The following is a 256,417-nucleotide window of genomic DNA, read 5'->3' as shown; positions in this document are numbered from 1 at the left end:
AACCACGGGTGAGTAATGGGGATCTCTGCAGCAAAGCTCCCCCATCTCCACCCAAGCAGTCTAAGAGCTTTATGCAGGTGCCAAAAACAACATGCAGCTGCACAAACATGCCAGGTTTTTCTCCTTGTCTCCCCAAACCTGGATTCTAGATGCTTGTTTGTGTTAGAATTCACTCTTGGATATGCTGTCACCACACATGTCCTCACCCTTCAGTGTCTGTCCCGGTTGATGGCCCCAAGCTTTACATTTGCTTGTTTAGCTTGTGCTCAAGCCCAGCTTGCAGGGTCAAGAGGCAGAATAAACCAGCATTCCCAGAAAACAGACCAGCTTGCAGGAAGAGACATGCACGCAAGCCCGGGGAGGAGAAAGCTGCAGAGCAAACTCCCCATCGCAGCCCACTCACCGCTTCGGAGGGTCACCCGGGGATGTCCCAGCCCCTTCACACACAGCCCCGGCCTCGCGTTGGGCTTGTCAGTGTTTGCAAGGACATGGGCAGGGCAAAGTCTTTGCTCCTGCAACACGTCTGGGGTTACAGAGCAAACATGAGGTGCAGGCAGGGACAACTCACTGCTCCCCATGCATCGCACGTCCTCCCCCTTCATCCACCCGCTGCTGCATCCCGCTGTGCCAATGCTGCTCGTGGCAAGGACCACCGAGGCCCTATTTATATGCAGCCCTGCTTCTCATGTTGGGTCTTCCAGACCTGGCTGCTGTTGGGTTTTTTCCTTACCTGTTTATCCAAATGAGCTCCCATCCCCGCGTTATTTGCCAAGGGAGTTTCACAAATGGACATCGGCCTCCTGAGATTTCACTTGCAAACTGCTGCGATGGGTTTGGGGTGGGGACATGGTGCTGTACGCAAGGTTGGCACAGAAAACATGCAGGGCCAGTAACATTTACCTGATGTGTCTAACCCTCCGTGATCTATTCCTGAGCCTTCTGGCTTCCCTTGGGCACCTCACCCCTGGATTTCAGCCTCTTCACCATCTCTGTGCCTGCACGTTTCAGGCAGATCCCTCACTGCACTGCCCTGCAGCCCAGGCAAATCAGATTAAAGCAGGAGACCTGACATCCAAGTCTGTCTCTCCATTGAATTAGCTCTTCTTTCGGCTTTCCAGAGCATGCTCCTATCACTGCTTTAGCAATAACCCTTGTGTCCTGACGTCAGTGCTCACAGAAAGGAGCCACTGTCTCGGGTCCAGCATCCCTGAGATGGACACGGCCAAAGGGTGCTGCAAATTGAGGGTTCAGAGAAGCCTAGAAACAACCACCAAGTCACCCCAAATATCACAGTGTAGCTGGTGCCTCCACCCTCAGCACGGGGTCTCCCTGCAGCCAGACCCCCCTGGTCCCCATCCCACGCACACCCACGGCCCAGCGCTGCCCTGGCAATGATTTACACCCGGATCTCCGAATCATTAACTCCACCAACGCAGCTGCAAACCCAAGGCTTTGCACCCACTCCACGCTCGAACAACGCTCCCCGCAGCTCTCCTCAGCTCCCCGCAGGCTGCCAGAGCCAAGGGACACTTGGTGACTTCTCTTGGGACATTTCCGACTGTTAATTCTGACAGATAAGCCTGTTCTCGAGCACGGCACGCCAGCACACCTGGATGCACCCCAAAGGCTTTTGGCACGGGTACCCAGGCAGGACGGCAGCAGATAGCATCTTCCTCTCTGCGGGAGACACCAGCCCTCTGTCACAGCGGTCCCGCCATGGGGACACAGATCCCCCTGAGGGTATCAGCCCTGGATCATGTTCCACATCCCGGTGAAACGCCAGCCCCGCCGGGGTGACTCACGAGGAAACACGACACGACACCCACGGCTGCCCCCGCGCTCCTCTGCCCTCTGCAACCTTTGGATCTTTCCCCCTCTGGTGACATCACCTCCCGCTCATGCTCCGGCAGCAACACCTTTGTCACGGGGTCACGAGAGATGAGTCTGTGTTTCGGGGAATGGGTCAAACGCCGATGCGGGCACAGGGCATGGGATGAGCTCACAGGCTTCCTCGCTTCCCAGGAGGAGTCGGAGCACGATGTACAGCTCACAGCATGTCACATCCCCTTGGAAGCCACCGCTACAAACCAGCGTGCCACTCCAGCACCAGTCATAAAACACCAGGCTAATTTTCTGGACTTTTTTTGGGGGGAAACAAAAAATATTCTGCAAACATCCCAAGAGCATGGAGCCCACCGCACATGAGTTTGAGCCACAACTCCCCCTCTTCTCAAGCTGCTCCCAGGGCTGGTGGCGGCTCTGCAAAGCGTTTGCAGGGAACTTTGAACCTTCTGAAGGTGGAGCTGGAAATCCCAGGGGGTTTGGCTCAAAGTTGGTGCATCCCAAGTTGGTCGGAGATGGGGTAATGATGGGCTTCACCTCTCTGCCCAGCCCCAAGCCCCACATCAGCAGTGCCAGCAGGCAAGGCAGCCACCTCCACCTTCACCCTTATGCACAGACAGCTTCTCATTAACTGTGTCCCTAATTGGGGACTGCTGTGCATCCTCACAAGCTCGTTCCCGCAGTGGCTGTAACCTCGCACGGAGCCCTTGTCACACGAGGACTCGACCCACCAGCAACACAAAACCCCACGTCAAGTCAGAAAACCAGCAGGTAATATTTCCTCTGCTCAACAGGTAATATTTCAGGCAATGTTTTCTCCTGTTTTGGCCCTTCTCGTTGCCCGTGTTCCACCTGCCCCAGCAGCAGGGATGTTTCTGGCCGGATGCACCCCAGGGGATGCAGGGATGCTGGGAAGAGCAGCGCTGCTGCCCATTTGGCCAATTCCTGTTCATTTGGACTCATTCTCAGCCCATTTTAGAGCATCTCCCCAGGGAAGGCAGCGATCCGGCGGGACAGGCTCTCAGGGCTTTTCCACATTTTGTTGCTTTGATGCTTCCTGCCACGAGCGCGCAGGAATGCGCCCACATCCATCGCTCTCGGCATTCCCTACAGTGTTATTTCACCATCTTTTTGTTTTATTTTAACAACCCCTCCTCAATCGCATTCTCGCAAACAGCTCTTTCTGGAAGCTTTGCACAAGGAGCTCCCCCTGCTTTGGCACCAGCCCACCCCGGCGCCCAGAGCCCCCCCGGTGCTCCGGTTTCCTGCAAAACAAGGGCGTCACGGGAAAGCAAACGCTGCCCGGCCCACTCCCAAGCTCAGGATGCTGCAATCCGCCCGGCCGGTCACCGCAGCCACCGCAGCCACGCTGACGGCTGCACAATAACAGCGACAGCTTTCGCAAAACACCCCTATTCGCACAACGGTCCTTCCCCAGCTAAGGCATCAGCCACCACCAGCATCTCCATCCTTCCTAACGCCGGACATGGGCGGGCGAACAAGTCACCACCAGTTTAAGAACTGGCACAGATCACACAAGCCACAGGAACTGGACCCCCTGAGCTTTAATTATCACTACACAGCCATTAATTAGCTTGAACTTTGCCACCGAGGTCTGAGAAGCTGACTTGCAGACTCTTTTTCTCCCCATAATTTCATTACGGCTGTCAGAGCAGAGCTTGCTGCAAACCAGTAATGGACCAAGAGACCTTTTAAATATCTATAAAAGTCGCTTTAAATACGTTTAAGGATGCTGCTGTTTATTCCTGGGGACAACGCTGCCGCAGCCACCAAGACCGTGGTGGCACGAGGAGGCTGGTGTCACCCTTGCCGTGTCCCAGCCCACTTTGTGACCGGTGTCCCCTGGATTTTCCCATGCCCGGCTTGCACACGTAGTTAGTACCAGCCTAACACCTCCAGGCCAAGCTCTGCTAAACCAGAGGCTGGGGATTTGGGGCGTCTCTTAGGGCTAGAAAAGGCAGTTGAACTGCCTGGGAAAAACCCAGCATTGTGCCTTTGTCTCCTTCCTGCTTTCCTTCCGACAGCCGCTTTGCACCTTTGTAATTGATGTATTTTTTTAATTGTCCTGATGTGCTGTTTCCTGCCCGTGATAACACCATTCCCCCCAGCAGCATTCCCAGGGTTTTCGGTCTCTGACCTTGCCCGTCTCCGTGCCAGATAACATACTCCCCTCCGGAGCCTTTCAGCATTTGTAGACATAAGACATTATCTGCCTGCCCTTCCGATGTCTTTCGAAGCCGAATCCGGCACTCCCGCCGCCTCAAAGCGCTTCCCAGCCCTCCCAGAGTGCTTCAAGCAGCTCCTGTTCACACCGGAGAAGCCCCCGGGCTGCAAACCTGGGATGCCCCGCTGCCTTCAGCCTCACCAGTGCCGCCTTCCTCATCCTCAGCCTGGATTTTCAGCGTTATCCTTCATCGTGCTGCGCCTCAACACAGCATCACCTCTCCACACGCTTCCCAAACGAGGAAAAACCACCAATAAAACCCACTGAAGACGGCAGAGAGGACCCAACAGGGCAGAAAGGGAGATGGGAGATGGAGGGGAGAAGGATAGATCTGTCCGGGCACAAAGCAGCAGTGTTTAGCCCGTCGGGGACAGGTATTTTGATAGGGATGGAGGTTTTCCGGCGGATTATGTCGCTACACACTACCTCTCCAGATTCTTCAGCTGCTTTGGCAGAGCCCCAACACCACTTTCTGCCTAAGAAACACACTGGGAACAAGAAATGCATTTGGGAGGCAGACACATACCTGGCTTCTAGATGGATTCTTCCTGCCAGGCTCTGGCGAGGAAGATAGATGGATGGACAGACAGACAGCCTGGCCTCGCAGGATCTCCGCGGGAGCGTGGCTGTGGGCAGCGCTTTATGGCAGCGTCGAGCGTCACCGCGGCTCAGCTCCCTGCAGGGCACCGAGGCCCAAACGTCCCTCCTTCCCCAGGCACTTCCCTGCCCCAGGATTTCCCCACCCGTGTCATTACCCACAGATAAAATCAAAGGCATCTCTCGCATACTTCCGAGTCATTTTGGTGGAGGGCTGGGTTTCACCAGCCCCACACCCACACGTTCCTCGGCGTCACCTGGGATATTTCCCTTTCTGTCATCACACCGAGATGTCCAGGGCCTCGGATGGCTGCGAGACGCTCGCCTACATCCTAGAGGGATGCGATGCTGCTGCATCCCACCAAGATCTGCACCAGAGGAGCTTTAAGCAGCCTGGAATCCCCCCAGCAGCCAAAACCTGGTGCAGCTTCACCTCTCCCCACGCAAAGCCAAGGGCAGCCCGTCTCACACGGGATGCGCTCGCAGAACTGCTGATTTCTGCCCGCACAGCCACGCTTCCCACAAACCCGGCTATGCCGGGCTTAGAGACACCCCCACCGCATCACCTCCAAAAAGCAAATGCCAATGTCTTTGCAGACAAGTGCTTTGGGACACGCTGCTGGCAGCAGGTGCTGCTCCCCCAGACCCAGGGAGCTTCAGCATCGCATGGGAGACCCTCAATACGGGGTTATCCCATGTGCAGCCTTCGCAGCAGCTCGGCACCTCCATACGCCCCCATCATACTGGCGCTGGGTGTGCCGTCACTCCTGAAACAACCCGTTTTTAAGTCAATATAGGGAAAACTCACCCTGGGATTGTACCTGATACACAAACACACAGAGCTGGCTTAGAGGAGAAAAACAACCTAGGCAAAGCTGCCAGCAATAAAGTCATCAAAACCATCCCCAGCAATTAAGAGTCACAGGACTGTGAAAGAGGCTCAGCACAGGTGGAGCGAGGCTGGCAGGCTCCTTCCCCCCCAAAAAACACCCACCTGAAGATGACCTGGACCTGGCCTTGCCTTCCAAACCCAAGGATACAGCAGTTCTTCCCTAGCCCATCAAGGTAATGAAGGAATTAAACATCACGGCAGGCAGAAATAGAAGCTTCCTGACTTAATTGTGACTATCACAAGCCGTACCCCAAACACGGTACAGGAGGGTGTGTGCCGACCCGGTGCACGCTGAGGGTGACTAACCACATCTGCTGCCAAACACCTATGGAGCTGCCCAGCTGCTTCTTTTCATTCTAAACAAACTCTCAGAAGACATCTGCAGATTTGCTGGAGCTCTTTGAAGCTCCAAGCCACTCTTTAATTGGCAGAAACGGCACGATAGGAAGAACTGAAAACCCGCTGACCGGTGTTCGGTTCATAAACCGCCCGGCACGGACCTGCTCTGCACAGGTTTCCTTCTCTTTGTCTTTGTTTGCTTTCCAAACAGACTCGTGCACACGCCGTCCCTTGCACCCTCCCCGGGACTGACGTCTTCGAGCAATGGGCTCGTGGGACGTGACTCCCTGGCCACGCTGTCACCCGCGGGAACCGGCCGCAAAGACACGGGTGGGTTTGGCGTGGGGTCTGTCTCATGCTCTCCCCTCCTCCCAAGGCTGCTGTTGCTGGTTCCACCTTCCCCAGCCCCATGGGCCACACTCAGAGATTCTATGGAATCATAAAATCATTTTGGTTAGAAAAGACCTTTAAAATTATCGAGTCCAAGCACAGCCTAACCCTGGCACTAAACCATGTTCCTACGAGCCCCACCTACACTGTTCAGTCCCTCCAGGGGTGGTGACTCGGCCCCACACCGGGAAGGTCCCAGCTCCAACAAGGTTCCCCGGTGCTGGGGTAAAACCCAACCGGGTCCTGTCCCCCCGCATGGGTCTGAGTCCATCCCGGGACTGAGCCTGACCTAGTCCTAACCCGAGATTCAGCCTGACCCGATCCTGCACCTTGCCCTGAGTTTAAACCCCACTCAGTCCATCCCCGGGACGGAGCTTAGCCCGCCCCAGCCGCGGCTCCGACCGGTCCCGTCCCCGCCCCTGTAGCCCCCTGCCGGGGCTCCCCGATCCCTTCCCGGGGTAGGGGGTCCCCCCCGCCCGACCCCACGTACCTCCCGGCGGCGGCTGCGGGTCGTTCCCAGCCCGGTCCGGTCCGCCCTGCCCGGCCCTCCCGGGGCGGCGCTTGCAGGGCCCGGCCCCGGCCATGGGGCGGCCCCGGGCAGCGCTCCCGGTCCGGCCCCCCAGCGGGAACCGCCGCTGCGAACCGGGGGAGCGGAGAGGGGCAGGAAGACACCGAAACCCGGGGTGCGGGCAACCCACCCCCCTCTTCTCCTCGCCCTTTGCAAGAGCTTCCAGCTGCTCATCTCTCCCCGCGGTGCTCTGGGCTCTTACCAATCCCCCAAGAAGGAATTTGCTCTCCTGGAAGCCCTTCACACAGCACAAGCCTGGCCCGGCTGATCCTGACCGTGAGACGCTCTCCATCATCCCTTCTATAGTTTCTTTCAGTATTATCTAAAAGTTCTCAGAAAGTCGGGGGGAACTGCACTGGCTGATTTTGGTTCCCCTTCTCCAGAAGTGTCTGAGCTTCCAGCAACAACAGTTTAGTCAGGAAAGGGATGTGCTACAGCAGCAACCCAGCAAAATTTGTTCCTTCTCCCATGCTATTTGTGCACCCAGGCGTGAAGGGGACGGGTTCCAGCCTGCCCGATTCCGGGGGGTCCCTGCACCCCGCAGGCTGCTCCTGCAGCAGTTCCTTCCTGCAATTCCTACCATGCACCACGTAATATATAAAAATATGTTTTTCCACACCTCATAGAATCACAGGATGGTTTGTGTTGAAGGACCTTCCCAGCTGCCCCAGTGCCACCCCTGCCATGAGCAGGGACATCTTCACCAGCTCAGGTTGCTCAGAGCCCCGTCCAGCCTGGCCTGGGATGTCTCCAGGGATGGTTCATCCACCACCTCTCTGGCCAACCTGGGCCAGGCTCTCACCACCCTCAGGGCCAACAATTCCTTCCTCATGTCTAGTGGACCCTACTTCTAGCTTATAACCCAGCTCATGAGCGTTCTGCATTATGAAAACGGCTCGTACAGACAAGCAAAGCCTCTCCTCAAATGAGCAGTTCCCAGCACCATTTGAGGAACCACAACCACTTTGTCTCATCACTCCGTTCCCCAGGGCAAAGCCAACATCCCCATAAAGCCGGGCTTATGTTCACAAAGAGCCTGGAAAGTGCTTTTTATCAGGCTGCTGCCCTTGAAAAACACCCCAGTTAAGCACCCGCTCCCCAGGAAGAGCCGTTCCGGGCACGGCCCTCACCGGGGCTGCTGGTGGCCATGTGCCTTGGCCTCGTAGCCAGACAGTCCCGTGGTTTCCAGGCTGAACCGCAAGGATGGACCTGCTGGCTCCTGCCCTGTTCTTCAGTAGGGCGTTACTAACGAGCAATTAACAGCTGCAGCCATGCACGGGGTGGTGAGCTGCAGAGACAGGGAAGATCTGCATATTTCCCTGCGTATCTATGATGCAACTAAAAAACCTTTCTGTGCAATATACATAAAATAATTACAAAACTGGGAGTGCGCACAGGGGATGCAGCTGGGTTTTGGCAAACCCTGCTCGAATCAATGATGTGGCCGGTGTCACCTCAGTGTCACCTGCCAGCCCAGCAGCAATTGGGGCTTGCATTCTCACACCCAGCCTTAATGCTGAACACCACCAAGAACTCCCGATTCTATTGGAGACGACGCTCAAGGTGGATTTTTTTTCCCAACCATGCGTGAAAAAGCAGCATTGCTACACTCGCTGGACCAGCCGCTGCAGTTTTTCCTGTCCCTTAAGCCCTGCAAGTCCCTGCAAAGGCAACAAGCATCAAGAACCCGACACGAGTTGTCACATCCCCTCGCGTGAGTCGGCAGGGCCAGCCCTGCCTCGGGGGCACCGGGATGCGGGTGGGAACTCCCAGTTTCCCTCTATCTCTCCCTTCCCCAGCACAATCCTGCACGGACCTGATGGCATTTTCCACTGACTCACCTGCCGCGGCTCCTCCTCCCGGTGCACGGCAGCGCTGCCCTTCCCCGCTCCTAGTGCCTAATCAAAGGCCAACTTCCAGAGCTCTGCTATAAAAGAGTATCATTATTAAATATCTACGCACTAATTGCTTTGCATTTTCAGGTTTGGCCACCCCGCTCTGGCAAATTCTCCCTCTGCTTCTTGACCTGCCTGCAGCACCTTTATCAATATAAACCTGCCGTCTCCAGCTAGAGCTGGGATTTGGTTTTTTCTGCCGTTTAGCTGCAAAAGAGCAGGGGGGAAATACACTTTATACAGCGACTGTCGCTGATCCTGCGTGGGGAGAGCCCAGCTTAAGCTGGAGCCATGTCACCCATCCTGCAAAGGGGCCCTGGAGACCACGAGCACAGAGAGGACATTTATAAAGCAGCTCCTCACATTCCCACTCTGCAAAGCTGAATATTGGCCAGAAACAGCCTTTTCCGCAGCATCAGGGCCGGGCCAGCCGGAGGTGGCTGCATGCTGAAGTGATTTCATCTCTCCCTTTGCTCGGTTGCTCCCTTTGGAGCAGAATTCTTCCTCCTCTCCCCTCGTGATGCTGACTCAGACTGCTTGCCCATCCCTAAATTAAGGGGTTTCGCTCGCACCCCTCGAAGGGCAGAGCCTGGATGGTTGCTCCAGTCTCCGCCGTGCGCTTTGCCGTGGGCTAACGCATTTACATGCATTTCTTCGGCTCATTTGCCTTTCTGGCTATAGCAGCCATCCTGGCGTGGGTATTTATCTACGGGCAGCTCGAATCCTCCCCTTGCAAACACGCACTGCAAATCACTCCGGGGTGGGCTGGTACCTCTCCGGGGTGATTATCCAGCCAAATATGTGGGATAAAGACTTTGCTTGTACAGGAACACCAAGGAGGAAACAAGAGCCTGACCAGGAGCCATCAGCAGCAACAAAAGGGCCTTTCAGAGGAGCATTTGATGCTCTGGTACTGGCTGGAGATGCCAGGGACTCATGTTACCTTGGCCTCAGTGGCAGAAATTGCTCATGGGCAGTTTTCGCCTGCTTTTTTCTGCTCAAAGGAAGGTGCTCAAACGTGTACATTAAAATCTATGCAAAGCCCAGCGCAGAGCACAGCCACATCCTCAGAGTCCTCCAAACCTTTCCAACACTGCTCGGGGTGACACATCGCTCCTGGACACCTGCAGCTTGTCCTGGAAGAATCAAAGCCACCAAACTACTTATCTATTAATACAGAGAGTTATTTGTTACAGTTAAATTAGCACCAGAAGTGTAACACAGCCAGGGCTGGGGAGGATGCTCAGGTTTCTACTCCATCCCCACCCAGTCCTACAGCCCCAAGCCATCCCTCCCCCTGACACCGCAGCCTCTCAGGAGGGGGGAACTTTGATTTTCCCCCATTTTGGGTGTGTGTAAACACCAGCACAATATTTGCTGGGCAAACCATCTGCCCAGGGAGCAGCCACAGCCCCGGCTTTGCCCCCGGGATAAAAATCCATCCCAGCCTGTCCTGTGATGCGCTCCCTCAAATCCCAGTTCCCAGCGCACACGCACTGGTTTATACTGGTATCTCCCTTTCCCATACCTTGGTTTCTACACCCTGATTTACAGAGCGCCTGTGGGGGCTGCAGGCTGGGAACCTGCCGTCTAAATGGGGAAGAAAAGAGGAAAAGCAGCAGCCCAGGAGGGACGGCGGTTCCGGTACAACCAGTCTAACTGGCCAGGTCGCCGTCTGCCGGTTCAAGCACACGCACGTCTGCAACCTGGAAAACAGCACAAGTAAAGCTGCTGTATTAATTATAAGAATAATAAGTAACCTGGCAGCTTCCTCCTGGGGGCTGCTGCATCTCATCTGTGATGCTCCAGCTTAGTCCTGCCTTGCAAAGCGCAGCTTGGCTGGGCAGAACTGTCCCATATGGGAAGGAGTTGAGGAACTTCATTCATTTACCTCGGGACCTGTGTGTCCTGTGTGGTGCCATGAGGCTTGACCAGGACAAGAGAGGAGTTGGGAATATTGGGAATATGAGATCCAGGGCTTGAGGGAAAGAGGAGAGTTATGGGGGTGTCCAGATATTTAAAAGAGCTGAGCAGAGGTTTAATGTAGCTTTGCAGAATTAGGAGCAGATGGCGAGCGATGGCTTGTGCCCAAGACTAGGAAACTGCTGGGAAACCACTCAGCAGCGATGATAAAACTCCAAGGAAAACTCATTACCTGGATACAGGGTCTGATTGCAGCGTCAGTGTCCTAGTTGGATGGAGCCAATTTCCAACATCGGCTTCATACACACAAAGCAGCAAGAGTAGCAGACACCTTCTAGGAAAACACCGAAAATGGGTGAACAAATAAACAACGATAATTCCAAATTTTCAGCAATTCTGAGCAATAAACCAGCAGCCTTGACACCAGCGTTTAGGGAGACACCACCATTCGTGTCCCCCATCAGCCCCATCTCAAAACCCACAGCCATCCTGACCATTTGTTCAGCTATTGAGTGTACACAGCTTCAGCTCTTTAATGCAAAGGACAAAGCCCAGGGAGGTGAGCTCACCTGCCTGAAACGTCCCAGGGACTCGCCTGCCACAACCTCCCAGATCTGCTCCTGATCTATGGGTTATTAGTGCATGGCTGTGGTGTGATGAGAAAACATGGCTTCGGTTGGAACGGCACCCACAGACAACGCCAGGACACAATGGTAAAGGAGCACAGCGGTCCCCGAGTGTCCCCTCTGCAGGACACCCCGACCACCCCAGCACAGAGCAGCCTTCATTTTCCTTTCTCGGTCTAAAGTCCTTGCGACTCCATCTGCACAGCGACGCTCCCGGTGCAAAGGGCACAACCACCACGAGTCAGACCTAAAATAAACACGCCCTGCTCTTAAAAACCACCTCGTGCTGCATTTGTTGAGCTGCGTTCAGCCCGGAGTTTGTTGACTTTGGGCAAGAGAACTCAACGGGGCACACGAGCCTTTGGCCACATGGCAGCTGGTGTCACGGTGGGGACAACGGTCATCGGGCTGGTCGCGGTGTCCCCTGCATGTCGCAAGCAGAGGTTCGGCTGCGGCTCGGGGAGCGCTCACACGGTGGCAGCATCGCAGCGCGCTGCAGCGGGGACATGCTGGGACACAGCAGCCATGCGGGGGGACACAGTGTGGATGGGGGGACACTGCGGACGGGGGGACACTGCGGACGGGGGGACACAGTGCAGACAAGCTTTGCACCCTGCGACTGACAGGAAAAGCCAAATATTACCAGAAAATCACTCCCAAGTGCAGCAAACGGTCTGCGCCCAGCTCACCTCTGCTGCTCTCAACAGCTACACTTCAATGCCATGTTTCATTCCCATTAATGCTGTGTTACAGCTGCAGGTGACAGAGCTGCAGAGCCAGCTGGCTTCTAGCTTGCTTTCTCTTCTTCTCTTTTGTTAAACCCTCCCTGTTTCAGGCTGTGGAGGCTCTTACTTGCTCTGCAGCTGCTCTCAAACCCAGAAGGATATTTTTGTTAAAAAAAAAAAAGGCACATCTATTCATCTACACTCTCATCGGTTCAAAACACAGAAAATCATCACAGGCCTTGTATGAAATGCTCTTTTTTTAAGTTCTTTTCCCTCCCAATTGTGGCTCGATACCTCGAGCGGCTCCGGCTCGTGACCGCTTGGCTCCATCCTGAGAACTGTCACCAACCCCAAACCACCATGGGGACCTGCTGGAAGTGCTGGCACAACCCTGCAAGTGCCAAACGCCATCTGTAAATTAATAATAATAAGTTAGTAATAAAATAACAATTTTATCCATCCATGGTTAACCATAATTTATCCACGAGCAAGTTTTATAGCACAAAAACTTCTCGTCTCTCTGTCCCACCTGCTTTTCTCAGCCCTCAGCTTTACATCTTCCAGATCTGAGGGCATGTCCTGGCTCTTCTCCTGCGTTCCCAAAACTTTACTTACCTTAAATCCTTACATTCCCATTTGATATGGATGCACCAATGGCTGCAGCCCCTGCCCATGGTGCCATGTTTGGGTGCGAGCACTCAACTGGCAGCTGGTCATGGGGAAGAGCCAAGGATGCAGCTTTCTCCTGCATCCCACCTGCATCCTGCATCCTTCTCCTCCATCCTCACCTGCATCTTTCTCCCACATCCCCCATCACCCCAGGGACCCCAATTCACCCAGCAGCCAGGGCAGGGGTGACACTTCCCCTGCGTTCCCAAACCTTTACTTATCTTAAATCCTTACATTCCCATTTTATACGGATGTACCACTAGCCGCAGCCCCTGCCAGTGGTGCCGTGTTTGGGTGCAAGTACTCAACTGGCAGCTGGTCATGGGGAAGAGCCAAGGATGCAGCTTTCTCCTGCATCCCACCTGCATCTTTACCTGCATCCTTCTTCTGCAACCTTGCCTGCATCCTTATCAGCATCCTTACCTGCATCTTGCATCCTTATCAGCATCCTCACCTGCATCCTGCATCCTTATCAGGATCCTCACCTGCATCCTGCATCCTTCTTCTGCATCCTCACCTGCATCTTTCTCCTGCATCCCCCATCACCCCAGAGACCCCAATTCACCCAACAACCAGAACCGGGGTGACGTTCACTTGTGCCCATGACAGTGATGACAACAGTTCACCACCAGCATCACCCCAGGATCTCCCTCCAGCAAGTAATTAAATCACGTGGAGTTCACCCATACTTTAAAATAAGCTTTATTTAGATCTTTTATAATTTTATATTTGCATCCATGCCTTCAAGGATTCTCCCCCACTCACATTGGGGAAAAGTTAAATCTAATGTTACCCATAATTCATATGCTATTTATCGAAGTTCTCTCTTAAATAAATCATCCTCTTAGTAATTTTTAGAATTATTTCCTAATTTACAAAAAAAAAAAAAAAAAAGCTGAAATGCAAAGGAAACTACTCGATAACAAGGAGATGGCGCATCTGTTCTGGTGGTTTATAGTTTAAATTATAAAAATGCAAGGAGGAAAACAAACCAAACCAAATGAATGAACAAAAAACAACCCCCTCAAACAACAAAACATATATAAAAATGCCTCTCTGCAGAGAAAGATGCGGCGGGGTGAACCCCATCCTGCCCACCCCGTGGCCTCTCCGCATCATCCCATTTGCAGCAATACACGGTGCAAGGGCATCGGCGGTTTAGTTCGGCAATTTAAGACAAAATACCCCTTTCTTTGTTCAACCGGGGCACGCGTATCGGAATGAAGAAAAATAATACACTATTATAGCATCATTAAATAAATCTTAATACATTTTTTTTTTTTAAGAGCTTAAAATTATATCGTAAGCATTAAAGCATAAGGTACTTATCTTGGCATAAGCAGAGCGCGGTGCGTGTTAGTGGGGAGGGGAAGCGGCCGCCGCGCCGGGGCTGCTTTTGGGGCGTTTTCCAGGGGATTTGGAAGCACAAGTTGCCATTTTGTGCTTAAAAATCACCCCGGAGCCAGAAAAACCTCCCCGTGGGGGTCTCGTACCGATTTCCCCGGCGGCGATAACACCCCAAACGTGGCGTTTGGAGATATCTCGGGGTATCGCCTTTCCCCGCCTCCCGGCTTATGCCGGATCCCCCAATTTTCACTCAAAGAAAAGGGTGAGCCCCCCAAAAAATGCAGGGAAAAAGCAGAGGTAAAGCCCCCACCAGCTTTTCCCCCCAGCTTAATTTCCCGGCATGTATTTAAATCTGTGTTTTCCAAGGCGTTAAGTGCTCCTGGGGCCAAGGAAGCCTGGGGTGGGGGGTCCAAGGCTCCAGCCCCCCCGGCAGCAGCTTCCCAGGACAGTACAGTACAAACACACCCTTTCCTCCTCCCCGCCCCATCCCAATCGACGTGGAAAAATATAAAAATCCCAAAAAACTTCTGCAATAATTTAGTTAGAATAGCTCCTCTGGGTTTGTGCAAATAAATTAAAACAACTTAAAGAAAGAAAAACAAAAGGAAAGGTTAAAACACTTAATTTCCAGACCGGCGGGCGTTCCGAGCAGCCCGTGTCGCCTCCGCGGGGTTCGGCCAGGAAGACGTCACAGCAAATGAGATAAGTGTTCTTTTCTCTGTATGTGTGTGTTTTCTCTCTAAGGTCCCTCAGCTTGGCAGGTCCTTTGTCCCCAAGCGGGGACATCCCGCGGGCTGGGCTCCGGAAAACAGCGGCTTTCGGACAAGAGACGTCACAAGCACAAAGTGCACAATATTTCTGGTATTTACAGAGACACAGCAGTCCTTCAAGTTTCAAGTTTCATCAAAAGAAGGAGGAATTTAAAACAAGAAAACCAACAAAAAAACCCCCAACCCAAACGGACAAACTGAAGTGACGACAAAGGGTTAGCGGCATGGGGGGGGGGGTAAAAAAAAAGGCACACACAAAAAAAAAGGGGGAAAAACTGAAGTTACGACACGGCTGCATCGCTCTCAAGACGACAGGTAACACGTCCACAGGCGGGGAGGGGTGGGATTATGTACATTGGTGATAGCGGCGCTGGGATGAGCGTCTCGGCGCTCGCCCGGCGCGGGGGGGTCACCAGTCCGCATCCTCCTCGATGTAGTAGTCGGGGGCCGTACCGTCGAAGAGACCGGGGTCCAGGGATTTGCGCTGCTTGCCCCGGGCGAACACCCTGGAGATGGAGCCGAAGCCCATCTTCTCTTTCTTCTTTTTCCGTTTTTGGTCTTCCAGGTCCTCTAGAGACTGCGGGGGACAGGACATGAGGTTGCACACTGAGTTTTTTATTCAGCCCCCCCCTCCCCATTTGGTTTAATTCAACCAGCTCAGGATTTCAGCTCCAGGTACATAAGGATGGTCAGAGCAAGGGGCTGTGCATAGCTTGCAAAAATACCCCTCCATTTCAGGGTCAAATACAGGTGAATAATCTGATCTAGTCTAACTTGCAAAAACTAAGACTAAGATGGGTTCTAAGCACAGCAACCACCTACAGCATTACCTGGATTTTGGGGCAAATCACAGAAATCTGAGACATCCCAGACTTAGAACTCAGGATGGCTTCTGCTCTTTTCTTTTTTTAACCCCAAATTGGTGTCTCTGCGCCCCCCAAATCACTCACTAGCACAGGAATGGGTTTCACAAGTGGGATTTAAACTGGGTTTTGTGCCTTACCTGTACAATTGGGTTGTGCAAGTTCTTCTGTACCGGTCCAGGACTGTCCCCCTGTGGCAGAACGAGACACATCCAACTGAAACAGCCCAAACACAGCCCAGAAATCCCCAAATCCCAACAAAAAGCAGCTCATCCTGGCAAGCACAAACCTGCAAGGCTGGGATAAACCCCAGGAACAGATACCTCAAGGTCAGCAAACCTCCAGCCCCAAAACATCGTTATATTTGGAAGGCAAGGACCTGCAGCATCGTCAAGAGTCTGTTCCCCCACGACGCAGGGGAACAGACTCTTCCCCAAGAAGCCCGCACCAAAGCAACCCCCCCACCAAAGCAAACCCCTAATAACCAAGTGCCTTACGTTGCAGAGCGAGTGTGTTCGATGCCGGGGCGAGTTGATGTCGCTCGGCGTGGACGACCGGTCGCCCTCGGCCGCCGAGGCGTCGGAGATGATGGACGGCTGCCGGGAATGGCAGGGGCTCACTCTGACGGCTGGAAAGCACAGGGGAGTTAACTTCTGACCTATTTTTGGGGTGCTTCGCCTTTTTTTTTTAATAATATATAGAATGGGTGCGGGGAGAACCCACCTTGCCGGTCCGCCGAGTGCTGGGGGTGGGAGTGGTAGAGGGTCTGCTGGCTCTGCCGGATGGCGGCCGTCAGCGGGAGGTCGGCCTGCATCACCCACTCCTGGTTGCCGTTCAGCACCGTCTCGCCCGGCATGGCCAAGGAGTGACGCTTGGGGACGTCCTTGGTCAGCGTGGCCAGGGACTGCTTGGCCTGGGGAAGGACACCGAGGTGATGGAGGGGGGGATAAAACACATATGAACATCTCACGGAGCAGCAGAACCAGCAGCAACGCTGCACCAAACCCACCCGCCCCTTTGCAAGTAAATACTCAAACTGTGTTGCTTGCTGCACTGAGAATATCCAGCTCCTTTTTACAGATGGGGTTTTTTCTGCCAGAATTGCGATAATGCAAGAACTGCAGCAAACACTTGGATGCAGAACTCACTGGGGTGTTTAATGTGTCCAGTTCTGGGCCCCCCAGTTTGAGAAGGATGAGGAATTATTCCAGTGAAGAGCTACAAAGATGCTGAGGGGTCTGGAGCATCTTTCTGATGAGTGACTGAGAGAGCTGGGGCTGTTCGGCTGGAGAAGAGAGGCTGAGAGGGATCTTATTTATGTTATAAATATCTCCAGGGTGGGTGTCAGAGGATGGACCAGACTCTGTTCAGTGGTGCACAACGACAGGATGAGGGGCAATGGGCACAGACTGAAACACAGGAGTTTCCACCTGAATATGAGGAGAAACTTCTGTACTTTGAGATGCTCAAGCCTGGCCCAGGCTGCCCAGAGCAGGTGTGGAGTCTCCTTCTCTGAGACATTCAAACCCACCTGGACATGACCCTGTGTGATCTGCTCTGCTGACCCAGGGGGTTGAACTGGATGATGTGCAGAGGTCCCTGTCAACCCCAACCACACTAATTCTGTGGTTCAAGCCCTCAAGCTGCTGAGCCGAGTGCCGGTGGCGTTCCCGAGCTCACCATGGCCAGCTCGGCCTCCAGCTCCTTCATGCGGTTGTCTTTCAGGTCGAGCTGGGAGCGGAGGGCGCTGGCGTGGTCCGTCGCCTCCTTGGCTTGTCGCCGCAGCTCCCACTTCTCCCGCTCCAGAAGGTCCTTCTCCTTCGCCAGGGCTTTCACCGCGTCCTCGCTCTCCTGCCGGGAGACAAGAGGGGAAGCTGAGGGACCTGGGGGTTCAGCTGGAGAACAGGAGCTGAGGGGAGACCTTCTGATCTCTGAACTGCCTGAAAGGAGCTTGGAGCCAGGGGGGTCGGGCTCTGCTCCCCAGGAACAAGCGCCAGGAGCAGAGGAAACGGCCTCAAGTTGCGCCAGGGGAGGTTGAGGTTGGATGTGGGAACAATTTCTTCCCCAAAGGGCTGTGGGGCATTGAACAGGCTGCCCAGGGCAGTGCTGGAGTCACCATCCCTGGAGGGCTGGACAGACGGACATGACGTTCTCAGGACATGGGGCAGGGACAGGGCTGGGGGAACGGTTGGACTCCATGATCTTGAGCGGCTTTTGCAACCAAAGTGATTCTGTGATTCATTTATCCTTTACCTGCTGCAGTTCAGCCCTTGCGTCTGGTGAGCGTCTCCCAGAGCTGCAAGAGGCAAGCTGGAGCTATGGGAGGCTTTACCCCATTGCAAACCAGGTCTCACCCCTATGCCACTGCCACCCCCGCCCAGCGCTGGGCTCTCACACTCACTTTCCTATGCTGCTCGTAGTTCCTGATGAAGTCGCGGAGCTGCTCCTCGCGGCTCTCCAGCGTGGCGTACAGCTGCTGCATCTGGCTCACCAGGTCCGTCTTCTCCCCCTTCAAGCGCTTGCGGTCGGCTTTCATGGCTGCGGGAGAAAAAACAGCTTGAGTCTGGGGGCACGGCCGGCCCCTTGCCTCCACCACTTCTATTTGTCAAGGAAAACACAGCAAAATTACAACCCCAGGGGCTGCGCCGGGAGCGGGTGCCCAATTCACCCCCATTGTGCACCCAGCAGCCTATCCCATCATTGCCACGGCTCCAAATCATCTTGAAAAAGGAGATTTGAGAGCAAAACCTGAGGAAAGCCACAGGAAAACCTGCTGCTCCCTTGTCCAGGCTAAACAAACCACAGCGGGTTTTCCTGCAGCGTTCCCATGTGTCACCCACCCAGCTCGGCGATGTTGCAGGGGGACAAGGGGACAGCGTGGGAGCACCATGGGATGCATTTCACCAGCTGCAAGATGAGACCAAAACCTTCATGTTTCCCTTCTCCCACACAGGGAGGGACGCTCGCTGAGCACCAACACACAGACAACATGCTGGAAGTCCGGTAAAACCAGGGAGGGTTACAGAAACATCCACTAATTTCTGCACATCAAGTGCTCGGAGCCTGGTTGCAGAAACGCCCTGCCCCAGATACACCCCACCAAAACAATCCCCGATTTAGAGATCAAAATACAAGGATTGCTTCTCGTTATAGGAAAGACTTGGCATGTTCTTCCACCCGGAGGAAGTGCTGCTCTTGAGGGAACGGGATGGCATGGAACACTCTGCCCCCCAGGTCTCTGAGTTCCAAGCAGCCCAGCCTTGCAATTCATTCCTGTATATTACAAAATAAATCCTACTCAGGTAGGAACTTATTTCTGTGCACAGGTATCACTGTATGTGAAGATGCGTAACAGAATGAGCGCTTTGGATGGAGCCGGTAAGGAAGGAGGTTGCAGATTAGCAGAGAAAAAGGTAGGGAATATAAAAATAAGACATGAAACAGTGGAAAAAGAGGGGACTGGGACAATGGGAAGTTTTAGCTGTTTAAAACCACATTAAACTCTTTGGACCAACCACTCTGCCATCAGGCACCAGAGGAGCACCCAATGACCCAAGGGAGAAATGCTGCAACGATTCACCCGGTCCCGTGATCAGCAGCACTTGTGATTCTTCCTTTCCCACCTCAATGAATATGAGTCCTCGTGGGACAACTCAGCCCCTTCCAGCACCGGGACCTTCCTTATTTTTGTTCCAGTTTGGGAAATGACTACAGAAACCCTCTAAAAATAAGCACGACTGGACCGCATCGGAGTGTGTTTAAAAAGCGCTTTCCTGTCGTCTGTGTGTATTTAACAACCGCGTTCCCTCTGCCCAGTTATTCATTTCACATGAACTACAAGCTTGCTGAAAAGGAAAATATTATATAAGCGATATGGGCTCAGCCCCATCCCTGCAGGACAAGGCACTGCTGAAAATCCCTCTATTTTCAAGCTCTTGAACACTTTGTGACATACAAATATATATTTTTAATTGCCGAAGGATACCGAGAGGCTTTTCTAGAAGTCACATTTGCACTCTCTGATGCTGCAGGTGACAAAAGGCTACTAATGAATTTAATTAATTAATAGCGGGTCCCCATAGCATACAAACAGCTTTAATTAGCGGCAGCATTCAAGGTCCTTAAAGATTGAGGGAAAACACTTCTTTGCTTGCCAAAATATATATATATATAAAGCTCAGAAGTACTATTAGGAGAAAAGCACATACCATGTCCCAAGGTTTACCAGTATTTACCAATATTCACACTAATATTTACCATTATTCACACTGCAAGAAGATGATGGACTTGGGATATTGCAAAAGCACTTTTTTTCCCTATTAACCTAATAGGACAATTTACCATTTGTTTCAGTTCATAATTGAGAGATTTGCTAAAATGAACGCACTTCTTTCCCCTTCTATTACCAGCGCTCTCCCTCCTCCAAAACCGATTAGCTCCTAAGCTTAAAGAAGATTTATCAGTCATTTGAGAACTTCATTCCAAACCCAATTAATAGCAAATTAATTGAAAGAGGCAGAAGAAAAATACAAAAGTTAAGGCAGAAGTGAGCGGTTGGGGCTGCCAGAGCCCCCGGACCACGCGCCGCGGCTTAATAACGTCCTCAGCAAACAGCCCTGCTAATTACTCGGTCAGGGCAAACGAGCCATTGCAATCCATGGCGTGACGGCAAGGGCAGCCAAGGAGGAATAAAGCGGGTTTTCACCGGCCGTTCCAGGAGGTGAAATGGGTTTTCTTCTTCAACCTGATGGGCCAGGGCCAGGTTTGTGTGTCCCAACCCCCCCGGGGACCAAAATCAACTCTCCCACAGCTCAATGTGCTCTGGCGAAACCTCCAGCCTGTTCATAAACCCAAGACAACAGGAGAAGCAAGATCTTCAGCCCTTCCCATGAGCGGAAAGTATTTATCTCACGTGGTTTATCTGCATTATTTATTTTCCCAGCATGTGGCAGAGATCGAGCCACCAGCCCCCCCTGTATCCCCCACACTGGGCAGCAAGTGATGGGAAGGATGGGTTGGGAATGATGGTGTGAACCCCCCAGCTCTCATTACCACCCCCCTGCACCATTAATCCCATTAATTTAGCTTCCACCTCCTGCCACATGATCCGTCCCCCCAGCATCACTCTGCTGGGAGGAGGATGATGGACACAACGGTAACGGGACCTGCTCTGCAGCCAAAATAACTAAAAATCTCCCCTAGCACCTCGTCTTTCCAGCTTTACCTAACGAGCCGACATCTAATTGCTCTGATGCACCAACCCGAGGGGCACAGCAGCACGGCTGGAACCTCCCTGTGATGCCACCACCCCATGGTCCCTGTCCGGCCTCAACATCTAACATCTCCTAGGTGGGAATCAGCTACTACATGCTAAAAACAGGCATTTCCCCCCCTAAAACGGGGGCTGCTGTAAGTACCGTCCCCCTTTTGAAATTAAAAATACCACATTGAAGGAAAATGATGTGATGGTTACACCAGGTTATACAGATAATCGGTTTGGCTACCTTGGTAATGTGATATTAGATGAAAAACTACTATTTTCAGGCCATAGAAACATGACAGAAAGGGAATCAGAGCTGACTTTACAACTTACTGAATCATACACTGATTTTCTAACGTGGGTAAAGGTGTTCTTGGGGGTCAGCACTCAAGCCTCAGCGATGTCCTGTGCCAGAGGAACGTGTAAACCCATCTTGTCCCATTAACATCCACTTAATTTCTCCTGTTTCTCCATCCCAACCATGAAATCTGATGTTGTCAGCATGACTAACCCATAAAAATCGGTCAGCTCTGTGCAGGAATTGCAGCACCGCTGCTTGCTTCGCAATTAAATAGTCACGTGCAGCCGTCACCGTTGGCCGAGAAGATCTCGCTGTTGAAGACGTCAGCGTTGCGCGGCGTTGGGCAGAGCCAGCACCCGCTCCTGGGCGTGCGGAGGTTCGGCACGGGCAGGAAATTTGGGTGTGATGTCAAGTTTCAGAAAAAAAATGAGGTGAGGCATTTGCCTCGGGGGGAATTCACCTGGAAACACCCTGCTAGGAGGCCAAGGGCTTTCCAAACCAGACCTGCCGTGGTCATGGCATGGTGAGCAATGACTTCTGCTGGGAGTTCAAGGTGGGTCTTTGAAGGAGCACAGTGGGTTTTCTGAACAGAGTACCAGGTCCTTTTGGTGGAGAGAGCTTCCCTGGATGGGTCCGTGGCTAGGAGACCCATCTACTGGGACATCTATCCACTGGGAGACCCACCTACCGGGACATCTATCCCCTGGGAGACACATCTGCTGGGACATCTATGCACTGGGAGACCCACTTACTGGGACATCTATCCCCTGGGAGACACATCTGCTGGGACATCTATCCACTGGGAGACACATCTGCTGGGACATCTATCCACTGGGAGACCCACTTACTGGGACATCTATCCACTGGGAGACGCACCTGCTGGGACATCTATCCACTGGGAGACCCATCTGCTGAGACATCTGTGCACTGGGAGACTCATCTGCTGGGACATCTATGCACTGGGAGACCCATCTGCTGAGACATCTGTGCACTGGGAGACTCATCTGCTGGGACATCTATCCACTGGGAGACCCATCTGCTGAGACATCTGTGCACTGGGAGACTCATCTGCTGGGACATCTATGCACTGGGAGACAGACCCATCTGCTGGGACATCTATCCACCAGGTCATCCATTTTTGGGACACCCATCCACCGACACATCTATCTGCTGGGATATCCATCCACCCATTCCTTTGCCACCCTGCAGCAGCGGGGGATGCTGAGGATTTCTGCAGGAGGCTTGTTCCACCCTAAACTCCATCCCTGGGAGATCATAGCTTGGAGACATGGGTTTGAGAGGGAGAAGACCAGGCTACAACTGCTGTGGAGCAGACGTGAAGTCGGTTCACACCTTCCCAAGCTCCAGGGAAAGCCAGCCCGAGGTCTGCACCTTGGCACTCGAAAAAGCAGCAAAAACCAGTCTTGCTCTCCACGTGATAATCCCTCAGGCGAGCTCCAGCAGATTGGATAAACCTTCCCAGAAAGGAGGTTTCTGCCATCAGCCCACATGCTTGTGGATGTCACCTGGCCAAGAGGCTCCCGGAGTCCCGCGGGCGCTCGGCACGGTCCCTGCCCGCAGCAGGACGCAGCAGTAATGAAGCTGTCTGCAGCTTCTCCCGCCAGACGTTTCCACATCAGAGATCCAAACCACATCCAGGCCTTTTTCCAGCCAGGGACAGGGAAAATAGAACCGTGTTAATGCTGTAAGCACCGTCTCAAGCCCAAGAAAAGGAGGGGAGGATGACGGGACGTAGCACCACGGGATTTTATTTGGATGTTAATTGATTAATAAAAAAGAAGTGCAAGAGATGGAATCAGCCCAGGGAAAGGAGCAATAAAGATGCACAGAGCACGTGCTGCCTGGGATACAGAAACTGCTCAGTTACTCCTGCAGAGCACCCTGTGCCGCAGCAAAGGTTTGTGAGCACAGATGGGGAAGATGCTGCATGGGCTTATCACCGGCTTTACCCTCGTGCTAAACACTGTCCGAAAGGGCTGGAAACGCATTGATGACAAACCCACCCTCCTCCATCCAGACCAGCACAAAATAAAAGGCGTGTGGCCGTGCAAAGCGTGCCAAAGCTGCTGGAGCCTCCAAAAGCAAACCCCGCCGGCAAACCCTTTCCGCTTCCCTCTGCGTTAATGCCCAGCGAGCCAACACTATCTGAACCAGCTGCTTCGCTCTTCCAGGCTCAGAGCCAGCAACGCCGACACATTTCAGTATGATTTATCCGCTAATGACATTACACGTGACCCAAGGCGGGTGGCGCTGCTGCGGGCGCGGGGACGTGCAGCCAACGCTGCTGCCAGGGCACCCTCGAGCGAGGACTTTGCAGCAATGCGAGGTGGTGAGATGGTCCTGGGGATGCGAGACGTGACCAACACAAAGCCCTGAGCTACAGGAGAGCGCATCCAGGTTTCCCCAAGCTTCTTGCACTGCCTTACCTGCAGCTCCCTAATACAGAACCATCAATGCCTCTACCAGCCAATACATTTCCCCTGGCAGAACCGCTCACCAGGCACAGTTATTGCCATTTTTCCTCGCCTTTTGGCTCTGTTTCTCTATGGACAGAAAGGAAAAGGTATTATTCTTTTCCCCTCTCCAGCTGCTGCTCTCGTTTCCACATCACCCGTCTCCGTATCCGCTGCTGTGCTGAGCCTGCGCTGCTGCCCGGTGCCTGCAGCCCAGCAAACTTTTCCAAATTATGCACAAGCTTTCCAATATAGCACGGGAGGGAAGGAGCAACGCTCTTAAAAGCCTTCTTGTTACGTGCCTTTCCAAGCGCCAGCCGAGATTCCCTCTTCCTGGCCATCCAATCTGCAGAGAAGTCCTGGGAAACCAAGCCCAGCAGCTCATAGAGCAGCCAATAAAAGCCCCATAAAAAACCCCAACATTATATTCCTTAAATACTCACAATTCTCAAGCCAAATTCACTTTTTCCCTGTACTGTCCTCCACAGTATGACCTCACCGCACCTTCTTAGATGACTCTTTTTTTTTGCAAATAGTCTTAAAATAGTTCTGCTTCTCTGTATTTTGCATTTATCAGCACTTCCTCCTCCCTGCCTGCACAGAGCAAATATTCTCTAATTAAGGTTTTTCTTCTCCAATTACGGCTTTATAAACCCAGAGCATTTCCTGCTGCCGGAGGCTGCACTGGCGGTGGGGGTGAGATTTTGAAGGTATTTTGGCTGTTACTAATTTATAGCGATGCTTTTGCAAAATGGAGCAGGATCAAATAAAAAGCAAGTCAACTGGGGTAGATTTGCTCTTCTTTTTTCCCAAATCCCCCACCTAAATACAGACTCATCCCAACTTGTGCACCTCAGCATCCCAGACTGGGGGAGATGTGGTGGGTTCTCAACCTCTGAGCCTGAAAAACTTTTGACGGCCTCACTTTATAATCCGCAAACACGAGCTGACAAGTGGAACTTACCCGCGGTATGTTGGGGATTTGAGATGATATTTAGAGCCGCAGCGCTGCCAGGGTTTGACACACGAGAGCTTTTCCCTGCTCAGGATCATCCCCCGGCTCTGTTTAACAAACCGTCCTGCCTCGACTTATTGCCAGCGCGGTTTTGGGGAGGAAAGGCTGCAATTCTGCCCATTGCACCCTGGTCTAGGGCTCGCAGCAAGATGCCCGTGCAGATTCCAGCGAGGGAGGGAGAGCCCAGTCTCATCCTCTGCACTAAAACACCCAAATCAAGGTGCAAAATAAAAAGAGGAGACCCTGCACATCACCTGGACGCTCATCCTTTGTGCAGCGCTCCTGAAAACTCCACCCGGGATCAGAACATTGCATTTACCAGGGAAAAGAAAAATCACTGCTTCTCTCTTAAAAGATTCCAAGGGGCTTAAATCCAACCCACCCCCATCTCGCAAACGTTTCCAGCTGCATTTCAGCTGCTCTCTTGGCTCTGCTCTCTAGCCAGCCATGGGTGGATTTCTTTGCAACGCTGCAAACGTTCCCCACACCCCGTTTCCCAGCACGCTGCTGCACCCCAGTTTTGCACCATGGTGGGAAGAACAGCGAGGGGGTCCTGGGGTGCAGTGCGCTGCAATCAAACCGCATCACCACGTGCACGTGGTGCACAATCCAAATCAAAGGAATGGCTTTTCCTTTCCTTGTTAATTCACTTATGAAGCTTTGAGGTCCCGGGGAGATGCATGAGAAGAGGAGGGTGCAATGCTTACCGTGCAGAGCCTCCTTGGCCCGCGCCAGCTCGTGCTCCTTCTGCGCCAGCTGCACCTTGAGCTCGGTGGCCGAGAGCACCTCCGGAGATTTGCTGCCGTGCGTCTCCTCCAGGTCCTTCGTCAGCATTTCCTTCATTTGCCGGAGCAGGTGAACCTCCTCCTGCAGCTGGGCCACCTCCTCCCGCAGCAGCGCTGGAGGAAGAGGAGACACAATGCGAGGAAGTCAGTGACCGACGGCTCCCGGTTACGGCCCCCGCTGCAAACTCACGCCCCGCGGAAACGCTGCCGGGGTGACCCCCCCGGCTCTTGCAAAATAAACCCTTTTGCACAGCGCAAGATCTGCAGCGGTGCTGGGAATGGAGGAGGAGGAGGAGGAAGGGATGGGGAAGCACTGGGTAGCGAGGGGGAACATCCAATGGGTACTGGCTTCTAGTTTTTGCATTGCAAAATATTAACACTGCGCCCCATGAGACACCCCAGCTCTGCCTCCAGCCAGGGAAATACCCCACAAAATGAAACAAAAACCATTCTAAGACCAGAAAGAGGAAGACGGCGCTTTTCCCGGCACACTTCAACCCCTAATTTTGCCGATTTACACCCAGCGATCACTGTGCCCCCCAAAGCAGCCGCACTGCAGGAGCATCCCAGCCCGGTCCCCTCTGCGGAAGCTCCAGCCACGTTTCTTACGGCTCCTGATACCACTGAAACATTAAAATCTAAGATCTATAGGCAGCTATAGGTGCAATATGGAAAGGAGGATGCAGCAACACGCTCCCCATGCTGCAATTGTATTACTGAACCCAGGATCAGTGAGATACCCGAGATGCTTGGTTTTTATATATATATAATTCAAGATATATATATATATATATATATACACACACAAACAAAAAGGACTGCACTTTACAATATATATTTATTTTGCAATATACATCTATTCAACAATAGATAGATAGATAGATAGATAGATAGATAGATAGATAGATATCTCAAAGCACAAGCTTAAAGTAATTAAAGCGCTTTTCTGCTGTTTCCACATTGCCCTCGTCTTCCCTCTTCCTACAAAACCACTTTTGGGCCGTGCACCTCTGCTGAAATCCTCTATATTAGCCAGATATCCTGATCCAAAATGACTCGTGCCAGCATGCAAACAGTTTCATTTTGCTTCTCGTAGTCTTTGAGAACGCGTGGAGAAGATCCGTTACTCACCCAAAAGGACTGATGGGTTTTTGGGTTTGCATCGTCCCCCTGGACATGGGGAGAGAAAACCCAAACCCCTCAGCATGTATGTTACAGCTATCAGAAAAAATAAAATAGACATGAAAAATAAATGCCCCCTCCTCAGGTGACTGTGGTTGGGTCTTTTCCTTGTTGTCATCACCGAGGGGACAGTGGCTGGCCATGAAATATTGGGGTTTCTCCCCTTATTTTAGCCGGCCCGGACGGCAGCTGCACCAGGAAGGCATAAAAATCTGGCTCGCATACTTGAAATACTTCCCGTATGAAAACTGGCAAGGCCCCATTCTGTAAATTATTTAGCAATACAGTCACTAACGAGGAACAGCAGAGCTCCGCACTGGGGATTTCGGGGCAGTCCAAAGGGTTTTCTTGAAATCTGGGCAAAAAGCAAGAGCCCAGCGGCCGCCACGGCCAAAAGCGTCTTCCCCAGGGGCTGAAAATACGCAGTTTTCCCCCCTCCAACCTTTGGGAACGTGGGGAAGGAACGCGATGGACTTGTACACAGTGTAATATTTACCGTGCAAAACCCACCCAGCGCCTTCCCCAGCCACAGAAAGCCCCACGCGACCCCACAAAACGCCACTGCCTGCCACTAATTGCTCTTTTGTTTGTTCACACTGATCAGTTAATTAATATTCACCTTTCATTGCGTGCTGCTTTGCCCAGGAGGTACCGCGGGCTGTTCCCTGGCAAATCATTAACCGGTACAGGAGGATCTGGGCAGGACAGTTTGAATCCTGCTGCAGTTCTGCAAATCACTGCATTTCAGTGACAACCCAAAAAGTCCCCACTTGGCAGGGACCCCTCCAGCAAATGAGCCCAAGGAAGGGCAGCTCGGGGGAGTTTCTGCAGCAGAACATGCCAGAAGAATCCAACAGGCAGATTTGCAGCTGTTTCTTACAAAGCTCCTTTCTCTAAAGTTCTGTGCGATGCAGCTTCTCCCAAACTGCACCGTTCCCGCTTAGCAAATGGTAAAAATAATGCAAAAGTATTCATTCTATGAAGCATGCAGTAAGGCAATTTAATCCCCAACTTAGTCCTCGGCTCCTCATACCACTGAAACATTAAAACCCAAGATCTATAGGCAGCTATAGGTGCAATATGGAAAGGAGGATGCAGCACCACGCTCCCCACGCTGCAATTGTATTACTGAACCCAGGATCAGTGAGATACCCGAGATGCTTGATTTTTATATATATATAATTCAAGATATATATATATATATACACACACACACACACACACAAAAAGGACTGTGCTTTACAACATATATTTATTTTTGCAATATACATCTATTCAGCAATATATAGATAGATAGATAAATAGATAGATAGATATCTCAAAGCACAATTCATTTTTTTTGTATAGAAATATATAAATTGTAAAGCACAATCTGCGCAGCCCAAGATTGAGGAGAAAAACCTCTTGCTACGCTCAACCAGCAGAAGACACACCATCAATCTGGGCCTGGACCAAAGCTGGGATCCCACACGCTGCCTTATACCTGTAATTTCCATTATTTCCATACAGGATTTCCAGCCCATCAGCGGGAAACACAATTATCCCCCCCCCCCAGAATCACAGAATGGACTGGGTTGGAAAAGACCTCATAGATCATCAAGTCCAACCCTTGGTCCAACTCCAGTCCATTGACTAGATCATGGCACTAAGTGGGTCCCCAAGCGGGTCCCCACTCCAGCACCCACTATCCCTCTCCTGCAAGTTTCCATCCAATCTCAATCAGCATCTCCATCCCGAGAGGGTCTTATGGAGAAAGTCCATTTTATTTGCATAAATTGCATTAAGAGAACGACTCGGCTCCAAAGGAAAATCAACTTTGTTTTAAAACAAGTTGCAGGGGGGAAGACAAAAATCCCTGCTGCTGTGCCAAGTTTAAGCACCTAAATAAACGATGCAAAGAGCGCTATTTGCAGGCAGCTCTTGGCAATTCCTACAGCAAAGTTCCACTAACCAGGAAAATAGGGTCAATTATTCAGAGACGTAATTTCAGACTCTATTTCTTGCGCATACAGATGGCATTTCCATCCATGTTCCTGCAAGGCCGGGGCTGTGAATGAGCCGCACATGGCTTGAAGTGAGCACCAGCCCTCTCCAAAGCACAATGCAAAAATACAATCATTTCTGCAGTTCAGCCTTGCAAGCACTCCCATATCGGGCTGCAAAGTTAAATTTGCTATTAGCAATCACCTCCCAAATGCAATAATGTCAATGCAAGAAGCTTCTACATCACTTTTTGCCCCTTTTAGTTTTTTTTCCTCCTCTTTTTAATGTCTTTTTTGGGGGGTTGTCTGTGCGCTGTAATTCCCGACCCCTCGTGGGGAAGGCAGCGTCACCCCACATTGACAATCCCCATCACACTCCAGCCTCTTCCAAATCTGCCGCACGTGGGCAGCGACGGAATTAACGCAGTTTAAACATCTCCCAGACTAATTGACGAAAACTACCATTCACGCCGAAATAATTGCCTGTTAATTATATTTCACTTGATAGCATTAAACTTCCATGACACCGTCGGATTCTGCGTCCTTTATGCTTTGAGAACTGACTAGTGGTAACAGACAGCGCGATTAAGACTTGTTTTTTCCATTGTGGACACTTCCAGACGATATTTGGGGTTGAAATTGCTACTCCTGCCCCTAGAAATCCCACCTTGGGCTCCTCTAGGGAGCAGATTCACCAGCACCACAGCGTGCTGGCATCCATTTAAAAAACATCTATTTAAAAGCCTTTTTCCCCATGTAACTCAGCTGACACCATTGCTGTACACGCGTTTCTGTCTTCGGAGGGTACGCATTAAAAATGAATGTGGTATAAACGACAAGGTTTTTGTTGGTGAAATCTGTATCTTAAGCAAAAGCTGCATTTTGTGCCGCTTTTGTGAGTTTACCGGTATGGTGGGTTTTGCTTTACTGGGTGCAAGTCAAGGGGTTTTTTTAAGCAGGACATCAGCAAGAAAACTCAAGTGTGTCTTGGGTTGCACCAGCGATGTATTGACAACCGAGGTGAGAGAAAAGGCTTGAAATCAATGGTTGATTGCCCCAAAGGGTGAGTGTACAGGGCCTGCAGAGAGATGTAAATGGGGAAAAAACAGGGGAAAATGGGACAATACAAAATCTCCGTGCTATAGCATCATGTTTCACCCATCAATGCAACCCTTGGTCCCTCCTCTGTCCTGCAGAGCTTTGGCCCATTATATATAAATATATACACGCACATAAATACACACATAGCTCTGTCCTGGGATGGAAAACAGAAGGGTCATAGGACAAAGTACGTTATTAGAAAAAAAACAATGATTCAAGGCCTAAGGATGAGCCTAACTAGTATGTTAAAGAGCATCTCATCACCTTTGATCGTCCAGCAGCTCTCCAGCTTGGGACTCAAGTCTCTTGCAGAAAGTTCAACAGAACAATCCTCGCGAACAGCCCGCACAACATGCCATTTTCTGCTCTCAGCACGTCTTTGCGAGGAGTGATTTGGAGGAAAAACATGAATTGGTGGGCACAGGGCAGGGTGACAGCCAGGTGACAGAGGGGGGAGGCCAACTGTGGCCACCCCCATGCAAGCCACAGGTTGCACTCAATAAAGCATTTGATTAGCTCAAAAATACACTTGGATTCACAATAAGACCCGGTTACCATCACTGCCCACGCAAAGCCAACGCGTCCAACCTCTCCCACCGACACCCGGACACCACGAGAGATTCATGGCAGCTCCAAACCAAACCAGCAGCATCGGCTCCTCGTGGGGACAACACGGGGACCTGTAATTTGTCTGTCCCACCTTCAGCCGAGTGCCGCTGCTGCTGCGGCCCTGGGGACGGCGTCTCCTGCAGCACCAAGTGAATTTTAGCCCCACACACCCATCTTTCAAAGAAGGAAGCTTTAGGTTTCGATTTCACCCCTCACTACTGCTGTGATGCTGCGAGTGAGCTGTCACGCCTGGATACAGGTACAGACACCCCTTAGCACGTTCGCGTTCAAGCTTTCACTCCATAAGCATAAATCCTTGCAAACACCATTTTTTAGCATTTCCTGAGTTAGACACCAGCTTGTTGCGTCCATATGGTCACAGTCCTGGGCCGGAACCCCCACGTCGCACACCCCGACCATGCACCATTGACCAGCACTTCCACCCACCTCACTTGGCCAGGATGTGCACATACCACCTGCCTGCAAAGTCACCCCCGTGTCCTGGCACACCCCAAAAAAAGAAGGACGATTCCCAGTAACATGAAGCCTGCTCACTCGGCTGCGCCGGCCACACACCGGCGGGTGTCTAAGAGTGGATGTAAAGAAATAAAAGCTGATATAATCCCCCTGTGCACACCGTTGGGAAGGGGGGCAGAGGGGTCCGGGAGGCAGCTGGCGGCTGCAAAGCCTTTCCAAAGCACACGGGGTGTGAAAGCAGCTGGCTGGGGGGCTGCGACCTCCCCAGTGGCCCCCGGAACCGGCCGCCGAGCCCTCAGCGAGCTCCTGGTGTGCTCCAACTTCTCCAGGAGACAAAATGGACTACGGGGTGCGGGGAGCCACCCGTTCACCCTTTCGCAGCGCCACAGGGGAGCCCCAGCCCCTCGCCCCAGCCCCTCGCTTCACCCTCATCGTGGGGGGACGGCGGGACGACCCGCAGCGGCCCTCCGGCGCGGCCCCGGCAAGCTCCGCGGTGTTTTGTTCCTCCCAGGAGGAAGCGAGCTGCAGCAGCACAAAGTGAGCGAGGGCAAGAAATGCACGCCGGGCTGCACCCCCCAACACCCCGGGGACCCCCTTACCTGCGTGGGCACAGCCGGGGCACGGCGCCCTGCCCCGAGCATCGTCCCTGGCCGCCCCTCGCCCTCCCCGGAGACCCGAACAATAGGCCGAGCGCGGAGCGAAGCCGAGCTCGCAGCGGCACGTCCCCGGCTTGCTCTCCTCCTGCTCCGACTTCATGGCGGGGTCGGGGGGTCCCCCGGTTTCGGAGTGTCCTGGCGGGCGGGTCCCTCCCCGGCACGGCTCTGCACGGAAGTACAGCGGACGCTACCTGCGCCGGGAATTTGACCCCTTGCTGGTCACCAAGTTTTTCCTTGGCCTGATGTCACGCCGGCAGAGGAGTGGCTTCGGCCGACAGCGAGCCGAGCTGCGCGGGACGGGGGCCGCGGGCGGGCGAGTGGCTTCTCCCCACCAGCCCCGAGCAAAGGGCTGCGCAGGAACCCGCAGCCCGGGCGGCGGAAATGATTCCCGGCTCGCCGGCCATCGCTCCCGCCACCACCCACTGAGCCAGCGGTTGCCAAGAGCGCCCGCGACCTCCCGGCTGCACCGGCTTGGCCAGCGCTGTTTGCGACCCTCAGCATCACCGACAGCGCGGTGGGGAAACTGAGGCACAAGGAAGGTAACGCACTGCCAAGCAGCCCTGTCTCTGGCACACGGCTTGTGCTAGCTGCTCCTTGCATGGGGAATAAGTGCATTTTTAAATCTCTTTTGCAAAGCAATTATTATTTATTCTATGCAGGCAGGCTGTGATTGCATGAGCACCATTGCAGACCGGCTCCCCTCCCACTGCAAACTGCCAGGACCGGCCCTGCAGCAAGGAAAGGGCAGGGAGGGGGAGCTGGAGGATGGTGTGTGGGGACACGGCAAAAGCCAGCGAGAAACCAGGAGCCACTCGGCTTTTCTGTAATAAAAGCCGCATGAATGTACACCAGAGAAACCCAGCAGACCCCTATGGCACATGCTGCACCGTGACCTGACTTCATCTGGCCACCCGGACCCCACATTTCTAAGCCTCCCACAGCAGCCCTGCTTTCTAAATCTATTCACCCCATCACAGAGGTGAAGACCTGGGCAGAAGCACTTTGGGTTTATGAACTTGAGCCAGTCTCTTTGCTGCTACCTGTGCTGGCGAGGACGGACACATGGACGCTGCCCAACCATGCACTGCTCAGGGCTGAGATGGAAAGGAATAACAATAATCACCATATGCTATTTTCCATGAGCACCCGGCACACGAAGCCACAGCCAGGCACTGTGAGCCCAGCTCCCCGCCCTATAGCAGCATCTTAGGCATGGGGAAACTGAGGCACACCCCGCGAGCACAGGCTTTGACCCTTTGGGAAATGGGTGGCAGGGCGTAACTGCAGGAAGCACGAGCTGCTCCTGGCTAGGAAGAGATGCAACCACGGTTGCCTCACACACCAAACACTCTTGGGTCACTAAACCAGGTCCTTCCCAGCCCCATGTTCCACTGCTGGGACGAGCTCCCCTCTCTGTCCCATCTGGGAAGGGACTTGGTTTTGTTTTGCAACCAGCCCTGGTTCTCATTGCAACCAGCCCCAGTGCATGCAATGAATGGGCTGGCAGCGACACTGCTCGCATTGCCGGCAGCCCGCTGCATGCACAGTGCCATTGGCAGCATCACCACCGGGACATGCCGTGTCCCCATCGTCCCAACCCCTGCATCACCCACCTCAAAGCCCACAGAAGCTCCGCTCTCGGTTGCTGCATCACCTCCCATCGCTCCTGGTTTGCACAATTCCCCTCCCTGGGGATCAAGTCACAGCGCGCCCGTCTGTGCTGACTCAGCTCCCGATGCAGCGGGGACGTCGCGGTGGCCACAGCAACCGCAAGGAACCACCGCTGGGTTTGGGAGAACACGCCGATTTAATTATTCTCCGCAAAAAAAGCGTGGTGCGAAGGGAACCACGCACCTCTCAGTGTGATCTCCCATGGGACGGTGCAGAGCGGTGCTGACCCTGCACCAAAGCTTGGGGACGTGGTGTCTGTGTCACAGGTGTTGCACAAGATCCAAGTGCCCAGAGCCACTTGCAGGGATTCCTCTGCCCCTTCCTGCTTAATTAAAAACCCCTTTGGAAGGTGCATGGAAAAAGCGTGCTGCTTAATTAAAAGCTGGCGCATGCCTTGGCTGGGTGCAGGCAGGATGGGTGCTGAGCGTGTTGCTTCACGCGACAGTCATGCTGTGGGCTGCTGTTAAATGGGGTCTGGGTTTCCTCTCCTTGCTTTAGAGCAACCTATGATCTCATGCTGGGATGGAGGTGACACGACGAGGAGCTTTGCTTGTGCAGTGTCCCCTCCAGAGATGGCATTGACAGTGCACCTAACTGGGGCAGGAAGAGGTCAGTGTGTGAAATCTGGATTTCATAGAATCATAAAATCATTTTCGTTGGAAAAGCCCCTCAAGATCATCAAGTCCAACCGTTCCCCACCCCTGTCCCTGCCACATGTCCTGAGAACCTCATGTCCGTCTGTCTAGCCCTCCAGGGATGGTGACTCCAGCACTGCCCTGGGCAGCTGTTCCAATGCCCCACAGCCCTTTGGGGAAGAAAATGTTCCTCATATCCTAATCTTCACACAACCCCCAAGCCAATTTGTCATCTCAAGGGAAAAACCACGAACACAAAACCTAGTAAAATCCAGCTGTTTGAGCTCCGTTTGTCTCGGAGGTGGGTTGCATAGAAGTTTAATCTCAAAGCTTGATTCAGGAGGATGATGTGGAGGAGGCTGCACCTGAAGACACCCCTGGCACACGGGCTGTGCCCCTCAACATCCTGGGCCAAATTCCCACCTACTTCCAGGAAAACTTACTAAAACATTTCCCCATACGTGTGGAAACTCCCTTCCCCACCCTGTCTCTCACCAAAAAAACCCCATAAAATGAAGCAAGGAGATGTTTTGAAACAGAGTCGGTTTCTTTTCCCCCCTCCGCTTTCTCTTTCAAAGAAAACTTTTCTCAAGAAATGACACGTTTTTGTCAAACACTTCACTCCTGACAAATCGGCGGCGGCACCGAGCGCTCGCTGGGGATTTCGGAGGCGCTTCGGGGAACCTCCGTCTGCTTTTACCGAGTTACAAACCCGCCGTGGCGAGGTTGCAAAACGTGACGTGCGAAGGATTAATGATCGCGGATCTGGCTCCAGGAGCGGAGACAGGGAGAGTCATTTTCATTCAGGAACTTGGCACTGCTGGAGTATTTTAAGCTCCCAAAAATCACACGTGCATCGCACCGAGTTTTTGTGGTGATTAATTAAAGCCTCAACACAGAGAAAAATACAAAGGTCTTGCTTTATATCCCTACACAGTGACTTTCCCCTTCTTAAAAATACCACCATAAAAACTCTTTGCAATGTAAACAGGCAAAGAAGTAATGAGTAAAGGACAAAACATCATCATGCCAGTCCTGGTTACAATCTCATTTGGTAGTTTCCTGAACTCAACAGGGTTATTTCTATTGTGTTTTTTGTTTTATCATGAGAATTGCGGTTGTTATCACAGATGTTTTATTCCTAACAACTTCTGGCTTGCTTGCGATATTTTCATTCAAATGCTAAAAGGCTGTAATGAGATGAAGATAACGGCCTGCAAAAATAGGTGATACAGATCGGAATCTGGTAAAAAGGAAAATAAGAAAACAAATATAAATTATCCATCCTAATTAGCAACTGAAGATCGTAAGTAGGGGTGGCACCAGCTCAGTGCTCCAGCCACATCTGGATCCAGCTGCAAACGGCACCGGCTCCATCCTGCCCTCACCAGCTTCGTCAGCGCTAACGAGGGCGGCGCGGGATGTCACCGAACCCGTCGTTTACAGCCACGGAGGGGACAGGACACGGTGAACCTCTGAACCCCACCACAATCAATATTTTCCCTTTTAAAATAGCGCTGGGAGGGGGGAAAGTGCATCTAATATAGATTCAGTGTTATCCTGGGTTTTACATTATTCATTGAACCGCATCCTATGCCGTGCTGCAGCGAATACATTACCATAGAGGATGGCAAAGAAATTACACAACATACGATGGAGTGGTAGCCTGGGCTGCTAAAACAGCCCGCTGGATTGGCAATCTCTAATTAGCAACATGTAATTAAGCTGCTGTACACCGAGGTTGTGCCTGTGCCACCAGCCCCTTCACGGTGAAAGAGAAGAATAATAAATCCAAATAATAATAAGTCAACATAATAATAAGTCAACATAATAATGAACCAAAATAGCAACAAACCCCAGAGCTGCGTGGCTGCTCTCAAACTTTTGGGATCATTTGCTTGTTAAGGTTCAGGAGTCCTACCAGGAAAGGTCAAAACGTGCTCCCATTTCTAAAAGTCACTTTGCACCCCCAATGACATCCCTGATTTTAATGGGGTTGAAGGCAGGCGACCTACCTCTGAATTTGGACACTATCTTAATGAACCACATGTTATTGCCTTTAACATTATTTTTCGATGCTGCACTTTAGCTTGGAGCGAGTTTCATGTAAGCAATCCTAACCATCCCTCTTCATTAATCATTCCAGCAATATGTTTATATATATACATATGCATAAATATATAGGTGCATTAGGGAATCCAGTATGGAAACCATCTTTTTTAGGACACCTGCTGCCCACGTAACGAGCAAACTTTACGCGAACCCCATTTTCCTGCACCCCAGACCTGTTGCTCACTGGGACCAGTTTGTGCCTGGAGGGGATGCTGGGCAGAGACCAGAGCTGTGGGTATAAGCACTGAACCCACTCACATTTTTTGGGCCACGTGCAGTGGTCAGATACAGATTTGAGAGGAGAATTTCATGCACAAAACCCACCTCTGCATGCCCTTGATCATGCCCAACATCCCAATCAACCAGCAGCATGAAAAGCAACAGGGTTTGTTCATGTGCACAGACTCAAAGCGATGCTACAGGGCAATTTTTGGTTGCTTGCAGGAATTGCAAATAAAAAATATATATAAAAAGGAATAAAGCCTGGCTGAAATCGCTCGGCTTTGCAATGCAGGTTAGGAGAGCCCGGGGGGGGTGCATGAATCAATGACCCCATGTGCCCGGACATATTCCATTCCCCTCCCGTCCACTGCATGTATCAACAGAATATTTATAAATCAATTGAAAGCAATTAATCAGCTCGAGGAAGATAAAGGATAATGAAGAAAAGAGATTAGCTGGCGATGCACAAACAGAGCTCCTCCGGGGAGGAACCGCTGTGGTTGGAAGCCTCCTCTGCAAAGCCTATTAGCTCCACTTAAAAAAGAAATTTAAAAGAGGCAACCTGAATAATTAAAAGGAAGAGTTAATGGTTCATGCTAACAGCTTCTAAAACCTGTGGCAGCCGTGTTTGTTAACCAACACTGCACACTGACAGAAGGACCTGCAGAAAAACCCTAGTCCTGTGGAGAGATGCTGGGCTGGACCAGATCACTGCATCTCCTGCATCCCTTGGTGCGCTGGACCACGACTGGAGCCAGGGATGCTCATGCAGATGCCATGAGCTGCAAGGGGCCGACGCTGCCGGGCTCACTGAAGTGACCAACCCCTTCCATCCAAGTTATAAATAATACCCGAGAAACGTCTCCAGGACTCAAGGGGAAGCCTCCAGGGATATACGGCCTAAAATTACCCATCCAATGTATCCCAGCGTAGCCTTCCCATCGCCAATCCGCTCCTCGTCAGCAAAGCCAGCGTTAAATACACCGTCACTGCACTAAAAAATTAACCTCTGGGTAAAGCAACCAATGGCCACGTGTTTCTGGATATTTTCCACAAATATTTCCAGCCTAATCGTTCTCAGGACAAGAGAAGAAACGCTGTTAGTTATGGATTCCATACCCGCAGAGGATGCCAACGCCAAGGCTGAATCAGCAGGATCAGCATCACCATGAACCGGGCGCTTTTTTGCCAAAATTCCACAGCTGCTCAGCTCCAAGGGGGGGTTACAAGCCACTGCTTTGTTTTTAAGGAGCACCCAAAAATGCCGCATCCCACAGGAACGCACCCCGGGCTGCCAACAAGCCCATTTCCCAAATGTATGACTTTAAACCACCCCTCTGCACCTCCTCCCCCAGTGCTGCACGATCCCACCCGAGAGCCGACACCAGGGTGGGCATCTTAACACAAAAGGGCTCAGGAAGAGCTACGCTGCCAATTCTGAGGACAAAACGCAGCGTTTCAGTACAATCCTCGCCTTTTTCAAGTAATGCTCCACAAAATTGCCAGGTCAGGGCTGAATCCCACACTTGCGGAGGGGATGGAGAGAAAGCATCTCCCCGTCTCGCTCGCCAGCTTGCAAGGCAGCAATTTAACCTTCAAGGAAAAGCTCAAATTCATTTAGTATCAGCCCTTATCTACAGGCTGGGGGCAGAATAATTCTACCGAGAACAATGTATAATAGATTAAACATAACTGTAGTGCAGCACGGTGCAGGCAGCACCCAGCAGCTCCCTCCCTGCTCAAGTGACTCCGAATCCCATTTCCAAAAGCGTTTTACCTCCCAAAATAAAAAAGAACGATAAACCTAAAAGTCTAAAGTGGCTAAGCAGTAAGGGAGATACATTTTATTTATACGCTGCTTATTGAACTTCCAAACCGCGTTTATTACAACTTCCACGCAGCAAAGTTGGTTTGTCCCTGCAAAGGGACAAAAATCAAACACCTGGAGGTTTTCAACCATTTATATAACACCAACAATTTACCACCGTGTGAATATTCCGGCACGTCCGACTGCAATGGAACTAATTTACCCTACAAAATGACCAGACAGACCCCAAATTGCTATCAACAAAATTTAAAAATAATAGGTTTTTTTTAAATTAAACAAAGAGAGGGATCCTGGCTCCAATGGGACATCCTGGGTATTCCCATCATTGGTGCTGGGATGCACTGTGTGGCCAATGGGAATGATGGATACCAGGGAGAAAGAGACAGAGCGTGAGTTTATACCGGGATAAAGGAGGAAAAGAGGAGAGAGATTAACAGACACATGAAAATCTTGGCTTTTGGCTTATAAATAAAAGTTCACAACCCCTCTTTTTTAATACAATACTTCTACGTTCCACCCCCGCAATGTACTGGGCAAGCTCAGAAACCAAAGCAATTGAAGGAATCCTTATCTCTTCCAAATACACTTTATAACCTGAACCGTGATTTTCAAACAGCTACCGTTAGAATATGCAAATGGCAACAAATGATCCTACCCAAGAAGCAATTGTATTGAAACTAAATGTGATCAAGAATAATAACCTGAGTATGGGGTTTTAATGCATTATTTAAGCAAGACAAAAAGAAAGAAAATATGATGTTTCCTGCTATTTATTCACATAAAGGTTTCAGTGTCAGGCACTTTTTGAACCCCCAGAGGACCCTCCTGAGTTGTGCCCAGCGCTGGGCTCTGCCCCAGAACAAATATTGTACTGAAAAGATCAGGCCAATAATAATAAGAATAAAAAGCAGTAATGCGGGGATTTGGAGAGGAAAAATAAGCCATGAAGGAGCAAACGCAATGCAGCTGATCTGGTGCATGCAACAGCGCGTGGGAAAGGGACACCTGGCATGGGGTGTTTGCAATAAAGAGGGTTTGGAGAAAAACAGATTGCAAGGACTCAAAATTGTTCAAAGTTGTTTTTTTTTTCCTTAATAGGCCAAGGAGGTTTTTAATATTTCAGCTATTTTGTGCTCCGTGGGTGCTGGGACACAGAATCCCAGAGTGTCAGGGGTTGGAAGGGACCTGGAAAGCTCATCCAGTGCAATCCCCCCATGGAGCAGGAACACCCAGATGAGGTTACACAGGAAGGTGTCCAGGTGGGTTGGAATGTCTGCACAGAAGGAGACTCCACAACCCCCTGGGCAGCCTGGGCCAGGCTCTGCCACCCTCACCAGGAAGAAGTTTCTTCTCAAATTTAAGTGGAACTTTTTGTGTTCCAGTTTGCACCCATTGCCCCTTGTCCTGTCCCTGGTTGTCACCAGCAGAGCCTGGCTCCATCCTCCTGACACTGCCCCTTTCCATATTGATCCCCAGGAATGAGTCCCCCCTCAGTGTCCTCTTGTCCAGCTCCAGAGCCCCAGCTCCCTCAGCCTTTCCTCACACGGGAGATGTTCCACTCCCTGCAGCATCTCTGTTGCCCCCTCTCCTGGGGCTGCTTACAAAACTAGAAGTAAAATAAAAATTGAAACCATCTAAAAAGGAGGCTGGGTGCAAGGTCCATCTGACGGCTCAACAGTTCTAAATGGGAAAGTCTCAGGCGATGCTTCAAATATCCGATTAAAAGGAATGAGAAGAGAGACTGCAGAGCACAGCCCAACCTTGGCCAAGCTGAGCCGTGTTTGGCAGTGGCTCCTTGCACCAATTTCCCCCCAGCTACGCAGCACAAATTAAAAAAATCCCTTTATTTTTTGCTTTTTTAAGTGAGATTCACCCTCTCCCCACAGGCCCCGCAGGATTACAAATATTTGATGCAATCGGAAAGAAAACAAAACCGTCCCGAAATGACAACTGAGAGGGAAACAATCTGGGAAGTTTTAACCTTCAAAATCTGTCTCTTAATTCTGGTTGCGATTTCTGCAGGCGAGGGAGGAGAAAAACACAACCCGAGCGGTGGCTGCTGTGTTTGTAATGTTAGACGGGCTTTTAAAATAACACGACTACGCTATAGTTAATGCTATTAAAATTCACAGTGCAAAGACAAGCGATAATCACAGCCGGTTCCTGGGACAAGAATCCAATCGTGCACGGCACAGCTATTTGGTGCTGCTATCGATTTCCTTTTATTGGAGGGAGAAAAAGAGCGAACGGTCAACAAGGAAACCAAAACCTCTCGGGTAACCCGGCCTGCCCGCTCGTGTTCGATACCAGCAGCTCAGTGAGCGACAAGAAAACCACTAACAGAATCCACACTGAGTTTCCAAAGCTTAAAAATATAGATTGGGCAACAAAATCATAGGGTCATTTTGGTAGGAAAAGACCTTCAGGATCAAGAGTCCAAACATAACCCACCCCTGGCACTGTCCCATGTCCTGAGAACCTCATGTCCGTCTGTCCAGCCCTCCAGGGATGGTGACTCCAGCACTGCCCTGGGCAGCCTGTTCCAATGCCCCACAGCCCTTTGGGGAAGAAATTGTTCCCAGATCAGACCTCAACTTCCCCTGGCGCAACTTGAGGCCGTTTCCTCTGGTGCTTGTTCCTTGGGAGAAGAGACCAACACCCTCCAAACCTCACATCATCTAGTAGGCATGTGTGTTGGTGAAGGTTTCCGTCCTCCCCAATCATCCCTGTCCTTGAGGATCAGCCCTGAGTGCCCAAGGGAACACTCCCAAAAACGTTAGGTGGGAAGGGGAGAAGGATGCACCACAACATGTTCTGGGGTCCCAGAACATCCTGGTAGAATCAGAATGGCTGGAAAAGACCTTCAAGATCATGGAGTCCAACCATTCCCCACCCCTGTCCCTGCCCCATGTCCTGAGAACCTCATGTCCATCTGTCCAACCCTCCAGGGATGGTGACTCCAGCACTGCCCTGGGTAGCCTGTTCCAATGCCCCACAGCCCTTTGGGGAAGAAATTGTTCCTAATATCCAGTCACTTTTTCCTAATATTTCATCCCCTGGGCTGCCAGACGCAGGTATGAATCCACGTGCCCAGCAGAGCTGCAGACCAGCAGCACGACACGTTCTTGAGCACAGTGGGGACCGGGAATGTGGATGAAGAACAGCCCCAGAGCATCCGCAGTGGGACACGACCTGTAAACGCAATCCACACTTAGAGCAGCGCCCAAGATTGAAATCCCACACTTGCAGTATTACACATCTCCAAGCTGCAGGAGCCACCGAGGGATCACTTGAGAAGAAACAAACCGAAATACAGCCACTTGTTTTGTTTTTTTAAACACCAGTTTGATTTTACACCAATTAATCCTATAGCCAGAGACTTTACTCTGTTCTTCAGCCACTTGCAAAATCCTCCTGAAAGATTGCTGCGGGTTATACAGGGATAATATTGTTTAGTGAGCCAGTTATAATCCCTCCGATAAGAGGAGCTGATCCGAGCGGAGAGGCATTGGCTCGACACTATGTGCAAATACAAATTAAAACGGAGATAGCGGTAGGTTTGCTCGGCCTCCTGCCTTATCTCCAAAGCGTGGCAGAGAGATATTGCTTGATCCGGCTCCATTCAGGGAAGGAAAACAGGACTCCAGGAGAATGCAGCGAACGCCGCTTTTCCAGGGGGAAAAATCAAAGTACAGCAATGGAAAAGCACAGGGGGACCTGCACGCTGGGGATTTTGGGAACAGACACCTGGAAATCGGGTGTCCTGTGGCTTTGGTTTCTTAGAAAAGCAGCAATAAGCTGGCCCAGCATCTCCAGAGAAAACGAGTCCAAAAGAAACTCTCCTCAGCTATAAATAGGGGAGGACTGGATGTTATTTGCGATGCTTAACGTAGTTACTTGAGCTAAGTCACCCTGGGGAATTGCAACCACAACTATTCTGCTGCGGGAAAGTGATTTGCAATTAATAAAAGATCTTTTTCAGTGCACCAGATTTTTGAGGAAAGGTGCAGGGAGAATACAGGAGAACTGGCAAGCCTGTTGCAAACAGCGAAGCATTCCCAGGCACTCATGGGCACCAACACGTGATGTGTTTTCAGAGAGCAAACAGCTTTTCCGCAGGGACAGCAATCACGTTTTTCAAGACTATTATCCCAACGCAAACACATCCCTCCTATTTTGGTGAGAAAGGTAAGTATGTAAAGATGCCATGGCCCTATTTCCAACAGCCCTAGTGAATGGCGGGGTAGGTTGGCATAAAAATGTGAATTAAAAGCCTAATTTTTAGATATCCAAGAGTTTTTTTGGGAAAACTGCATGCTCTGAAGAAGCGATAGCGGGGTCTAAAGATAATGGAAACGCCGAGCCCTCGGTGCCCAGCAGCATCCCCTTGGGCACAAGGATGCGGAATCAGGGGTGATGGAGGAATCCAGCAGCAAACCCCGTGCCCGGCCGAGACGGGCAGCTCTGCGATTGTTGCCAGAATATTGCACACAGCAGCTGTGCGTTACCAAAACCACCGAGAATCACCCCGATCCCAGCCTGCATCCCAACCATCCACACACGGCGCTTCCCTGGCTGTGTAATTGCCATGAAGCCTATTATCTTCCGCACCGGCTGTTAGAGCGTCATTAGGACAACTCAAACGAGAGGCTAAATTGTCCTATACGCACCATTTTAATAATTACAGCCCTTTTATACTCAGCAATATTGCTGAATATGGGAGGCTGGCAGCTTGACAAAGAGGACGCTCAGGCCTTTGCAAGGGCTGCAAACTGATTGTTTTCCCCCCTCATCTTCTGCAGAACAAGCGCGGGGTGTTTCAAAAAGATGGGCCCAATTTGAAATCGTTATATCCTTGAAATTGGGCCCATCTTTTTGAAACACCCTGTACTTCTTGCTCCTTTAACAGCTCCTTGAGCGGAGCTTTATTTGAGGAGAAATGCAGACAATTGGTACGATGGAGACACGCACCTCTGCCACGCCGGGGGGAATTCCATAAGAGGGCATAATCCATGTGTAATATTGACTCAATTATGTAGGGTTTTACAGATGCACATCACATTTCCACCAGCCCCTGCGGATCCTGCGACGTGAGTGATGCACCATGGAGGGATTCCCAAGCATCATTTCACGCAGCCTAACGCATGTTTTTATACATGGAGACCTCGTGAATTTAAATTGTTTAATTTGAAATCAAAAGCATGTTTTTAATTAACACGCAAAACAAGGGGAGGGGGGAGAAGCAAGCGTCCTCCAAAAATATAATATTTGCAAGACATAACCCAACATATGAATATTCTCAACCATCTCCCCATCCCCCTGTTCTCCTCTTATCTATCCTCAAAGCTGCAAACAGTAACTTCAAAGCCAAATGCTGTTTCCAAGTGGAAACGCGGGACTGGTCCCCAGCGGATCCAGGGAGCTGCAGGAGGCAGATCAGCTGCCGGGATGCTCAGCCCCAGCCCACACGTCCCCAGGGATCACCAAGTCCAAAATAACCACCATGCAACCCCAAAATGACCACTACGCATTACTACGTATCTAAATGCATATATAGCCTTGGCAAGGCAGCATCGCTCCTCCTCAGCGGAAACTATGCAAGGTCAGGAAACTTTGCCATCTCTAGTGTAACAAGATGTTCAACATTGTAGAAATAACATGCCAAGGAGGATGTGGGGATCTGGGGAACACACTGTCTAACCAGATTTAGCTCCAAAATCATCTTTCCTGGTGCAGCAAAGCAGCAGATCCCTCCCCGGCGTGGCCGGGGCACTACAGGCGAGCACAGATGTGGTTTCTATGCAAGTAGTAAGCGAAAGGACCAGAAGAAACAGCCTCAAGTTGCTCCAGGGGAGGTTGAGGTTGGATTTAGGAACAATTTCTTCCCCAAAGGGCTGTGGGGCATTGGAACAGGCTGCCCAGGGCAGTGCTGGAGTCACCATCCCTGGAGGGTTGGACAGACGGACATGAGGTTCTCAGGACATGGGGCAGTGCCAGGAGTGGGGAACGGTTGGACTCAATCATCTTGAGGGGCTTTTCCAGCCATTCTGATTCTCTGGTCCCTGCTGAACTCCAGGGGATCCCACCGTGAATCAACACCAGCAAGGGTTTGGGTGATCTGGGTTCTCCTTCAGCAGAGCATAATTAGCTCCCCCCAAAAAACTGCACCAAAATTCAGACCAAGAAGCGGCATTTCAGAGAAGCCGCAATCCCGGGCTTTTCAGCTCCAACGTCTCACGTGAAAGAGAGGAATTTCCCTCCCAGTGAATAGCGGTTTCATACATTCTTTGGCAACTGCATTACCATGAGCAAACACAATCTGTATTTCTGCCTCGCTCATTAGTTTGCCAAGCACATTTGAAAGGAATATTTTATCCACCGCGAGATAAACCCCAGAGACTTCGCCTCCTGACGTAAGCGACCGTGCACTAAGTTTTGCTGCAGGTAAGAGGCTTGTTCCTGCAAAAAGCCACCTCAAGAAGCCAAACCTGAACAAACCTCATCTGCAAAGGGCATCTGAACAGCTTAACACAGGGCTGGGGGGTTCGAGGAGCTGCCTCCATCTCTGCTGACAGCAACCAGCCCCTATTGCAACCTGGAATAAAGCGTGGTGGGAATAAGAAGGGGGAAAATGAGCTGTACCAGCGCATGGTTAAAAAGGACGTGTTGGATCATGGACAGAGAAGTTAAGTCTCAGAGCCAGAGCTGCCACCTGCAATGCTGCTTCAGCAAATATTGGGACCCCTCCGGCCTCCGAAACTCCCCAGATTTCCACCTGTTTACAGGTTTGTCCTAAACTCCAAATCTGCTCCCTGGAAGCAGTAATACCGGGATTTAAACCAAGCCATTTGCAGCTTATGGTTCAGTTCATTTTCCTAGGATATCATTTAAATGACAAAACTCCCTGAAAACTCCATTTGTGTTTCCAAACTTTTTTTGGTGTGTGATCTGCATAGCAAATTAACTTTATTTATGAAAAAGGAAATGGAGAAAAGGGCTTGTTTGACTTATTTTCTCTTTCCTATGACCCAAGAAGCTCCTCCAGGCCATTCCAGCACCCCTGGTGCAGGAGGAGCGATGCTCCCAATGCTCCCAGCCCTGGGGCAGAGCTGCTCCCGCTGCCTGGGAATTGCCAAATTACTGCAGCACCCATTTAAAACCAGCTTATATTCTCCTCTGAGCCGCGTTTAAAGGAGCCAAACAAATCGAGACGTATCCCTAACCTGCAAGCGGAGTTTGCTGCGAATACACACAGGAAGAGATCTGCTAAAGAAAGCAGCAGCCAACATGCAAAGCACCATCACCCAGCCCCAGCACGCTTAAAAGGCCTCGTTTTTTTTGTTTCCATAGATGTTTAATCTACTCTTTTCCTGCTCCAGCAGCCGGGATAGCACACGCTCCCACACAAAACTCCTCCAAACCTGCACCAGAGGCTATTGCTACAAGAATCAGCAGCTCCAGGGCTGTTGTTCCCTGTTCTCCAGCAAGGGAAAAACCACCCCCAGGCGACGCAAACACCAACACCAGCTCTCTGACCCCTTTTTTACTGAGAAAACCCCCCCGGCAGCCCCATACCCAGGCAGAACCCACCAACCCGCAGCTGGGAAGCTCCCAAATCCCACCAGCAATTCCCACAGCCATCCGGTCCCGCCTTTGGTTTCCAGCTCAACTTTACCCTCTTTGCTTATTTTCCAAGTTCGGTTGAAGACGTTACCCTAATTACAATTATCTCTGGCACGGCTCTGATGACCCAGAGCGCTTCTCCAGCTCATTCCCCCTCCATATTCAGGCAATTTTGCTTTTGCACCTTGTCCCAAGAGCTCCTGCTCGCTTGAGTTTTCTTTGAAACAGCTCCACTCCAGCCAAAACCCACTAGACAGGGAGATGATGTAGAGAGACTGAGAATAAACGGGGAAAAAACCTCTGCTGAGGGTGGTACGAATGGAAAAAACCCCATTAAGGGTATGTGTGCCCCCTCGGATGCTGTTTGAGGTGAAGACGAGATGATTCAGGACAAGGCTCACAAGTTCAGTTTTGTTCCTTACAGGCAGCCAGGGACTAATTTGGGGAGCGAGGACGATTCCCCCCTTTGCACCCCTACATCCAGATGCCTGGGGACACGCGGGAGGACGGGATTCCTCGCTTCAGGGCATGTTTTCAGCAGGTATTTAAGAGCTTAGCCAGATTTTCACAAGCACCTAAGCCGGCTAAGGTGCATAAATCCCACTGAAAGTCCCTTTGAATACTGCTGCCTTCCTAAATCCCAGCCCGTCTTCGTTAGTGTCATTAAACACTTAAATACCTCCAGCCACAAATCCTAATCCCATGGCTGGCAAGCTGCTGACCACCATGAGCTGCAGCTCTGCAATTTGGGGGCAGGGGATCCCAATTTTGGGGCAGAGCAGCCAGCACCACCCCTGCTGCTTCCCACACCTCCGGGGAAGCCAAAACAGCAAAGACTGTTCTTTTTCCCATCCTTCTTGCTCTATCACTGGGAGCATGGAGACTAAGGCAAGATCCTTATCTACAAAGTCTCTTGGAAACGGGTGTACAACAAAACCCATATTTCTTCCTGCTTTTGCATAGGGATAAACCTTTAAAAAGCAACCTGAGAGGGAGATGTGTTAAAGTCAGATGCTCTGTGTGCCGACAGCGTTCTGGACACACGGACGCAGCTTTTGGAGGTGTCTGGTGCTCCAGCTGCAGCAAATCTAACCCTGGGTACCACATATTCCTCCTGGCAAATACTCCATCTCTCCAAATCCAGGTGATTTTCAACTTTCTGAGGTTGCAAGGATGGGGGATACAGCTGCAAGGTGTGTTTTTGGGGGTGCAGACTCTCCCAGATGTCTTTCCCCCACCCTCAGGGCAATTTAATTCCCCTATGAACCTCTCCAATAACACAGGGAAGGAACGTGCCTGAGCGCGTTTGGCTTGTATCATGTCAAACGCGCTTTAATTGGCGATAATTTCTGCACGCCTGCTCTATCCAAGTGAAAATGAGATGGATGTGCTCCTCTCTGCTTAACGATCCTCAGCAAGTCTGTATTAAAAACAAGAGGCTGCAGCAAGGGGAACAAACAGGTCAACTTTTAAAGGGCAGCTTGTCCAACAGCATCACGAGATGTTTGACATCAGAACTGGCAGCAAACTCCAATTTTAATAAGTGTGAGGGATTTAGAGAGATTCTCCCCCTTCCTCTGCTGAAGGGAGGAGGGATAAGTGACATTAAGAGGGAAAATCCCCCTTTTATATGTACAGGTGCAATGGAGAAGCCCCCCAGACACTTGACGTTCAGATGAGGCTGCACCGGTTCTCCATCACTGTCGTCCAGCTCTAATACTTTGATCAATAGGTTTATTCGCATCCACGGGCAAGATGACAGCGCCTGATGTTTGCAACTCCATCCCTTCGACCAGGGGAGACCAAACACGTGGCAAATCAACACCCACAACTGCAAATTATCTGCTGGGCGAGGAATTACCAACATGGGCTAGAAACAGGTGAGCAGCCAGCACAGAAAACTGGATGGTGGCGATTAATTCCCCCCCACATGCACACACAAGAGCTAAATTCATGGGAGAATTTTATTTCCCGCGATTAATTCAACCAGCGCTAATTACACCATAAATCAGATGGATGCTCCATGTCTTTCCGAGGTCTCTGCCTTCTCCTCCCAATCTGGCTCACACCACCATCAGGGTGTTTATGGGGGACAAAGGCCCAAGCAAGCGGGGGTAAGTTTTAAGCAGCATTTTGCATGGGTAGTCGCCATCCTGGGGAAAATATATAATATATATGATCTCGCAGGTCCCCAAGGATTTCAGGCTTGCTTTTCCTCTGGTGTGCTCAGTGCTGTGCCACCAGCAGCAGGTGGGAACAGGAGCCAGGGTGTCATAATTCAAATATTCCCCAGGGAGCGCCAGCAAGAACAGCACAAATCTTTCCTTTGAGGCGCATATGAAAGACGGTCTTTGTGCTCAGGAACACCTCGTGCGTTTCGAACCCGCGCTGGAAACGTGAATCCAATCTGATGGGCGCTTTCGTTTTATTTATTTAGATTGGGTTTTCATATAAACAAGCTCAACGAGTCTATATAAACAAAATCTGCTAAAGCTCTTGTTTTCCCTCACCTGCCTGATTGTTTCTTTCCCCCTTGCTTTGCTGTATCAAAATAAACAAACACTGTCTATTGATTCCAGAAGATCTGTGGCAGAAATGTGATGTTGGCTGAGTTATTGCGGAGTGGTAACTGCGTGTCCGCTGCTTGGAAATGCTTCCTTAGAACAAAAAGGAAAGATAAAGCAGCTGTATCATAGCAAAGGAGGACATGCTTTGCTTTCAGACTGGAAGGAAATCTGAGGTATGGCTTTAATAATTCATTTCAACAAATCTACATCTTTCCCGCTTTAAAAAAAGTCCAGGATACAGTAGGAAAATCAATACAAGATACATGAAGGTTTGCTTTTATTTTTGCTTCCAAAAAACAATGGCACCCACAGACCCTGCATCTCCTTGGATCCATTTTCACCAACCGCTCCTGCAAAAAGACATTTTTCTGCTGCATCTACACAACGGCACCAAATTAAAGGTTTTGCTCTTCCCCGTAACCCACAAAACTTCAAATTAACCTTTTGCTTTCAGGGTAATTAATGCTGCTACAACACTAACGACCTGGTTCAACCCAATGCACCAGAGAGCTGCCCCAGCCAGGATGGGGATGCCCTTGCAGAAAGAGCCATCCTGGAGGCAGAATTATAATCTTCTTAAAGAATGCTCTGTAATTGCCCAACATCGTAAAATCCCGCTGAAAGAAACTCACTCTGCAGCATGTTTGATATATTCTGGTCCTTGGTCAAGCTCTGCACAAGTCTAAAATGGAACCTCTTAGCTTTATCCTCCCCTTAAAGGTTACTTTCTGTTGAGTTTTCTATATGGTGACCAAAGTAGGATTCAGCACTTTTGGCAAGAGGGGCCAAAAGCACCAGAGGCCGCAATTCAGTGAGTCCTCTAGACCAAAATCCACATGAAATCACACAAAAGAAATCTGGATTAAATCAATCGCAATAGTTTCAATGGAGTTATATTTGCCCTAAACCCAGAATCCAGCCCAAACTAACACCAGCTCCAGACTTTGAAGGTTCACTCACCACCATGTACCTTGTCCCCATCACCAGACTGATGGTTACGCTCCACAGGGTCACAACCTTTGCGTTCCATTCACCTTCTCTGGCAACTCTATTAAAAACCTGATATTCCTCACCCAGAAAAAGACCAAATTTTGCCACAAGCCCACCCTGAGTTGACCTCTGGCCATCAATAATGGGCATTTCTGCACCCAGGGAGGCGAGGAGCACCCAACCATCTCCACTCACCCTTTTATCTATGGGCAGCATCATCTTCCAAGACCCACCCTGCCCTGCAGATATTCTCACTTTCCCCATTATCTGCAAATGGAGACACAGAAAAGACCCAAAGGAAGGTGTTAGAAAACATGAGCCTCATCCAAGCCCAAGCAAAGCAGATATCACCACCAGCTCTGCAAAACCAGCCTACAGTTGGTTTCTAAAGAAATCCTCTTTATTCACAAAGGCCTAAAGTTCATCTGCATAAAACTACTGCTCCAAAATAAATAGGGATTTGCCCAAAAGACACAGGGCTGTTGGGGGGCATGACCACCCCAGGTGGTTTTGCTCCAGGAGAACCTGGTGCCTGCAGCTGCAATGCCCCAGGCTGGAAATAAGCTCCCTGCTTGCTTTTTTCTACTTTAAGACTCACAATCACTGCTTTAAAGAGGGAATTAAACTGACGGATTGCGGATAATGCAAAACCTTGACGTCCTAGGAAGCCACACAAATAAGCGTTATCAAAGTAAGTAAAAGAGGAGACAAGATAATTTTAGCACTAAGTGGTATTGAGACTGTCTGAATTTTCCCTGTCTTGCCTAAAACACGGAGATCGCTGCTGCACAGAACTGGCGTTGCCCACATACAAAAGCATCCGCAAATCGGTTTCCTTGCAGGAAAGGTGTAAACCAGAGCAACTTCAGCACCAAAACTTCACCTTGAGTTTCCATCCAGGAGAGCGTTAGGAGACCAAACAAGGGCCACTCACCTCCTGCTACCACCAGCAGCTTCTACCCAGGAGAAGCGAGACCAGAAGCAACCTCAGACCACAAAACACAGAGGATTTTTTTTTGCAGAAACACGAAATGAGCACTAATCACATCGTCAGGGTATCAGCTCACACTTGCTGCCAACAAATCAGGCCAGATGTGCATCTGCAGTTGCTCATTTGGCCACTAACCTGCTTGAGCAATTACAGCTAATTAAAACATCGCCCTGCAGCTATTGCAATGCAAATAACTCTTCCACGGAGTGCCGCGAGGTCTGATTTCTGGTGCGCGCATCTCCCGCTCTGGACCTCAGCTGCAGGATGAAGAAAGGGGGGGAATCTTCAACGGGTGTAAATGGGCAGATTTACATCCACTCTCTCTGGCAGTGTGATAATTTACAGTAACAGGGGAAGTGACCACTGCTAGAAGTCAAGGAGAATAGAATTAGAAAAGAAACAAAAGGCTGTTTTCAGTTGGAAGGGACCTACAATGATCATCTAGTCCAACTGCCGAAGAGTTGGAGCAAGAGGAGCTGGAGCAAGGAGGACCAAGACAACCCCCTCCGCCCTGTGTATTTTCTATTTGCAGGCCTTGGTTACAGCATCCTTGAGTGATGGGAGCAAAATACCCACTTGCAGTCCAGATGTCCCCTGACGACCGTCTGTCTGTCCTGAGCAGCCCATTGTCCCCGCACTACCATGCAGAACCTCAATTCACCTCCATGCGGGTGCTGAACAGCTTCGCTGCTATTAGGAGACCTCATGCACGGTGCTAATTGCAAAAACGCCATCAAATGCCACAAGGGTGTGTGTCAGCAGAGGAGCTTTGGGGATGGCTGCGATCCGGCTCCGTCCAATGCTTTATTGTCATCTTAGCGTCCCTTTTGTGTTTGAAACAAAAATCAAGTTTCTTTACAGGCTTTGCTTCTGCAGGGATAGCGGCTGCACAGCCTTGCAGCTCAAAAATCAAAGGCATAATTAAATACCTGTAATTACTTAGTCAAAAGAGAGCTCTTAGAGTAAAAACAGGAGAGGGAACATCCTCGGGATGGTAAAGGTTATCGAAATACCAGGGTTGGGAGGAAGGGGCTCTTAAAGCATCACTCCCTAATAACAAACAGCAAAGCAAACCCTTCCAAGAGGAGGAGATAAAGAATTTCTTCCTCTGCCGGCAGTGAATCAAAGGGCACCGGTTCAGCTGATGGGAATTGATTTTCCTCCTTTCCTTTGCACTTAGAGCCAAGCGGGACCATGGCGAGAGGCTCCAGATGCGGCAGAGCCGAATCGATGGCGGGGAGGGGACGCGCTGGGGACATTCGGAACCAGCACAAGGTTCCACCGTCCCGCAGCATCGCTCAGGGGCACATCCCTCTCCCATCTAGCGAGATTCAGCACAGCCCTTCCCAAAAGCAGAGCAAGCGAGTGAAATGGGAGCTGGCAACAAATGAGATTTAATCAGAATAAAAATAGGGGGAATGAGCTTCCATTAGCACAAGTTGAGCAAATTCTGGGTGACTTTGGTGCTGGAAATGGAGAGGGTGTGGGACAAAAGGGACAAGGTAGGGGACAAACCCCACCGTGCCCTCACAAATAATAATTAAGAGCCCAGCAAACAAGGTGCAGTGTTCCACTGTTCCAGCTAAAGCTAATCCACCGCTAATTACAAGGATTTTTACTAGAGACTCCCTCAAACTCAAACCTCTTTGGCTTTCCATGTGCACACAAAGAAAAGAGTAAAACACCAAAAAAAGAGCTGTCTGTAATGCAGATCATACAAAGATCGATCCCACTCACCAGACTCTTTAGTAAGAGTCACTGAAACACAATGATTTTCCCCCCTTGTTTTGTACTGAGCATCACGCGGTCGCGGGACAGGGACAAGGCTGGATTGATTTGGTTTCACTCCAAACCCCAACAACAGCCTAAGGTGGCCATTCATATACACACAGACCTGATTTAACACCTTATAAAGCTCTGCTGTTTTCTTACTATTGACTTTTATTGCGGCACATAAAGTTTTTAATGAGAAATAAATTGCTAGAGATACATTAGCACAGAGGAACCGCGATCTACTCATTTGTTAAGCTATAATGTCAAAGAGCACATTTTTGAAATCCAGAGAGAAAAACGCACTTGCGGTGTATTTCTGTCGGTATTTAGCTGGAACTGGTACCTGGATGGTGACAGTCCCCTGCAATGGGACTGCGTGACATTGGGCAAGATGCTGGTGATGGGATCAATGCAGGAACCACCCAAGGGTGATGCCCAGCAAGTAGCTTTGCATCTCTCTTCTTTTTTGCTCTACCAGCAGCTGTTTGCCGCAGCACATGCATTTCAAAAATTACATCTTTCCCACAGCGTTGCCATCGAAAAAGCCCTGGGTTTATTTTCCTTCTCCCTCCCATGATTTTATCTGGACAAACCAAGCGCTGCCATTCCTACTAACACAACCGCACACCGCTGCACTCCTACACCAGCGATACATCTGTGCAGGTTTACCTAGAAATCACTAGGATTCAGATTTACATGGATAAGGTTATTATTTTTTTGTATGGAAAACAACTCCTTGCTGTTTGCCAGCTCCCACCTATCACTCTGCAGCCAGATTCGCATCGATGAGTTTGTCACTCGTCCATCATTGTCCATCAGCGATTTCCCCCCTCCAAGAGAAGCACATGAATTGCACGGGGAGTTTACCAACAGCACAATGGCTTCTGCATTGACAATCAGCAACAAGACTGGGGAAGGGACTTGAACACAAGCCCTATGGGGAGAGGCTGAGGGAGCTGGGCTTGTTTAGTCTGGAGAAGAGGAGGCTTAGAGCTGAGCTCAGCACTCTCTAGAACTACCTGAAGGGCAGTTCTACCCAGGTGGGGATTGGGCTCTTCTCCCAGGCATCAGCAATAGGACCAGGGGCCATGGGCTTCAACTCTGCCAGGGGAAATTGAGGCTGGAGATTAGAAAGAAATTCTTTACAGAGAGAGTGGTCAGGCATTGGAATGGCTGCCCAGGGAGGTGCTGGACTCACCGGCCCTGGAGGTTTTTAAACAGATTGGACACGGCACTTAGTGCCATGATCTAGTCAATGGGCTGGAGTTGGACCAAGGGTTGGACTGGATGATCTCCGAGGTCTTTCCAACCCAGTCCATTCTGTGATTATGGGGAGAGGAAAAATAGTTTAAACAGCTCTTCAAAGGTGATGCTTTGATCTTCAGTGTGTCAGGAGAAATCTTGGTTCCTGGAGACGATATTCAAGCAATTGAGGACAAATGTGTATATATTGTACATCCAGAGGAAGAGCAGAGCACTTAAGCTATAGGAAAACATCTCTAGGTGGTTAATTATTGTGCTTGCAAAATAATTATTTTTTCAAGTTGCCACTGACAGTTCAGAACACACGTGCTAGTGCTGTTATGTGACTTGTACGAGTATCTGCCTTTACTTTGAATACAGCCCAGAGCCACCAAGTGCTCCCAAAACCAAAGTTCACCAATTTGCAAATAACAGCTGGCACATTCCTCTACTCTTTTATTTTATTCATTCTTGCTTTAATTTCCAAGCAATCAAGAATGGTCTCCCTCCCCCTCCGCAGTGCTGGTGCTTTGCATGGCACAATGTCCACACCAGGATTTCCAAGAGCACCTGAGACATGGAGGTGGCTGCAAAACACTTCCAACGTTTTCACCCAAATGTGGCTATTTTGGTGGGTGCTACCATGAAGCAGAGCACACCTGTGGCCATGGGAACACCTTCCCCATCGCAGCCCCATACTCCAATCGCACACAGCTCTTTCTTAGCCAATTCCTTGGCTTTTTTCCCCCCAGAGAGGATCTTAATGCTGTGGGACAAGCTGGTATCTCAGGGAATGTAGGAAAACAGCTCATTTTAACTGGAAAAAGCATACAGTACTCAGAAACTGCCATTTTTATAGCCTAAAACTGTTAACTTTTAAACTGCTGCAGCATCTTATGAATGAAGAATAACTGAGAGAAATGGCTCAGCCACGGCAAGAGAGAAAACCAGCAGCGGGGGGGTGAAAAGACCCAAGTACCTTGTCTTAGTCTTTAATAACTCATTATCGTATTATGAAGCGAAGGCTCACAGGATTATGGCGTTTAGTAATATTGTAATGGACGCGAGCCAGCCTTGCAGAAAGCTTTTTGTGCTCCTGCTTTGTGCTGACCTGGCTTCAGACCTGGGCTTCGCGTCCCAGTGCGCTATCCAAGGCAAATATCCCCCGCTCCCCAGTGGTAAACACACAGGCATTCACTAAAATGTATGCTTAGTTAATTATATACATATGAAAAATAGATAAATGTATCTCTAACACAGGTAGGAGGGAATTTCAGAGCACAATGTTCTCTGGCTGCTTCCACTCAGCCAAATAGATGATAAAATCCTTCAGCAGCAAAATAAACAGCTTAGAGCAAACAAGAGGCTTAGCATGCCAGCACTTTATATTTTCTGGCTGGGACTGGCCATCGCTGAGGCCACCAAGCCCTTTGTCACGGTCCCTTCCCGCTCCTCGTGCCCAGAGACCTGCCCCGGCTTTAGTCCTTTGGATTGACCAGCACTGAGCGCAGACTGAATTATTCTGCTTTCTTTTGCTTTGGCACCAATCTGCCAGCTCTACGGACTCGGGCAAAGGTTCTTCTGGCACAGAGCGAAGCGGAAAGCTTCAGAGAATAAACTGGATGCTCCCATGATACACTACAGAGCCATCCTCAGTTTCTACGATGAGTTTTAAGCACCCTCAAGTGTTACCCACGGCTCTTGGTCCCCTTACTAAAAGTAAAGTTAATCCTCAGTGAGGAAAAACCAGCGTATGTACCCAAAGCTGTCGAATCAAAAGAAAACATGTTTTCTTCCATCTTTTCCCAATTAGAGCAGCAACCGAGTTTTCATGCCAACAGAATTAGAACTGAGAGCAAAGGCATCATTTTAATGTGAAAACAAGATCCCGTTTGGGTGGTTTGTTCTGTTTCGAGTTAAGTAGATGCATTTTTGCAATTCCTGTTTAATTTTGAGATTTCCTTTCTCTGGAGGAGCCGAGAGCCATGTCCCACCTGCCCAACCCAGCACCGTCCCCTGGCCCTTCCCACCAACTCCATGGGAGCACAAACCTGCACGAGCCCCCAGGCCGGAGCCCACCTCCCACAATGGGGGAGCACCAGCAGCTTCGCTGCCTTCTCCAAGAATTTGTCAGCACATTACTATTAATTAAAACAGAAATTTAGAAATTCCAGCACGTAATCCTGCTGAAGAGAGAAGGGGATGTTGCAATGTGAGTGAGAGAAGGTTGCATTTTACTCCCTTCTCCAGCATTTTCACACTAACCTTCTCACGGGCACATTATTGAATTAGAAATGTCCAACTTCATCAAGGCTTACTTTGTCTAAACAGGATTTGGGGTCTCGAAGGGCCACCGCGGACTATCATGTTTAAAGAGCGATGTTAAAGACATCAAGACAATAAGGGATGTGTTAATGCACTGAGAACCAAGCTCCTTTGCTGCCACTTTCTTCTTTCAGGACAAAATTACACAGATTAAAAAAAACCCACAAGAATTGGATTACCCCTCTCTCCTTCCAAGCGATCAAATTAACTTCCTACAAACCCATCCCGAATTCTCACATTTCACACTCGTGGACTCTTGCCAGCAAACATAGGAAACTATTTTCTAGCTGGGAATGAAGCAAAGTCCCAGCGGCCAAGGAGCGAGCCCATGGCCAACACCAACCGTGGAGGAAAGGAGGCAACGCCACACACTTCTCCAAGCAGACAATTTATATAGAATCATACAATAATATTGGTTGGAAAAGACCCTCAAGATGATCAAGTCCAACCATAACCCACCCCTGCCCCTGCCCCATGTCCTGAGAACCTCATGTCCGTCTGTCCAGCCCTCCAGGGATGGTGACTCCAGCACTGCCCTGGGCAGCCTGTTCCAATGCCCCACAGCCCTTTGGGGAAGAAATTGTTCCCCACATCCAACTTAAGCTACAAGACTTCTCTCCTGTGTGCAAGCAATCCTTTCACTGCTTCACCTTCCTCACAGACGCAAATGTTTTTCCACCAGAAAACAACTTGCGTGGGATATGGGCAGAGTTAAGAACAAGTCCAGGAATAAGGAACTTTTGAGAAGTTTGCGCTGTAGGAAAACCCCTAAGATGAAACCCAGCGAGGAGGGGTCCGGCCCCGATTCCACGTCTCATCACCCCTTGCAAGAGGGGATGACATGCGCAAGGCCAACAAGATCCAATGTTGAGACTTGTGCTTCTTGTTGGCCTCTCTTGTGAGCCAGCAAGAAATATTTCGGGCTTAAACAAGGCTGTGAGATGCCTCTAGAACCCATCTGCTCACTTGCACCGTGTTTACAGGCCATAATGGTCCCTCCCCTCTGCTTCAAGCCTCCTTACGCAGGAAAACCTCCAGCGAAAGCAGTGGGAGGCTCTTAATTGCCTCTGCTCCAATCAACACAAACAGCGCTCGGTAAAGCCAACAGCCATGGCAAATGCTGACTTCCCAACAACAGGATTTCCATGTTTTTCTCCCAATTCCACTGCAAAAGAAAGCTTAAAAGAAAGAGGGTTCTATGGGGGTACAAGCAGGAGGTACCAGATCTATTGCTTCATGGATGAGTCCACCAAACCTTGTAGACCTCTGCCAAAGACTTCGCTCCAACATTGAGCAAAGGTTGAGCTCGGCCACCAGGAATTGTTCTTCTAAAGGCTAGAGAGAGCTGACCCCCATCGCTATACATTCCCAGCTCTCCTCCTCAGCTGCCTTCAAAACACAAAAGCCCTCCGAGCTCCGGCACCGAGCGGGATGGAGAGGACACAAGTCATCCCTGCCCTTAAATGAACCGCTGCCACTGACAAACGAAACCTGAAAGCACCGACCGCAAGTATTTTGATTTAATGCCATCTGCAAAACATCTAAACTTACACTCAGCGGGAGGCACAGCAGCTGGGATTTCTGAGGACGCCGGGGGAATTTGAGCTCCCAGATCTTCTGGGGTCTTGGGATATTTCAGAGTCGGACTTAAGCCTGCTTAGCGCAAATAAAGCACGAGAGAAGAGTCCTTCCTCATGTTACAAAATCCTACTTCAGACCCTGGGAAAACACAGCAATACCTGAAATGTATCTGACAAGGCCAGGATTAACCTGTTCTTGAAGATGTTGCTACTTTTCATCTGAAGTGAGCACTAAATTGTCTTTAAAAATGTGTTTAATTAACAGGGTTTCACCAAGTTTATTAAACAGCTGTCCCAATCTCTTTCCTAGACAAATCCTTAGCCCTGCAAGTTTCTAGAGGTCTTCCATTCCATAAATTACAGCCTCGTCTGTACTATTACATAGCCTGTTATCCTCATTCACCTCTCCTGTTATAATTACCGAGGTCATTTTAACAGGTAATTTGGCACAGCTGTCATCACGTCCAAGTTTAACACGCCTTCATTTGTAAGAGTGCCACACAGGCATGTTCCTCATCCCAGGAGCAGCCCAGACAACCATGGGTGGGATTTTCCAAAGCATCACAGGACCCCGGTGTGACGTGTCAGGATGATATGGTCGACCAAGACACCCAGGGGCTGGTACCCACTGTGCGAGGTGCTGTGCCAGCAGGACAAATGGACGGCTTCTCTCTAAATAGCTCGTATTTTCAGGATGAGATGCAAGATGCCAACTTAACACAAAGAGATGGGAGAGGAGCAGGAGTAGACAACGCAACTCTGGTCGGTGGAGCATATTAGACTTGCAACAGACCAATGCATATATATATAAAAACCCCATATATAGTGTGAGAGGCCAACCATCATGATCCTGCTCGCTCCGTGCCAAAACCTTCCCATCAGAGAAGCCACAAAACAAACGGTGAGTCTGGGAGACCCCAGGGAAGGTGGTGAGAGACAGCAGGGACCTGCGGCTCCAGGAGCAGAACCAGTCCCTGGATGACCCCACGTGTGTTTCCCAGCAAGGGTTGGACTCCAGGCGGGATAACCACAAATACTGGTAAGCCAGAACCCTGCCTGGGACCTCACTCCACACCACTCCTCCTACCTGTGGCCTCACTAAGCGCTCTGTGGTTTTCCTTCCAAACCAGGGCTCTTGGCAAGCGCTGGAAGAGGACATGGACTTCAGCCAGGCTGCAAAGCGCACCAGACTCCTTAATTACTTCACAACACTTCCTTAGTTATGTCCATTTGTGCATGGCTCTATAATGAAGTTTGTCAGTGTTAACAGTGTAGACACCCAATAGGGATGCAAATGGGATCAGTAAGAAATTTATTTAGGGTGCAGCAATATATCAAAAAGGAGATGGAAATAAAACAACAGCCCAGCCCTGCTGTAACAGGGACACCAGCTTGCTGGGGCATGAGCAGTAAGATCAAGGCAATGGCAAAAAACAAGGGACCTGCACCACAGTCATCTCTACAAACCCAATCCCAGAAAAGAAAACACTTTTGAATGGTAATCATTGGGTTAAAGTGGGATCTGAAGTTTAAAATGCTTGTTTATGATACGTTTCCACAATCTCTCCTCAGGTTATAAATGCATTCATTCTCTGTTTCCCAAAAATCCGGGCTTTCTTTTTAATCTCCTTATGATATTGTGGGGGAAGGACTCTAATTTCATAGACCACGCACTTGAGACAGTAACTGGTAAAACCCGTTAGTTTCCCATACAAACGGCTTTAGAAGAGCCAACGAGGAGGAGATGCCATGGGCTGAGAGGAGGCGGAGAACTGCAGCAAGAGCCTTTCCAACGCAGAGGAGGTTACACAGCCCGCTAAGCCCCGACTTCTTTGAGAAGCAGTTTTCAGATGGGAATGAGAAAAATAACATGTCCATAGCTGGCTTGGAAATCACCTCTCTTTATAAGCTTGAAAAAGAGAAGAAGGGAAAAAGAGCTGAGATCCAGAACAGAAGATCATGGGTCCTCCTGAAGGTACCTCCAAGACGTCCATTGCTCAAGGGGTCCTGTCCCTTTCAGCAGCAATCCCCCGGCCTTGCAAAGCCATGCAAGGCTCAAATACCAAGTCTCAGAGTCCTTTTTTTTCCAGGAAACTAGACTTTGAGACTGCTTAAAATCCAACCCAAGCGCGGGTGCTGCCAAAAGCCACCCACACCAGTGCCAGCTCCAGAAACCAGCACCGCTCCCGCACTACTTGTTTGTGACTTCAGTCCTGCCATTGCGAAGGAAAAACCATAAACCTGTCCCAACGATACACATCCCTGCTCTTCCATCCCCACCTGGGGAACATCCGTAGGGTGTAGGTTCCTCCAGCCAACAAGAATGGAGGTTGGGGGGAACACAAACAAAATCGTCTTCGTCTTTTACAAATAAGTTCTTCTTTCAGAAAGGAAACGGAGAGCCGTTCGCGGCCGGCTCTGACTCTAAACGCTCGTGAGAGGGCTGCCAGCTGGGTTCAGATTTATCACTTGTGTTTCCTAACTCGCACATCTGTTTTCTGTAAGTAGCTGTCCAAGTCAATGCATCTCCCCTTTCCTCACCAACCGCCCACGGAGCTTTTCAAGGACAAACCATCATTGCTTTCGGTGTTTATCTGCTTAGTGGTTTCCACTATGTCATCTTAACAATCTCGAGTACTATTCGTAAAAAACCCAGAGCGGGCATTTTTAGGCCCAGTCTCCCTGTGCTCTTGCAGGGCTGTAAATTTGCTGTTAGAGAACCATGCCAGGGTGCCTATAAAAGCAAAGTAACACATGTGGCAATTACCGGGGGTTGGTTTAATGAACATGCTGAATGAGAAGCCAGCAGTCTGTTCCCACCAGCAACCCAGGAAACTCCCCGTCATCTCCTCTAATTCCACTAAAGTCATCAAAATTATTTCCATTGCCCTCTGCCAGAGCATCTTCTCCTACACCGAAAGCTGAACGCGGGGATCAGAGAGAAAAGGGGAATTCCTCTAAGGACGGACGTGTTGGGAAAGTGGCAAAAAGCCAAGGGGGGGGTCACGGGGAATTAATGAGACTTCCCAGAGCTCAGCGCATCCGGCCACGAGGAATGCGGGGGGCAGAAAGGGCCGAGGCAGCTCCAGGAGAGCTGGGGTCCTGTGGATGGTCACTGGAGCAACAAAACCTGCTTAAAGCTTTGAAATTCTGTTTAATGATGAACCAATAATCTGCCTTTCTTCTTAAGAAGCAGCCTCAACGATTTCACTACCAAAAATGTGGAGTACGCTCCATTATGCCGCCTTTGGTGTTTATAGGAAACCTACCAACTGGATACTGGAGTACTGGGATAAATGGAATAAAGCAACAGGGGGGAAAGGAAACAGAAAGCATTTAGTAGGAAATTCACGTTTGCAGCGCTGTTGGGACAGTCGGCATCAACCACATATGCAACGTGGTCCCACAACCAGTCATCCCAAATTGGAAATGGGTCCATAGGGAATAGCCGATATCATGTCACTTCCATAGGTCCAAGGGACACGGAGATGGGTAAAAGCAAGACATCAATGGGAAATGGTGCAAGAAGAGGGTGTGTGATGCCATCTCGCCTCTCGATGCGCTCGGACAACACGCGTTTTGCTTCGAGGCAAGCGCGATTATGCAGTAAAATTGTTCTAAAATGAATTATTATGCAAAACTGCTAATGGTTTCATTCAACAGAAGTACATGGTGTGGGCCACTGCATGAGAGGAACCAGGAGCAGCCCCTCAAGGGTTCGAGAGCAGGGGAGCACTCGAGGAAACGCGTAGATGTAAAACGGGGAGCTACAAAAAGCAGTAAGAGAATAAGCAGCGGCTGAACAAAGATTGCAGAGGATATTAAAGAAACACTCTGACCGCAGAAGAAATAAAAGGTCAGCGAAGGGAGATGGTGACTTCTCTAAGAAATTGTAGAAGTGCATTCCTGACACAAATACTGACAGGAGAGACAGATCTATAGAATTAATTTTGCTCCCTGCCCTGACAGCACACGGAGACATGGACCGACTGAATAGGGAGAAAGGAGAAGAGCCGGATAACTGAACAGGTAACCACGGCAAAGGGTCACTCCAAGAGTCACCTAAGCAGGACACCTCTCAGCATCTAATATATACATTGAAATCCTGCCCCTTCTCCCCACCAAACCAGAGAGGAAAGGGGACGGGTGAGAGTGAGAGCACCCAGACCTCAAACATCTCCAAATTCACAGAACCGGACCGTAACAGATTAAACCAGAGCAGTCCAGAGAGGACAGACAAAATATTAAGCAGAATTAAGCCTTAAAGGATGTTACGGTCCTCGGAGAAAAACGAGCTTGATTCATTCTATCCTTATACTTTATAGCAACTTTAAAAAGGCTCTTCTTTAGATGATGCTCCAGAGTGATTTTTACACCAGGCTTTAAGCAGCCATCCCCCTCTCTCTTCTCTAATATGTGTAACCTAAATCACAAATAATATTGCCCTTGCAAGAGCTTTATTTCGGAACACTGGCTGCTACAATGGCCACAGAAGAAACCAAAGTCTGCTTTTGCCTTTCAAATTTAGATTTACAGGAAGAACCATTTATTTTAACTCCAGACTCTCTCTTCCCATCGACATGTTTTTCTTCCTCGAAGAGCCCTGTTTCCAGAGTTATTTCGCAAGCCTTCCACCTACTTCTCTGTTCATTATTGCTGACAACGCGGCAAAATGTGAAGCGCTCCTCTCACTTCTGAGATGTTGGGAAGATGTCCCAGAGCTGCCAGGGCAGGTGAAGACAGAGATTTGGAGGCATCTAGGGCCAGTTTTTCCCATAACACGATGTGCTTCCCAGCATCACCAGATGGGCTGCAGAACAGGGCAAAACACAACTTTTTGATAGGAAAAGCAAGGAAAAATTAACAAGGCAGCTTGTTTTCTCCCGTCAGCCTCATGTGCCAAGGGAAAGCAGCCTCTTCGCTTTCCGCTATGTCTAGACGCGTCTTTTTTTGTAACATCCCAGCCCGACTCGCCCATCAATAGTCTTTAAATATTGAGAAGGGCTCCTGCTGCGATCGCTGCTGCTCCTCCCAACCCAGGGACGGCCAAGGCCACCGAGCGGAGGAGGTGGCATCTGCCGCCTTGGGCGCAGCTGCTTAAGTGTAGCCCCCGAGAAGCAAATCCACACCCAGCTCGAGCTTTTAATTATTAATATTATTTAGATAGAGCTGTCGGGGAGCAAAGAGCTTTGCAGAAGCGCAAGAGAAAGACGTTGCCCACCGCTGCGTGCCCGGCTTTCGAGAAGCTTCCGCGCCATCGCGCGCTTCCCCGCTGTCTGCACCATGTTCAGCAGGCTGGGATTAACTTTTTAGCATCAAAGGTTATTACAAGCATCTCTTGCTTTGCTGATTCAGCTCGCGGGAGGTCAAACGGCTTGCAGGAAATCCTCAGGTGGCGCAAAAGATGCTGTTGAGGGAAGTCAGCGTTGGGGTTTTGATTGCGGCGTTGCAAGATGAGCTGCAGAACGAAGGTGTGAAGGGGCTACCAGCAAAGTCTGGCTGGACAACCCGGCATCGGGCAACATGACCACAGACCCGCATGAGTGGAAATCCAGGTCTATGTGCTGTTTCTCTCCTTACAGCCACGCAGGATGGTCTCAAAGGAATTGAGAAATATTCAGCCCAAGTTGCAGCCAAGCGTGGATGTGGCTCTTTGTTGGTCTTCAGATGCTGCAGCACGTGGCCGGGTGCTGTTTGGAGCATCGATGGATGGATCCAGCCACCACTTCAAGTTATATTGACCACGCTGGGAGGTTTCTCCACCCCTCATGTCCTGGAAGCTCTGCTGGAGGCTCTTGACTTCACCTGGGGCACACCCTCTCCTCCTTCCTTCCTTCCCCCCAGTTTCAGACCTTGCTTTTCCTTCACTCACAGCTTTGTGCTCACCATAACTCAGGGGGTTTAGCAGCTCTCACGTTCAGGAGCTGGCGGATTTGAAGGCAACCTTTCTGAATAAAACGTGCCCCTGGCTGCCGCATCCACCACAGCCAGAAGACGACAGGGGAGGGCAAAACTCAGTTTAAAAGCACAAAGACTCCACTTGTTCACAGACTTAAGTTTACACATTGAACTCGTGCTCCCAGCCCTCTGCAGCAAGAGGCTCAGAACAAAACACTTCAAACCAGCCCAGCACGCGGCGCAGACTGACACCTGGGTCTCACCCGACACTGCCCAGCACTTGCTATCACGCGATCATTTGGGCTGCTATAGTGGCATCTCGATTCCTTGCAGAAGTGAGATGCTGCAGCCAATATTGCCCCCCCAGGCCTGGATGGACGTGCTGCTTGCACCAGCCTTGGCCTCACCAGCATCTGCTTCTGGACCAGAACATGCCACGTCCGACATCGCTCTGATTTTTGCGATAAAGTAGATAAACAGTCCATAACTAACTCAGTAATAAACCAGCAAAGAATCCTCACCCGCCAAGTTACACAGGCACCACGCTCCATCCCAGCCAGCTCCAGAATCCCTCCCAATGCAAATTCATCCCTTACCCCTCCACATCCAGCCTGACCCTCCCGCAGGCACAAGCCCCAGAAATATGAAATACCCAAATATTTCAGTGTCTCCACACTTCATCATGACAAACAATAAAACACAATGAACAAACATCAGCGAGGGGTGGAGGGAAGACGCTGCTCCAAAATCAACACAGTTCCTTCTCCTTTGGTGCCCAAGATCGGATAGCAAGTTCACTGCGGTACTGATTTAAGGGTGGTGGTTGTAAGGCTGCGGGCTGGATCCCGCCAGCAAAATGAGGTACAAATTAATACACTGCCAGGCAATACCCAGCTGCAACAATAAAATTATTCAGCCACATTTTCCCCTCCCCGCGTCTCCGGGCAACTCTTCTCCCCTTTCCCATCAAGCCAACAAACACGCAGGCGTTTAATGGCAACCCGTACCGAACGGACAATGAAACGAGAAGGGAACAAAAGAGCAAACCTCGCTGCGCCATGGCCTCGCGCTCGGCCGGGCAGACAATGGTCCCAGCTGTTCCCGGGAAGCCCCCGGCCACAATGAGACCCGGCTCCGGCACCGAAGAGGGTCCCGGTTCCCCGGGGGGGCAGGAGGTTGTCGCTGGAATATGCATCTCATTGGTTACCTGTCAGCTTTTGCGAGGCGGTTATGAAGTACAGTCGCTGCCGGAGGGTATAATGGGATGTAATAACGAGACCGCCGGCTCGTTTGACGCCGGCCCTTCGACAGAGGAGCTTTGATTAGGTGATGGGAACTGGCAGCATCCACTTTAAAAAAAAACCCACAAGCCCAAAGCTGTAAAATAAAGGGATCTCTAGGAATGTGGCCACTTTTTGTCAGGCTAGGAGGGATGGAAAATAGAAATAAATGACAACTTTAATTCCTTTCCTCCCCTGAGAGGTCCCATCCTTGCTGTTCCTCTAGGCTTAGACGTTATTTCCCGGCTCCTCAGGAACGCTAGAAAAATGACACGTTATAGCGCCAGGGAATTACCGGCTGCGGAGGGGGCAGGAGGAAAGCTCCCTGCCCCAAAAATCACTGCAGCCTCTCGCGGAGCACGGGCAGCAGCTCCAGCTGCACATTCACCCGGGGGGGCACCCACAAAGGCAGCGGGTGGGACCACAGGTGGGATTCGCCTCTCCTCCCTTTTATCAGCACAATATCTCAGGCGGCCCCTCCGCACACAGCAAACTTGCAGCAAGATGCTTAGACAAAAGTACAACTTGAGTATTCCTGCTGCTCGGTGCCATCCGACACGGTGAGCAGGGACCATTAGCTCCTGGTTGAAAACTCAGCTTTTCCAGCTAAACGCAATTTTTGTGGCTGGTGACATGACCACCCACGCAACACCCTCCAGCTACCTCCGTTCCCAGCACCCCGTGCCCTGCTTTCCCCAGCACACACGTCCAAGCTGCCGCCGGGACGTGGCAGAGACAAGCAGAAAAGCATTTTTCCTCGCTGCAAGCCAAGGAAAACATGTGCAAGCAAGATGGATGCGAGAAAACCCTGGGGTTTAGGAATGCCAACTGGAAGAAATAAAACCTGACTAATAAAGCACAGGCTGAGGAAGCTGCTACTGAGGCCAGTGATGCCATCAAGGATCCATCCTGATCCCCACACCCCAAGCCCCATGGGTCCTGCTGTCGCGATCCTGCTGCCCTCGAGAGATGGGTGGTTTTGTGGAGCAGCTCCGTAGAATCATTTTGGTTGGGAAAGACCCCCAAGATCATCAGGTCCAACCTTAATCTAACTCTGGCACTAACCCATGTCCCTAAGAACCTCGTCTCTGTCTGTTCAACCCCTCCAGGGATGGTGACTACATTACAACGAAAGCAAAGGACGCTCCCAAGAAGGCATCAATTCAGGGACTACATCTGGCTGTGTTAAATATTCCTCTCCATGTTTGCCAATGCCTTATCTGCTGTGTTTTTAACCAGATGCAAGTACAGTGAGGAAGCCGCACGCCGGTTAATGAACAGGCCAACCCACGACCCTGTGACAATCAAATTCAATCAATCTGTCTGCAAGGGATGAGCAGCAAGACCACGGCCGGGAGAAAGGAGGCAGGAGGGAACCCGCTGGCTGCGTTACCCATTCCTCAGCCCAGAAAAGAAGGGGAAATGGGGCTGTTTCCCTCAAAGTTGTGGTTATATCCAAGCAGCCGGCAATGCTTGGCCATGCAAGGCTGTGCACGAGGCAGGGTTTGGGGTCGGGGGAGGATTGCTGGCGGCCAGGACGAGCTGTCTGCTCTCGCGGAGGCATTACAAAAGTAAAGTGGCATTTTGCAGGCTCAGCACAGCTCTTCCTTTCAGCACGAAACCCATAAACAACAGCCCAGCGGCTTAACAGGACTGAAATATGACGGTATTCAAAGGGGATGTCAGGAGGATTAATAGCCTGTCTCCTTCCAGCTCGCCGGGAAGCCGTGCTAGGACCGCAGCGCTAACGCCACGCCGAGCGTGCAAAGTTCTACATCTTCTCCATTAACATCGGTGGCTCAGCGGGGGACACACGTCACCGCTCCTGCTTGGTGTTGGTGACACCAGAAGGTGTGACAACCCACTAGTGCTCTCCCTTTGGCACCCCAGCCCTGCCAAAGCATCATCAAAGGGATGTTTTACCATGACCAATGGAAGCGAATGGGTACGATGGTCATTAAGGACAGCAAGAGCTGCTTAACAGTGAACTCTTCTTCCCGGGAGGTATTTGGGCAGAGGCGAGTGATTACACAGTGTTTGACCAGCTGCTAAATCAACACGAGGATCTAATAAGAAAGCCTGCTATGAGACACTGCGATATTAAACCACACAGAAAATAAAAGAAACATTAAAAGAGCAAGCAAACGCAAAATGTCATCGTGTTTCCTCCCCATTTGCTGTGCAGAAGCGAAGGCTCCGCTGCACCTTGGGAGACCCGCCAGGACTTCCCACTTAAACACGTAACCCCACGTGTGCCCACGTGAAACACCAAACACCAGCCAAGAGACGCGCAAACCTCGGCAACAACCAGCCCCGCCGTCCCATTTCACAAACCACAGCTCTGGAACCTTCTGCTCTTTCAGGGCATTAATGCACTTTTTAAAATAGAAACAAGCTGGGACAACTGTTCCTGTTTTTAGGGGCTGATCCACCTACACATCTGGTCAAAACTCAACATTTCAAGACAACTTTTTGCAGTGGCAAAGAACCACTCCAGTGCTCGCACCGCCGATCTGTGCTAATTTACACGACATAAATATTTATACAATTACAGTTACTATCCTTCAATGACCGAAGTTATCGCATTTCAAAGGATCTATATTTAAAGAGCGCAATACCCTGATGGCAACGCAGCTTTAAATTTTAAATAGCCTGTTCCTCCTCACACAGTGCACAGACACACACTGAGAGGCCTGAGAATCCCCATATTCTCTGCAACGCCCCAGCAGCTCCTCCCTGTCCCCCCCACACCCCAGATTTGGCCTCTGTCACCCCACACATCTATCGTGACACAATATCTGCCCATCATCTCCAGGGGATGCAACGGATGGCTGCACAAAACACTGATTTGTAACAGCGCTGGATTCACTATCTTCTAGACAAAGCCAGAAGGAAAAGGACTTTATTTTTATGACAATTAATTGAGAGCATCACTGCCTATGAGACTGGACACAGTGGTTCATGCCGGTACCAATTCCTGCTCTTCCCATCCCCTCGGGCACACGGGAGCGCTGCAAGTTTCCCTCTGTCAGCCCGTTATTTCAATGGGAATTCAGTATCAGCTCTTCGTCGGTGCTTTCTGAACTACCTTACCAAGTGACGATGCAAAAATCAGAAAGAATACTAATAAATCAGGATTAGGAATTAATAAACCAGGATCAAAACATCTTCATAAATCATCTCACGCTCCCTATATGTGGGTGGGTCTAATTACTAGAGAAGAAAAAAGATAAATCTCATTTAGGTCAGGGCATTCCCTTTTCTGAGCAGAAAAAAACCCTTGATTAATTATTAGCTGTAGATATAAGTCAAGAGGTTTTCAGGTTAAACATGGAAGAACTGGCAGGGGAAATCAGGTGTAACCCCATCGCTGTCCCCATGCAGCCCATCTGTCACCATGCGCTCTGGTTTATCGCTGTTTTCCTGACTTAAGAAAAGCAAGAACTAAACACACCTTTCCACCTGCACTTTGCAAATTCGGTCCTGCCTCGTCTCCAAGTTTCTCCAACAGAAGTAACATGAATAAAGCAGAGGGGGAGAAAAAGGACCGAGTGGAAAACCATATTTACAGAAGAGGGAGGGAGCGTCTCCTCGCTGTCCTCCCAAAGCAGTGCCCCACAGCTGCTTCATTCATAAATATTTCACCGATAAGGAATGGGCCTGCCAAACCTCAACAACGGCTTTGATGAAAAATATAAAAAGCCTTCTCCATTAGTGCTTTTGATGTTCTTTGCATATGGAATAACGAATGCGGGAGATTCATCTTCTTCCCCTCCTCTCTCCTCCCTTGCTTGAGCCTTTTATCCGGCAGGGCCGTGCGCATCATCCCACACCAGGGAAAAGCAGCGGAAAAGGGGGCAGAGCTGACCTGTTCATGTTCCCCACAGCATCGTCCCGCTCCTCTGGCTTCTTCCACCCCAGGGGACAGGACCGCAATCAAACCGGGGTACCCACAGGTTTTACGGATGCTCTGCACCCTGTTTCCCCCCGGCCGGACAACATTAAGCATGGGAACTCTACCAGGAGTTGCCCAGCAGAAGTAAGTGACCTTCTCCCAGCCTCTTATTGCTCTCAGGAACTTAACAGCTCAACATTTATCTTAACTCAGCAGAGATGTGCTGGGGATAAAGGAACCATCTCCCGGAGCACCAGCACCGGCGTTTCCAACCCGTCGCTGCTGAGCTTTAAATTGCATCTTTTATCGTCTTCTTGCACTTCTGCTGTAACAGGGCATCCAAAGCAATTAAATCCAACCTATTTTTTTCCTACTTTTATTCCTTGAAGTGGAACTTTCTTGTGTGGGGCAGAGATTACGGGGTTTGGACTGGATTTTGATTCGCATTCATTTTCCATTAAGAACTTGACTATACTCAATCTCCTCTTCCTCAAATGAAGCCTCCTACGAGTTCCACAAACTTGACAAACAGAAATTGGAAAGTAGTTTAAGGGAAAACAAATAGAAACCGGTGCCTTGCAGAATTTTTGCAATAAAAGCCCTGGAAACACAGATAGCATTTTAAGGGACTTGAATGGGAGCAACATCTTATCAGAGCGAGCGGGATGTTAATGTTTGCAGGAGAGTTATCACTGCTCATTATTCATCCTCCTTTTTTGTGGTAGAAACGGTTGGGAAACCCATCACCGGCTGAGCTCCTGGGCTTCTCGGCAGAGAACTCCCCACATACAAGGATCAAGGGCTCCTGCCCCTTTGTGGGCAGCGGGGTTTGGTTTGGGGTCTTTATCCCATGACCCCATGGCAGCAGGGAGAGGAGCACCCCAATATGTTTGAGGGACGCACCGCTCCTGATGCTGCATTTCCCCTGCTCTCTTGCAGGCGCAATCTTCACCTTATGATCCAAAACCCCCTTCCAAACCACCACTTTTGCATTAACATTCCTCTGAGCACAAACTCAGCCTTTTTACCCGAGCCCGCGGGTCTGATTGACGGGGTTGTCCTTGGTCATCCCTGCAGGAGGCTGACAACAGTGCACTAAATGACTATTTTCCCAAAAGGAGCCAAAACCAATGCCAGGATGGCAACGGGCACAGGGAAAAGCAGAAGGGAGAGAGTCTTTTTGTCCCTTTTTTTCCAGAAAGGCTCAAGGAAACACAGGCAGGAAATTAAACCTGCTTGCACACTTTTTAATTACGGAGCGAAGGACAGCAGCACCCAGAAACAAAGAGAACTCCCAGTAACTTTGCATGAAAAGAACAGGCATGAAGCATTTCAATCACTTCTACAACACACGACCAGCAGGAACTGGGAGCAAACCAGACTTTTCCAGCACTACTTCTCCCCCATTTCGCCCCCCTGATTGTAACATGGTGCAATATGCTGCATTTTCTCTTTTTGCTCCAAAAGCTGATGTGATGCTGAACTCAAGGGCTGTGCAAGGGCACTGAGTACACACCGGACAAATCAGCTGAAAAAAATCACCTATTTCCCATGCAAACTTCCATTTCCTAGAGGAATTTGAGCTTTTTGAATTATAGCACCTTCTCCCGGCAAACAGGCCCTTCTGAAGGGCTCAAGACACTGCAGGGACCCGCTTTTTAAACCCATTCATTATGCAAATGGCTCATTTATTGCTGCTGCGCTGAAAGCAAGAATCCCAGGCACGCAAATACAAATAAGCGGGGAGGGGGAGCAGCGGCGAGCAAGGGCGCGATGGCATCTGCTGACGGGGGCAATCGCAGCACAGACCTGGCAGGCGGCGGCTTACGCTGCAATTCCAAACTACAGGTTGAAATGGGTTTCCAACCAACATCAGCGACTCTGCAGGACCACACGACACCTCCGGCGAGCTGGAAATCACACATCGCATCCTGCCATAACCCTATTTATCCCCAAGCTTTACTCGTGACAAGATGCCTGAGCTGAGCACGGCTGAAATTCAATAATTCGGGGTCACCGGGCGCTTGTGTATCGGTATAAAGGAGAGAGACGAGGCGGGACGGGGTTACGGGAGATTTCATCAGTGGGGTTGTAACAGTGCCAGAACCGCAAAGCTTTCACAAAAACCTTAATAAACACCCCGGTGCTGGGTGGGAATGAGTGCTAATTAGCATCTGATAAAGATTCCGAGAGAGAATGTGGCTGGGAAAAGAGACAGAACTCAAAATGAGCTATGCAGGCGGGAAACTTTAGGCAGGACTATCCTGGGAACAGCCGGCCTCCACATTTCTCTTCTCACAGTGCCTGGAAGCACAAGGAGAGTCGCGTGTAAGAGGCTCCGTGGCCAAGGATGAGCCTTTGTCCTCCAGGAACTGAATCATGTACAAACATTTCTGAAACTCGGCGCCTTCCAGCTACTGAATCTAATTCAGGTCCAAGTCCTGGAAATGACCTGGCACAGGGTATCGGTGCACATTACAGCCATGGGAAATAATAAGGAATTTAAAAAGCAAAACAGAAGCATTGAGCTGAGTATTAAAGAACCTTTCAAGTTCAAACATGGGGGGAGAAATAATGTGATATCAAGCCAGTCCAATGTCAGCACTCAAGGTCAAACGGAAAAATAAATCTCTGCAGATTTGCCTTTTAAAAGCTACTGTTAGTACCAGTATGTTAATATCATTAACACAGAATCATTATGTAAATTCTGGCTTTTCAGCTCGGTCAAGGTAGTTTTACTGTAGGAGCAAAGTAGAAGCGGCTCGTGCGCCGATCTGGCGACGCACAGAGCGCAACCCCACAGCACGTTTAGCACGCACGTTCTCCTCCTGCAAACAGGATTTGCTCGTTTTTACATCCTCCTGTATCCTCAAACACCATCAGTGAAGTTCCAGCTCAAACCCGGATAAAAGTCTCGTTGCCACCTTTGCTGCCAAACGACCGAGAGATCCCGGCAGGATCTGGTGGAGCGTTCACAAACAAGCAGATCAATTGCCAAGACAGAAAGGTCCTGATACACAAGCACCCGACAACAATCGGGCGATCAGTCATTATGCGTCTGTTACTCAAAGTCCCGGAGCTGGCACAACACCCACATCAACCCATGCGACGACAAATATTGCTGAACGTTTCCTGCCTCAAAACCAGCCAAGCTCAGCACTTTCAAACCTGGCAATTGAAAAGCATAAATTTACCTGGGCCTGTAGTTTCACAGCAATAGCTGTATTACATTAAAAGGTTTATATAATGGAGAGACCATTCCTCGCTTCAAACAAGAACATAAGAAATAACGTACGTGCAACAATACACCAATTGACTTGGCATTTCAATAAGCATTCACACGCACGGTCCTGCACAGATGAAGGACAAGTGCTATGCGCTGAATGGGCGCCATTCAGTACAGCTAATTAGCTGTATAAGCATATGCAAGATCGGGACCTAAATTTGTTCTGTGCCTCCTGGGACACTGATAACTCCTTTTTCTTCTTGTTGCTCAATGTCGATAGACAGCGCAAGTCTAAGGCAGCGCTATAACCTCTGGCTGTCATACGGCATTTCTGTTGGAAAGACATTAAGGTCGGGAAACAGCAGCTCAGGTGAAAAAAGAGTCTTGTCCGCGATCTTATCGCAGGTTATTGTCAGAGCTGGGAGCAGGACTCGTCTCTCCCGAGCTGCCACAAACCGATGCAAACACCCCGCTGTGCATAACACCACCGAAATATTTGCTGTGAAAAGACAGCGCGACGTTCAGATAATGGATCTGATTATCAGAAGCTGCATCCAGCGAGACAAGGCTCTAATTTCACTCATCTAAAACACATATCGCTGCAACCGAGGGTGAAGTGTGTTATTACAGGCTTGATCCCACGACTTTTATTTGCGCCGCGGAGCTTTGGCACAATTTTCTCGTCTGGCTGATCCCTTTGTGGTGGAGATGAAGAAGGGGAATGTGGGGTGTAGCACTAGAGGAAATTAAACTGGCACCAAAATATGGATGACCACCACTAGATCCCTCTGCAATGTGGCTTTTGCACAGGGCAGAGGTGGACGTGGAGGTTTTGTGATGAAGCTGCCCATACCTTGCAAAAAAACAACCCCAAGGAGAGCGCTTTGGATTAAGTGGTGTTTGCAAAGAGCTCTGCAGGTCCTCACGCACACAAGGAAAGGGAACGACCGACAAGGTCTCGATCCCATCCCAGCTGGAATTGCTGGCAAAGCTCCCACGGGCTGTGAGAACACGGCTCCAGGGGTGCAGAATGGGGAAAAACAGGGGCTAAAAGGGCTCAGCTCCCCTTCCCGCATTAAAACCCCAAATCCGAGATGTTCTAAAGAAAATGATGTCCAGTTCATGTCTCTCCTACAACATTTGTCCCATTCCTATGTACTTTGGCTGATATTCATTAAAGGAAAAAGAAACACGACTGAAACACATGGTAACTGGACTAAGTTCTTGCTACATTTTATTCCTTCCTTAATCTAAACATATAGTCATAAGAGTAAGGTATTTGCTATAAGGAAATGAGCTGTCAAGTGATTTACGGTCTCGCTCTGTCTCAACAGCTCCAAGTCTTCTCCAAGACCTATTTTTAGCGAGCTGTAAATTGGAGGCAATACGGGACAGGGTGGGAGCCAGGAGCTGAGAACTGTATAGAGCAAATTCGTGTACTTGTCCATTATCCTAATGCACCTATAACTGCCGCGTCAAGGCACCATATGGACAATCACAGTCAACGTTATACTATCTTTACTGATTCAAGTTGCTTTCTTGCATGATATCAGCCTGTGCAGCCACCGATTCTGGGTTGGTCGGTTGGGGTTTTTTGGGTTTTGTTTAAATAATGGCCCAAACAACTCGTTGCCCATATCTACAAGGAACCCCCATGGTGCATGGATGCTACACAAGACCCAAATCAGCTGGAATAAGTAGAGGCATTATTCCAAGACAGCTCAAATGGAAACCTACACCTTCCACCCATTTCTCTTTCAATCATCTAGCTCCCCATCGACTATAAACTCCAATAGAAGCAGTTGCCTTATTCACATTTTATTGGTCATTCCAGCCAAAATGATTCTAATAATTCCCCTCAACAAGCACTAAGGCCCTATATTGCAGAAGCTTTTCTTTCCAGCATCTTCACTTGCAAATGATTACAATAATTATTCTAACTCCCATATAGCACTTTCTATACAAGAGCTTTAACAATGGAAAGTTATTACCAGAGCTTTAACAATAGAAAGTTATTACCAGCGTCCTTATTTGTGAGAACAAGGCGCAGAAAGATCAAATGAATTGCGGAAGATCATTCAGTGACTCGCTGGCAACGCCGGGAACAGAATTGTAATGTCCTGACCCTCCATCCAGCCCCCATTTGGACAAGGAAAAGAAAAGTCCTCCTTGAAGCACGTATAAAAAGGGAAAGGTTTGCCTTAAAAAGTGCTGAAAATGAGCTTTTTCAAGAGGTGCGGTGGTGGTAAATGTCCTTATCAGGTTACGCCAAGTCTGATAAAATTCTGAAAGAGATTAAATGACGCTACTGATTGCTGCATAGTGGGGAAATGGATAGAGATAGATAAAGATAACTCTTCCCGCTCCTTCGTTTCTCTTCTTCCCTTTGGTTTTTTTGGCTCCTGAACTCTCAAAAGTGACATGTCCAAAATCACTGGTGAATTTTGACCATCTTGGCCAACGCCATTTGCTCAGAAGCACCAAACACACACTAAGTCTCCATGAAGCTCTCCTCTCTCAGCAGTATTTCAATAAGACAATTTATTTAGGAGAAAGAACAGACCTTGATCAGCAGAAGGACCATGGAGAAACAGAGTATTTATACAACGCCACATCCTGATACCAAACACGATGAAATCCTCCAAGGCGACTATTAAGGAGATTGCCCAGTGGAAAGGAAATTCAGCAAACCAGATTATCTCTAGCAGGCTTATCCACTGGAAAAAATCATCAGAGCAACGATGAGATGGTTTTGAGAGACAATGAATGAAAGGTAGGGGAGAGGAGAGATTGTAACAGGGTGACAAAGAGTGAGGATCCATAAAATACAGATTGTCACGGCCGATCAGACGTAAGGACATTACACGGCCCATCATATGGCTGGGAGAGGAAAGGGGCGTCAAGACGTTCACAGAGCCTTGTGTCTAAGGCTTTGCTGGGGCATTAAGGCTTTTATCTTGTTTAATACAGTAAGAAGAAGAACTCCCCTGTTAGTTCGGTTGACAGCCATGAACTGGATCAAACGAGCGTTTCCAGCAGCAGCAATGAATCCTTCCTTGCAGTCACATCCACAGCTACGTCCCGCAGCAGACGGAACCGTCTTCTCCAACTGAGATCCCAAATGTTTAAATCAACGGCAAACCTCCAACGAACTAAAAATGGGTGAAGGAATAAAGCTCATGGGATGGTCTTAGACTGGAAACTATGAGAAACAGCTAAACTCTTCCCACTGACGCAGAGCTCCTGGAGGAAACAGCCCCTTGAGCTGGGCCATGACGGCTCTGTGCTCTATGTTGTATCGTTGCTGAGCTAACAGGGCTTTTTCTTACAGGGTAATTCTGTGTTATTTCCAACCCAGACTCCTCTTAAATCTCTGACCTTAAGCCAGAACTCAACAGCAGCCAAGACAGGCGGCCCTAAATCTTTATGTCCCCCTCCCTTGCCTTGAATGTACCAGCACCCCGTGTGCTCCTCAGCATGGGAATTGGGCAGAAAAACCAAGGAAAAACAAATCCCAATGTGGAAAGGATGAGAGGTCCTGGCATGGGGAGATGTCCCTGCCATTAGCTCTGGCTGCAGATGGGACAAGCAGGGACAGACAGATTAAGGGATTTGCCTGAGCTAATGACATGGACATCTTTCCAGTGACTTCACTAGGCTTTGGACCAAATTCTGTACAAAGAGCCGCACTCAAGAGCTATCAAGGAGCTTAAGTCATTAGCATTTTCTAAGTACTTTTAGATCCTTGAATGAAAGGGACTATCAAAGTGCAAAGTAATTTTATTAATGATAACAGTCTAAGAGAGACAAGTCGGATCCTTCAGTCTAAAGCCTGAATGGTTTTGTAACACGAAAGCACCACAAAGTCCTAAGAGGTATTAAAACTTCTTTTCAAAGACTTCTACTAGACACCAGTTTTTGACAATTCCCTTTAATTCGACAAAAGTCGTGATGGTAATTTTTACATTTCCGTGGAGCAGCGTGGACCCAAAGCCACTTAGGGAAAGCAAGAGGATGAAGAACTTACAGCAGCCACTGGTGTGGGCAGTCCCTGGTATGTCGTGTCAGGACATGGACCGCAGGGGACCTGCACAGCCCCACATTCCTCCCATCTTCCTGGGAAGCAGAAAATAAAACTATGACGGGTGTCGTGCATGCCATCCTCCAAAATGATACAGAGAAACGGCACCCGGGCAGCACGGGAGGACAGAAGGCAAGAAGCCTGGCATGACCACAGGTTGGCCTTGCGCTCGCTTATTTTTCTTCTTCAAAATAAAATCTCAAGCCTATAAAAACATTGGCAGCAGGCGCCGGAAGATGCAGAGTGTACTCTTCTATCGTTTCGCTGGTGGAATAGACTTCATCCTGTTTCCTCTGGCCCCAGATCAAGCAAGACTCTTCACAGGAATTTTCCATTATCCTGTGGCAAACATACCAGGGCAATCCGGCCGCTTAACCGACTTACACTCTGACCTCCCCTCTTCGGCGGCGGCGAGACCGTGCATAAAGCACAAGCAATTTCTCGCACAACGCCCCGATTCCAACGCCGAGGAAGAGGGGCTGGAAATCCCGGGCTGCTTTACAGGACCACGATGGGGTGATGGAGATGACATTGGTCTCCTCTGCTCCACCTCTGTCCATCTCGCAGACCCTCCTGTCCCCCACTCCCAGTTGCTGAGCCCCTAATTAATTTCCCCAGCCCAACAGATTCAAAACCAGGGGAAGCATGGAAAGCTTCAGCATCACTCTTCTGCTTTGGTAAATGCTTTTCTTGCACTGCTTTTACACTTGTCCGTGAACTCACCTCCAGAGCCCATACAACCATCCCACTACAGCTGGATTACTACGTGAAAGACAGAGCGAGCACCAAATTTACCCCAAGTAACCCAAGGGAGAACATCTCAAAGACTTCACCTCCCGTCCTCAGGCTCTGCAAACCCTACAACACCTTTGTGGATACATCAGAGACCACCGATTAACACAGGTGCCCTCGAGCCACCAAGGATCAGGAACCCCCTTTGCATCGCGGGGCGGTGCGAGCGGTTTGCCCAAGGCGCGTTCACGGCGCCGATAACCGCGCAGAGCTTACCCCGGCTTTCCCTTTGCCACAGTTATTTGCTCAAGAAAAATGTTCGGTATCTCCCCATCCCTGCTTATTTCCGATGTGGTTTCTACTTTCCCCGGGGTCACAGGCAGTGACAGGCATCCCCGAGGCTTATTTGTGTTTGGAGCCATCTGCTAAAGCAGGGAGGGTTGAAACAGCCTACAATAAAAACGAGCCACTGAAGAGCACTGTGGTTTCCTTGGTAGGGGTGACCAAGTGCCAAAAAAATGTGGTTTACTCCCTTCTTCCCAGAGATCTGGTCTTGAATAGTGCGATGGCTCAGCTCCAACAACATAATCTCTTGTAGCAGCATGGCTCATATCATCTTGGAGAAGGCAGAAGGCTGCAGCTCCAAAAACAAGCGCTTCATTACGCTGCAGCACATCAACTGTTCCACTCGGTCTGGTTTGCAGGGGACGGGGAACGCCGGGATGTCTCACCCCGCTGATATCTGCACTTGAGTTCTGAGTCCCCACTCCCCCCCCTCGGCCACCACACCCTTCGTTAAGCAGTCTGCAAATGCATTAAAAAAGCCTTAATCCTGCAAACAGCTTCTGCATCACCAATCGAGCACAGCTCCACTGTCGGCATCGCACGAAGGGGAGAGAAACCAGCCCCCAGCGCGGGGACCAGGGCACAAAGCCCACATTGTTCTGCCCTGCAATTAAAAAAACAGCAAGGCCAAGCCTTTCTAATTGTGAAGGGGCAAAGCTTTTCTAGGGCATATCCAGCAAACAGCGGGTTCACGTGCTGCAATGTGCCAGATGTTGCTTGCGCACCCCAAAACCTCATTGGGGGTAAGGAGGCTCGTGGTACCTGATGCTGCACGTGCAAATAGAGATGCTGCTGCCCAGAGGGCTGCAATTTCAATATACCAGCCCCAGCTCACACTCGCTGGGCATTTAATGTAATGAGTTTTACAGGGGAACTGAGATCCGGAGCTTTTCAAAGCCTCTTTGCAATTTGTCGGCACCTTCCTCCCACCGTAAGGGATGAAGTTGGTGGGAACGCTGTGAAACAAGCGCCACATCACTTCTTTGAAACTAAAATATCAAGGGACCACGTCACGTCTTCAAATATTAATCTGTACTTACCAACTAATCAGCACGGACAAAAATAACTCATCTAATTATCAGAACACTACCACTTAAATAATGAATTATATGCCTTATTAAAAAGTATAATAGATCAGAGGACTTGAAGCAATTGCAATTAGTAAAACAAGAAACGCTGAAAAAAACGCAAAACTCTACAAGTGTGATCTGAACTGTATAAATTTATCTTGCAAAATAGTGGCTCGTCTCTTCTGACACATCAAATGGCAGGAACGTTTGAAGCTTGCTGCAATTTGATGAATACAACTCACCTTAAAATGGATAAATACTCCCTGTAAGGCTTTGTCTGCGCTGCTCTCCCCCTGACCCCCAGCCCATCTCTCCTGCCCACAAATCCCTTTGACATGCAAAAAAACCCCCTTATTAATTGCAAAACATATTAAAACTACAAGAACTCCAACACACTGGGTGTCTTTGAGATGGCAAAATAGCACCTGAGCAATGGTAACCCATCTTTAAAATAACATCCTTCTTCCCACCAAGAGGAAAGATAGTGAGCTAGGGAAACTGGTCTTCATTCTTCAACAGCCTTTTAATAACCTGAGCGCTAACTCAGTGTCCAAAATATATTTGATTTAGCCTGGCCCCAAATAATTAATAACGTTCCTTGCCAAGTTCCCCTCTCTGACAACCGACACTAAGTTTGATGTTGGATGAAGAGGCTTTTGGTTAAAATTCCCCTTGTGCTCAACACACCGTAACTCACTGTCGGGTTTGCTGCGTTTTTATTCTGTACAATCCACAGGTGCCTTTACACACAAAGCACATTTGGTTTCTTTCATGAACTGAATACGCCAGTTCTAGCCTGCTCCACCTTGAAAAAAAGAGGCTTTCCCCAAAAAAAACGTGTTAATGCTTTTGCACAAAAATATTTGCTGTCTGAGCTCACTTTTAGGGGAGAGTTTCAGCTGGAGACAATTAGGGAAGGTCAGGAATTCAACCCAAAAAGCGGAGGGGAGGATTTGGCTTGGAGCGTGGGGCTGCACACACCGAACCCATGGAACCGCCTGGGCACTGTGTGTCTCGTGTAGGAATGTTTGGTTGTGTAGATCTAAGAGAAACTAGTCAGCCCCAACTTCAGAGATTTTGCATCGTGCTAGAAAACAAGTATGTTCAATCCAAATTAAAAAAGTACGTCCTCCCGCCCACTTGCAGCTCAGACTACACACAATGTGCACTAATGCCTGGGAATGAGAGAGAGCGACTGGAAATGAAGTGAAGTACAAGCCAAGGTGAAGCCAAGTTGTTTGTTTTCATTACTAAAACCCACAGAAAAGAAACGCAAAACACGAGACAGCCCAACGCCAGCGGTGAAAATCACATTTGGGCCGAGGATTTGCCGAGGGTAAATGTTTGTTTTCACCCCGGTGCACTTAGGTCAGCTTGAATTTATGTTAATACCATCAGCGGAGCAGCGCCAAAGTGCTCACACTTGACAACATGTAGGTTGGGTTTTAAAACAATATTTGTCCCCTTGGGCATGAATAGCCAGCGCTCCTCCTTCCCCATTGCACCAGTATATACCAGTATGAGCCCACAACACTGATTTTGGCTACAATCGGTGGAGACTGCAGACAGCCCAACACTTCCATTTGTTCTAAGGATCATCTAAGCACCAAATCCCCATTCTTCATGTTTTTGTCTGCTATTGTGAGCACGGTAGCGTTTCCATGCCCGTTTCTCACATCACTCCGGTCTCTCCATGCTAAATCTCTGTCCTGCCTGGCGCTCATAACACCAACTTAATCATCGGTTGAGAATTTAATTAATGTGTTGTTTCTCCCTTCAACCAGATCATTAATAGAGTTGATAAATCAAACGTGCCATTGTACTCTGTAACATTTGTGATATTCCCCAGAGGAGCGGGACATGGAGACCGAGGGATGAAATTCATTGAGACATAAATACAGCGTCCCCATCGGTGGCCGTCGGATGCGATCAGGCTGCGGTGATGGGAGCATTATGTAAGGGAATGTTGTGCTCTGGCCTGCGTGGCAGAAACGCTGCAAGACCAATCCAGAAAAACATAAAAACTGTCTGGCAATTCATTGCGTACATCACTCCTCATTCTCCTTCCATTTGCGCTGCCAGATCAGTAACATTTACTTCTGTTTTGCTCAGCTAGAAACCGATACCGACGGGGCAGTATTTATTTATTTTAAGTGGAGGATGGAGACTCAATATGGGGAATTATCCACTTGGCATCTTCAAGATGTGTTAGGGGGTTTTGCCCTCCCGTTATGACAATGAAGCCAATCCCTTGTCCACACTGGTGCCTTCCCATTGCTGCTCCACCTGCACCACAACCCCTGGGCTGAGCAAAATCATTGGGAGGTTGTGATGGAAACCAAAGACCAAAGCAATATATAGAGCCTGTGCCAACTCTGGACCAGCCTGGCTAAACCATACAACACACAACAGCAAGGCTTAGACACTGGGTGTCCACCACTGCAGTATCTGCAGTCTCACCACCCATCAGCATAGTCAACCAGTTACTTGGTGCGTCAGGTTTTGCAAGGCCGCTGGTCAGAAAGGAGCCATCAGAAATCATCTTAAAGAAAAGCCAAACAACATAACACAATGACTGCAAAAAAAACTCCTTTATCTGTGTGCAATCTCGTGGCTCAGCATTTATTTCTGCATTTCCTTCAGGTTTGTGCTGAGCAGCCTGGCTGGTTGACAGAACTCCCCACCGCTTGCAGCGGCAGCAATGCAGAAAAGCTCCCATGGTGAACAGATCTGAAAGGCAAAGCATGAAGAGGCTCTGAAGCCAGAACCACCTTCACGCGGAGGATCAACCCAAAACCACAAGGGTTGTGGATGTGTATCCTGACCTTGAAAGATGCGAGAAGATCTCAGTGGACGCTCTGGGACACCAAGACTTGACAGAGATGCCTCCCCAGGTAGGTCGCGGAGATGTGTTGGGCAACGAGTAATGCTGGGAACACCCTTGAGGAAGTAACCGCTTACGGACACCTCCAGACGTCATTTGACGCAGGCACGACAGCCTTTACCAAACGCAACCCATAATTAAGCCAAAGCGGTGCCTCAGCAGCCAAGGTGATGTTATGGGTGGGATCATCTCACCTGCTGCCCCAGCATTCATCTCCTTCTGGGATGTCTAAAATATCTGGGAAGAAAGTCCCTCTGGAGGTACCGACAACCAGCCCGGACAAGACCCGGACCTGTCGGAGGGCTCAGCTCGGGCGTGACGAGTCTCGGCACGGGAGCCCGGCCAAGGTTCAAGTGCTTCGCAATTAACTTTCACAACAAACCAAAGCCTCAAGAGCTTTTCATCTCCAAATAAGTAGGAGATGTGGGTCCACGCCAGGGTTTTTGTGCCCTGGTTTCTCGGCGCTGATAAAGACCTGACTGCTTTTTGTCTGTTTGCGAACGCATCCACGCAGCGAGCTGCCTTCATTTCCGGAGCAGGTTAACAAAGAAAGGGCCGGTGTAGCTGTGCAACAGGTTAAAACACGGGGAACATTTGCTTAGCAGTTCAACCTCATGCAAATAAGCTTAAATGAAACACTGAAGAGAAAAATTCCAGCACAGGTACCACCCACAGCAAAAATCTCCTGGTTGTGCTGCTGTTCTTCACCATAAAACCAATTTAAAATATTAAAAAATATAGATATATATAAAAACATTATTTCATCAGAAAGTAGCTAATCTTCTCTGCTAGCCATCATTTATAAGAGGTGAAATAACTAACAAAGCAAGTTGGTGCTTGCCTGAATAAACAGGCAGGGAGGAACCTCCCGTGTGCAGATCCCAGCGGGCAGGATAACGCACCGGCAGCGGCTCCTCATTAGGATTCTTCATACAGCACCCGTCACCCAGACAGACACCGTCCTCGTGTTCACGGAGTTCAGTGCCCGAGCAGCCCCTCGTCGTGATAACGCTTTTAATAACACCAGGAACAACAGCTCGCCTGGGAACACCCCGACTTCCCCGCGCGTCCCTCGGTGTGAAACGGAGATGCCCACAGCAGCACACACATACACAGTCCGTGGCTTTACCCAGCAAAGTTTTGGCTCAAATTCAGAAAGAACTGGCTCTATATCGCCCAGGACAATATTTACTCAGCTCGAGCGTGAGCGCGTTGATAAAATACAGTGTTTTGCGTAGCACTTGTATTAGGATTTATGGGATCTGTTCTGCTCTGGACAGGCTCCTGGAACTCCCCTGATGTCAATGCTGGCGTGCAGAGGCACGAATGGACTTTTTGGTGCTGTGTACATACTGAAAAAGGCCCTGGTCCCATGCCTGCAAAAGCCAAAGAGCGAGGGGATGGGTTACAGGTGGGCAGCTGACATCCTCCTGGCTTTAATTCAAGCCTCAGCTGTAGCATCTCTGGTACCCTACACCTCCCTCCACCCTTGTTCCCTAGTAGACTGGAATAAAGACAAATCTTTGTGTTCTTATCCTACACTAATTCAAAGTTCTGTGTTGTTTTATTTTTCCTTACCTTTTTTTACCCCTTTTCAACAAAACTTTTTGGTTGTCTCAATTACCAACTTAATACTGCTCTCCTAACAACATATACACAGATTTACGATGAGATCAGAGCAGCCCTGCTAATCAGAGATAAACCTGGTATACTATAGAGGGTTATACCTTTATATTAGTCTTTCTTGTTGGTCTAATTAATGGTATTACCCTCTGAACTGTGCACACGCACTTACAGAAATTCAAGATACGCTGAAAACATGCCCCAGAGGAAGCAGAATATGTTTGATAACTTCCTGCAGGTTATCTCCAGCACTGGGTCATTCATGCCAGCCACTTGTAGCCAGCAACACCCAACTCACCTTCTCACTCAAGACACTTGGTTTGATGAGTGTCTTTGAACATGGATATAAAAACCAGCATGAATAAAATCAGCTTCAAAGCACCACTCCAGTTTTCCCACTTCCCCTCTCCTCCTCAGATTGTCACAAAGATATCGACAAGCATTTGCTGATTCAAGCACAAGAAAGATGCAAAACGCCCCTGCAAGATAACCTTGTACTTGCATTGGCAGTAACGACCAAAAATGAATTAGCAAATGAGCTACTTCATAAAAACTGTTAGTTAAGCAAAATATCTCCCCAATTTGGAGTCTTTATGTACAGCTGCAACTAAAAGGAACCGGAATAAATCACAGCAAGTCTTCAAGGCTCGGATAATTTTCCTTTTTGAAGAGAACCCAAAAGCTCAGCTGTTCCCAGCTCGGAATGCACTGGAGGATCCAACACTGGCGTTATTGAAGGTATCTGAGTATGAAGCACCTGGCCTGAGATGACACTGGACATGAGCTCCTGCAGCAGGTGACCCACCAACCCAACGAGGGCAGGCGACCCACCAACCCAACGGCCAAAGCCCCTTATTATGCACATCCTGACCAAGGGGCAGGTCCCTGCAACCACACAGGCACCAAAATACCTCCCCATGGCCTTTCAGCCCCACGGGCTTGGCTCGGGCTGTGGCAAAGAACCGCGTCAGGTCACCAACATTTGTCACAGAGCTGGTGACCATCTCTGGAAGGCACCAAGGTGGGGAAAAGAACCTTGAAAATTATGGGAAATGAATGTTAGGTCCTCCACTAAATGCCATGAGACCAAGAACAAGCTGTATAATCACATTAATAAAGGCTTCAGCCCTGCAGTTCTAGACCCAAATGCTGCTCCCAAAGCCACCCACAAAGGGCCTCTCACTAATGAGGATTTACTTGATTTCTCCCTGTGCAAATGTGACAGTGCAAAGCCAGGTTTGACTAAACCTCGTGCTGAGGTCAAAGGTGTGCGTGCTGCCATCACGCTATCGACAGGCTGTCACCGCCGCACCAGCCGGCTCTGCTCATTTGATATTATCTGATCCTTTCATGCTGCCGACAAGCGGAGTTCACCCATTATCTGCATATGGGATTTTAATCCTGCAGGGTGGTCAATACCACGTTATTGTTGGACTAATTAACTGGCAGAGCTCTCGTGGCTTTTTGATGCATTCTACCCCCCACAAAGTAAAACATATATAGAATAATCACAACCATAGACCCAGATTTAGCATCGGGTTATTTCCAGGAGCTACGGACCTTCTGATGCGCATCAGTCCAACCCCGCAGCGCAGGGAGCACTACAGTCCACAAACCACAACAGCATCAAATAAACCTCAGCCCAAGGTAATATGGTTCCATTTAAATGAAAAAATAAAAGAATCCTTAAGGAATCTACAAGGTACTCAAAGCTATTTAGTAAAGTGCTTTCCATTAATCTTGCCATACATGTAATGTTGAATCAAAGATGTTCTGCCGCTGCAGAGCAAATGTGCCCATCAGAGGAATTATGCCCCAAATCAAACCGGTCCCTAATGAATGCACTCGGAAAGCACCGTGATAGGCAGGGTGTGGAAGATGTGTTAAATGAGATCATTTACCAAAATACCCTGGAAATGATGCATGTCCAAGGAGGAACAGCACATAAAAAGCTTCTCTGCAGAGGTGGCGAAAATGCAAAGCGCCTTCTGAAAATGCAAAGTGCTTTCTGAAAGTGCAAAGTGCTTTCCGAAGCTTTGCTCTCCCTGAAAGCAACAATAAGTTGTACTCGGTGCCGCAGGCGGAGCAACCCAGGCAACTGCGGGTGACCTTTGTGGGTGCCACACGCTTCATCCCGGGGACAATGGCCACTACAGACCTTTACACAACCCCAGCAAAACTTCTACAGCTTGCAAGCAGCTCCTGGAAGCTCAAGTCCCAAAGCCACCAATGACACAGGCACAAGAACATGGGCAAGGAGAGCAAGCAGCAGCTCGGAACCCCTGTTCCAGCACTCCCCATTAGCCCCATTCGCTCCCTCTGAGTATGGCACATCCAGCAGCTCCTACACCACCAGGGGACATCCCCAGGAGATGCTGGGGACCCGCTCATGTCCCCTCTGTCCCCACCACCACCACCTCTCCCAGCAGCTCAACAACCCACCTAAAGCATCGTGTTCAAAAGCATCACATTCAAAAGCATCACATCTCCAGGGCTTTGCAAGAATCCACTCCCATGCCAACACTCAACAACCGCCCGTGTACCTCATCATTAATAAAGCCTGAAGTGTTTCTGCTTACATTACAACATACTGCTTCAGAATATGCCTTCGTGGCATTAAATATAGCCCTTTGCATTAAATAGGTGGCCCTTCTACTGTTTCTCAGACCCATGCCACCGGGAGCTTTGTATTTTGATGGTTTTCCCACAGGAGCCGTGCAGCTTCAGCCCCACCAGCTCCTGCTGCTTTGCATGGAAATGCAGTAATTCCCTTAATCCGGCCTCTAACCCCAAAATATCAGTTTTGGACCCCTCTGTACCACAAACAGAAATCATTCAGGAAAGCAGAGCTCATTTGAGCAAAACCCTGCGCAGCTTTAAAACAAGCTGTTCCCAAGGATGACAACAATCTCTGCAAATTCAATTACAGGTTTCAAATGTACGGGGAGCGCGCGGTGTTTCCACCTTTCATGGTTCCCCCCTCCTGCCTGAGCCATCACTTCGGTGCGAAAGAAATAATGACAAATTTGGGCAAAGCCATTTAACAATACCAGATACATTATGCAGGATATAAAAGATCAAGGAATTAACATTAAAAATCTGCAGGTGGATAAAACAACAGGTTTTGCCCGAGTAGATAATGCAATAATTGACAGACATAAAAGCAAATAATTGGGTGTATTTAAGGCTATGAAAAACAATGCTGAACACATAGAGAGATGGAATATTTTGCTGTTGCAGGGTGAAGAATATTCTCTGTGCACTCAGTGACATTGTCCAGCTCTAACAGAGCAATCGATGTCCAACCAATCACTCCTCTTCCCCGCACCCTCAAACAGGAGTCGTTCCATCACGGCACCAAGTGGAAAACTGGTCCCCAAGGTCTTCTCCAGCAACATCCTTGCACCCAGACCCCCAGCACCAGGTTGTGATGGTCATGCCAAAAAACATCATGCCCCCCTGGCTTTCAAAATGCAGCTGCACGTGGAGATTCTCCTACTGAAAATCTCAATAGTCCACTCAAACCTTTACAGCAGCCCTTTAGGTTTCTTCTACGATGTTCTTTTTCCCCTCCTGCAACTTAAGAGAGCGTCTAGACCATCTAAATCGAGACATCAAAGGTAAGTTCCTCAGATCTGTTCCTCAAGTCAATTTGCTTTGCTTTCCAGCTAACGCAGCACATCTCCCTGGAAAACAGGCAAACGCTTCCCGTGCTTGTGCGCCTGCAGCAAATTTCGACCTGCAAGAGTATCTTACAGCCATCAGAAATATCCTGAAAGAAAAGAATCCCACTTGATGATGGGAGGGCAGACTGCTCAAACCAGCCCGGGCAGCAACAGCAGAACCTTACAAAGACCTCTTAACACGTCCCGAAAGGGTACGGAACGCTCCCGTGCGCCCCTAAACCACAACACGCCAAACTAAGCATTTCAGGATATTCTGCTGTTAAAATGGAGTAATTAGGGCAATTAGCCAGCTGCATGAACACAGTGCTGACCTTGTGTCATCTTTCCTGCCACAAACTACTTCTCCACAGCAACGTCAGCTCACCGGGTTTGATTGCTGTTGCAGACACGAGTCACGGGAAAACATGGTGATAGGCATCAGCACAGCATCGCGCTCACCCACTTTCTTTACATCCCACGTCACACACATGTTCACACCAAATACTATCTTTTTTCACTCCAATGTGTGCTCTCCTCATGAGAGAGGAGGTGATGGAGAGGCTTGGGATTCTCCTCCAGATGCCACCCAGCGAAGCAGGACAATAACGCAGTGGTACAGGGGAGGAGCGTGTCCCTGGGGACGCTGCAGCAAAGGCTGTGACACACCAGGTAACCCCAAAGGTTCAGCCTGTAAAACTTCAATTTAGAGGGAGAAGTGTCAAGAAAAGATCCGAGGCAGAACAACTCCATAAGGACCAAGGAGGGTGAGAAATACACTTATGGATGCTCTCAGAAAAGATGTTGCTTCCAAAAAAAGTTTGTAGAAGCAGCAAGAGACACAGGTGAGTTTCCAAGCCCGGGATGCAACCCAAGCCCGGACCACACCACATCACTCAGCCCCTTTTCCTTCTTCAACGATGAGGCTGATCCACTCCCAAGCCCTGAGTCTCCTGGGTGCCCAAAGGAGATCCATGATGCTCCACTCGTCTTTCCATGGGCATCATTGCTCCTTTCCCATCATCCGAGTGTTCCGAAAGCAAAGTCCAGCCATGGTGCTGTGCGTACTTAAAATCTGCGGCTGACCACACATCCGCAAAGCAAAACTCGAGAGCTTTTTCCATTTCTCAGTGCAAACGCAGCCCTTCCCGCTGCAGCCCTCGCAGGTGTCAGAAATCCTAATGAAAAAAGCCCATTTCCCATCAAGTGTGGCACATAAAAGCAGCTCTCCGCTGCAGCTCATCTTCCACACTAAAAAGTGGAAGTCTTTGCAATTTAGCAATTTTCAGACACAGACACATCACTTCATCAGGTAGGACAAAAAGAACACCAGAAACCTGCCCCCAAAGCCACCCATACGTGGTGTAGCTGGGAGCAGTCAGCCTGCACCGAAGTCCACCAGCTCCGTCTCCATCCCGGCGGCTCCTCGCAAGGATCTGGGGCAGGGGAAGACTAACGAGATTAGAGAAATAAGCAATTTATCAGACTACTGAAGCTGTGTAGCCAGAGCCCGGCTGAGAGCACTGGGGTATCAGGATGTCCCTGGGAGCTGCCACCTCCGCACAGCGTCACACTCAATCACAATCAATATACCTCTGCAAAGTTGTTCTTACCCAGCGATGCTTTGTCCTCCTACAAAGCGTCTGTTGTCTTAGGTGCCCTTGGTTCACAGCCTGTCAGTATCACTGAACCTCAGGCTCTTAACCCAGGGGAGACACCCCCAAGCTACCCAATTATCCCCCTTAGGCCAGGAGTACATAAGGGAAAACCTTGGAAGGAGCTTTTCCTTCCCCTTTGCAACTTCTGCAAACAAACCGACTACGAAAAGGACTTTGGGCAATGCTTTCAAAAGCCATTATTCTGTGTCTGTTCTGGTGGGACAGCCCAGACCTGCTGCTTCTTTTTCTTCTAAAAAAGCTAAACCTGTTCCACCTCCTGCTAACACAGCACACATCTCCAAACTTCAAAATAAGCATCTGTCCAGCTTGGGGTCTCCAGACCTGTTGCTTCCCCAAAGTCCATCTCAACACCTGGAGGCATCAGCCATAAAGACTCAAGCAAAATTTTACAGCAAGAGAAAGCAGGAACAGGTTGCAAAGCTGGTGGCAAGCGAGGAGCCCTCAGCATCCCACAGGTGAGGATGTCGCCTGACAAATGAGGTCTCTGGTTGACCGATTCCCCAGGGTTTCGCACAGAGATGGAGCCACAACCCGGCTCCACACGTCGCACCACGAGCGCAGCAGTTCCACGAGCTGCTGCGTCAGTACCAAAGGCTCTTATCTCATGCTTCGCTGTCAACAAGAAATTATGAGAATTGAATTTTAATAAGCTGGAGACTGAAACGTGGCTATATATCGTGCTAGCGGCTAATTTATAGGGATGTACATCGGCCTCGTTTGGTGTGAGAAGCAGGGACTGCTCAAGGAAAGACATTTGCCCTCCGAGGCTGGACGAGGAGCCTCCCCAGCTGCAAAACCTCAGACAGTTTCACATCAAGGCTGCACATTTTTCTGCATCACCCGGCCCCAGTGCCAGAGAGCACAGTTTGTAATATATCTGGAGGAATAAAGAATAATTAATGGAAGGAAAGTCTGTCCTTTTGGGGGATACCCAGCCCCACCAGTGATTATTTGATAAAGTGTCTGAATCCAACAGAGAAAATCACCCTTAACCTTCCCTGAGTTTAAGACCAGGACCTGTTTATCACTCCTCCTCCCCATCTGCAAGTCTAACGCTGAACCTCTTCATGTTTATGCTACAAACCGGGCAGTCAAACCCCTGCATTAAGTCCTCCTTCAACTTCTGAATTTACTTGAGCTTGCTCGTCCCCAGGAGCTTCACTAAAACTCCCCTGGACAGGCCCTAAGGGAACAACAATCTAAATATTACACTAAACATGCCAGATGAGACTTTTGAATAGGAAAACTCCACAAAGGATATTGTACATTTCCATTTGCAAAGACTAAGATGTAATAGGGATCTGAAGCACTGTCTGCAGCCAGTTCCTTGTGTCTTAAAGAACCACGTGAATACCACTACACACCAATTTATTCCCCCATACACGCAATTGTTTCAGAGCATGAAACTAATTGCTCCCTCACCACATGAACTATCCAGGACAGAGGTAAATAAAGTAAGAAATTATTAGAGAGAGTAATAGTACAGCAAGACCTTGATCTTGCGATAAGCTTGGTGCAAAAACGCTCCTGATACTCGACTAGACAGCAGTATCCATATTGCTCAGATTCCTTTATGTTATCAGCTCTCAAGTTCTGGAGGAACAAATGGCAGGGGAGATCTCTGAAAAGATGAAAATGGTACATTTTCAAGAGCCTGAGATGATTACTCACAAAATAGCAACAGCACAGAGCCCAGAGGTAACTGATTGCCTCCTGGGTAAGAGTCCAAGTCTTTGCATTGTAGCTATGAAAGTGTACAGAGATCAAAAAGAAAAAGAGAAAACTCTATTTTAGGCTGTCACGAGCATTAAGGTCCCCCCAGCCCTTCGGCATCACTGGCTACCGAGACACAACTGAAATCTTTCTTATATGCCCCAGATCAGCGTGCAGCAAGGAGGAGAAACCCTTTACTCCAGGAGCAGGGGCAGCTCCTGCTCCCTGCCCAGTGGAATTTTGGCAGCACCCGTGCAAACACCATCCCCAGCACCACACAACACGAGCCAGGACTCAGCGACCACCCCGTGCCACCAACGCTCGGAAATAGGAAGCAGACGAGCCAAATGCTGAGCCAGGTATTTATTAATAACACTTTGCTATTGATTGCGCTTTACATCTTCAAGCACTTTACCAACATTAATTAATTGGGGTGTTTTCCATTTAATACTGGGAGGAGACTAAAGCAGAAACAGGAGGCTAAACAGACCAACCGCTTGATTCAGGTGGCAAGTTCTTGCACCCCAGCTTTGCGTTTCCCCCCAGATATTGCTTTTATTCAAACTACTGAAAATACAAACACAGATTAGGCAAAGCCAAACGCCCAGAGGTGCACCCAGTGTGAATAGGGGCCATGGCTGAGCACAAAAGCTGCACGGCGCTTGCTGCGATGCTCTGCTGCCAACCTGCATCCCCCCATTCCCAGCATCCCGACCCCACCGCAGGCACGCCTTTTGCTCACAATTAATTCAACCAATATTAATTCCAACCAGAATTTAAGCACAAGGGTGCTGACACACAGCTCTAATTGCTGCGCTAAGCGCCGGGGACACGCAGTATTGATTTCCATCCAGGTTTAGACGGAGGCTGCAGCCAAACTACTTCTTCCAGCAAACTCGCCGTTTAAAACCGACTGTCAGGACTGAGCGGTTCGAGTGATTAACACTCACGCTAAGGACTGTAACAATACACAAGTTTCATTCCCACCCACGTACGCACACCCACCATCCACTCCTGTTCTTATGCTTTGCTGAATTCTTCCAGTTTTGTTTCAAATTACGTAAAACAGGCCCTTGAAGCACACCTCACCGCTGGAAAAAGAGCATTACAGCGGGGAAAAGTCTCCATGTGCACAAAAGGGGAAGAGTTATTACCTGGAGCTGTCTCAAGCTGCACCATAATTATACAAATAACACATTTCACCAAGTCAGTGTTAATTACACACATTTACCTCCTTTCGCGTGACTTGGGACTGACCTGGAGCAGTGCTGGGATCACTGAGTTCCTTCCCACGACAAGCAAAGGGACCTGATGATTCTGCCACCTGCTTCTCCACCAGGACCTGAGCAGATTCTCACCACAAACCCAGCAGCCACCCCAGCACATCCCACGTTTGCACTGGCAGGTAAGCGGCTGCCCAGCCAATTCCCTCCTGCTTCCTTTAACACACATCACACAGTTCAGCAACCCTCCTAATTACAAGACGCAACAACAGAGCTACTCAGAGATACTTGTTTTTACCTCATCCTTCTGAACATTGTCTCAAAATCCTTGAGGAAAAACGTAAAGTTCACTATAGGTACCTTGGACCAGAGTGGCATAGGGGAGCGTATTTATGGCAGTATACAAACAATAGTAGCAAACTTACGGAGGAAACTCAAAACAGAGAGTGAATCTAATCAGCAGGAGGCCAAGTACTTTCTTGGCCTCCCTTTCTCCTCAATAAGCACGATGAACACAATGCTATTTAGATGCAATTTTATACTTAACTGGTCGGCTTCTGTTATAACACCACTGATACATGGCTGGGTATATCACACCTTAAGTAACAGCCTCTTAAACTCATGAGGAATGAAAAAAACCTCACAGATCTACAGCTGCAAGGCCAGAGATTCACCCCTCGTTAGGGAAATGTCCTCTTTCCTACCTCTTAGACACCAGCACCCCGAGTCAAATTTGCCAGCTTAAGGAGGGGGAGGATGAAATGACCCCTCCAGCAACTTCAGCAGCTGCCCAAGGTACCACTCGTGCACCCCAACGACAATGGGACCACTCCTCACCACCAGTCACGGGGACCCCACAACCCCCGACACATCACTTTTCACCCCAAAGTATACGTAATTATAGTTATGAAGCAGAAGGGCACACCTTTTGGAGAACAGAGTGCATGTCTTCAGCACCATCACAGGATGCCAATTCTGCTCCAGCATGCTGACAGTAAAGGAACCCAAAGAGGAGTTTTTGCATCACTCAACAGATTGGAAAACCTCTGAGGAAGACAAATGAGAAACTCTGCCCCTTGCAGAACCACACGCACATCCCTCCCTTGCCGGGGCGTCCTGTGGGAACAAAGGCACTGCCCCTCCGCAAAAACACACGCTTCTCCCCAAAAGCCTCCTGAAGAAGAAACAAAGTGCAGTATAGCCACAGGAATAGGTGTGCACATGAATAGCTGCAGGATTTCACCTGTTTTTCTAGCTGGACGGCTGCATTTCCACACGCTGATGCCCCTACAGTGTCACCAGCTGTGTACCCGATGCCCCTGCTCTTGCGGGGATGATGAAGGCATCCTTCATCCGCTCTCTCAGCACGTTTTTATAGAAGCAAGCACCTCGGTAGACTGAATGCATACATGGTTTAGATTACACCAACAGGCACCTATACGTATTACCTGAATACACATACAACTTTACTCCCCACAGCTCCCGGGAAGCTCTGCTGGGTCCAGCTCCTGCCAGCCCGCAAACCCACCTGATGATGGATTAACTTTGTTTAACAACTAGAATTCACACACCACTCCCCTGCTAAGGAAAACAGCAGAATACAACAAGCTGGATGGAACAAATCCACCAATTAATCCCTGTAAATCAATTTGCATTAACGCCATGAACAAAATACCAGCGGTGAACCAGCAGCCGGCTGGGAGCAACGGTGCCCACCGAGACCTACATGACCTCTGAAAAGCTACAGCTTAACCAAAATGCAACTGTGAAACAATGCCAAACCAGCATACCAAGAGAGACCCACAGTCAACAAGGAACATGTAAATTAACAGCTGCTGATGATTTTCTCACGCAGGTGTAAATTCAGCTCAGTTATCGAGAAAGGGCTTGTGTGATTTCTGATCTGACACTAAGGCTGCTCCAGGGTGAGTTGTCATGCAAGCCTGCAATTATTTAGTAAATATATATACATTTGCATTTAAATGTTTCTGAAGTAACAGTGATACCAGCACTAGTTTGACGAGCAGAAAGCAGCAAATCTCAGCCAGATGAGAACCGGACCCCATCAAGAGCGCTACAGAAACAATCCAGACCCCATTTGTTCACGCGAAGCCAAGAGCACAAATCACTCCCCCCGCACCCCGTTTTCCACACTCGGTCTCCGCTGCTCCAGCTCCGAGGCCTGGTGACAACTTTTTAGGGGGTTAAAAGCGGCTGGGGGGGGATGTATGCATGGCATAGGGTCCGCGCAAGCCAGATGAACACACACGCTGGTGCTGGCTGTTCGGGGGCGGCTCCCGCAGCCCCGCACACCCCGAGCTCTCCCGCTGCCGGGAAGCCGGTTCGCCCCCCCCGGCTCTGCCCGCTGGCCCCTCCCGGGCCGAGCGGAGCCCCGGGCCCGGCGGCAGCGGGGGAGCGGTGGGGCCGGAGCGCGGCGGCAGCACGGGGAACATGGCTGCTTTGCCTGCCCAATTACGAAACCGGTTATGGGAGCCGGGGTACCGGGGAGAGCCGGCGTGCAGGGAACGGGCGAGTTCAGCAACGCGCTGGGGATGGCGAAAACCCCTCCTTGGGCTGGGGGGGGGGGGGGGGGGGGGGGGGTTGGAGCGGAAAACGATGGGAGAAGTAGCAGGGAATGAGGAGCTGCTCAACAGCAAAGGGGGATCCGCAACCGGCGGGTGGAGCCGCGTCCCGACGGGACACACACACCCCCCCATTCCCCACCCCGCAACTAAAACACACAATGAAAAATCACAACAAATGGAGGCGGTGCCCGCGGAAGGACCCGAACCCCCCCATTCCCTCACCCTCCCCATCACGGGGGGGTCGCGGAGCGGCACCCACCTTGCGCGCTGTGCGGGCCGTGCTCCATGGCCGGCTCGCTGCCCAGCTCGGCCAAGCGCCGGCCGGTGGCCGCCAGCTCGGCCCGCAGCGCCGTCACCTCCTGCCCCGCCGCCTGCAGCGCCCCGTCGATGCGCAGCGCCAGCTGCTTGTTGTCGTCCATCATGTGCAGGATTTTGGCCTGGGGGAGGGAGGAAGAGGAGGAGAGAGGTGAGAGAGCGGGAGCGGCATGCGCCGCTGGCGGGGGGATGAAGGGGGAGGCGGGCAGGGGGCTGTGCCGGGAGAAGAGGCTGCCGGAGCGGAGAGAGTGGGAGTGGGCTGGGAGAGGGGGCGGCGCGAAGGGGAGCGGGACTGGGCGAAGGGGTACAAAGCGGGGGGGCTGTGCAAGGGGAACGTAAAGGGGGGAACTGTGCAAAGGGGCGGGTGGCTGTGCAATGGAGAGCTATGCAAGGGGGTGCAAAGGGGAGTGGGCTGTGCAAGGCGGGAGACTGCGCAAGGAGGTGTAAAAGGTCGGGGGAGTGTGTGCAAATGGGGTGCAAAAAGGGAGTGGGGCTGCGCAAGGGGGAGCTGTGTTGGGGGGGAGGCTCTGCGAAGTAGGTAACACTGTGCGAGAGGGGTGCAAAAGGCACAGAGGCTGTGCAAAGGGTTCCGTGCAAGTGGGGAGCAAAGGGGATGGAGCTGTGCAAAGGGAAACAGGTTGGAGAGTGGGGGGGGGGCTGCCCTCTACCTGTTGCCCCCCCGGCAGCCCGGGCAGGGTGAGCGCGGCTCGGGCACCCGCGGCGCTCAGCAGCGGAGGTGGGTCTCTCTTTTGGGGGTGCAGCCCTGCGGCTGCGCTGCATTAATAGCGAGACCCCCTCACACCCCCCCGGCAAATTCGGTGCAGCTGCGGTGAGTGCTGCAGTGCCCGCAGCTGCCCTGCAAATGCCACTCATTAAGCGCCTTGCTGCTAATTGGGCTCAGGTTCGCCCCGCTCCATGGCCATACTCAAAATTTGCATGCAGCTTGCTAAGGTAAAATGGGCTCCAAAAATTCCCCATGGAAGGATTTTTTTTGAGGGAAAGCATAACATTTGTATCCTGTAGCAATGGTTAATGCAAGAGCCCTTATGCTGGTGGCTGATGTGGCACGAACCCAGGGTGAAAAATCGAGAATTATTTGGTATCATCGCTGGTGACTGCTAGAGGGAGCGCTGCTGTTTCCCTGCGCCTCAGCAAAGCCTCGGAGGGATGCACTTGTGTGCTTGCCAGGGCCTGGGCTGCAGCGAGGCTGCGGAGCTGCGATCCTGCGCCCAGCAGCTGCATCCCCATCAAACCACGATGCTGCAGAGCTGCGATCCTGCACCCAGCAGCTGCATCCCCATCATCAAACCATGATGCTGCAGAGCTGTGGTCCTGCGCCCAGCAGCTGCATCCCCACCAAACCGTGACGCTGTGGTCCTGCGCCCAGTAGCTGCATCCCCACCAAACCACGATGCTGCAGAGCTGTGGTCTTGTGCCCAGCAGCTGCATCCCTACCAAACCGTGACGCTGTGGTCCTGCACCCAGCAGCTGCATCCCCACCAAACTGTGATGCTGTGGTCCTGCGCCCAGCAGCTGCATCCCCACCAAACCACGATGCTGCTGCTCTGCAAACTGCTCTGGCTGCACCTCCCCAAACCACCCCTGCTCCCCAACACCACAGGCAGCAGCGCTGCCTGTTTTCACCTGAGCTGTGCACACCTTGAAAAGTTCACAGAAAAGGAGAACCCTTAAGGAAAGAGGGAGAAACAATCTTCCTCGTGTCTCAAATTTGCTAAAGCCTCCAATATTTGCCTAAACTCAGCTGAACAAGCTGAGGATTTGAGGCATTTCCTTCAACTTCAGGGTGCTCCTGGCATTGCAGAGACCTTAGCCAAAATGTGGTAAAAACATTAGAAAAGTGCTTCCCTTCTCAGAGAACCGCCCAGACGAGTCTGGGAGAGGCTTGACATGAGCTAAAGCAGAATCGCATCAGTGTCCCGTGCGGCGACGGTCTCCGGGGACCGCTGGGATGTGGCTCCGCAGAGGCAGAGGGGTTTGGGATGCAGCATCCCCAGGCAGCGCTCAGGAACAGAAATCAGCTAAGTGTCATGTTGGTCCACTGAAAAACAACATTAACATGGGCCTGAGTCCCCCAAAACCTCAGACCCAATCTGAATTGGGCATAAAGCCAGCTCTCCAAGAGCCAAAAGGATCAAGCCCATGTCGAGTATCATCTAGACCTTGTGATCTGTAAAAGGATTTTGTAAAACAAAGAAAATCTAGTGTTCGGATAAATGGTGCAGTGGCTTTTTCATGGGAAAGTTATTTTTAACTGAGTTTCCAGCGGTGTTTGCAACCGAACCAGCAGCGCTAGGCCAGGGTGCTTGGAATATGGGTGGAACGGGCTCTTTTCCTTAATGAATTCCCAAAGGGCAGCCAAACAACCCACAAGGAGAATAAATGCCATTTTTCAAATTCTTTCTTCGTCATCTATGCAACCCTCCCTGCACAAGATACAATTCTTTAAGTATATATAGAAACTGAATTCTAATCAAGATAAATGCCCGGTGTCACGCCTGATTTGCATGAGTATTTGCTGCAAACTGTGCCTGTAAATGAAGAGAATTATGTATGTAACCGGATAACCTGAATGTGCAATCGCGGCAGCGTATATGCAAAACTTAGTCATTGCACTTGAATAAAACGTAAGCTGCAGCAGAAAGGAACTCGGCTCTGAAGTGCAGGCGCATTATTTTTATCATTAAAAAAATCAGGTTAAAACTGATTTGAGCCTTCCAAGAACACATTCAGCTGCTGAAGCAAAGCCCAAATTACGGTTCTTGCTCAATCTAACCTTAATAATAGACTAGTTGAGTTGCTGTACCGGCAGCACTGGAATCTTTAATTTACCGATGCAAGAGAATTTCTACATTAGCAAGTGTGCTATTTAAAAAATATATTTCTTAAAGTTGGCTGTGGACTCATCCGTAAATTAATAACCTCGCTTTAAAAAGTCTTTCTTATTACTTCAGGTCCTTTTGAGATTCCTCTGAAGGTATCTTGAAAGGTTTCCTTGCACACACCACCTCCCGTCCTTACCAGGGAACAGCTGGGTCCATTTACAATTGATTTGGATCTCTCGAAGCAGGATTTGATTTCTTGGAGCTTCTGCCTTGGAGAGCGTGACCCCGAGACATCGGCCGGAGGAGCTCGTGCCCGGCTATAGCGAGGGATTTCCAGCATTGGGGTGGCTGGGGGTCTGCTGGCCACACGCAATTAAATTGAATTAATATGATGGGGTGTCCCCCCTGTGCAGCGATGATGACCCCCCATCCCACCCCCTGTCTCATGTGCACATCCCTACATGTTCCCAACCCAAAATCTCCCTGGTTCTGAGATAAGGGTGATGCACAAAGCCACAGAAAGGACCCGATTGTTACTCCAGCAGCAAAACTGCCTCCAAGAAAGGATTAAAAATATCCACCAGGGTTTGTATTCAAAAGGTGATACCTGAGGATTATTTTGGGTTGTGCTGATTCCTAAGGCCAAACCTTTGCTGAAATCCTCAACACTGGGGTGAAACGAAGCGTTAGGAAATGAATTGGGCCTCTTTCCCTTTCTCAGCTTAGTTTTGAATGAACAAAACAAATTAAATTAAAAGCTAATTAAATAGCCAAAATTAGAAACATGTTATTTCCCCAAATTGCTTTTCTTCTGTTTTTTTTTAGTTCCAGTTTTCCCAGGAGTTTGCCAGCTCTGCAGCAAACGTGTCCCCAAGGGAGGAGCGTCCCCGGCCACAGCATGAGGCACAGAGGGCTCGGGGATCCCTCCTAAGGACACACAGGGAACCCAACTCAATGCCAACAAGTCTCCATTCCACATCTTTCCAGGCGGTGCAAGGGTAGCCCTGAAAACCTTGAAGAAACCCTTCATTTTGGGCAATATGTTCTAGTAGTAGCATCACAACCTGGCAGGGTATTTCTCCAGAACGTATAGATGGCATAAATGCAGATGGAGGAAGATTTGAGAATACTACCTGTTTGCTCCCTTTTCAGCCTAAAGAATGCGGAAAAGAGAATATGAGAAGGTTTAGGAGGTGAAAAAGTAGCACGTGGTTACTGTTCAGCCCTTCCAAACACTTCAATTTGCTATTCAGATTACCACTTTTTATAGTTTAATATGTACAGTATACAAAGGGACCAGTTGAACGTAATGGGGAAAAAGCCTTTTGTGTTAAGGTTGAACGTAATCTAATACAGCCCTTTGACTTGATTCAATTAAATCCTTTCTTTTCCAATTAAATAATCAGCCAGAATTTAATCAAAATGAATTTCAGTGTGTCACGGTGCAGAATGATGACCTCTGAGATGGTGAAGGCTTGTAAATTCTGCTGATCGCTTTTATCTGCTTGTGCCTCACTTCCACCATAAAAATATCGCCTTCTGTCTGTGTATTTACATTCTTTTCTCATCTCCTCCATGTGTCTCTGTTTGCAGTAACAATTCCCAGCTGAAAGGGCTGCAAGCATCACCGCATCCTCTAAAATACCCCTTCTGTGACTGGATAAAGAGATGCCCAAGGATGGGATTTCTGCTCCGCGCCTCTATTCTGCTGTGCCCTGGCACGCTGCGGCGCCAACAGCCGCACTTTGGCCCTTGCCAAATGCCACCAGAGGCATCTGTGCGGCCATTCATCAGCAAAGAAAAGCGCACCGAGAAAATCCCATCCAAAAGACCAGCAAACTCCAGCGGCCACGGCCAGAAAAAGCGCAGCCTGCCCCGAGTTCAATGGTCTCTTGTAGCGCATCTCCGCTACGTCGTTTCCATCCCACTTACAATCCTTGCTAATGTCTATTGCTTTTGGTTTGCATCTACAAAGGTCACATTTTTATTTGTGCGTTTATAACGGCGTTTGGTCCTTCTCGCTCTTAAAATACTGAGCGCCGATTCTTTCCTTCCTCGGTTGGAGCATCTTAACGCAAACCTTACTAATGCGTTAGTGCTGCGCTGTAGCTGGAATGCTAGTGCTTTAGTTAATAGGTTATTAAACAAGGCTAAGGATGCACAGGTTAAAAATTCGGGTGAATATTGGCTTGTCCCTGCGATGCTGCGGTGACGCGTTTCCCCGGCTCCATTTCCCGGTGACCTTCTTGTGCTGCGCATCCCTTGGGACGGTGAAAACAAACCCATTAATGTTTATAAAGTGTCTCGGACTGGGGGAATTACATCACGGCGGTGAGATACAAGCTTAATGGATCAAAACAAACCCCAGGTCCAAACCCCCCCAGCTTAGACACATCTCAGTTACCTGGTGCAAACCTCGAGGAATCCCACTGAGAAGGGATAATTGAGAGAAAAATGTGATCCCGGAGATTTTTTTCTCCAATAAACCCATTTTACGTTAATAGGAAGCAGATTTCTAGGCCCCTTGCAAACAAACGACTTCCACGGCATATTTCACAGCTGAGCGCATCTATGGCACCAGCCTTTATAGGCAGCTCTATTAAACCCAGCATTTGTTTAATGAATTACAGCGATCCAATGAATTCATGTACGTTCAGCCTATATTTAAATGTTTACAGGGACACCAGCAGCCAGCTCTGCACAAACAGGTATTGGTGTCAGTGATCAGTTCCCACTGAAATGTACCCAAAAATGTCACATTTTGGGGGTTTCTGCTTTCTTGACTATTGTGGGCAGTTGGTTGCTGTTTAGTTTTATAAAACTCTAAGTGCAATTACCCAGGAGTTTCAGGGTTTCTGCTTAACATAAAACTGTTTGGGTTCAGTGCAGATTTGGGGGGTTTTCTCCCCATTGATGAACCACATCTGTCATCTGATATAAACTGTTGCACATCTCCCACCTGGCTGGAGCTGGACCATGCCACTGAAAGGTGAATTAATGCATTAAAATCCACACAGTCCAACAGGCTGACACGCTGCAGCTGTTTCCAGGATGACCTTATCTTCATCTCACCCATCAATACATAAACCTTGACAAAAAGCTGTGGTCCACCCTTCTGTTTTAATGCATCCCCCGCTGCAAACTATGGGTGAAGTGCTCCCTTTCATGGCATAAAGAAGCGATAGCGCTGCAATAATTTCACCTTCTTGCAGGGATACCTCTGATTTGTGGTGGTCTCCAGCCCAGCTTTGCTGGCTTGTTCCTACAGGTCTCTCTAGGAGAAGGGCTGAGCCCCAAAGGTGCAGCCATGTGGACCGAGCTGCCTGGTTATGCTTTGCTGCAAAAACTGTTTGCATTGTAGGTTGGGCTGAAATATCCCTAAAGGAGCTGGTTGTAGCATTCACTAAGTGCAAAGCCCCACTTGATCTGAAATGGTCCACAGCAACTGCCCTTGGCCAGCTGCTCCCTGGCAGAAGGATGCAGGAGGATGCAAGAGGATGCAGGAAGATGCAGGAAAAAGCAAGAGGATGCAGGAAGATGCAGGAGAAAGCAAGAGGATGCAGGAGGATCCAGGAGGATGCAGGAGAAAGCAAGAGGATGCAGGAGGATGCAGGAAGATGCAGGAGAAAGCAAGAGGATGCAGGAGGATCCAGGAGGATGCAGAGGGATGCCCTGAGCCCTGGTGCTGGCATCTCCGGGTGGTTTCAGAGCTGAGCTCATTGTGTGGGTGCTTGGCGGTGGCTCAGCAAAGCACAGGACCTCTGGCAGCTGTGAGTGGGTGGGTGGAATGCCAGCAAGTCATGGGCATCCACAAATGCAGCTGGAGACTACAAATTATCTCAGTAACGCTCCATGGGAATGCACTTGCAGGAGCAAGGAGTGAGTGCGGACCCAAACGTGCATGAACGGTGCCAACGTGCTTGGCAGCAGCGAAGTCTGCGTGCTAGTTCTGTAAAAGCCATTGGATTTCTCAAATAGCTTTCTGTAAAAGAAGAGAGAAATAGGGAGCAAAGAGAAAGAACTTCAGGCAAGGTCTGTACGAAATGCCATTTCCCTATAACAAATTAGAGGGGCAAAACGTAGTTAAGTTTTGCAGAACTGAAGGGCTGATGTGAGAGATCAGGTCCCACTGAGTTCCTACAGGAGATCGTCCATCCTCTGAGGAAGGGGAGAATGGAAAGTCCATCTGCTTTCCAGACCCGATTTACCAGCTGTTCAGACACTACTATAAGGATCATATACAAACTTAAATGAATAAGGAGATTCTGCAGCACGTAGGTAGCAGAATAATAGGCACCGTGAAGAAAATCCCATGATCAATCAGCAGACAAATATACACTTAAATGAGGTGTTAGCGGAACAGATGCAGGAAAGGTGATTATGGGTTGCCTCTGTGTTTCCTTCGGCAGCAACGATGACACGCCGGGGTGGGCCAATGTACCCCGTCATTAACGGAGCATCAGCATCCCTCTGACAGCCTCTTTGTCCTGGGAAGTCGATTCCTATGAAGATGTGACATAAGCAAGAGGCACAGGGAAATTCAGACGCTTTTCAGTTGGTTTTGACCTTCTAGATGCTTTAGCCTGGTAGATGACAAACAAGACCACTGTCCTAAATTAAGCAGGAGGTGGGAATAAACGTTTGTACCCATTCAATTGTGGCCAAAAAATACCATTGGCAAAACCAGTGGGAGAATAGCCCTTCCCAGCAAACAAATCTAGAAACAGAGTTGGCAGGTCAGAGCACGTGGGAAGAGTCAGGTAGAGCATCCTGGAAAGGAAGATGTTAGAGAGAAATGTGATTTTTGACTGTAATATTTGCGAAGAAAGGAAAAGATGAGATTTCAAGTGTGGTTCGGGCCTCTCAAATAATCCTAAAATTAATGCAGAAATTGAGAGTTCTATAGTAGGAGTAAAGAAGAGCGGTTTCCGAGGAAGCCAGGCCAGGTATGTACAACTGCCTGAACAAAATAAGGATGCAAAATGCTAAATAAATACATTTTTTAAATCACAGCTAGATGGACAAGACTGGAATCACTGAGCTGGCAGGATGGTTGCCAGAGGGGTTTTAAGAAGGTGATACGTATAGAACCTATGGATGGCAATTAAACAGAGCAGGACTACTGCCAAGCTCTAGTGTTTGCTCACCGTCAGTAGGTTTGATGGGGACAGACACATCTAACTGCAAAGCTATCCAAGCGCATTTAATTCTTCCAATACCTACGTACCGTAGCTTGTGTGTGGGTAATATGTTCATCCTATAACGTTAGTGACTTCGTAACTTCCTTGAGTACATATAGAAAAATAAAACCCCAGGATGAGGTTTCGTTGGGTGTTGAGCGCAGTTTCTCATATTGCCAGCGGCCATTGGGGGACAACGAGCCTGGAAAAACCTGGGACCTCAAAGCTGGTGGAGAAGACGTGAGCGGAGGGTGGGGATGCAGGGGACTCGCTCTGTCATGGTGCGAGACAAAGGGACAAAAGAGAAACAAATGCTACCTTTTGTAACATCCACATTTATGGTTCCTAGACTAAAAGTTAGGCCAGACCTGCAGTGAGAGGGGCTGAAGCTCCAGCCCTCGCCCCTCTCACTATCCAACAGGTCTGGACAAGCACCAGAAATGACTTTGGGCTGTTGGGCTGATTTTCTTGCCTTCTGATGACACCCCATTAAAACTAACGGTTCATAATCTGCGCTGGACCAACTCGGCCTCAAGATAAAGATCTGCCTCATTTGCAGTTACATAATTAGCAATTACCCTAATTTCACTTATATCAAATTACTTTTTTTTTTTTTTTTAAATAAACGTTATCTTTTCTGAAGCAAAAATAAAGCAGCCTGGGTCTACTCTGTACGCACCAACATCATTATCCTGTTCGCAGATATAATGTCTAGACACTTGTAATGAAAATATTCATTATTGCTAATTTGCATCTCTTTCAGTTCTAGGACAGAAATCAAATGGAGATGTCAAAGCAGCGCTACCTCTGCTGCAGGGAAAAGAGGAGGCGCAGTGACCCCCAGGTCCTGCCAAACGTGAGCTTGGCCCACATAGAGAATATCTTGGGCACCCCCAGAACCGAGGGCAGCGCTGGAGGAGAGGCGAGCGAAGAACAGCAGAGCAGAATAACCATGTAAGAATCTGGATCTGAAATCTGCGGCTTTAAAGAGAGGGGAAAAGCTCAGCAAGACACCGAACCGCCCGGAGACCCACTCGGGTGGGTTTGGGTTTGAGGACAATGAGCCAGAGCCAGTTATAAAGGGGTTATAAAGGAGAGAAGAGAATTTGCTTCTGACCCCCCCCGCTGCGTTTCAGCTCTAATATCCCTTAGACTTACTGGAAAATCCCAGCCTTGAACTGCAAGACGTGTTGAAATACAGATGTTAATTCCAGCCTTGAACTGCAAGACGTTGAAATACAGGTGTTAATCAAGATGGTGATAACTCGTGTGGGCTTAGTGGAGACTTTTCCTGAAGATAAAGTACATTTTAAATGTACTCCTTACTTGCTAGTAACAAAACTTCCCATTAGCACAATGAAATACATATTACACCTCTGAAATACACTCTTCACTGAGCTTGGAGAGTAAAACTAAAATAATCTTTTTATAGCAAATAGGGACGAATACTTAAAAATAATAAGAAGTCGGTGAATATTCATTTGAACTCCTAAGCAAATTTGCCCTTGTCATATTTGCATCTCTCTTGTGTTCTCTTTCTGTGCCACAGAGTTTTATTAGCATGAACATTCACGGAAAGTGAATTTGAAGCCTGAATACCCATGGGAAATGAATTTTCAATTCACTTGCTGTGTGCAGTCACCCAAGAAACTTGATCATAATTGTTTATTATACTTAAATATTTATATTGTGGAAGTACTTGTTAGATAAAAAGGCCAAGATGTTCTGGTGCTGGGTGTTGTACACACATTGTCCCAGGCTTAGAGGAATTATCTCCATCCCCAGCAAACACAAATGGGGACGTGTGACGAGTTCGACCAGGCTCGGTCACATAAGAGCTGAGATGGCAGGTGGCAAATGTCAGGGTCAAGGACAAGCATTGGGGTGGAGGGTGAGAGATTAACATGTTTCTTCAGTTTTCCAGGCAAAAATGAGAAAGTTGCGGCGTATCCACTTGAGGGCACAACCGTGCACAGGGTGTGTTCATCTGGGATGTTCAAAATAGAGTTGAGGATTTAAAGTTCATCAAGAAACATCCTTTTTTAATGCTCAAGTCCTATGGGCCGGACGCCGGCTTTCACTCAGGAGCTCAGATTTCAGCAGATCAGTCTTCCCTACATTATTTTCCTCTACTGCCTGTCTCGGTCTAGAACGCAATGAGGGAGCAAATTTGTTATGATTATGGAGGAATAACTTGAAGGTCAAATTCCAGTTGGGAGCGGGGCAGGGCTCTACACATTGCACCGCCGACTGAAGTGCGAGCAAATTACCAACTCTTAAGGGCGGATGAGCAAAAAAACCCCTTGAAATTGAAGCTTAAGTTACAGTAATAAGGATGCACAAGAGAGAAAATTGCATTAGGACATGCACTATCTGATGCATTGCCCTTAAGCTGGATTCGCTGCCGGAGGGGGGGATTTAGAGCCGCCCCTCGGAGCAGCATCAATCTCCACCAGCTTCCCTACATACAACTGTCTCTGAATGATCCCCCACCACACTCAGATTAGGGTCGCCCATGGCAATTTGCATTTGCGACGCACCGCGCTGCAGCAGTTCCCTGCCCCTCCATAGAAACAGCAGGTGTTATTGACAATGTAATTAAGTGCCATCGATAATTATCAAAAATTTAAACTGCCCCCACGTTGCTTGCAAGCGAATCAGCTGCGGTATTTCGCAGCGTTTCCTTCAAACGCAGGACATGGGGGTGACACCGGTGTCCAAGTGGAAAGACGTAATTAGGTAAATGCAAGAAGGAGAAGAGGAACATGATGAGAGAAAGCAAGAGGAACCGGCGCTGGGGACCCTGTTGCTGGAAATGCAAATAAATATATAAACTAAATGCTGTGAGCACATTCTTAGTCCTCTTGGCTTTCCACCACCATGGCAGAAGATGCCACACATGACGGGAGCGAGATGGATGATACCAGGGAAATGAGATCAAGGTCAATATGTAGTACAATCCCACAGTAACTACTATAAGAAAATATAAGCACCAAATGGGCTAAAAACACCTTCTCCAGGACAATATTCCGTTGGTAGCAAAGGAAGCCCAAGTTGGCTTGGACGACTTGAAGTGGTTAACTCTACGGCTTCTTTAAACCAGGGGATTAATGACACTGAACTTCACAACAACGATGCAAAATTAAAGGCACCCCAAGAATGTTCTCTTAATTGTAGCAGCCGGCTACATTAAAGCTGCTATAGGAAAATTCATTTACAATTCAGCTATTAAATTGCAAACCATTACCACTGCTTTTATGGCTTTATATCCCTCTAACAAATTTATTATGTAATTACTCTGTGCAACAGCATCGTTTCTAGCAAGCCAAGTTGAAATAAGGCACCTTTTCCAAAATCCTAACCATTCTGTGTTTTTCCAGATGCAATTTATACAACGGAGGAAAAACATTACGGCGCAGTTTTCTGCTTGGGATTCTGAGACATTTGAGTATGGAACCGGAGTCCTGACCATTGTCTGGCTCTAGTTATGTATGGGAAATACTCAAATTTTGGGTGTCGAAGAGCTGGGGCTCAGACCCCAACCAGGACCAGCATCAGGGGGTGTTGCATGTGTTGTTATGAACCAAAACGGGCAAAACAGGGTGATAAAGGTGGGACAGAAGCGCTCAGCGCCGACAACTGCCATTGATTTCTGGAGGAAATGCAGTTGCTTTGCAGGGCTCGGGATTCGCTCCAGCGGCACAGCTGGGGCTCGGGGGGCTCAGCCAAACCCCGGCCAATCTGCGCTTACAAAGTCAAACGGCATTAAAAAATTAAGGAAAAATTTTTTTAAAAAGGGGCATTTTGTGCCTTTCATTATCCACCCCTGCAAAATAAATCTGTAAATAAATAAGTAAACTCTTGGGCATCATAAAAAAGCTGCATAAAGAGGCATTAAGCAGGACACACATTTCCCGGGTAGAATGACTGGATTATTGTCGGGAGATGCAAATAAATTCACATCATGTGCCTTCTTTTTTATTCTGTTTTCTCCTCCTTTTTCTTTCTGTACCACCCTCACCAAAAGGAGGAGACAGCGCCGGTATCCAGCTCAGGGATCTCCTGAGCAGATTAAAGAGCCAATTATGCTGGATTTGGGGATGCTGCCTACTGCCCAGCCTGAATCTGTTGGGTTTTATAAAACCCTGGATTAAACACTCACAGCCCCTGCAATGTCTCTGCCCCAGCAAAACCACCACATTGCTCCTGCCGTGCCATGGCCACAAAACCAGCTTTGTGGAAGCAATTCCCTTATCTCGTGGGGTTTTCTCTCCCAATCCACCAGCGGGTGTTTCTCAGCCCTTTCTCATTACCTGTGATGGTACCTGGAGGTACCTGCGCTGAAATAGGAACCGTGGTGCATCGCTGGGCTGGCCTCTGGGGATGGAACACAAGCTCAAAAGGAAAGGGATTAAATGAACAAGACCCTATTTTTTTTCTAATTATCATCCTTGCTAATAATTATATTCCAATTATTATTATCCTTGCAGTGTTTGTTTTGAAAGGGAGGGTCTTTGGGAGTCCCAAGGGCTGTAAACACGAAGAGAAAGCAAAGCAGCCGCTCTTGCAAACTGAGCAAGATTCTCAGCCCGTCCCACCCCGCGGTCGGAGGGGACATGGATGAGTGTCCCCGCAGCCTCAGGAATCCTAATGGCACAAGGAGCCCATTTAGCGATGCAGGAGGCATCTCCCCGGGCTCGCACATCCTGAGTCGCTCCTCGGAACGGCACAAACCCCCCTCGCAATTCAGAGCCACTCGCCTTCTGCCACCACTGCTAAACAGCTCTTTGTCGGATTATTTAATATTTATTCAAAATGTTTGCCGTGGGTATAATGACATAACCACCGAGGCCAAGCGCGACGTGGTTAGAGAAGCACAGCACCCTCCTTTCCCCAGTAATAATGAAATCCCTGCAAAGGGTCGGGGGGAATGAGCTGATGAGTGGGATAATTGATTCTGCTGAGCCCAGTTCCTGCCAATACAGCTCAGTCTGGTGTGGGACAGACTTACCCGGAGCAACCCGGCTGGGATTTGTAAAGAGGAGGAGGAGTCTGAGTGAATTAGATCCCCAAATCTTGCCTGATTCAGCAGGAACTGGCTGTTCAGACAGCCTGGGATTATCGTCCTTCTGGGGTCTGCCTGTTGGCTCAAGTGCTGCTAACAAGTCAGTGAGCAATGGATTTCCATCGAGTGCATTACGTTAAAAAAGGGGGTTTTTAGGTAAAGTTAATGAGCAATAAAACTATTAAGAATAAAGATACAGGAGGAGAAAAAACAAAGCTTAAATTTCCCATTAGAAAAAAAAAATGCTTTTTGCCTACCACAAAAAAAACCCCACAACAACCTTAATAGATATTTTGCTTCGGTGTTGTCTCAAATTCTCCTTAACTGCCATTACTTTTCTTAGCCCCCAGTACGTGTGACACTGAACTTGAACAGCAAGTCCCTTGAAGCTTCAGCACCCGCCTGTGCTGGTTGGGTCAATGAGACCCCGGCACCCGGGGCTCCCCACATAGATAAAAGTCGGCCCATTGCCGTCTTCCAAATGATCTGGAATTGCCGCAGAGATGGGAGCAGCCAGACTTCAAAGGCAGCCTTGCCCCCTCGGTTTCTGCTCTCTGCTTTCTCTTCTCTGTTCCTTTAAAATAGATCTCTGCTAGAAGCAAACTGATGTGCCCGGTGGCTCGTTCAATTATTCGTCACTATTTTCTGAAGTAGGGCAGTGGGACTTTTCCAAAGAAAAACCTCCCCCAAATGCATCTTTCCAGCCAGTCGCTGGAGAGATAAGACCTTCACACGCAGACGCGTGCTTGACCCGTTTCTCCGCTGCGATGAGTTCGCAGCTCTGCGGGGCATCACCAGCAGGAATACAGCAAAAAGCCTGCAAAACCCTCAAATGCTACACGGACAGAAACTGCACAAAAGCCCAGGACCAAGCCGGCTGCCTCGGCGACACCAGGAGAGCCGGGCTGCGAAACACCTTTGGAAAAGCTGCGTACAAAGCCCTTGGCGGCAGCATCGGGGCGGCTGGTTGCAGAAGCAGCGCGGCAAGGTGGAAAGTGGCCTTTTAACAGCCTGGATAACGAGATCAGGATGCACAGTCGTCGACCTGGAGACTAAAACAATTAATAATGATCTCCCTGCCTCGCCCAAGACAGCCCAATGGGGAAGGACAGCAAGAGCATGAGGACGGGGATTCGCTGCGTGAAGCGCATTAACAGTGAGAACTTGCATTTCAGCTCCATGTGGGCACCAAACCCTCTGCCCCATCGAGATCCCAAGGGAGAAACCTGTGCCACGGAGCCAGCGGTTGCTATGGCGACAACGGATTTTCTTAAAACTCCTGCAAAAAGGAGAGCAAAGGGCCAAGAAAGCCACGGCAGAGCAGCTCCTTTGCAGGCAAGTTTTGGGGCTGCATACGGACACTGCATGACATCCTGAGCCGTGATACCACCTCCGGCTGAGCAAGTTATTCCCTTCAAACACGTCCACGTTTGCCCTGTGGGGGTTATTTAGGAGAGCAAAGGGCCAAGAAAGCCACGGCAGAGCAGCTCCTTTGCAGGCAAGTTTTGGGGCTGCATACGGACACTGCATGACACCCTGAGCCATGATACCACCTCCGGCTGAGCAAGTTATTCCCTTCAAACACGTCCACGTTTGCCCTGCAGGGGTTATTTCTGTGGCAAACATCACTGTTAGGTCTTTGCTGGCTCATCTCTGCAAAACGCCAGTCCTAGTCCAGGAATTGTGTTTATTTCAGCGGTCTCCAAGGGTTATCTAAAGGCACAGCTCCTCTGTCGATACGGAAACCAGCTTTTTTAATGCACCCCTGCTGACGGGGATGAACCTTCTTCCTTCATTGGTGTAGCTTTTAAATGCATGGAGAAGTCAGAGGACAGGCAGACGGAGGAGCAAAGCCCCCAATATCCCAATGACCGCCCAGCACATGGGCAGAGCGGTCCAGACCCTCCATCCCTGCAGTGATACCACTGGGGCGGGATGCAGAGTGAGCATCCCAGTCTGCAACTGGGTTAAACCGGCAGCCTAAAGCACAAACGCTCTTTCCCACAACTACCTAAACTCAGCTTTGCCTTTTGATATTTTCAAATGGCGTTTTGTCCCTCCCCAGCCTCCAGGAGTTGAGCTAAATCAATAACCCCATTGATTTTAACAGTGGAGTGATGTGGTACCCAAATCTGGAGGTACCACTCTAGGGTGATTTGTGTGTATGCAAGCAGAACGTTTCCTAGATGGCTTTAAATGAAGTGGCTGGCAAAATCCCACAGGAATATTTAGTTAGTATAAGAAACATATAGAAACAGAGCTTTTGGAGCCATCTCACAGTAACTTTAGTCTCCATGGAAACAAATGTTTGTGTTTATATCTAGTCCCAGTGTTTCTATCAGATTTTGCTTCATGGAACAGCTGTTCCAAGTCATTTCACCAAGACAGATGATCTTGATAAGGAGCAAAGTTTCCATTCTACACAAATGCACATTTATTTAATAAAATCCAAATAATTCAAACCCGGAAAAGATCTGTGCTTCAAGAAACTGATTACCAATGCCGTTGCCTGATGGAAAGAGATTGAAAGCGGCGACAGAAGAGCTGCTGCCTAATAAGAGTGTGATAAAAAAACATAATAGAAAATAAATCAAACAACTCCGAAAATGCTGGTAGCTTTATTAAATTTGGCCGTGATCTTTCTATCCTTGGGCTTCCTGCACACGTGTCATGCCCGAGAGTGACCTCCTGCTGATTGGGATGGAGCCAACTTGTGCACCATAGGTTAGGAAAGCTGGGAGGAAATTGGGACAGCCCAGAGCGAAGCATCAGGAATGACAGGAGGTCTGAAAGGATGCAAATGGACTAGATGAAAAATGAAACATAACCCCAGTATTATCCTGCCTCTACGCTTCTCGCATTTGCTTTCCCATAGCCCCATCCCCAATAAGGACTGGCCTAAGCAGCTGCTGATGTTTTACTCCTACAGTCTGTTTTTGTTTGGTTGTTCATTTTTTTGGGTTTGTTTTGGGGCTTTTTTTAACCCTTTAAAATTCCTCCATGCTTGCACAGACTCTCATTGAGAGTCTAACACACAACACGAGGCACCAAAGCATTTGGCTGATGGGAGAGGACGCGTCCGGCTCCCCCAGCGCTGTTGGCACAAACTCATGGAGTACCCGGGCATGGGCGAGGGCTATGGAGTCACATCACCGAAATCACTTATCACTGTAATCACTTATCACCACAATCACGGCTAAATCCTGGCTCATCACATCGCTGAGCTTGAAATCTAAGCAAGCAACTTTCATTGTTAACCTCCTTCATTTGAAAACTTCCCGCGAGCAACTGAAATTCCTGCTCAGCAAAAGGCTGATGTGCTGCCTTGTTTAGTGAAATTAAGAGAGATGGGACTTGACTCTAGTTGAGATTTGCTAAATATTTTTCCCTGCCTCCGGAAACGTTTATTACATTTCACATCGCACAAACTGCTTCAACCTCCTGTCGGCTGCAGGAACGCACTGAATTATTTTAAGCAGAAACAAGAATCTGTAACATGACACAAGAGGAAACCTGGTCTTGCAGACTCCTACAGAACAAAGGTTCAAGCTTTCCGCTTCCCTCTTCACAACTATCAACCAAACCCTAAAAATCAAGTCCGATATACAAAATTATTCTGCCATCAGGGCCTGAAAATATCTCAGTTAAGCATCACTCGGTGCTTCCATTATGCATCTCCATTCCCCAGGTTCTCTATCTTCACTTTTCAGATTGCACCAGCTGAAGCTTGGCACGCACCCTGAAGACAACACGGTCACATTTTGCTTAACAGCAGGCTGTGAATATTGCTGGAAGCCCGGCGGCACAGGGAGACCCTATTTCTTACTGTGTCAGATGCAAACACCTGCAGCTCCCACGGATTTTGCTTGAAACCGGAGTTACCTTCAGCGCTTCCAAAAAATGAGGCTGTGTGCTCTGCCGGTTTTGTTCCGGCATCAATCCTCCCTTGCAGCACCAGGGGTGCCACGTCTGCTCTTTGCTGAAGCCAGCAAAGCTCCTCCTGATTTACAAGAGGGTAACAGAGGCCAAGACGAGGGTAATGCCTGAATGCAGCTACTTTTTCCCCCGTGCGAGGCTCCAGTACAGCCTGCGCTGCCTCTTCCACCTCCTCCTGTTTCCAGCCTGATGCCCAAAGCCATCAGTCCCTGCTCCTGCAGCCATCACTCTCCCTTCTGTTGGAAAATCTTCCTTTATTCCCAATTCTGGAGAAAATATTGGGCCAAATGAATGGAAATATCCTGCATTGCTAGAGACTCACCTCCTGCTACCACCCAAGGGCTACCAGGACAACATCTCTGTGTCCTCTGGGCCTCGACTCTTCAAGTCCCAACACCAAATACTAAATCACTGCTGCCCTCTCCAACAGCATGGCCAAGAGTAATCAAAATCCTCCCAACAGTTGCTGCAGCCCCAGGGAAGAATACTTCATTTATTTGTTTCTTCCTCTTGGAAAACAGAAGTATTTAAGAGCTAATCTAGCAAGGACTAGGCACGGGCATGCGTAATCTCTTTATTATGGTCCTATTTGGTACAGCCAGGTCCGGCAATACACAGTTGGTGTACATAACGCATAAGATTTCTCCTTGTTTGTAAAGCGGTAGACGAGGCAATGAGATTCAAGACAGATTTGCTTTGCAGACTATTTGGTTTTTAATACTGGGGAAAGTGGGAACATATGTGAGGGGGGATGGGGCGGTGGCAGCGTTCGTAACGCTTAATTTACTAAACCCACACATTACACAGATCTCCCGTCTCGCTCCATTCAGAGAAATCGGCATTTCTTTAAACCAGCCAGCCCAGAGAACTACTAAAGGGGTTTCAAACACACCTGCGGGATGGGGGATCCTTGCCGAGAGATGAGGCCAAAAGCATCTTCCTCATCACCACCTGGCCTGGGTGAGACGTTCATTTACTTTTTCCCCCCCATTAAACATCAGGTTTTTGATGGAGAGGAGCTGGTCACTTCCCATGTGCGTGCTCCCCACCAGAAAGATGCTTGGGTTTTACTGTTATTTAGAAATTACATCCAAGCTTTTTCTCCTAGGCTTAAACCAAATGAAATAAGTGAGGCTGAAACAGGTACAAAACGAGGACAAGAGCAGGATCAGGTCCCGTGTTTGAAAGCTATTTAATTTATAGCCTCTCAGTACACGAATTATTAAGAAAGAAAAATACCTATTGCCTCCCAAACGTTACCATATCCACCCAACTTCCTCAAATCTTTGAATGGATTCACCAGTGCCGGAGGCAATCTCATTTTCTAGCAAACCTGTTTTACTGCCTAATATTCCAACCAAGTCTACGGCTGATCACTTAAATAGGCTTTTCCCAGGCAGGGCAGGCTGTACGTCTCATTTCCCGCAGACACCCTGCAGCAGCTCCCCGCGTGGGTGGGGAGAGGAGAAATCGCAGCGAGCCGAGCGCCATCGCTGCCTGTCAAATTAAAATGGTGATTAATTCCAAATCAGTTTGCCGTTCGCCGAGATGTTTTCGAGTTGTTTAATTCCAATAATCGCGGCGCGCCTGAGATTCGACGCAACGAGAGAAACGCCGCAGACAATGCTGAAGGGATGAGCTATTTCTTAAGATAAGGAGCAGATAAGGGATGAGATGCTTCGTGTCTGGAACATCCCCCTGGCAGCCCTAGATCAGTTCAGGGGGGCTTAAGAAGCTGAAAACCTGATAATCAAAAGCTGTCCAGAACATTTCGCTGTCTAATCGATCATTTGCAATGTTTACTGACGAAAGGGCGATAAAACCTCTGCTTTATCCCTGCAAGTCCTGAGATACCTCCAGCAACTCTGGAGGAATTGAATACATTGATTTATTGTAACACGCCTAATCTGTATGTACAAGCACACAGAGGAAGAGGTTGATCCTTCGACAATTATACAGTATATTGATTTCTTTCTTTTAATTTGCCACCCTGTTAACCCACTCAGAGTATCGCATGCACATATTGCCCTGCTACGGATAAATTGGAAAGGAAGAGATAGGATATTTGAGGCCTGATCCTGCAAGTCTTGCTCAAGAGTCACCCAGACATAAATAATTTAATCTGCTCAGTTTATGCCAGGAAGCCCAAGAAGTGACTGGAACGCAGCTTATTAGGACTCGCACAGGAAAAAGGAAATACAAAAAGTCAATGACCAGAAGCCACAGTGGCTCTAAGGAACAAAATGTCACTCTTGGATGCCTCCCAATGCCATCGCCTTTATTACAGCAATGTAGTCCTGGCGTGCACCCTGCAAAATAAAACTGCAGAGGGGAAGGATCACGAACAACCGCACGTGAGACACCCAACCATGTCCCAGCTACAACCCCCCAGTGCAAACAGCTTTGCGGTGGAAACTATTAATAAGTGACATCAAATACCAGCCCTGCATCTGGTCCTGTCTCCCAATAGCTTCTCCAAAATATAAAGTGCAGCACCAGCCTGGAGTGATGTGATCAGAGCGAGGGGAAGCTCCGGCAGCGTCTGTATTGCTGCTCCTTGTTCACAATACCTATTTCTCATTAATTGAACTGATAGCTTGCGTTCGCTGAGTTGATACAGAACAAGGGCAAACAAAAGATTAGGCAGAACACAGGAAGATTTGATAGGTGTATTATTAAAAACCATCTCTCCCCACCTTCCCCAAACTGCCTCCGCATCTCCTTCAGCAGATTCCACTAAGGAAGGGGAAAGCAGAAGGAGGTGAAGATAAAGGGAAGGCAAAATTGCTTTCCAGCTGCCCCCTGGGTTGCACGCCCAGCATGTGCACAAGTGTTTTGCACACGTGTTCACTCCTATCAATGAGAAAGGAAAAAAGAAAAGAGAAATAAGGGCCTTTGCTAGTGGGCAGCTAAGCCCAGGAAGACAAGCAAAAAGCAGGGGTTTCAGTTATCGATCGTCGTGATTTCCTTAGTAACTCCACTTGGTGAATCTTTGAGGTTATTTTCTGCAGCACAGGCAGGATTTGCGAACTACTCTACAAAGCTACTGTTAAACACACCAGACATCACACTTGCTTGTCCAGAATATCTTTCTTTAATGCTAATTTTCTAAGAGGAGTTGTGTTAATCTCTCCCTTCCATTTCACCACTTTTAATTTCGTTCTCTGCTGGTTTTTTACGTGCTTTTTGAATTCAGGTGAGCGTGAATCGTTGTTGGCCTCTGGGGTTTCTCTCTCCGTGCAGCTTGTCTCAATTACCAGTGATGCATTTTCCACCTCTCCTTTTTACATCACGTGTGTTGCACAATAAATGTGAGTAACAGCAAGAGCTTTTATAGCTTCCTTCCTCGCCTGCTTTAAATTCCATCCACACTTTGAGCCCAACATAAAAAAGTCCATCTCGGTGCTCGTGAGCCTCCCAAGTCAAATCTCAAACTAATAAAAATGACCGACCAGAGGGATCAGCTCCTCTGGAAGACAAAGCTCAGCTTTTGGGCAGTTGCTAATGGACTACAGAGGTCGGACTTAAACACCTAGTTGCTGCAAGGGTCTCTTGCCTGATAAGAGCAGCATGTTGGGAGCAGTTGGGGCAGGGGAGGATGGGGCAGAGATGCTGAGACAGGAGGGCACCCAGAACGGTGCTTTACAAGTCATTACGGTGTCAAAGCTGCATGTTAGAAAATAGGTGCAATTGGCCCAGTGGAAAATTAGGTGTTTAGAGAAAATTGCACTCAAATTCTCCTAAAGTGTGGTGTGGTGGTTTTTTTTTTTCCTTTTTCATGCAATAAGATACAGGGGAAGCAGCGATGGGAACAGGGGTGTGAGCTGGGGCAGCTGGTACAGAGCACCCCTGGCATTCAGGCTTCTCATGAAGATATGTCATATTTGAATCACCCCTTCCTAACCACCTCATCCACTCCCAAATTAAACAGAAGTCACGTTATACCCTCACATATTAATCACATTTATTACGGTTGTGCCCAGCAAGCACCTCCAAGATCCAGTTCCTGCTGCGATTTGCACGCTAAAGGAGACGACAGACCCGGCCCTCAACGTTTTATAATCTAACGGGTTGTGAAGAGCCCAGAAGACAAAAGGAATTATAATTATTAGAAAGGAATTGGCAGCATCCAAGCGGCAAAGCCTCGGCATGCCCACAAGAGCCAAAGCACCCCAACAGTGCTGGGGTTCACACGGGAGCTCCCAGGAACAGCAAGTTCCCATCTCAGCAGGTCACCTTGACCCCACCAACCCCCAAGGCTGAACAAATCCCTATTTATTAAAACTCCCTGCCATTTCCAGGGCCCTTTGGAGGAGGGTTTTAGGGCAGGGATGCCCGAAGGCCATCAGGTTATGGCCTGAATTCAACCTCCATTTTCCCCGTGAGCCTTTTAAGTCCTTTGAGAATAAGCGGATGATGTTTTATTTCCCGCAGACAGGCAGGTGGACACACTTGCTGTATTTCCCGGCCCTCAAGGTCCTCAGCTCCAGGATGTCTTTAATTTCAAGCATGAGTTTCATCCACCAGCTTTGCCTCGACGATCCCCAAAAAGCACAGGGCAGGTGAGCAGCTGAACGCTGCTGCCACAAACAGATTTATCTGGGTAAATAGCAACGCCGTGTTGGTAGCTTTATGAAAAATATTAAATCGGATGAGTCATTCTGCGGATTACAGCCTGGAACCGAGGAACACAACAATATCTCCGCATGGCAATGACAGCCCACTGGATTTTTTTTCAGCTAATTCTATAATCACCCTTAATCAATGCATTGGAGAACAGGGCAGCCCGTTCGGCTTCAGGATCAATTAAAAAAAGCTCCAAAGGCTTCACTAGGCCTCAGCCACAAAGCACCCCATTTCCACTTCAAATGTGCCGGATGATACCCCATTTCAAATCAAACCAACCTTGTGCCTCCACCTCAAGATGCTTCAGATTAATTCGTTATTTAACAGAAGAACTTTAACCCAGGAAGACAGATTAATATCCAGAACTTAATTAGGAAGCATTTGAAGCAGCAAGGCATACTTTGGCTGGCAGCCATGTTATCCTGCAGCCCAGAAGTTCTCCAAGGAGCTGCTGCTTTCAGCATCGGGGGCACAACCTGGAGAGATGATATTTATCATTATCTGTTCATATTAGCCATCTTTTCTCATGCCTTGCACTTGAGTTTAGTGTTTCCAACAAGAAAGCTTTTCACACTCTTAAACCAGTTAATTCTTCACCACGTTATGCGTGTTTAATTACCTGTGCATCCGTCCTTTGCTGTAAAGCAGTTTGCCTCATTTAAAAGGTGCAAACCATGCTGATAACTGAATGCAATTGCACTAATCAGACAGTAGCTCCACATAGCATCTCTATTTGAAACACATGAAACACTGAACCCGCCAAAGTTGTTGGGATGGGGAGCAAGAGGGGCTCCTAGCCCATGGCAGCACTGATTCCCAGCCAGCATGGCTATAACTCAAAACGACACAGCTTTCTGACGTGCTCCACCAAAACACGAAATGCGAGTGGGATGCCAGTTGGCTGCGACACAAGCAGGATTGCAGGCAGACCGCGCTGCTCGCGGAGCAGCTGGCACCCAGCACCAAAACTTTGCATGGAGAGGAGGGTTTCCCATCGGGGGAGCTAATCCCGCAGCTCTTATCTACAGCAGAGCAGGACGGCTGCTGCCTTCAGAGAAAGAGCTTGTCACTGTGAAACGGTGAAGAAAGTCTTTGTGCAGCAGCTTTTTGTCTCCTACGTGTATTTGTGTGCACGGGGGAGCCCTGAACCCACTGCAGACCTCGGCACCGGGCGATGCTCTGAGTGCAAATGCCCCAGCGCAGCCCCCATGGTTGTCTTGGGACAGCTGGAGAGGCGCTTGGGACCCCACCTAAGGGAATTTGAGGGTATTTTCTTGCAAAAAGTTATTGTTTGGAAGGTGATGCTGTTGGTCCTGCAGAGCAGCATAGGATCAAAAAGAAAAGAGGACAGAGCCTTTTCATCCTGCCTGCCTGCCTTCAATCCCCCCCAAAATAATGAAATGTGTGATTTTCTATGTATTATCCACACTACAACCGGAATCCCACTCCTGATTAAATCTATAAGCTTGCCAATTCTCAGCAGCTCTCTGAGGAATCAATACTTATTACCCAAAGAGCCACAGCCTCTCTAAAATTAGTGTTAAAGGAAGTGCAAGTTTCTTCCTGCGCAACATAACCGTGTAGCCGGTACTTTGTGAAGGCCTTTAAAAACCATTAATGGCTCCCAGGAGGAGTGCTAATCATTTTCTACATGTTCTTATCCGCTTAATCCCATTATAAAGATTTGTAGCATGAAAGCCGACCACTCATAATCCCAAACTCAGATGGAAAGCTGGAATAACAGGGAAATGACATTTGGGAGGAGAAAGAGATTCATTTTGCTTGCAACACTTGTTACTGTCTTCTCAGACAAGACACAAATGAGGGAATAAGGCCGAGTAACTCCAGAAATACAAGAAAGAACAGTTTTACAGAAGTTATAGTTTTAAAGAAGTTATATATACGTAAAGATATTATCCAAAAAGTTTATAGTCAACATCACCCCACGTCGCATTTCAAACAGTAAAACGTGGAACCGTTCAGCTCATAGGGACAGAATGTTTGTCCTCAATAATGGTGTCATTGCATCTAATTGCATTTTGATGATTTTAGGGGAATTTCCATGCCCGCCTGAGCTTGAGCTGCAGACACAGTGAGGACGGAGCCCCGGCTGCTCCCCCAGTGACACCCGCACACCAAACTGGAGACTCCCGGCTCCCAGGGCTCCTCTCTAACTATCTCAATTGAGTTAAAAGGTGCTCTGCTAACAGCTTATTCAATGGAAATCTCATTACCCAGAGCGCTGCCAAGAATTTATTCGAAAGGAGCCTTCACAAGGATCTTTGCCAGTAGTTCATTGAAAGGGAATCTGTTATGGGGTCAGATACTGTTTTATTTCAGTGGAAACCTAACAAAAATGGGCTTTGCTAGTAATAGGGTCAGTCCCGCCATGATGAAATGAGGCCGTCACTAACAGATTAAAGCTAAGAAACACATTAAACCTGTCTTACCCTGGAGAAGCACTAGCCCGCTGCCCACCTCATAAAAACACTGTTTCCATATGCCAGCAATGCAATTAAATACATTTTTAAAAAATCTGAATATATATTTAGAGTCTAAAACTCTGAAACAGGTCTGTGCACCTTCACAAGTTTCCATCAGCATCCTTCTTGTTCAAGCCCTGATGACCCCACAAAGGAGGTCCAAGGCTCCCAGGGGCTGCAACCACAACCTGCAACCACCAACCGAGATTTGCTAAGCTCAGCCTACGTGCTCAGCCTTAGCACGAGCAGGACGAGTTTTCACGCCACATCGTCTGAGTGGTGCAGCCAGGACGTCCAAGACTGTACGAGCATTAGGACAGGGACTAAGAAATATTTGCTTTTGAAAAGCCTAGATTACCTGAGTCTGGGTTTAATAAAAATGTAAGTGACCTGACGAGCTATCCATTTCTGCAGAAATACAGAGGAAGCTTTGATTTTGTTCTATCGCTAGTAAATATCGGCTGGTCCTGATTTCGATAGTGGAAGGGGGAAAAGCCAGGGCTTAGCTTTGACAAAGCAAAGCTCACGCTCACCTTAAAGATGCTCTTTCTTTGGGCAGTTAAACTCAAACACTCTGGAGCAATTTAGAATTTTGTTTACCTGAGACAGAAAGAGATTCAGGTTTATTTTTCCAAATAAAACATTTAAAGGCTCGAAAACACCAAACCGTCTTTCTTCACTGGCTTGAACAGCCACCAGAAGCAGGCGCACAGATAGAGATCTTAGTTTACTGCAAGTGTATAAATACCTGCGTTTATCTGGACACGGGGCTGTAAATACGAACGGCACAGGCGTGTTTACTGCCGAGCTGTGAGCCGGGCGCTGTGGTGACATGAGGAGCAGCAATCACAAATACCAGAGCAGGGAGGTCTCAGCAATCAACCCCGTCCTGCCCCAGAGCTGGGGGACGAACCCCTAGAGCAGCCCCTTCAGACACCCTACAGCATCCATAGGTACCACGTCCCCATGTCTCACTACCCTGACAGGCACCAGATTTTCCCCCTTGATGTACCCCATGACAAAAAAAAAGGGGATTAATGACTTTCCATACATCCTGCCCTCTGAAAATGGTATTTGCTTTTTCTCCTAGCAACTGCATTGCGGCGCTGAGCCACATTTTAATTGGGATCCATGATGGACCCCAAATACTTTCAGCACATGCTTCTGCCAAGGTCACTATTCCCTGTTTCGCAGAGAAAGGCTTTGCTGCCCTTTATACTGAATTTTGTCCTGTGCAGAGCAGCAATACAATGAGCCAAGGTCAATATGAGCCGCGAACCCGCCTTCCAAAGTGCTCGCAACCTCTTCCCCCTTCGATCATTCCCAAGTCCTGTAACCGGATCGTCTGTTGTATCGCCCAAACCACTAATGCTAATGAAAAAAAACCCGACACACTGAATAGAAGTGGATCCTGGAGAGACCCATCAAAACCCAGGCTGAGCATGAGTAATAATAACCTGCTTGTATTTCTGGTAATAACGTCTCCTGTGAATACAGTGATATCCAGCACACTGCCAAATAGCCCGGGATCAGAGAAACAGGACTTCATTTTCTATTTTATTGAAAGAAATTAAGCTTTTCAGACACAGGAAAACTGCAGTTGTTTTGCTTAACATAGCAACCTGAAAATGAAAAAAATTAGGGCTGGTCCTCAAAAACGTAAAGGTAATTCCAACGTACCTTAAGGTGGAGTATGAGCTGTTTAAATACCAGAGCTGGCTCAGTAGGTGTTGCCTGGATTACAGCATAACCCCAAATGCATGCTGACTCCTCTACTTTTAGAGAAAACTCTTTCTTTACCTATTTCCCAGGGATCAGCTGCAGCACATTCCTATAGTTTTCAGCTGCAAAGAGATCTCACCTGCTGGCTGAGCCAACCTCAGGAAAATTACCATTGAGGGCTTAATGCAAATCGCTTAGGTAGCCTGACTACAAGTAAGAGATGTGGGTTCTGGGTTTTCCGATATCAAGATGATGCATCATTAGCTACAACATCAGGAAAGCCACTGATACAAATATTTTCCAAGCTGTGGATCAGAGGGAGAAAACAGTTTGGGGTCCAGACCTGGATTTTTAATGGAGCTGTGCATCGTTTTTCTGATGGCAAAGCAGGGAAAAAACACCCCAGTAACAACAGTGAAGCAGTTCTTGCTTCAGCTGCAGCAACCTGCTTTGCTATGGGATCTTCCCGACTTATATTTTCCCATTAGGAGCCCCTTTGCTTATTTTTTGTTCTTCCCCTTGAGGAGAGCTAAAGACTGCCAGATGATTAAGGGTTGTTACAACAATAAGAACAAAAAAAACCCCGTCAAGTTAAAACAAAACATATTCCCCAGCCCATTGGTTTTGCCAGCAGCAGCTCTGCGGGCAGCGAGGATTTAGGGGCGCATGGATCAGCCTCTGGTTTGCTGTTCGCTGCAGAGAAAGCCCAGGAGAGGAAACTTCTGCACCCTGTTTTGTGGCGACTCCTCTGTGGTGGGAACGGCTGCTGGGCTGGGGAGGCTCTAGGAGGCCAAGCAGACTGGAATCCATGGGTGCTGGAGGGTGCAATCCCAAACACATCCTTGATCAGAGCGTGCATGGGATAGGGATCGATACGATCATTTTATTCCTGGCTTTTCACAGAATCCCAGAATGTCAGGGGTTGAAGGGCCCTGGAAAGCTCATCCAGTGCAATCCCCCATGGAGCAGGAACATCCAGATGAGGTTACACAGGAAGGTGTCCAGGTGGGTTGGAATGTCTGCAGAGAAGGAGACTCCACAACCCCCCTGGGCAGCCTGGGCCAGTGTTCTGACACCCTCACCAGGAACAAGTCTCTTCTCAAATTTAAGTGGAACCTTTTGTGTTCCAGTTTGAACCCATTACCCCTTGTCCTAACACTGGTTGTCACTGAGACGAGCCTGGCTCCATCCTCCTGACACTCCCCCTTTAGATATCTCTTTGTGGTGGGGTGAGCATCTTCATGAGGAGACACATGGAAATCAAACAAGATTCACTCCGTTCTTTGCTGTCAATATATTGCCGGTATGGGCTTCATCTCCAGCAGAAACCTGGCGTCCACCAAAAATTTCCATAACCCTGTGCCAATGCAGAAATGTAAGTGGATACAGACGTGCTCAGCAGCCCCGGGAGCTGCAGACTCGCGGCCATGTCGTCTGAGTCGACATCGTGCCATCGTGCAATAGATCCGGGCGTGATGAGAAGCAGAAGAGTAAATTGCTCCATTGAAACTGCAGCAGGAGTTTGGCCACCAGCCGTGAAGTCTTTAAATAGTTGATTAAAAGTAACTATGATGCTGCCAAAATTACCAACAGACAAATCGACACTTCTCTCCTCCAAACTCTGTGTCACGGGCTGCTGGATAGCGACGTGGAGCCTGCAGCTCGCCCAACTTGATGAAGATCAAGTTTTTGCAGATAATTTTCTATTAGGAGTGTAGCTACACCTGCAACAGCAAGACAGCCTAAAAAATAGGATTTTTCTCCCTGGCCAGATGAAAATATTTATGGAAGAATAAGAAGATGAACACATTATTTGAATTGCACAAACCCAAGACCTAGCGGCACTGCCAGAGATGCTCCTTGAAAGGCAGATAACAGCAGAGCATTCTGCTGTCGCACATGATATCAGGGCTTTCATACCACCCTCACGATCTGCTAGCACAGAGATGACACTCAGTATTTCATGTAAGATGACGAAAGCAGAAAAAAAGCAACATCTTTAGACTACTGAGCACCATAATAAAGCCATACAGGCTGAAAATACCTCATACTGCAAGGAAGGTCAATTAAAAATTCTCATCATGACTCCTTGAAGTGGCTCTTAGCGATTTCCGACCCTACTGGAAATGGATTAGGAAGCACTGTGCGTCCTCTTTGGCCAATTCAATGCCACATGTTTGGTGTGTAGCACGCAACAAGGGATTAAAAGGGCAGGTATTGCACAAAAGCAGATTAGCGGCGGCAGCACCGGCACCTGGAAGAACTGCAGCTCTGGGCATGGGTTTTGATCCAGCCGGGATTATCCGTGGCTGTCTCAGCCTTGGAAAAGCCAGGCTGTGATCCCAGTGGATGGCTCTCCACACCACTCCAATGGAAAACACAAAGGACTCAATAGGTTCTGCTTGCTCTCTCTGTTGCAGGTTGCCTGTCTAAACACCTCGCTCACTTGGCACGAGGAAATGCACAATTCTGCTGCTTCGGATTAATAAAACCCCATCAGTTTTAATAACTACTAACGTGGACTCTTCCACAACTTTAAGGAAGCTCCAGAGAGGTTGCTTTATGACACGGAAAAGGGCGAAATGCTGTAAGAGAGACTATTTACACAGAGCTAGATAAAGAAGAACAGCTTTGGGCTCCCCCGCTGCCGGGAGCGGCTGCTGCGTGCCATGTTGCGCTTCAAGCTGTGATCAAACACATCGCGGGCACTAAATCAAGTGCAAATTCTGCTTTGAGGACAAAGCGCCACAATTCAGATGCGTTCCTGGAACATCTCGGGGAAATAGCTGTTTTTTCAAGCACTAATTCTTGAAATCAAGCTGCCCAGACAGTACGTTAATTTGAGGTGTGAGCCCCTCCACACCGTCCCTGCATGGTTCCCAGAAAACACTGACCTGTTATCCCAGGAATTAATGTCAAGGAAATTACATCCTGGCAGCTACAAAGCTATATGTCCAAGTAAAATAACAACACGTTTTTATGCTTTCTAACAAGGTGCTTTGAAGTCTTCCAGACTTCAATCTCCATCACAAGGTCCTTTGTATGACCTAGTTGCCCCACAGCTCCTTGTTCTTGCCCTACAACCCCTCTCCTTTCTAGCTTTTCCAAAATACCACGTATTTTGGGTAGAAACAGATGAAATCCAAGAGCCACAGATCCACCCTGACAAAACATCACAACAATTTGAATCAGCAGAGCTGTTCCCATATCCCTGTCCACACCAGGGATGACCCGAGCTGGCCGACCCGCTCCTCGTTTTCCATACACTTAAAAGGAGAAGAACTCCACTTTCCTTATTTCTAAAGTGATTTAGCTACCCAAGGCAGCCTTAAAAACGCCATAATTTCTGTTATCATTCACATAGTTGGGCATGAAACAATTAAATGATTAAAAATAAAGAGATAAATAATGCGTCCTAGCATTGCAGTGATTTTGTAGGTTCCCTCACCGTTGCTCACGGCTCTGCTGCCGCTGGCTGATCTGATGCCGGTGGGTGAAATGCTAGAGGAGCACTTTCCCAGCCGTAAAAGTCCCGTCTCTGATCGTATCTGGATTAAGAGGAATGCGGTTTAAGATATGTTAGCAACCTACTCATAAACAAAACACTTAGGGTTTTAACACACGTATTCAGTTTCAAGGAAGCTTTAATGGGGAGTCTAGTATTTACTTTGATCTACTAAGAGGCATAAAAATGTCTCGACCTGTGTTGTCTCTGTTGGGATTTTATGTTGATTTATTCTGTTGAGAAATACGCCCATTTTCCTAACACAGATGGAGCAAAATTGGAGGGGGCACCATCGGCGTCTTTGGAGAAGGACTGCAGGGGTTTGCGTGTCTTATGGATGAGTAGGAGACATTTTGCTTTATGAACACAGCCTGACAGCTGGATGGAGACTTGCCCGTAAACGCAGCATCTTGGGTATTTCACAACCTTAAACACACCAAGTGTTGCTTTTCCTGGGGCTCTTCAACCTTATCCATTCATTTCTGCGCCTGTGTCTGAAATACCCACCTGTCACTGGTGTCCATCGGTTACCATGCACCGGTACATACTCGCAAACCAAACGCCGCTGTCGTTAGGCAGGATGTGCAATTTGCTCCTGATTGGCAATATACAGCAACAGCCTTAAGCTGAAGTTACTGGGGGAAAACAATCGAGACCACAGAAGGGTAGGAAACCATGCAAGGAAAATAGTCGCATGCCCTGGAGTTATCTAGCAATAAATAAGTGTATAATGGTGCAGGGTACATGCAGAAATCATCAGGAGACGGAAGAAGCCACTGGAGGCAGAAGCAAAGGGCGCACAGCATGAATTGGGGGGTGTGCGTGGGGTGGAAAAGTAGAAATTACATTAGGGGTTAAAACAAATACAAACGTTTGTTTGTTTTGCCTTTTTAAGTGTGGAATAGAAAAAAAAAGGATCATTGAAAGAGAATCAAGGGGCCTCTGGAAATACATCGAGATCAGATTGCTGATGGAGGAAATAATAAGAATGTGTTGCCTTGGTATTTACTAAGATGGGCAGGAGAGAGGCTGCAACTGTGACCCCGCAGGGAGGGAGGAAGGAATAAATTCCATCACATGGAATAAAATGCAAAGTATAATTTAGCATAGAAAAATCTCTTGATGAAGCCATTGCCCTTGCTGCAGCAGCCATAGCAATGTGTTGTCCTAAACAGCAAATTATTATTAAAAAGAGTAGCTCATTCCAGAATGATGATTAAATAAGAGCCATCAGCCAGAGCCACCAGACTGTCCCACCGCGCTCCAGCAAAGCGACGTCAGAAGAGGTTCAGAGAAAGACATCCAAAGCGGAGAGAGTTATCTGAAGCGAGCAGAAATCTCTGCTGCTTTGGAGATTGCACCTGTCACTAGAAATAATTGGAGCTGAGACTTGCTTCCATTTTTCTTCCCATTTTTTCTTTCTTTTTTTGGTCTAACAGCTGTTTCTTTGGGCAGTGATGGCAGCACAGGACGGAAAACAACTGCAGGCTACTGATGTGCTCTCCCTGCTCGGCCCAGCGCTCTGCAGACACTGGCAAATGCGAGCGGCACGTTTCTTTCCAAAAAGGTGAAGGAATCACTTCAAGGGCTCTCAGATCTCAAGAATATTTACGCTGCTCAGAACAAACCTTGCCTGTGTTGATATACCGAGTGTATTCACTTTATTGATGGTTCCTCTTTCAGGCAAATCAAAATCACTAGATTTCAGCAAAGTGCTGGGGTAACGGGAAAAGCACAAATGAGGGAGTGGGAAAAGGATGGACAGGGACAGTAAAAGGACATGAAGATTAGGAATAAAAAGGAAAAGCAAAAGCCTTTGTCTCGAGCTCAGGAAATGAGCTGGCTTCGCAGCAATATCAGTACAAGCAAAGAGCTGGGACAGATACGGATGGCTGAGGAAATCACAAAACCTACAAAGGAAAATAAGGAGGTTTCTGACATTTGAGGCATCAAGAAACATGAAGAATAACAAAAGTGAATCAAGCCTGAAAGGGTAGAAAAAACAGGTTGGGGTTTACACGGAGAACACGATTATCTGAATATTCAATATTAAAGCAGAGGCCGTGGCCAAGCACAGGGCTGTGTGTTCGCCCCCCGCCCCAGGCACCCCCGTGGCTGCTGTTCGGCATCGATCCCAACAGGGACGGGTGGACACAGACCGAGAGGATTTAAGAGAAAATTATTCATCCACTTCTAGAAGAAGAGCTGCTCAGCAAAGCAAAATAACCACACCGACCTGGGTATTGTGCTCGGATAACTGGAGGAGAAAAACCTACTGCTCTCCCACCATTTATCTGCCAGTTCATGGAGTGAAGATATAGATATATATATAGATATATATATATATATAGATATATATACACATATATATATATTTTAACCTGAGTGCCCAACGTCAACACTTTGGTGCCAGCACAGGTTATTTTCTATGCTCTAAAAGCTGCCCCCACCAGCTCTTTGTTCTGGTGCCGCCACTTTGTTAATGGAACCGGTGGAGCAAACTGGGATGCAGGTTCGAGCATCCTTGTGCAAAATGATGCTGTCCTGCAACGCAGGTTTTCTGCCCCAGGTGTTGCTTTCTAAACCGGCACTTCAGCATTGCAGAAACACTCCTGAAAACACGTGGCTCCACTTATCCTTCTCTCCTTTGCATTTAGCAACCGCAGGAAAAAGGCCTTATTTCCCCAGGGAGGGTTTGCTCACGAGCACTCTGCAGGTTTGCAATGTCAGGACAGAGCGGGCGTTCAGGTGAGCATTCAGAGCATCACAGAATCATTTGGGTTGGAAAAGACCCTCAAGATCATCAAGTCCAACCATCAACCCAACCCCGGCACTGCCCCATGTCCCAGATCCTGGAGCTTCCCCAGCGGTGACACCAGTTTAACAGGGTGAATAGAAATAGCTGGATAGGACACCCCATAAACACATTTAATTCTTGCTTTAGATGCTCCATAAATCACACTCTTTATCCCTTGGGCATCCTACCAACTTCCATTATCATGTTCTTATTCTAATAGGCACAATCTCAGTACAGCAAATCCCCCATTTTCCACAGCTTTCAATCACAACTAAAGAGTAAAGATGAAAAATCTGCATTTCAAATCGTTGTTTGTTGTTATGACAACATAGCATGGATTTGGTCCTTGCTGCAGCCCTCGCAGTCCTGGGCTTCAGAGCATTTCCGAAGCTTTTATGAAAAGACCACATTTGGTAGACACAGACGCCACAAAGCCAAAGAGGTTGTTCACTTCGTGTGATGCAAAAGAGCAGGAGAAGTCTCCTGGAATGTAATTGCAGAGAAAATTATCTCAGCACTAAGCAGAAACATTTCCTCCTCACCAGCTTCCCCATAAGATGTCAGACCGCAGCCTGGTACAAAAAAGACCCAAAAAGGGTTTATTGAAGGTACAACAGACAGTGTTGGCCTTTCCATCACAGAAGGTGTTAGTCTATGGGATTATTCAGTAACTGCACAAGTCTCGTCTGTACCATAAATAATGTGGGTATACATTAAGAAGAAAAAAATAAAATAAACATAAAATTGGGACCTTTGGATCCAGGAAACTGTGATATAGGAACACGTGGTCAGCAGCTTCGCAGGTTTTAGGGCTGATATGGACCACTATCAGTTCATGAGACAGAGCACAGATCAGAGATTTCACCTGATGGTTTCTGAGAATCCAGCTCAATGTATTATCAAAAAAACCCAGCAACTATTCATATAAGGTCTAGGATTAGAGATTTTCCTCAATGTTGATAAAACACACTAATGGCTCCTTCTTATAGCATCATCTCCCCCCAGCCATGGTGACCGGAGCCATCACGCGACATCCATCCAACAGTTCTGCATGGGCAATATAAAAACAGCGACTAAGTCCACAATGGGTTTCCTGCTTTAAAGGAAAAAAAGGTGTTTGAACTAAACTGTTGCCATCTGTCTTTAGCTGAATGCGTAGCCACACATTGATGGCAATTTATAAATAGATTGAGAGCCTTATTAAAGGTCAGTAAAATTGTCCTGACTCCTTCTCCCTCCTCTCATTGACATGAATAGCTACCATTCATTCCGGGGAAGAGAATTTTGCTTGTACCGAATGAAAAAACCAGCACACAATCCGCAGTTTTTATTCTGTGTTCACTGCATTGGTGCAGTTATTCAGCTACAGATGGTTATTTGAGCCCAAACCCAGCCTGGGACTCCACTCAGGCCATGAGTGAATAAGTCACCAAAAGCACAGAGAAGGGTCATGCGGGGAGAAGCTGTGCCCTTGGTTTTTATTTCATACCCTCCTGCACATGAGAACTCATGGCAATCCCGTGTTGGGTGAGGACAACCCCTTAACCACCTCCTTGCCACAAAACAACCCCGATTACACTGGTACCTGCAACACGCAGCGATTGAGGGGGAGCTGTACTAAGGGGTAACTCAGGCAGCAAATGTTCCGTCCCTAAGCCATCCCAGCGAAGCTGTGCTGGCACCACCAGTGTGTCCTGGCAAAAAAATAAAAGCAAGGACATATTTTGCTTTTCAATATGGCCATTTTCCAAGACTTGTTTAGCAATCCCTTGCACTTATCTTCTCGCAGAGCAGCAGGCTACTGAGTCCCTGTCTTGCGGTACAGCCACTGACCTGCGAGGGAGGAATTAACTGGCTGTGGGCAGGAGGTAAAACATCCTGAGCGTCTGTGAGCTCAGCTGGTTCCTCCAGATTATCACTCCATAAGATGCATAAAATGTCAAGCAACAGCAGCTTTATAAGATTTTACAAACATCCATCCAATGCATTTCATCTGAGAGTCCATCAGAAGTAGAATAAGGAATTCCAATTTCACAGAAAGCTGAATATATATGTACTTAGAATATGTATATTTAGAATAAAGCACTCACGATGATATTTCAATCAGTCTAGCAACAGGATTATCTCAGAAACAGCCACATGCTGAGTTTTCATTAGCATGCAGCATGAGAAAGATTTCATCACCCTAATAATTTTTCAGGCTTCCCTAATATTCATGATTGCCCATTAGTTCCACTGTCTCAAAGTGACCCCTCATGTTTTTTATTATTAACCAAAAAGACAGAAAACAAAATGAGATGCAACCTGGCAAATACAAACTAATGACATCGGGGCGGGGGGGGAAATAATTGGAACCAGAGATGCAAGGGGGAAAAGATGTCTTGGAGCCACAGTAACTGTGACTTAATTTAAATGGTGGACAATAAATAAGATATGAGTTTACAGCATGAGGTATGTGTGTAAACTGCCGGCTGCATAATAACAGGTTCCCATTGCAAAGCAGGGAGGATGTCGCCCTGTTCTTAAATGACCCTGGAATAATTTCACCTTCACCTCCTGATGCAGAACAGCAGCACAAGTGACCTGTAACTGGAACACTCAATTATATCAAAGGTTACAAAGGTTCCTCAATACGTGCAGTATAGCGAGATGACATACAAGGCTGAACGTGCTGAAAACACGGCAGTGCCAAGGACAGGGAGGAAATCACAGAATCCCAGAGTGTCAGGGGTTGAAGGGCCCTGGAAAGCTCATCCAGTGCAATCCCCCCATGGAGCAGGAACATCCAGATGAGGTTACACAGGAAGGTGTCCAGGCGGGTTGGAATGTCTGCAGAGAAGGAGACTCCACAAGCCCCCTGGGCAGCCTGGGCCAGGCTCTGCCACCCTCACTGGGAACAAGTTTCTTCTCAAATTTAAGTGGAACCTTTTGTGTTCCAGTTCCCACCCATTACCCCTTGTCCTGTCCCTGGTTGTCACCAGCAGAGCCTGGCTCCATCCTCCTGACACTGCCCCTTTCCATATTGATCCCCAGGAATGAGTCCCCCCTCAGTCTCCTCTTGTCCAGCTCCAGAGCCCCAGCTCCCTCAGCCTTTCCTCACACGGGAGATGCTCCACTCCCTCCAGCATCTTGGTGGCTGCACTGGACTCTCTGCAGCAGTTCCCTGTCCTGCTGGAACTGAGGGGCCACAACTGGACACAAGATTCCAGGTGTGGTCTCACTGGCCCAGGCTGCCCAGGGGGGTTGTGGAGTCTCCTTCTCTGCAGACATTCCAACCCGCCTGGACACCTTCCTGTGTAACCTCATCTGGGTGTTCCTGCTCCATGGGGGGATTGCACTGGATGAGCTTTACAGGGCCCTTTCAATCCCTGACATTCTGGGATTCTGTGATTTCGGTGAACAAAAAGAAGATAATAGGTTTTTTTCTTCCCAACATCCACATCTGTTCCTTAGAGCTGCCTCCCAGACCACTACAGCTGCTCACATTTTAAAGAACAACAAACCCTTCACACAATATTTACAAGAGGAATTAGCAACAGAATGCACACAAATAAACTTTGCTTCGCAATGTTTTGGCAATAAAATGTATTCAGTACATCTTAATGTACCCTCTTAAGCAACCAAGAAAATAAAGGCAGTTTGATTCTGCTGATGTAGAAAAGGACAAAGTGGCCTCACCTGGGGAAAAACCGAATATTCTGTTACAAATATTGCCTGGTTTTCTGTTCTCAGTTTGACGGTGAATAGGTTGTTTTTGGCATGTCTCATATTAATTTTAGAGTTAGGAAACACAGGGGCTCTTTTTGCGTGACCAGTTTGTTATCGCTGAGCACTAATAATGGACCTGATTTATTAACCCACCCGTTTCACACCATTATGCCCACTTTAGTTTCTGATCGTGAGGGTTATACGGGCTCCTGGAATGAAAATTCATAGTGATGTTTAGACAAGCTTAGAAAATGTTTCTAGAGGTGATTTTGCAGTAGTTAATCAGTTTGTGGCGCCCTTTAAAGATGTGCTTTTTCTAATCTTGATTTCATGGGATGCAGACTGACCAAGCCACTTACAACCCTTGGTACCAATTTGCCACCTGTCTTGCACAGATTTATGATTTCTTTTCCCTTCAACCAGAGTATTTTCTCCTGAGTAAAACCGCTGAACTTGTCAGGTGGGTTTTGAGAAATAAGATTTGGAAGAGGAGAGAAGTGCTGAGACATCCCTGTATCCTCTCCCCTCCCTGGAGCCTCTTTCTTTGCCTTGGGGCACAAGTTCCCTTTGCTCTTCTCTCTCTCTATATATATATGCTTTACCTGGTTCTACAGCTTCCTCCTTTTCATTTCTTCTCTCTGCCCACTTTGATACTAAGACATGGTGGAAAAAGTCCTTGATGGGAAAAATAAGTGACATGGGAATGCACAGAACCCCCCAAAGCCAGCTGGGTTTATATACTGGGATTACCCAGCCCTGGGCTTCTATCTGAGCCCTTTGCAGCTGCACCCCAGGGAGACTCTTCTCCCTCTGCCCCTTTAAATACCCCTGAAATTTTAACAGCATTTTAGCAGGAAAATGAAAATATAATTCACTAAACACACTGTCCAAAGTAAAGAAGGTCCAAAATAGATACTGCTGGGGAAAAAGAAGCCCCTGAAGCCCTGAATTTGCTTTTAAAAATTATTCATTAGAACCGCTGCCACAAGATTTTAGGTGCACAAAAGCAAAAGGATTAAGAAAAAGGGATCTGAATGTCAGGCAGAGAATGAAAACATCCAGAAATGAAGTAGATAAACAAGTAATTTAAAACATTTCATGGTTCAGGGACTAAGCGTAACAATAACTGCCTCTAGGTAGGAAGGCATGTCTTATTAAGCAAATTATTCCTGCGACCTCTTAGTATCTCCCCGTCGTCCTGCCTCTGACCCTTATGTATTTGCACTTCCCAACCACATCAGCACTTTCCTTAGAGCAAATTGTCGAGGGAACCTGTTCCTCACACCAGCACGTCTGAGACGCGCCGAGTGTGAGCCCAGGGACACCAGAGCCATCAAAGGCCCATGAAGAGCTTCGGGGGGGAAAAGAAATAGAAATAAAAATCTCCTTTTGTGCTAACATCATTAGCAATGGAAATAAATAAAGGACAAGAAATAAACACGTGTGTAAAGTTAAGGAGAACTGGTTTGAAATGAAAGGCTTTGCAGAGCCCTCGCTGTGCCTCACCTGAGTCCTTAGCGCAGTGGGCAAGTGGTAAATGTCAAAGAAAAGCAGAGATGGCTTTTTTCTGGAGAGGTTCACGGCCAAATCAGCACTGGAAATATAACTGTGGAGCCCTGAGTGCTGGCACAACACGTTCATTAATCACAAATCTGTTGTTTTTAATGACTTCTAATCACCGATTTTGCAATATACAATTATAAAAGGAGAAAAACAGAGCCCTAGCACCTGCCTTTTATAATATCATTCCTGGCATCCATTGAGGGCTGAATAAAGCCTGCCCGAGGTTCAATGCGATTTGAAACAAAGGCGGCATTTGAAGTTCAGCGTGGTCACCTCCTGCCCAGGTGGATGAATGTGCTGCTGCAGCACAGCTGGGCTGCTGTGGCTCTGCAATGTTACACCATAGGCAGCTGCACACCAGCAAGAAAAAGGGGCTTATTGCACCTATTCTACCCCTTACCGGCTCGTACGGGTGTCCCCTTGTCAGACAGCACGGCTACCACACATGGTAGGTTTTCTCCAAGAAGCGTTGTCATGCAAGATGTTATATTCACTATTATCTGCAAGAAAGCAGGCGAACACAATGGAGGAGAAAGGGCAATTCCACAGGGTATCTGTGGCTGGTAAAAGATATCCTAAGCATGCTGAACTAGAGAATGATTTAGCAACGTAAGAATTGTGAAGTTGTGGTGGGAGTGGGGGGAAGAAAAAAGGCAACAAAACAAATTGCTCTTTTGTCCTCGTATTTCTTTCCTTGGCTTACAGGCGTGAGATAACAATGACTGTTCCTCCCTGGGTGTGTGAAATTGAGGATCTGCGGAGCCTGGGGAATGCCGGGGCGGACAGAGAGGGAAGAAGAAATATGTCCAACTATTCACTCGAGCGCTGGAAGCCCAAGGCTGGTGTTTCTCCAAGGAACAGCCCTCCCTGCTGTGGTCCCTCGCTGGGACGGCCGAGTCCAGCACTGCAATTACACGTCTGTAATTAGAACCGTCTGCCTGAAGAAGGAGCCACGGCTGCGGACAACAGGGCAGTGGTCCGTGCAGGAAACCTCCCGAATTCCATGTGTTTAAAGGAAATTTTCCTCCCTAAACCCTGCAGAATGCACGGGAAGCAGCTGCAGGGGAGCAGCAAGCCATGGGCAAAGAGCCACCTTGTCCCTTCCACCCATCCGAGGGTGTGAGAAATGATGCTGGGTGTGCGGAGAAAGAAAAATATAAAGTGGGAAAGGCAGCTTTGGTCAAACATTTCTCAGCCATCTGGTTCTCACAAACAGGGCTGGGGGAGCTGCGGATCCAGCAGCCTCAAGAGCGTCATGCAAGATTAATGCCTCCGGGGCCACCCCGGCCAAAGCGCACGTGTCCATTCTGCACGCCGGGCTGGCAAAGATGCAAAATGAACGATGCCCTGTTCTGTCGGTGGCCGATCGGGACGTGCCCGGGGTCCCACAATGAGCCGGACTGCAGCCCCAACTCTCTACACCAAGTTATTATTCCTCCAACAGTGGAAAACGCACCTCTCTAAACCAGCGACTTTCTCACACCCAAAGTGCCCTGTTTACCTTGACGTTTTGCAGTGAGTCCCATCCCGGGGTGACAGCTCTGTGCCTCAAGTGGGAAATACTTAAATGCACTCGGATGTTCAATATTTTGTCATTTTAAAGCTTTTGGTACAGAGATTTGCATGAGGAACGAACACACGCGAACACACCAGACGTGCAGAGGAAGCATCACCCAGCAGGGCTGGACCAGGAGTGCTCAGCCCAGATTTGCTACACACTGCGTGACCGGGATCATTATGCTTTGATAAAACACCATTTACCTTCTATAAAGCCAATGTTTACATCATTTACCTGTGATGAAACCAGGCAGAGCTCTCCTGTAGCGTTACCAGACCTCCCGAAAGCCTCTGCTTTTTGCCCAGGGAACCCCTGCAAGATGTCTGCAATAGAAAGTTCTGGTTTCTCACAATTTATCTTCCCCTTTTCTTGCAGCTTTTGTGTTACTCATTGTTTCAGGGGACATGGGCTTTTATTTTTAACTGAATGATTCAGTCTGATGTGATCAATTGACAGTCAAAGCTGGGACACTAAGAAAAAAACACACCAAATACCATGAGACTTTCTGATAAAAATCACAGACGTCGGCAAGACTGGATGAAACAAGACACTTCCCAGAGTTTGCCCTAGATACCAGATGCAAATCAAAGCTAAATGGGCTCTGAAACTTGAAGTACATGCAGTTCCCCACTGATTTCATCTGGAGTGGTGGGTGCTCAAAAATCTCATGCAAGATATTGAGCTCCTCCGGTAAAAATCAGAGCCTGAGGGTCTCCCAGCAAACAGCAAAACCATGTAACGAATCCCTCAGCATATGCACAGCCAAATGGAGAAAAGCAGCAAAGCAGGAAACCTCTTCAAAGTGGGTTCGTGAGCAAAATTGGCCGAGGGCTGCAGGGGAGGAACGTCCCCCCCATGGGGAACCAGGTCCCCCCACGATGGGCAGAGGAGCCCCTGAGCAGATGCTCCCGAGCAGAATCTCACAGCCAATGCTTCTCATCACGCTCATCGCTCACACGGATCTTTAGATGAATAACAATGCGACACATTTTTTTTTCCTAGCAAAGCCGGGCTTTTCTGTTCCTTTGCAGGGTGCTCATTTACTCCAGCGTAGCACATACCAGGATGATTTGTGCGTGTGACACAATGACTGAGGGCAGGTTGAGCACAGCATTAAATACCAGAAAAAGAGGCTGCCTAACCCTAACCTTGCTGTGAGGAAGCAATTTTCTACCTGTTAAAGGCAAATAGTCAACACACGCATAGCAGCCACACTCCAAATAGTTGTTTTTTCGCTTAGCAGCTGGTATTTGATCACCTGAAGGCTACAAAATTGGTTTATTGTGGACGTAATGCTGTACAGATGAATGTAGGGAGATGATATCTACCCCCTGTACTGAAGCAGCTCTAATCTAACCAGCCAGCTCGGGGGAGTTTTCTGTACCAGCAGCATTGTTTCTTTCTCCCAGGTGATTTTCTAGTAGGAGAGATGATTAGAAGAGCTGATAATGTGAAATAAAAGCTCTTCTGGAAATGTTTATCATTCGTACAGGAGTGCTGGGATCCATTTACACAGCCTTCCTTTGCTTTCTTTCTACCACCCTGAGATGGCCGTGCTGTAACAAGACCATCCCGACAACCCGGCTGAACGGGAGCACCCGAAAGCCTCACACAGTGTGGGCTCTGCCATTAGTTGCTCATTTCCCGGGAAACAGAGCAACTTGAGGGTTGTTTAATCCTCCTGCCAGACCTAAGGCTGCAGATCCATTAGAGGCACCGAGCCTGAGGCATCCGCCACTACGATAACAGCAACGTACCCATTATACTTCATAATATCCATATTTATAAAAGCGAGCCATCCGTTGTGGGCATTAGCTGCCTTTGACATTGTTTAAGGAGATGAAGGGTGTAAAATAAACCCAGCAGCTTCCTCTAGTAGCCAGAAAACAACCAGCGAGAAATAATAATCAAACACAAACCACCAAGGAGCCAGAGATGGACTCTTGCCTTGGTTCCCAGTCCTGCAGGGACCGAGCTGCTCGCACCCCACAGTTCACATTACCCAGTTTATCACGTTTATCCATGAAAAATCACGGGAAGTACTTTTCAAGGTGGCAAAATCCACTGATAAGTTAAACAACACAGTCACTTTCCAAACACTGAACTGTACCACCAGCCTTAATTGGATCTTGCAGCCTGACTGTGAAAATTAGGGCCTTTAATTTATGACTTATGGTAACTCGCTTGCATTTATTAACCTAGCGTGCTCAAATTCTAGTTTTCACAGCACTGCACAGCGTAATCCAATTCCTACTGGAGAGCTTTACCAAAGAGCTAGTTTCCAAAAATTCCTGCACACTCAGGGAGAAATCAGAAAGAGCTAATGATATCTGTCTGCGAAAAACGCGTGTTGTCAGCGGGGCTCGAGATAATCCCACACATAATCTGTAATGATGGAGGTCCCAATACATCGAGTACAAATGCTTTGTTAACCCCTGTGCTCTGCCCAAGCCAAGGGCTTCCCTGGGATGGACTCTAATGCATGAAGGAGAATAAAAGTCCTATAGTAGAGGATGGTGGCTGAGCGATGGGGTCAAGAATAATTTGCTCACTGCTGATATACCACAGCTGAACCCCTGTGGGATCCTGCTCTTCACCCGAGCTCCAGTGCTGGGGTTTCTGCAGGACCAGGGCTGTGTTTCCATCGCAGTTCAGGCAGTGGTGCGGTCCCACTGCCGCCTTGCCTGCACGGGAGCCCAGCTCTGCATGGGGACAGCACAACGTCCCCTCCTTCTACTGGCTTTGCTGAAACTCTGTACGTGGCTCTGGCTGTTTTTATGAAGCAGAAAACAGCTTCATGTCCATTAACCGAACAGAACGGTTCACGCCAGACAAAAAGCCACCTTTAAGCACGTCTTAAAAACCCACAAATTTTCTGTTTGTGTGCTCTTCCCTCTGAACTTGATAATTATCCAAGAGCTTCCTGCATATAAAATGCAAAGCAATAGTGCAATAATTACCTTAAATGCTGAATCTCGAGGGAATTCAGGCTTGTACCAGCAGATCATCCTTCCCCTCGCTGGTGGCTGTTCCTATGTGGTGCGTAATTGCAATAACAAACCCCCTACAATGCTACACACCGTTGTTTGATTAACTCAGGAGCCCATGACTAGGGGAAATAACTCTTTTCTACCTTCAGCCAGAACATAAGAACAGTATTTTTAAGTAACTTTTTAAAAAATGATCCCAGACAATCTTACTCTTGATGCTGCAAGTCAGGTTTGAGAAGAGTCTGTGATAAAGGCATTGATAAGCATCAATAACCAATAAGCATCAATAATTAATAAGCATCAATAACCAAGGTCCCTGCATGGCACAAGGCAGCAGCAATGCAGATCTCGATAATGGTCTACAAATATAAGAAACAAAGTTCTAGCCTGAATTAATCTCTTTCATTAGACCCACTGGAGTAACTGGATAAAAACGTGGAAAACCTTTTGGGTTCACGACCCCTTCATCAAACCCGACAGAGATTACAAGTTAAACATGCACTCGAGTGCTTTGCAGAGTTAGGGCCCTACATCACTTCAAGGACATTGCCCAGCAATTTCTCCCTTAATTTTTTTGCTATTTGCTTCCATTTCCAGACACTGAATGTATTAAAGAAGGGTCTTGATGGATGCAATATATGGTTATCTAGAAGAGTCTTTCCACTTTAAACCATAAAGAAACAATTTCCTCTGAATATAGGCAGCTGATTGCTACCACAGGACTTCATACACACGGTGAATAGAAAGCTTGGATAGTCTAAACCTTACTTTAGTTTAACAAAATGGCCAGTACGTCATTGCATACTTTATCATTGAATATTGAAGGATGCTTTTTAATTCAGCAGTAATAATCCTAAACATACCTGTTAGACTTTCCTTTTGCTTTCTTTTCTTTATAGACTATGACAATTTTGGACTCTTAACTATGACGGCTTAGGTGAAGTCATGAATGTGTGCCAGGTACAGTAACAATCGGACGGGCAGAAGGTGACACTCCAAACTCACACTCTGGTCTCTGTGGCTTCCTGGTGCTTGTGAGCTGGTTAAGATGTCTGGATGACTTTGACAGTCTTTCTTAGAAAAAAAACCCATTAAAATAACAGAAGTAGAGCTCAAGTTTCCCAGTTCTAATCCTTTCTCTCCAACATTGTGCTGCATTGCCACAAAATGGTGGCCTCATCACTCTCTAGAACTACCTGAAGGGCAGTTCTAGCCAGGTGGGGATTGGGCTCTTCTCCCAGGCATCAGCAATAGGACAAGGGGCCATGGGCTTCAACTCTGCCAGGGGAAATTGAGGCTGGAGATTAGAAAGCAATTCTGTGCAGAGAGTGGCCAGGCATTGGAATGGCTGCCCAGGGAGGTACTGGACTCACCGGCCCTGGAGGTGTTTAAACTGAGATTGGACACGGCACTTAGTGCCATGATCTAGTCAATGGACTGGAGTTGGACCAAGGGTTGGACTGGATGACCTCTGAGGTCTTTTCCAACCCAGTCCATTCTGGAATTCTGTGTGAAGAGATTTAGAGATACCACAGTAAAATCTGCTACCTAAGCGAGCAGATTATTTACTTCACAGGGATTCTTGTGAAGCGTTCGTTAAATTAAGAGATATTTCCGGGCTCATCTTTACAAGTGGCCCTGCCGTTTCAATTATTGAACCCTCCTCAATCAACACACAAAGCAAAGCAAACACAGGATTCGGCTTTTCCTGTAAGCTGAGCCTGGGACACTCAGAAAGCTGGTTGGATGTATATTCCCCATCAGAAAATGTCTTGTCTTGATCCTAAATGCAGCCTCAGCTTTGCAGCTCACACCCACCCCCAGCGACACAGCAGAGCTATCAAAGCTAATGAAGGAAAGTTAATACATTTTTCAGCCCTCAGTAAAAACTTAGTTTGCCCAATTATCTTGTCTAATTGCATTACACATTGACAGATGAATACATGACCCCCTCACATCTTACTTTGCCACCTCTAAATCTGCAGAAGAGATCCCATTCTTATTTAGCTCATTTGATTTAGATATTCGTTAAGTTGCTCGACCGAGCGATGCCTGTGCAAATTAACTGTTGGTGTGCTAAAGCAAAACTATTCTCCCTGTACCAAGTGGGGAAAAAATTAGACAAGCATCACTACCTAACTGCTTTATAGGGGATAAAGATAGGGGTTATGGAAGTGAGTTTCGAGGTAAAACACAGAACTCGTCTAGAGCGTTTTGAAGGTTTCTTGGGCTTGTGCCTGTTCAGTTTTGCCTTATTTGAGGCTCAGCCATCAGCAAACTGCTGACCAAGGTGTCTGTCGATGTCCTCGGTGGGATGCTATGGGTTAAGGTGAGGGATGTGCCCATGAGACACATGAGCAACAAAATGATGGAAGAGAAAGAAAAGGGAGATGCCAGAAGCCAAGAGGTGGGAACCAAAGCCCTCACTGGAAAATTAAAGGATTTCCCTTTTGATCAGCAGGTCCACGGATCATTTAGAGAAGTAATAAAGTGACCTCCGAGGTTTTTTGCAGCTAAACCAGCCTGGCCCATGGCAGACAGGTCCTCGCGGTGCCAGGACAGTGGCAGCTGTAACGAGCTGTCCCGCAGAGACTGAGCTGAGTCTAAATCTAAATGGGAAGTCGCACTACGAAATCCGCCGCGTGAAGCTTGTACGAGTTCCCTCTGACTCCCCACCTCATGGCGCGTCGCTGCTCCAGTGGGTTTTAAAACACCCCAATTACAACCAGAATCTGTAGATACATCTAATAGACAAACGCAGTTTGGAGTTTGCAAGCAGGAAAATATTCAGGCTGATGTTGCTTTTAAACTAATGGGATTTGTAGCTCTTGCAGGTCAGGAAAGAGCCAACTGCTGCGAGGAAGAGACAGAAGCAGCCACATTAGCCAAGGCACTGCGGGGCTTTCCATATTACAGCATTAGAACTAAAATAATGCAGTAGAAAATGCTGTTTTGCAGCAGATTGGAGAGCACAGCGTTTCCTGGCATGGCGCTGGATCAAAGCCGAATTCTATAGCATTAATTATTCAAACACCATTGAGGGACACTTTGCCAGTTATAGCAAAGAAAAATAATCAGATCGGTGTCGTTACAGTGTGAAGAAGCAAAACAGACTTTGTGCAAACGACTACATTCAGTTGTGCAGTCAACCTGCACGTACATTTACTTCTGATTTGCAAGTTATTGCACCAGTTTTCTCCAATGTGAGAAAACATGGAGCTCACACACAATGCCGTGCTAGGAAGCTCCTGTGACTGTATTGCAACTGTACTTGACCACCAATCCTACGTTTTCCTACTGACAAGTGACCATGTTTTAAAATGGGAAGAAAAACAAAATACTATCAACGCACTTGCAGAAATTAATGAGGTCTCGAGAGCTTTGCTGTCTTGGAAGAATGTTGCCTGTGAAGAGCATCCTTTGCACAACCAAGGCATATTCTTTTCCGCAGCGGAAAGCGGAATGCAGCAAACCCAGCGCTCAGCCGAGAGCAAACGGCTCAGGCAGCACAGACACTCCAGAATGTTTAGCATCGCTACCTCCCTCACCAAAAACATGACCTAAATTCCCCAAAATACATCCCAGGAGAGTTATACTCCTCTCTCACTTTTTACTGATCCCAAAGTAACTGGAAACCAATGCTCAGATCTTGTGTAGCCCTGATTCAGTTTAGCTGGAGCTAAGCCCAGCACATGGGATCCTGATTTTCCCCAAATTTTCCCTTGGCTCCCGCTTGCCTTGCCACCTCTCCCCATGGCAAAGGCTTCGAGGCTCTAAATTGTGACTCAGACAAACTAATCATCGCTTTGTAGCTCCAGGAAGGTCTCTCCTTTCCTACCCAGGACAGGTTGCCGGTGAACGCCGCAAAATCTGCTCTTCCCGCAGGAGCCGGGCACCGTGCCCTCCCTGCTTGCTGCCGACAGCCCATCTGCTCCGCAGCCGGGAAAAGACACACACGGCTCAGCTCGAGCGAGAGCTGCATCCACACGAGAGACCGTTTCTATTTTAGCCTCTTCTCTGGTGCTAACCCATAGGTTTGTTCATTTTCCTATATTTTAAGTAGGAACATGTAGCCGCAGTTCTATTATTCTGCTCAAAGCCAAACCCTTGATGCCATTTTGGTCCTTGCGTTCCCAAGCAATATCATACAGACACAACTTATCGCTGTCCCTCCCTATTCCCCACCATTTAAAAGACCACATAGGACATACCCCCTCCTCTTTATGCCTTCCACAATGAACACGCATAATTGCTCAGCTCTGAAAAATCAGTTTTTATTGAGTTTTAACGCTGCCTTATGGGTTCTCTGTTCATTGAGAAACAAGCTACCATTGAGTCTCACCTCTTTTTATCCTCTGCTTCTGTGTAATTAACCGAACTTTGTGGCCAAAGCCCTTGTTGTATATGAAGCACCTGCATTTCATCTCATAGGAAGCAGCAGTTTCCAAGCTGGAATGCAAGCACCTGCCTCTTGAAGCTCAGTAATCCCACTAATTGGCTCCTCCTCTCCATTTTGCCTCTAAATATGTATTCTGTAGGGTGAAAAGAAGTGCTGCCACCTGCTACCACTTTTTTCTTCTTTTTGCATGATTCCCCATGGATTACTTGTACATATTTAACCTGGGCAGAGGGGCTGTTCCCCCTCCAGATTTCTTCTCCACAAGTGTCACGTAATGGGTTTCCACCCTTGCGGGAGGGACACATGTGGGTCCCAGAGCCGCTTCCCAACCAGCCCCGCAGCTGCTGGCACGTTTGGGATTTGAGAAGCCTTTAATTATCCCCCTTTCATTGTAGCAGCCGAACGCTGCCTCTGAGCATGTAATATATTATTGCAGTAGGCTGCCACAAGAGATCTCTTGGAAATATAATTTAATTCATGAGCTGACATAGGTGTACGCTATTTACACTATAACTTAGAGCTTTCATAATATTGAACTGGTCCCCAGTATTTGGGAGCTGATCTCCTGTTTGCTTTCCGGGAGTGTTTGCAGTCCCCAGGAGTGTTTGTGTTTCTGATTATGCAAACAATAAAGGTATAAGCACGTCCTTTAGAAATTTCAAATGCCTCATGGAAGCTTTTAAATGAACAGGTATGGACTCATCAAACGCGTCCATGAAACAAGAAGAGCCGAGAACAGAAAATAAACCTCCACGTTCAATCTCTAAGGGACGCAGCATCCCTCCATCGTTGCTAAGGTCACACGTTACGTTATCCAAGTGAAATACGCAGTTCTCAACTCTGTTTCATACAACAAGTGCTAGTGGCAAGGGAGCTATTGATAATTCTGCCACCAAAACGCTAATTGATATTGTCTGCAGGCACTGGCAGTCCTCCCCGTTCTGAGTAATTACTTCTGGTTGAATTTAGGTATTATCCTCTTACTTCTAGACAGAATGCAGATAACACTCGAGCTATGGAAGTGAGTTTCGAGGTAAAACACAGAACTCGTTAAGAGCGTTTTGAAGGTTTCTTGGGCTCGTGCCTGTTCAGTTTTGCCTTATTTGGGGCTCAGCCATCAGCAAACTGCTGACCAAGGTGTCTGCCGATGTCCTCGGTGGGATGCTATGGGTTAAGGTGAGGGACGTGCCCACGAGACACTGCACCACCAAAAGACAAGGGCAGACACTTACCTACATAGAAACAGGCTTCTGCACAAGATCGAAATCTCAATTATGCACGAGAGAGAAATTTCTCCCAAGTGTCGGCGGCTCAGGCTCCTGAAGCTCATCCAGAAAATGTGCTTTGGCACCTTCAGACCCGTATCGCTTCTCAGCTCCACTGATCTGATCCAAATTTCACCTCCCTCCCTGCCTCCAGGAGAACACCAAACGCTCTCCCATGCGGTACCTTTTGCTACTAAAAGCAGTTGGGAAACCGTCACTTCATGCATACTTGAGAACATCACATCTGTGAATCTGCTGTGGATACAAACCTTGCTTTTTAAAAATTCCATTTAAAAAATAATCAGCAGTTGCAAAAATCTGTTTCTCCTCTAGAATGGGCTTCCTAAAGAACTGCAACCACTAACCGTCCCAGGTTAGTTTATCATATTTTTTCCATGACCTTCATCTAACTTCAGCTTTCATACGCAGAGTAGGAGTGAGTTATTTTGATTAATGATGATTGCTTCCTTGTCAGACCAGTAAATCAACTAAAATAAGAAACTCATACCTTGAAAGATGTAAAGGAGTTGCTGCCAACTATTTTTATAAGGTCTTTATTCACTTTGCATTGTGTGCTCCGCTCTCGAATGTGCCACAATAAAATGCCCTGCACTATCAATTCCTCCTTTTGCAAACATTGCATTTTTCTGTGTTTTCGGTGGAGCTGATACATTAATACAGCTGTAAGGCTGGTTTATTTTCTTGTTTGTGCAGAGTCATCACTGATCATATGAGTAATGTGGGAGCAGCAGGAAGATTCGGGTCCGCTAATACCTTTGGCTGTGACAGGGAGGGTTACGTTAACAAGATGAGTGGGGAGCGCATAGTTATTCTATGCAACTTTTCACTGTAAACACGATTTTAAAAACCCTTACGGAGTTTTCATTTCAGATGTTCACACATAGGAAGCCCCAACGGTACCTGCTACCCAAGTGCTCTTGTTTTTACTGCACTAGACAGTCATGTGTGATGTTTTTCCACTTGTGTTTTTGGTGGGAACAGCTTAATCCTCCTCTCAAATCCCTACAAAAAAAATAATGAAGCATTTTTGGATGGTTTGTGAGGAACCATCCATGGGGGACTGACAGCAGAGCTTAGGCTGCAAGGACAACGTCTGGCGGCTGCAATGAGCACCAGGGAAGCTTCCCATATATTTCGCACCAAGAAATCAGGAAGAATTTGTCATATTCAGCTGCACCAGCTTTGACGGGGTGTCAATGTGGTAGAGAAGGAACACAAAACCCCAGTGGAAGGAAAAGCCTACAGAGCATCAGTTATTTTGATCTAACACCCCTTCACCAAGTTGGAAAATTGAAGGATGAAGATACCAGTAGCGTTTTCCAGCATTTCCCTTCTAGGATTCACCTGGAAAGGGCTCTGATGGTCCCTGGGAATGCAGCAGAGAGCCCAGAGCTGGAACAGCCTCTGGTCCCCTCACCCCAGCAGTGCCACAGCTGTGGAAGCAGCAACCGGCCACATGGAGAAATCATCATTATACCTTCAGTTCCCTGCATTCATGAGACTTACAGCATCGCTGCCCCAGCCTTTTAACACCAACTCAAGTGCATTATTCATAGGGGTTTTTTAAAGAAGCCTGTAATCATGGGAGCTGCTTCCTTCACATTTTTAACGGCACAGGAAGGATCTCTGAGTACCACTTCAGCTCCCGTTTCAGGCCGGATGCCACTTGTGTAAAGATAACTTTGCGAGCTGAAAGAATCATGCTGTGAAAATCCAAAGCAGCCAAGTTTTGGAAGTTTGGCCCAAGCTTGGCCCGATTTGGCCTACATTTGAAGAATTTAATCTGAAATAGCACTGAATGACTCTGAAGCAGTTTGCTTTGGAACAGGAGCCCTTGCCAAAGACGCCGAGGCCTGGGGGATGTCCCTTGGCTTCAAAAGGTCTCTTTTTGGTCTCAAAACTGTCAAAGAGGGAGGGATGGGGCATGTCGGACACAGCTCTGTGGCAGCGATGTCCTTGCAGCACTACACATGTATTCACAGTAAGATCTCCTGTCACCACCTCGGGAACACATCGAAACAGAGACACGTTTGATCATAGAATCACAGAATGGACTGGGTTGGAAAAGACCTCAAAGACCATCAAGTCCAACCCTTGGTCCAACTCCAGTCCATGGACTAGATCATGGCACTAAGTGCCGAGTCCAATCGCAGTTTAAACACCTCCAGGGCCGGTGAGTCCAACACCTCCCTGGGCAGCCATTCCAATACCTGACCACTCTCTCTGCACAGAATTGCTTTCTCATCTCCAGCCTCAATTTCCCCTGGCAGAGTTGAAGCCCATGGCCCCTTGTCCTATTGCTGACTGATGCCCCTGGTTCAAGAGATGTGACGTGTCACAGGTCACCGCTCAGAACCGCACAGGCAGAGGATCAAACCAGCGGCTCACACTGATGGAAAAGCACCTTGCAGGCAGCTCTGTGAGATGCACGGGGATGGAGATCGGGGGGTTCGCCATGGGAAGGGGGCAGCAAGTGGCAGAGGAGAAGAAACGTCTCTTCAAAAGGAGTTTCTGGCATCCCATCCTGTCAGCTCAACAACCGAGGACACAAGGAAAAAGTTTTCGGCAAATCAACACCACCACCAAGACCAGGATCTGCACGTTAAATACAACTTCAATAGAGATGAGCACTCATTGCTATGAATTTCACGGGCGGCTCGTAAAAAATGAGGGCCCTGTGTTCTGGAAAAGCAATGCCAGGCACAAATACTGTTTTCACGGAAAATCTTGGTGCTTTTTGCCAATATAAGACAAGCATCAGCCACAGATGTTAGTTAAGGACATCTTAATGTTATGTTCATTGTGCATTCCGCAGCCTAATTACACTGCCTTCGTTATTAATTATGTACAAACTGAGTAGTAATAGATTCAGACAGTTTTCATTATTTTACTTTGGGTCTCTTGCAATGCAAGACAAAACCAGATGGATTAAAAAAGAAATAATCCTGAGATAAATAATGATTGTTCAGAATGTAAAAATGCGATGAAGTATTTCAGAAAGAAAACACATTCCTCTTACTGCCATTATGCCAAAAATAATGGAGACTGATATCATTTGGAAAGGAAAGGGAAACAATTGGGGAATATTAATTGGGGCACACATCACGCCGTGGTTTTGAATTCCTCTGTGCAGAAAGGCTGAGAGAAATAAGGTGTTATATTCACTCAGCCTCTGGTGATGTGGCCAGAAAGGGAATGTTGTGCTTGAAAGAGGAGCCAAAGCTCCTCTAAGTCAACTGAGGCACATTTTGGAAGGGGCAGCACAGCTTTGGGGGATGAGCTGTATATTTGTAGGGTTTGGGGTTTTTTAAACTGGGAAATGAGGATATCTTGAGTTCTCCAGGCCACCTGCCTCTGTGCTGACAACTCAGCCCCTTTACAAATACACTTGCTTCTGCCTGTTAACATAGCTTCTAAAATACTATAAGTATATCAGAGTCCTAGGGAAAATGTCTTTTTAAACCATTGCAGAGAAGAGTGGAGATTGCCAAGCTATTTCAAAAACTAAACCTTACTTTCCTGCCTTTCACGTAATACGTATATTCTCTTTCCCTCAAGCCATTTCTATGGAGATTTCTCACGTACAAATAAGCATTAACCACTAATTCACAGGCAGCGTGAAAAGTATTATTTTAAGAAGAAACAAAAAAGCCGGCCGGAGGGCCTGAATAAATCACAAGCCACTTGCGTGGGCCTATCGGTACTTTTTATGTATTAGGAAACAGCAGCAAGAAATCCTGCTATTGATAAGTGCTCCGCACTCCCTTTGCTCCTGCAGAGGCTCCGGGAGCCCAGCTTGTGGGACAGAAGCATGAACAGCGATGGGTGATGCTAAAACACACATCAGCACAAAGGGATTCAGCACTTGGACCGCATCGCTCGTTATTGTACCTTCCTTGATCACCTCAAGGTCTCACTTACAAAAGCTCCTTGAGCAACTGGAAGGTGTTGCAGGGAATCTCATCCAGGAGGGAGCATTTTTCAGATGGCTTGCAACAGATACCTTTAATAAAGGATATTTAAATCCTTATTATTTGGGGAGTGGGATTAAAAGGAATTGGTCTCTTGAACACCTGGGGCTGCTCTGCCCTGGGCAGCCCTTGTGAGCATGGAGGGATCCAGCTCTTCTTCAACATCTCCCCCATGTGGCACCAAGAATGTTCACAGGGCACAATTCACGCTCAGATACGAATCATGGGGGTTTCCAGGGCCGCTGATAAGGGGGAAACGCTTTGCTGTACGTTTGCACCTTCCTGGACACCAACTTTCTTACGCGTTAATTTGCAAAGTCGTTATTCACATTGGCCCTGGCCCCATCCCGCCTGCCATCCGATGGTTCAGTGCTTTTCCTTTCCATAAAAATGAAGCTGATATTTGGGAAAGACCAGGTAACTTATTTATGGGAGCTCTTTATTTTCATGGAAAACATATTCAGAGCCTCCACGCTTAGGAGAATAACTGCTGTGTGCTTGAAATCTAATCAAAGTTTGAGCTGGGTGACCAAGCAGCAAATTATTGGATTTTCCATAAGCACCAGGCACCACACACCGAAGTGGAGGTTAAGCACATAGAGTAGGTCAAAAACTATCAGTATTTCAACAAAATAGTTAATTAAATTCAAGTATCAGAAGAAAAAGAATTCAGGGTTTGCTTATAATGATCATTATTCAGTAACATTTAATTCATGGAAAGAGTGGCTAATTCCATTTACATTAATATTAAACTGCCATGGGTTTGTTTTCAGCTTAATCACTAAGCAACCAAGTTAGCAGAAGAACGCAGGCGATCGGGCAATTACCACACAAACATGGCTGGGGCTGAATTCTGACATTGCACCGTTAAAATCCATGGAGATTTTCCCAAGAGTCCCATGACAGGAGAGTCAAGGATATAAAACCTGACACACGATTACATGTTAATTGGTCCCAATCCCATTCGTGGTTCCAATCCCGCTCAAAGCCTTTTAATTCAAGGAAGAGTTGGGCAGAAATGATAGCACCAATTATTGCTAAGAGGTACCAAGGTGCATTACTTGATATTTATTATTAACGGCATCTTTTAAAGCAATTTTCATCCTAAGGATCTCAAAGCTTTTACACATTAATTAATGAAGAGCCTCACACCATCACTGTGAAGTAGGCAAATATTATTCCCAACTCACAGATAAATGAGGAAGATGGGAATTAAATTACAGCCTTAAAATTACACAACAGATTAAAGACCCACAGCCTAGAAGGAGTTAAAGTAGGAAGGATTACACCAGCTGGACAAGAGCCGCTGTCGGGGTTAACCTGTGTGGCTGGTTTGGATATTTTTGCCTCTTTTCATCAGGAATAGCAGAGCAGCATTCCCTTCCTAAAGCCCTAAAGCTCCTCCACTAGAATCTTATTTCAAAACCAAGACAGCTTACACTTGCAAAATCAGCCCCCTATCGAGCATCCGACGCACGAATTCGGAGATACAGCTTAATTTTTATCAAGCAAGCGCTTAAAGCAACTGTTGACCTATGGGGAAAGAATGTGAGCGCTCGCCCTATCTCGCAGAGCCATTATGTATTTATTAGTCTTTCTGAGGCAAGAACGCGAATGCAAAGCTTGGCTTTGCTGAGCCTGAGCTCACAGGTTGGAGGGATAGTTTGCAGATGACTCTGGAGCAGTTGATTCCTATGTGATGGAGCTCCCGGGCTTGCCGGCAGCTCATTGCAGCGATGCACCTTGTTTGGGGGCCTTAGTGCTTTTTCCTTTGCTTTTTGGTTAACTAGAAATGGAGCGGGAGATTCTCCAGGCAGGAGAAAACACGTTGAGTATTCGGAGGGAATAAAACATTTTCCTGAGTCTTCATGTCCTCGACTCGTGCAGAAAATGAAGCGATCTGGGATTTTCTGATTCATTTGTTGGCTGCACAATCGGGGTTTTTATTCTCTTATTAACTGAAAATCTGCATTGCTGATAAACGGCTGCGATAGCAGATACACTCTGCTCTCCCCTAATTGCTTCTTTTACATTTATGAAGATACTTTTCGTTTATCTCTCATGAACTCTAATTAAAGCTTGCGGAGGTTTTACACACACACATCCCCACTCATGAATATACAACACATTTTAAGTGACACAGAATGGTCACCCTCTTTTCTTCCACGTTAACAGGACTCTGCATGTGGAACACTGTTCTGAGCCACCTGCTCAGAGGTGCGAGAGCATTTTGTGAGCGAAAGAGTCAGAGAAACTGGAATTTGGGAATTATCTGGGTACCAGCTTGATTTGCAGTATCTACGACAGCTGCAGACGTCGTGGCTTCTTCATGCATTTTGTCTTGTAATCAGTGTTGGTTTCCCTCTGACACAAAAAAGGTGTCTATCCCATTTTCTCAAGTGCTACATTCTCTTATATGTACACACAGAGATATTTCTCTCTCTGGAGCACAGTGCTGAGTTGCTGCTGTACAACATCCCGTTTCAGCCTCTCCACTGCCATGACCGTTCCCTCTTGCTGACCTCCATACCGTAATGAAAACATAGAAGTCAATACTAATTTATAAGCAATTAAATGAACAACAGACCTGTGGAGAATCTCACGCCTGCACCCTTCAAACACGAGGTTACGCTCTCGTTTGTACAAGTGATTAATATGTATTTTTTAGGCTTCTACTCTCGCAGGGCTGCAAGTATTGAAAGCATTTCTGAGCTTTCAACCCAGCAATATCAAACCTAACTCAGAGTAATGAGCATTTTCCAGCAGCAAAGGAGAGCAAAATAAGAAAGCGGGGAAATGAAATCAGAACCGGGGATGTCGCTGTGCTGAACCATCTCATACCCAATGCATCACCGTCAGCTCTGCTCTTGCAGGACTTGGGTGGAGGCAAATGTAACGTCATTTTTCAGTACAGTTACTTAGCAATAGAAATATTTTGTTGTAGCGATGGTACGCAAGAGAATCATCCTTTACACACGCTCGGCTCAGGTTTGTCCCACACCATGGCTTCATTTCCAGCACCAGATCGGTTAAGCCGACCTTCCCCACTCCCCAACACTCAGCCCTGCAATACGGTGTCATCTCCTTCCTGCCTTGGAAATTGCTTCTTTTTCCACTGTCCCAGCTCTGCATCAACAGATCAAAGTGAACTGCGACACCCAAGGAGTAAATCGGGCCACGGCAGCGCGATGGAGCTTCAGCACCAACAAGCATCCACGCGTGAGGAACCAGCTGAATTTCGATTCTCTCCAGCATGCAGACAGTCGTGTTTTGTACGGATAAGGATTTAACACATTCGCGGTGTCTTTTTCTTTCCGTTCCCAGGGGAGGAGGCGAGCAGAGGCTGGGCAGGGTACAGCTGTAGCTAAATGATCGTGGTGACTCCCGGATGACAACCCTGTCAAGTGACAACACTGCAAAACGTACAGCGACAAAATGTACAGCGACAAGTGCTCTTGCTCAGCATCCAAGCACCAGGCTGATCACAGATATTGATATCGGAGCAAAACGCTGGACAAAGCTGCTCTTCCCACACCAGTTAAACGCTGAGAGCTCTGCACTGGGCCACCCTGGTGTGAGACAGGGGGTGAAGGATGGATGGATCGAAAAAGTTGGAATTACAGCAAGAATGGGCTAAAGCAGACCCTGAATCAGCCATGGCCTTGCCTAAAATATCAGGTCAGCATGGATTTTTTGCAAGGCAAATTTTCCAGATTTAAATAACTGGAGGTAAATCCCATTGAAATACTCAGAGAAATACTATCTTCAAATCTCGATTAGCTTTTCCTTCACCAGCAGAAGACACCTAATGTAGGTTGGTTTGAACCATATGGGGCATTGGGCCTTTTCAGTCATGCAAGAGGAGTTGCACAAATGCCACCTTTTCCTCCATTTCTACACAAAGATGAAACTTTCTGTCACTTAACTCTATCTAAACGGCATCACACATTTCAGAAAGTCTCCTCCTATCACTAGAAGTGAAGGCCAGCGAACCTCAGCCTAAACCCCCCATATGAATCAACAAATTACAGGTGGCTAAAAGCGGGTGATGAAGAATTGGTAAGCCCCAGGTAGAACATGCCAGAGGGTCTGAGCAAACCCCATCGTTAGCGAGGGACTAACGATGCGCAGAGCTGTGCCCACGTACCTTACGGCACAATCACTTTTTTACAGGTATCTTTGATCTCCCCTCATTACACAGCACATCGTTCTCTAAATAAATTGAACTAACAGAGGCAAATCCACAAATCAATGTGGAGCACGACGCGAGGCAGCGGCTTGGCAGGGACACGGTTAGGGATAAGCGCCGCAAAGCGGGCTCGTGTAACACATGCTAATGATGCCATTAGACACAACGCGGTCCTTGACGAAGCTTGTGCTGAGTTCTGCGTTTTATCTTCTCCTCCTGCAACAGAAGCGAGAGTCTTTTGTGCTGCCTTTCAGACTAGGCCGAGCGGGATCATTAGAAGATGTGCTGCTGGCTTGGAAGTGGCTAAGGAGGTTTCTTCTTATGGAAATGGGATGGCAAGATTAATGTAAAAATAATACAACTGTGCAGAGCAGCACATTTGTTTTTCAGGCTTCCCCCTAAATACATCCTGATTTTAAATGAAGCTTTTTCCAAGCCAGACCAGCTTATGAAATGCGATCACTGACATACACGAATGCCAATTTACAATTGCATTTTCATAATGTTCCATAACAGAGAATTAGCGCCGTATCCATTTCTACAACCTCCGAAACATATTAGTGTGGAGAGGATGCTTTCAGAGCTCAAATTATGTAACTTTATCGAAACAAAGGGCAAACCGTCCCTCCCCTTTTCTTCCTGTTGATACTAATACGACCCACTCGCGTGAAAATAAAGGTCCTGGGGTTTAGTTCCCTGAACTCGGTCTGCTGAAAGTCTAAAGAGCAGATGGTGGAAAGTGTTTAACTAGCAAGCAAAATATTGCAGCAACACGGTGGGTTTTGTACAGCAGATCTCTATAGGAAATCAAAAGTATTTTAAAGGTCAGTTGAAATAGCGCTGCTCTGCTACTAGTTCTGCAGCGGGTACCATGGCCGCCTCAGAAACACAACAGAGACCACACAAGAAAAGATTGGAATGTAAAAGAGCTCAAGAAATTGTATTTTTTCCAGGTAGAGAAGGAGAATTGAGGCCAATATATATATATATATATATATATATGTATGTATATATGTATGTATACAAACAAAAACCCACACCAAAACCAGCTGGTGGGATATTGAATGGCTAAAAGTAAGTCATGCCAAGCAGGGTTTTTTTGGGCTTGGTGGTGTGGTTTGGTTTGGTTGTGGGGCTTGTGTGTATGTGCAGGGGAGGGGCAGTTGTTTTGTTTTCCCCAAACTGAAATACTCTCTCTCCTTAAATGATTTATTCACAGGATCCCAGAGCCAAACTTCAAAGGCTCATTGCAGAGACAACTCAAATACTCGAACAGTTTCCAAAGAAAACCCCGGCAAAACCCACTATCCAAACTATTATCAACTTGCAGCTGTATCTACAGACCTGCCCTGGTAAACACTTGCTAAAGGTCTGTCCCACTAGTTAATGACAACTGGAGCCATTTTATTCAGGTAAAGCGCTAAACCACCAGATTTTAAAGAAAAAATAAAGTCATTTAAAAGGTTTTTCCCCCTGTGACTTTTTGGTGACAACCATATTATTGTTTTAACAGCTCTGGCTAGAAGTACCACCAGGCTTATTTTCTTTCGTCACTTATAAATAGAAGCAAACCCTCTGCAGAGAAGCAGTTGGGTATCTCTGCATCCTCATGCTCTCACAGTCAAGACCTGAAATCCAGTTGAATTGAAGCCAAGTGTTCCACAAGGTTACTCAACTAATCTTGTTCTTAAGTCCCGACTTGTGGTGTGAGCGCACCTGAAAAGTCCAGGCCAAACCGAGAGACTGTCCCTATGTCTATTCATTCCTTCTATAACAGCAGCTAAGAGGACACAACGATCACAACACTGTTGGGAAAGGAACTGAATGAAACGATGGTTATTTCTCCCAAAGAACTTAAAATCCACTTGAAGTCAATTAAACCCTTTACGGAAGTCACTAAACGGACTGAACTTCCTGAAAGCTTGGCTTTTAAGGTCAAGCATCCAGAAAAATTATGTGTGTTCTTTCATATAAGAGCGAATATTATCCTATGTTTAAGGCTGATGCTGGTGCCTGGATGCACCTTTTGAATTCATTAAACAAATTGCTTTGGCAAAACAGCGAGATTAGACCTGACGCAGGTGACTCGGCCCCGAGATGTTGTGTTCCACGCCAGTTAAGCCTTGCACGAGAGCAATTAGAAACAGCAAGTCAAGTAAAACAAACCAAAAGGAATTCAGGCAAAGCTGGGGGGAGATTTAAAGTTTGACGGTATAATGGATTCACGTCACGTGTGTCTCAGAAGCAATAAATCCTGCTTAGGGAAACGTCTGAGGAAAAAACACTGCTAGGCTATAAAATTCCACCTCTGAGGATTATAAAAGAACATGCACAGAGCAAACATCCTTTCCAGGCATAATAGGACTGTCAGAAATGATTGACAACAATGACAATCTATCATAGGCTGCCGTATCCCTGCGATAGCATCTTGCACGGGGCTGTCTGGCAGAAATGAAATCGTTTATTCATTCCTATACTGCGCGGAGGACGGAACATGTCATATAGAATAAATGCACCTTTTCTTTCCGTCTGCTTTTATGCACTCGCATTATCTGAGTCCACTTTTTAGTTCATATAACACTATTCCAGTTTCCTCTCGGATTTCTCCCCCCTTTCAGCTCCGCTGTGCAGATGACGATTTGCTAAGCGCTGCTTAGGGGAATGTGATGCTTTTCTACCTCCAGGCTGATGTCAGAAAACGGCTGCAAACCTGAAACAAACACGAGGAATGAGCAACCTGGGTGCAAAGCTGCAATCCTCCTTGGAGAGAGGGTGATGCTCCCTTTCCAGAGCTCAGCCTGCCCAGCAGTGGCCACGCAGGTCAGCGAGCAATCCCTCCAACAGGGTGTTTTCATGATGAGGAAATCCTATCCGCCCCGTGTAAAGGATGGAGACCACTGGGGTCAAGAGATCCCTGCAGATTGCAATGACTTTCATTAAATCACTGTCTTCCCTGGGCAGAATTTGAGCTGACAGGCTATTGCTGAGAGACTCCACACAGCTTATTACCTGTCCCCACATGCAGTTTAGTACCGGTGACGGGGACGAGGTACTGGCAGCCACTTCTCAGCCAGCCCAGTGCTACTTCAGTTGATGCCAATGACACTTCTGTAGGCAGGAGGAGTGCAAAATACACAAGGCAATGCCCCATTCTGCATGGAGAAAGCCTTATCTCATACGGAAGACGTGATGATTTCTTTCCCCCCTCATTGAACAGCTCTTTCTCTACTGTGTTTACCAACAAGTGACCTCCAACGCAGTAAATTTCTCCTATAAAGCCACAGCCACTACTGTCACAGTTGCTTGTACATCACTACCGCAAAAGCAAAGGCATGAAAACTAAATTGACAAAACAGATGGGGGAAGAGGCTCTTGCAAGAAGCCAAGGGAGAAATAAATATGGTCTAATGAAGGGACTGGGCTGGCACTCAGGAGTGAGGAGTCCACATTCGGGCTGTGAAAACATACATCTGTGAAACCCCGAACAAAAACTGTGTACCATTCCCCTCCACACCAGAAATGCAGCAGGTGTGAGACATCATCCGACAGGCTGTGTCTTAAAAGCACATTAATAGTGTCAGAGAAGTGAGAAATGCTCATTAACCGTCCCCTCTGATCGGCCACTTCTGGTGGGTTCACCTCTAGCACTTCAGCTAATTCCTACCCAAAAATTCAAGCTGGATGTTCTCTCCTCAAATCATCTGCCGGCCAAAACCACGTCCACACCAAGAGGAAGGAAAGGAAAAGAGCCAAACACTGCATTTCATCTTATTTTTGTTCAGAGCCTTGCACAAACAATCTTTAGAGCTGCAGGGCTCCATCTTCCCATAAAAAACACTGGCTGGGAAGAAATGAGATCAGGTAAGGGAAAGGAAATAATTGCATTGGTGATATTTTTTCCTCCTGTGTAATTAGAGCCACGGGGCACTCTGCAGTCATGCTTAGTACGTACTTTATATGCACACGCTGGTGCTGATATTCCCTCCTGTTTCCTCCATTTCTCTGAGGATTTATTTTATTGGCTTTTTTGGGACTTAATGTTGTCACCTGATTCGTTCCATCCTTTTCCTCATCACCACCACTTGTCATCCTTCCAACTCAGAAATCCCAGGTAAAACACCAGCCTGGCTTTTCTGGGAAGAGATCCAGGCGCACGATGAGGGCGCAGGAGCACTTGACATTTCCCTATTGTTATCAGCATTTCCTGAAGCAGTCACTCTATCACAGACCACACTTCATATGCAGCAGAACAACTGTTAAGTAGCAAAGCAATTCTCGGGTGCTAAAATAGGAATTCCTGCGCAAGGGGATTATCAATATGTACCTTTTTTCCCCCATATTGATTTTAATCTCCAACATGCAGATGCTTGAAACCATCTCTCTGCTCTAATGCCTGATTTGCCACAGGTATTCCCACCTGCAGCAAATCCAAACGCACAATCTAACCCTTTGCGTTCCCCATGACATTGCAGCAGAGTTCCACCCCTTGATTTGGGGTCAATGGAGGTGATTTGGCTAAAGATGCACTGAAGTGACACAAACACTGTAGTCACAGAAACAAAATCCAGAATGTGGCTGGAATGGTTTGCTCACTGCACCCCCCACAGCCCCCAAAGCCCAGATTGGCTCCGCATGTGAAAATACCCAGCTTTCAAATATAGGGGGGACTCCCAGGCCACTTCTCGCATGCACCAAGATCCCTATTAGCCAAAGTAATTAGGAGCAAAGGTTTTGAAAGCGAGAGAAGCTGATAAGGTAGCCACCAGCCTCCACATGGGAGAATAGGGGAATAAAAGACAGAAATGTGCAGCTTTCTCTGGTTATATTCTCCATTTAGGTACTTGTGAAATGCTGGCAGCAAGTCACAAGAACCTGGGCCCTGGGGACCAGCTGTTTAACGAAGTGCGGGGTAATTGCAGTAACACTATCGGCACCAACCCCTGCTGGTACTTGCAATAGCAACCTGGGCTCGGCATGGGAGAGCAATCAGGAAAAACCCTGAATAAGATTATTTTGCTAATCCTTGCAGGAATCGTTTACTTCTCTTCTATTCTCTTGTTAGGCTTCTAACAAGAGGTGATATGCACAAGCTGCAACATGGGAAATACCAATAAGATGTTTAGAAAAACATAAAACGTGAGGGCGGTTGAATTGTGGAGCCTGGGCTGTGCAATCGCCACCCGTGGACAGGGTCTCAGACCTGCTCTGCCGGATTTTAGGGTTTACTGGAGCAAAAGGGAGAGGAGATCGCTCTGTTTTCAAAATAACCCTCCCATATAAGCTGCCATTTTCCACCCAGGCTTTATAAATAAAGACCAGAAGGGAATATGAAAAGCCATACTGAATATTTCAAATGTTTAGGTTTTTTTTCACTAGAATGAAGGAATCGTGCTGCAACACAGCAAACCTACAGAGCGAGAGATTTGATGTCGAAGCAGCAAAGGCACAAAGGAACATCTGCACATCATTTCATGACTTTTAACTGGCATTTCAGAGCTTGGCTAAACCAACAGCTCCGTTGTGTGTCTGGCACTTCTAAAACTGGCATTCAGCACAGATGCTTAGTGGCAAAATGATTTTCTTTTGCTGGGGCTGACACTGGATTCCCATCAATGTGTATATTTTTGCATTTTCTCCTGAAACTCCAGAACAATTTTCAACCCTAAATTACAAGCCACATGGTCTTTGCACTGAGATGTCCTTCCCATAGCTGCAGGTTTCAGAAGCCAAAGTCAGTTTGAAATAAGCGTCAGGGACTAATGTTCCCCACTGCTAAAACCACACACAAAAATGATATATTGCCTCCGGATCTGTGTAATGTGCCTTCCTCGTGTCTTAACGGACAGGAGTTTATTGATTTCCTACCTGTGCATCCATTAGGAGGTGCCTCATCAGCATCATGGCATTTTTCAGAGATTCCTTCTCGCTGGGCAAAAAGGCGTCTTCGTCTTCATCCAGCGTTTTCGACTTGTTGACGATAAAATGGGAGATCTGGTCGTTCAAGGAGTGCAGCGACTCCACGGCTGCGGAAACAGAGAAGGAAACAGGGAATGAAAGCGTGTCGGAGGGAGCTGACACCATTTCTGCAGATTGAGATGAGCTCCAGATTGCAGTCTCCTTTGGAAAAGGTGGAAATTGGTGCCCATCACCTCCGTTGGCCTCTCTGTTGAGAGGGCCAGCAAAAAGATAGTGACCACCATGAAGTCCAATGGTGATGGAGAAGCGCAGCAACAGCAAGAAGACAATGCAGTCTAAATTAACACCACAGTATTAAATTTATTTATTTCCAGATATCAACCAGAATTCAAATCTAAACACGACAGTCTCACTGCTCCCCCAATCAGTCCTCATCCAGACAACTCTCCCTATGTGATAAGGTTTTGCAGCACCAAAATTGTATTTTTCAAGAGTAAATGCATGTTGCAATGGACACGAGGGTTACAAAAGTACTGAGCTGTTGCTATAAGGATCAATGTTTATCAATAACAAATACATATCCATTTATCTATAGGTAACTCCAAGGTTTAAGGTTATATCCCACCAGCAGCTGGGGCAGTATCGGATAGGAACAAAATGCACTAAAACATTCTGAAACAGAAGAGTGGTTGGTTACAAATATTACTTCTCATAAATTTTTCCCACATTAGCATTCATAAAATTCAGTTGCAAGTGAAGATGGTTTCTGTGCAGAAGGAAGCCCTAAGCCTTTCCTCCTGGGATACGGCAAATCTAAACAGCAGCACAGTCTAGCTGTGAAGAAAGCAAATTGCCCAAGGTCAAATAACAGGTCATTACCAGAGTAAAAATAAGTAACATTAGTCTCCTGAGTCCCAGCTTGGAGAGCTGATCCCTACAACGCGCTGGGACCCAGAGCTCCAGCCAACATGAAGGGCAGAAGCCGGAAAAATTGGCTTTTGATTCACTAGGGTAGGAGAGAGCAAGACCAACAACTAAAACATTGCTCATTTTGTTTCTCCACCATTATCGGTATTGGAAGCACTATTAATCTTTTAAATTCTCCTTCACATGGTCAAAAGCCAGGTGCTATATGTGGGATTCTGCTCCCAGTCAGGCACATCAGAAATCACCACCTCCATTCTCACACAAGTCCCCCAGTCATTTCACACACTGCAATTCACACGGGCTGTAATACACAAACTAATGGCAAAATTTATTTCTGCCCAATTAAAAACCTTGCACTTCTACAGCTTTCAAAACTCCGCGATGCAATTTGCTTTTAAACCATCGCAAGTTTGGAGTTTTCATTTTTACCGCAGACTCGTTAAATAAATGAGGCTCAAATAATTCTTGGGCGTATTTCTTTCTGCCCGTGGTTTGCGCAGTGAAGCCCTTTGATAAGCTTGTGGCTCCGAATAACACATCATTGTGCCCCAGCCCTACAGACTGCAAATCCTGAGCTGCTCAGGCTGTTTATGAATAAGACAATGTGTTATTTAGGACTCTCTGACAAAGTGATTTTAAGTACACAAGGCAGCTGCAATATATTCAACCTAGTTCTGTCCAAAGAAGATCTTACCATAAAATGTGAAGTAGCAAAGATCAGCCAGAAACCATACTTATTAAGGAGAAGATCTTCCCCAGACAAAAGGTCCATAACAAACAAAAGATATGTCTCCAAAACGCAGGAGTGAAAGAACAGAATCCTCCTTACAGAAAGTGTTTATTTTTTATTAAAAGAAAACATGAGCCTTGCAAAGCCTTGGGAAGAGTCTGGGGGGATTGGGAGGATTCCCAGGTTCAAGCTATTCATGTTCCTCACTGCTTATAGAAAAGGTATTTGAGGCTCACCGTGATGGATGGGTCCATTTCAAATCACAACATAAATCATGTTCAAGATAAGGGCTTTAGAATAACCCATTGAACCAGTTCCAGCGTTCACCAGCACGCAAGGGGCGCGGGGTGTCCGTGGGTCACGTACATGCGTTGCGCTCGCTGGAAAAGCAGGGGGGCAGCAGGGATGCTGCTCAAATAGAGGAACTTCGGCTTTGCAAATCACTCCACCAAGCAAAACAGAGGCGTGCTCCCTCAATACCAAAATAACAGAGTCCTCAGCACCTTCAAGATACAGCAAATGAACACAGCGGGTACTGGGGTGGGTACCGCACTGAGCTGGTCATGCAATGGACCAGCAGCTCCTCTCATGATTAAGTTGTAAGTCACAAACAACCATCGCCACACTAGGCAACTTTTGCCAACATCATGGTTTCTCCCTGCACGCCACAGCTTATCGCATTGGTTACATGAAATCCAGGCACTGTGCTGCTCCTTGCCAGAAGGGGATTTGAGGGTTGGCCGTACCCCATGCCGCTCACCCTCTGCACCGAGCGATTACAGACCACCCGCTCATAAGCTGCATTTTCCTCCCACACCTTCCCCCCAATTTACAAATATATTTCTTTCTTGCTTTGCCACTCCGAGGTCAAACCAAACTAGACAGCTGCTACCGCCAATTCTGGTTTTGTTTAGTTCTGTTTGTCAATACCCCATTTACAGCTGAGCGGAATAAGATGAAGGAGCCTCCAGAAATGCTGCCCCCGGCCAAAACATTCCAGTGCTCCTCTCTCGAGCAAAACTTGCTGATAAGCACGTAGGCAAAAGTCACCTGCACCATAAACAAATCAACCCTCCCTCACCTTTTGACCAGGAAGACCCAGCCATGGGGACTGAGCCCCGTCCCAGCATCAGACCCCGATTTGCCTGCAGAAGCACCAACCATGGACACAGGGAGGCAGAGGTGGATTTGGGGGTGTTCACTTGTCACAAAGAAACGCACAAAGCTGTAACATGGGCCTGTAAACTGGCCCATCGATTCCTGATCTCCTCCTACCCATATTTTACCAACGCACGTGGTCTGCGTGAATGCCAGGGACAACCTTTTTAGTCTTCAGCTCACTGAAAAGTCCTCTGGAAAGTCTCTGCGTCCATTTCCCATACTCGGCCAGCTAAAAGCTGAAGCACTTTCTCTTTTCCAAGGCCCATTACCATGGTTTTGTTCACACTATCATAAATTAGGTTCTGTCAGCATTTCTATTGCAGATCTCTGCAAGTCAGGCAGCAGGATTTATTCCAGCAAAGAGTAAGGCACTCATGTGATTTCTTTTCCCCTCTAATGAAAATGGAAGTGAGGGACTAAAAGCCACACAGAGCTTCTGCTTCCTTTGAGAAGTTAGGTTTATGTCTTGAAAGGAAAAAAAAAAGCAGGGCTTAGCATTCCTCCATTCGTAGTCACACAAGGGTTTCTCCAGCACCAGATCACTTTCCAAAAACAGTTTTGCCAAAAATGTGATGGCTTGCAAGCAAAAGCTGATGTCTGTCTTGACTACATAATAGTTCTACTGATGGGTGGGACTTGTGTACGTCATGCTCTATTGAATATCACAAGCCAGGCAAGCATCACGCTGGTAAATCCAGCATATCTTTCTGGTGGGCACGTGGAGGTACCGGGGTCTGGGGAGCAGCACAGCACACAGGTGCAGTGGAAACAACAGTCAGTTTGCCTATGGATACACACAGCTCGGTTTCCCCCAGTCACCGTGAAGCAATCACTTTATAATCACATATCCTCACACCGAGCGCCACTCGGAAGCGCCAGGAAGCTGCAGGATTTTCCTCCGGAGCCGCAGCGGGTGTGTGGCTGCAGGTTTCATAGTCTCATCACTCCCAGGCTGAACCAGCATCTCCATCACACACAACAGCCCCGAGAGCCATCGTCCTATCACTAATGCGGGAGTATCGATCCATCCCATTCCGACCCAGAAAGAATTGAGGACAGATCGTTTTTTTTATTACACCTCAAAATTTTGGCTTGAGCCATAAACCCACATCTGCTTTTACTAATATTATCGTATACCAGAGTTCTCCTTGAGCTGACGGCTTCAATTCCACATTTACACCAACTGTGACCAGAAACTGGTTTGCAGTGCAGCTCTCCCAGGCTTTTAGATTTTAATGTAATTAAAACCAAACAAAATTATACTTTCCTAAGTTATTCTAACACCCTTATCTGAAGCAATAGCTCTATATTCTCTGATATTTCTTCTCCTACCCTTTGGGAATCTTCATGTTGTTTGAGCAATATGTGGCACATTAAGCTCTGGGGGGCAAATGCTGCTCTCATTTGTAATTCTGTAGGTTTACAGAGATGCCAGAGAAATCAGACGACATATTTTTTAAGTAAGAATGTGGAAAAAGCAGATCAGTATTTGACTTGTGCTGATTTCTATAAGCATCTGCCTTAGCTTTATGTTTAAACGCTGCATAGCAAAACAGATCTTTTTTCCATGCAAACAATAGACACTGTATTTGAAAATAAAATCACCTGAGTCTTTGTTGTGAGAGTAAAACATGCGTTTCTGAATCTCTGCCAGCACACAAAGTAAAACCAAAGGAAGCCTAAAAATCCAAACACTGGTTTTCTACATGTCCCGTGTCAGTCTGCAACACAACTACCAAACAGCCCTTCCACAGGCAGAAGATGTTTGATATTCCTCATTTAAACCAAGAAGAACTTTCTGCTCCGTGCCCACGAAAAACCTGAGCAAGCAGGATCATGAGGCCAACCCTCCATCCCTCTCAACGCTGAGCATTAACGTTTCTGCTGAGCAGCACGGCGCTGAACCTGACACATAAGATAGATGTTTTATTTAAAAAGATTATGGATCTCAGATATAAGCACAGGTGTATTTAGTTCTTCTAGATCTCAAAAAAATAAAGACACCGGTTTTCCCTTCCAATATGAGTCCTCTTGGCTTCAGGTTGGTAACACATCAGTAGTGCTGCAAGCGAGACAACCAGCTAAGTAAAAGTTACAGCTATCAAAGCCCCATTGGCTTCCCAGCTTCTCCTGTTCCGATTGCACCATTTCCTCCCTGTGATGGACAATTTCAAGAGGCAAAGAAACCGTAACAATCTGCCATTAGTGCTTTAACACCACCTACGAGAAGAGAGAAAATGATAGATTTTGCAAGCGGTGTTTTCCAGCGCTGCTATCAGAGATGATGAGCCCTGGGGGTTTCTTTTTTTACAGGTGAGGACCAATTGCCGCCCCCAGAAGCAAGAACGGGTCGAAGTTGGTTTTGTGCAGGGTGCATAAGGGTGGGAATTACCGGAGCCTGAAGGACGTGCAAAAGGAAAAGGGAATTGATTTCTGTGAGAGATGAGGGGAAAAAGCATCCTTGTGCACCAGACTACTCCAAGGAAGAGGCTGAAGCAATCAAGTTGTTCCAGGAGACCCTATTTTATTCACTCCAGCTACTGCCCAGATGAGTACAGAATATAATAAACCGTAGATAATATATCCTGAGATCTACTGACAAAAGCCAGCAGAGTCTAAAATTAATTCTCGCTAGCAGGAGTGACTAAATGAAAGAGGATGGACAGCATCATAATCTTATCAAGGGATGCGGTACAAGGATTCCTGGGCTCATCAGCCAACTCTGCTGCAAAAGATGAGAAAAGACATAGAAAGTGAAGTTCTCTGTAAGCACTCAGCACCACTGGAGGGTCGCTGCGTGGACAGGGGAGTCGGAAGGCTCAGTGTGCACAGAGATGCTTTGAGAAGCCTCCCCAGCTCTGGGCTGCCAGGGAAACCTCGCCCGCTAATTAATGAGTGTTTCTGACTATCCAGGAAAAGGCAATGGCGTGTGTGTGGGCAAATTGTGCAATTCATTATCGCTTAATATTACCAAACAGCTTTTGAATAACATGTACGGGTGTTGTTTTTGCAGTGAGGGAAGAAAAAAAAAGGGAAAAAAATATTCAAAGCACTTCAGGTCTTTTTTCCTTTAGGAGCTCTCCTGATTTTATCTGCTTTACCACACCAGAGTCAGCGCAGGTTTCTGTAACACGCGGGACGCCCGAAGCACCCGGCTCCTTTCAGCAGAGGATTTCGGCATCTCCCACATCCTAAGCCCCAGTCGATACCTCCTTTTACAGAGCAGTTACACAGATTTGCTTAGCTAAATTTCTTTTTTTCGAGGCCCAAATAAACATGCAAGACATGCAACAGTTCATTTCTGCCTGATAAATGACTCTGATTACGAAGCCTTTCCCACTGTTGCATTTGCTAACTGCATTTGGACACATCAAAAAGGAAAGGAAAGGTATTGAAGAAGGAAAGGAAAGAGATTGAAGTGCTGGAGCGGGTCCAGAGAAGAGCAACAAGACTGGGGAAGGGACTTGAGCACAAGCCCTGTGGGGAGAGGCTGAGGGAGCTGGGCTTGTTTAGTCTGGAGAAGAGGAGGCTTAGAGCTGAGCTCAGCACTCTCTAGAACTACCTGAAGGGCAGTTCTACCCAGGTGGGGATTGGGCTCTTCTCCCAGGCATCAGCAATAGGACCAGGGGCCATGGGCTTCAACTCTGCCAGGGGAAATTGAGGCTGGAGATGAGAAAGCAATTCTGTGCAGAGAGAGTGGTCAGGCACTGGAATGGCTGCACAGGGAGGTGCTGGACTCACCGGCCCTGGAGGTTTTTCAACTGAGATTGGCCATGGCACTGAGTGCCATGATCTAGTCAATGGGCTGGAGTTGGACCAAGGGTTGGACTGGATGATCTCTGAGGGCTTTTCCAACACAGTCCATTCTGTGATCAGTTAATTTATTCACTTAGCAGTAGAAGAAATCTCCCCTTGTAAAAGCCAAGCTCACGAAAATCATTCCCGTCTCTCGTACCAGTATTGCGTTGGTTTGACACCTCCTGCTTCCCAACAAGATGAGGAGCTGATCTGCAAAGCTGCAGAGCCCGTGACCACAGGGATCACAAGGTGGTAGCTCCATCTGGGCAAAATCTTTTCCTTTACCCAAGTATTCGCAGCTGGAAAATACACCTCGCAGCATCTGCCCCATCCATTTGCTTGTGCCCATTGCTGTTTACACAACACGACCTTACATTCATACCTGTCCACAGGAAAACTGGGAAGATCTAGATCTGAAGCGCTCCATGAATCTTTTCTCCTAATACCAAGACCCACAGCTTTTTCTCTCCTTCGTCGTCTTTAACTTGTTCCAAAGGAGGAATTCACTGAGCCCCCTCCAAGGAATCATTTACTACACCATTAACTGAAGAAAAAATATCTGTTGTCTACATTAGGGGCTCGATCACCTTTCAGAGAAACACAGTGAAGAACTCATTACAGTAATTACTAACGAGCTGGCCTCTTTGGGCTGTAAATGTTCTGTGTGTAACTGGCAAAGAGCTGCATTCAGAGCTTCCCAGATGCAGAAGAAAGCCAGTAGACCAATAAATAGCCCTGTAGTTCTGCAGGAAAACACGCTCAGAAATGAAGCTGGTCATTTTTTCAGCTTGTTAGCTTCTCCTTACTAATCTGACCTTTCTGAAAATGAAAAATGGCATCACGAAGTGGAGCTCTGTGGAGTCCTGGCAGCTCTTTAATAAAGCTTTGCATTGACACCTTCTTTTCTAATGCGGTAGGATCTTCTTTCAAAGATGGATATTTTAACCCTTCCAACTAAAATGTCGATTTTACATTGTCCTTAAAAACACGGATATGTTTTGAATCCAGCAACATGGAAACATATTTTATAATTCCTCATGACATTGCTCCTCCATCCAAAAGAACATATTTTAGCAGATGGTGGGAAAAGGATGGGAGTTTGTCTATAATGTTACCGCTCACCCTAAAACCCAACAAACAAACAGAAAAGAAATGCCTGTGCTATATTTGTGCTTACGACAGGGAGACCGAGTCAGTGCAGAAAAAGCAGCCGGCATTGGGGTCCTGCTGCTTTCCATGGGGCTTTGGGCCAAAAGAGCCTCCAGCAAACTGGACTCTCAGCTTTGACAGCTTGATGGTTGTTGTTTACAGAAATAGTTGAGATGTTTAATCCCTCACAGAGCTACAAACTGCCAGGAACAATGTCGAGCTTTGAGAAATACGAAAGGCATGACGCCAAAGCAGTAAATCTCACCGCTGCAAGAGAAAATTTTCATTTGCCAAGAACAAAATAAAAACCCTTTCCTAAGATGGCCAAGGCATGGTGGCAGCCAGCTTTACAGCTGCTGCTTTCTTGTTTCGCTTGGGTAATCATTTATTTGTCACCTCTTCAGCTAACTGTGCAACTATTGTATTTCATAGACAATAGCTACTTTATCTAGACAAAAAAGAAGGGAACAAGAGAAATCCCGTATGCCAACACAAAGACATCATGGGCCAGATATCCAGCTGCGCTGAGCTGAGTTGAGAGCAGCGATGTCCATCTGTGCTTGCACATGGCCCTTGGATGGGTACAGGATTGGTTCCTACTGTGCCCAAAATTGGCCCCGGGATCTTGGATGGGTCACCCAAACCCTTAGCGCTTCAGCTTCCCAGCTATGAATCCAAGTTCTGCAGCCCACAGAAACATCACCAAACCGCAAAGGCGAGATGTCACCACCACCGAGGGACTTGTTTGGCTTTTCCCTGCTATTCAGCCACAAATTGGGAATTATTCTGGTTTAACAAACAGCAAACAGGATGCTCCATCTCCTCAAAGGTGGAGTAAAACGTTCCCTAAAGGGAATTTAAATCACAGGCTTTTCTAGGCTTTGAATGAACTGGGATTGTTAGAAGATGACTGAGCTTGACTGGTTTCCCACCAAACACCTGGAGGAGCACGAAGCCGAGTTACATGTTGTTGTGAGTGTTGACAGACTAATTAATATTTTCTTGCCAATTTGCCGGGCATGCAATAATCAGAGAGGGTCACCAGAAATCCTGGAATCGGCTTAAAAAATAAGATGTAAAATTCAACAGACTGGGTTTGTTCACGTCAGCTCTTGAGAGTTTGCGCTTCTCTTCACGAGGGTTAGAAACTTAAACAGAAATAAAAACCAACAAACAAAACCCACACCACTACCACACATCAAACCAAAACCCAAACCCAACAGATTTGCCACATAAGGAAAATGTCAATGATTATGAGACTTGCAATAAAGCCATGAAACTGGCGTGTCTATATTTGCTGTTCGTAGCTGCACAAAGGGACGGAAGATATTGGTAAAGCAAGAATCTAAATTTCCTTGCGAGCCGCCGTCTTGAGCGACTCTGCTGCTTAAAACTCTAAGACATGACACGGATATTTAGGCTTATTTGCAGTTCAGGTAATTTGGACATTGTGTCAATTACTGCCCAATTCTGACTTGTGCCTGTTAAGCCGTTACATCCAGTATCACCAGCACTGTTTATGTAGAATAAAAATAAGTGTCTAGAAATGTATTCAGGCAATCAAAGTTAAAAGGAAACTATATTTGGCATTTAATAACCCTGACACGATAATATCTTTGAAGCAAAAGCTTCACATTCAAGACACTTCTTCAGCGTGTAATTTCTTTTTATGGGCACAGAACTGAATAAACTCCTAAAATAAAGTAGATTTTTCAGACCAGTATTTAAACTTGTTATTTTTGTGTAACTATGACTATAAAATGCAGCAAGAGAACATTCTTTGTAAAGAATATGATCCTGTGATCGACTATGTCTGTATCCACAACTTCAAACTTAACTTTTGCTGTAAGTAAGAGAAATAACTCAAACAGCAGAATATTACAGAAATAGAAAGGGGTTTGATTAAAACGTGCAAAACTCTTGAAGTGACTCAGAGTCTCGTTTCATTCCCAAACACACCCACGGTTCTTTGGCTCCTGAGTCGTGGAGTAACAGTGACATTTTGGCATCTAACTTGCTTTTGGGGATGGAGCTAAAACACTTGTGAAGGCGCAGGGCAAGCAGGGCAGCGACTCTGGGTGCCCAGCCCTGGAAAGGTGGGAGATGCCCCAAAATGAGGCACCTGGGAGCACATTTACTGGCTGGCCTGCCAGCCCATCCTGCAGAACCCCTGGGGCTGATGGACACATCCTATGCTCTGGCTTTTTGGGTGCGGAGCAGCTCAATCTCTTTTGACTGGCACCAAAACCAACTTACAGGTTTCTGAGAGCCTTTCCTCTTCCCCAGGCTCGCAAATGTGCTTAAACAACAAACTGACATTAACAGCTAATTGGCCCTGCTAATAACCCAGCCCATCGCTCTGTTTTCTCCCCCGCTGGCTGCCTAAGGGAACAACCATTCTCTTTGGCACAAGCATTTTGATGGATGAAGGGAAAGCATTTCATTTTGACACTTGATTGACAGAAAATGTCCCTGTTAATTATGACCAAAAAGACAGAAGGAGAGGGAAATGATAATACACTTCCAAAAACTAATTTTGGTGTCAGATTTAGGGGATCCTTAGAAGACATGGCGAATGAGCTAAGACAGCTCAGTGCAAGAGGTCTATTTACTCTATTTCTTATAAAGTCCGAGTGAGATCGGCATCAAATCTGCTAGAGTTCAATAGTAATGTAAAATATTATATGCTTGGACTTGCACAAACAAGAAACAACCTCTCCAGCTGCATAGAAGCCACCTCTGCCCTCACCAGAGTAACTTCAATATCTTTGGTGGTGGGTTTTATCCTTCTCTACGCAGTGTAATGCAGAACGGTGTCTCCCCTCTGCATCTCTTCTCCCTCGCTGGAATGACTCTCTCTGCTCTTCTTTCCAGGTTTGCCATGGCAACAAGAAAACTGCATATTACCGGTGTAAAATGGATGGGCTACGATTTGAATTGTCCTTCTGTCCCTCATCGGGTTAGGAGACCTCCCAGCTACGAGACACGCGAGACCGGCAACGTGCTGCCCTGAAAACCTGCAGCGCAGTAAATCCCAGACAATAAATACATAACCAGCTGCAAACACGTGCAAAGGGCAGGTAGGAGATTTGTGGCTCCAGAAAGCAAGAGATAAGGTGCATAGAAAATAGGGGATATAGGCTTCCCATGTCATTTTGTCACTGCGGAGCTGAGCACGCTGCAGGGAGCAGCCCCTGCTCTGGACAAGGCAGAGAGGCTGCAACACGAACATTTCCATGGGGGATGCACTCGCCAAACTGCAAAAGGATATTAGAGAGGCAGGCCAGGGTTTCTTAGCAACAGCATCACATATGGCTCCGTTAACTCCAAATTCCTCCATGAGTGAATCCTGAGCTAGGAAAATGTTCAGATGCTTGTTGATCACGTGTGCTTGGTGCAGCCCCATAAAGGGGAAAAGAAAAGGTAGCCATTGAAAAGCAAAGACTAGAAGTTACTTGCGTTTTGGGGAGGATTCTTTGGACATCTGAGAGGTGCTGGACGTGCAGCTGGTTCGTAATTAGGTTATGGTGAGCTGCCACGGTGGGGATCTACAAAACCTCAGCTGTGGAAATGGCCCTTGTAATTCTGCAAGCCAATTGCTTTGGCCAAGAAGGCAAGTGAAAAGCAGCTTGTAAAACACAATGAAGTAACACATAGAATCAGAGGGCAAGAAGTGATTCACGTTATTGCAGCAATTTGATCTTCCCCTCGCAAAGTGCTTTGTATTTGTGGGGCTCCGTTGACTCATTTCAGCGGCGTTACTGATTTACTGGATGGAGAGCAGACCCAAGAGCAGCCGAGGTGGCCGGGAGGCTCCTCCTCTTCCCTTTTACCCACCACTTACAATATTTCTGTTCTGATTGCAGCTGACAGCAACTGCGACTTTATTTCACCCCTAAGCAGCTCTTTATTTTCTCAAAGCCCATCTCTTGGAAAAATTCAATGGGTTGAGCAGCTCCGCTTCGGGTTTGGAAAGCTGCATCTCCAACACAGCTGAGCACAGACTGAAAGCACCACAGTGAGAAGCAAAGTCTGTATTTTAAACACATTTCCAAGATGATTTTAAGACACTCTCCGAGAGGTGGGAGACGGATGCTGTTCCCATCACAGTGTCTGAATGTGTGGGGCTGGCAATACGGTGTTTACACACACAGCACAAACATACACAGTTCATCCATATGCAGTATTTTAAACATTGCATTTTTGTGGTTTAGTCAGACTACAGGTATTCTTCATATTTCTCATTAAAAGGGCCCTTTTGCTGCTGATCAGTAAGTTCTCATCCAAGGTTGTGAAGTTAACATGAGGAAAAGGCAAGATAAGTACATTTACAGGCTGGATCAGTGCGCTGGGAAGTAGCCCTGCTTGGAAAGGTCAGCTCATTTAGATTGTCTATTTGCATCAATTTTCAGTCGTCAGCCCTTGTTCTGCCTCTGGTACAAATGGGAAACCTGTATAGGATATAGATCGTAGACTGAGTTACACGCCGATACTGCTTTTATGCCGAGACAAACAAAACCACCTTATAAATGTATGCCTACTGTGGTTTTGATTCATTTTACTGTATTAATACCTCTAGAAGTAAATAGCTTAAAATGACACTTGAAAATACTTCCATTGGTATTCTGACAAGAATAAAGGATGGATTGAAATCTCTGAAATAAAACACAGAAGTAGCCATGGTCAAGGAGTAATTTCCTTGCATAATCTCCAGCACCATCTGTTCAAAGCACATTGAGGTGCCAATTGGGACACACGGGTCCGCTGGCTTCACCTCATCGGTTCTTCAGCCATGGATCAAACCCTTCCAGCCCCTTTGTGATTTGGATGGGGAGACAAAATGATAAGCTCTTTAATAACACCAACAGGTAACACACACCGAGCCAAAGGAGGATACGGGTTTCAATTAAAAGAACACAAGGTTTTTCATGCTTTTGCTATTAAACTCAGACCGGATCAGGCAAATGAAAAGCAAACCAACCTCCTTCCCCTCAGAATTGCTTCTCAGCACTAGAAATGTTTGCAGCAAGGAGAGTATCAGACACCTCATCCCAATTCATGGTCCTCATGACGTGTCACAGCGCTCCCACCGCCACTAAGAAATAACATCTACATCTAAGACCTGAATTTTCTCTTTGTTTTTTTTCCACAGTCTCCTCTTGTTGCTCCTTCTAATGGCTTTTGTTCATATGTTAAACGAAATAAAGGAGCAGCTACACACATAACAGGTTTTTTTGGCCACATCTTGAACCTTCGAATAGCTCCTGCCCCTAAAAGAGCCTTCGTTAGTGGGGATTTCCACACAGAGATGAAAGAATTACGCGAGGCTGAAGTTTTCCCTGGAAAAGGAGAGGATCTCAAGCTGTTAATATGTCATTATGTTTCTGTTCATTAGCATCTCTGGAAGCCGACAAATATGTTTTTAATGACGTTTTTTTCCCTAATGTTCTTTAAAGTATTTTTCCCTTACTTCAGTGTTAATAAGGTGTAAAAGTCTTGTCCTAAAACTCTACACTGTACCACAGCTCACACTGTGCTGCACTTTTAATGGGAAAATACTCACAAATGCAAATTTTAAAAAGGATTACAGAATCCCAGAATTTCAGGGGTTGGAAGGGACCTGGAAAGCTCATCCAGTGCAATCCCCCCATGGAGCAGGAACACCCAGATGAGGTTACACAGGAAGGTGTCCAGGCGGGTTGGAATGTCTGCAGAGAAGGAGACTCCACAACCCCCTGGGCAGCCTGGGCCAGGCTCTGCCACCCTCACCAGGAAGAAGTTTCTTCTCAAATTTAAGTGGAACCTTTTGTGTTCCAGTTTGTACCCATTGCCCCTTGTCCTATCACTGGTTGTCACCGAGAAGAGTCTGGCTCCATCCTCCTGACACTCACCCTTTAGATATCTGTAAACATTAATGAGGTCACCCCTCAGTGTCCTCTTGTCCAGCTCCAGAGCCCCAGCTCCCTCAGCCTTTCCTCACACGGGAGATGCTCCACTCCCTGCAGCATCTTGGTGGCTGCGCTGGACTCTCTCCAGCAGTTCCCTGTCCTGCTGGAACTGAGGGGCCACAGCTGGACACAAGATTCCAGGTGTGGTCTCCCCAGGGCAGAGCAGAGGGGCAGGAGAACCTCTCTGACCTACTGACCACCCCCTTCTAACCCACCCCAGACACTGTTATTCTTTCTATGATTTCCTTAACTTCCTGTGCAATCTACTACTTTGTTTTCTGCAGATTTATCTGGGATGCAGAGGTAACTTGTTAACACATTAAAACTTTCCACAACCTATTTAGTCAAGACTTAATTTCCAATCTGGTTTAAATAAAAATGTATAGGAGATTTTTAGTATTAATATAAGAATTGTGCTTGGACCCAGGGAGAATTTTTCACTGTCAAACTCAGCTGGTAAAGGCTTACATATAGACATATATATATATACACACACACACCCCTATATATGCATGTGTGTGTGCATCTGTATATACATATAAATACAGTTGTACTGGCTGCAGCACTATTTCCCATGTGTAGCAGCATTCAGATTGTAGCAATTTTACTTCATTTACTTCCACATTTGGTTGCAAAAGGAACCATTAAATAAAGAGTGTTTTGAAGGTATCCACCAAATAGCATGGCTGCCTCTGTTGTTCTCTAGCAAATCAATGATCTTTAGATGGAAATAAATCTTTTTGCATGGCTTGGACAGTTTTATAATTTAGCGCCAGATTCCAGCAGAAAATACTTGCGTCAATGCAACGCGGTTTCCAGAAGATAGATGTTAGCACGATGTCAAATCTAATCAGGAATGACATGCTGCTGTTATTTGATTCTGCTTATCGAATTTATCTATCTCCAATTGTTACTTTTTGCAAAACACTAAGATGGGAACATTTGTCAGTAACATCAGGAGAGGGAAAAGTATGATTAGCACACAACTCTCCCCACCTCCAGACCATTTAAGCAAGTGCTTATTTTAATTCTTCATAAGTACAGCATTTTAAAGCACATTGGAGTGTTTTGCTGAAGTGGGTTCTGGATGGTGATAAATGAGTCATTATAAGGACAAATTACCCAAACTGGGTCATAATCACCGGCGCTGTGCAAACTCCAGGAGTGAAGTGTGGCAGCAGCCAGTGACTCAGCCAGCAATAACAGGAAAGAGACTGATTAGCTCAAATGAATACAAGGGCAAATGTGAAGTTATTCAGAACGTAATTTGAGGAGTTCACAGCTCTCACTGACCTCATACGAGGTCTTAAAACGGTGAGGGGAAAAGTAGGAAAAGCAAAGAACAGCAATCCCCATTTTGTAAAGTCTGTGTGTGCACCACATGTAATGGACAGTGGAATCTGGACACAGCTAGGGGATGTACCGTAAACCATTATGTGATTCTTTTTGATTTGGGGGGGAGAAAGGTGCAGGCAGGTTGGAACTGGGGCGTTTGTAAGAGTAATGCTGGTTAGAATAAAAACAAACCCTCATGCTGAGTGCCTGAGCTCCTGGGGGCATGGCCTGTCCTATACATCAGTAAGGTACCCAACAGCTTGGAAACAAAAGGGAAGAATACAAAACATAAATGCAGATGCTCCTTATGCCAGTTATTTGCAGAGTCTGAGTTATCATAAGAAAAAGAGGACATTCAAGTGAAACCATATATTAAAAAGAACAATAAAGCTTTTACACAACATGCAGTATAGACCATACTGCTTCTTGCTTCCACACACATGGGTTTGCCCATCCATAGATGTGGAATATTGCACAAGACAAAGCACTTCTCTGCACTGAAATCTCCCTGCCCGTTGGCAAACCCTATTTTTGGCCATTCCTCAACAAAACACAACTACAAAAGCACATGAGCATCCACTCCCTGCCCGCTCGGTTCCCCAGCCAAGGTAACCAGGTAACCCTTCCTCACTGGAACGGGAAACAAACTGGAAAAGCATCGTCCTGTCCACGCACCTGAGTTCAGACCCATGGGTTTGACATTCACCTGATGGGTCCATGTGTTTGACATCCATGGATGAGGAGCTTTTTTGGGCTTTGCAAGAAGCATAGAAGCACCAAAACCCGCGTCTGAGTGCCACCGATGGCAAGCAAGGCTTGGAAGAGCTTTAGAGCAGCCCTGAGCAGATGCAGGAGGAGGATTTTGTCACAATAACCCAAAGAACCAAAACAGAGAAGCAGCTTGAGAGACAAACCCTTTCATCCCTGCGCTGCCCTCATCACAAGCGGAGATGACATAGGGTTTCAAACGGAGGAATTAATTATTCGGTTAAGCCAGCCCCGTGTAACGTGGCCGTTGCTTTCTGTTGATAAGGAGCGAACAACGAGATTTCTCCTTTCCTGGGAAAGCCTCCAGCCTATTTTCCTTTGGTGACTCCCACACGTTGTTTTCTCTGCAACACAAGCGTCTGACATTCTTTTATTTGATGAGGTAAAAGAAGCATGAGATGAAAAAGAAGAGGAGCGCAGTTTTGGCTGGAAATTGGAGAATGTGGCTTCATTCTGCTTCCAACCACATCTTCTGAAGTTGCCTCAAATGAGGGGTGGGGGGAAAAAAACACAGCAGTAGTGATGAATTAATAAAAAGCACTACAATGTGCTTAGGCAAAATCAGGTTCCTTTGATACTCAGTATAACCAATTTCTGGTATTTTCAGTAAATTGGTTTCTTTGTAGATACATCCGTTCTCATATGGCTTAATTAATTATGCCACTCCCGAGTGGTATTAAGATAGGAAAACACAATAGGTGAAATTGTTCTCCTGGTTAAACTGGTATAAACCTAGAGACTGAATATTAGTCAAGCAGTGGGTTGTGATTTTCCAGAATGTATAGAAGCTTTCCAAGAAGTGGAATATTATATTATAATTTAAGGGAAATAAAACTCAAACTCCTACACCTCTCAAGGTCAAGCAAGCTCAAGTAGCATAAAATTGCCTTATCATTAATGCATTTTTATGCATAAGAAATTAAGAAGAATTTGAGGCATTTTCAGTTTCAATAAGGGGCTGACAACCTGAGGAAAAAAGGGGGGAAAAAAAACAAGAGAGCAAAATTCAGCTCTGAATTAACATTTGGATAGGCCGAGGAATGACCTCTTCATCTGCCAAGTCCCAAACGCAGGATGCTCTATGCGACAATGAGCGATGCAGACACATATGAATTATTTATTCAAGAACGAGGGGAGATGCCTTTTTGTGACATTATGCTTTGATCATTAAGTCTTGCAACAATAAATGAATGAGTGCAGGTGGAACTGAGCACCAGCTCGGGGTGGCAACTGAAGCAGGACACGATTTTGCACCCTGAGTGAAGAGAAGCGGAGAGGACCCGTTCACACTAGAGATCCACGAGTGGAAGGTGGTGTGAGAGGCACGCACAGAGGAGCATGATGATGTTTTCCAAACACGAGGGGAAGGTTTCTACTGGAAATTGGGCAGAGGAAGAGGGTGCTGAGGAGGGGTTTAGCAGGTGGTCCCTGGCTCCAGTAGAATTTGGGACTCAAAACAGCACACGGGTTGAGACCTGCCTGCACAGCTGATTCACTAGCAAAAGGACATCACAATGTGTATGACACTTAGAGGTCATTAATATATCCAGAGCAAATGTTAAAATTGTTAAAACTGTCCACGCTGCTTTTCCCTTAAATCACAAACACAATAATTTTCATCATTCTGGAGTGCATTGGACTAAATCACTCCCACGTTTAAGTACGTAAGCTGCCCCCAGCACAAAGGAAAGCAGCTCAAAGGTGTGCGTTTCTCCTTTAAATCATTCACGCAGCACTTGGTGCTTGTGGAGGTATTTATGTGTGAGCCGCAGTAGATTGAAGCTGCTCCCGAGGTCAGAGCCTGTTGGCTTCTCCTTCTGCAGGGGATGCTTTGGCCTTTGGAGCGATGGATCAGGAACCGGCTCCTCCATCTCCCTGCCACTTGCAAATAATTCTTTGACTGTAAGTTAAGAAGCGCTGGCAGTCGCAGGCAACGTCACTTCTTTCTTTCTACATTGCCAGGGGTTTGGGGTTGGGTATTTTTTTCCCTTCTCATTGATTTATCTCCTTGTATGCACTTGAGCCCTCAGAAATAAAAGAAAACGGTCAAATTCTGTAGGATACTTCAGACACAGAGAAAATGCCGGAGCTCGGAGGGGATGGTGAAACAGCAGGAATTCACACAGAAATGAGCACCTTCTCAAAAAAGCAACCGGCTTCAGAACAATTCATGGATGCAGTCAAAGAAAAGAAGCAACAGCAGGTTCCACCTGACCCGAATTGCCCAGCAGCTCCTATAGGGAGTCTTGCCCACATTCAGCCAAGGATCACCCCACAAAAGGAGCACAGAACTCAGCTCTGAATAGTCTCAAAATACAGAGAAATCAATGGGTGCTGCTCCAGACAGGCTCCCCCCTATTTATTTTGTCCTGATGGTGGGTTGGGCAGCACATGTTACACATAAAAATAAAGAGCAATCAGAGAAAAAACAAAAAATAAACAGGAAGAAGCCAGAGAGTCGTGGTCAATGGGGCAGAGTCCAGTTGAGGCCTGGATCTAGTGCAGTGCCTCAGGGGGCAGTGCTGGGGCCGGTATTATTCAATATATTCATCGATGATTTGGATGAGGGAACAGAGTGCACTATCAGACATTCCAAGCCGCCTGGACACCTTCCTGTGTAATCTGATCTGGGTGTTCCTGCTCCATGGGGGGATTGCACTGGGTGAGCTTTCCAGGTCCCTTCCAACCCCTGACACTTTGGGATCCTGTAAAATTTAGGGAAAATTTGTGCTGCTATTTTGCAACATTCTTGTGTTATTTTTAGTGGAATTTATGAATCTGACCTTGCACGTGTGTCTAATATCTATTTCTATACAGAAGGGTGTTTTTCTTGACCGTGTTGCTTGACTATAGGGACTTCTCAGTGCCCAGGCACATTGTTGAGCTAATATTTTCCATGCAAAATTGAGCAAGTTTGCACTGAGCTTTGCCCCAAGTCACACTTACAATGAGGTTTTTCTCACAAGCATTCCTGCTAACAGCGTCTCTCAGCCTCCTGCCATAAATTACACTTATTAAAGAGCAAGAAAGAAACCCCATTTAAGCTCCTAAATACCTCCTCTAGAAGTGAGAGCAAGCAGACACCCAAAATCCCGCTTCTTTTAGTTTGCAAACAACATACCAAAGGCCTGACACCTTTTTATAGCTTCAGCATGACCTCCCTTGCTTCCCTCCCAGAGTGACTTCATTGCCGAGCTATGACGGGGGCTCCGCGCGGCGCCATGCACAGAGCAGTGCATTAAAATGCAATATTCCACGGGCTGTGATTTATGGTCTGTCACTCGCAGCAAAGCTTCGCGCATCTTAATTGTCTGCTCCTCGCCAACTACTCGCTTCAGGTTGGGAGATGAGAAGTGTTTCGTCCACTGTGAATTTTCAGGGAAATACGGAGCTTTGAAGGCGCAGGAGTTTAAAGATGCAAAAATAAAGCAGGGCTGCATAGCTACCGGTCCTTCTGTGTGATGCATGATAATGTATCATGGGAAATAATTATGCGTTTTTCTTGGCCTGATTTGCAAGTTTCAGGGATTTCCCTGATGGGATCAGCTCTATGAATCCCTAGGAAAAAAGCCTTTGCAGGCAGCACAGGGAGTTCGCAGCCAGCAGATCATCTCCAAAATCGTCATGTTCACAGAGATTATTAGTTAATTACAAGAATCCAGAACCCGCTGAAAACTAAAACAGCGTCAGGTTTTGATTTGGCTCGCGTCTGACACTCAACACGCCGCCCTCAGGATATAAGGTCCTGCAGCTTTTTAATCAGAAATACTGTGTGCACCGGCAGTGTCCCACTCAAAGAAGCTTTAATCTTCTTCAACCACACAGATATTCAGTTAAAAACTATAGATTTGATATTACAACCACTGTATAGATCAGCGAAATGCACGTCTAACGTTAGTGGAAAGGAGTTGATTGTACATATGATAGTTCCATGAATCAAATATAGGACTGTCATTCACAGATTTGTACCCAAAATCCATTTCTGTCCCATCCCATGGATGTCTGTGATACGGAGTTTGTCTTTTCCACCACCTTTACAACCCACCTCCTTCTCAAGACTTTGTCTTCAGTATTTTTCTATATCCACGTAATTACAACAACATATCATTAATTCACCTGGCATGAAAGCAATCTCACGCCACTAAACCACACTTCACCCAGACGGGCTGTTCTCAGGGCACAAAAATGTGAACGAGTTTGCAAAACACCCGAAACAAGGGTTTGTTAAGGTGGGTCAGACACCCACCCACTGCCATCACTTCATTTTGTTCTGGGGTTTGTGTTTGCTTTGGGTTCTTTTGGTTTTTGTTTCTTTCCTATTGATTTAGTCTCTGTTAGACCATTTGATTGTTTGTTTGTTTAATCCTTACAATATTGGTATTTTTCAGGCCAGCAGCCAAATAAAACCTTTGGAGATGTATGAATCACATATTAAAACCCTCGTTGCCCAATAAATTAAGGGCACAAATTATACAGCCAAATCTGATGAGCATCTCATTACAGATGGCAAGTTTTGGCATCACAGCACTTTGCAAGAGACACTTAGATTCATATATTCTTGCGTGGAATTCAAAATTCCAATCAACAAAACCACAGAGGGGGATTATGTTACCTTAGACTTGAATTCAATTGCATTTTTAATTCTATTAAAACTCCAAGCTTGCACAATAAAATAATTGTATGTATTTGATTAGGATCTTCATTACATGCTTGCATATTACTATATCTGTTTAAAAACTTAAATAAGCTTTCTAACCCTTGGGAAATGTTGGGAAACAAGGTGATATTTACCATACTGAGCAGAAGTTTAAATACACGAGACACTAAAGGGAATAGCGTGATCCCAACAAAGACAACACCTCCTCGGCATTCTGTCAGAGTGCTGCTGAAAACCAGAATTAACTGACACAAGCTGAAACTACACTTGACCTCTGAGGTTTTGCGCTGGTCAGTTTAATTAGCCCATTAAAAATTAAGCATTAATATCAGTTTGAGTAAGGCTCAGAGTCTGCAGTGTCTAGAAGGCAGTAGGAGAAGCAACACATGTGAAAGCATCCCCGAATCCCAGAGTTTCTGACAATAAGTAGTTTGTGACCTGGCAGACTGATCCCTGTTCCTTGGAGGCTGTAATTAGCCTTGGAGCCTTAATTAGCCTTGGGGCTCCTTAACTGGCAATCACTGACCCAGCAGAGCGTCGCTCGTCAGCGCGGAGCCGAGCCCACGCACACGCTACTTCGTATGCAAACTTAATTGGAAACAAGGGATAAACAAACTCATTTCTTCTACTACTTTGTGCCCACGTGAATGCTGCAAGTTTGAAAATGCATTAAAAAGTTTTGGGGCGCTGTGTCCTAAGATGTCAGGGAGGAATAATTAATATAAGAAGTAGAAGAAGTACCACTCTGATACTGCTAACCCAACACATCGCATCCACAGACAAAGCCAATTAACAGGTTTTTACTGGCTGAAGGATTCTCACATGTTTTCAAGCCCCAAAACCTTGGGCAAATCAGTTTATGAAAGCTCAGGAAGCAAATCCATCACTGTTTCAAGTCGTATCTCCTCCAAGCTCTCAGCGTCGGAAACACCAGCAATGGTGCGGGTAATGCACAGCTCATTAACACTGTACCTCATCTATTCAAGGGATCTCCTACTGCAAGAGTTCATATTCAGAAAATATTTAGCTTGCACATCATCAATTTAACATGAAATACTGAGAAGCGATTACTGAAATGCAACGCGTGGAGCAGGCAGATAAGCATCCAAAACGGCAGATTCATGTACAAAACTCCACCTCTAATTTGAGCAGATTTTTAGACAATGTAACCTGCTAGTTAAGTCTTGCTTGTGCGAACAATGATGTTCACAACAACCCTATGACCTCAGGGGGATCCTGCTCTTCACTGACCTTCACAGGCGAGCCCTAAACTCCCCCTTTCCATTCCCATTTTAGAGACAAAGAAAATCTAAATAAATGAACCTAAGGTTTTCAAAGCCTAGCAAAGGTTCAGGGTCACTTCTTGGTCTGTATAGGTACATTAGTCATGGAGCTTTAATAACTCAGATTCCATGGTAGACAGTATATAAAGACACAAAACCACAACAGACATAAATCCTCATTCAGTTAACTGTCCTATTTTCTTTCTGCCAGACTCCGCTTTGCCCAAAGTGCAGAAGGCACAACCTCAGCACAGAAAAGAGCTTCTTCCAACCCACCGGCCCCACTACATCTCATAATTTTTAATTATCCCCCATGGAAACGGGTTCCAAAGCAGGTAATTCACATGGCCAAGCTCAAGTCTCTACCACAGCTCAAAAACCAGCTTAAAATAACAATAACAAAACCCAACCCAGCCACATCTCAGATGTAGCAGCAGGAGTTCTGTTTTGTTACATCTGAAAAAGGGTGATTTTGGGCCTGGCATTAGAATGGGTTGAAGGTTTTGCTTCCCAGAAACCCAAGAAGCATCTGAGAGCTGCCTCATTGCTTTCTGGACAAGAAGCACCATCACAGCAGTGCTGGTGCTTGCACCTTGTGATACCAGAGTCAGTTTAGAATCAACGCCACAGTGATGTAGAATATTGCAAGAAACTGGCAGGAAAAACATTTTAAAAATATATATATTATATATATATAAAATGAACCTTCTCCTCCACCTGCAGAGCACCAAGAGGAGACTCAAGGACAAACAGGGCTCTATCGGCAGAACGACCTGCAGCACTCACGCCAATTTTAAGAGGATTAAGCAAAGCTTTCTCTCCTCCAGAGACTTCAACAGAAACTTCCCCAGGTTGGAGGGATACAGTATGAAAAGCAATTTAATTTCTTCCTTGGCATTTATAAGTAATAAAAGCAGCACCAGGCAGTTCCCAAAAATCAATTGCTGGGTTTTGCAAGGGTATTTCTGGGATATATAAGGCAGGTACTCCCCTTTTATAATTTCCTTGCAAGCAGGGCCCTGCTCCTCCAGCTCCCAGCCTGTGGTTTGTACAACTGGTTTCAGGTGCTGGGGATAGCTTGAAAAACACCAAAATATAAAATCCCCCAAAAACTGCAACAAGTATTTTGAAGCATTATGGCAAAGGCATCGCAAGTCAACTTTGAACTCAAGTCCATCCAGGAGTCCTCGCATTGAGCACAACCAGAAATTATTCCTACCACCTGCACTAACAGCCATAAATTCATTTGTAAGGTATTTTTTCTCCAGTGCATTTTTAATACATCCATTACTACAAAATCTGTTCCATTAACCCTCCCACTTCTCACCGAGCTAATGAAATCAGCAGGACAGACCTAATCTCTTAACACAGGGATGTCTGATGGCTTTAACTGGCTAATTACAGTTACAGTGAGCAATAACTGAGAATCTCTGCAGTTGGCACGTGCATTTATTCAGTTGTTACTATTAGATTTTACATCTGTTCCATTCCACAGATGACTACAGTGTTTGAAAGAATTAAGCATCCAATTAATAGCATCCAACAATAAGAGGAATAATGCAATTCCTCCTTTCACAAGGGTGGTTGCATCTACAATTACAATACAAGGAGTCCAGGATAAAGAAAAGATAAAACTTCTTACAGACTACCAAGGTGAATCTTGGCCATTTGTTGCCCTGTTTCCAGACTCTACTTTTGTAGTTTTTTGAGAATTTGCCAATTCCAAAATAACACCCGAGGGGAGACACCCAACATGGGGACCGTCATTTATGATGTTCCTCTGGCAGCCATCACCAGGCGGTGCCATTTCCCAGGAGTTTGTTCAACCCCAGTGTGAAAAATTGCTGCACTGTTCTTTCGAAATTCAGGTTTCTTCCTGAATGTTGTTTCCTGCAACAAATAGCAAAGGGGGTTTCCTTGGCATTAGTAAGTCCAACCAACTCCTGAAGAACGACTGAGGCTTTAAGGATGAGAAGTTCTACGGGAAGGGTTACCTGCACACACCTTGGACAACCTGGGTCTAGACGCACTAGGTTCTCTCAACTCCCCTATTCTTGATAGCAAACAGAGTAATCCAGAGTACAATTCCAAGTAGGAATCTGATTTATCCCAAGTAGCCTTTGTTCAGGAGGAGCCTGAGAAGATGAGCTTCACCAGACCGGTCACCTATAGTGATCACCCAGCTCTGATCTCTTGTGTGTGGGAAGAGTCATGAGGAAGGTGCCAAGACACCAAATCCCTGGTTTTCCTCCTCTTTCAGCTTTTGAAGCGGCGCTGCCGCTGGCCCCAGGGCTGACAACACACGTGCGTCGCACCCGGCACATCGATGCTGCCATAGCGCCAATACTAAGAGAGTATTGCTGGGATACAGAAGATAGGTACCTCCCATTTATGATTTGTTACAAGCCAACAAAAGCCTGTTATTGGGAAAAAAATAAACATTTGCAAGCATCTGGATTCTTAAACAAGCACCAGAGAAAATTCATTAAAACAAAAATTGAAGTTAATTAACTAACTGATGGACCCCTCTGTCGCATTCGCTTTAAAGCCATCCGCATCCTTCCCTTGGTCTACTGAGTAGCTTTATTCTGTTCCAGATAGTACACCAAAGTAATGCATTCTGCTTACAAATTCAAGGCAAAGCGCATTTATCTATTACAGAAGGAGAATGGATTTACATTTAAATGGGTGTTCTTCATGTATCTAATAACTCAGTTGAGTAATCAAAGTAGTACAATCTAAGCAGGAGCGTCTTTGTGCTTGGCATTAATGTAGCCCCTAAAACTCACTCCACACTTTTCTCCTGATTTATTTAGTCCATGGGTGGCAAGGAACAAAATGGGAATGTTGTCATTCTCCAGCTACAATCAGCCAGCAAGAAGTTAGCTGGGAATTAATAGACCGCTTGCTCGGGATTACGTTTCAATTTAAAACTCAGGTTTGACAGAAGAGCAAGAAACCACCACGGTGCACGGACTTTCCTTTAAGAAAAGTGAATAAACGAATAATGCTTCAAAGGTGCCAAGGGAAGTTGGCAGTAAGAGAAGCAAGATATCTTAGGTTCGCTGTATTCAGTGAAAAATTGCAAGGATTGCACTTGAACCAAGCAAAATAACCCACAAAGTGAAATCCACTGGGAATAGGAAGAGCTAGATAGGAAAGAAAATGCAAAATTATGGTAATCATCTTTTTAATTCCTCGTCATTGGGTTACACTCAATTTATCTAAACATATGCAGGAAAATGTGTGCGTGCATTAAAAACCAAGTAACTACAGCTTAATTCAAAAGCACTAGTGGCCTTCCTAATGAATGGTTTTGAGAGTATAGAATTTGCTATCACATTTTGGGTGACAGCAATTTCGATGGCAACCCGACCCCAAAAGCCTATCAAAGTCCAAGTCAAAGATGAGTAATAAGAAAGAAAACACATCTGTTTTGGACAAGAACAAAGTAAGTTTACATGTAATATGTGGTTGCAAACGATATTCTCCACCAAAGCAGTGTTTCCTAACTCCAATAGGGGTTCTCTCGCAACATGCAACCAAACAAAACACCCATAAATCTTGCATATCCCAGGTTGTTATTCTGGTGGGGAGATCTCAGGGGACAAGGAGGGTAGAATTGATCTCTTAGTGAGACAAAACTAAACACCTTCCTATGTTCTCTCTCACAAAAATCCCACTTTGCGCAACCCCCTCCTCTATAAAAACCAGCATTCTCTCTCCATAAGTTTCTACCCAATGAGACCCTGGAGAAGACAAAGAAAAATCCACTTTCCCCGCGTGGTGATTATCAGTCTGCTTTTCACTTCAGGAAGAAGAAGTTGCAGCAGCTGAAGAGCTCTAAGCGAGCACACAAATGAGGAGAGTTTGTAACTCAGCATCTACCCACCGCTGTTTTACTGCAGGGACTGTGCCGTTTCCCACCATGTACAAAGCATATGGTCTAAATAAGGCTAATAAAGACACATTAATGTGTTTCTCTTGCCTTCCTTGTAAATAAGATTTCCCTGTGGGCTACTAATTTATCAGCCGCTTTCTCTACAGCCTATGACCACAGATCAGAAAGCTGCGTATACAGTGTTTAAGTCTCCTACATACATACATTTTTTCCCTCTTGTCTGTCTTTGGGCTAATGCTGGGCACGTGTACCCACAGCAAATATTCTGCTTTGAGAATTCTGAATTCTAGGAGAAAGCCTTCTACTCTATGGTGAAAATCTAAGCAACTGAGTCATTTGCTGCTGAGCTCTCAAAGTTTAGATTTTGGAACAACTCTTGGATAATCTTATTTATTTTAATCTTGTTTTTTTTAAGTGATCAGTTCGGATTTAAGTATTTTCACAAGTCCTCACTGCTGGCTGAATGTACAGGAGCAAAGCACAGAGCTATCCTGTATCATTTGCCTGCCTCTGTGCCCAAGGATGCTCCTCACTCACCACGCTGCACCTGAATTCTTCCCCACCTTTTATTGCCTTGATGCAAAGCAGCGATGCTGAGGAGAACCCAAACCTCCTCCTTCCATGGCAGAAATGCAAAGAGGTGCCAGCACTGCAAGAAATGCCTCCAAAGAGACCCAACAAATGAAAACATGATGTGCTAAACAAAAACAGTTCCATTATCAGCTTTGCTTTCCACCTGCAATTACAGTACATTTCAGCTGAATATTTTTTCCTGGAAAAAAAAAACAGTTTCATTACAGCTTAAGTATCTGACAAGGCAGCTGGCTACAGGCTTGTGAAAAGCAATTATTTTGGACACTGATTACTTCCCATGCAGGCAGTGAGTATTGTAACTGCAGATAGCTGGGAAAGACCACAGCTTTATGTGATGGACTACAGTATCGGGAGGAGTTAATTAACATTGTGGGGTGAGGAGGAAGAGAGAAACTCTGCAAATACCCAGCTTAACATTCAAATTAATTGACATGAAATAACTTCATGTGTTTAATTTAAGTGCAATTAATTTATTAGAAAAAAAGCCAGTCTAGGGACAGAGAGCTGGTGCATCTGGTGCAACACCTAGAGCAACATCAAGTTCCCATAGCAACATATTTGTTAGAATCGAGGCAAACACGCTCAGGATGATGCATTTTGTTTTGAATCCACCAGGGTGATGATGACTGCACCAAAATTATTCAAAATATTGAGATAAAAATGAAGACATTAAGAACAGATACAAAGATTTTATTTTCTTCCTCCGAGCTGGGAGGGCACTGCAGTGGAATCTGAAGTAAATCTGGAAATGCAGGGGCTAACGTGGGTAACTGCAAAACCAGCTCGGCACTGCATTGCATCAGTGTTGGTGTCTGGAGCGCTGGGCTCTGTGCAGCCACCGCAGATCTCAGCGTCCCCCCTGCAGCCAGAGCCCACTGTGCTCCCGCGGCCCCAAGGGCGCCCCATGGCTTGTGCTGAGCTTCAAGGGCCCTCCTGAAAATCACTGCATTAATAAGGGGAAAAAAAAGGCACCAACATACCCAAAAACCTGACAGCATTTCTATAGTTTTCTATGAATCTCAGCAAGCCTAACACCGTTAAAAGATGAGGAATCCCAGTACTTACAAGCTTACATACTATTATTTTTCTAAAGCTGCACATGGATTTTTTTTTTCTCTAAAGCCTTTGGCAGATACTATATTCTTTGTATATAATTGTATAGATGTGGTACTGAGCTACAGGATGGTTTAAGTAGTACCCAAGTGAAACAAGAGGTGCAGGATCAAGTGGGGATGCTCACATAGACCCAGCACACTCATGACAAACGTGAGTCTGCCTGTTTACTGCAGCTTGTTCTTCTTCTTGACATGAGTGTTTAAACCAGAACTGGGATGAAGAGGAAACCTAAAATGCAGTAATATACAAGAATCAAGAGACCTTCCAGTTCTGAGAACTTAAAAGCTTTAGGTGTGTTGGGTTTTTAACCAAGTATATGCATTTGGGCTTCTGAAACAGCACTAAGGAACCAAGATCTGAAAACAAACAGGCTACTTGTAATAACGGTCAAGAAAGGAAAAGAAATTGTGACCCCAGAGTGAAGGGAAGCCCCTTGGAGTCTTCAAACACTCAGGCTGCGTTTGGTAAGTTGTTTTTTAAAGGTCCTCCTTGTATGGTCACTGTCTATCTCCATAAATAACTGCAGGTTGAGGCCAATGGGCAGGATTTAACCTCCAGAACCAAAGAGTATTTATCTAAATTTAAGGCTTAGTTGCAATCTGTTCATTTACCTTTTCCTGAGGAGAAGTTACAATGCAACCTTTTGCTATTTGATTTGCAAGCCCTCAGCAAGTCCCAAATGTGCACCCTCCAGGGTGATGCTTTTCCGCAGAGAGGACACCCTGTGCTGCTGGCAGCACATCTGCCTTTATTGAGAGGCAAACATGAACAGGCAAAGCTCTTATTCTCAATGAGCAGCAAATTGAGATGCTGGCAAGCAACTAAACTCAGTCCCCTCAGATTTCCCCTCTGCATTAATATAAACGGTAAGACATGAGCCTGAATGGGGCCAAACTGCCTTCCCAAGAGACTTCTAGCTTGCCGTGTTCTGGCTGTGATTGAAACTCTTGCCTTCCTGGGCTGCTGTTCCTGCATTAATTTTATGCAAGTAGTAACAGGAGCCTTTTGCCTTTCTAAAGAAACTCCTAAGTATAGGGAAATTTAATTTAGTTTGCTGATCTGAACCTAACAAAGTAGATTTTTCTCTTTTTGTCCCATCTCCTGCAGAACTCTGAGCCATGGGGCTACCAGCCAGTCTGGCTGTGCTGCTCCTGGTTGTTCCTCCTTAAGCTGGTCCACTTTGTATAAATAACCTAATATTTACCAAGCCAGGAGCTGAACCAAGATTTTTCTGGTTCCCATGTAACCTCATCTGGGTGTTCCTGCTCCATGGGGGGATTGCACTGGATGAGCTTTCCAGCTCCCTTCCAATCCCTGACATTCTGAGATTCTTTGAAGATGGGGAAAGAAGTTTCCTCTTCCCCAAAGGACCACCTGCTAATCTGCAACAAGGGCAACAAACGGGCAGCGTGTGCTGCCCTGCTCTCCTGAACACCATTTATTTTCACATAATCCATGAAACAAAACGTATTTGGTGCTATGTTCATACACAACATGCATTATTTTATTCAGTAAGGTCCAACCATTCATCTTCTTGACTTCTATTCCCCAAACTCAGCTCTGCCTTAACTAGATCTGCGGGCTTTAAAGCTCTGAGTAAGGAATTAATTCACTCCTCAGTAGCAGGCAGGTGTTTTGTCATTGTAATTATTCTTGCATCATTATCAAATCATTCTGTCCTTGTTTTCACGTGCAAGGCAGAAGGGAGATGGACAATCATTAACCTGTTTTTTCTCCTGTCTGCGTTGAATCTCTAACGCTACTTCAACCATTTCCATTTCTCCTCCATGACCATCCAACAAGCCCCTTCTCCCTCCCACCTCCCTCACTCTCTGCCTTTTTATAACCCATTTTCCCCCATCATAGGAATATAACCCCAATCTACCGTTCATCCTCAATACGTGGCTGTATCTATTCTGGGAACTCTCCAGAAGTTCCCCAGAGTCAGCTCATTTTAAATACATTAACTATACACCAGGATGAGGAATTACAATAGCTCAACTACTTTCCTGAGAAAAGTTGGGCCTGTATTAAGCATCTCTAGGAGAAATTTCTCCTCACTAGAAGTGGGGGCAAATACAGAAAAGCACTGGAAGGCATGTGCTACTCTCCACTCCTTCAAACATACTGATATTACCTTGCACCAAAGACTTGAAGTGTGTTTGTAACATTTATTTTATTGACTGTCCCTTTATACTGGCTCCCCAACTACAGAAAGTATTTGTCTATGTAATATACACATTAGCTTCCAGCAGGGAAATGTAATTACCGTAATAAGATTTCTTAACACTTGGCTTTTATGTTGTCAACCACATTAAAATGTAAATTTTGTGCCAAGTTCAGAAAATGGCTCTAAAAATGGAAGAAAAATATATGGTAAAATCAGCATTATTAAGAGTGAAATGGACTAAACTGGAGGCAATCAAGCCTTTCATTCCATATGAAAAAGTTACTGTAAAATTATAATAAATTACTTTCATTTTATCACTTGGTAAATTGCAACAATATCAGTGTCAAGGCAGCAGCATTGCTCGCACCCAAGAGCACTTGGAGTAGTGTACAAACCTGGTAATATTTGCATTTCTTGACAATGCATCTCATGCGTAACTTACTCCACAATGTTAAGGTATGTTTTAAATGCTCTTCTATGATGTTTTTCCCAGTATTATTTATTATTTAGACACTCACCAACTTCTTCCTAAATCACAGAATGTCAGGGGTTGGGAGGGACCTGGAAAGCTCATCCAGTGCAATCCCCCCATGGAGCAGGAACACCCAGATGAGGTTACACAGGAAGGTGTCCAGGCGGGTTGGAATGTCTGCACAGAAGGAGACTCCACAACCCCCTGGGCAGCCTGGGCCAGGCTCTGACACCCTCACCAGGAACAAGTTTCTTCTCATGTTTAAATGGAACCTTTTGTGTTCCAGTCTGAACCCATTACCCCTTGTCCTATCACTGGTTGTCACCCAGAAGAGCCTGGCTCCATCCTCCTGACACTCACCCTTTAGATATCTGTAAACAGTAATGAGGTCACCCCTCAGTCTCCTCCAAGCTCCAAAGCCCTTCCAATCCCTGACAATCTGTGATTCTGTGTATTGCAGGTTTGATTAAATTTGACTTCATGCAAAGTTGTACAAGTTTTCTAGACAGAATCCTGTTCTACAAACAAAATTCTACCCAAGAACTAACGTTAAAAGTATCCCCATTGAATTCTTCACTGAACCTCTCACTGAATACCTGGATCCTAATTCCACAGGCTTTTGGAAAATAAAGTAGTAGTGGCACAAAAATTCAGAGCTAAGGGCATTTTGTCCCCTAACAAACCCATTTCAAAATAAAATCCTTAAGTGATAAACTTGCTTTGTATTTTCAATTGGCTTCGGACAAACAGATAAATTGACATTCTGACCTTTCTCACGGGGGCAAGACAGAGCGATTTCCTTTCCCCTTTAAACACCATTAAGTGGATGTGACATTGAGTGGAGATCTCATTGACACGCGAATATTCCCCACGCAATTACAGATCCCGCTCACTCAGCTGCTGCTCCTGGATCAGGGATAATGACAAACCAGAGCAGCCGAAACGCTTCACGTGCATTTAACTACCAAATAAAACTGCTGCTTCACTTTATAAATTCCAGTTGTATCATAAATCTGGTCCTTTGCTTCCCCTCTTATAAAAAGCACCAGCACTGGCGTTCGCTCAAGATACAGTTTTAAAAGGAAATTTTAATCCTTGTGCCGCACTTGTTCATTAATTATTTACCAACATATTCAAAATACAGCAGCATTGATCACTAATTTGTAATTAAGGTTGACTTGTATTTCGCACTTAAAGCAGAAGTTTGTATGCTTTGTGTATCCCCCTCCATTCTATAACACCAATCCTTTGAATATTTTAAGAATTTACTAGAATATTCAGCTATTGGTTTTACATGTGGGTCTTTTCATGAGCGTGGCTGTTTCCTGGCTGCGTTATTTCAGTAACAGATCAACACAGACTCTAATATTAACATTTTAGTGCGAAAACGCCGCTGATTTTCAGTTAGCATCGTTTCCTCTAATGTCTATGATTATCTGCTGTGCAAAGGCTTCTCTACCCCATCGTTGCGTTCTCTAGAGATGACACCACAGCAAGATAAGAGGCCAGAGGGTAATTATACTGCTTTTCATTTCCACTGATCCCAACGCATTGTGTAAAACACATAAATGCCTCCTACACACATACATCACATCTAAAGGGTCACCTGGTAAATAAAGAAACACGTTTGGTTATTTTTCCAATATTAATATTAGCAAAACTCCTTTTATCTTCTGAAATATCGTTCCTTTGCAGCTAATTTATTAGCTTGGATGTGGAAGGATTTGATAGGAGATAGAAGCAGCTCTAGTAGATACTCTCTAGTAGATACTCTCTAGTAGATACTCTCTAGTAGATACTCAGATACTTCTACTACAGTACTAGAAGTACAGGTAAGTTTGGAAATACAACCAGAATTGTGGTGGCCATTGTACACAGACCCTCTCCAGCCTTCAAAAAAAACTTGCTAAGTTTCCACGCTAAAATAGTTGATCCCAGAAATGCTTTAATCCTGACTTTGAAATCAGGTGCTCAAAGTCTCTCAGACAAGGATGGGTTTTTTGTTTTGTGAGGTTTTTTTGGTTGGTTGGGTCTTTTTAACTATTGTGATGGATAAACTAGAGAGTCCCATCTTACTTATACACAGCTGTAGCACCTGTGTGGCACCAGCAGCAAACAAGCACTTTGCTGGTAAACCAGGCAGATCAGATCGCTATCTCAGCTTACCATTCACAGTGCTTTTGAATAGGGAGGGACCTTTTCTACGCAGTCATTTTGTGATTTACAATATCACCTCAAGAAGCCAAACCCCAGCACCGGCAGCTGTGGAAATGAAGAAGGGGATGTATGCGCAGCCACGGACGCGGGGAGATCCATGCCCATCAATCAAGAAATATTATTGTGTATTAGACCATAATGGTCATAATGCTTTCATCCGTAGTCACGCAGATGTTGTTCAGACTTCTTACACCTGCTCCTCTGCGAATCTGAATTACTAAACACCCCTAAAAATAAAGTGCTTTTACAGAGAATGAGGAAAAAAAGAGCATATTGCATCTTCCCAAAGAAACAAGAGTCAATCAGATTCGCAACGAGGAATCGCAAAACTCTTATTATTTTTCTCCAATGATTCTTTTACTGGAATATCTGGAGGGGATAATAAATAGAACGAAGTTTCTCTTTTGTGATTACATTACCATATGGAGTAATTTTTCCTTGACACGAAGGAGATTTCTTTGAGAAGCTTTTGAGCGGAGTGACAGGCGTTTGCATCTTTGACAGCAAAGGACAAACTGAGGTTTTTAAAGTATTCCATTACTGACTTTTATTAATTGGCATCTCATTTGTTGCTTCTAAAACAAGGGCATGAACACATTTGTAAAGTCTCTCGAGGAAGACTAGACGGTTAAGTTGACGAGCTTTTCTTTTTGATTGGAAAATAAGTCACAGACAATTATTCCACATCTTATTCCCTTTAATAACTAATGTCTGTTACAAGGCTACTACTGCCAACATACCCAATATGTTTCTATTGGCAACACATAGAACTGAAAACAAAAAGTAGTAGTCCCCATTTGAGTCAGGTAGGGAAAACAAAAGACAAATTCAAAACTATCTATAGTTCTTCAGCTTGCAAAATGCACACTGGTGAACCCTTCCATGGAGCTCATGGACCAGTGAGATCCCAGTGCTATAACTGGAGTGTCTACAAACATATCGAGTGATCTCCAGAAGTGTTAGAGCTCAGGATTCTCAGCGCTTCTGAAAATAAAACACCAACAACTTCTATTCTCTTGATTCTATTCTTTAAAACATGAGGCTTAATACTGTTTGGAAACCTCCATGCTGCAAATCATGTATGCAAATTGCTACATAAATGCAAACTTCTAGTAGCACCGTACCCACCTTCTCCGTGTGTAGTGTGTTGAAAGACAGATTTAGATTCACCCTAGCAAACTCCATTTGAATTTCCAATCAGACAGAATGCCAAAGTTTCTGCAGTCTTACTTTTAAGCACTCAAGCATTTCTAATGTTATGTGTGTTTTTGACATTTTTAGGAAGAAAGATGGAGTGGAAAGGAATGAAATGAAATACTTTGCTGCAGCTCAGAACTTCATGCTTGAACAGGCTCCAAAACGTACAGGGCTTTGCCTTGTCTTAATGTAGGAAAAAGCATTTTAAATAAGCTCTTGAACCATCCAGCTTGCATGTCCTCCACCCAAAATAGCCTAAAATGAATTTATACTGAAGTAGCCTCCAAAAGCTATAAGACTCAGAGCCTCATGGTCACTGCCAGAAAGGTTTATAACCACATGCATTCCTGTGCCAGCCTATGGACAGGGTGCACAGCCACAGCATCTGCTGGGCCCAAGTTTTTGGGTAACAAGGGAAGTCCTGCGGCTTATGCACATCTAGGAGAGGGTGTTTCTCCACCCATGGGTGAGGATTTTTACCCACCGGTCTCTGAGTATTTACAGCTGCAAAGCGTAGCTGCGCTGGAGCCGCCGTGTCTGCGCCGTCTCAGCCCCAAACATCCCTCAAGACTTGGCGTCGTCTTTATTCATGCTTCAAAGAGGCCACGCTACTCAAAATGCAAGTTGGTTTGTATTAAACACTGGTACAGCCGCTGTTATTACAGTGTGAAATAGATGTAGCGCGGCACTACAGACCCTATTTGGAACCTCAGGGCCTGAAGCGCTCAAGAATTTATAATAAACTGCAAAAAGGCGTTCAGGAGAGCTGTGAACATGGATTTCCCACATCATGAGCGGCTATGAGTAAGTTATTGTAGTAGTACAGAAAGGAATGGAGACGTGCATCCACAGATAACAGTATCCAGATGCCTTCATAGCAATATTGTATGGATGGTTTTTACCAGCATGGATTTCATCGCCAAAACCCGCTTTATTTCCACACAGCTTGTTTTCAGAGCTGCAAAAGCAAGAGGCTAAATTTCTCCAAGGAGGAATGATCCATTCCTTCCAGAGCTCTGATTTTCCATCTCATCCAACAAATAACATCCCGGCTGCCTTGGCTGGCACCCACCACTGGTGTTCCCATAGCAGAGATGGCTCCATCAACACTCATTTACAACCCAAGCAGCAAAGGGGAACCAGAGCTGCTAAAACACTTTGGGGATCTTCAAGGACCAGATCCTTACCCCATAGCTCAGTCTTGCAGAGAGCAAAACACATCTGCAATAACTCATATTCATCCAATGTCCATTCAAGGGGTTTTGTGGTGTTTGGTTTGGTTTGTTTTTTACATAACCCTGTAAAAGCCAAATAAAAAATTCAGGTGCAAAGCTGGAGGAAGAAACAAAAAATCAAGCCAAGAAGTCTAACAGAACCTTGAGTTTCCTCTGAATCACAGCGAGCTTTATATATTTTTGGTTTTGCAGCTCTCCACACATCATTTTCTATGTGGAACACTTCAGTACACAGTAATGCAGTGAAGCCTAAAGCAGTGTACAGAACGACATAAATCACACCATATACAATGAGCTATAGGGGTACGACCTAAGCAGTAAAAACAAGTAAAGGATATTTGCAAAATAAAGACAAACAAATGAAAATCTGGTGAAGTTAACTGGAAATACAGCAAGGAAAACAGCTAACACTTGCTCAAGGAACCTTGCTCTTCCATCAAGATGTGATATTTCTTCCAAGGGTTCACATATACGCCTTGACAAAAGGTCTGTACAACTTGGTCACATGCCCACAGACTGCAGAGTTAATCAAGGATAAGTTTACTCAATTATTCATCCACTTTTTAACCACATCAGCCCTAGAAAACGTCGCAAGCACTCTTCTTCAAACACTTGTCTGTTTACTACAGTGCAACAACCCCAGCAACATCTTTCTCATGGTGTTCTTATTTCTCTTTATTAAAGGACATAAAAGATACGCAGCACCCCAGCAGATACTCGGAAAACATTTCACGACACACGCAAAAATATACCCTGAAGATGCATATCTTACAGCAGACACATTTCTTTCCGTGTAGTAAAACAAAGGAGCCATTTATCAGCCTAATAAGCCCCTCCAGCACCTAAAAAAAGTCCAGGAGATGATGGGTTTCAGGTTGTAACCAGATTAACTTGCAGTTAACACCTCCCATTGCTCATTTTGCTGTAGTCTGTCCCTGGGTCAGGTTCATTCTGCGCCGTGTCCCCTCCCCGCCGCAGGTTTTGCGAGGGGAACGCTCCTTATCGCACTGACCTTTCAATTGCTGGGCAATCTGATTAGCTGTTCTTAGCAAGAGAGCCATAAAACCGCTGCCGCGTCCCGGTGACAAGACTAAAGAGGGTTGAGCAGACCATCAAGCCACACAAAATTATCGTCTAGATGATGCATTGGAGTGTTAATTGTTTAGACTTGTAAAGGGCGGGGGAAAAAATGGTTACATAGGGAGAAAATGGCACATGGAGTTTATTTCCTAGCAAGAAATGTCATAACTAATTCTCAGGCTGCTTACGGAGAAAGGTTAGCCCAGCCTCAGGTGCATCTGCTGACAAAAATACAATGAAATAAAATCAGCAGGTCACAGAGGCACCAGCTGATCCACTTGCTTTGGCAACAAGACATCAAGGCCCCCACACACACCGGTTTCACATTTTCCCCAATTTAAATAATAATAATAATAATAAATAAACCCTCAAGGTGCTATCACAGCTATAAAAATGCCCAAGTATCTCCTGTACAGACGGACAGAGCACACACAATGTGGGATGAGGAACAGCAAGAGATGCTGCGGTCTGTGCTCAGCACCACAGAGAAGGAGGGAGCAGAGAAGTTTCCGGATGAGCCATCAGAGGGAAAAACTCGGGCTGAGAGCTGGTGGCTGTGTCTGAAAAGTGAAACATTTCTGTACCTACCAAAAACAAGGAACAACCTTCACTCCTCAGGTATGTCATGTGAAAAATGGGAATGAGCGAATAATATTTCATCAAGAGTGTTGCAATGTTTATTAATCCCTCACGCTAGTTGAACTAGTTAATAATACAGGAGTTACTGACAGCAATTCCCCAACAGGATTACCACTGAATTATGAGAGTAATTGTTCACCAGAACTTTATTTAGCTAAAACCTCTTCTCTGGCAAGAAATTCTATGTGCAGCTTGCCCTGAGCTTCAATCACATCATTATTCTGGGGTGAATTATTTCTGATGTGGGTAACTCCAAGCTTCCTTGGGGTGCTGCAAGCAACATCAAGTAGTAATTTCATTTTCCTTACACTCACCTGTGACACAAAGACTTCTGTCATTTCCTTGCTCACACTGTCCCAGCATCAATCCTTAATATGCACCAGGCAGAATCCTGTAATGAGTACAGCGCACGTGCTCCAGGCCAATTGGAGATCATTTGCTCTAACACCCAGATGAGGTTACACAGGAAGGTGTCCAGGCGGGTTGGAATGTCTGCACAGAAGGAGACTCCACAACCCCCCTGGGCAGCCTGGGCCAGGCTCTGCCACCCTCACCAGGAAGAAGTCTCTTCTCATGTTTAAGTGGAACCTTTTGAGTTCCAGTTTGAATCCATTACCCCTTGTCCTATCACTGGTTGTCACCAAGAAGAGCCTGGCTCCATCCTCCTGACACTCCCCCTTTCCATATTGATCCCCATGAATGAGTCCTCCCTCAGTGTCCTCTTGCCCAGCTCCAGAGCCCCAGCTCCCTCAGCCTTTCCTCACACAGGAGATGCTCCACTCCCTTCAGCATCTTTGTTGCCCTGCGCTGGACTCTCTGCAGCAGTTCCCTGTCCTGCTGGAACTGAGGGGCCACAGCTGGACACAAGATTCCAGGTGTGGTCTCCCCAGGGCAGAGCAGAGGGGCAGGAGAACCTCTCTGACCTACTGACCACCCCCTTCTAACCCACCCCAGGTCCCATTGGCTTCCTGGCCACAAGGGCCCAGTGCTGGCTCATGGTCACCCTGCTGTCCCCAGGACCCCCAGGTCCCTTTCCCCTACACTGCTCTCTAATAGGTCGTTCCCCAACTTACACTGGAACCTGGAGTTGTTCCTACCCAGATTCAAGACTCTACACTTGCCCTTGTTATATTTCATTACTTTTTTCCCTGCCCAGATTCTCAGGACACATTTGATTTATACCAAATATGGCCTATTTGATAAACCAAATGCTGGTGCTTGCCATCATCAAACTGCATTAAAGTAGCCTAATTAACCTGAAACAAACCCAAATTTGATTAGGCCACCTGAAACAGGTATCATCCTATCTTGCCACCAGCAGGAGACCAGCGATGGCTGGGAGGCGATGGGGAGCGCGGGGGAGCCCCAGCCCTGCGCCGCTTCTGGGTTTGATGCAGTACAAATGAATAGTTTTGCAACCACAAACTCAGAGCAAGGTGAATGAGCCTGGAAGGGGCTGTGCAGTGCAGCGAGCTCTGCCTCCCTCTCCTGGCCTGTTCCCAGAACATCAAAAACTTTGGTGAAAAGTGGAATTCAAGCAGCATTAGCCAGCTTCAGATATTTGTCCATATAAAATGCCCAAAACTTACAGATAAAAAAGCAGAGCCCTGAGGAAATCCTTCCCATCATTAACCTACTGACCCAGCACTGAGACTTGCAAAAAGCAGATTTTGCTGTGGGCCAGCAGCTGTAACAAATGTCCAACAAAAGAAAAGATAACAGACGAGCCAAAACACCAGTAATCCCTGTTTAAGATCACAAGCACGGGTATCAAAGCCTGGCAATTTCTACTCAGCCTTTCTTAAAAGAAACTATCGCAATCACACTCACTAATAATTGTAAACCTATTACAAAATGCACTCCCCAAGGGAAAGTGGATGAGGAAGCATCAATCTCAAGCCACGATTCCCTAATTCAATCTAAAGAAAGAAAGCAAACCTCCAGTGAACCATTATCAAGCATAAGGAAAGTTAAGTATAACAATATCCCTCTCTTCACAGGGAAACCATCACAGCACAGTCAATCAGCACTGGGGCATTCCCAGGTAAATGGGCTCAACCAGGTTATAAAAGCTAGAAGGGGAGGGGGAAAAGAATAAAATTCCACACTAAAACCCCTTTCCTACTTATTAGGCAAAGCAGCAGGTTCAGTCTGCATTTGTGTTTTTATGTGGATAAATATAAATGTATGCTTAATTGTTGGCCACACTTAAAGTATTGGACTTCCAGATATATCTGGAATACACTAAACTGCTCAAGATCTGTAGAATAATTAGCATTAGATGCAATTATGTTCATACAGTGACAATCTCGAGAAGCTCATTTGTATTTCAAACTTTTCTGTGTGTACTTTGCCATCAAAGCTGGAGATTATGTTGCCTTTGGTATTTTCCATGTGGTGAACACCATATTAAATGGGAAAAAGATCCTCATGAAACCACAGCATTCATTTTGGCCACCTCTGAGTCCAAAGAACATCAAATTTCAAATAAACCGCCCCCTGAGGCACTGCACTAGATCCAGGCGCCAACTGGACTCTGCCCCATTGACCACAACTCTCTGGCTTCTTCCCTTCAGCCAGTTCACAGTCACCTCACTACCTGCTCATTCAGACTGCACTCCCTCAGTTCAGCTGTGAGGATGCTGTGGGATTCTGTGTCAAATGCCTTACTCAAGTCAAGGTAGATCACATCCACCGCTCTGCCATCATCCATCCATCTTGCTATGTCCTCCTAAAAGTCAATGAGGTTGGTCAAGCATGACTTCCCCTTGGTGAAGCCATGTCGACTGCCCCTAATGACCCTCTTACCCCTGGTATGCCTTGAGATGGCACCAAGGAGAAGTTGTTACATCAGTTTCCCAGAGATGGAGGTGAGGCTGACCGGTCTTTACCTAAAAACAGGCTTTTGATAGGAAAATGGGGTCCGTACAGAGGCTGCACTGCACAAGGAGACACTGGCACAGCAGCCACTGGGGGTCAGCAGCACAGCACAAAGGACATTTATTTCACAAATACCAGGTTTTCTAGGAGAGTAAACAACCAAACAAACCAACCCCATCAATTTCTTCAAGTTGTGGGTACCAGCCACGTACACATTGATGGAGAGCTGTGTCTGAGAGGCTGGATTATTTAATAAGAATTTTTAAAGTCACAGATAGAGCTATTTATTAAAAGAGTCCTTTGGTATTATTACCTGCCTGCAGGTGAAAGAAAGAGAAGGAAGCCCAATTCCTTTGCACTCATAAAAACGACACATTGATGTAATCTGTTGTTTAACTGGAACCTTCCCAGACCAAACAGAGCCCTTGAGGCAGACCGGAGATCTTTAACACAGCAGGGAAAATCCCACGGCTCTCCTGCCGACCTGCTAATGCACTAGCCAGTGAAACTGGAAACCTTTTTAACAGTTATTGGAAGGAATAGCCCCAAAAAGTGCCTGGAAAGACCTTGCTACCTCAAAATTAGGACCAGTGGCGTAAGGAGAATATTGCAGACAAAATGTAATTTGCTCCAAGGGCAATTCACATGTCAGGGCAGGGTAAATACCTGAGCTAGGACGGGTGCCCAGAGCTCCACCTGCAGCAGCTGGGAAATGAGGATAAAACCAGTAAATTAACCTACCCAGAGCTCTGTGCTGCCACAGCCAGGTCACTCTTAATATTTCCAATTCACTTAAGGGAACAGAAGCATCTTTGCCCCAAACTACACCTGCCCCACAAAGCTTCCCGTCCGTTCAGGAAAGCACTAAACCCTTACTTAAAGCCCACAGAAATTACGTGTACACTCCCAGTAAAGCACACAATTGCTGTTTATCATTGAAACATGAGGTCTTTGTGTCAGCCGTTTGTCAAATCAGCCTTGAATATTAAACAGAGACCAATAAATCCAAGGGATCCTCTATGTATAAGAGCAATCCTGGCAACTGCTGCTTTGGCAGATTTAAGCGGGGCTGAAGGGGTTTGGAGGGTTTGTCCTGCCCAGGCAAACTGCAGCTGGAGGATACAGCTCTTACCTGTAATTCCCAGCCCCTCCAGATATCTTATCTTGCAGCTCTTAACAACCACATAGTTACATTATTGCTCAAGACCAAGAAAACAAAATTGCTGTAATAGCTGTGTTTGAATCAAGCATTACAGAAAATACCATATAATTGGGTTCTGGAGCGACAGCACAGAAAAATGAAGTACATCCTCTGGAGGCGTGGAACAGATGGAGAATGGTATATGAACAGAGAATAATCCATCAGAATTCTGCAGGTTTGCTTTCCCTGCCCTGCACAGCCTCAGCCAGGCTCATGTCTCTTTTCCTCCCCCCTCCCTGGCCACACAGAACCCAACATCCCATGGCCCTTTTGCTTTTGCATTACCCACTCTTGCCGCTTCACCCTTCCCGGAGGTGTCGCAGAGTCACAGCTCCATAAATCAGCAATCCTCAGCGCTATTTTTGGCAAATCTGAGGCCGAGCTGTCGAATTTTGCAGCCACTGAAGCACACTGTACCTTTGTTTCGGTGCCTGCAAAAATCAAGCTAATAACAAGCGCCTCTGTAAGATGATAACCTGAACAGCTCAAGTGAGGGGCAGAAACTATTTTTATCCATGCAGAAAGATGAAGTTTTATTTTGCTGCAAGCTCTGTGAATGCTCAGGGCATCAGGTGCCCTTTGTTTCGCCAAGCCTGTAGAGGCACACTCTGAATTCCTGAGATTTAACTTATTTATATTCTAACCATTTAGTTGAGGGCAGGAGTTTCAGCCTCCTCAACAAACAACGGTTGGTACTGGCACAGGAATATAACACATTGTGCTGCAGGCAGCAGGACAAGGGCACTTGGTCCCTGTAACGTGGACCCAGCAGCAGATCACAGCACATAAAGCTGGTGAATGTTGAGCACACGTACAGCAGACCATGTGGCATAATTGCATTGCTCAAGTAATTGGGTGATTAGGGGGAAAAAGGAATAGTAGAAATACAAATAAATTTAATTACCTGGAACTTACTCTCAAGACAACAGGCAGCAAAGCCCAGTTGGCAGAGCAGCACTAATGTAGAGCTTGTACCAGGATGGATGAATGGTGTCATTAACCAGGCTGGCGGCAATTTGCTGCAAGGTCATCATCTCCAGCTGCTTTACTGGGAGCTCTTAAAAGTGCTTTTTGGACCATGTCTTACAGAATGATATTGCAAAAATGCCCAGTGTATCAGCTGATAACACAGTCCTCATTTGCAACCCGTGACCCTTGGGACACAGCAATATTTTCTCTCTCTTCTGCAGAAAAACCATCATTTTCTCTATCCTAAACTGTTTTCTCATTACCACGCTTTCCTTCCCAAAACAAATGGAATTCAAATGTGGTTTCCTCATCTCATGTGTCTTCACACATTTTATTTCATTCAAAGCCAGGATAACATATAGATATTTCAAGAGTATTGTATTTTGGCTCTGTAGGAATGATTTGGCTCGGAAAGGCTCAGTTTCATCGTTCCAGCTATTGCATTAGTCTGGGTGATACAGCACAAAGGCAATACCCCAGCTTTATTCATTTGGATATGTTCTAGTTGAATACTTCCACTATTTCACATCAGAATTTGGGCAACTTTAGAATATCCACTTCCACAATCCTAAAAAAACCCACCTTCCATAAAATAGGATAAAGCCACAGCAAAGGCAAATATATTGCTTAATGTCTTTTATTCCACTTTCCTTTTAACAATGCATGGTCTTAAAATTGCCTCAAAGACCTCCAAAGAAAGGAAGGGTAACTAATTCATTTTCATAGCTGCAAATCTAATCATACACGTGTTTTCAGTTCATTATTTTGGTGTCATAAACATCTGATGGTTTCTTTCATTTTGAAGGAATTATTATATCCTTATACTTTGCTACTCATGAACATTAATTGACAAAACCAAATTTGTCCATCAGGAATGCAGATGAACACTACCCATAATTTAATCAGGAGCAAATCAGCTGGCATGTGGCTAGTCCACAGATGCTGTAATCACTTGTTCTCTCTATTGAGATGGCAGGGAACAAGTTATATTGAATTTATGCAAATAAAAATATTTTCAATATTTTCTTTCTGTTATCTGTCATTGGGGTTTTTTGTTTGTCAGATACTTAATGGCATATGGCAGTCCTAACATTCTGGAAAAGCTTTTCCTCTCAGTTTGAAAAATAAACCCCTCCTGCTGTGTATTATATGTGTAGATATAAGTACATATACAGAATTTCAGACTTATTAGGATGCCACAGTGTGTCCAGTTGTGGCCCCTCAGTTCCAGCAGGACAGGGAACTGCTGCAGAGAGTCCAGCGCAGCCACCAAGATGCTGCAGGGAGTGGAGCATCTCCCGTGTGAGGAAAGGCTGAGGGAGCTGGGGCTCTGGAGCTGGACAAGAGGACACTGAGGGGGGACTCATTCCTGGGGATCAATATGGAAAGGGGCAGTGTCAGGAGGATGGAGCCAGGCTCTGCTGGTGACAACCAGTGATAGGACAAGGGGTAATGGGTGCAAACTGGAACACAGGAGGTTCCACTTAAATTTGAGAAGAAACTTCTTCCCGGTGAGTGTGTCAGAGCCTGGCCCAGGCTGCCCAGGGGGTTGTGGAGTCTCCTTCTGTGCAGACATTCCAACCCGCCTGGACACCTTCCTGTGTAACCTCATCTGGGTGTTCCTGCTCCATGGGAGGATTGCACTGGATGGGCTTTCCAGGTCCCTTCCAACCCCTGACATTCTGGGATTCTGTGACTGTCACTGTCTTTTGTGCCCTGTGCAGCACCCACGTCACCCACAGCTTCCCAAGCAGAGTAGCAAAGGCACAATATTTGTGTGATTAAAAGGAGAATTTTGTAAAGCAATGAAAGATCTAAACAGCAAGTGAACTCCATCCACAAGACCTGGATCACTGTTTTCCCCCTGGGGATCACAGCGCTACCTAACAAAGTGAAGAGAGAGGTAAATGTCACTTTTTTATATCCCTAGTAACAGCTTATTCCACTGGGTGGAAAAGAAAAATATTAGTGATCTTCCCGTTTCATTTCTGTGGCCTCTTAATCTATTCAGCTCAGGCAGGAGCACATCAGCTGTCAAGGAGGATTTTTACTTATTGCTTTTCTGGGGAGCAGTAAATGACTTTTCCTCCTAGAGCCGGAGCTGGTCCCAGAGAGAATCACATTATCCTGCTCTCCTCTAAACCACAAAACTCAAAGGGCTTTTGGAGTAGTTTGTTTCTGATACATTTCTTGTCATCTCAGGAAAAAATAGGGGTTTGGTTTTGATAAAAAGAGACACCTTTTTCTACACCAACACACACGGTTATTTACCGTGACAATACCATGCACGAGAAGTTGGCAGAGATCGCGTCTCCACGTTCTCAAAGACCATAGGGATGAGCGCAGAGATTTATGGTGGTTTCTATCAAGCGGCTGAAACCTGCGATAGGACGTACACCCGGCTGACAGCTCCGGCCCAAGGGAGCAGACATCTCCAAGAGCAGGCGCATTTAGTTAAAGCAAAGAAAAAGCAACATTCCCCCCCTCCTTGTCACTGAATTTCTATGAAATAACAGGCCCAAATTTTGCAACGCTGCAGTAAATGATTTTCTGTTCCAGCCTCCTGCCAGCAGCCCAACAGCTCCCAATACCTGCACCAAGCATCACTGAGTTCACCTCACCTCCCTCCCCTGATCCCTGCTCCTTATTTCCCCTAAAAACCCAAAATCCACTCCTGCACAGACCTAACCTGCGGCACGCTAATTAAACAAGACCGTCGCAATCATATTTGCAAACGAAGTAACTTTTTGCTACACATCATCTTCTCTTGGGAGAGCAAACGAAACAACTTGTTTCCATGAAAGATTTATTACTGACTAATGCACGTAGGAAACCTAATGCGCCAAGTACCTAAGGAACGCGTTCCCAGCCTCGACTCTGTGTGGTCTCAAACCAACCGACCCAAGCAGATTTTATGCTGACTTGTTTTCTCTTGTTGTCCATGGGAGTCAAGAAGCGCTGTCACAAAGGTCTGAGCTCGTGTTGTACTTAAAGAAAGGCAGGACCAGCATACCAGGACACCAAGGAAAACTTCATCCAAATCACAAAGTACATAGCATATTGTTTTACAAACCATATTCAGACACCAAAAAGAAGGAGTCTTATGTGCTTTATTTGCAGCAAGATGCTGGACCAGATGAAATTCCAGGGATTTCACGCTGCAGGACAAATATATTGCACAAAGGTAATGCTTCGTGTCTCTCTCCTCACATTCCTCTTGAGAGGAACTGGATCAAGAGCTAAACTACAAATTGAGGGGACAAAGGCAAAAGCTTTGAGCTATGTTACATTGATTTCCGTAGAACTACTGAGAACTTTACATCATGTCCTTAATTTTCTGCTTGGTAGCCAAACCAAACTCGCATCCATTTGTGGAGCGACCATCAGAGGGAGATACGTATTACCCAGTATGTATATTTTGTATGTTAAGGAATGATAATGTGTAAAAGTTTCAGTGCAATGTTTTAAAGTCTGGATGATTTTCAAATTACTTAAGCTTGCTTGTTCATAGCAGTCACATCTTGAACCGAGTTCCTTATTTCATAACCAACAGAAAATTAACTGGCAAGATATTAAAAATAAATGGAGAGTCTAACAAGTCAGCAGCATCTGTGAGCCAAAGATTTAATGAAAATGGCAATTAATCTAATGGAGCAGTAAGGCAGAGAATAACACATGTCGATAAGTTCAGAAAACTGCATTATACCAAACAAATTGCTTGGAATTTGCCCACGTATAAAAATAGTGGTTTATGTTCTAATCCTAATTCTGCAAGAGAACACCCAACTCTCCTTGAGACCGGGTCTCGCTCCATATATTCAACACTTCACGGGAGGGCAGGGGGGAAATACCCTTCAAATTCACAGTCTCACTCATTTTTAGGCCTAGTACTGCCAATCGTAAATCTTTCAGACTTTTTAAATTCAGAAACTGTCAAAGGGAAAAAAATATAGAGCCTTTCATTTTGGTTTTAGCAAAATTTATAGCATGGATGTGTGCCAGATTCAATCCTATGCTTCAAGCAAGAAAGATCCTCCAGCATTGCCTGGTAGACAGGAATTTCAGCTGAGATCAGGGAGATTTAGGACCAGGTTCTGCAGCAAATCTCTTTCTCAATTACTCCTTTTGGAAATCTCCAGATGAAAAACCAACCAGCCTATCCATGAAACACAAACCTTCTTCTCTGAGCAATCCCAGACAGGAATTACAGGCCCTCTTTGGAAATTGCCCTCCTCTGAAAGGTGACTGTGCCCCCAGCCAACACCCACACATCTTTTTGGGCACCAGGTAAATTTAATACCTGCAACCACAAGGATTTACTGCCTTGGGAAACTGGAGCTTTGTCAGATTTATTACCTTGGTAAGGTAAGCAGCATCAGTATGGCAGGGTAAAATAAGATAGAAAACTGATTTTCAAAAGAACATCCTACATAACATACAGGTAAACCGTGTTCCAGAGGTAAAATAAAGAACAGGTACTTGTGCAAAGGACAAATCAGGTTTGGAGCAGGACTCCTATATAACAACATACTCTTTACACTAATATTGTAAATACCATAGTACATTCTAGGGTATTATGCAAATCTATTAAAACTTTGCATGAATAATCAGCCAATTAAGCAGAATCAGCTGAGAAGTCAACTTCCAATATATTCAATAGTGGTTTTTCAGAGCACATCACTGAAGAGCCGTGTTGGGCGAGAGGGGACACACGTTTGCACCAGGGTGGCACGGTACCCCTGGGGACAGTTACTGCCACATGAAACCTAAGGCACATTCTGCAAGCAGCCCCCAGCTCTTCCTGCAAGTGCTTGGGAGGTAAAGAGTCCCTATAAAGAAGGCAGAAGCTATAAAAAACATGAGATCATTCCAGGTGGTACCTGGAAGTTGTGCTGTCAAGTCCGTGATTTATTTAGAGTTCGGCATTTCCCCAGGCACATAGTTTGACATTTAGTTAAGGGCAGGACTTCATCGTTCAAGCACATCGCGGTGTTGTCAAAAAAGCCCAAATGTCACCCACAACAGTGATGTGGTACGGGGTGTCTACAAGTCTTGTTCGTGAAATTTGGGGCATATGGGTCAGAACTTGACTCCACAGAGCTCTTTAGAGATTGTTGTTGCAAAAGAATCACAGGGGACATGATTTTATGGTTTGCAAGGGCACCTGCACAGACCTAAACGATGCAGAACCATTTTATTGCTCTGTCCCAAATACTGTTTATTTGGTGGCATGGGACATAATCAAGTAACTGGAGCCTGGTGTCCCCAAATGTCAGCGATGTTCATGGCAGCCACCCTTACATCGCACTGTACCTTGTACCTGAAGGCTGAACATGCCTGAGACATCTAGAAAACCCTACTAAAATGATTCATCAGAAGGAAGAAAATCTTATGGTTGCGTTACTAAGGTGGGATTCACCAGACCCAGATTCACAGGCTTCCCCTCTGGCATCTCCCTGGGAGAAAGGGAAAGGAAAAGCAAACAACACTAAAATTACCACTTGTGTTTTCCCAGCTGGTTGGTCTTACGCATTTGGCAAACAAAATAGGGCTTTCTCACATATCTCTTCTTGATGTACTATCTGACATAATGGATCCACAGCCTTTGGACTGATCCCAGGCCATATAATATGAAACATTAATACCAAACCCTCTTAAAAAACTGCCTGACATTTCCTTGGAGGCAGCAGCATGATCGCAGGCTTGATTAACTGAGTAGTTGTCAGCTAACAAGTCGTTCTCCTAACTCAACCTCTGAAAGTCGTACAAGAAGCACAACAGAAGTCAAAGAGATCTGCAGCAAAAACCTTATACATCACACTTTGGATCTCACCATATAAATCAAAACACTACAATCCAAACATCATTAGTTGCAGAACTGGCTGTGAAGAAGAGAAAGACAGGACAGAACACTTTGGTGCATGTATCCTAGCAAATATGTTCTCATCACAGTAATAAGAAAGGCCCAAGTAAAACAAGCCCTCAAAATTCAGAGCAAGTGTTGTTACAGCATCTTTGCAAAACCTCAGGTTTTCTCCACAGCCACAAGTAAATAAATCCATCCATTCTCAGCCCTACTGTGAGTAGGGATAGGAAGAGACTGCAAGTCATGTGAAATTCATTACGCCCATCTATTAAACTTGGGAACTCAGGTATGAAGGAGGATGCTACTGCAAAGCATTGGGCACTAAATGAACCGGTGCTTCAGAGCACCTGTGCAGAGCAAATTCACAAAAAAGGGCAAAATTGGAAAATTTGGGTGTAGACATATTACACTCCCCCTCCTTAATACCCAAAAGGTGCAGGCAACAGATAATCAGGCACATCTGTAGGGATATTGCATATGGACAAAAGCAGCTGGGAAAAGGAGCTTCTGGTGCTACAGTAACACAAACAGCCAGAAAAAGCAAAGGAAAAAGATATTAACACCTTGTGCTTCATAGAACTGAACACCAAAGCAGAGACTCGCATACCTAGAGATGCAGCAGTCAACTCCAAACCAGCAAATCAACCTCCAGTTTGGACATCATTATTTTGAAATTGGAATAACTGCTATACATGTTGTGCATGCGTCTAAACGTAACGGCAACTTCCACTGCCAGGGGAAAAGCATCTTGTTCCAGTCCCATTGACCCAAATCATCCCAACCCTGGCCTGAAATTTGTAACTATTTGGTCACAAAGCTTTTCAAGTGGATTTGGGAGAAGTTGAGGCAGCTGTGCAAACGCAACAGGGGTCACTGCAGCTTTCCCTTTGGCCAACACGGGGCTTTGGGGAGGGTGGGAAGAGCCGAGGTTGTACACGCATGTTCGCTCTTACCTGCTTCCATCAGCTGGCACTGCTGCCCGAAAACTTGCGAGAAGGTGACGGGGCCCGGCGCGGAGCTGGAGGTCACCGGGGACGCGTCCATCGCGCTGCTGGGTCCGTGCTGTGGGTCATGTGGGGGGAACCAGCTGTGGGGAGACGCCTCCAGTGCCCCACAGCCCTCAGAGGGCTGGAGACCCCACTGAGCTGTTCTCCAGCTCCAAAAACGCTCCTTTCCCTCTTTTCAAGGGTGAGTTACAGCATACATGGGCTCGGTTGGGCGTCGTTAGTATTTTCAGCGTGATGTCCCTTGCAGGAGTTCTGTGGTGTCCTGGGCAGGGCTGGAGGCGTCAGGCCCTCGTTAGCACTTGGCAGGGATGTCTGACCCCCCCGGGGTCTCTGCCATAGTTACAGCAAGGATAAGAGTCTTTTTTCTTCTCCTTAGGGCACTGAGATGTCTAAACGCAGCAGCTACCTTGTCCGTGAGCGTGGGCACATCCCCGTTCGAGGAAAAGGGGGAGTTTCCCCTTTATGAGGTACCGGGGCCGCACGTCTGTCCGTCCGTCCGTCCGTCAGCCGGGGCCGCCCGGAGCACCGGGCAGATCTCTGCCTCTCGCCGGGGTTTGCAGCCCAAGGAGGTAAGAGGAGGTTTCCAGAGGGTGAAGCCGAGGGCTGAGCAGCTCCAAAACCTGCCGTCCCGTGCCCAAAATGGTCCCCGCGGCTGTGGGGGCTGCGCGGTTTCCCCCCCGCGCCGCTGCAGCCTCCGCTCCCGGGGGCTCTGCCGGGTCTCGGCATCAGCCCCCCCGCGGTTTATTCCTGCCTGCCAGCCCGCGCTCCCCTTCCCCCAGCAAAACAGGCGAGGGGGAGGAGACTGGAGCCGCCGTTAAATAACATTGCCCTGCTGCAGTGTCCCTCCCTCTGCCCCTGCCCTGATGCAGCGGAGGCTCCGGGAGCTCAGCTGGAGGCACATGAAGTGCAAACTCAGCCCGGCGGCACCGAGGGGACTTAACCCCCTCAGTCCTGCCACGGCCAAGGGAAGGGGGCAAACCCGGCTCCCAGACCCGCCGGGGCGATGCCCGTGGCTTTGCCGCCCATCGCGCTACGGTCACCACCTTGCTGTGAGCCCTTCAGTGTCAGCTCCAGCCAGGGCTGTTTGCAGGGAAGAAAGGCCAAGAGTTAACTCTCAGGACTAAGCCTGACACAGCTGATTCATCTTCATTTTAAAAACTCCCTCTGATGGAGATGCTGACTCCGGGCGCTCTGCATAATTTTGTCCTCCGTGAGTCATCGGTGCTTTCTTTGGGAAGCCGCTGGGAAGGTCACCCAGGCCCAGGAAAGCACACGCCATGACCTGGGCGCAAATACAAAACTGCCAGATTATAGCAACAGAAAGCCCAGGGTACATCACACAGGTCACCTGTGGGTAGCTCAAAACCCAGGTGAGACAGGGGGATGTTTTTAGCCCCTTTCTGCAGGCAGCTGAGGCCCAGAGAGGCAAAGGGACCTGCCCAGGGCCACCTGGAGAATGTTTAGCAGCAGAGAATTGAAGTCACGTTTCCCAATCTGTGCTGCAGGCTGAGCAGCTCCTCCAGCTCAACTGAGAGCTGGTGATGCCCATATCATCTCAGATTTATCATTTCATTGTGTCTACTCCCTCCAGTCCAAAGAAACGGGTCGATTCAGCACTTTAACAGCTGCTAGATTGGTTCTGTGCTGTGAAAGCTATCGTCTCCCATGAGATTGTTCCTTCCTATAATGCTTTAAATGGCCACCTCTAGAAATGTTTTCCCCCTTACCTGTTTTCGAAGGTCGTCTCCTTCCAAAAAAGCCACAGCTCTTATAAAAAGGAGTAATTAGCGCTGCTACACGTGACAGCACAGACAGATGAAAGGAGGTGTGTAGCTATTTAGTTTGAGAATATTTCAGAAGATTCTCACGCAGGGAGAGAATTACAGTTCAGCAACATCTCATCACTCAAAACTTGAGTGAAACTGAACGCTGTTTAATAAAACCAGGTGGGCCGCAACACCGCCAGAGGAGGTTGACATGGCAAGACAATGCTGTGCTATGGGGACAACAGCGATTTCTTATTAACAGGTCGGATTTATAATGCATAAGGAATCTTCAGATTTTCTGGGGCAAAAGAGCCATTTTTAGCCCGTGTGAAATTAATATTAATACCTATACTTCAGCTGTCCCCAAACCTGTTTGTTTCATCTGCTATTTTTAAAGAATGTGGCTGAATTAATGCATGGGTGATGAACGGCGGCCCACGGAGCTCCCTCAACAAACACGCCAAGTCCCACAGCCCCGGACAAGGGATAAAACTCCCCCTCCAGGCCTTGTGATGGAGCATGTCCTGTAACAGCGATACATGAAACAGGGACCATTTCTAGGAAGACAAAACCCTCCCATTCCGTGCCCTGCTCAAAATTTCTGCTGCAATTACCATTCGTGTGCACAGAGCTTGATAGACCAAGGTGACATTTCCATCTCCTCTCCTGCAGAAAATCCCGAACCGTTCAGCCATTTCAGAGCTCAGATATATTTGATTTCTACTTTGAAGGCTGCCTTTGCTGAAATAATAACAAATATCTCTCTTATGCGCTTTGTCACGTTACTTTATTGTTGTTCTTTACATGGCGGACGGACAACAGAGCTTTCCAGAGCGACGTTCGGAACCCGAGCGCCAACCAGGTAACACCACATCTGCACACAGGTTATATTTAATAAGCTTCTCGGCGTCGGCAGCATCAGGAGAGCACTGCAGAGCTACCGGTGTCAGCCTCGCAACATCCTACATGCAAAACCTGAGCTTCTTCCCCACCCTTCTCCTCAAATTTTCACAAGAACTTGTGACATTAGTCAAGGGCAAAACTTCACGTTTCATCAGCAGGCACGGGGGAGGTTAAAAATTTGCTGCAAAACTGTGAAATTCTGCCTTGGAACAACAAAAAAAAATGGCATACGTTCCTGAATTGAGTGCGAATAAAATATCCTCATTGTTCCAGAGAAATGACACCATTTTGAATTGATTTTTTTCTGCAAGAAAAATCAACTCCCCCACCCTTCCAAACACTTGTTATTTGAGGGAAAATGATGCAACCATGGGTTATTTCTTGTCGGTGGTGTGGATATTCTTCTGCCACAGCTTGAACCATAAGGGATCCTTCAAACAGCCCGGTACAATATAAAGCTGTGTGCTGTGGTCTCTTGGCTTGAGTAACATGGTATAAAACTTTAAAAACGGAGCACTTACAACCAGGGACATAAAGACGTGCTTTTAAAATTGTAAATACATATTTACAGGCTTGTGTGATAAACCAGAGTTTCTCTGGGCAAAAAAATGTTCGTCTATCACAACAATTTACACACTTCTCTCCTTGAGTTTGTCAGTTATTATAGTTAATACCGCTCTAAAACAGAGCAGCGAAAATAAATTGCACAAAAGTGACCTTACTAACCTCATTGGTATGCCTTAAAGGCACTAAACTCAGCAGCATCCGTGCCAGAACCTCTGTGATTTAACTCACTGTCGCTGGAAGTCGAGTGGATCTCAGAAGAACCGATTGTTTAGAGCAGGATTTGGGCTGCATGGCAAGAAAACTCTTCGTCAGCGACAATCCTCACGTGACCTGTGCAAATTTATACAGTAAGTGTCATTTTTGAGGGAACGCCTAACAAAGCTGCACTGGGAAAATCAAGGGCATGTCATATCATACCGGTCCCTTAAGACAGAGTATATTGGGGCTGGTTTTAATTCGCGCTTGCAAATGATGTCCAGACACGCAGGAAGATCATTCCTGTTTGAAAGAACAGGGTTTACCATACTGATGCTAGATGATGAGAAGGAGGAGAAAACGTCGAGAGAACATAAGATAACGCACAAAACTAAAGCGAGCCGAAGTGATTGGAGAGCTGTGTGTGCCCACCGGCTCCTTCGAGATACACGTAAGGCCAGGAAACTTCATTGCTGTGCTTTTTGACCACGATTTACCAAGCTGCCCAGCAGATTTGGATACTCACTCCTGACTAGTTTTAGTGAATCATGAGAATCTCAGTCTTCCAAGGCTGCTACGGAAAATTTCAGCCTTCACTTGGGATTAGTACATCACGTATTTCAAGAGGAAATTATTGCTAGCCAAAAGATCGAGGGGGGACAAATGGAGACTCCTCGCTCTTGGTGGAGCAGCCGGCAACAAGCTCAAACCACAAACCTCCGTCTCGAAGGTCTCGCCGTCTTGAACTGGAAGCATGGCTTCCAACTGAGGAGACACGTCGTTTGTTATGGCTCATCCAGTCCTCGGCATCTCAGCCTTCGCCCAAACCACAATTGCACTTAGAAAGCCTCCAATAGGGGTTTATCCGAAAAACCTGTCGCTAGATAATACGAGACCCCGAAGACCTTCTCTTTCTAACTCAAACGACATGTAGCTAAAACATTTTGACGGTGAACAATACCTATGTTTTTATTTAAAGCTTCTGTATTCATTTTGAACAATTTGACTTTCATCAAAACTATAAAAAAATCAACTGTTTTCAGCAATTTCATACATATATATATTAATATATGTGTCATATATATAGATATATATATAAAACTGATCCTTTTTTTGACTTTTCCAGGGTGGTGGGAAGCTGTATCAACTGGGCACTTGTTTCTTTCTCAACTAATGTGTGCGTACACAGATGTCTGCTGATCTGTGTGGAGTGCAAGACAAGGAGAGGAATTAATGGGCTGTAATAAAGGGGACACAGGGCAATTCACCCCCGTGGCCTCCTTGAAAAATCCCAAACCCGGACGGTAAATTAGAAGGAATCCTGCAAAAACTTGCCTTGCCAGAAGGAAGCCTTGATCTTGGAGGTGAAATCTGCGCGGCCCCAAGGAGCACCCTGCCAGGTGATGCACCCATGTGTGATTGTCACTGTTTTGGGCCAAGAGGTAAGAGACCTTTCTGCACTGCATTTTACCAACCTGTTTCTTCAACTTGGCTTCGCTGGCTGCCTTCACCGCTACCTTCATGATGTCCTATCCACAGGACCGTGGAAACCAGGCAGGCTGGTATCGAGGGTCGCAAACACAAGGTTTGTATTTAAGGAAAGCGTTGCTCGATACTGCACAGCGATACGTGCGTTTGATCCTCTCGCTAAAGAAATCAAACCTGACTGTAACAAGAGTACCAGACTGGCAGCAAATGTCATGGCAGCTTTTGAGGAATGGATGCTGGTCCCTTTATGGAACTGGGCTTTTTCATGGAGATGATGTAGCAGGTGGTCTTCAAAAAAACTGTGGGTCCTGACACCCTTGGAAAGCAATGGCATCGTGCCCGTTAAAGCTAATGGTACGAAGTGAAGCGACTGGGGTACCCACAGACTCTGGAAACCTCAGCCAAACCTACTGCTCCCTTCAGTGGATTTTTGCGAGATGCCCAGTTCTTTACCCGTTAGGATGTAAAGTAGAAACTAAAATGATGTAACAGTCTTTTCAGAATTTAATTGCATAGTATGTTAAACCCCTCTGTGTTCTACCAGGAAGAGGAGACTCATCCAGACCCATCAACCCTCTGGACATGGTTAATCTGCCTGCAATTGTCCCAACATTTCTCCACGCTATTCCACTGGCTGTTGATGCGTGGACTCCATGAGACCTCCAGATCACCCTCTCACCAGCATCCCCAGCTCATCGCTCCTGGAGAAGGCAGGAGCCCTGCTCCACGTCTGTCCCTCTGGAAGGGAGGACAAGATGACACCGTTGCTTCCAGCAGAAGGAACCTCTGTCCCTGATGTCTACGGAGGAACCGCTCTCACCTCATTCGAGACAAAGCAGGAGAAGATAATGCTTGAGGATCACTTCACCTCGTCTTTTCCAGTCAAAAATTTCTAGTACCTGCAAATACACAGGGAGTTGCGGTTAGTTGGAGTCAGCTTCGAGACGAAGCCGAGTACCAGCCCTGTGACAGCGAGCTGGAAGCAGGGCCATCAGCGAGTGCTGGCCAGGAGAAATGCCCACGATTCAACTTTTGCTTGGGTTTCCCACAACTCAATGGTCTGTGCTGCAGTCAGGGGCGTTTAACATTTCGTTAGCAACCACTCCCCTTATTCAGGAGATAGTAAACTTCAGAATTTTACTAACATTTCCCTCAAATGTTATTGTTTTGAATGTATTTAACAAAGAATGAATTCCACGCTGCAGAGTGTTGATTCTGCTGGCACTCATTCTCACCTTTACCTTTATACACATAAGTATAACATCCATTAGCTTTACATGTTCCTGTGCAGCCTCACCTGGGCGTTCCTGCTCCAGCAGGGGGATTGGACTAGATGATCTTTTGAGGTCCCTTCCAATCCCAAACACACTGTGATACTGTGATACTGTGATACATTGGTGTGAAGGAGGAGATTATTACAGGTGGGGAAATGAAGCAGCAGAAGACAGTACCTTGTTTAAAGTCAACCAACAGGAGATCAGCTCAGTTTCACCAGTAACACTGGACCAGATCATTAACCTGTCAAAGCCCAAATGCTTCATTACCCCAGTTTATCTCACCAAAACCCCAGAGAGGCAGAGGACACGCCAGCTCTGCGCATCCTCCGGTGCCATCGCCGTACCTGGTTCGCTCGGCCATGTGGAAGAGTCTATTCCTTGAAGAACTGGGATGCTGCGCAGTTGGGTTTCTTACACTGCCTGGCGCTGGTGTTATGCGAGGAGGAGGAGGGACATCTAGAGGCCATGCGGAGCCTGTAACTGTACAAAGAGGCAGAAAACACTCAAAACGTGTTAGGGAACTGGGGCAAAAAATCCCCAGCCAAAGAAACCAAAACCAAAGACATGCTTTAGTGGCCTATAGAGGCTTTGGTAAGTGATGAGACACCCTTCACTCCACCCACTCTGCAAGCACTGAGAGCCACTTCTCAAGGCAAGAGGGGCTTTTTACCTTGTTCTGAACTTACCCTGCGAGTATTTAAGTAGGAAACAGACAATAGCAAGTGGAAGCAGCGTCCAGCCCCCCACCCCATGTCCCAGCCAGAGACCCTCCAACGGGGACAGACACACAAACCCAGATATGTGAAGAGCAACTAGAAGAGTTACCATCTGTTTCCTCAGGATACTCCATATCGGGTTTTAAATCACATACTTCAGGATAATACCCCATCTGCTCATTTTCCCCAGGGTCAAAGCCTGTGGGACACTTTTGCCGTGCAGCGAGCGCTGCAGTGTCTGTACATGATACGTTATTTCACTTCAAATTCTAAACTAAGTCCAAGAATGCCAAAGTGAAAAGCAGAGATTTTAATTGACAGTGTTACACCTCTGCCGATGGTGATTTCGAGGAGAAAACATCACTCAATGCAAAGGCAGTGGAAAGACTCATGTTCTGAACATACAAACTGTAAATGTATACCCAGGCTAAACTTCCTTACACCAAAGGATTACAAAAAGTCCCTATTTGTTTTTAAATTCAGCCCCTTTTGGGATCTTGCACGTACTTGTAGCTCCTTGGGGCGTTCAGACACGTCTGCTCCCCGCACCCCGTACGTGCGGTGATCACGTACCCACCTCTGCGCAAACCCTTCCCAAGTCCAACCTAACACAGCTACTCATGTTCTTCCAAGGGAACAGCTTTTGAAATCTAATTTTATTACATAACAACACACCTAAGACAAGCGAAAAGTTCAGGTTTCCTCCGGGTTCTTTTAAAAGTTCAATAATCCCCTTTTTCAAGGGGATTTCGGTTACTGTTCGCCCTCACATACAGATTTTGTTGTGCAGTGTAACTGCCAGTTAGACAAAGAAGTGCAAAATTTTCCATTACAGCAGAAAAACAAAACCACAGAAATGTAGAGAAGTAAGAAATTTGATTATTTCCCACTTACAACTTGTGGTTGAAATCATCTGCTAAAGTTCTGCTATTGTTCTATGTAAATCGTGCTCTCCAGCCATTGTGAATTGAACGCTGGAGCATCCGTCTCGTGCGCAAGATTCACAAAGTGGTCAACAAAAGCCACATTTTCTTGTCCCATATAAGGACTGTTACCAAGGGAAACTGAAGAACATCCAAAATAAGTTCAGTTTGTTTGGCTTCACTTCTTCACTACAACTAGAAGAGATAAATTTGAGTTTCTTTTTATGTAGAATGTTTCCATTTAAGCAACACTTAACGTCAAAAAATTAATGATGACTTGTAAAGGTTCTTGGATAACGGGTAACATCTGCATGTTATTGCAATGCGCCAATGCCTAGATCCTGTGGGAAACCTTAACAAAAAGCCTTGAATCCAAAGAGACGAAGCATCTGAGAAAATCTGACCAAACGCACACCCCTCGTCCTCCCACGAAACAACACGCTCCTTCACCCCCTCATCTCATCTGGTTTTAAAGCTAATAGATCATTGGGTCGTTATGCAGAAGTTCAGGATTAGAGGACCAAGATAAAAAGGAATTGTTTTTCTAGCTAGAAATCGAAATCGAGTTCTTAATGGAGTTTTACTGTTGCTTGCTGCTCTCAATTAACCGCGCACGGAAACCGTGCAGCAAAGCACCGACAGCGACGTTTGCTCTACCAAAGCGGTTCAGAAATCGGCACCCTCCTCCACACCGACATTAAACCAAAGTGGGTCGAGAACTTGAATTTACAGAGCCTGTTTCAAGAACTGCAGGGACATCTGGGTGTTTGAGGAGGAACTCCCAGCGTTTGCCGTCTCGGAGGGGCCGGGGAGCTGGAACACCCCAGGAAGAGCTCTTGGTGTTGCTATTCCTGGCGCTGTCACTTCGCACCTGCTCTCGCCATCACCCGTGCTGGGGTAACTGGAGACCAGCAAGAGAAAAGGAATCATTGAGCGGCCTGTGCTGACACTGCTGTGCAATAAGGATTGATTAGGGGAGCGCCAAGGGGGCTGCACCCCGGCCCCAGCAGACACCCCCGTTCTTGCAAACCCCCTGTGCACATACTGCGCTTGCAAGAAAAATAGCACAGGAATCAAATGTTAGGCAGCAGGAAGGACTCACCTACACTGTTTTCTCTGTCAAGTAGGGTTTCTAAATTAGGATAAACAGTTTTGGTAACTATTAGCTATTCTATAAATTCAAGCCAAACCGAAAGTTTCAACGATGCTATTTTTTCACATGTAGACGGGGCCCAAAGCGCTCGCTTTTGACTGAAAGCACAGCCCAACAAGAGACAAATCACTGAACTTGGTGAGACTTGCTACAATAAATTCACTGAGGTCGTACAGCCTCCCATCCTTAGATCTGCCGGTGGTTTATGGTGTGAGTCAGGACCAGAATCCCCGTTTTTCAGATGCAGAACTGAGTCAGAAAGAAAGTGATTTGCCCAGGAAATCCGCAGCCTGGAACTGGGGCAGGAACCGAGACTGGGGTTCCCCTGTCAGACTGAGCTACTGTCCCCAGGTTAAACTGAATACTTAAGAAATTTCACTTTGTCTAAATCCAATTCCTACCTCCAGACACCCTCCTAGGCCACCGAGCCTTGAAACGAGCAGCACGAACTAGAATGCAAGTGAAAATTCCAGCTCCTGGCACACACCCTCCCCTCTGACATTCTCCAAATACATCAGGTATTTTTAATGCAAATTCCCTTGTCTCCGACCACACTTGTGCCGTGAACATTCTTCCCGTGGTGAGTTTCGCTCACTAAAAATGCCCCAGAAAAGGCACGTTATTGTGGGAATGGACTGAACCGATACGGTCGTGGTCACGCCGGCGAAATTCAGTGAACAGTCATCCCAGCGCGTGATCAAACATTCAGGTAATTTAGGTTCACAGTTGAACCTCAATCAAAGCGTGTTTTTCTTGCACGGCTTATACATCTATGCTCCTAACCTAAAAAACCCCCATGCATATGGTCCGAAATCTCAGCCCCAGGCACACACACTCCAACAGAGTCGGAACAACAGGCACATTTTCTATCCAAAGTGTTTACTCCTCTTGAATAAAACACAGACTGAGTCCTAAAATAATTTACTGCCTGCAAAAATAAAATAAGATAAAAAGGTGTGGATGATTAAAGGTAAATTCCTGGCTTTGCAGGACTAGGCGAGGTAACTTTATAGGCCAGAAGGCAAGTGAGAGCGCTTGGGGATAAATGAGATTGCTGGGCTCTCTGCTCCCAGGCAGAGCTGAACCATGTGTTGCTAACCTCAGTGGCATGTGCTCTCTTGCACCAGCATATTGCTTAATGAGAAAATAAATACACAAAACAAGGGCTTGGAAAAACATCAAGCACCAATTACATGTTTTGGGGGTTTTTTTTAAGTGAAACAAAATATTTAGCAAAAAGGCTTGTGGATAGAATGTTGTTGAGGAGGATGCAGAGAGTCCTGTCTCTCTGTATGAAAACTGGGGGAGCAGCAGAGACCAAAAAGGATCTTAATGTGCTGGGCTATTGCAAGATTTAAGTGTGTTTATTTATGAAAGCAGTAAAAAAAGCTGAAACACGTCGGGATTTTATCTCGCAATCATGTGGTGCTAAAGGACAGAATGTGAATATTATGATTTTATGGTCAGGCCTTTCATGAATCTAAACTGGAAAAACCTGTTGGTGCAAGCCTTGGTGTTCTCGGCTTTCAAGGTGCTGAGCAGCACTGAATCACAGGGGCTCCAAGAACTTCAGAGCAGCATTGCTGCCCCGCGGTAACACAGAAACCGTTTCATGCACATGCTCTGGAGTTCAAGTTCCTTCATTGCCGACCTGGTTCCAGCCCCAGGAAATCCCACTTCAGACTGTGATTAACCGCAGTGACCAACGGCCGAATCGCCACCGAGAACTGTTGGAAAAACTCTCACGCCGTGTTGCAGCTCACCTGGGGAACTACCTCATGTTCAGGGATCAGTATCGTTCTACTTGATTAGATTTTCCAAAGCAACTGGTGACCTGAAGTAGCCACTTTAAAGGGATTCATCACTGATGGCTACTGAGCTCTTTTGGAAGATCAGTCTCCTGGATGCTGCTTCCAAATGGAGCTGGAAGAAATTATTAGTCACTTTAAGAAATCTTGGTCTAGATCTATACATTTAGATGTAGAGTATCAGGTCAGCAATTAATCTTCCTGCCCTTTTAAGGAAGCCCAGAGCACCGTGCAAGCCAGAAGGTGCACAACGGTGCATTAAAACCAGCAGTACTTAGGGTCACTCACAAGCTATTTGTCTGTCACAGGTTATCACTTGCACCTCAGCTTCTTGAACTTGATTCGAGGAAGAGCTGGAACTGGCCCCTCAGTTTTGGAAATGAGGTCATAAAACTCCGTAAGCAAAGGGAGTGCTACTCATTTCTACATTTGAAATGGAAAATTGACACATCACGCTGCCAGGATCCAGCTTGCTGTGATATCTCCCTCGAGAAAACCATCGGGAACAAAACCAGAAGACTTTCAATAAAAGGCTCACAATACGAAATGCCAAAAAAACATTGTAGCAAACACAGCAGCATCAATCCCAGCACAGGTACTTCACACAAAGGGCAGAAACCAGCACACACGGGGCCTGGCCCATCACTGAACCGTCCTGCAACGCCTCAGGCCAAACACATGTAAGACAATCTCTGATATAAGCTGGTTTTAAACCCTTCTAGCAAACTGGATCATGGGGGAAAAGAAAAAAAAAGGTAAACAGAACCACAGAATGTCAGGGATTGGCACTCACCCTTTATGTATCTGTAAACACGAATGAGGTCAGCCCTCAGTCTCCTCTTGTCCAGCTCCAGAGCCCCAGCTCCCTCAGCCTTTCCTCACACGGGAGATGCTCCACTCCCTTCAGCATCTTGGTGGCTGCGCTGGACTCTCTGCAGCAGTTCCCTGTCCTGCTGGAACTGAGGGGCCACAACTGGACACAAGATTCCAGGTGTGGTCTCCCCAGGGCAGAGCAGAGGGGCAGGAGAACCTCTCTGACCTACTGACCACCCCCTTCTAACCCACTCCAGGTCCCATTGGCTTCCTGGCCACAAGGGCCCAGTGCTGGCTCATGGTCACCCTGCTGTCCCCAGGACCCCCAGGTCCCTTTCCCCTACGCTGCTCTCTAATAGGCCATTCCCCAACTTACACTGGAACCTGGGGTTGTTCCTACCCAGATTCAAGACTCTACACTTGCCCTTGTTCTATTTCATTACATTTTTCCCTGCCCAGCTCTCCAGCCTGTCCAGGTCTCTGATGGCAGCACAGCTTCCAGTGTCACCACTCCTCCCAGCTTGGTGTCATCAGCAAACTTGCTGACAGTCACTCTATTCCCTCGTCCAAATAATTGATGAATATATTGAATAATACAGGCCCCAGCACTGTCCCCTGAAGCACTGCACTAGATCCAGTCCTCAACTGGACTCTGCCCATTGACCACGACTTTCTGGCTTCTTCCCTTCAGCCGGTTCGCAGTCACCTCACTACCCGGTCTATCACGCTGTGATAGATCTCATTGCAGTATTGCTGTTTTCATTAAACTGACACGGTGTTTGATCTTGACCAGCGTGTGTCAGCCTCTGTAAACAGGACAAGTTTAATTGTTTTCATTGCCTGTTTGGATGGGTTTCAAAAGATGTCAGCACTTTCTGGGCATCGTTACAGCTTTATTGTTGCGTTTAGATCGTCAAGAGGCAGTTAGAAAAGCCACAGAGATTCAATTATGCAGATCAGATGCAATAGGAACTAGGAGAGCTGTACATTTTCTGCCTGTGGTGAGCAGCCTATTTAGGAAAGACACTTCTGTGATGATTAGGGCTCATTTTGGAACAGATCTGCATCCCATAGCACATCACCTGCAAACACGGGTGAACCAGGGTCGGGACACAACAGGATTTAACAGCAGAGAAACAGTAAAGAAAACGGCAATAGGATTTCTGCCATAATATTAAGGAGCTAGGGAAGGAATTGGGTTTATTTATGTGCAGCTTTGTACCAGATTTTCCCTATCTGTTCCAATTCAGGGAAAACTTTGTTATGGAGAGAATAACAGCCAAGGAATGATCTATCACATGAGAAAATACACAGGGAGCTCTTGTCAAAGAATCTTACTCAAACAGAAGTATTAATTTGAATAGACAACTACATAAAATATTAAATGGCTACTGGATTAGTAGTGAATATGCTAAGAAATGGGTCACTGCAATAGCGCCAGTCGTAGCGATGGTACATTGTTCCATCCGATGTCACACTAACACGGACACAGATGCCGCCAGCTCCACTGCAGGGGACAGAATGAGCATCTCAGTGCTGGAATACAACAGCCCAGAACTCTTTACATGTATTTGTTCACATTAAACTACTCCACAAGTTTAAAGCATTTAAAATTAGAACATCATAATATCAGAAAAAGTTGAAGATGTGTGTAATTTTAATTAAAATAGTTTAAATTTACTGTGTCCACAATTAAAAGAAACAAAAATATCTAAGACTAACTCCAAAGCGTCAAATTGGTAGAAACTCGTTTCCATGAACTGGGTGTAGACAAGGAGAGGATGCAAGCAGACTTAATTCCTTCTAGATGTACATTGTTCTGTTTGCCCTGCTACATCTGGTTTCCATACAAAAGGCGAGTTTCCCACAAGTTTTCCAAAAGTTTGCTTTATTGGTTACAGTTATAGAAAATGTGTCATGATGGTTCCATCTAGTTGGTCATTAAGTGCTTGCAACACCACAGAGACTCTCATACATCTCAGGCTTACGTGATATTTGAAGAGGGATTATTTTCTTCCAGCATGAAATACAGTTGCTTACCTGCATTTAGAGGCTCTCCAGCAAGGCTACAGCGTTCAAAAGCAACGACAACCCCACTTTTATGTCAAATTGTAATTTTTAATGTTTGCATTAGAATAGTCTTTATATCACTCTCCAATAGAAGAAACAATATAACTAACAGCAAACTTTAATACAGGAACATGCTCCAAGATTAACAACCCAAAAGGAAAACAAAATGAAATTAATGTAAAATGTAAATCACATATAGTACAATTGAAGTGTCCAAAACAATTTAAATAATTTTAAATATTTTATTTTTTTTTTTAAACTTGCTACAAATGCTTTATACAATATTTCAACAGAAAGTCCCCATAACAGAAATGTAACAAAATGGGAATGATAGTGAAAGTGAAAGTGGCACAAATTCACCAAACAAGTAATAAACTACAAATTTTAAGAGGTAGATTACTTTTTAAGTCAAGAACAAAAAAGAAAAGGGGTGGCTGGATAAAGAAACTAGTCACGTCCCATCAGTTCCGTCGTTAACCTCGAAAGCTCTATGAACACATGACAAACGGTATTTCCATTAAAACTGTTATGAACAACAGACCAATTTGCTGTCTTAAGTTATTAGAAGTGTACGACCTTTTAGAGTAATTATATATTTAACTTTCAAAATATACAGGTACGTAGTCCTGGTCTAGCCTTCTTATCGATAAAAAGATACACTGCATTCATTATATATATGGTATTTAGAAATCGATATCAGTATCTCACCGCTATATAAAGTTTCATTTGCATGTATAAATAGGAATTTGGAAAAATCCATAAAACATCCCAACAAGGCTTTTTTCCCCGCTGTGTGCTGGACATCTAAAAGACTCAGAAAGTGAGGAATAGGTGGGAAGAAATGAGGTTGGGCTCTACCCATTCGCTTCAACAAAAGGCTTTAAGGGACTTCATACGTGACAACAACACCGAGTGCAGCAACATCTGTTGTCCCTGAATCTCCACTGAGTTATTGACCAACCGAAGGAACCTGTTTTGCCACAGACAGCCGGGACAAACCAGGACCTGCGCAAACACCACAGCAAAAGGTTTGCTTGAGTTAATCGCACCATTTCTTTTGATGGTTTCACAGGTTTGGTTTTTAATAGTACCCTTTCTCTTTTATCTGAATCATCCTGTAGCCCAGTGCATGTGTCAGGCACGAAACAAAAAACCTCTACCCGCCACTGAATCTTAGCAAGAAGCCCGCAGGCAATTTTAGGATTCTGAGTCAGCTGCAGCTGGTTTCGCAAGCTTGCTGGATTTCACATCCATTGGCGTAGTGCTTATCCTAAGTGGAGCATGCAACAGCTCTACCATGGCATTAAAGGATTTGTTTGTTTGTTTGGTTTGGTTTTTACAGGAGATTCCTAGAAAATAAAAAACAAAAACTGAAGATAAATGACAAAACCAAGTCTTTGAGAACGGAGTATGCTTACACAGAGAAACGGAGAGGTGAGACACAACCGTGGAGACAAGTATTACATGAAGCAAGTCTTAAAAAAATATGAAGATTTCCTGGGAAAAGATAAAACCAACAGTGCCGACATAGCACAGAACCAAAGTTAGCCTCACAGAAACCCAGAATGTCAGAGGTTGGAAGGGACCTCAAAAGCTCATCCAGTGCAATCCCCCCAGGGAGCAGGAACACCCAGATGAGGTTACACAGGAAGGTGTCCAGGCGGACATCATCCATCCACCTCGTTATGTCCTCATAAAAGTCAATGGGGTTGGTCAAGCATGACTTCCCCTTGGTGAAGCCATGTTGACTGCCCCTAATGACCCTCTTATCCTTGATATGCCTTGAGATGGCACCAAGGAGAAGTCGTTCCATCAGTTTCCCAGGGATGGAGGTGAGGCTGACTGGCCTAGAGTTACCCAGGTCCTCCTTCTTGCCCTTTTTGCAGATTGGAGTGCCATTTGCTTTCCTCCAGTCCTCAGGCACCTTTCCCATTTCCCAAGACTTGGCAAAGATGACGGAGAGCGGTCCAGCAATGACCTCAGCCAGCTCCCTCAGCACCCGCGGGTGCATCCCATCCAGACCCATGGATTTATGGATGTCCAGATTGCCTAACTGCTCCCTAACCCAGTCCTCATCAACCCAGGCAAACTCCTCCATCGTCCTGCCTTCCTCTGGGGCCGCAGGGGTACGGGGCTCCTCAGAACAGCCTCCAGCAGAGCAGACAGAGACAAAGAAGGCATTCAGTAACTCTGCCTTCTCTGTATCTTCTGTCACCAGGGTACCCACCTCGTTCATCAGAGGGCCTACACTGCCTCTGGTGTTAGTTTTATCTGCCACGTACTGGAAAAAGCTCTTCCTGTTGTCCTTGACCCTTCTCACCAGGTTTAATTCTAAGGAGGCCTCTGCTTTCCTAGTTGCCTCCCTACACCCTCTGACAACAGCCTTATATTCTCCCCAAGTGGCCAGCCCCTCCTTCCACGATCTATAAACTCTCCTCTTCCACCTGAGCACACCCAGCAGTTCCGTGTTTAACCACGCAGGTCTCCTGGCTCCCTTCCTTGACTTCCTACATGTCGGGATGCTCTGATTTTGTGTCCGGTAGGAACAGTCCCTGAACACTGACCAACTATCTTGGGCCCCTTTACCTTCAAGCAGCCTTGCCCATGGCATTTCTCCAGCGATTGCCTGAAACGGCCAAAGTTTACCCTGCTGAAATCCAGGGCTGCAATTCTGCTTGCTATCCTGCTCCTGCCACAGGAGATCCTGAACTCCACCATCTCATGGTCGCTGCAACCCAGGCAGCCCTCAACCTTTACTGCTTCAACCAGACCCTCCTTGTCAGTGAGGATGAGGTCCAGCAGTGCACCTCTTCTAGTCGGCTCCTCCACCCTTTGCATCAGAAAGTTCTCGTCAAGGCACTGGAGGAACCTCCTAGACTGGGGCCAGCCAAGTCGTCCTTCCAACAAACATCAGGGAAGTTAACTAACTCTTCATTACCAGTGAGCTTTGTGCAAGTTAATCAATAAATCAGACACCTATTTCTAAGACACTCTTGGAAAGCTCCATTTCAATATCACCACCGGGATCTTATGGGCAGACAGGGCAGGAATGTGCTAATAAAGTCATAAACAGTTGATTTGAGAGACTACATGAAGACAGAAGTGGGGACTCAGGCACGTAGATTAAGATTTTATTTATTTATTGAGGTATTACCCTTTCCTGTGATTAAAATGCTTCTTGTCAAAAAGAAACAGAACTTTAATTATAAAATTTGTTTATACTGAAACATAAGAGTGTGATACTTCTAACAAATTTACATGTTCATATATCTTTTCATACAAGGCTATTTCCCTTATATTAAGTATTTAATGATCTGACTCAATTAGTATGTACATACACTTCCGAAGTATTTGGTCATGGCTTTTTTTATACGATATGCAGAGCACGCTTTCTTGATAGAAAAACCAGCAATGCAAGTTATTTTAGCGAGTAAAAAACGCAGTCAGGATTTTTAGCTTAGCAAACCACCATAAACTAAACCGAGAATGATCTGGGGCCACCATACACATTAGATATCAAATACAAGGTTGCCGTCTCCAATAACATCAAGTTTAATGACGTTAAGTTTAGTTGCACTTGGGCACTGACATTTTTTTCCAGAGTTTTCAATTCAGTTTACAGAGAAAGCCACTCTCTGTACAAACTACATATTATTTCATGACAAAATGCATCAAGTATGTACATCGTACCCCAGCATCACTGAGCTACTTAACCACGTTCGAGGAAACGCAACCTTTTTTTATATTTGAGAAATTCAAAAACAAAGACCAAGAAAATCAGCAAAATAGTGAGCAACGCGCTCCTGTGTTGCTTCAACTTCAAATTAAACGCTTACCTGAAATCTTTTAGCTCTTGCTTTGTACTTTCGTCTCTTTTGTTTTCCGCCGCCTCTGCGTTTGCTGCCTGCTGCAGGCTCCGCGTGATCGGCCCCCCAATCCTCTCGTGAGACTTGACAGCGAACCTGTCTGCCTTTTTCTTACTCGCCACAGCAGATTTACTTGGCAAAACCGCTTTATTATTCCTTTGTATTCTGACGTGCAATTTGCGGGACACTTTGCTTGAGATTCCGGAGGAATTGTTCTTAGCGATCACCTTAGTTTTTTTCCCATCGACGTGGGACATTCTGGACACTCTCACAGGACTAGAGTTCCTCAACGACGAAGAGGAATTTGGCTTTTTAGAGCGAATCGAAGATACGAATTTCACGTTTTGTTTGGATTTGAAGGATGCGGAGGGCAGCTGGAGCTGTGCGGGTCCCGAGGTCCGCGCTCTGGTCTTGCCCAAGTGGGGCTGCGTGCTCTGCATTTTGATTTCTGCATCTGCCGTTCTCCTGCGCAGGCTGTTGCCTTTTTCGCTGCTTGCAGGTGAAGGAGAACTTGCACTTTTTTTTGAGTTCTTTTTAGAGGAGGGAGAGATGGGTTTTTTGGGACAGCTGTATGATGCGTGCTTATTCAAACTCCCGATATAAGTAAACTCTCTGTTACAGTAGGGGCAGATGTGAGAGTCTGACTCGGACGGATTATTTTTCAGCTCTGCCTTCTGCTGGGCAGATTTCTTTTTTTGCAAGATAGCCTTCTGGACAAGCTGGTTTTTCTTTTTCAATGCACTTATTTTCAGTTTATTTGAAGACATTTTGCTAATCTCAACATTGAAATTAAGTCTTTTGGGCTGACCCATTCGCCTGAAGGCGTTCTTTCCAGGGCCGGCTATGACAACCATGCCATTCTTTGGCTGCACCGTTTGTTTCAGTGGTACTGGATTCTTTTTAGGTGTGTATCTCTTTTTGTCACTGGCAGATGCACAGGCCAATATGTGTTTGTGTAACTCAGGCATGTTATCAACACTCTTACCACATTTTGTGCATCGAATGGCAGTAGTAAAAGTCTGTGGAATATTGTGGGTTGTGAAGTTTGTTGCGGTAACTCCAATACCCATAGGATTCCGGTGGTGATATTGAAATGGAGGTGGTTTAAAGCTTGGGTAGTGTTGATTGAGGCCCATACGAACATCTGGATCTTTCGATTTGACTCCAGATGCCATTATTTTTATAGTAGTATAAAGCTCTTCAGAGGAATCATTCAGATCTTCATCGTCCTCCTCTTTAGAAGGTTCCAAAGAATCTTTGGGCAGGCTCTGCATGTGCTCCACGTTGGCCTTACTGGGGTCCGTGAAATTCTGGGGTCTCAAAGTCCCACTTTCAAACTGATGATGTGTGCACTCCTTGTCTGGATGGAGATCCCGCTGATGCTGTTGCAAATTGCACAAAAAAGCAAATTCCTTTTTACAGATGGAGCAAACAAAGATGTTTCCCACTCCGTGAAGCAGAAAGCGATGTTCCGACAAGTCCGTTTTATCCCTAAAAAGCTGTACACAGAATTCACATTTGAAGGGCCATTCTTCAGCATGAATGGATAAATGCTTCGTTAGGTCTTTAATAGAAAGAAAAGGTGATTCACAGACATTGCACACAAAGCTTTTATTGAATGTTTCCTGCACTACTGATTCACTTGAAGTATGAGGATCTTCTCTTGCTTTCTGTTGCTCATTTTCAGCCTCTTCCTGTTTTATTATCGGCAGAGTATTTTCCAGATTATCAGCAGAGGAAACGACAGAAGAAACTACAGACAGAGGAGGCGGAGACGGAGATGATGAAGATGAAGAGGAGGAGAAAGAGGAGGACGAGGAGGATGAAGATGAGGAAGAGAGTGTGGGAGGACCAGGTGAAGCAGCAGAAATAAGAGGTTCAACAGAAGGAACGGGAGATGGAGAAGGAGAAACCGTGGGCGAAAGAACTGGCAGCGGGGACTGGGTAGTAGTGTTAGAAAGAGGAGATGGGCAGGAAGAAGTGTTGGTGGCACTGGCAGAGACATCTGGAATAGGTAACGGCATCGTTGGAAGAAGGGAAGGAGGCGATGTAGCAACGGTTAGGACAGGTGGGCAGGGCGGAGGGGAAGGAGGGTTGGTTGGCGTTAACAAAGGAGGCAGCTGGCACATGGAAGGCACAGCAGCCACCTGCGGCACAGGGGAAACTGAGGAACTGAGGGGCTGAGTGTCAAGAGAAGATGCAGAAAGAGCGGGATCCACGTCAGGGTCAGCCTGAGGCTCCAGGGGTTTGCTTGGGCTCGCGCTCCTGCTCACACCGAGCGCGCCGTCTGCGGCTGCGTCCGTTCCGTTGTACTCATTCAGCAGAACCTTCTGTAACATGCAAGTGGTTGGTTTCTTCTTCTTAACACCACTACAGGTTGGTTGGATGGAGTTTTCTTTGTATTCCCTAATTTCGGCATCACTGCAAGGCTTCTTATGCACGCTTAAATCTAAAACAGATTCCCAGGGAACCTGATTCTTATTTTTGACATCAGACCTCTGTTTCATGCCACTAGATAAATCCAGCGGCTGCTGGTTGCACACGTTGCCAAAAGTCGGAGCTGCTGTCCAGTCTTTTGATATTTTATAGTCTTCAAAGCACAGAGTGCTCAAAGTCTCTTTTTCCTCCCTTCCAGTCAAGTTCCAAGCAGGTGAGTTGCTGTGGCTTTCTAACTTTGGCATTTTTGAACTCCGAATATTATCATTCCACACAGTTTTTCCCTCACCTGATTTGACAAAGTCTCGAAGAACCGGACTGTGCTGGGGAGAACTGGGAGGAGAGCTGGTCCTTCTTTTAAACCTGCTGGATACTGGAGGCAAAATAGGGGATGATGTAACGGAAGGTCCTAGTTTGGGGATTTCACTTGGAGTCATCTTCTTACTGTCCTGTGTCTGAAGAAGCTGTTTTAATTTTGATGACAAATAAACACCTTTTTCTTTATGAAAAGGTAGGCTTTCTGTTGAAATGCTAGGAGGAAGATTTAAAGAACTAGTAGGAGTTACGGGTTCTGGGTCTACTTCAGTTTTTATTTTTGGTATGAGAGGAGGGCTGGCAGTTCTTCTCTTTTTGGATTCATTGCTCCCACTGCTGGAGGGTTCCTTGGGAGGTTCATTCACATGTGTTTGTGTCACCTTTAAATTCGGGGAGATTTCCACCGTAACTGGACTGATTATACAATTTAGGCCATACAAGTCTGCAGAGTTGGACTCCATCTGAATCACATCACAATTGCTAGTGCTGCTGTTGGACTGAATTTTACCATCAATATAATAATTTAAATTTTCAGAGATATTGCTGGAAATATCCATGATATAGACATCGTCTACTTCGCCTTCCTCTTCAATTTCTGTACTGGCTATGTACACGCTCTGGACTGGAGGGGCCTGCTCAGTCTGAAGCGGTGGCTCTTCAGTGAAGAATCCTTTTCTTCTGACACCTTTGGGAATAAGATGACGCTCGTGAACCCTACGCTGGTGCCTCCGCATGTTGGTGTGAGTTCCAAAAACCTTTTTGCAGTATTTGCACGGGTGCAATTCTTTGGGTTCCTTATTTTCCTCAGCAAAAGCAGAGTTTGACATTTCTTGGGCAACTTTCTCAGAATCCAAGGCAACAGAGTCTTGCACAAGACTGGAAACATTCAGATCATCTTTCAGACCATCATCCACAATCACTTGGTTATCAGCAACATTGTCCAAGTGTTGTGATGACGTCAGTGTCAGGAACGGTTTCCTTTTTGGCCCTGCCTCGTGGCGTCGCTCATGTCTTCGCCTGTTAATTTGAGTACCAAAGGCTTTCCCGCAGTATCGACACTTGAAGGCATGGTTGAAAGTAGAGATGTGGATGTGCATGTGGCGCTCAAGTCCTTGCTTTGTTGTAAACTTCCTCTCACAATGCTGACAGGGAAACATGAGTGTTTCCTGAACATCACCATTTGATTCACCTCTCGCTTTTGGAACTTTCACAACAAGCTTTTTCTTTGGAGAGCTTTCTGGAGATTCTTCTGATGTACTCTTTTGTTCTTCCAGAGAGTCTAACTTTTCGTCACATATCAAAGGCATTTCAGCATGTTCTTTAGGCATATTGATATCGTCCATCTCCTCTTCATCTTCCTCTTCTTCATCATCCTCCTCGTCATCATCATCTAAGTCATCTGAAGCACAGTTTATTGCTTCTCCTTGTTTGTCTTCTGTCACCATTTGTGGTTCACTGGTGGGACTGGGGACCATCAGCTTTGGAAGAACCTCTTGATTTACCATTTCCTGAATCACAGCTGTTTGCTCCAGGGACAGCACAGCAGAAACAGAAGGTGTTTCATCTTCCTCTTTATGACCTGACACAGAAAGTATGAAAAGAAAAGCATGAGACATTTTTACTTAACACTTAAAGTGTGCTGCACCTTTCTTCTGCCTTTTCCTCTAACACAATGTATCCAACATTCATGACTCAACACAAAACCAATTACTTCTGCTGTGATTCAGTACTGAGAGTAAAACTGTATCCAGAAATTTCCTTTCTGGAACTTCAGCAAGATGTAGCAACTGCCTGTACTTAACAAAGAATCTTTGGATCGAATGTTGTGGCCAAGAAACCCCAACCAGCCGGAAGAGCAGCGGGACATTTCAGGCAGAATTCGGAACGTTTCAGGAAACCTCCAAGAACCTTTCACTGACTTCTCTTACTGCGAATACGTGTCAGAGAAGTTCTGCAATACATATAAAGTAGACAGGAAGACTGTCGAGCCAATTTTGGATTTTGACTATTTTCCCCACATTATTAACATCCTTCTCATTCCTTATACCTGATTTTCCTGCAGCCATTGCCTGAGTGGCTATTCCTACACTCCTGAACCAGAGCCTGCATGCATCTCATGTACTTTATTTTAGAATAAAAACCTTGCTCTTCTGTTCTCAGGAGTTTGGATTTATATCTAGATTTTACAAATAAGCTTGTTTTTCCTGTTATCAGAGCTACATGTTTAATGACATACTTCTCATATCCAAGTTCCTTACTAAAAGTTTGGGCAAACTATATAAACACGTACACTTTGCTACACTAACATAACGTGCCAACATATTAAACATGACCACAAGTGGCCTTTGATTCAAAGAGACAGAAGGAGAAAGTCAGACACTTGAGAACTCACCCTCTTTGGAATCCCTCATATCTGCAGAAGGAGAGTCCAAAACAGCCTTTTTCTGGTTTGTATCCACTGCCTTCTTTCCCTTGTTTTTACCTTCCTGAGTCTTTTTCTTTCCTAGGGAAAAAAACAAGGAACATTGATTATTCTTGTCCAATAATTTTTAGTTTTCGTATTTGAGCGGCACAAATTAAAAATCACCAGCTTTGGAACATAACACGTTTCTGTAGAAACCCTGTTTTCCTGAGGAACACAAAAGATAGATCAGTAAAAAATACATAGAGTTCAGATCAAGCAGTAAGTCTCTATAGAGCTCAGAAGAAATGAAAATTAAAGATAACGATGAGTTTCTAAACACCTAAGACTACAAAATACTTTACTCTCTCTCAAAGCAAGAACAGACGACAACAGAAATGTATTTTCCAGAGTTAACAAGTTCACATCATACAGTTACCCAATACCTTCGTATGGCTATTAAATTACTGTATCACAGAATATTAGGCATTGGAAGGGACCTCGAAAACTCACACAGTCCAATCCCGAGCTACAGTAAAAACAATGAAGTAATAATATTATGAGAACATTAAAAGCAGCATGATCTTGACCAACAAGGCAGAGACAGTAAAACCAAATTAAATGGAACTAAGTAACAGTAAAATACAAAGTTATTTCATCATGTCCACTGACACAAATACATTTGCTAATGCTTTCTATTACCAAAATTAAGCAGCACATATTAGTTGCACAGAATGAAGAACACAATGGGGATCAGGGCAAACTGGCACTATGCAAAGACCCCACCAGCGACGCAAGACGTAAAGACATCAAAAACTCAATTTACCAATGCACTACACAGTTCTACTGCTGATTGTTTCCATTAAAGATTCAGTCCTATAACGTCGAAATTATGATAAGGACTGTGTAATAATAAAATGAAACTTCAAGGTCTTCCAATTCAGTTCATCAGAAAGACCAGGTTCTCCATACAGAACGGGTATTTTATATATAACACTGAGGTTGAAGCACCAGATTCCTCTGAAACTTCACACTTCCAAAACACACCACCTCTCAGAGAAGAGAATTGTCCAGAAGCAGCCATCCAAATTCCTCCTTTGCTCCCTCTAACGCACAAAATGCTATTTTTTAACACATTGACCCTTCCTTCTCATCAGCAGTGTGCACCATAGCCCTAAATCCAGCTCTTATTTAGAAGCACATCCCTCCAACTCTCAATTCTGTCAACAAGTTCCTCCTTATTTTTTTTCCCCCCCTCTCAAAAATATTTTTCACATCCTGAGCCAAGAAATTGAAATGCCTTGTAAAAAACGTTCCTCTGTTCAAACTGAAAACTGCCAAGTACGCACCCGTCCCATGGAACGGATCAGAGACAGGTCGGCTTTCAAAGGAAATGCCTGTTTTTACTTGAACATTCTATTCTATTTAGATAATTGTATTTCCTCTCAGGGAGCTCAGATTTCACAGGCTCTCCCCAAATTCCAGTGTGGTTCATTTTCACGTGTGTTATTATCTTCTTTTTTTTGCCTTCTTATTCAAATTTAACAACTTTTAGTCTGAGAAAAAGTGACTTGGAATGAATTTTTGTCACCTTTGGAAAATATACACACATCCTTCCTAAAGTGACCTAGGAATCATCCCATAATATCCTCAAATATTACAATAATCTCTGTGTCTAAATTTGCCATAAGGAAGCAACAGTGGTTTATTTGACAATACAATATTCAACTATATTTTATACCGAACACCTGCAAGTTGTCGGAAGATTCAGCGTGTATTTTAGTGTTCACACAGGCACAGGGACCTGAAACGCATCTTAACCTGACAGGCTACTGAATGTTCAATTTGAACAGAACCTTATATTGTTATCATCTCTAATGTTTGTAATTACAACCTGCAGTACTAAGATCTGAGTATGAAGGATTTCAAACCAGTTTCCAGAAATATCTGCCAAGCCACCTGAAATCCCTCTTGAAACACAGAGTAACACGATCAACAAGCAGCTCCATTTCTAGGTAAAGGATTCAAATATGTATTCTAGGGAATCAAACATGCATCACACTCCACCTCAGGAGCAACGTAACCAAACACACTGAATTGCTAGAACTCGTCAAGAGTTCTCCACTTTTTTTGCAGACTACTTAACATTTGAAGACCAACATCACTATCGTGACTGAAGTGACAAAACTCTAGATTCATCTCTCACTTCCACGTGTGAGATGGAAAGAAGGAGGAAAAAACTGATCCACAGTCCCCTCTCCCTGACCCTCCAGATTTTACCAGATGGTGCAGCCTGATGGTTTTGCAGATGAACTCACTGGGCGATTCTACATCCAGTTCTACAGCAGCACTGAATTTCACAGCATAGTGACAGGTTACTGTAAAAGGCTTCAAAGCAAGACCAAATGTATTGTTTCTTATAACAAGATTAGAAATCTACCGCGCTGTTCAAAGCGTGGGGTAGAATATGTAAAAGCAATGACTAAAATCACTCATAAATGCTAAAGTAGGTTTTCCAAAGTGTCATCCATTTACAGAATATAAAATTTATGATACCTGAAATTCAACTATCACCTGGGAAAGCACTAGAACAGCAGGATTTGTATGCAAAATTGGGTTACTTAAGTCACATACTTCCTTATGCTATTGATGGAAATATGATCATTTGCAAGTTCTCTTGTCAGTCTCATCAAAAAAACCCAAGATGCAACCTGCTCACAGATATGACTGCAAATGTTTCAAGTTCTTGGCCTTTAAGCACAAAACACATTTGAAGAGAGGATTCATTTAGCACTTACTTGCCCTTATTCAGAATAGCGAGCAAAACTGCTTGCGTACATACACACATCAGATTAATTTCTGACATATAGCAACTAGAGATGCCAACTGATTTTTGGTATTTTCCTTTTAGCAGCTTTAGCTTGTTCATTTTCTAGGAGGCAGCTTTCACAGAATCCCAGAATGTCAGGGATTGGAAGGGACCTGGAAAGCTCATCCGGTGCAATCCCCCCATGGAGCAGGAACACCCAGATGAGGTTACACAGGAAGGTGTCCAGGCGGGTTGGAATGTCTGCACAGAAGGAGACTCCACAACCCCCCTGGGCAGCCTGGGCCAGGCTCTGACACCCTCACTGAGAAGAAGTTTCTTCTCATGTTTAAGTGGAACCTCTTGTGTTCCAGTTTGAACCCATTACCCCTTGTCCTGTCACTGGTTGTCACCGAGAAGAGCCTGGCTCCATCCTCCTGACACTCACCCTTTAGATATCTGTAAACACTAATGAGGTCACCCCTCAGTCTCCTCTTGTCCAGCTCCAGAGCCCCAGCTCCCTCAGCCTTTCCTCACACGGGAGATGCTCCACTCCCTTCAGCATCTTTGTTGCCCTGCGCTGGACTCTCTCCAGCAGTTCCCTGTCCTGCTGGAACTGAGGGGCCACAACTGGACACAAGATTCCAGGTGTGGTCTCCCCAGGGCAGAGCAAAGGGGCAGGAGAACCTCCCTCTACCTTCTAACCCACTCCAGGTACCATTGGCTTCCTGGCCACAAGGGCCTAGTGCTGGCTCATGGTCATCCTGCTGTCCCCAGGACCCCCAGGTCCCTTTCCCCTACGCTGCTCTCTAATAGGTCATTCCCCAACTTACACTGGAACCTGGGCTTGTTCCTGCCCAGATTCAAGACTCTACACTTGCCCTTGTTCTATTTCATTACATTTTTCCCTGCCCAGCTCTCCAGCCTGTCCAGGTCTCTGATGGCAGCACAGCTTCCAGTGTCACCACTCCTCCCAGCTTGGTGTCATCAGCAAACTTGCTGATAGTGCACTCTATTCCCTCGTCCAAATCATTGATGAATATATTGAATAATACAGGCCCCAGCACTGCCCCCTGAGGCACTGCACTAGATCCAGGCCTCAACTGGACTCTGCCCCATTGACCACGACTCTCTGGCTTCTTCCCTTCAGCCAGTTCGCAGTCACCTCACTACCCGCTCATCCAGACCGCACTCCCTCAGTTCAGCTGTGAGGATGCTTTCATTGTATAGAATAAAAGAATCCACTATACTCAAGCATGGCAATGACTGTCCCAGATGCATCCATTTCATGGCCCTGAGTGTTCAACAGCAGATGCCTAGCAAGAAAATTAAAGAATAGAGTAACAGTGATATTTCACTGGTATGCTCTCCCAGCTTTCATTTATCTAGAGTTCTGGAACTTTTGAAGATATTTAACAGCTTTGATAGACTTTCCTGCATGAGTTTGCAAAGTGCTTTTAAAATCCATGTAGACCTGCAAGATTTGCATCTTTTTCTTCCTGTAGATTTCCAATTAAAAACACGACCTACTAGTCTGATATAAAGAACTTTAACGAGCAGCCTGAGGTCTGTCGCTTGATTTTTTTACAGTTCAAGAACTAACAGAGGCCCAAAGGTGGGGGGAAAAGCCTCAGAATCCAGAACCTGGTGGAAGCCTGAGTATAAGTACACACGTGCACTTACCATCAGGTTCCTGAAGGGTCCTACATGGCTGCTACTGCCAGCTGGATCCTCCACTTGGTCTAAACAAGAAAGATACAGGAATGAAACACAGGGAAAGTGAAATGGAAACAATGACAAAAGAATAAATGAAAGGTAGAACTTAATATATGCGTATGTGCATTAAAAGAATCGCAAAAGAAAGATGCAAAGGAAAATGAATGAAAGAAACAGATGGAAGTAGCTACTTGCCTACAGCAACAGATCAAAGGGGAATGCATCAATTTTTGTCTTGCAACTTAACTTTTAAAGATGGTTCTTTTTCTGTCCTTTCCTTCACTTACATTGTACATAGGTCAGCACAAGCATTATTTGCCTGTACACCTGTACAGTACCTGTATAACATTTAGCACAAGCATTGCAATAGGCACAGGAGATCTCATGCTGCTGCCACCACCCAGATAATTGGCTGATACTTATACTGTAGTCCCACCTATTTCAGAATAGTTCAGATGACAGCAGAGTAAGAATTTAAAAGACATAATCTTTATTAGCCCACACTTCATTTTACTGATCAAACCAAGATATCTCTAAACAACATACAGTTATCTGTGCTCCTGTTTTTGCTGTTAGCCAAAATACTAATGGAACAGTAAAACAACTGGTGGGATGGGATAAGCATGCTCGGATACTGGGGGGAAAAGTTAAACACAGTCTTTCCACACACCTGGAGCTGAATTCTCTAATTAAATATTGCTAAATTGTACAAGATGCTATTATCTTTAACAACCTTTAAGTGCAGCACCAAACCTGCTCACAGTTAAGATCACAAAGTAAGGAGGACACTCACATCTGATCACTTACAAGAAATATGAAAGACAGACTTGTGCCTCCCCAAAAATCTTGGGTTAATAAGTGAAAAGAACACAACTACCCCATGCCCCGTCCGTGCTGTTCCTTACAAGTGCCACAGATACCCACTCAAATCTCAAGAGTTCTGGAAAACTGAGAGGCTGCCTCAGAGACCCCTTGAGAAGTCCTCGCAGAGCACAGACATACACACCATACATAACACAACAGAATTTTAACTTCTGACTCCTGAAAACCATGAGAATAATTCAGAGCTACACAAGATCTCAGTTCTCTGTTGTCAATCTTCCCAAATTTAATATACCAAACAATGTAAAAGGTGGAGAGGCATAATTTATATAGCTATATCCTTTGGAAAAATCTTGGAAATCACCTACAGCCAGTTCCTATTCCTGTACTATAACAGAGCCAAACTGGCAGGAGCGGTGCACATAGGCATGGGCTGTCCTGCAACAGCCTCACCTGTGCCAAGCAATGCTGAAGGGACCCAGGAGGGATCTTTCCAAAGCCAAAATTCCAGAAGCAAAGTCTCTGAAGAGAAACTGCACACCCCGTTGTTTCAGATAATGCTTTCCCTCGCTGTACCTCACAACTCAGTGACCAGCACTACTGCTGTGTGGAGACCACAAACAGCAGCAGCAGAGATAAATGGCTGCTTGACATGAAGAATAAAAGCTCATTCAGGGAGCAAAGGTTCTTCCGTAACTTTTTCCAGCACAATTTGCATCTCTTCTTCCTTAAAAAGACACTTCCGAGCTTACACAGTAGAAGCAGGAGAAAGAGGAACAGAATAAGCACGAAAGACAAACTTCGCAGTAATTCTATTAATATCAAACTGCCCTTTGTATAAACATATTGCTACACATTAACCATCACTTCACATACAAATAGTAGCATTTTAATCCCTGCGTTTTCCAACCAGACTACAAATGTTGCAATAAGGTCTCACCTTGGGAAGTTATTTCAGTACACCTGAAGACAGATGCACATACACCTAACTGTATTTGTGTATTAAAATACGTTTGTGCCAAGCACTGAATACCCGCTTTGCAGAAAAGAAACAGAGCAATGCATTTACAGAGACTGTTAACATGACATTTGCATAACAGATGAACTTGTTGCCATGGAAAGTGTAAGAAAATTTTGAGCTGGGCTATTTAAAACACCAACTTCTGCAAATGTTTGGCAAAGACTCCACTTTAATGATAGCACTGAAGATCATGTTACTGGATCTTCTTGTTATATTCATCTCCAAAAATTGAAATAGGAATTGTCTCCAGTCTTTTTCATATTCCTCAAGTTTTGGAAATTAAACTACATAACAAAAAGAGGGTCCAAAAGTAGTTTCTATTATCTGTTTGCAATAGTATGCCAACCACATTTGCAGTATCTCATTCAAATCCTTAATATGTTGTGCCTTCTAACCTGAGTATAGACCATGGGAAGTCTTAAGTTTATAGACTATGAGACTTACTCATCCATTGCGACTTCAAGTAGTACAGAATGTTACCTAATAATTACAAAGTATGGCAAATAAACACCCACAGGGTTTAATTCTATGCAATTTTAACCCACATGAGAACTGTGATAAAACAATTAAGTGTAAATAAACACAGAGCTTTTATCTTAGTAAGATTTTAAAAGGTTATTTCTGCCTTTACGCCGATATTTCTAAAACTAAAATAGCAGATATAGAGTACACAACACGCAACTGGACTTGCATTAGATTTTCTCAATCGCTCAATGTAGTTGTGATTTTCTACCTCCTACCCACCCTAATAACACAACCGCCCACCATTCGCTACTAATTTCTAGCAAGTTACTTAATAGCAAACCACAGCTACCACGGGCACAGCCAACCCACTGCAGAAAATATAATAAATCCTCTGCAGTTACGTTCCATGAGCTTTTACTTTGCCCAGTATTAAAACAAAAGAAACAGCAGAAGAAATGGCAGCTGGCATACACATCTTCCAGAAATAACTGGCGTGGCTATATTTAGCCAGTGTTTATGTACAATTCAGTTAAAAATAGAGCATCCACATTTTGTATTTAAATACAGAGCAGTCAACATTTAAATCTCAACTTTAACAAATGAGCTTTTACTTGAGTCCAGAAAATGTTGCTTCTACATTCACTTTAACTCTCCCTGACATGTTTTTCTAACCCTGAAATTAAGCTACACTCAGATAATTAAGAAATTACATGCATTTTGACAGCATCATTTGCAAGATAATGCCAATGGGAGACCTCCCATGACTACTTGTACCACAAAGTTTAAAATTATCACTATTAGATCAGTCTGCCTTTACCTGTAGTAAATAACCCCAATATTTGTCATAGCCCTATTTGGATCACTAAACGTTTGAGAGAGTTAGATCCAAAACCCAGTCAGACCACAAATGTATTTGCTTTCCACTGAGTTAACCGCTACATTTGAGATTAACCTGTTTAGATCAAATTACACTTTAAAGTTGTAGAAGTTTTTTTGCACACATTTTCATAGCATAAAATGTCAATTAGAACAGAATACAAATATAAAATGTTACTGAAAAGCAAAATAGACGTTTTAATTTGCAGGCAAACAGCCAGAAAACACAGAGCTCTGGTGTACGAGTGGCAGCTGACGCTCAACAGTGAAGGATTTGGGAGCCGCAAGCGAAGGCTCAGCACAAAGTCCACTTTGCTTCTGCGATCCCTGATAAGGGCCCGTAAGATCGGAAGCACTGGACACTTTGCTCTTTACCTGTCACTTGAAATACAACACTCTGCAGGAAGTCTCTTTTTTTTTTGCTGAAACTTAGTATGACCTCCTCCTTGGTAAAGGCCCAAGACAACTCTAATACTTGGCAGCAATACCACCGTTTCCTTTTCAGAGCATGACGCCATGGCAAAGGTGTTTAACAGCCTGATACCAGTGCAGATGAGCTGCTTTGCACCAGAGCTTAATAGCCAGACATTACGATTCCAATTTTACCAACAAATTAAGGAAGTTTGAATTGGACTTGGTTCTAAATAAAGGTGACGCATGAGATAACTGAAGAAAATTTGTATGCATCAGGTCACTTTCAGAAACACCAGGTCTTTCCCATTCAACAATCCAATTGTTTCTTATGGATTGCCAAAGAAAACAAGATTCATATTTGCCTAGACTCAAGCGAGCATCTGGATCTCGACGCAAGTTAGAATAGATGTAGAGCTGCCTGCCCATTTCCACGGCATTTTGCAGTAATAATCATCAAGATGATAGATTTTCAGCTATTACAATACTCTCACTAGAGTAAATTTATGTCAATCATCGCATTAATAATACTGCCTCTTTGAAGTCTTAAAGCATTAATCATAGTCTATCACTCTTGCAGAGCTCTGATAGAAAGTGTAACAACAAAATTAACTCTTAACAGCAACCCTGGGAAGCTCAGAAGAGCAGCTGAGGGTTTCACTCTAAACAGCTCACACGCACTGGTGACCCAAATAAATATTGTGCTTGCTTAGTCCGGGGGAAAAAGTTTATAAAAGCTAAGTAAATATTTGCTAGTGAATATCTGATGGTCAGGCATTATCTAATTTCTCAGCTACAAATATTGAAATATCCGTGAGGCTTATTTCAATAACTGCTAAATCCCAGTAAAAACTCAGACTGCTATAACGTTTCCTTGAGGAACTTGACACAGCGAGTGTGGGCCAGTGAGAATTCTTCACAACAACATCATTCCTGTCAATCTGTGTAAAGTTTTCAGAAAGAACAACAAAATCAATCTGAAGGTTGGACAGACTGAAAAAAATAAATACACTCTGGTCTGACAACCATGTCTCCTTTTTGTTCATTTGGAAAATGCGCTAAGTTAATAAGTGGAATATAGAATTTCTTTGTCATTTTGCAGTTTTGTAATTCAGTGACATGAGGGACTTTACGAACAGGAATTACCTTACAAAAGAGATCACACAATTAAAGAAAACAGTTCTCAGACCGCGCCTCCCCCCCAATGGAGTCTGCATCTCTTCCCATAAATAAATCAGCTATCAAAACTTTGTAAGCATTTGGTTGAAGTTAGACATGCTTGACTATCACCACATAACAGATTACATGGGGCATCTGTAGATAAGCCCTCAGTGTAAGACGTTCACAGAATCACAGAATGTCAGGGATTGGAAGGGACCTGGAAAGCTCATCCAGTGACAATCCCCCCATGGAGCAGGAACACCCAGATGAGGTTACACAGGAAGGTGTCCAGGTGGGTTGGAATGTCTGCAGAGAAGGAGACTCCACAACCCCCCTGGGCAGCCTGGGCCAGGCTCTGACACCCTCACTGAGAAGAAGTTTCTTCTCAAATTTAAGTGGAACCTCTTGTATTCCAGTTTGAACCCATTACCCCTTGTCCTATCATTGGCTGTCACTGAGAAGAGCCTGGCTCCATCCTCCTGACACTCACCCTTTAGATATCTGTAAACATGAATGAGTCCCCCCTCAGTCTCCTCTTGTCCAGCTCCAGAGCCCCAGTTCCCTCAGCCTTTCCTCACACGGGAGATGCTCCACTCCCTTCAGCATCTTTGTTGCCCTGTGCTGGACTCTCTGCAGCAGTTCCCTGTCCTGCTGGAACTGAGGGGCCACAACTGGACACAAGATTCCAGGTGTGGTCTCCCCAGGGCAGAGCAGAGGGGCAGGAGAACCTCTCTGACCTACTGACCACCCCCTTCTAACCCACTCCAGGTCCCATTGGCTTCCTGGCCACAAGGGCCCAGTGCTGGCTCATGGTCACCCTGCTGTCCCCAGGATCCCCAGGTCCCTTTCCCCTACGCTGCTCTCTAATAGGTCATTCCCCAACTTATACTGGAACCTAGGCTTGTTCCTACCCAGATGCAAGACTCTACACTTGCCCTTGTTCTATTTCATTACATTTTTCCCTGCCCAGCTCTCCAGCCTGTCCAGGTCTCTGATGGCAGCACAGCTTCCAGTGTCACCACTCCTCCCAGCTTGGTGCCATCAGCAAACTTGCTGATAGTGCACTCTATTCCCTCATCCAAATCATCGATGAATATATTGAATAATACAGGCCCCAGCACTGCCCCCTGAGGCACTGCACTAGATCCAGGCCTCAACTGGACTCTGCCCCATTGACCACGACTCTCTGGCTTCTTCCCTTCAGCCAGTTCGCAGTCCACCTCACTACCTGCTCATCCAAGACCGCACTCCCTCAGTTCAGCTGTGAGGATGCTGTGAGAGACTGTGTCAAATGCCTTACTCAAGTCAAGGTAGATCACGTCCACCGCTCTGCCATCATCCATCCATCTTGTTATGTCCTCATAAAAGTCAATGAGGTTGGTCAAGTATGACTTCCCCTTGGTGAAGCCATGTTGACTGCCCCTAATGACCCTCTTACCCCTGAGATGCCTTGAGATGGCACCAAGGAGAAATCGTTCCATCAGTTTCCCAGAGATGTAGGTGAGGCTGACAGGTCTATAATTACCCGGGTCCTCCCTTTTGCCTTTTTTGAAGACTGGAGTGACATTTGCTTTCCTCCAGTCCTCAGGCACCTCTCCTGTTTCCCAAGACTTGGCAAGCATGATGGAGAGCAGTCCAGGTGTGGTTGAAAATAGCAAAAGAAACACATGCAACAATTTAGAATTTGAATAACCAAATAACGCTTTTTTTAACAAAGATCTGATAACTAGCACTGAGTCCTATGCTGCATTGCCAACCCCCTTCAGGCCACGTGCTGAATTCTTCTAAGAAGTTCTGCCTTCTTGCTGGCATCACCAGTCAGATGCTTGTGAAGACAAAGCTGGGGCACCACAACAAGGCTGGGGTACCACAACCACCAGGTGTCTGATCTCAGCGCCAGTACAAACACAAATACAGGATAACCCTCAATAAAGGGGACAGACCCCCCCATTGCCACGAGCACCTGATGGCACCTGGGCACGGCCATCACCACCTGCACACGTGCAAACGTAAAGGGAACGGAGCCACATCATACATCTGAGGCTTCTGCAGAAGAAACGAACCCTACAGCCTTCCCCAACCTTATAATTACAGCAAAGAAGTAAACAAGTTTCTCACTGTTCACAGAAATGATATAACCTGACTGCAGCAAAACCCACATTTTTTGTAATAAAATATCTGATGGTGCAAAATCAAAAGTTTACACTTAAAAATATGGAATTTTAGGGATCAATGCATGCGATTTGGTGCTGAATTTTGTTTTTTCTTAATACATAAAATTTATTTTTTTTTACCTTTGAAAAGAAGGCTTATCTTCTATTTTTAAAGCTGTAGGCAGGAGCAATGCTGGAATGAATCATAGCAGCTTCACTCTGCTGATGGGGAAAGCTCAGAGCAGCAGCTATCACAGAAACTGGGGGTGTTGCTCTAGAAGATGGGAATTTAAAGTAATACAAGTCTCCTATTCAAAGGGCCCCATTTATGAAGGAGAAAAGCAAATTTCTGCTGGTTAGAAGACCTCAAATACATTAGATTTTCACCAGATAGAAGCTGCCATGAGAATGCCTACAAAAGTATTAAACAACTGCAAGGATTTCTGTGGTCACAGAATTTAACCTGCCCTTTTCACCTTTACATTTCCCGTTCCTGCAGCAGCAATTTGACACTGTTTCAGCCACACAGACAACAGAAAATCCAGTATAATTGCAGCATTTCTTTAGAATCTGTGAAGCAGAAGCCTAAAGGTTTATATAGGTCTGAATGCAAAGTGCAACAAGGCACAATAATTTTTTACAACCGAAGATAATTGATTCATAATTTACCCACCTTAATCTCACACTATCTCTGGGACAGCACTATTCACCAAGAGTTACACTATAGTTTGTACTCTCCCTGAAATCTGATAAGAGCCACGGGGAAACAGCAACATTATGACAGCAGTAGAGCCATTTACGGTAGTAAAGTTTTAAAAGATTAGCAATGGTTTGAGACTTCAAAACTGTACTAGAATAAATAATCATCAGGGGCTGTCCAAGATATAGGCGAGCCCAACTCAGGCGTTTTACCTGCGCTACAATACAAGACTCTATTTTCAGAGGTGACACAACTGTTTTTTTAAGAGGTCATTTGGTTTCGTGACAGGTTCTCACTCAAGTTGCCTTATGCAGCACGTGCTTTCGGTAAAACGAGATTACACGCACATTTAGGAAAAAGCATAATGCAGTCTCTGATTTACCGAGTGTTACTTGTAGATGGTGATAAATATGCTTTTCATTACATGCAGCAAAATAAAAATCAGTGCTTGAGTTTCAGTTTGTATTAGCTTAACCTACAAACTACAGTACAAAACCAGAACCAATTGCGTTGCACTACTTCTCTCTCCCAGCCCCCTCCTCGATCTCTAAAATAAAAAACCTTACATAATAACCGTTCTCCTAAATAGTTGAGCTTGTTCCCAATGTGAGTTCCACAGTCGACTGCACTACGAGTAAAATCAGGCCCTACATTTTAAGTTAAAAATAAAATTACCATGACGCCATTTAAAATATTATCTCCTTTCCTTCTTTGGTTTGTCACCTCCAGAGAATCCCAAAATACAAATATTCACTTACAAGAGGAAATCAATACCCTTATGCTACAACTGCAAATATTTCCTTTTTCTCTTTATTCCCCGTAAGCGATAGCTTCTATTGAGATTTCGGCCCAAAACGGTAGCCAAAATGTCAGTTATATAAGCCCATGTGTGCAGGCACATGCACTCTAAAAAATATTGCTACAGAATTAATCACGGAACAAATACTGGATGTCTGGTTTGACATACACAGTCACATAAGGACTAATGCAAAACCCCTCCGAAATTCTTCTCCCATCTGCCAGAGTCAGCCAAAAGCAGTCACTCATGTTGCCTGTAAAATTTCATCTACAATATCCTAAAAATAACATTAAAAATAAAATAAAGCCCACAGAGAAAATAACAAAACCTGATTTTTTCGTTTGCAGCAGCACTCGACTGAAGTAAATCAGAATCCTTGCGCCTGACAGAAACTCCTTCCTCGGCGAGACCTCCCCCGGTCACGCCGCCTGTAAATAATTTCGTCCCCCCCGCAGCTCCCCGTGAGGAGCTCACCCGGCCCGCACCTCCCGCAGGCCCTGCACGGAGACATTTTTCCTCCCCAGCGCCTCTCCCACCACCTCGGCCAACTTTTCCAGCCGGGCCGGGCGGCGCCACAACTTCCACGTTCCGCCCCGCGGGCTCGGGAGGGGGGGGGGGAAGGTCACGGCGGCCGCCGCCGCCCACCTGGCAAAAGTTTGCGGGTCGCCCCCCCCGCTCCCTTTGGCCCCGCTCCCCGGCGCCACGGCCGAGCGCCGCGGGGGCAGCGGCGGGCGGGGAGGGCCGTACCTTTCTTGGCTTTCGGGGAGTGCCGCCGGCTCCGGGCGCTGGCTCGCTCTTCCTCAATAGCGGCGGCTATCTCCGGGTCGTCCTCCCCATTGTACCACACCAACAGCTCCTCGCCGGGCGCGATTGGCTGCCGGGAGAGAAGAGAGAGGCGCGGAGCCAATCAGGCGGCGGTTTGTTGGCGGCGGGCCGCGGGGGGAGCGAGACGGGGCGGGCGGAGAGAGGCCGCGGCGGCGCCGACGGCGCTGCCCCGCGCAGCCCCGCGCGCCAAGGGTGCTGCCGCTCAGCGCCCCCTGGCGGCCCGGAGGGCGCGCAGCGCCCAGCTCCCCCCGCCCCGTGCAGAAACGGGGCAGCACCAACAAGCCCACCGAAAAACAGCTTTATCTGCCAGTATTTTTAATTAATAACATCATACACCATTATTAGCCTTAACTACAATCCCCCTTTTTCCAGGGCTTAACGGACATTGTGGAGATAACACCCTATTTTTAGGGTCATGACATTAGAGCCAAGGGTATCCTTACACTTATTTCAACTCTGAAGCCAAAGGGAATTTTTGTATCATGAACAATAGTAACATTTGCTTCTTTTAAAGCACTTTTTTTTTAGTGGGTCTCACAGCACTGGATAAAGGTGATGGTATCTTTATACCCCCAGACACTGGAACAACAAGAGTTGCAACAATTATGTTAAATGTTTAAGTTATAATATAATCAAAGCCTACGGTTTGGCTTCCTTAACAGTTCCAGAGGCTTGATAGGATAAATAGTGGTAAAGCTATTTGCATGGCCCTGTCTTGCAGCTGTTTAGCAGAAAGAAATGAAGAGTTGCCTAATGCAAACAACTTATCATCTCAACAATATACAAACTCAATGAAAAGAGACGGCAAAAATTTTAGGCAATGCAAACACAGGATGATAACGAGCGTGTAATTTGTCAACTGCATGGCTGGAACTACCATTCGACTTGATTCATTTAGTTTTGGTGTAACGACTCCAGAATATAAATTAAGTCCTATAACCTTGTACTTTATCACCAAATGGAATTCCCTTTAAATTTGTTAATTATTATAAAGATCAGGAAGGATCTACGTGCACATACCTGGGCTGGTAAATTCACAACAGTTTCGAAGTGGCAGTGTATATACCAGAACACATATACATAGAAAGAGAAGGACTCCCTGAATAAAACTGGCAGGGTATAAAACCAGCAACATTTGTTTCATGAAGCTACCTATAAAAACATCTTGACCACCAATCCTCATTGCATGATGCAAAGCCCGTAAGAATAACCAATATCTGAAAAAAATACTCAGTGTCTCCATATCTCCAGAAAAGGCAAAAAAAAATGTATGTAATCTGGTGTTTCATTTTAGTTTGTATCAAATTTGGTGCTATAGCAAATCATTAACCAGCGAAACAGAGTGTTCATACGTAACCTACATTTTAAAAGCAGATTGTAGCGTCAACTGTATTGGCACAGAAGAATTTAGACCAATGAAATGCAGCATTGCAATGTTTTAATTGTATTTCATAGAATGGTTCAAAAATTGGTTTAATACAAATAGTAAAAAGTAGGATTTGAATAAAAGGAAATTAAAAGTATTAAGAATAATACGTAACAAAGCAGTAACTTGTTCTTCAGATACTGATACCTTTAAACTTTTGTAGTATATGGTCCTGTTGATCTCCAGAGGAAACAGATTTTGCTCCTTTCCTGACCGTGCCCAGTTTATATAGCGCAGCCAGTTCCCCTTCTCTGGATCCGTTGCGTCAACACACATCCAGCCCAAGTTTGGGTAATACACCTGCGGGGCAAAAACGGCGTTAAGCAAATGGGCAACTCTTGCCACTCAAGTATACCTGCACTACAACATTACACATCTTAAAGCCATACAAAGCAGCAGTGATCAGCAAAGGACAAGGGGAACGCAGGATATGAGCAGAGGCTGGGATTTTACTGGCAGGGAATGATGCTGGACTTCTGCAAGCTTTTTAGTGGAACTGGTACAATTGGGAAAAAAAACAAACAAAAACCCACAAAAACCAAACCCACCCACTTCTGGCCTGCAAACCCTCCTCTAAAAGTCAACACACTTAAACATTCTATGGTTTCTTCTCAGTTTGGCAAGCCAGAAATTATTCTCCAGATTATGCATTTAGTAAAACAACTGATTTTAAGATATGAAGGCAATGGAGCTTTATTTTTACTATCTGATGAACTGGGAAAAATAACTATGCAGACACACAGAACTCAAGTTATTCAGAATGATACTCCAGCACAACAGTTCTAAAGGATTCAAATAGATGGGAGATGCCAGCTTTTAGAAGCCTTTTTCTTCAGTTCAACTTCACTCAAGAAACAAATAGGATTCTTTTGGAAAAGGTTGCTCTCCTAGTCGAAGTTTCATAGACATAACTACTTCCACACACCACCATCCTCTTTTCTAACAGTTAGGATTCTGGCATGGTTTCAGATTTCAGCATAAGGGGCCAACTGCTGTGGGCTCATTTTAGGCTTTTAATTCCAATATCAGTATTAAAGTGTCAGGAGGATGGAGCCAGGCTCTTCTCAGAGACAACCAATGATAGGACAAGGGGTAATGGATTCTAACTCGAAAACAAGAGGTTCCACTTAAATTTGAGAAGAAACTTCTTCCCAGTGAGGGTGGCAGAGCCTGGCCCAGGCTGCCCAGGGGGGTTGTGGAGTCTCCTTCTCTGCAGACATTCCAACCCGCCTGGACACCTTCCTGTGTAACCTCATCTGGGTGTTCCTGCTCCATGGGGGGATTGCACTGGATGAGCTTTCCAGGTCCATTCCAACCCCTGATATTCTGGAATTCTGTGAAATACAAAACATTGACCTACAGACAGATGTCTTTTTCCATTTACAAGCTGTTTCTTACCTCCCACATGTACACATTGCTCTTAACTTGAGATCTCTTTTTCTTGTCACCAACAAATGGTCCAAACTTCTTGCCTTTTAAAATTGATTTTGTTGCCCAGACACCTGAAGAGACACAGAACAGTAGTTAAAACTAATCTAACTTATCTCAGGCAAATCTTCTACTCACAATTGATATTTCTTAAGATTATTATACATGTCTCTCTCAGACTGGGGAGCATTCCACAATAGAGAGAGCAGCGTAGGGGAAAGGGACCTGGGGGTCCTGGGGACAGCAGGGTGACCATGAGCCAGCACTGGGCCCTTGTGGCCAGGAAGCCAATGGGACCTGGGGTGGGTTAGAAGGGGGTGGTCAGTAGGTCAGAGAGGTTCTCCTGCCCCTCTGCTCTGCCCTGGGGAGACCACACCTGGAATATTGTGTCCAGTTGTGGCCCCTCCGTTCCAGCAGGACAGGGAACTGCTCACTCTGAAGACAAAGTCTGCCTAGATTTTTCTTGTACTTCAGGTGATATTCAAAAGAGCACTGCAGGCTTTATATCGTAAAGTCCTCGATTTCAGCTGTTTGGCTGAGTAAACATGTTATCAAAACAGAAATCCTATTTGTGTTCTCCAAAACAATGCCAGGCAAATGAAGCCCTCATAGAAGTTGTGAGCCTAATTAATAATATATTTTGAAGGAAAAATCATTTAGGATTGGTTAAAATCTGTGCATCTTCCCACAGATTTGACAAGATTTAAATGAACTGAAAATGGACAGCTGCATTTCATACTTTATAGCACAAAAACTAACAACAGATTAATAACTGCTAATTAAACATAACATTCTCATTCAGACCATGCTAGATCAGGTTAATACTATAAAATATGAACCTTGCTCCAAAGAGCTTATAACCCGCTAGTGATAGTAATGTATCTATAGTCAGGTTTATGCATCAAACTACCACCTTTCAACATCAAGTATCCAGTGTGCAATGCTGACTTCCATCAGTTCTCACATGCTAAGCTCTGTTAAAAAAGCATTCTGCACGTATCACAGAAACAACACTTTGCTCCATGCAGCAGCTTTCAAGTCTGCACTAAACTCGTTCTTATAAATTCAATGTTTTGTATTGATTGGAAGTGAGATGCAGCATTTTAAAGAGACAACAGTAAGATAGTTGAAAACGCAAAACTGGGAAAAGTGCGAAGTGCTGTAAGTGAAAGAGCAGTGAAGTAGCACATCTTCGTTATCTTTCCACTCACCAAGCCGCGTCTTGTCGACAGCAGAGGGGAAGAGCCTCACGTCCTCAGGAAGCCCCCGAAGCACGTGCTCAGGTACATCATCCAAGGTCTCCACAGCGACAGCAGGTTCAGTTGTGTTCTATGAGGCAAAAAGCCAAAAGGGCCACAACCATTAACAGATCAAAACAACAGTGCAACCAATGATCAATCCACACAAGTAACAACACACTGAGGATCATTTCACATATATTAGCAATGCTTTATTTCACAGAATCACAGAATGTTAAGAACTGGAAGGGACCTTGAAAGATCATCTAGTCCAACCCCCCTGCCAGAGCAGGAACACTTGCCTCCGATCAGCTGTCTCCCCAGGGCAGAGCAGAGGGGCAGGAGAACCTCTCTGACCTACTGACCACCCCCTTCTAATCTACCCCAGGTATCACTGGCCTTCTGGCCACAAGGGCCCAGTGCTGGCTCAAAACACTATTCGTGATAAAACGGACCAGAATTTCAAAGTTCCAAGCATGCACAGTTTCCCATTAAAATCTGCCCACATTAGGAGAGAACTGTGCTCAGTGAGAACCAGGCTTATGTTGGACCACGTGCAACAGCCCTATTAAAAAATAGTACCTGCCCTCTGACAGTGAAATTTGGTCATTCTGGTCAGAAACAAATTCTGGTGGTGATGGCAGGAACTACTCCTATATGAAGGCTGTTACACCAAAGCTGTGAATGAGCTTTAGGAGGCATTAAACGGAGAGAGAACAACAACTTAGACAACACTACAGTTATTCAAGTTAACCCCAACTTTCTGGAAATGATCCTTGGTTTTACATAAAACCATAAAGCAGAGATACGATAATAGTTTCTGAGGAATACTCAGAACGTTTTCCATTGAGCTCTTACGAAATATATCATGCTGAAAGTTCACTGGAAATATATATTTAAAATGCATCTCTTTATACAATCAAATTTAAGGGTTTTATGTCTAAAGCGAAACAAAGTTTCTCAACCTTTTCTACTTAGCATCCTCTCTTTAAGAAGGTGCTGCGTATGGCAATTATTGTCCATGTTTCTGAATGTGAGTTGCTAAGTTAAGTTAGAGGAACACGTCTTCTCCCAGCTTTAACAGCACCAACGAGAAAAATGATCAAACTGGAGTCATAGCAAGGTTATGCTGTTGCTGCCTTGGTAAGCCCTGACAGCTGCACACACACATCCTAGAGAGCTATTTGTAGGGTAGAAAGACCCCAAATTGGAAACCATGGAAGGAAAAGAATGCCAGAAATCTCCTCCCATCTAAAAGAGTGAAGAGAGCAGGGAAGAAAAAAAAAAAATCCTTATTCTTTAGTCAGAATAGCTGAAGTCTATTCAAAGCAGAGCAAAGTTTTATTTTGCTTTTCCAACAATGCAAAAGGAGAAATAGTGCTGAAAGTAGTGTGACTGTCAGATATCTGTTAGCCTTGAACTGATATGCCAGAAGCCATGTCGCAAACACAAAAGAAACACTCTGCTCAGCGTATCAAACAAAGAAACCTAAATATCTTACTAGCACATTGCACCATGATTTCAGTAGGGGAAAAACCAGCCCATTTTGCACAGTGGTTTCTTACAGATTCTATATAGGCACAGATGAGGAGGACTAGAGAGAGTGAACGAGACACCCATCAGAACAGTGCCCTCCAAATTTAAGCTAACAAAATGAGGTGGGGTTTTGGTTGGGTTTCATTTTGGGGTTTGGTTTGTTTGGGTTTTTTGTTTTGTTTTGGGTTTGTTTGATTTGGGTTTTTAGTTTGTCTGGGGTTTGTTTGGTTTGGTTTTTCACAACCATAGCTGGATGAGCAGTTAATCTCAAGCCTGCAAGTGAATTTTAACCTACCAAAACTTTAACAACCAGACAGTACAACACTGTGTCACATCCTCAATGTGTCAGGCACATTCCTTAATAGTCACAGCTGCTTTTAGCCACAAATATCCCCAAACTGTTCTATCATTTATTTGCACTAATATACAACCAGAACTTGGTTTTGCATCTACCTCCATAAATCAAGGCTTAGCAGCTACATTCAGAGAACACAGCACTCAGACTCATCCAACACCTGTCGTACTAATGGATTTCACAAATACCAGAAAACTGGATATGACCTAGTAAATAATACATTTCACACCTCAAACGAATGGTAATAAGTAACCAAATATTATACAGTAAAATAAACAACAAATCAGTTCAGTCAAATCAGTGCAATCTCATTTTATTTGCAATTTAAATCTGGCTACTTAAAACTTTTTCCAGATCACAACTTGTCCCCAAGGAATGTCTGTCTACCAAATGAAGAAATACTACATTTCAATCCCTTTTCCACCAACACTTAATCACATTTAAATGGACTTTTTTGTTTAAAACATTCACCTCTTGATAAGGATAGTGCACGGTGGGTGTCCTACAGTAAACTTTCACATTGAAGTCCTAATATGGTATTTTTCACTCACCCCGAGACTGCAATTTTGAATACAAAAGCACTTGAAGCTTATTTCACTTTTAAGCTTCTTACCCTGAAGCTCCTCAGAAATATTACACTGCTAGGGTTCAAATTGGCCGAGGTGAGGCGACTTAAGTGCAGGTGTAATTTATTAATGTGTGCCTTCACCATGTGTTAAATAACTGCCCATGCAGTTTTCCAGGTCTTCCTACTCTATCTTAAGGCAGCCTGAGCTGCAGTGAGTGCGATCAATCAAAACCCCATGCCTGCTTCTGGTTTTTTAAATAAATTAAACAGCATATTCCGATGAAGTGGTTTACATATTAAAGGAAGATCTCTTTAAAACAGATAGAGAATGCACACTGTATCCTGAGACAGCGATCTCCCAAGAAACCCAAAAGTATTCATTCCAACAACAGCTGTGGGGTTTTTTTTAATCCTTCCTCTCCTTACTACAAGAAGCCCATACCCAAGTATTTATGAAAGGGATTTCCTTCACTACTTCAAGATTGCTATGGGATAAACAACAAAACTAGCAGTCTTTTTATACAAACCAAATTAACAATAGCCCAATTAGTTCCAGGGTCACTGAAGTCACACCAAAAGCAGAGATAAGGAGCATGAAAGAAATACAAGAACAGAACGCTTGAAAGATGTTTGGCATCAGGAAAAACATTGCTCATACAGACCTGGCACTACAACTTGTCAACAGTGAATGAAATGACAAGGGCACTGCAAGAAAAAAACACCACAGGGTTGATGCTAAATACACACTTAATATGAATAGTAATTGAATAATAAAAAGCCATATGAGCTCTGTACACTTGGGAAACAAAATGTGAAAGCCAGAAACACCAAGAAGGACTTGAAGCTACTGTAACTATTCCCAGGGGCAGCGTCATCTCATTATTTAATTGTAAGATGACATACATCACAGCACTGCATAAGCAATATTAAGCAGTCACAATAAGAAAAAAGACGACTTTGTTTTCATACAGCACAGAAATTTTATTCTAGAAACAGACAGGGAGAAATGGATGGGACATGATGACAGGACATGAGGGGACACGGACACAAAAATGGGAAGAAAAGAGCCAATAGTAACAATTAAAGATCAGGATCTATAGCTTTCAGAATTTTAGCAGAATCCAAAGCTTCTCTATTCCCTTGTCCCACATTGCCTCTGGTGTTAGTTTTATCTGCCACATATTGGAAAAAGCTCTTCCTGTTGTCCTTGACCCCTCTCACCAGGTTTAATTCTAAGGAGGCCTTTGCTTTCCTGGTTGCCTCCCTACACCCTCTGACAACAGCCTTATATTCTCCCCAAGCGGCCAGCCTGACCAGCTGATCTCAGGAACTGAGTGCTGGAGTTACTATGGCTTTTAAATCACCTGCCCCGCCGCAGCGCCCACTGCACATCAGCTCATCTCAGGAACCCAGAACAAACCTCACAGGGAAAACAAAATCAAGTCACAATAGAAATAAATAAATTGTGAAGCAATAGTTAAGCTGGTTACCCCACAGCAGACTGCTAGTTCTTCAAAGCGTGCTAATGCAAATGTTATTTGTATTATACATATATATATATATGATAATTTATACTTGTGTATAGATACAATACAAATATGTCTTTTTTTTACAATACATATTTCAAGCGTCTGGTATTTATTTTGCTTTTTCCTTTTTAATTTTTTTTTTATATTGAAAATTTTTCAATTTAAATCAGAGGAAAAAAGCAATAAGAAACACCCCACCAACCCATTTCACACTGTAATTGCTTACATTATGGATATACTTCTATAACTTCAGTGAAAACCTACTTCAGCGAAGTGCTAATTGTATTCATGGCTGCTGAAATAAAGGCACAAAGGGCAATAAAAGCACTCATTGTACACAGGCATCAATAAAAAATAAGTATACAAAACATTTTACATGACTGTGGACCATGGCTGTTTCTGGCTAAGAAAGCTTCTGCTCATAGCCAATGTTTTTAGCAAATTAAATCTGCATTCCTTCAGTGTAATATCCTACATTTGCATTCCCATGCCAAAGGGACTTCGTAAGATCATCCAAAGAGAGGAGTACTTATGAGAAAAAAATCAAGGCAACACCTACTTTGCCTATAATTATCTTTAAGTAATACAACTGTGCATGATAAACATAATTCCTACTTGGACAGACAAATGCAAAATAAAATCATGTACACTTGGCATTGATGAAAACAACAGCCTCCCGTCAGAATATTCTTGCATCCATACAGCAGAGTCCAGCATCACGACAGAAATGTGTTTCTCAGTCTTTTCACTTGGTTCTACGGGAAATGCTTCAGGTTCTAGAAAAGTGTGAAACTTCCCCATCAATCAGTTCCTGTGACAGATTGTTCGCCGCACATTTGAAATGGTCAAGTGGTTAAAAAAAGTAAATGGAAGCCTTCGATTTTCGGGCCACTTTTATAGGGAGATGAATTAATAACAAAAGCCTCATGGTGAAACCAATTTTTCCGGAGTGGTGTTCTTATAAGAGGCGCCAGCAGTAATAACTTACTTACTGCTAATCACACACGCAAAATCTAATCCATGAAATAAAATAAATCTCACAAGCATACATGTTGTGGAAAGGAAGATTATGAAATGTAATGACACTGAAGATTTGAAATAACATTTCTTTTTTAGTTTTAGATGTACTTTTCTTACGAATCATTAACTGTTCTAACATCTAAGTATTTTGATAGTATTCCATTTATACTCACCTGATTCATTTTGAATTCCTGTTCTGAAAAGACACACACAAAGAAACTCCTTTGATTACATGAGTCCTAAAAAGAAAAACAGACAATTGTAACATGTACCTACCTACAAATTTACATTGAATTGAAAGTACATACAGACACTAGTTTCTCTTCCTAAAACATTTTGTACAAAGTGGCATATTGCTTTATTAAAAAAATCTGTTCCAGAGTTTACAGATCATGGAAGGAGAGGCTGGCCACTTGGGAGAATATAAGGCTGTTGTCAGAGGGTGCAGAGAGGTTCTCCTGCCCCTCTGCTCTGCCCTGGGGAGACCACACCTGGAATCTTGTGTCCAGCTGTGGCCCCTCAGTTCCAGCAGGACAGGGAACTGCTGGAGAGAGTCCAGCGCAGCCACCAAGATGCTGCAGGGAGTGGAGCATCTCCCGTGTGAGGAAAGGCTGAGGGAGCTGGGGCTCTGGAGCTGGACAAGAGGACACTGAGGAGGGACCTCATTAATGGTTACAGATATCTAAAGAGTGAGTGTCAGGAGGATGGAGCCAGGCTCTTCTCGGTGACAACCAGTGATAGGACAAGGGGTAATGGGTTCAAACTGGAACACAAGAGGTTCCACTTAAATTTGAGAAGAAACTTCTTCTCAGTGAGGGTGGCAGAGCCTGGCCCAGGCTGCCCAGGGGGGTTGTGGAGTCTCCTTCTGTGCAGACATTCCAACCCGCCTGGACACCTTCCTGTGTAACCTCATCTGGGTGTTCCTGCTCCATGGGGGGATTGTCACTGGATGAGCTTTCCAGGGCCCTTCCAACCCCTGACATTCTGGGATTCTGTGATAGTTTTGTTATTTTAGCTCAAATGTGTAAGAATAACCTCAAGACAGATCTCTGCCATTAATCTTTCTCCCAGTTTTAAATGATGAAGCAATAGAAATATGCTCAAGTAGAACTGTTTTATTCTTAAAAACAAGTTAGCTTGTTCAGGATTTAATACTTTTAACAACTTTAGGAGTTAGATCTCTTTAGAATTTAATATCAAAGGATTATAATAGACCTTAAGTGGTCTTCAAACTAACAGAATGCATGTATTTGAGTCTCTACTCTCCCATATTAGAAACAGGAAACTCTTCTTCAAAGCATCTAAAGAAAAGCATTCCTTCTGGAAGGTACTATGACAACTTTACCTTATTTCAGTACATCTGCCAAATACAAATGGACTCCTAGGAATGATAAGTCCCAAGCATTTGATTTTTCTACAATTTTCTGTGACGCTGACAGAGAACACAGTCAACACCAAGAAACACCGAGCAAGCAGGGAAAGCTCCACAGGTTTCATTACCAGTTACAGCCACTCCTAAGGGTGTTAAATCTTGTTCACAATAATACTATCCCTTTGTCTCTTAAGTTTCTCGTGCTTTAGCACACAGTTGTTCCTCACCCATCTTCCGCACACCCTTTACTTGCCTTAACCTTCATATCTTAACTCATTTTCCCTCCTGACAAATCCGATTTCTACTTCAGACATTTTTACGCAAATGCTTCAGGCAAATGGTTTCTGAAATCCGACCCACAGACTGCCTGTCGTCTGCTCAAAGTCGCCTTAGCATATGTCAATGCTGATTAAAGAACAAGCAAAAGCTGGAGTCGGTCTGAACTTCAGTACTTGAGATGAGGGCTGAATAACAGAGAAAAAGCCAGTGCTCTTATTCATTGTTCACGGGGACAATACCCACACAATGTCAATTTATAAATGAAATGTTTCGGATAGCAAGAGAAGCATCAAAACATTTCCTAGTGTTTAAAACTACTTATTTTTAGTTACAAGTGTCCTGCCTTTCTATATTGGCTACAAAACCAAAAACGATTGCTCACATAAAGACGACAAAAGCCAGAACCTTTTATTGCCGTGATTTCAGAGCCTGATGAGCTGCGATGGGGACAGTGCACAAGTTTAAGTGGTTCTTGCCTCCAGCTGCCTGTTTCTACCTTTTCTCCTCATTTAGTGTAGCATTCCTAGGCTACACTAGGCAGTCTATCTTCTGCTTTTATAAGCCATATTTAACATTTCGGGGGGCAGGGGTGGGGGGGTCCTAAAAAAAAAAAAATCACAGAATCAAAAAGCACTGTGAAAGACAATGGGGCTTCCAATTCAGAGAAAAGAAAAACCAGGCGTGCGAGCATGAGTCCTATTTTGGAAGCCGAAAATGGGCCGTGCATTACGTCACCGCTCCGGTAAAGACCTGTTCGTTACAACCAGGAACAAAACTGGAAAGTCTCAGCATTCTGCTTTCCAAATGACCAGGGATCAGGCTGGGATACCGTGGAAATCATCGTCTTCTTTGGTTTAGTGTTCTGTTGCTGCACATAATTTTTTTTTAATCAGGAAATTTTTAAATTCAACTCCAAAATACTCTAATCCAAAAATGTTTAATGTATCAGGTGAAACAAAGCTTGTAAAAAAATGAAGTTCTCGTTAACTCCAAAAGATTAAAATATGCATTTTATAGAAGCAAGAAGCACTAAGGGCACTTAACTGCAAAAACATTTTGAGTTATTCAAGACTGCCAGAATAACGAGAGAGAAAAAATAGACAAACAATTATTTTCTCAACACTGAAATCTATTACCTATTGTCCATTAAGAAAAAGGGCTTTGCTAGTGCCACGTAGCTAAATAAACTGTTGTACCTTAGAAAGGTTTATTCAGACAACCATGCCAAGAAAAAAGCCGCACAAAAATAAACCCCAAGTTCATTAATTAAACAGCCACTAGTCAAAAGAAACAACAGAAAACCCCACATCTCTAACAAACAGCAAATTCACAGAAACACCATTCCAATCTCCAGACGTAAGGTCACCTTTTAGTTCTACTTGCACAGACAGTAAATTCAAATGAAAATGTCCTGATTTACTACTACATGAAGAAGTCCGTTTCTGTAATTTCTTTTTACAATACAGGACTTGGTCTCCCGGTCCTGCCTACAGGCATGTTTTACACAGAGGCAGAGAAGAAATATTTTCCAGCTGAGAATACAATGAGAGAAAAAACATATTGATAAAAAAATGATTTTATTAGAGAGAAGGCATTAACATCAGGATCACACCTGCCCTTTCACACGCTAACAAATTCAACAGTAAACACATTGCAGTGCTTTACCAAGGTCTGTCAATGTAGATATTCAACATACAAGTTTATGAATGCCAGCTCTTTATAAATCTTTGATAAAAAACATACAAGCAGCAGCTCCAAACTCCTCCAGTAAGCAATGACTTGTGATGACCAAGGTACTGTGCTATTGCTATAAGCCACTGACTAATATATATATATATTTTGTTGTTGAGATCCTCATTCAAAGCTCTTGCAGCCACACTGCAAACGAATTATCAACTGCCTACCAGCGATCCAGAGATACATCACCACACTGGTCATCTCTAAGTCTCTCTGAACTTCAGTTTTCAACAAACAGCCACCAAGTCAGCAACAATATTCAGATCACCTTTTTATATCTCTTTTTTATATCTAGTTACTTGTTTACCCCGAAGGATCAAGGCTTCCATGTAAAACACTCAAAGGGGGACAACACTGTACTGCAGGAAGGGCTTCAAGAAGCATTTTAGTTTTTACAGAAAAATAGTAGGTCACTTTGACTTCCTGCTTTACTTCTCTTCCATTTCCAAGTAAATATTCATGTAGAAAAATAAGGAAGGATTATACAAATGTCCATAAGTACTTCAGCATCCTTCCCTCATCTTCTATGCTACTCTGGAAGGTTCTTTGGATCCCCAAACCTACACTGAACAGCCAGCAATTCAGGAATCTCCAAACACCACACTCATCACAGCATTTCTATCTAAGATATATTATCTAAAGTGATTATTTGCCTTCTATTTAACATAACTAGGGTTTCACTATAAGTGAAAATTGGTCTCATTTATATGGTCTATGCCATGGGCAGACAGGCTGTTAAGACACTTCTGCCCTAGCAAATCCTGGGAGCCATATGCTTGAAAACCAACACGGTTCCCACTGCCTACTCTACAAGTCCAATAGTTTTTTCATTTCTTAATAGTCATACCCCATCCATCAATGACCCATTTCTCTATTTGAATAGAGCCAGTGCTATCACTGATTCACCATCACACGTTTCAACACCCAGCAGAGCTGGAGGCTTCCCTGTCTATACCAAGGGACACATACCTTAAGAACTTAATTCCTAACACGCATGTCATTTTTATTAAAATGTGGCAAACATCAAGACACAACAACATAATTACATATCACACTGCTATATACGCCCAGTCTCCTCATTTACTTAATATGTGTAAATAAAGTGAAAAAGATTTTGCACCCAAATAACACACCCAAAGCCAAGATCACAGGCTGGGCACAGCAACCTGGAGTGGCACCACAAATGCACCTTGTTCTCAAGAGCTGTCCACTGTTGATTACTCAAACAGAAAATAAGAGAAATATTTCTTTTGCCACTAAATGATCAGCAGCAGGTGCAGCCACATCACCTTCCCTTCCTTTTTCAACAGCTGAAAACAATTTAAAGTTTTCTTTACTGTTTCAAAGTGGAAATTTTGCAGCTTCGTATGAATTTGAAACCACTGGAAACTGTACTGAAGACCTGAGCTACCTGCTCATGAGATAGTTATCAGCAACGCTCCACACGCTGCTCCGGCTTCAAATATAAAATGTACCTGAAGATTCTACTCTTGATGTGTCCTGAATGCCTTACATGCAGATTTTCTCTCTCACCCCAGAAATTCTTCCCCCTTGGTACCACCATCACGAAGAAACCTCTGATTTATGTGAAACGTCCCAGACAGCGCATTTACAGTGAAGAAACCAATTCTGAAATCCATTTCTCCAGCCCCGTCCCACCCGCCTCAGCAGCCGCTTGATGGGCAGCGAGCTGTAAGGCGTGTGAATCGCCAAAACTTTTGAAGACTGTGCATTATGAGCTGTGTGGAATGCAACAGTTGTCTCACAGCATCAGGTAGGCAGTGGTTACAGACCCAGCCAACACCCCCGAGGCAGCATTTTCAAGAGAAAACACCCGAAAATGCAGCCGGGGGCTGGAGCATCTTCCTCCAAACGGCTGTGCCGCCACCCTCCTCCGCGGACCCCCGCTCTCCTCAGGGCACGAGTCCCACCTGCAGCCGCTTCCCGCCCGCCCACCGTGCGGCCGCGGCCGCCCCCTCCCTCCGGGCCCCACCGGGCGGCTCCACGCCCCCGAAGGAGGCTCCTCGGCGGGCCGGGCCGCCGCCATGGTCCCCTCCTCCCGCGCCGGGCCCCCTCCCAGCCGCGCCCCCCGGCCCCGGCGCCGCTGGCTCTGCCCACCGCCCCCACGCCCCGTCCCGCCCTCCGGCATCTCTGCGGGCTCCGCCGCCTCCCTCTCACCTGCGCCGCCGCCTGCGGCCCGGGCTCGGAGCGGCGCGGAACGGCCTCAGCTCCGGCACCGTCCGGGCGCCATTTTGTCTCCAGCCTCGGAAGTGACGTTGGGGGGAGGCCAGCGGGCCGGTCCCCCCGCCGCGGGACCCCCCTCGGAGCGGGGCCGCCCCCCGCCCGCCGCCCCCCGGCTCCCCGCAGCCGCCTGCACCCCCAGTGCTTCCCCGAGAGCGCCGAGGCTCGCCCCACCTGCCGCAGCCGGGCTCCGCACCGCCGGGCTCCGCACCGCCGCCTCCAGCCACCACCCTCATCCCAGACAATGAGCTGTGGAGAAGAGCAGGTTCTCTTTCCCTCTTTCTGGGTGGTGGTTTTTTTTTTGGTCTGTTGTTCTTCTTTTCCTAGTAACGCAGCTCCGCAAGGGAGGTGGTTTTCTCGCCTCTGACTGAAAAATAATTTAGAAAAAAATAAAAAAAATCAGTGTCTGAGGGGAAATTGTTTGAGTAAGTGGAGGTGACGCACGGAGGGACCCTCAGAGCCCTGAGGGACGCGGGCGGCTCCTCTGACAGGCCGAGACCCGTTTCTGCTGGACAAATAATGTGCTGACCCCTGGAAATCAAGTTTTTCTCACTGTAATTCCTAAACAAGTACCTGAGAGTGAAAAAGAAATCATGGTTATCTCCCGGGAGATGTGCCCATTTGTACTGCAGTGGCTCCCTTTAATATGAAGAGCAAAATAATTCTATGTCTTACCTGATTTTCTATTCATCCTACTGTCAAAGAGATGCAATCCTCTTGGGCTAGGACTGTTTTTTACATGGAAGTGTCAAGAATCTTCAGTTTTTCCAAAGGAAAAACCCCTGACTTAAACCCACAGGAGATGGGAGTCGTTAAAAGTCTGAAGTTCAGAAAATGTTTTACATTTCTTTGATTATTTTGTTTTCACGTTCACTGTGCGTGTACATCAAGGAGTAACAATAAAACTGTGGATAAGCCTCGACACACAATGTGTTCATGTGGTACCAGGATGGAGGAGTCTCATTCTGTAACACTGGAAGGTTTTCTTTACAAGCAGCCAAGCAAATCTACCTACTCTTGTCAAACTGAAGCTTTTTAAGACAATCCACCATATTCCCCACAGACGTAGCTACAAAGATAACCTCCCAAACACAGAGAAAAGGTGCACTCCAAAGGCAGAGAATTTGAACAGCTCTGTGGCAATATTTCACTTAAAAATAACAAGAGACAGTGATCTTCCCATCTGGGATACACAGGATGCATTTGTATTTTAAAACATTGCTTAGACCTACCCAAATCATGTTTGAAACCTCTGTGTTTAGTAGTAACAAATCCCCTATAAATATTTCAGCTGCTTTAGCTTATTATGGCAAATAATTGAATTCTAGTTTAGTTATATTAATATTTAAATTTATAAGTAAGCCAGACTAATTACACCTGTGTAAGTTTGAGGTTAAGAATAACTAAGGCTCCCATTATACCAGTAACAGAAAACAAAAAAATAGATACCATATCAGCTAGGGTACAAACCTTTCTACCTTCAAGGTTGTTAAATATAAGGTTTCCCAAAGGTATCACAAATAATACAAATTATAACTTTCTTCTAAATAAATTAGCCTATGACCTTCTTGAAGTTGTTTTCTTCTGTTCTGGAGGGATTGTTATTGAGATTGTAAACCAGGCAGGGCAAGTATCAACAAGCTAACTCACAAACTTATAGTACTACCTACAAAAGGCTGATATTTTAACACTTCCTCTGAGCTTATTAATTTTATCTTGCTTTATAACTTTATTTCTACAATATCAATGTTTACTCACACTCTTAAGGCTGCAAAGAGTAAATGCTTTTGCTCAAATCTCAGCATTACTTCTCTGCTCCTTCCTGGTCAAGGCTGTTGCGGCTTCAGAGGCTTCATTTGAGGACTCACACTCCTACTGATTGGCTTCCATGTGCGT

The 256,417-nt window shown here is 46.4% G+C and overlaps 2 protein-coding genes across 4 annotated transcripts; both read right to left on the bottom strand.

Annotated features, from left to right (window-relative positions):
• Window positions 1–15,237: 15,237 nt before the first annotated feature.
• Window positions 15,238–203,374, bottom strand: KAZN (kazrin, periplakin interacting protein; the record flags this gene model as incomplete). Its single annotated transcript, XM_080358864.1, has 10 exons — window positions 203,287–203,374; window positions 154,990–155,147; window positions 93,248–93,425; window positions 25,449–25,640; window positions 18,093–18,229; window positions 17,372–17,542; window positions 16,415–16,604; window positions 16,189–16,319; window positions 15,832–15,882; window positions 15,238–15,405 (listed from the first exon to the last, which is right to left on the bottom strand). Exons 1-10 carry the CDS (start codon window positions 203,294–203,296, stop codon window positions 15,238–15,240), a joined length of 1,386 nt encoding a protein of 461 aa, XP_080214990.1. The 5' UTR covers window positions 203,297–203,374.
• A 5,693-nt stretch (window positions 203,375–209,067) lies between these two features.
• Window positions 209,068–249,115, bottom strand: PRDM2 (PR/SET domain 2). Of its 3 annotated transcripts, XM_080358741.1 has the most exons (8): window positions 249,066–249,115; window positions 243,858–243,975; window positions 242,617–242,720; window positions 241,366–241,518; window positions 239,715–239,841; window positions 226,029–226,139; window positions 220,856–225,215; window positions 216,876–218,368 (listed from the first exon to the last, which is right to left on the bottom strand). In XM_080358741.1, the coding sequence occupies exons 1-8, from the start codon at window positions 249,072–249,074 to the stop codon at window positions 218,356–218,358; spliced, it is 4,995 nt and encodes a 1,664-aa protein (XP_080214867.1). In that variant the 5' UTR covers window positions 249,075–249,115; the 3' UTR covers window positions 216,876–218,355. The 3 variants fall into 3 exon arrangements, 1 of the variants encoding a protein (XP_080214867.1); XR_013923264.1 differs by lacking the exons at window positions 216,876–218,368; window positions 239,715–239,841; window positions 241,366–241,518; ... (1 more) ...; window positions 243,858–243,975; window positions 249,066–249,115 and adding exons at window positions 209,068–209,158; window positions 209,711–209,777; window positions 209,881–210,016; window positions 239,453–239,484; XR_013923265.1 differs by lacking the exons at window positions 216,876–218,368; window positions 239,715–239,841; window positions 241,366–241,518; ... (1 more) ...; window positions 243,858–243,975; window positions 249,066–249,115 and adding exons at window positions 209,068–209,158; window positions 209,711–209,777; window positions 209,881–210,016; window positions 230,527–230,583.
• Between the last annotated feature and the right edge of the window lie 7,302 nt (window positions 249,116–256,417).

The sequence above is a fragment of the Nesoenas mayeri genome (assembly GCF_963082525.1).
Source record: "Nesoenas mayeri genome assembly, chromosome: 24".
In the NCBI taxonomy this organism is placed as follows: domain Eukaryota; kingdom Metazoa; phylum Chordata; class Aves; order Columbiformes; family Columbidae; genus Nesoenas; species Nesoenas mayeri.
The sequence above is the reverse complement of the archived record's forward strand: the minus strand, read 5'-3'. Positions and strand labels throughout refer to the sequence as shown.

What these genes read in the sequence shown, in the direction of transcription:
- PRDM2 (XM_080358741.1), bottom strand. An exon ending in TGTCGACAAGACGCGGCTTG is followed by an intron (nt 242,721 to 243,857) that starts GTGAGTGGAAAG and finishes GTGTCTCTTCAG; the next exon opens with GTGTCTGGGCAACAAAATCA. An exon ending in GCAATGTGTACATGTGGGAG is followed by an intron (nt 241,519 to 242,616) that starts GTAAGAAACAGC and finishes TTTGCCCCGCAG; the next exon opens with GTGTATTACCCAAACTTGGG.